We start from the raw sequence: 288358 nt of genomic DNA on the forward strand, positions 1-288358 counted from the left end.
CAACATATGAGAATTTAGAAATACAACAGTAACACAATATCATGTATTTAAACATGAAACAATTTTAGATGACATCAATTGCACTTCCAAATTATCCCATATAAAATCACTAATCTCATTATCTTTGACATTTTGAACTCACTTTAAAATTATCTTGTATCGATCAATTGCATTCAATTAAAGAAATAATAATGATATTATGCTTAGTATATGCCATCCCTGTGTTCAGCATTTAACAATCATTATATCATTTTGATCTCACAACAACCCTGGGAGGTGGGTGCCATTATTATTTTTCTCATTACAGATCAGAAAACTGGATCAAACAGAGAGGATCACAAAATAATAAATTTTTGCAACTGGAATGTAATTCAGGTTTTTAACACCTTGTTTTTGGAAATCTGATCTGAGATGAGAGAGGGGTTAACAGGGAGAGTCACAGAAGATCTCTAGTTTAAATAATCATTCAAGGAATTGTTAACAAGAGGTTGCTATAATGTGCAAAACTTTTACCTTTTTTCCCCCTTTCTTCACTCTAGGATTACTTTCAAATTATCTGCCTTCCTTCATTGCTCTACAACAGTGAAGCTCTTAATCTTGCCATTTACTTTTAATTTTTATAAAATTGAATCCTTATTTTTCCTTAAAACAAATTTTATAGAAGGTATCCCAAAACTTACCAAGATATTTCAGAAGGGAGTGAGTTCCTGGAATTACCCTGAGGTCCTCCTGGGACCTGCTATCTCAAAATGATTAAATTTCAAACATACAAAATATACAAAGATGTTTTTAGCAGTTCTACAAACTTTATCTGATTTTTTTCTTATTACCTAACCTCCCAAGGAAAGCTTAAAATGAGTTTTAATCTTGCTTACTGTGACAATTTCTTCAAGTATGATACTTCATTAGTCTTTCCCATTGGTCTAAACTTTTTGGCTACAGCCCTTAGATATATTTTTGGCTGGCTATATTTTAAATCTTTCGAAGTAGCAGAGTCTACACAGACATTTTACATGACACAGATATTTTACATTTTAGAAAGACATAAAATAGCAAGACAGATGCAAACAGAATAAAGCACACAGTTACAATCTATACTCCGGTATGTTTTTAAGGGGTTAACAAAGACACTGAACTAATCAAACACTCTATTAGCCTGCAGTAAAAAGCCTCTTGGCCTCTGGAAACTGGAAACAGAGTGGAAAGAAAAAGTTGGTTGGAGAAAAGAGAGACTGAGGCAAATTGGATCAGCAGGGAGCCCTGGAGATTTCCTCATGAAGAATGTCAGACTTAACGAATTTAGGAGCTTGGAAGATTGGATCAGACACAAAGGGAGAGGACTCATCAAATGAGGTGAGGTTAGACTCTGGAAAAATAAAATCTCTGGTGACAGCTAGTCTGTTTCCACTGGTACCAGAGAGTTCAATGGCCTGGCTCTGTGTTCACTTTTACTTCTAATACCAATTAATTGTCCATTGGAAGGAAGCAGCTGTGGGTGGCTGAAGCTGAACTGGACCAGGTTAGAGACAGGAGAGTCAGGAGTCAAACTGAAGTTCAAAGTTAGTAAATAACTTGCAGCAAGGACATATACACTGGAGCCCCAACCCCAATGTGTATGTGTTGGGGGAACTTTAGCATGGTCAAATACTTACACCAATGGTCTGCCCAATGAACTGTAACTAACAATCAGGGGTAGCAGCAACAATGTGACAAGTTAGATTCATAGCTCTGTTTCATAACCAGAACTTGGGTATAGTATGTGGCCATCGGAGCTCAGAGAAAAAGCAATACAATAATTATATGATTTTGCCATAGGGTGAGATCCAGAGGGGGAGTACAAAGGATTGTTGTTATACCAAGTTCAGGGTGTAGTCAGCTTGCTGTACCTTAGCTCTCTGGAAAACAGGGTGAAAAGGGATAATTTTAATTATTTTAAAATTACAATTTTCTTGTATAACTAAAACTAATGTTGTCAAGAATAAAAGGAATGAGGAAAATTGTGGGGGAAACTTTTCATAGACAGTCTTTCAAATAGGATATGATTGGGTTGAAATGTTGCTGGTGTAGGAAATGAGATGATTTAGAATAAAAATGATTTAGAAAATGAGAAATGATTTAGAAAGCATGGGAAGATATGCATTTATGAAGGAAGATGCTATCCATCTTCAGAGAAACCGATGAAGGGAGAAACTAAGTATAGTATGATCTTACATAGATGTGCATGAGTGTGTATGTTTATATATAGATCTATGTATATGTATTTATATTTCATGATTAATTATAGCCTTCTTTAGGGTGGTGGGGAGAAGGAAGGAAAAAAATCAAGTAAAAGTTACAAAGTAGAGATCTTCCCAAACACTGAGCTAGCTCTGGCAACCTCATTATCAAGGTGTACCTCCCTAGAAAGTACACCACCAAGGTGAATGAACTTGTCTACAGTGCTCCCATATGGATGGTGTGGTGCTGCCTTTCAGAATACCTGTGTTTTCTTGCTGTTACTTGATAGGCCAAAATTAGCACAAGCAGCAGAGAATTAATCCAGACTTTGTTGTGACTCAGCTTCAATGACTGCATCAAGTACACAATCATCTACCAATAGAAAATCATGTACCAGTACTCCCTCTATTTTGGTCTTGGCTTGTAGCCTTTTTAAGTTAAAGAATTTACTGATAGTGTAGTGGCTGACCTTGTTGCTGTGTTCATCCTCAGTAAAGGCATCTGATAACATGGATGAAAACATCATGCTAAAAAAGCATGGGAGCAAGGACACAGCCTTGTTTCATTCCATTGATGACTGGACTGGAAAATCAGGAAAGCATCATCTATCATCTAGAACCTGGGCAAGTACACTGTTATGAGATTGACTTACAGTACTGATAAACTTCTCCTGGCAACCAAATTTTGACATAAATTTCCAAAAGCCCTCATGACTGATAGTGTCAAATGCCTTGGTCAAATCTACAAATGTTGTATACAGATCTCTGTTCTGCTCTTAGCACTTTTTCCTGGAATTATTGCTGCCCAGCAAACACCATATTGACTGTTCTTCCACCCTTTCTACTTTTTATTTTATTTTAAGTTTATTTATTTAAGGCAATGGGGTTGAGTGACTTGCCCAAGGCAATTATTAAATGTCTGAGGTTGGATTTGAACTCAGGTCCTCCTGACTCCAGGGCCAGTAGTCTATCCTCTGTGCCACCTAGCTGCCCTGCCTCTACCATTTCTGAAACTACATTGACCCTCAAGTAGATAACCATCTTCCAGGTGAAGGATTAGCCTATTAAAAAGAACTCTGGCAAGAATCTTGCCAACAATGACTAAGAGAAACACCCCTGTGATTGCCACAGGACAATCTATTCCCTTTACCTTTATAAAGATGGACAATGGAGGCATCCTGAGATATAATTTTGGAACCCCCATCTTATAAATCTCTTCTGGAATAGAATCAGCACCAGATGTTTTGTCACATAAAAGAAGTTTAATGGCATTCACAATCTCTTCTTCAGTTGGAACTTCAGCTAGGGATGTATTGACTTCAACTTGAGGTAAATGGCCAATAGCTTCTTCATTGATTGATGATGGTCTGTTAACACTATGTAAGTGTTCAGGCCATCTCTCTAGGATCATGTCCCCCAATCAATGTGAATCCATTAGCGCTGAGTAGGTAAGATGAATCCTAGGTCTTTGGCCTTTAGGGCATCATCAAATTCTTTGACTTATTACTATCTGCATAAAACTGAATTTCATACACCTTCTTGAGCCCAACATCCTGCATCTCTCTAAGCTTCACTTGTTACCTTACTTATGAGGGAATTAATGCTGCCTTCTTAGAAATGGGTGAACTGGCCTGCTGGTAAAACCCTGTAGAGTTCTCATTTTTCACTTAGCAGCTTCTGTATTTCCCCATCATTTTTATGAAACTAGTCTGGATATTTGTGAGTGCTCTGACTCAGATGAACAAATGCAGTACTATACACCAAATCTCTGAACACTGCCCACTCCTTTTTCTGCTCCACTGTTGCCAACTGTGCATTGCTCAATTTTACCTTCAAGTTAGCAATGAACTGTTCCTATCCAAAGAGGCACTCTAATATCTTGGCATCAATTCTTTTAGTAGTCATTTTGCCTTGGGGTTGTCACTTTAGCTGAATGTGAATATTTAACTTGGAGAGAGTGATTCTGTGGTCAGTCCAGCACTCTGTACCCACACATTGCCTTCATCACTCTCACATCCTGTCTGTCTCTTCTCCTTGCAATCACATAGTTTATTAGATGCCAATATTTTCTGAATGGGTGCAACTTGGAAGTTTAATTGTGTTTAGGTAAATGGAAAGACTTTGAAAAAGGAATGGTAAAATGATATAGGTTATACCTTTTGATTCACGTGTAAATTGTATTTAAGTAAGTAATCATAGTCCAATGGCAAGACAGAGTCAAAACAATTGGTGATGCCTTGAGATGCAGTGAATGACATTGGCAATGTCTAACCAAGCTCAAAGGTCCACAGTGCCCATTTCAGCTGCTTTCATGGTCATTGAAATGAATTGTGCTACCAGGATAAGTCTTCATATGCTTGGGATAGACACCTCTCTAATTCACTGATGGGTTCGTGGACCCACTTGGTTACCCTCAACCTGGTTTAGCTCATCTGCCAAAATGGTTTATTGGGGTGTGATTACTGTGAATGCTCTAGTTTCTTGGAGCCACAGGTGAGCATTAGGTAGTTCAGGTGGATTTCAAAGGTAGAAAGCAACCCTGAAAAGGGCTTGGCAACCCTCACACCAGAGGTACTAGTCTTCCTCGAACACACCTTATACCCCAATTATAATGACTCTAGTCAACTAATATTATGATAAAAATTATATATAAATACATATTTTATGTATTTATTTAGAGATAATTAGATAAGATAGATTCCTTTTTTATAATAGGTCCTACACTTTAAACTTCAAGTCATGAGTTTATTAGCTTGTTATTGTGAAGTTCACTTATCTAACCACAAGAATGCTGACTAGAGGATCTTTTGGCCTATTTGACCAAGGTCATTGTGAGTCAGAGGATGGCAGGGCTCCAGACCTCCATGCTCTTTTGTTTAATCACCACAACCAATCCCAGAGTGGGTTCACCCTCTCTTACATAACTTGAGAAAGTGTCCTTCTTATGGTCATTTAGTGGAGATGACCCTTGTCATCCTGTGACCACCCATGCTGATGCATCATTTGTGGCCCTCCTGGAGGATCATGAACAAGATCTATCAACCTATGAGATTCTATATTTTGCTTTCCTCCTTCTGTGTCTTGGTATCATGTACTATAAAACTTGGGCCCTGTATAGAGAGGGCATCTCAGATTGGATCGTGAGAAAGACCTGAGGTCCACTTCATTAGCGGAACTATGGACCCTTTAATAAAGTACATAGACTCCAAGCTCTGCCTCAGTTTCTTTTGTCAAAGATTGGACTATGGCAGAATAAACTGAGATCTCAGGGACCCAGAGAGAAGTCCCGGAAGACAAAAGGAGACCACCTAGCTCCAACCTGGAAACCATGTATATTGAGCATTAGTCCATGGATAGGTAGATTCATCTGCTCTATGTTGTCTCCCCTATTAGCTTGGGAGCATGTTCTGACTTTTCTTTGTATCCCTGTTGCTTGGCACATAGGAAGTACTTAACAAACCCCTGACTTACACTTACTAGCAGTGTGAACCTATGCAAGTCACTTAACACTGATTGCCTCCCCTCAAAAAACAAAAAAAAAATGTCTGACTTACAGATAGAGATGATAATAATTCAATTCAATTCATCAAAAACTCAATAAGCATCCACTATGTGTTCAGAGTGCAAAGTTAGATAAGACCTGTCCCTGCTTTCAGGAAAGTTACAGTCTAGTTAGGGAGTAAGAAACATATGTAGATTTAACAATTCAATTTAATGAGCATTTATTTGATGACTATTGTGAGCCAGGTGTTAGGCTAAGTACTGGAAATTTAAAAAGAAAGAAAAGAAATAGTGCCTGCCTTCAAGGAACTTACATTCTACTGGGGTAGGGGTAGAAGTAGAGGTTAGGGTGGAGACATGTAGCCAGATATATTACTGCAGAATATAATCAAAAGACATGCAGGGGAATTTAAGGGGAGGGCACTAACAACTGGGGAAAGGAGGTAAGGCATCTGCTAAGAGGTGAATGCAGAAAGCATGTCAGGCATGAGGCATAGCCTGTACAAAGATGTGGAGGTGGGAAATCGAATGTTGGACAACAACCATCTGGTCAGTTTGGCTGGAATACAAAGTATGTCAAGAGAAGTAATGTGTCACCAGGTTGGGCAGTGAAGTTGGAACCATATGGTAAAAGGCTTTAAGTTCCAGAGGTATCTGCATTTTATCCCAGTTACAACAGGGTGAGCATGTACAAGAGAGTGACCGCAGGAATTGTTGTCCATGGGATCTGGAGTAACCAGATAAGCAAAGGAATTTGGGGGCCAATGAAAAGCAAAAAGAATTTGCATGCTTTCTGGAATGTTAAAACTGCTTAGGATTTTATTACAAAATACAGCAAAGTAAACTGGTTAAAAAACTTTTTCTCCTGAATAATCAACAAGCCCTTTAGGACAGGATGAATAACAAAAGGCCAGGCATGGTTGCTTGATAGACAGAGACAGAGGCAGAGGGAGATAGGTAAAGAGAGACAGAGATAAGGAACAGTCAAGTGGAGTTGACTGGGCCAGGTGGGTAGACTGGCCCTGAGTGGAGGTCCAGTTCAGATTTTATAGCCTTGCCCCTTATCTGGGTACTGAGGGCAAAAGGGAAAATCTCTTCCCCCTTTATGGGACTGAAACCAGGTGGAAAGATGGAAGCTGGGGGTTGGGAATGAGGAGACAAGATACAAATTTTACCTTAAACAGTGAAACAGGAGTCAATTTACATCTCAAGAGCCAAGACTCTCCACCCATTTAACAAGATTCAATAGCATTTAAGATTACAAAATTTGTTTCTGCTACATTCATAATTCTCTACATCAGATGACCTGGTCAACCTGGTCAAAATGAAGAGAGACTTGAGGCAGGCAGATACTGCACCCTACCCCCCACCCCCCAGCAGCTATTGCAATGTTCCAGGTGTGGAGTGATGAGTGCCTGGGGGGACAGTGTTGGATTCTTGTCAAGAGAATATATGACTGATCAGGTACTCTAAGAGCAGAGAATTAATTCAGAAAATGTGTGAGGGAAAGTAATAAAAAGGAAGAGAAAGCTAAAGTAACCCCCTGGCTTCTGTGGAAGCACCAGACTGCTCCCCCCCATGAAGTTCAAAGGGCAGAAACTTGAGCTATTGGGACTGATGAATTCATGACATAAACTGTCAAATAAATACTAAAGATTTTTGGATTATGGGGGAAAAGGAGAGAGGGAAAGCACAAAATCTGTTTATCTTTGCCTTCACATTATGTAGATTTAGGAGTCATCTGCATAGAGATGAGAGTTGAAACTGCTTATATTTTAAGATCCTGAAAGAAAGTATATACATACATACATAATCATTTTAATTTATTATTGATATTTAGCATTCTTTTAATTATCTCCCTTCTGCCCTTCCCCCACTTGCTGAGAAGGCAAGCATTATGATGTGAAATCATGCAAAAAACCCAAGAAAAATAAAGTGTGAAAATAATAATTCCACCGCATTCAGAGTTCACTAGTTTTCTCTCTGGAGATGGAGAGTATTTTTTCTTCATGAGTCCTTTGAAATTGTCTTGGATCATTGTGTTAATAAGAGCAGTGGAGTCTGAGAACAAGAGGCAAAAGAAAATTGGAAGGCTGCTGGGGCACACTAACCATGTCAAGAGAGGGCTATGGCTTAGGATCTCGAATGAGGGAAAACATTCATGAAGTATTTACCATATGCCAGTCACTGCAGTAAGCTCTGAGGATACAAATAGAAAAACAAGGATATTTTCTGACCTCGAGGAATTTACATTGCCATCTTGTGAAAGGTGACCAGGAAGGGGCACAAGGAAGGAAGTCAACAAGCTTTGGTTAAGCCTCTACCATGTACCAGGTACTTTATAAATAGGATCCCAAGAGCCCTGGGTGGTAGGGGCTCTTGTTTTTACCCATTTTGCAGTTGAAGAAAGTGAGGCAGAGTCACACAGCTACTAAGTGTCAGACTGAATTTGGTTTTCCTGATTCCAGGCTCAGTGCTCAATCTACTGCAGCACCACTTAGCTACCTTGGGAGTTCTGCTCAGGTGTCTAGTGAATAAAGAGGCTGTAGAAGAGCTTACTGGAAAAGGAGATAATCGAAAGAAAATAGGATTAGAGTTTTCTTGAAATTGTGCTCTGGGAAGGAAAATCAACAATCAGGAGAGTGGAGCCTCAGGATAGGTCAGAAAGCTCAATCTAGGTAGAGAAATCCCAAACACCCAGAAAACAGAGAGTGTCCAAAAGCATTGATGTAAGGTCATCCATTTCACCCCTTCTCCATCTAATCAAATGAGGCAGATGGGAAAGAAGAACGCTGACGAGAGAGACCAAAGACAGTGGGAGACAGGGACTGACTCTGGGGAAGCTCTGGTAGATTTTCCATCTGTCTCTGTAGATTTTGAATTCTGCAAAAATTTTGAAAATTAGTTTTTAATTACACTCTTTACCAAAGGTTGTTTTTCAGATTTTTTTGTTTTGTTTTGTTTTTAGTTTGCTTCTTTGTCTTGATCCTTTACCTTCTTTTAATTCAATGAGGTGGCCCAGTGGATAGAGCCTGGAGACAAGAAGATTGAAGAGCCCCTGACCCTTATTGGAATGACATAGAAGACAGGGCTCTTAGGAAACAGAATCTCAGAACTGGGAGGAATCTTAGGAGGAGGACTACAGGTGAAGGACAATAGGTGACTTTATGATACCTGAGATCCTGAAGTCCTTTCTCAAACTAATTTGAATGTTGACCATAAGCTTGCTAAAAAATCCATTTTACAGAGAAGTCACCCAGTGCAAGCACTCACAGTGGGGTCAGAAAAAGTGATACAAGGATATTCTCAAGGTCTCTCTCTCTCTCTCTCTCTCTCTCTCTCTCTCTCTCTCTCTTGTAGGCTTTTGCAAGGCAAATGGGGTTAAGTGGCTTGCCCAAGGCCACACAGCTAGGTAATTATTAAGTGTGAGACTGTATTTGAACCTAGTTACTCCTGATTCCAAGGCCAGTGCTTTATCCACCACACCACCTAGCCGCCCCTTCAAGGTCTCTCTCTTAACTTTGGAATTGACAAGGCACTTTATTTTATTTATTTATTTATTTATCTATCTATCTATCTATCCATTCATTCATTTATTTATTTGTTTTTTTGTTTTTATGTTTTTTGCAAGGCAAATGGGGTTAAGTGGCTTGCCCAAGGCCACACAGCTAGGTAATTATTAAGTGTTTGAGGCCGGATTTGAACTCAGGTACTTCTGACTCCAAGGCCCGTGCTCTATCCACTGTGCTGCCTAGCCACCCGGACAAGGCACTTTAACTACACATCATCTCTAATCTCCCAAAAGCAGGCTCTCTAACTCCTTCAATGTGGCAAATCACTGTCATAGCATGTGCTAGTCCCATTATGCCCACAAGAAAATTTCCCAGAACTATTAAAATCAAAAAGAGTATTAGATTTCATCAGATGCCATTAAAAAGAATGTCAGTTTCAAGGCATCCAGACATTGTTGTCAAACACGAGACCTTCACTGATAAAATGAAGATTAGCAAACAGATGGGAAAAAATCACTTATCAAGGAACTCTTTCCATTCAGCTCTGGTTGTTTCTGTAGGAAAGTTTGAAAGTCCTTTGTTTCATTGAAAGTCCATCTTTTCCCCTGAAAGAGGATGTCCAGTTTTGCTGGGTAGTTGATTCTTGGTTGTAAACCAAGATCTTTTGCCTTTCGGAATATTATATTCCAATCCCTATGAGCCCTTAATGTAGATGCTGCCAGATCCTGTGTAATCCTGACCATGGAGCCTCAGTAGTTGAATTGTTTGTTTCTGGCAGCTTTTAGTATTTTCTCTTTGACTTGGGAGTTTGGGAATTTGGCTATAATATTCCTGGAAGGGGGCGGATCCAAGATGGCAGCGTAAAGGCAGCATTTCCCAGAAACTCATTCCCCAATAAACTCCAAAAGCTGTCAAATGATGACTCTAGCCAAAATTTAGAGGGGCAAAACTCACAGAAAGACTGAGTGATACATTTTCCCAGTCCAAGATAACTTAGAATTTCCATGGCAAAAGTATGTTTCACCAGGACTGGGGGTTGGAAAAATGTCCTGGCTACAGCTCAGCACAGCCAAACCCAACCCAGCCTGGGGATCACCAGGAACAGGTTGAAGGGGTGGTAAGAGAACTCTGCTGCACCAGAATGACTGCAGAATGAGGAGCACTGGCCTCAGAGCAGCCCTGCAGTGAGAATCTGCAGTGGGAGTCTGGGGAAACCAGCCTACACTTCCAGAGTACAGCCCACAGATGGTGAGGGGGTCAGGGGAGAATGCAGAAATCTCTCTGCTCTCCCTGGGGCAGGACTTTGCTGTTTGCCTGCACTCAGATCCAGGTTGCAGTTTGGCCTTCCATACTAAGATAGCAGGGACCCTCCTCATAGCTCTAGGACAGAGGGGAGTGTCTATGGTCATCTATATATCAAAGCACAGGCAAGAGAGCATAAAACCTTGGAGGAATAAAGGTCCCATTGGGGTGTCCCTAATCCCCCCCCCCAAGTGGGTATCCCAATAATACTCAAAAACTCAGGAAGCACCCCAAAACCAGGCACAGGCTGGAGAAATTAGTAAACAGAGAAAAAAAGAGGAACACCATTGAGAAATACATTGTCTATGATCCCAAGAAGGATCAAATACTCATCTGAAGATGAGGAAGTACAAGCTCCTGCATCTAAAGACTCCAAGAAAAATGGAAGTTGGGCTCAGGCTATGACAGAGCTCCAAAAAGACTGAAAATCAAGTGAGGGAGATAGAAGAAAAATTGGGAAAAGAAATGAGAGAGATGTAGGAAAAACACGAAAAAGAAGTCAGCAGCTTAGTCAAGTAGATCCAAAAAAATGCTGAAGAAAATAGCATGTTAGAAACCAGCATAGGTCAGATGGATAAAAGAGTTCAAAAAGTAACTGAGGAGAAGAATGCTTTAAAAATCAGAATAGAGGAGTGGCTAGGTGGCACAGTGGATAGAGCACCAACCCTAGAGTAAGGAGTACCTGAGTTCAAATCTGGCCTCAGACACTCAATAATTACCTAGCTGTGTGGCCTTGGGCAAGTCACTTAACCCCATTGCCTTGTCAAAAAAAAGCAGAATTAGCCAGATGGAAAAGGAGAAAAGAAAGATCTCTGAGGAAAACACATCCTTCAGATGTAGAATGGAGCTAAAGGAAGCTGATGACAATACTTCAACACCAAAAGAATGAAAAATTAGAAGAAAATGTGAAACACCTCATTGAAAAAACAACTGATATGGAAATCAGATTAAGGAAAGATAATTTAAAAATTATTAGGATACATGAACGTCATTATCAGGAAAAGAGCCTTGACCTCATTTTTAAAGAATTACTACAGGAAAATTGCCCTGATATCCTAGAAGCAGAGGGCAAAATAGAAATGGAGAGAATTCACCAATCTCCCCCAGAAAGAGATCCAAAAAGAACAACCCCCAGGAATATTATAGCCAAGTCCCAGAACTCCCAAGTCAATGAGAAAATATTACAAGCAGCCAGAAGGACACAATTCAAATACCATGGAGCTGCAATCAGGATCTCACAGGATTTAGCAGCAACTACATTAAGGGCTTGTAGATCTCGGAATAAAATATTCCAGAAGGCAAAAGAGCTTGGAATGCAACAAAGAAGCAACTACCCAGCAAAACTGAACATCCTCTTCTAGGGGAAAAGATGGACTTTCAATGAACTGGGGGAATTTCAAATGTTCCTGTTGAAATGATCAGAGCTGAACACAAGGTTTGATCTTCAAATACAGGACTCAGGTGAAGCATAGAGAGTGGAGAAGGGGAAAATATGAGGGACTTAATGATGATGAACTACATGTATTCCTGTATAGAAAAATGATACTGAGAATACTCATATGAACCTTCTCATTTAATAGAGCAGGTAGAAGGAGCTTTTACACATGAAGCACAGGAAAAAACTGAATTTGAAGATATAATGTATTGTAAAAATGGAGTCAATGACTAAAATGGAAATGCACTGGGAGTAAGAGGAAGAAGAGGTGGAACAGGCTAAGATATTTCATGTATTATATATATTTACAATGAGCTTTTGCAATGATTTGGAAGGGGGAAGGCGAGGGGGAATGAGGGAACATTCACTCCCATCAGAAATGGTTCAGAGAGGAAACAGCATACACACTCGATAGGGTATAGCTATCTTGAGTAAAAAGGAGAATAGGGGGAGGCTAGGTGGCATAGTGGATAAAGCACTGGCATTGGAGTCAGGAATACCTGGGTTCAAATCCAGTCTCAGACACTTAATAATTACCTAGCTGTGTTGCCTTGGGCAAGCCACTTAACCCCATTGCCTTGCAAAAATCCTTAAAAAATATTCATAGCAGCTCTGTTCATGGTGCCAAAGAACTGGAAATTAAGTAAATGTCCTTCAATTGGGGAATGGCTTAATGAAATGTGGTATGTGTATGTGATGGAACACTATTGTTCTATTAGAAGCCAGGAGGGATGGGAGTTCAGGGAAACCCAGAAAGATTTGCATGGACTGATGCTGAGAGAGATGAACAGAACCAGAAACATTGTACATCCTAACAACAACATGGGGGCAATGACCAACCTTGATGGACTTGCTCATTTCATTAATGCAACAATCAGGCACAATACTTTATTATTCTTCCTTAAGGATATGATTTCTCTCTCATCACATTCAACTTAGATCAATGCATACCATGGAAACAATGTAAAGACTAACAGACTGCCTTCTGTGGAGTTGGGGGGAGGGAAGCAAGATTAGGGGAAAAAATTGTAAAAAATTCAAAATAAAAAAATAACATATCAGATCACTTGATGTCATAGGGAGGGGAGGGAGCAAAAGGAGGCAGAAAATGTGGAATTTAAAAGCTTGCAAAAATCAAGGCATGTCATTGGAAAAAAGATCAAATTAAAAATTAAAAAAAATTAAAGTGCCTTGGAAACACACTAGAGTAGGTATAAGATATTCTATAGCTGGTTCAGTCTGCTAACCATGTTGTGAAGGGAAACCTTTTTGTGTGTCTACGTAGCTGAAATCAAAGATGGCTTCAAAGAGGCACTAAAGACCAAAACTTCGGTTTTGGTTCCTTGATATTGCTTCTTTCATTTTAGGTGAAGGGAGAGCTTTGAACCACGATTCCAATGTCTGGGTTTTGTAGGCAGTTCAACATCAATGCCCCAGGGAGCAAGGAATGACCTGTGAGGACCAGACCAGCTGGGACAAGGACTGTCATTATTGAGAACTGCATTTGGACATGAATTTGGTAAGATTGATGCTATGTAGGAACTGAGTTAAAATGGGGTCAGCTTTCTTCAGAGAACTAAGTGGGTTGGGACAGTGTGCCCCAGGTAAAAATGTCTGTACCTTTGTTTATATTTTCTCTGAAAAAAATCCCTCTGTAAATGTCAATTGATGTTAATGGAAATGAGATGCTGGTTACAGACAACTAACAATGAGGGGAGAGAAAGGAGGGGAGAGGAAGAAAGAGAAAATAAACAGTTGGGGCTCAGCTGATGACATCAAAGAAAGATTCCCACAGGAACCCTGAAGGGAAATGGGGGCCAATGTACTTTTCTTAAGTGGGATTTCCTGAAAAATAAAAGTTGGACTCTTCGTTTGCATTTTATTTTCACTCAACTCTTTGACTATTTCCTAATCATTCTAGCTTGGACCAGAGTTTAAGCTCTGAATGATTTACCCCTTTCCAACCTGGGGCCCTGCAGTACCATGACTTACTGCCTCAGTTGTTCATTCTGTCTAGACCTGGGATTCCCTAGGCTTCATTTCATTGTAGCCACTCTGTTACCATCCACCTTGATGGGGTAGCTAGATGGTACGGTGGATAGAGCACTGGCTTTGGAGTCAGAAGGAAGGCTGTTCAAATTTGGCCTCAGACTCTTGACTCTTACTAGCAGTGTGACCTTGGACAAGTCACTTAAACCTGATTGTATTGCATCCAGGCCCATCTCCAGTCATCCTGATTCCCATCTGGCCTCTGGACCCAGATGGCTCTGGAGAAAGTGAGGCTGGTGACTTAGCACCACATGCCCCCTCACTCAGATCCAATTCATGTGCTTGTCATGGCATCACCACCCTGTATCAAAGTCTTCTTCAAAAATGAATGATAAGGGGGTGGCTAGGTGGTGCAGTGGATAAAGCACCAGCCCTGGAGTCAGGAGTACCTGGGTTCAAATCTGGTCTCAGACACTTAATAATCACCTAGCTGTGTAGCCTTGGGCAAGCCACTTAACCCCATTTGCCTTGCAAAAACCTAAAAAAAAAGAATGATAAGCATTATTATCCATCTTGATGTCACATGTCCCTCTGTTCCCTCTTCTCCCCAGTTTCCAGCTCTTCAACCACAATCCAGATGATTTTCTATCATTGCTCATGAAAAGAGTAGGTTAATCTTCTCCCCTGTGGCTCTACTCACTGTATCTGCATCTTTCAAGCCAGAATATCCCTCCTTGCCTACAAGGCCCCTGAATTTAAGGGTAAGCTCCTTGAGGGCAAGGTCTGCCTTGGCTTTTGAATTTGTATCCCTGACCTCAGCATCATTTGGCTCTCAGTAAGAGGTAAGGAAAACTTTCTGATTTATTTCTTTGAGGATCTAAGGACCTAAGGACCCTTACCTTCTCTTCCAAGCTGTGCCTCCAGTCCTATCATGCTCATTTGGAAAGTTTTCGTTAAAGTCATTTGACTCTAATTTAATCCTATAGGTCTGTGATCATGTTTTGTTGCACATTTTCTCCATTTGAATGGTTTGATTGCCAGCCTCACACTTTCCTTTCACCCTCTCCCATGCCTTTGTTCATGCCCTTGCTACTCACATCCCAAAGCTATGAATTTTCATGATCATATTAACCTGTTCTATTCTGAACAGATGCTGCATTTCCCATGATGGATATCCAAAGACCTGAGTTCAAATACTACCTCTACTACATAGTAGCTTTGTTATTGTGGACAAATCATTAAACCTCTCTGAGCCTCAATCCCCCGTCTACAAAATGGGAACAATAATGCCTTATGGAGCACCTTATGGGGCTCCAATATGGCTCTTCTTGTGAATTTTAAAGGGTCAGATAGTTTATGATGTTATAATTTCAGATAGACCTTAATTTTCTTTTAAGTTTTTTAAAATCCAGTTGAATGTGTCACGCTCTATTCATCTTCATTTTGGGGCTGTTGTTGAACTGGTTGTTATTTTTCCTTCTAGCAACTTCTCTTGGGGACCTTTTAATCCATAATCTTAGTTCATTGTGCTGGCAGGCTTTCTTTTCTGCTGTCTCATTTCCTTGTCCTTTCTGCCTCCTTATCTGAGAGGAGATATTCATTTGTGCTTCCTTGGTTGCTCCCATTCTTTTCTCCTTTCCCCTTTTATTTATTTCTTTTTTAAAATTTGGAGTCACTGATCTCTATTCTTACAAGGGGTATTGAGGTGCTAGGCTCTTATCTTGCTTTAAATTTTCTCATCTCCCAGAATATTCACAGTGGATGGCTTTTTTCATTGCAAGAGGAGAATGAATCTAAATTCCAGCACTGAGCATTGTGGATGAGAATCCCAACTCAAATTCCTGCACTTTGGGGTCCTTAGTAACTGACTGATGCTATGCTTTCCTAGCCACCCCTGGGAAAAGGCCCACAGGTAGTGGGTAGTGGCAGAGAGGTGGAAAAGTTAAAAGAAAGGAGGCACTAGCCCTCAAGAGCAAATCTGAGGGGGTGTAGAATAACTATACCTCCCAGCTCAAGGAGGTCACCAATAAGAGGAAAGCCCCATAGACATAGCATATTCATAGCAGCACGGTATTAGAAAGAATGTGACTGCCCATCTAGCGAGGCCTGGCTAAAGGAGAGGATTGGGATGGAGTATGACAGGGCTAGAAGAAATGATCAGTGCGATGAATGCAGAGGCTTAGAAAGACTTGGACTTGAACTGGTCAGAGGAAAGGAAGCTGGCCTCAGAAAACAACATACTCAATGGCTTCATCAATATCGATGGACAGAACCACCACCACAAAGTAACTCATGAGGAATTTTGCAAAATGAGTCCAAAGCTTGGACCCAAAGAAGAGACAGGATAACAGTGACCCCTTCCTTTCTTTGGAGGAGTTAGGGGGCTCCACTTGAGGACTATTATGTACATTTTCACTTTTTCAATATAAGATGAATTCTGCTGATTTTCTTCTCTTCTTTCTCTTTTTCTTTTCATTAAAATGTTTGTTATATAGATGGTTCCCTGGGAAGGAGGGGGAAGGAAACTGGGAGAAAGTCTGATGATGTAAAAAAAAGATAGCAAATATTTTGTTAAAAAATTGAAAATATGCCATTATCATGCTCACCCTTAGATAAAGGGAATTCCATTTTCTATTCCAGCCCTGGACTCACAAATAACTAGTTACAGTGCTAGAGAGAAGAGGATCCTGCTGTCTACTTCTCAAATTTCCACTCCTCCCCCAAACCCCAGGGACTCCCTTAGGAAACATAGTGGACACTTGCACTGTAGCACTTGCACTGTGACCTTGATTTGCACTGTTGCCTTAGACAAGGTACTTCCCCTCTCTGGAACTCAGTTGCCTTCTCTCGAACTCACCTCTAAGGTCATTTTCATCTCTAATATTCCATGAATATTAGAACCACAACACCAAAGCCAAATAGGGAACACTGCGTCCCGACCCTGTGAGGTCAGTTTGTTAGAGGGAAGAAAAGAAAAACAAGTCAACTGGGTAGTGACATCATTACACCCATAGGCAAGGTGGCTCAGCTGAGCTGGCACTTGCCCTGTAGCTTCAACTAAGTGTCCATGGGTGATACAGTTCTGTACATGCACAGGCTGTGGAAGCCTCAGGATCTTGTAGAGAGGAATTAATACTAAAACTGCGTACCCATTACCCATTGTCACTTCCCTACTCAGAAACCCTCAGTGATTGACTATTGCCTACATGCCCTCCGCAAGCTGGCCCTCTCCTCTCTAGTCTCTGTTGTCCCACCAGCTATGTGCTCTTCTGAACTTGTCTTTGCCATTCTCCTCAACTGGAAGGCTTTCCTTCTTTCTTTTTTTATTTGTTTTAAGTCTAGTCCTTCCAAGAAAGATCCAACTCTAGTCCCATGACCTTTAGAGTCTTTTCTGATTCCCCCCAGGCCATAGACCTAGCTTGGTGTTCCCTGTACTTCCTCCCCAAACATTCTGAGGAGAGAAATCATGCTCTATATGTCCCTGTGTTTCCCCATCAGTATAGCCTAACATGGTAATCCTTTCCTCAAATACATGTGCAGCACACACACACACACACACACACACACACACACACACACACACACGAGTCCCTCCAGGACAGATACAAACATGGACTCCATGCTTACTCTAGAGGTAGCTAGTGCCCACACCCCACCCACACACAGATTAATGAGTCTTCTGAGGTGGGTGTGGACAGCAGCCCAACTTCAGGAACTCCTTTCAGTTCCTGTGCCTTCCCCCTTCTTTCTTGGCACTTTCTGAATCCTGCCTTTGGCCCAGCCCCTCCCAGATGTGTCTCTCCATAGGCAAAGGTGAAGAAAGGGGCTGTCACAATCCCCAGTGGAGTTATACCACGTGAGGGGCAATGCTGAATTAGGTAAAAGAGCAGGTGGGTGGCCAGGGAGGCTGGAACTTGGGTCGGTGAATGAGCCTCTGTATGTGTGTGCACCTGAGAGTCTGGGAGAGCTAAGACAAGGAGAGGAGGCCTGTGGCTCCAGCTGCACACCATGGGCTCCATATCCAAGAACCTGAAGGCAGTGTTGGAGGTCTTTGCCATTTTCCAGTGGGCTCTGAGTGCATTTCTCATTGGTGAGTCCAGTGCAGGACAGGACCCATGGTCCCCACTGGATAAATGGATGGATGGAAGGAAGGAAGGATGGATGGATGGATGGAGGGATGGATGGATAGATGGATGATGTCTGTTTGGAGGAAGAGGGTCCTCAGTCAGGGCCAGTGTCTCTCGCTGTATGGATGCATGTTAGATCTATGGGGATAGCCAGGTTTAGGGAGGCAGAGCTATGGGCAGTGGGACCTCCTTTGGCAAAAGTACCAACCAGCTACTGCCTGGTTTCATTGCAGTGGCCAACAGCCAGGACTGGAAGAGTGACCAGGGGTAGACCTGCAGAGAAGCTATGGAAATTCCTGTTGCTCTGGACTTTAAAAAAGGGGGCTTTCCCCATTGGGGCCATTTAAGTGAGGCCTCCATGAGGAAGGGACTTGGTGACAGCTTCTGAGATGGAGAGGCAGTATGGCATTGTGGATAGGGCACTAGCTTGGGGTTAGGAATCCCACCTCAGACCCTTACTGGATGAGTAACCCTGAGAGTAGTATTTCCCACACTGGATGATCCAACCATGTGGGCCTTCTCTCTGCCTCTCATATACTGTCAGTCACCAGACTTAGTCTGTGCCAGACTGTGATAAGCTGCAAAGATCACCCCCTCCCTTCCTTTGCTTGGGCTGTTCCAGTCATTCTCTCCTCCCCCTTCCCACCCCCCACCTGTTTTTTAGAGGACAGTAAATACCAGGCTAAAGAACCAATATTTTATTTTAAAGGTAACAGGAAGCTGCTGAAGGTTTTTGAGCAGGGGAGTAATGGGGTCAGATGAGGACTGATTATGGTATTCCCCAAATCTTTCTATTGGCATAGCCCAGGAGCTTTGGAGTTAAAGCCAAGCATTAGGCTATCATTGTGGTACTCTTTTGGCTTCAGTTTCCTCTGCTATAAAATGAGGGGCTTGACTTGAGTGATCTCTGCTAGCTTAGCCTTTCTTCCCAGGTTGTGGCCTCTCCCCTCATCTAGAACTGGAGTCTCTCAGTTTTCTCCCCTCCCAGTTTTCCATGTCTTCTTTTGTTATTGAACCCTGAAGTAGCTCCAGGTCTCTCTCTGCCAAGATATGTCTAGGGTTAGATTCAATGATGAAGGGAATAAGCACTAATATAGTGCCTACTGTGTGCTAAATGCTGCCCCATGATGATCTCATTTAATCTTCACAACAATCTTGGGAGCAAGGTATTCCGATTATGCCCATTTTATAGTCGAGGAAACTGAGGTCAGCAGAGGTGAAGTGATTTATCCAGGGTCATAAAGCTCTGATGAATTTTAACACAGATCTTTCTGACTGTAGGCCTAGGACTCTCCCCCTAGCTCTTTGGGAGGCCAAACTCACAGACCCCATATCAAGTTTCACTAAAAAATGTTCCAAATGTGGGGTTCGCTTTACTGATCATCATTTTTCATGGTTAAGTCCTATTGGCCACTTGGCCACTCAGACCCTGAGATCTTCCTCTGTTTCTTACCTTCTGTCTGACTTGTCCCAATGCTTCTACGTTATATCACTTTGAACCCCAAGCTCATCAATTCCACACTGAGCAGGCTGTCTTCCTCAAGCTGAACGAGGCTGTGCTCTAAGTCTTTGTGCAGCTGGCCCAAATGGCAAAGTTAGCTCCAAGGCTGGAGCTGGCCTCTGCAGCTATTCCCACACAGGATAGCTAAGCTTCCTCTGACAGTCCAGAAGTCCCCTCTCTGCTCTCTAGCTGCCAGGCAGGTCCTTTGTGTTGTCAGAAGCTATCTGGTGACTTTGACAGGTTTTAGTTTTAATGAAGCCGGAGCAGACAAAATCCAGGGTTCTGCTTGCAAATGATCAGTCAGAAGCTCACATACTTTTCAAATGGCTGAGCCAGAAAGGACTTCTTAAGACTTAAAAAGTTAGGGTGGCTAGGTGGTGCAGTGAATAAAGCACTGGCCTTGGAGTCAGGAGTCCCTGGGTTCGAATGCGGTCTCAGACGCTTCATAATGACCTAGCCGTGTGGCCTTGGGCAAGCCACTTAACCCCGTTTGCCTTGCAAAAACCTAAAAAAAAAAAGACTTAAAAAGTTAGAGCTAGGACAGGCCCTGGTATAGAATTAGGTGACAGATGGCAGGGACCTGGAACATCAAAGCTTCGAAGGCACTGAAGAGTACAGGTTTAAGTGAACTGGCATTCACTCACTCCTCCATCAGGACAGGATGCCCTAGGCTGGAAGTCCAGTGGGGAGGGCAGATGTTACAGCAGTGCCTCTTTTGACCTTGGGGTGTGATAATGTGTCAGCCACCAGGCCCTATGGGAAGGGCACTATTTGAATAGAGTGACCTTGGGGCTGGGTGAGTGTAGAATATATTTAGGGAAGCATTTGTGTGAGATTGTCAGAGGACCCTGAGGTTGGAAGAGAGGCATATGCCCTTGGTGCCAGGCACACTGGGGGTAAAGCCTTGATTCTCCTACCCCAGTTATAGCTCAGGATTAAGTGAACTCACAGGTCCCTTCTGGATCACTTGGGCATGTCAAGGGCTTGACCTTGGCCAGGAAAAGGGCCACCTCATGTAAGACAGGTTTAAATGGCGAGATAATGGCAGAAGACATCTGGGACATAGGAGGATGTGGTGGGGGAGGGGGAAGACAGTGATCTTGGTGGATGGCTTCAATTTTTTCACTGAAATATGAGGTAAGGATCTCAGCTAAGAGGGTGAGCAGCCACAGGAAACTGAGGAAGGATGACAAGATTTGGAAGGGCTATTCTGGACAGTGGGATAGGAAATTAATTGGGGACATCAAAGAATTGCCTTGCCGGAATGAGGGCCCTGTTGGGATTCTGCAACATATATTTATTTTTTTAAGAAAGATTTGATTTATTTTGAGTTTTACAATTTTTCCCCTACTCTTGCTTCCCTCCCCCCACCCCCCACAGAAGGCAGTCTCTACAGGGTATACATTGATCTAGGTTGAGTGTGATGAGAGAGAAATCATATCTTTAAGGAAGAAACAAAAAGGATAAGAGAGAGCAAGATCAGACAATAAGAGACCAGTTTTTTTCTAAATTAAAGGGAATAGTCCTTGGTCTTGGTTCACGTTCTTTCTCTGGATAAGATGGCATTCCCCATTGCAGAGAGTCCAGCAACATACATTTATAATGGACCCAGTCATCCCAGGGTTATGCTTTTTTCCTAGCTTTGTTCAGCAGCATGTGAGTTAGAGCAAAAGCAGCCAAGAATGGGAGTGATCCAAGGCTGAGGCCTTGAGGGGCAAGATAGGTAAAAAGAAGGGGGCAAAAGACTTAAGAGAAGAGGGCAATGTAGAACTGAACTGGTGCACTAAGGGGTCATGATGGGGAAAAGAGGAAAGCAGAGTCAGGCCCGGGGTGATGGTCTGAGAAAGAACTGGGGCTGAGAGGCTAGAGGTCTTGGTGTACATGAAGAGCAAGGTTAGGAGTTGCAAGGCATTGTGATCGGAGGAAGGCGTTTTAGAGTTGATGAATATGGGGGAGGAGAAGGGCTCTGGAAACAAGGAAGGGAGGGAGGGGAGGGGAGGGGAGGGTGGTGGAAGGAGGGTCAGCATCTCTTGAAGTCCCCAGTATGGAGGCAGGAGTTGGGAAGGAAAGACTGTGACTTAGGGACTGAATTCATAGAGGGAAGAAAGGGAGTATCCAGATAGTCCAGAGACAGTGTAGATACCTCCCTGTTGGATGGTGCTCTGTATGTACTGAGTGTATCACAAAAGAGAGGTGGAGGACCTGCAGGTATCACCTGGGAGCAAGGAGTTTTCCTCTTCCCCTGAGTTAAGTGGGAAGAGAATGAGGAAAGGTCAGTTCCAGATGCCAGGCCACGTTCAGATCACTGGTCTGTTGTATCATATGTGTTCTAGGCTAAGAGCTATGAAGGGTTAACACAGAAATAGTTATGTGCTTTAACGAGCAAGATGTACTTCAGAGCTTAGATAAGGGAGTAGCTGCATGTCTGAGCTAAGGAGGTGTATTCCCAGGCTCAGATAGATAGCGCATTCTGAGAAAATTACCTTCTGCACTCTGTTTATCAAATCACTGTTTGGTTCTCAAAACAATCTTCTCTCTGTTTATCAGAACACTGTTTGGTTCTCAAAACAATCACCTAAGACATACACAAGGTATGCATGTGAAAAAATGCTTGCTAAAACGCTTATGTAATTGGTTACGTAAATGTAGAGTATAAAAGTATGTATCCTGTGATCAATAAATGAACCAGTTTATGCATCATATTGATGTCGGCCTGGGTCCCTCCTCCGGACTCGACACTGGTCAGTCCTGATTCTTACTCTTTGAGGCTGGCCCAGGATCATGCCATTGACCAAGCTTTCCTTGAGCTGGTGGGGACCTCATTTTCTCCTAGGAGGGGAGTGAAGCTCCAGGGGAGAGGAGGGACCTGCTTCACATCACCCTCAAAAGCAGGACTGCAGGCTGCTCCCAGCTCCAGGCCCTTGCCAGTAACCTTGGCCACTTCATGGTTTTATCCAAAGCCTTGGCTTCTTGTGTTTCCTTTTGGCTAGTACTATGGTCGAAGGAAGACCAAGACTACATTCAATTCAGTGTGCTCGACTCTCAGGCACTGGGGCCAGGAAAAGGCAAAAGAAATCTCTGCCCTCAAGGAACTTCCAAGCTAAAGGCAGAGACAGCATGCAAAGAAGTGTGCCCAAAGCAAACTCCTCATAAGGGAAATAGAGAGCTGAGCAATGGAAGGTTTTGTTCAGGGAACAACTAGGAGCCCAGGGTAAGATGGAAGGAAGGAAAAGAAGGATGGAAGGGGAGGAGAGGGCCAGGGTTTTCTACTTGTTCCTAGAGGCAGGAGGAAGCCCCTGGAGTTTATTGAGTGTGACTGTGACATGATCTGACCTTTGTTTTAGGGAAACCACTTTAATGACTGAATGGAAGATGGACTGGAGTGGGGAGAGACTTGGGACAAACAGGGCCTCTCCCCTAGCAGGCATTAGTACAGGGGAGAGGTGATGGGGGACTGCACCAGAGGGGTGACAGAATCTGAAGAGAGAGGGGACCATATTCTAGAGATGTTACACAGGTGAAATGGCCAGACCTTGGCAGCAGCTTGTATTATGGGGTGGGAGACAGAGCAAGGAGTCTAGGATAACTCTCGCTGAAAGCCTGGGGGACTGGGAGAAAGATGTTGCTCTCTGCAGTAACAACAAATGTGTAAGGAGAGAGGGTTTAGGAGGAAAGATGTGTTCCTTTTTGGACATATTGAGTTTCAGAGAGTCTCCTGAACATCCAGTTCAAGGTGTGGCCAAAAGCCGTTGGAGATTTGGCAGGTTTGGCATTCAGGAGAGAGGTGGGGGCAGGAAATAGAGAACTGAGCATCATCGGCATACATATGGCATCAAAACTCATGGGAGTAGATGAGCTCACCAAGTGACAGAGAGAAAGACAAATTCCTTCTTGGCCTGGCCTTGGGATTTTAGTGCCCCTCCCCCCCAGGATATTCTTGGCCCCGATGCAGATCAATAATTGTTCCATCATTTATAGAGACAGAAGTGAGATTCAGATTTGGAGAGATTCAGATTTGGATATCGAGATGATCCTCAAGGGAGGTGATCAGATTGTCAAAGGAGAGAGGGTAGAGAAAAGAAAGGATAGGGCCATTGAAGGACACCCACCCTCAGGCAGCAGATGGATTCTGATTCCCCAGAAGAGAGGGAAAAGTAGAGGTAGACAAATAAGAGAACTAGAAAAGAATAGGAAAGAGGCTCCAGGATGTGAGGAGCAGTTAGCAGAGTCCAAAATGATGGAAAGGGCCATCCACATCCAGAGAAGATACTATGGAGTCTGAATGCAAACCAAAGTATATGATTTTCACTTTTTAAAACTTGTTTTATACTTTGTTTTTTATTTTGCCCTCTCACAATTCTGTTTAGCTTTTCTTCTGATTTTTCTTTTGTAAAATGATGGAGATGAAAATATGTTTAAGGTAGTTATACATGCATAACCTCTATCAGATTACTTGATGTCAAGGGGGAGGAGGAAGAGAAGGGAGAGAAGGGAAGGAGAAAAATGGGAAACTCAAACTTTCCCAAAAATGAATGTTGAAAACTATTTTTGAATGTAGTTGGAAAAATAAATAAATTTATTTTTTAAAAAAGAGAGAGATCAGTGGTGACCTTGAAAAGAACAGTTTCTGTGACTCACTGGCCTTCAAAATCAGCCTGTAAGGAGCTGAAGGGTGAATGGGTGGTGAGGAAGTAGATATGGGGAATTAGAGAAGGGAAGAAGCGCTTGAGGGCCTGGAAGGGCCAAGGAGACATTTTTTTTAGGCTTTTGCAAGGCAAATGGGGTTAAGTGGCTTGCCCAAGGCCACACAGCTAGGTCATTATTAAGTGTCTGAGGTCGGATTTGAACTCAGGTACTACTGACTCCAGGGCTGGTGCTCTATCTACTGCACAACCTAGCTACCACCAAACATTTTCTAAGAATGGTGGGACTGAAGTGAACTTGTAGACATTGAGTAAAGAGTGGAGATGAGAGCAAAAGAAGGAATCCTTGATGGGAAGAGCTTCCAGAGGAGCTGAGAGGGGTGCCAAGAAGACTGGTTAGCCTTGGTTTCCTTTGAAACTGAAACAAAGAGGGCAAGGGCTTTGGAAGGTGTAAAGGGAGGGGAGGGAGCCAATTGCTGATGGCCTCAGTTTTTCTCAGAAAAGCAAAAAGCAAGGCTATCTGGAGAAGCAGGTCAGTAGGGGAGGGGTTGGGGGGTTCAGGAGAGAGAAAGGTTAAAATGGTGACTGTAGAGTCAAACAGAGATTTGTGAGTTGAGTGGGTTTTTCTAATGAATCATCATGCAGCAATAAGGGTTAATTGAAGCTAGATAAGATGAATTTGCAGTGGACCCAGTCAAAATGGTTTGGTGACTTTTCTGGAATGGGAGCCAATGAAGGACAGTGACCTAGGGTCGAAGCCTTGTTATAAATGACTCGTAATTATAACTACATCGTCCAGAGTGATTAATATAACAGTTTATTAATAACTTCCGCAGAAAAGGATCAGTTTCCAGCAATACCACTACTGGGTAGTGAAGAGATGATGAAAAAGGGTTAAAAACATCACTTGTACAAAAATATTTATAGCAGCCCTGTTTGTGGTGGCAGAGAATTGGAAATCAAGTAAATGTCCTTCATTTAGGGAATGGCTCAGCAAACTGTGGTCTATGTGTATGTCATGGAACACTGTTGTTCTATTAGAAAACAGGAGGGACGGGAATTCAGGGATTTGTATGAACTGATGCTGAGCGAGATGAGCAGAACCAGAAAAACACTGTATACCCTAACAGCAACATGGGGGTGATGTTCAACCTTGATGGATTCACTCATTCCATCAGTGTAACAATCAGGGACAATTTGGGGCTGTCTGTGATGGAGAACACCATCTGTATCCAGAGAAAGAACTGTGGAGTTGGAACAAAGTTCAAGGACTATCACCTTTAATTCAGGGAAAAAAACCTGCTATCTTACTGTCTGATCTTGCTATCTCTTTTACTTTATTCTTCTTCCTCAAGGATCTGATTTCTCACTCATCACATTCAATTTGGATCAATGTACAACATGGAAACAATGGAAAGGCTATCAGATTGCCTTCTATCAGATTGGGGTGGGGGAGGGAAGCAAGATTAGGGGGGAAATTGTAAAACTCAAAATAAATAAAATCTTTAAAAGGAAAAAAAAAGAAAAGGATCAGTTTCCCTAGCAGAAAAAGGCAGTGAAGTGTGACAATGTCTTGTCTTGTATATAGTTGGAAAGGCTTGTTCCTCCCCTTTGTGCCAGCCTTTGGTCAGGGTTAGAATCTAATCAAGAAGTTTACCCCATACCATTCCCCTAATAATGTTCTTCCTCACCCTGGTCATTATACTAATGAGTGCAGGGGAATGTTTGGTAATGTGTTTGGACTTCATTGAGCAGGTACACTTGCAAAGGAGAGGGAGCCTAGATGATCTAGGCTTAACTGGTTGAAGCTGGGTTTTTGACCTCCCCCTGGTAAGAAGGTTTAATGTTGGGTGAGGGGACCTCATTCAGCCACTCATGGGTCAGGGTCATTTCTTTTGTCTTATACTCACATATCTGCACTTAGGCACAAGCCCAGGCAGAACCCAGTATTGTATATAGTTTTTAAACTAAAAATCTCCTCTTACATTCTCTGGAAGCCAAACAACCTACATTCCTCACAGTCCTTCATTCTACAAGAGGACCATGACATCAAGGTCTTGCCAGAACATACCCTCTCCCCCAAGTCACCAGTCTCACTTTCTCCTCTGGAGCCACCTGAATCAGGACCACTGGAGATGGCTGTGGATGGGAGGCAGTGTTAAGTGACTTGCCCAGGATCACACAGCTAGGAAGTGTCAAGTGTCTGAGATCCAATCCAACCCCTGCCTTCCTGATTCCAAGGCCAGTGTTATGTCCACTGTGCCACCTAGCTTCACTTCAATGACATCACCTACTTTGTGGTGAAAATCCAATGAGATGAAGTTTAATAAATGTTTATTAACTGACTGATTAACAGGCAATGAATAGTAGGAGAAGGGCTCAAGGGATTCAAGGGTAAAAGGTAGGTATCTGGGGTGTTTTTTAATCAATATCATTTTATTTTCAGTTGCAAATTCTGCCCCCCCATTGAGAAGGCAAACAATAGAAAGTTCATGACAAATATGAAATCATACAAAACAAATTTCCATATTAGTTGTAGTCTTTAATAGCAAGAAAAATAATGGAGAGAGAAGCAAGAAAGAACAGAAAATATACTTCCAGCTGCTCCCTGAGGCCTTCAGTTGGAAGACAGTATTTTTGGTTTTGAGTCCTTTGGAATTGGGAGATGATCAGAGTTCCTGGGTCTTTTGCAGTTGATTATCTTTGCAGTTTTGTTGCTATTACAGAACTTGTTCCCCTGACTCAGCTCACTTCACTTTGCATCTGTTCATTGAAGTCTTCCCAGGTTTTTCTGAACCCACCTCCTTCTTGTAGCACAATAGTATTCCATTATATCCATACACTACAATCTGTTAACCCATGTTCCAATTCTTTGCTACCATACCAGGAGTTGCTTTAAATATTTAGGTTCATATGGAACCTTTTTCTCTTGCCTTGATCTCTTTGAGTAAAAGGCCCTAGCATTTTGGGGGGCAAGGGGGAGGAATAGCTTACTGCCTTTGGGGCAAAGGACCAGAATGGTTAGCGAAGTCCTCAGTTCTACCTCGAATGCAGCATGCTCCCCCCACCCCGCCCTTCAGTGTTTGTCATTTTTCTTTTCTGTCATCTTAGCCAGTGATGGGTATGAGGTGATTGTTCTGAGTTATTTTCATTTGCACGGCTTGCCTCTAATTATGTGTGATGCTAGGAGGGTGCCTTGTGGAACGTTTTAATGCTAGGATTTGTCAAGGCTGGGAAGGAAATAAAGTGTCTAACACAGGCATGATGATCTGAGAGGAAATGAGAAGTTTCCCTGCTGTCTCTTCCCCTTCTCCAGTCTGTCCTTCATGTGTGCCAAAATAATCTGAAAGCTCAGGGCTTACCGAGTTACTACTCCCCAGCTCAGTAAGTTTCAGTGACTCCCTATGGCCTCTAGGTAAAAAGATCAAATTTGACTATTGGGTGTTTAAGGGTCCTCCCAATCTGGCTGCAGCCTACCTACCTTTGGGGTTTTTTGCTCTGGTGCTCCCCAGCCTGCATGCATGCAGCTTTCCCACTGCAGGCCATCCAATCTGGCCTTTGTGTTGCTCCCTGGGCTTGCTTTTATAGGCCCTGGCATCTTCAGGCCCTTCAACTCTTCCCCTCACTGCCCATTCAGACCCCCTGAACCCAAGTTATATCTGGGTTGGGAAATGTTTCCTGACCCACTTGGTGGTTAAACCCTTCTCATTCGACCCTCAAATAGTTTTTCTGGAGCAGTTGTGAGGTTTGGGCCTGTTTTTTCTTTTCCTCTTGCCATCCCCAGCTCCTGGCACAGGGTCCTAAAGATGAAACTATAATTAGTGTTGGAATTGGGCTGAATTGACTGAGGGACCAGAAGAGGCCCAGAGGCCAAAATGCAAGTAGAAGAGGGTAGCAGGGACTCCCACACACCTCTGAACTATTTGAATTGCTTGCTGTTGGAACCTGAGAATCCAGATGTTTTTAGAGTTTGATGAGTCTTCTGGGGGAGGGTGTTACCCCCCTCCACACACACACAGTCAGGGACTTTCCAGTTCCCCTTTCCTTTTCCCACCACTGGCAAACCAGTCCTTTTCTCAACCCCTGGGCCTGTCCAATCATTTGCCTGTGTTTAGCCCTTCCTCCCATTACCTATTCTCAAAGAATGTTTGTCATATTTTGGAGGGGAGAGAGCCAAGGCCTCACCTCCTTCAGGGAGCCTCCTTAGAGCTGGGCCTGTTAAGTCACAAAGGAGCCGGTGCTGGTGGAAGGAGAGGACCAGGATGCAGAATACTGAGATCTCAGAGGATGGAGGGGGAAGAAGAGCTGGTTGTAGTTCGGTGCCAATGTACTGGAAAAGGGATGTGCACTTGGAGTAGGTGTCTAGGTATAATTGAGCAAGGGCCTAGATTAGTTGGGGTGGGGAGGGGAGATGCTTTAGAGACAGAACAACAGGGTTTGAATCTTGTGTTTTGGCTCCCCCACTAGCTTGGGTAGGTCACTGAATCCCTCTGGGCCACAACTTCCACAAACACATTTTCTCCTGTGAAGTCCCTTCCCAGGTCTGACATTGCATTCCAAGGTTCCCTATTCCCCCTCCTGATATCCTGTGTTCTAAGCATCCCTACTCTCTCCTTCTCAGTTCTGAAATTTGTGTTCTAGGGTCCCTGCTCTGAGATTCTCTACCCCAAGTGTCTGTGTGTGCTTGTGTGTGTGTGTGTGTGTGTGCATGTGTGTGTGCATGTGTGTGTGCGTGTGTGTGTGTGTGTGTGTGTGTAGCTGACTAACCCTTCAATGCTTTGCTGTGGTTCTTTTAGTTATAATTGTGCTCCTTTTCCACCTGTACCTGGTGGTGTTCACCTCCTACTGGCCACTGATTGGGTTCACAATCATCTGGTTGATTTTTGACTGGAAGACCCCTGAGAAAGGTAGGGCCTTCTAGGGGTTGTTGGGGTACTGGAATGGGGGAGAGGCCTAAGCATGGCCCAGGAAAGAAGCCTAAGCCAGAAAGGGTGCTTAGTCCCAGTTGGGCCCCATTTCCAGGGCTGGCCTAGTGGGTAGTGTGGGAGAAAGTGCTTATAGTCCAAGGGGCTGGCTTCAGGTGCCAGGTTTGAGTTAGATTCTATCCAGCTCTGGGCCTCCAGTATGGAAAAATGGGGCAAGTCATGCTCAGTAGCCTGGAGGTCTCCAGCAGAGGGATGGAGCATTGAGAGCCTCGGGTGCTATGAGATGGATCCCCTTCTGTTGGGGCCAAGCTTTGACCCTGAACTGCTTTCTGGAGCTGCTGGGTGGCCCAAAGAGCTTGGGGAGGTTCTGCTGTATTTGCAGGTGGTCGGAGGTCACACTGGGTAAGGAATTGGTGCCTATGGAAGCAATACAGAGATTACTTTCCCATCAAAGTGAGTAGCTCCTTTCAGCCTGGCCCTGATCCTTGGTTGCCTCTTGGTCTCCCTTCCTGACTCAGTCTCTCTCCTCTTCCTCCTCCCAAGCTGGTGAAGACTCAGGACCTATCCCCAAAGCACAATTACATCATCGCCAGCCATCCCCATGGACTCCTAGCCCACAGCTCCTTTTGCAACTTTGCTACAAATGCCTCCAACTTCTCCAAGCTCTTCCCTGGTATCACCCCATACATACTCACCTTGGGAGCCTTCTTCTGGGTGCCTCTCCTTAGGGAATATGTGATGTCTAGTGGTGAGTTTCTTGGTGACTAAGCTTTAGCACAGGTGATAAGGGGTGGGGCAGGGTGGGGGGAGAAGGGCTCACAATCATTACCCCACCTAGGAACAGGCAGACCCACTTGGGGACACATTTGTTTCTGAAGAGACAAAGAAGCAGGGGCATCTCTGGTGGAGTGCCTCAGGGCTCTTTCTTCCTGGCAAGTTAGAATCACAGGAAGTAATGCATGAACAGCTCTGTCAACCTGCCCGCCCTGTTGGAGCCATGCTTGCCCCAATAATTAGTAAGATTGTGTCCAACACTCATAGGAAAGACTTAGGTCAAGGCACATGGGATACTCAGCACGATGTAGATATCATGAGACAAGAGGAGAAAACTGATGGCAGCATCAACCCCTCAAAAGATTGGACTGGACCTAATTAGGGATAGTTTCATCAGGACAAATGTCCCGCCTTAGACTACCATCCAAAACATCTTGTTGCAGAAATACAGGATGGGGGAGACTCTTAACTGTAGGTTTGGTGAAAAAGAGTCGGTTGGGAAGGAGTGACTGCCTCGAGAGGACATCGGCAGACTGGCCTTTACATGAAGGAGGGCAAGGAGGAGCTGGGTTCTATTTAACTTGGAGGCAAGAAGTCTTTGGGGAGAAAATGATGGCAGTTTTCTTCAGATAGTTGGAGGACCAGACAGCCAGACTAGACCTGCTCCATGTGGCTCTACAGGCAGTACCAGGAACAGAAATGGGGGGAAGGTGCAGGTAGGCAGATTTAGACTTGAGGGCAGGAACAAGCCCCTGGGAAGTAGTGGGCTAACTCCAAGTGGGCTAGGCAGGGCAGGGCTGGGTTGGGCTGGCTTCCCTCTCCCTGTATGTCTTCATATAGAGGCTGGACGCCCATTTGTTGAGCATGTCATAGTGCGGATAATCTTCTTTTAGACCCCTTCTAGCTTGGATTCTGGGATGCTAGGATACACGGCCTTTCCCTCCCATTCCCATCTCCTTTCTCATTCTGATCTACCAGATTGGAGTCAGTTGGATTCTTCAACTGAGTTGATTTTAGAACTGGGGAGAGAGAACTTTCGAGGCCTAGCCCCCAGGGTTAGGTGTATGTCAGACTGGGCTTCCGGGGAACCATGAAGGAGATCCATAAGCCCTGGACTGGGCCAGGCTGGGCTGGCCAGGGCTGGGCAGTACTGCCTGCCGAGACCTCTGGGCAGATGTTTCATCTTCTCCATGCAGATGGGGGGGGTGCTCTCTTCTCAGCTAAATTCTGGGAGAGCATTGGGGGACTCAATGGCAGAGCCAGGGAAAGGGCAGACCATTCTTTGGGAGGCTTTGGTCTTGAGAAATCTGAATGGCATGGGAAAAGCAGGCCCTGCCTTGGGCTAATGGATACTGTTCTTTCTTTTCTTCTGAATTTGTGTGATTGGGACTTGGAGGCCTCCTGGAAGACCTGCCACCCTGAGCTCCCTGGGGAACAGTGGTGTCCCTCTGGTCTCTTTACTCAGCTAGACATCATTTTGGGGCTGGAGCCTTTGACCTCCTGATGCTTCTGTGGAGACTGGTGTTATCTCTTCCCAATGGGGAACCAATGAGGGGATTCTGTAGTTAGTGCTTACGAGCCCCATCTGTCCACCCAAGATCAGGGCAGCCAACTTTGCCATTGTCCTCGATTCACCATGCTTCCCAGTTTTATCCCTTGCCTGAGGAGACTCTAGGCTGCAGAGCCTTGGGCCAGGTCCTTGCCTCATGAAGCCCTTGCACTCAGGCTCCAATCAGTATGAGCCTTGCTCTGCCCTGACTGGCCCAGGTCCAGCCTGCTTGGCCCTGCCTGGCTCAGATTTAGCCTGCTCTTCCCTGTGGGGGGGGGGCAGCTGGGTACAAATTTGGTGACCCTTCTAAGCTTCTCTAACTTTTAGGAGCCTGCTCTGTGAGCCGGGCCTCCATCAACTACCTGCTGACTAGGAAGGACTCAGGCAATGCTCTAGTGGTGGTGGTGGGAGGTCTGGCTGAATGTCGTTATAGCAGGCCTGGCTTCTCTACACTTGTCCTGAAGAACCGGAAGGGATTTGTGTACATGGCCCTATGTCACGGGTAGGTGGCCTCACCTGGGGTGGGCCTGGGTGGGGTGGGGTGGGGTAGTCTTTGTTCACTCTTGCCAGCCCTTAGGTGGCGATGAAAGGACTTTATGGGGCTCAGGGGAAGAGGCTCACGTGAAGACAACTGGTCTCAGAAGGGGCATGGATAGAGTCTGGGCTGAGGGATACAGTGGTAGAGTGAGGGAAGGGGGCAAATTTGCCTGCAAGATTCCCATTCACACCCCTTGTGGGTGAAGGAAGAAGGGGCAAAGCCCAGCTCCATGGCAGTCAACTCCCCTCTCCTTTTCCCGGGGGAGGCATTTGGGGTCCAGCCATAGGCCAGGTAGGGAAGCAAAGGATTGAGGCTATAGGGGCCTGTTTCTTGGTTCTCCCTCCTTATCTCCACAGGGTGGCCCTGGTTCCCTCCTATTCCTTTGGAGAAAATGAAACCTACAATCAGCACATCTTCACCCCAGGAGGTTGGGTCAACCGTTTCCAGGAGTGGTTTCAGAGATTGGTGCACATCTACCCCTGTGCCTTCTATGGTCGTGGCTTCACTGAGAACTCCTGGGGCTTTCTACCTTACAGGCGGCCCATCACCACCATCAGTGAGTCCCTTCTCTGGGTTAGGAGGCCTTGGAGAAAGGCTTCCAGCCCCTAGTTTCTCCCCAGGCTAGCCTCAGGGGAAGCCACTATCTACTGAGGCATATGTGGAAGGAGTGGGCATTCTGGCAAAATGAGAGGTACCTGAAAACTGGAAATGCTCTTGGGGCTTCAGTAGTGTGAAAGTGGGGAGGAGAGAAGGGATCCAAAGTTTCCAAGACAGGGCCCCAGGACAGCAAAGGGAAGCAGGTTTGGGGGCAGTATCATCTGGAAAACAAAGACCCTGTCAGCTCCAAACCCTAGGTTCCTCTTGCCCTCCTCCTCCTCCTCCTGTCTTGTCCACCTTCTGTGCCCACCTAATCCTGAAACCCAAAGCAACAACTCCTTTGGACTCAGGGATGTCTATGATCCTTCACAGTAAGAGAGTCTGGAGAGTCAGGGGCCTCTTGGGGAAGTGAAGGGAAAGGAAGAAAGACAAGGGGAGGGGAGAAAAGAGAGAAGGGAAGGGGAGGGAAGACCTAGGTCTAGAGCTTGATGGCTATAGTCTCTTCTATAGGGAGGGAGGGAGTGATTCTGATGCCTTCCCATCTTCATTTTCTGCCCTGGCAGTTGGGAAGCCCCTACCAATCCCCAAGATTGAGAATCCAAGCCAGGAGATAGTGGACAAATACCACACCCTGTACATCAAGGCCCTGCAGAAGCTGTTTGATGAACACAAGGTCCAATATGGGATCTCAGAGACCCAGGAACTGGAGGTTATCTGAAAGCTGCCCAGCAGCAAGCTCCCTGGCTTAGGAGGGAGATGTTGAAGGAGCAGATGAGGATATGTAGGGAGGGGAGATGTGGGTGGACACATGGGACACAGAGACTGAGGTGGGGGGGTGGATGGGAGCAGACCAAGTGAGTTCAAAGCCTCTTCCACTTGGACCAGGTGACTGCTTCAATGCTTCTTATCTTGATTCTTGAAGTTCCAGCCTTGGGCTTGTGGAGGCAGAGAAGCAGGACCAGGCAAGGCACAGGGTTAATAGGGAGCTCAGGATTTCTCATTTGGTGGTGGCAAACACCTGTGGTGGGCCTAGAAAACCATGGTACATCCAATAAAAATGCCAACTGAAATGCAGTTCCATAAGCATTTATTAAGTGCCAAATACACACCAGGGTCTGGGGGGGAGATACAAACATTCTCCGAGACATGGGGCCTGCCCTCTTGGAGCTTCCAGTCTGGTGGGGGAGAAAACGTGGACAAAGACAACTACTATATGCAAGAGAATGAATACAGGTACATATGAGGCATATAAAGTGCTACACGGTCAGTGGAAGGAGAGATCACGTCTCGATGTGGGGTGGGTAGGGATCACCTCCTGAGGCACTGGAGCTGAGCCCTTATAAGAGGACATGGCAGGCAGGGGGAGTGGCATCTCTAGAGGCCCCCAAACCAGAAAAGAAAGGCAGCATTCCAGGGATGTCAAGGCATCCCTGGAATGGAGAGCATGAGAGGGGGCCCAGCGTGAGCTTGCAAATGCTATTGGAGCCAGATCATGAAGGTCTCAAATGCCAAGCTTAGGAGCTTGGATCTGAGATGATGGGCAATGACAAAACCTCTGAAGAGTTTTGTGCACTGGAGTGACAGATCCATGCCACTGTACTGGAGAGACTAAGCAGGCTGTAGCATATAGGTGGGTGAAGCTGTGGTGACTGTTTAGCTAAGAGCTAACGAAAGGCCGACCTTCAGATGGTCAACAATGTCTGATGACTGATGGGACATGTGAGTGAACTCCAAACCAAACGTGCCTCCTAGTCTCATGAGCATGGCTAGGTGGGTGGTGCTGCCACCAACAGACTGCAAAAGGAAGAAAGAAAAGAAGGCTCAGAGAAGCTCCAGAAATCAGGATGCTCCAGGCAAAGATGGCTCAGATGCTTGGAAATCACTCGACTTGTGCCAGCTGGTGCTAGTGAAGAGGCTGAGGTAGAGGGATGGAGCAGAGGGAATCAAGAGGAGACAAAAAGGAGTGGTGATCGAGGTTGGAAAACAAAAGAAACGGAGGCTCATGGAAGCCAAAGAGGCTGGCACTGAAGAGGAGGGATGATCAGCAATGGCAAAAACAGCGAAGAAAAGTATGAGAACTAGAAAGTAGAAGAGTGAAGCTTGGGAACACAGGCCACACTTCTTAGAATTACAGATCTTAGAGGTCAAAGTCACCCCTAGGGCACTTTCCAACTTCTCTTTCCCAAAAAGTGACCATCTGGGCTGTGCTTGAAGACCCTCTGTAAACTTATTCCTGGACAGCTCCCAATGGTTGGTTTCCTGACATCAAGCCTTAATTCTCTTTCTGTCTCTTCTCCAACACGCACCCCACTGTCCTCAGTTCTGCCCTTTGAGGATCAAGCAGAACAAATCTAAACCTACACACAACCCTTGTGTACCCCTTATGGCCTGGGCCAACATCCTTATTTCCTTCAGCAGGTTGTTGGTTGTCATGGTCTTCATTCTGCTTTCTCTCATGACCACTCTAGCTTCTCTGCTCTCATTGGAGCTCTGTCAAGAGTCTGGATAGTTGAACTCTGCCATCATTTTGACTTCATGTTTCTGAACTAAGTTTGGGATGTTTCCAGAACTCAATGTCTAATTCTTCCTTCTGTTCAAGTAACTCCTAGAACCATGCCTCTTCCATTCCTCCTTCTGTCGATCCTCATCCTAATGCACTCTGCCTTGTTTCCTTCACCCCTGGATTCCCTAGATTTCCTCACTTGAGTCTTACAAATCTCCATATAGGATGTCACTTCCTCTCTCCCCCCAGCTTTTTATCTTTATTCCAGTCACAAGGCCTATCCCAAGCTTTAGTGCCACCTCTGCTATCACATTTACCTCCTTGTACTAGGACCTTGGGGTCACTTTTGCACCTACACTGTATATTTGCATTTAGACATCTGAGGTTGCATCTCAGGCTCTCTTCTCTTCATGGATATTGCTTCCTGACCCACTGGTCCTTTCCCACCATTCTTCCTGCTCTACACTTGCTACTCTTTCTGATATCAGTCTTGGCCAAGATAGATGTAGATACTTTTCTTTCTCCCTTTTCAGCTTTGGGCCATCAGATTTCCAAGGCTCCTGGCAAATGCATTTTACTGACTATAGGGATTATTCAGTTCCTGGTCAAGAGCTCCTTGTTTCTTCATGCCCCCCCCCCCCAGTCCATATGTTGCTCTTAGACACCATCATTTGTAGTGGCAAATGAGTCTCTAAATACTCTCCTCTCTTCTGATTCCTCTACTTTGAGGCAGCAGTAGTGCTAAAACAGTCTTTGGGATATTCCCCAGGACTTGGTCATTGTTAGCAAGGTCTTCTAGATTCCTTGGGGTGGTGTCCTTTGCCCATATGGCCTATGGTCTTTCCCTTCCTTTACTGTCACATCCTTTTGCCCTCCAACTTCCTGGCCCAGGTTAGGGCCTCTGCCTCTAGTCACATCATTTTCCTTCTGTTTTTCACTTGAAGCACTTCTTCCATCCCTGGAGAATCAGACGTCTTCTAGCTCTTGCACTTTGTACTTACGTTGGCCTCAGCAGAAACGCCATGGTATGCAATGCTTAACATGTGTATCGACTGATTCAGTGTCTGAAGTCAGAAGGCAAAAGATTGAAGAGGGAGAAGTGAGTGATGTGGTGAGTCTAGAACCTTAGGAAGACCTCCTGCAAGGCAATACTGATCATTCTCACCACTTTCCCTCCTGGCCACCCAGGGCTTTCCTCTCAAAATTATCTCACCTTCCATTTCATTCAACTTTGCTGACACTTGTTAGGTATCTATAGCAGGGCCCCTGGGCTGAATGCTGAAGCTATACGGAGATGAAAAAAGGGAGGATCCCTATCTTCAAATTCCTATTAAAAGTGCTTGCTATTTGTAAAGCATTATTCAGTTCTGCAAGAAATGCCATTCAGTGGAAGAGAGAAAAGTCTTTTTTGTTCTGGTCCCAAAGGACAGACCTTGGAGCAGAAACTCAGATGAACTAGTTCAGAGCAGGCTGGGTTGGGCCTTTGGAAGTGCTTCGTCTCTCAACTCAAGGACAGGACTAGATATTAGCTAAGAAAAGGGGAGGTCAGAGAGGTAGGCTGTGGAAGAGTGAAGGGCAGAGATCAGAGAAGGTGGTGCCCAAACTGGAACTTGAAAGAAGGGAAAGGATTTTAGTCAGTGGTGATGTGGAGAAGATCTATTCCAGTGATGGGGTGAGGTATATGCAAAGGCATGGAGATGGTGAGGGCAGAGGAAGATTAGCTAGCAATGCAGTTTGGATAGAGCTTTGACTTATGAAAGGGAATGCTAGAAGATGGTAGGGGAGTGGCAGAGTACCCAGGGCCTTGAATGCCAGGCTGTTTTATCTTGGGGACATGGGAAACTCATGAAGTTTTTTGAACAAGGCAGCAGCATGGAGCGCAGATTGGAGACTGGGAGTTCAGTTAGGAGGCTCTTACAATATCCTAGGCAAGAGGCAATAAGAAGCTGGACTTAGGAGGGACATGAGCAGATGACCAAGAGAGAGACTGGGTAGATACAACAGAGAGGATGAGGAAGAGGGAAAGATGAGTTAAATCTGACCCCGAAACTTTGAACCTAGGTAAATTGAGAGTGTGGTCTGGCTGTATCATTCTCCCAAATAGGGGAAGTGAGAAGGGGGCAGTCTAGCAGATAGGCCAAGTCAGGAACTCAGCTGCTATTCCCCCAGGAAGTTAGACTTAATGGACATTTCTTCTGGCAGCCTGTCCCTTCATTCTAGATTTTGTCTGCTTTCCTAGTATGGAAATAAGCCCACTGGATTTGGGGCTCCCAGAGTTCCATTAGAATATAGGATAAAAATCAAGGAAGGTCAAGCAGCCCTAGGGCCTGCTGAAAGTTTATCACAACCACTTCCCCATTTTGGGGGACAAGTCCACCATTTCACCAGTGGGCTTCCTGTAAATTGTTTCTTTAAAAATTTTAAAAAACCTTTTTCAAGGCAATGGGATAAGTGACTTGCTGAAGGTCACACAGCTAAGTTTTAAATGTGTTGGATTTGAACTCAGGACCTCCTGACTCCAGGACCAGTGCTCCCTCCACTGCCTCACCTAGCTACCCTCTTCCCTTTAAATTCTTAAGAAGACTCTGAGGCATGAAATAATGGAGAATCAAACAAGAAGACCCAAGAGAATATTGTATACAGTAACAGCAACATTTCAAAAACATGCAACTATGATATTTTTAAATATAAAATATTCCCATATTAGTCATTTTGTACAAGAAGACTCAAATAAAAGGAAAAAAGAAAGAAAAGTGAGAAATAGCCTGCTTCTGTCTGTAGTCAATCAATATTAGTTCTTTGGAGGCAGATGGTATGCTTCATCATTAGTCCTTTGGGGTTGTCTTGGATCAATGCATTGCTGAGAATTCTTTGGTCAATATTACTGTTATAATGTATAATGTTCTCCTGGTTCTGTACTTCACCATGCATCAGTTCATGTAAGTCTGTCCAGGTTTTTCTGAAATCTGCTTGTCATTCTTTATAGCACAATAATATTCCATCACAATCATACCAAAGCTTGTTTAGCCCTTCCCCAATGGATGGGCTTCCTTTTGATTTACAATCCTTAGCCACCACAAAAAAAGAACTGCTATAAATATTTTTGTACAAATAGGTCTTTTTTCCTTTTCTGGATATCTTTGAGGTACAGACCCAGTAGTGGTATTGCTGGATCAAAGGGTATGCACATTTTTATATCCCTTTGGGTATAATTCCAAATTGCTTTCTGGAATGGCTGGATCAGTTTACAACTCCACCAACAATGTGTAGTGTTCCAGTTTTCCCACATCCCCACAACATTTTCCTTTTTTTTGTCATATTAGCCATACTGATAAGTGTGAGGTGCTGCCTCAGAGTTGTTTTATTTGCATTTCTCTGATCAATAATGATCTAGAGTATTCTTTCATATGAATATAAATAGCTTTGATTTCTTTGTCTGAAAATGCCTGTTCATATCCTTTGACCGTTTATCACCTGAGGAATGCCTTACTTGTATTTCTGTAAATTTGATTCAGTTCTCTTTATAGAGAAATGATGCCTTTATGAGAGATATTTGTTGCCAAAAATTTTCCCCTAGTTTTCTGCTTGCCTTATAATTTTGGTTTCATTTTTTAATTTTAATTTTATGTAACTGAAATGGTCTATTTTACATTTTGCAATGTTTTCTATATCTTCTTTGGTTCTAAATTCTTCCCTTAAAAGAACACTTTGAGTGACTAAGTCAATTTGAGTATTATAAATACTCATCTGTGAAGAAAGATGCTGGTATCTTCCTTCAGACAAATAACTGTTAAATGGAAGCATGTACAATATGGTTTTCATACTCGCACACACATATTTGTGACTAATGGTAGCCATGTCCAGGATAGGGTGGGCGGGAGGGAAAAAATAGACAAAGGACACAGCAGAGAATAAAAGAAAATTGAAAAGGAAGCATGGAAAGCAGAGAAGCTTTGAAAATGATGTCTAGTACTTAGTTATCCCTCCCTCCCAGTAAACAGTGTGAAATGTAAATTCATGATTTTATAATGTTCTCTTTTTTTTTGTCTTTATGTATTTAAGTTCAAAATGAATTTTTTAAAAAAGGACTCAAGACCTGGTGATTTCATTACACCATGTCTGTAAGTTTAGCCTAGAACAGCTGCAGCTGTCTGGAGCTCTCGCCTCTACCATGCCCATCCCTGTCAGCAAGCAATGAGGGAGTGCCCAAGGCAAGAAGCTCATTTAGCCTGGGCTTAGCTTTTTTTTGTCACTGAGGCTTCATCCTCCTAAGCTCTTAGAAAGCAGCTGTTGCCTTTCCCATGGAGGTTCATTTTCTGAAGAGAGCAGAGCCCCAGCTCCATGGCTAGGGTGCAGCTGCAGAAACACCCAGACACCCAGGGGGAGACATGACTGCCTTGAGCTCTTTCCTGGTCTTTCAGCATCCTGGGACTCTCAGGAACTTTGGCACTTGGCTGCCCCAAAGCCCTAGTCGTGCATGCTGAGATCCTGAACTCAGCAGTTGGGTAGACTCAGTAACCACTGCTTGGGGGAAAAAGGCCCATTTGCATGTTGTTCAGGCCTGGGCCCTGGCCTGGTCTTGGAGGTTACCCAAGGGACACCACCTGGAGAAAAGGTCAGGGGAGGGGGAGGATGTTGGCTAAGGGCACCTTGCTATTTGGGCTTTGGTGGCTAGGAGACAACTTGGTTCTTTCCTTCCCTGGGTAACAAGACGACCATGTGCCTTTCACAGAGCAGGGGCCAGCACTTTGCAAATGAGTCCAACCTCCCATGGCAGGGGGAATGCTTTTATTGGCCAAGAACAAACCAATCATTTATACAAACTTACAACCTGGCTTATATACATAGTATGTATACTTGATATACATAGAGCTGCAGAGGGCCTGTGCTCCCACATTGGGCATCTGCTGGGCCTAGTTGACCCACCTGCACTGAGGCCCAGAGATACCCTATCCAAGTAAAGAGGTGCTGGATTCCCCAACCCTTCTTGGAGGGACTCAATGTGGCTTCAAGAGCAGAGTGTGGAGACCCAGAAGAGAGGTGGCATGTGTGGGCCTCCAGTTCCAGCACTCTCCCATCCCAAGCTCCTTCCTACAGCCTTGCACTTGGGCCTCCCAGCCCCCAGCTTTTACCAGCACCTCTGCCCTGAGCTTGATACCAAATGTGAGGAAGAGGAAGGACTCCGAAAGGTAGGGTGCGCTCCCTTTGACCTATGATTCACAAGGTAGGTGTTAGGGAAAGCCTAGTGACTGGGACAGGACCTTGGCCCACAGGCCCTTGCATCCCCAACTCTAAAAAGCATTCAGTCTACTGGAACTTTGCCTCTTTCTTTCTGGACACCGGGGTGTCTGGGGGCTAGTTTCTCCTGTGGGGCTCTTGGGTCTTTCCTGCTAGTAGGCCAGCTCAGGGCAAACAGGGGAGGCTGGATGCTCAGTTGTCCTCCTTTCACTTGCAAAAAGCTGAGCCTGGTGGGACCCACATGGAACTTACATCTCACTTTGGTTGAATAGCAGATTTATTAACAATGGATTAAATAAAACCTATATGGTGACTATTTATAACATGGCCCAGAGAACCGAGACCCATCTGGGCTCTGGCTGCTGGGAGGTAATAAAGCCACAATTCTCAAGAACAATGGAGAGTCCCAGGAAAGCTAGTTTCATTTTTTAGTGTCTAGAGAGGGCTGGAGGACCCCAAATTGACTGCAGCAACCTCCCCAGCTCCAAGGTGACCAAGGGCTGGACGATACAAGAGGTTGCTTGGGCTTTAGCTGGACAAAGGAAGCCCCTTGAGGGCAGGGACTGCTTTAAACTTGTTGCTGGATCCTGGGGCCTGGCACATAGTAGGCACTTCAAAAACCTGTGCTGAATTGATTGGAATTGGCATAAGGATCCACCAGAGGACCACAGCAGAAGCTAGAGGGGGTGGGGCATGGGATCCAGGCAGGGAATCCTGGCCACTTCCTGGGCCTGGTCTCTGCTGGTGGGACCGTGTGAGCCAAAGCCTCTGTGGGTCAAGTGGACAAGCCACATGCTGTTTATTGCATTAGAGGCCATGATATGAAAGAGAAAGGCCTCTCCAACAACTTTGGGGGGGGCGCAGAAAGGGGATTCAAATTTTTTCTTTAGTCTTCCAGCCTTCAGAGATGAAAGAAGGTCAGTGAGGCACGCCCCAAACTTCTCCACATTCTTTTGAATGCAAAGGAACTTTGCCACAGCAACCACAGAGGCCCCATCCTCCCCAGGCTCTCTTTGGAAAGGGAGTGGGGGAGGTTGCCTGGGGCACCTTACCCCATGTTGTGCCTCACACTTTGGGCTGAGAGAAGCAGGGAGGGGAGCCCTGGCCCTTTCCTTGTATCTTGCTCCTGCTCTGTGTACTTCTAGAATGGAGCTTTAAGAAAGGTCTTAAGCCAGAGAATCTAGAGCTCTCCAAGGTTCTTTCCAGTGTCATTTCCACTTCCTTGTCTCTTCTTGGGCATCAAGCTCTTGCCAGTGGGGCCCCTTGGTCCTTCACCTCCCTCATAGCCCACAGTTCAGTTTATGTGAGTTGGTGGGGGCAACATAGGCTCTGAAGGTTAATGGCCCTTTTTCTCTCAGTACAGAAGCCCCAGCAGCCCTCAGACTGGCCCGTCCTGCCAAGAGTTGCACCTCTTGGGGCTTTGGATTTCTTTAGTAGGCTTCTGTTGTCTTTCTCTTGTGGATTGCTCACTTGGCTGTCTGAGCTCTTCTGTGTCTGACCATCCAAAAGATCATGAGCAATGAGCTTTTCAGGAGAAGGGAGGCCCTCACTGGGTTGGCAGCTGCAGGGTCCTAGGTCTGAAGGCTGTCACTAGCCTCTGGAAGATGGTGGCAGATGCTAAAGACTGCAAGCTCTGGCCCCTCTTGCCACTTGGCCATGGATATAGAAGATATGGCTCTCCCTGCCCAATAGCCCTCCCCCCATCCCACAGGTTCTGGGAGAGCCAGGCAGTGGGGGAGGGGAGGAATAGAAGAAAAACTTTAGAACACTCAAGAAAATGAAAGCATCAGTCTTGACTGGTGGCCTTGGTCTGCCCCAATTTATTGATGGGGGTTTGCCTTGGACCAGGCTAAGTAACTTAGGGAACGATTGTTGCTGAGCAAGAGTGGCCTTCTGGGAATCAGCAAATGACTAACTCCAAGTCCATTCTGGAGCTTCCTCAAAGTTCATTTGCTAGGAAGACTGCCGCAAGTCCTCCAACCAGCTGAGGGAACCAAAGACCTGGAGAGGTAAAGCAACTAGGCCAAGGCCCCATTTATAGTGTCAGAAGCATGATCTGCATCCAAGTCCCTTCATTCCAGGGCCACTTCCCTTTCCATTAGCTCCCATTTAGGCATCCTGGATGGTGTCTGAGCCTCATGAGGGAGGGAGAATCTTCCCCCACATCTTGTCTTTTTGAGTCCGTCAGCTGGCCTAGTTCATATGACCTTTGAGGGGTGACCAGAAGCCATCTGGCCCAAGCCCTGGCCAGTAGGCCCAACCCTCGAAGCAGAATGAAAGCTTTTGTGCGTAGTCACATTGAATAAGAAAAGCTCTGGGTCTCAGACTAGGAGTCCATTTCAACAGAAGTGGGCTTTTTTGGTGGGAGAATAGGAGCCATAGTCAGCCAGGGATGCATAGATTGTGCGTGTGTGTGTGTGTGTGGGGGGGGGGTGCATGACCCAATCTCATTAATTTACTGAGAGCTGAGGACGGCCCTGGAAACAGAGAAGGCCATGGTCCCATCTGCTGAACATGCTGGGGCAAGCCTGAAAGCCTGGAAACCCAGGAAGGGACTCTTCTCAGTCATTGGTCATCCCAAGAATCCCTTTTATGACTCCCTCCTGCTTCAGTTCCTTCACACTGTATCATGGGAAAGTTCCACAAGTCAGCCCAGAAGCAGAGGTTCAAAGGAAGAAAGCCAGCCAGGCCAATCCCTCATCTTGACTGACTGCAGAGGTTACCTAGCCCAGGTGACCTCCTGGAGACATCAAGGAAGAGACTTAGGAACTGGTGGAGGTGGGCTCTGACCTCTGAATCCTAATGGACCAGGGCTCTCTACTCTATTTCCTTGTGTTGCTGCCCAAGGGTCTGAGGGTGAAGATTTGAACTAAGGGCCTCTTTGACAGTTCCTTCCCTGGTTCTTGTCTCTGTCAGTTCTTGCCCTGAAGTGCTTGCTTGCCACCACCAAGCTGATGGTGGCAGAGTTCTGAAGGCCACAAGCCTGAGGGTGACCCCTCAGCCTGAACCCAGTGGTACTGAGTCTACAAAGACTGGCTTGATCCTCTCAAGGCCAGCGCCCCACACACTACCTTGCCCAGGTCCCTGTTACCTGGCTCACCCAAAAGCCACTGGTTAGGGAATAAATAGACCACGAGCAAAACTGGCCCTCTTGCTCTCTTCTCTATCTCTCTTTGGCTGGAATATGCCTACATCTCCATCCAAAGCAGTGCAATGGTGAGGTGGCCCCAGGTGTCCTGGCCTCCCAGACGGGGAGAGTCTAGGAAGCGGGGGCCTCGCCTAGCCGGATAGCCCCAAAGAAGGTGCTGTGCTTGCTCATGTTTATGGAGATGTCGGCATGCACCATCTTGACAGCAATCTTCTGGTGGGCTCTGAGGAGGCACACGCCCGCTGTGTAGCAGGTATTATAGTTGGTCTTGCCCGTCTCGATGCTGCGAGTACACTGCAAGAAGGGCTTCTCATCCACCACCACCTCATAGCTGGCAAAGTCCGTGAAGTTGATGTAGTAAACCTAGGGGGAAAGGGTACAAGGAGGGATGAGATGGGGCAGGACTGTGCGGGTATCTCTCCCTGGAGGGAGGAGCAGGCCCTACCAGGCTGAGAGCCGGGCTGGACCAGGCCATCCCAAGGCTTCTGAGGATCAAGCTGTCAACATACCAGCAGGGTGGCAGGTCCTTTGTTTCTCGGTTCTGTGACTTTGGGGTAATGCAAGGGAAAGGGTTCTGGACTGGAGGGTAAGAGCCCAGGGTTTGAGTCCTGGCTCTGCCGCTGACTTGTCGTGTGAACTTGGGGAAATCACTTCCTGTCTCAAATGGCTGGCTTGAACTGGATCATCTCCCAGGTTCGTTTATTCAGCCCCGATGATTACTAAAAGTGAAGAAGCCTCCAAGCTGCCTGTCATCCAGGGGAGCCCTAGACAGGAGCTGAGTGTGGCTGGCCAAGGAACTTCCTATAAGACCAACTGGGGAGCTGGGCAGCTCCATGAGGCCCTCTATAGGCAACTTGCATTTTCATTGAGTATTCTCTGCCTAGTCCTGGAGGTCCACATACACAAGGGAAGCTCTTTTATTTAGGAAAGGGAACTAGACCTAGAGAAGCAGTCGGGTAGAGGAAATAGGAAGGCCAGCTTCCTCATCTGAGAGCATCCAGATGAATCTTCTATCTTCTTCCTATCCTCTTTCCTTTCCCAGTCTCTCCTATCCCTGTCTCTTTCCTTCCTTCCTTCCTTCCTTCCTTCCTTCCTTCCTTGTCCCCTCTCTCCTTCCCGTTTCCTCCCTCCCTTCCTTCTATCCTCCCTTCCTCCTTTTCTTCTTTCCCTCCCTCCTTCCTTCCTTCCTTCCTTCCTTCCTCCATTCCTCCCTCCATTCCTCCCTCCCTCCCCTCCATCCATCCATCCATCCATCCATCCATCCATCCATCCATCCATCCATCCATCCTTTCTCTCTTGGAACCAGTCTTCTGGTGGTCTGGTATAGCAGAAGATGTGGTGTTCAGCCACAGAAGTCATTTACCTATTCCCTTGCTCAGCCTCAGGCTCTGGGGAAAAAAGGATGACTCCATGACTTTGGGGGCCAGGTAGCTGAGATAATGTGTATTGGCCCTTTTCCCTGGGCCCAGGTAAGAGCCATTCTAGGAGACACACAGCCACACCTTGGAAGGGCTGCTTTGTAGGTGGCAGAGAGATGGATCTGGCTCTGCTGGGGTGTGGAGGGAAGGCCCAGAAGGGAAGGGCTCTTTGGGAGCTGGCTGGCCATTGGCTGAGCATCCTGGTTTGGACTAGGGGATCTCTGCAGTCCCTCTCAAGTCTGTGATTCTGCCATTTCCATGGCAAGGAATCAGGTTCTGGACTGAACCAACCAGCCCCTCCTCTGGCCAGGCTTTTCTTCACTCAGCTGGGCTGGCCAGCTCTCCACCTTATAGTGTAGAGAAGGCCCAAGCTTTAGGCTCTGTCACCTTCCTTAATAGAGACACCTGCTCAGGCCAATGGACCTGAGGTATAGGCAAAGAAAGAGGGGCTTAAATGAGAGCAGGAGAGGGAAAGAGAAGGGGAGGGAGAGAGGGTAGGAGGGAGAGAGAAAGAGACAGAGAGACAGAGAGACACACAGAGGGAGAGAGAGGGAAGGAAGGAGGGACGAAGAGAGGGATGGAAAGAGGGAGAAAGAGACAGAGATAGAGAGACAAATCAATTGAGGAAAGGGGTGGAGAGTGGCCAGAAGGGGCCTTCTTTACCCCAGTATCCTGAGTGCCCCCCTCACAGACTCACTGCTCTGTGTCTATTTGTCACTTGATCATAGAGGGTGGACTGAAGCAGAGCAGCTGGTGAGGGGGAATCCCCACAAACAGGCTGTTCAGAGATGCCAAATGATCTGCCCTCCACAACAGCCCTCCCCTGCACTGTAGGCCTTCAAGGACCTGGACCTTTCTTAGCAAACCCAACTCATGGTGAAGCATTCATCTCATAGTAGCAGGCCCCAGACATACATGGGTAAGGAGTCCCTATACACAAACACATACAGCTCCCTGGATCCCCCAGCCTCAGGAGGCTGGGCTGCAGGGCCGCTGTGCCCTTCTTGTCTACCGTCCCTCCCCGCCCCATCAGCCTGCCTCGGCTGGCTCTGCAGCGCCCCCAGTGGCCAGCGGGGGAGCTGCAATCTGCATCTAGGAAAAGAGTTGGGCCTCAGACCGTACTCACTTCTACCTGACTATAGATGAAGTAGGTGCCGTCCACCAGTACCTCCAGCTCCCCGCTGCGGGGGTGCAGTTTAAACACCTTGGGGTTCATGGTGATGCGAGACCAGTCATTGAGCACTCCACCTGAAAGATCTCAGTATGAGAGAACGGCAGTCACTCAGTACATGTCAGAAAAACAGTGTGGCCACACAACCCCCCCTCCCCCCAAGAGCAAGAGGGGCCCAGCCTATCCAAGTCTACAGTGTGGGGGGGCACTGCCTATTCCCTTATCCCTCCCTTCTGGGGCTCTCCAAGACCATCGGGGAGGAGGCCAAGTTCATGTGTGGCAGAGCAGGTCTCTGGTCTAAGCTCTAAGACTGGAAGCAGGGGGCTAAGGGACTTTGGGACATGGGGCAGGCCCAGGCCATGGCCCTTCTTGGACCTTCAGTCTCTGCCCATAAAACACAGGGTTGAAATGGATGATATGTGAAGTTCCTGCTCTGGGATACTGTTCCCTTTGTGACTTTCTAAGAGGGATCTGAGATCCAGATTATGTGTGTGTGTGTGGGTGTCTGTGTGTGTGCGCATAGTTCTTAGATCTAGAACAGATGAGGCTCTAAAGATCATCTAGTCCAATCCCTAACCCCTCCCCATTTTACAGATGAGGAAACTGAGGTCTGTAGAATCAAAAGGCCTTCTTTAGGCCACACAAAAATCAGGATTCACCCTTCACTGGGTGACCCCTGTCCTCCTGTGCTTTCCCAAGGGAGCCAGTGGGTCCATAAGCTTTCAGTAGGCACCTAGCATTTCTGTCAAGACCACATCAATCAATGGCATTACTGTGAAGGACACACTGTAATGGGGGGGGGAGCCAATGTCCAGATGAAGACAAGTCCAGCCAGGTCTTGCTTAACCTCAACTGGCATCACCCAAATTTGACTTTATTCAAAGAATTCCCAAAGTCTAATTGTCAACTAAATGAGGGAAACGAGAGGCTTTGAGAGCTTCCCAAAACAAGATTCCTGGCCAGACCTCAGTAAGAAGGGGTGGTGGGGTCAATAGATGGGGAAAGGCTTAGGCAAGGCTGACTGCCCAGAACTGAGCAGACCGGAGCAGTCACCTGACCTTTGGTTTTCTAATTCTCTCTGCAAATGTCTGCACTGATAACTCATGTGAGCATAAAGGTATCATTTTGCAGGTGATTTTGTTAACTAGGCTAAGTAAAGTAGATGGGCAGGGGTAAAATCCTCCCCTTAGGTAAATCAAGATCTGTCTGTGGATGGCAGGTGAGCTGGGAATTGGGTAAGTACTAGAAGTGAGGGAAGGACAGGGATGAGGAGGGAGAGCAGCAGCTCCTTCTTTGGAGTCTTTTCTGCCAATGACTTTGGGGAGGTACCCACTGGGTTCACTCATTTGCTCCCTTCAGGAAGCTCAGGCCCATTTCCTAGTGCCCCCCTCTTCCTACAACTTCCTGAGTTTCTTTATATACCAGCTTTCTCACAGAAGGAAACCCTCAGGCTTGTCTCTGCTCCTTCTTTCTCCCCAGGCCACTATTATTGCAGATGGGAAAATGATTAGCCTCCTGTTCCCCAAGAGCATCAGACCCTAAGACATCTCCCAAAGCACATCCACCCAGGCTGCTACTGAAGACCCTTGGGAGATGAGAAGAAATTTGTTTTGGGATTTGTGGGAGCAGCTGTGAGTCCCCGAGGAGGACTAATCTCCTTGGGGACTGAGGTGGCCAGAGCTAGGGCTGAGGATCAATTCCTAGGCCCATCATGGGGCCTAGACCAGAGCAGGCAATGTGAAGGTAGCAGAGGAAGGGGCCTTTGTGCTACCTCAAGTCTAGTGGAAAGGAAGGAGCCCTTTTCCCCTGGCCTTACTCTTCAGACATGGCTGAGTCAGTGTGACTGGAGCTGAGAGGGAAATCAGTGGAGGAGGCTCTCTGAAAAAGAGAGCTCTTTGCTATCTGTGGCCCAGATGGCCAGATGATGGGCAGTGTGTTAGAGTCACAGTCTGGACAGAGTGGCCACTGAGTTTGGATGTACTGACTTCCATTTTTGGCTAGGCCCAATGGTTCCACCTTGCTGTCCATAATACCACCCATGACCTCCTTCACTGGCTTTCATCGGCGTGTGGGACCTTGGACAAGTCTCTATGTTTTGGAGCCTGTCAGGTTCTCATCTGGCAAGGTAAATCAGAATCATTGTGCCCAGGATGTTGCCCCAAGGAAATGGATGGGGCTCAGTGCTTGGGAAGCTGGGCAGCTGGGGATGGCCTGGCTCCTTAAGAGAGAAGATGGAGTCTTTTACAGGACTCATTACTCCTTGATGGGGCCTCAGTTTCCCTCCCTGTGCCATGTACTCCCTCTATCTCTAATATCATATGGTTTCTCTGCAGGTTGGCTGTGAACATGAATGTTCATAAATGTCTATGTCAGGAGTCTGTTTGGAGGAATTGCAGCCCAGCCTTCCCTTGGAAGGGGGTGGGGGGTGGGGAAGAAGGAGGCAGGAGGAAGGGAGCAATAGGGATGGGGAGCTCCTCCTGGGATTCTTACCATTCTTCACTTGGATGGCAGAGCCTTGGCCTTGGAGATGCACCACAGCTGGCTGCAAGGAAGAGAAGAGAGTAGATGCTGAGGGTAGCTGGGTGACATTGGGCACCTCATCCTAACCCTGCTTCCTCTTGCACAGAGGGAGGCTAAGGAGGAACCCTGGGAAAGTGAAGAAGACCCCCTTGGCACACATGGCCACAGACTGGGAAGAGATCTGCACTGTGGAAGCCCAGATACTATGGGGAAGGACTGGAGGCCTCAAAATGGGGGCAAGGGAAGGGAGCTAGGACTGCTCAGCCACCTCTGGTGCTTCCCACACTCAAGGTAGGACCTGGACAGAAAAAAGCCTCCAGAGCTGCTTGCTACTGGAATGGCAAGGTTGGTGTGGGAAGTATGGCATTGGCACTGGAGTCAGAAGACCCTGGTGAAAGCCTGTCCTTGGGGCCACTTCCTCATTTGGAGGGAAATATGAGGGAAAGCAGGGTGGGGACAGAAGTCACTGGCCCAGTATGTGACCAAGACAGGAGCATCCTCTCGGACTCACCTGGATCTCTCGAGCTCCAGCCTTGTCAGTTGCACCTGTTAAAAGAAAAGCAGGGCATCAGACTGGTAGTACATGAGAGGCCCTAGTGGGTGGGCACTGCCAGTCTGGCCTTCCTTCTTCCAGGGATCAAATCCAGCTGCAGCTCCCTAGGGAGGGGAGGGGGAGGGAGAGAAGGGCCCCCCTCCCCGCCAGGCCCTAACTGGTCCTGCACTAAGGAGACAGCGTTTGAGTTGTTCATGAGCTGTCTATGGGTGTCCTTAGTCCCCAGGGCTTGGCTCATTTCCTGGGCCAGGAGCCTTGACTTTGGGTAAGATGGGGAAGCTGGATAGAGAACCCATCTCTAACAGGCCCAGACCAGAGGCTCCACTCTCAGTCACCAGGGGAAGGGACCCAGGGATTACAGGGGAGACTGGACAACAAGTCCATGGATTACAGGGGAGACTGTAGGAGTCCTAACTCTGAGACTTGGCACTGACCATCCCCAAACATTTGCCAAGTACTCTTGTTTCTAGGGGCTGGCCAAAAACTTGAATTCTCATGAACCCAAATTCCAGTCCCAATATATCTTCCAGTTCTGCCATCTCCTGTTCTAAGGCACCTCCCAGGTATGACATTCCATGTTCTAGGTTCTAAGATACCTTCGAGTTTTATGCAGAAATCATTTGGGACTCAAATCTGGGAGTCCATTTCTCCCCTAGTAGCTGGTCATGTGGTCAAACCGAAGACAGAGGCCAAATGCTAAGAGAAGACTTGTACTGGAGGGGCACAAAGTAGAGGTTGTGGGAGGCCCCTGGGCAGATATGTCCTTTTGGCCCTCCTCTTAAATACTCCAACCTTACCAAAAGCCCAGATCCTCCTTTGTACCCACAAATATGAAGGTACTTACTTGCAAAAGTCCTCTGGCCTCCTCTCTCAGTGGGGACACAGAGGCACTCACCTGAGGGGCCTTGCAACCCAGGGGGGCCTTGAGGGCCAGGGGGACCAGGAGGGCCAGGGGGTCCCATGACCGTTGTTCCAGGAATGCCAGGGATTCCTGGAATTCCTGGAGGTCCTTGAGGGCCTGGAGGCCCAGGGGGACCTGGGGGCCCATTTGGTCCGGGTGGTCCAGCCTTTTTTCCTGAGAAAACAAAACAAAAATGAGATTCACAATCAGACCATCTTTGGGGATTCAGGGGTGGCCCCCCAAAGAGCAAACTTGGTCAATATTGTCTTCTCTTCCCCCTTACCCCAGTTGCAGAATCTGTTACTTCTTCTCTGGAGGCCTCAGAAGGGGAGAGAGCTCCCAGGCCACTGACTCCCTGAACCAACAGACCCATGGGCTGGGCTTGGGCTCTGAGGGACTCTCCCCTCCCCCTTTCCCCAAGTCCCTGGAGGCTACCTTAGAGGAGGAGGCAGGGTAGTTGTTCTGCCTCATGTCAGACAGGTTCAGACAGGCTTGGCAGTGGTACCAGAGGGTCAATCCCTCTTCAAGGCATCTTCCCCTAAAATCTCTAATCAATCCACTACAACCCTTCCCAGTGGCCCCCAAGATGGTGATGCAAAGAGGAGGGCAGCTAGTGCAGTGACTTCAGGGCAAGGTGAGGAGGTTCCAGACTCAATGGGCAGTGGTAGGTCAAAGGATTGGAACTGACACAGGATTCAGATCTCCAATGGGAAAAGCATTGGTTTGGACAACTTCTAAATTTGGGGAACTTCCAGGACCAATCACTTCTCCAACATGTCTCACATCCATCCCTTTGTTACCCCAAGTATGACTCCTAGCCCAGTTTAGGCCTTCAGGAAGCAGGAAGTAGGTGAGAAGGGCCTTGGAAACAGCTCAGACACAGAGACCTCTCATCCCATTCTATTAGTGCTAGAAAAGAATGTCCAGTGTGGTGCCAGTGGGGAATGGGAGACATTTGCAAGACCAGAACAAAGACCTTAGTCTTTAACTGGGTCAGCAAGGAGTTGACCTTGGCCAGGTTGATCCTCCTAGGAAGTTCTTCTACTTGGAAAAGAAGGATCAGCCCTAAATGGAAGTTATCGAAGAGCAGATTCAGACTCCTGATCCAAAATGGCACAGGTCATTAGGGGAAGTGGTGGGTTTGCCATCATTGAAGGGCTTTGAGCAAAGCCTACACAAACAGTGGTTGTGATCATTATGGAGATTCTAAGTTTCCAAGATCCTCTTGGCTGTGACATTCAATGCCACTAAGGAAAAGAGGGAAAGTTTATGAGGTTTTGTGAGAGTTTAGCCAGGAGTTCCATGAAGCTCTGCCTCCTGACTGTAGGAAGAGAAAAGTCCCTGAGAAGAGTGAAGAGAAACGGGCATAAAGGGAAGATGGAAAAACCTCCAAGAAAGAGCCTCCACTCGGGCTTGGCCTCCAGTTGGCCTCACTTCGAATGGGCTCTCACCAGGAAGCCATTCAGCTTCTCTCTACTTGACAACACGTTTCTAGAAAGGCCCTCATGAGTTAGTCTAATTTAATGTTACTAGTGCAGGGCCTGGGGCATCATAGATGCTTCTTAATGTTCATTGACTGACTGATGCAATCTCTAGTGCAGTGGGCTGCATGTCAGTGACATGGAGGATGTCCAAGCCAAGGAGGCCTCAGTGGGAAACTACCCATTGTTTCTTAGGAGAAAGTCATTCAACCACACACACCAGAAAGAAAAGCAAATGAGGTATCTTACCCTTTTTCTTATTTTTAACTGGACCTGCAAAGAGAGGGGGAAAAAGAAATGAAAATTCCTTGCCATTCGCAGGGGTGGCTTAAGGCTTCAAGGCCTACAAATCACTTGGCAGTCTTTCCCTTGATCCTTACATTCAGCCTGTGGGGAGGGGGAGAGGGGAGGATTCTCCCTCTCCATATCCTTTCTCTGCCACTCTTTTTATTTTAAAGTTTTTGCAAGGCAAATGGGGTTAAGTGGCTTGCCCAAGACCACACAGCTAGGTAATTATTAAGTGTCTGAGACCAGATGTGAACCCAGGTACTCCTGACTCCAAGGCCAGTGCTTTATCCACTATGCCACCTAGCCACCCCTCTGCCACTCTTAATACTCTCTCTTCCCTTAGTTTTCCTGGTGCTTCTGCTTCTGCCTCTGATTGCTCCCTTCTCAGTCTCTTTTGTCAAATAATTGCCCACCATTGGTCAGTGTTCCTCTCTTCCTAGATTGCTGCTGTTTTGAGCTCTAGTTTCCCCCTGAGAATCTCATCTACTGCCACTGCATTCCTTCTCAGTCACTGCCTCTATCCTCAACTCTCTTAACTGTTGGTCAACATGTCCAAAAGGACATATTCATTATCTTTTCCCCCAAACCCCTTTTTCCAAATTTCCCTATATCTGGTGAAGATGCTTTGATAGAACCAGAAAGTCAGGTTCCCAATATCCTTGAATCTTCCAGTTCTCATCCAATTGGTTGCCAAATCTTGTTGAGTTGACCTCTATAGCATTCTCTCACATACAAGTACCCTCCTCTTTTCCCCCCCTCCCCTTCTCTCCACTCCCATCCTCCTGGTGGGACCAGTGCCTGCCCCCAGGCTTCCCCTTCTCTAATGCAGTCTTCCTAAAACCCCATTCTTTCTTAAAACAAAAGCAAACTTGAAAAAAATATTTACATTTTATTTATTTTGAATTTAACCTCAACATTTCAATATACAAGAAACAGAAAATGTTAGTTTGATTTTCAAGTGTCTTTTCTAGGGAACACATTTGCCACTGTCTGTCTTGTTTGTATGCCCTTCTGAATTTGCTTCTCTCTTCTGGGTAGTAGGGTGGGGTGGGTTGGGTTTTCCTGGGGATATGATTGGCTATAAGGGTCAAGTCCAGCCAAATTTCCTCAAAGATAAGATTCTCAGCATCTCATCCTTTGCAAAGCCTTTAGACCTATAACAGGAGAGTGCTCAGTAGGGCCAAGAGGATGCCAGTCCTTCCCCAGGTGGGTTACTTCTTTAGCGAAACAAACTTCCTCTGGGTATGTGATATACTGGGTTGTAAAGGCAGGCTTTAGAAAAGAGTATGGAGGAACTTGGTGGATCTTTCAGTGCATCATAAATACTTTTTTGTCTTTTCTTTTTGATGTCATGATCACCCTCATTGATTCTCTTCTCACTCTCTCTACTTGGTTCCATTCTCCACTCAGCAGCCAGGATTCTCTTTATTCAATAAACTCTGGTGACTTCTTATCACCTCCAGGATTAAATCCAAACTGCTCTGGCATTGCTAACCCTTTCCAACATTTCCAGCCTCTTTATGCCCCACCCCACCCCCATGTACTCTTTGATCCTGTGACATGTAATTTCTCATACACCACACTCCATCTCCAGACTTTGAGCATTTTCACTGACTGTTCTCCACACCTGGAAGTCAATCAGTTGGGGTCTCGGTCTCAGTCTCTCTCTCTCTCTCTCTCTCTCTCTCTGTCTCTGTCTCTGTCTCTGTCTCTGTCTCTGTCTCTGTCTCTGTCTCTGTCTCTGCTTTCTGGCTTCCTTCAAGTCATTCCTCTGGTGGTTAGCTCCAATCTGTCATCCCTGTACCTTTTCTGTTCATAGTGGATCTCATTTGACCTTCATGACACAATAGGCAGAGAAGGGATTGGAATGCCTATTTGGAGCCAGACAAGGGAGGGGACTTGCCTCCAGTTACCCAGCCTGCTTAAGGTCAAGACTCAAGGCCAGAGCCCTGCTGACTTTGAGCCTGGCAACTTAGCACAGACCCTCCTTCGCTTAAATCATTTTTTTCTTTTTTTTTGAATTATAAAGATTTGATTTATTTTGAGTTTCACAACCTTTCCCCTAATCTTGCTTCCCTCCCCTATCCCCCACAGAAGGGAATTTGCCAGTCTTGACATTGTTTCCATGGTATACATTGATCCAAACTGAATGTGATGAGAGAGAAATCAGATCCTTAAGGAAGAAACAAAGTATAAGAGATAACAAGATCAGACAATAAGATATCAGGTTTTTTCTAAATTAAAGGTAATAGTCCTTGGTCTTGTTCCAACTCCGCAGTTCTTTCTCTGGATACAGATGAGATTCTCCATTGCAGAGAGCCCCAAATTGTCCCTAATTGTTGCCTGATGGAATGAGCAAATCCATCAGAGTTGATCCTCACCTCCATGTTGCTGTTAGGGTGTACAGAGTTTTTCTGGTTCTGCTCATCTCACTCAGCATCAGTTCATGCAAATCCCCCCAAGCTTCCCTGAATTCCCATCCCTCCTGGTTTCTAATAGAACAATAGTGTTCCATCACACACATAGACCACAGTTTGCTAAGCCATTCCCCAATTGAAGGACATTACTTGATTTCTAATTCTTTGCCACCACAAACAGGGCTGCTATGAATATTTTTGTACAAGTGATGATTTTACCCTTTTTTCATCATCTCTTCAGGATATAGACCCAATAGTGGTATTGCTGGGTCAAAGGGTATGCACATTTTTGTTTCCCTTTGGCCTTAATCCCAAATTGCTCTCTAGAAAGGTTGGATGAATTCACAGCTCCACCAACAATGCATTAGTGTCCCAGATTTCCCACATCCCTTCCAACAATGATCATTGTCCTTTCTGGTCATTATTGTCCTGTCTGAGAGATGTGAGGTATTACCTCAGAGAAGCTTAAATTTACATTTCTCTAATAAGTAATGATTTAGAGCAATTTTTCATATGGCTATGGATTGCTTTAATCTTCTCATCTGTAAATTGCTTTTGCATATCCTTTAACCACTTGTCAATCCCTCACTTAAATCTAATTCACTTGCATGTCATGGCATCCCCTCCATGATGTCATGGTCCTCTTAGAGAAGGAAGAACAAACAACAACAACAAACAACACCAACCCATCTGGGAGAATGGGGCTTGGTCCTTGAGATAGGATTGTTGTCCACAGGGTGAAGGGAGGGTAGCAGCAGTTTATTTTGCCAATCATGCTTCAATTTGTTCATTATTATAAGAGGATAGATGATCATAATCCAACCATGTGGGGAACACATGCTCACCCAGGGTAATTTAGCATAAGTGAATGGGTGCTTAAAAGAAGTGGCAACAGTTTCACTGACACTGAAGTCACAGACAATTTCGTGGAAATAACTTCTAAGGAAAATGAGCCCCACTTCAGGAAATTCAGGCCATGCGGGTCTTTTTTTAGAACAGTCCCAACTTGGGGGACAGTCATTCCCCAGACACAGAGCCCTAAGTCTTGGGGAAGGGGCAGGAAGTCAAAGGGTGAAGCTGAAAAGGTGCCAGGGGTTCTTGAAGGGTGACTTCCAACAAGTCACTTGACTCCAGTGGGTCTTGGTTTCCTCAGAGATTTGTTGTGAGGAATGAGATAGTGTTTGCAAAGTGATTTTAAGAGTTGGCTGTCCTTTGCTTTTTCTCTCAAGTCATTCCCAGTGTCCTCCATGCTTTTCTTTATCTCAAACTGATCAAAGGAGTACAACAACTCCCCTGGTTGGCACTGGGGACTCTCCACATCTCTGTAGTTTGGGGCCAAGACTGGTCATTGTATTTAACCTGCTGGTTTTGTTTTGTTTATATAGTTGTTGTCATGCCTACTGGTCTCACTGGTCATTGGAGGAAGACCTGAATTCAATATAATCTCAGATACTTAGTAGCTGTATGACCCTGGCCAAGTTGCCTAACTTTGATTTGCCTCAGTTTCCTCTTCTGAAAAATGGGGATCATAATAGTATCTACCTACGAAGGGTTATTTGTGAAACGTGTAGCCCAGAGAAAGGTCTTCCCCCCCCCCCCGCCCAGACACACCCTTCCTTCCCCTCCTGTTCACTTAGGACTGCAACAGATCTCAGGCACATGGTTCCTTTGGTGCTCCCACAAACAGGGCTGCCAGGAAGTTGCTGGTTTTGCCTTTGACCTCCTCGGGGTAGATGCCCCTCAAGGACATCACGAGGGTGACCAAAGTGCTCTCAGTTGTTGCATGACTGGGCCCAGAGGTCTCTCCACGAGCTCCAGCAGCTGAATCTCTGTGTTCCTTCCCAGCTCTGGTACTAAGTTCAGTGGGGCATCTCAGAGACATACCCTCAGCAGCCTGCTGCTCTTACCAGAGATGACCACCCCCTCCCCCCAATCCCATCAGAGCTAGGTTCAGCCTAGTGGGGCTCCTGGGATGACCTCAGAGCTTTCTGAGTCCTAAGGCTTGCCAAGTCTCCCTTCTAGTTGACTGGCTCTGGGAAATGGTGGAGCCTGAATGGGCAGCACAAGCCCCGTCCCCTCATGAAGGGCTTTGTTTTCCTGCTTGTTCTGAAAACTGTACGAGAAAGACTGGGTAAAGATCTAGCTCCTCTGAGTGCTCCAGCCTGTCAGCTATACAAACCTGCCCCCTACCCCCCCCACTAGGTCATTACAGCATTTGTGGGCACAGCCCTCCAAAGTGCTTTGGGACTTTAGAGAGAAACTGGGGTCCTAGGCTTCTTCCCCACTCTTATTCCTATGCTGCTTTGGAGCTAGAATCCCCTTCTCCCAGAAGTATTTATCTTCCCCTTGGACTCCTAACTCAAGGGAGTCCTTGGGAAAGCAGAGTTCCATCATAGGAAAAGCCCTAGCTTCCAACTCAAAAGATGTCTGCCAGCCATTTACCCTCAATTTTGTTACCTTTGAAATGGGACCACCTCAAAGGCTTATGGAGAAAATCCAATGAGCTAAGAGGTAGAAGGCTTTGTTTTGTTTGTGTAGTTCAGGGCACTGCCCATTTACAGATGTCTGTTGAATGACTAAGTTCTCTGGAGATGGCAAACACTGAGCAATGAGGCCTTGGTACCCAAGGAGCTGAATAGTTGAGAGGGAAGGAAAAGATTTGAGTGAAGGGGGCTGAAAAGCACGTAAGATGCCCATGTCTGTGGCTCTCTGACAATACCCACAACTGTGCCAGACAAGACCAGAAAGGACCAACCAGGCAGGATATATATGCCTTTTTTGAAGTGGGAAATCTTCCAGCAAAAGTTGATTCCTGATGCCAGAAGGAGGGAACCTCAGAGAGCCTTAAGTCCAACACTGAACTGAACAAGAAAACATCTAGCAGTTAGTTTGTGCCATGGTGGATGGAGTGCTGACCTTGGAGATAGAACTCCTTTAGTTTAAATCCTGGCTTAGACACACACTTAGCTGGGTGACCCTGAGCAAATCACTTAGCCACGAACTATCTCAGTTTCCATATCTGTAATTTGGGCATAATAATAGCATCTACTTCCCAGGGTTGTTGTAAGGCTCCAATGGGTTTATATATGTACAGTACTTTGGTGTTGCTGTTCAGTCATTTTCAGTCATGTCAGACTATTCCTAACCCCATTTGGGGTTTGGAAGGGTTTGCCATCTCTTTCTCCAGATGGTTTTATAGATGAAGAAACTGAGGCAAATGGGGTCACCCAGCTAGGGAGTCTGAGGCTGGACTGGAACTCAGGCCTTTCTAACTCTATTCCCTCGCAGCAACCCCTAGCTGCTCTCCACAACGAATTGTTAGAGAAACACTCTTCTGGCTTCCTGGTCACACTGCTGACTCATATGGAGCTTCAAGTCCATTCAAACCCTGAGACTTTTTCAGCCAGACTACTATCTAGTCATGCTTACTCCATGCTAGAGATAAGCAGTTGAATTTTTAAAAAGCCAAGTATAGAATTTTATATTTATCCCTATTAAATTTCATTTTACGAGAATTGGCTCTAAATTCCATCTTGCTGACAGCTCTTGTCATTCTGGGACAGCTGTTCAGAGTCCCTGTGGTGGGGGCCATGGACTTCCATTATTGGTAAGCTGTGTTTCAAGACTGGCTGGCTTCTGCCTTGCTTGGATCCCTCTGCCTCCTGACTGACTTAAAAATTATTTATTCAAAACCTTATATAGAATGTCAATATACCCCAATTAAACTTGCTCAGTAATTTGCATTTAAATTACTTTCACTAATTTCAACCCCCCCAAATGTCCTAATTAGTCAATTCATCAGCAAGCCCTGATTATAGGCGTCTGATGGATGTGTCAAGCCAGCATTGTGCTAAGTACATGGACATACAAAGAAAAAGCAAAAATCTAACTCCTGAATCAAGGAGCAGCTTCTCAATCACAGCCTCCAAGTCTCTATTTCATAATTCTTTTCTTAGATTGGGCTTTTGTTCTTCAATTTTCTCTTCATTCCATTGCTTCTGTTTTTATTTATGTTTTTTAAAAAATTTTGCATTATTGCCTAAGGCCTCTTCAGATTACTTTATACTCCTCTCACCATCAATCTTAATTGCATTGTAATAGTTATTATGCGAATATGATCTAGAAGCACTATGCATAGAGAGCCAGACTCCAAGTCAGGAAGCCCTGGGTTCAAGTAATGTCTCTGGTACAGTGTTCTGGGAAACTCACTAAGACCACACACATACGCACGCACGTGCAAGCACGCACACACACACACACAAACACACACATGCATGCACACACACACACACAAACACACACACAGGCATACCTATATTATAGAGAAGGTGTTGACCTGGTTTAGTACTTCCTCTCCCTCAGACTCAGTTCCTCTCCTATGCCCTTTCACAAATGCACCATGATTTACTCAACTATTCACTGTTAGTTATTTAAGTTGCTCACAGATAATGTCAACAAGACTCTTTGTTGTTGGTTTGTTTCTGATTGCCCGTTCAGGGCAGGTTTTATGATATTCTCACCTATTCCTACAAAATGAAGCAAGGAGCTTCAAAGCAGGATTCCTTTTGTCACTGGCTGAGCAGCACATCTCCATTCCCCAAATCTTGGCTTATGTCCTCAGCACACTTAGACCCACTCTACTGATGAGGCATTCCTTTACAGCAACATCCTCAAAAAAGCAGCCATCCAACTTCTGCATGAACACCTTTGCTGGCAGGAACTCACCACTTAATGAGGCAACCTATCCTACTATGGGCTAGATCTGATTGTTAACTAACGGTCCACGGTTTTTTCCTGACCCAGCCAGCAACCTTGAATCTCTTCAGGCACAGCTTGGTGGCAGAAAGAATCCGTGTCAGATAACCGCCTCTGGGACTTCTCACAGTTGGGTTAACAAACGCTTGACTCAATATAAACTCCCGTCAGTCAGACATGTACTTTGGAAATGGTCCAGAGTTCAACAGGACTAGGTGGGGGAAATCATACAGAGAAAAGGATTAAACCATTCTCAACCATTAACACCTTCATCTAACACCAGGTGGAAGGGTTTCCCTAGGGGAAGTGAAACTTGAGCATGTTCCTGATGGAGAGCTGGTCACCAGCCAAAGTCACTGTCCCTGGAGTCATGGGAAGAAAGCTCTCACAACTTATCAATAAATATTTCCAAAGACTCTATCACATGTGGTACCATGACTGAAAACTGAGCAGTCAAGCCATCCATTCACATTTCTATCACATCTTATGAGAATTGTCTAGGAATACCCTGAGAGTAGACAGGAACAGGCAGACTTGCCTAGACAATTTCCTATAGTTACCTACATTTGAGAACTCACAATCATAGTTCAAATTTGAGTTCCTACTGTATTTAGTTAACAGTAAATCCACTTTTGATAAAGAAGAACAAAATGAAATGCTATAGTTTCTTCTCTCTCACACAGAGTAAAATTATGTAAAACACAACGATTACATATAGATGCTATGGTTTGATCTTTGTTCTCAAAGAGGACCATGACATCAGGAAGGGGATGACATGACAAGCAAATGAATTGGATTTAAGTGAGGGAGGGTTATCCAAAGCCACCAGTCTCACTCTCTCCTCTAAAATCATCTGAACCAGTGGCTATGGATCAGGACAACTGGAGATGGCTGCATGCAGTGGGAACCCTTGACCTTTTTGAGCCAAGGTCTTTAAAATGTCTCAAGTTGACCAAGGCAACACCCATTCAGTGACTGAGGTTAGGTAAGAAAATGAGGTGAAGAATGGCCTCATATACCTAGTCAAAAATTAAAAAAAAAGACTCAATCAGGGTTTCTGTCCAAAAGAGAAACATTTGCTATTTCCATTCACTCTGAGTCAATTAGGACCCAAATAATGACGAATAGGCCTTGGCCAAGGGAATTCAGCAACCAAAATGGACATAGTCTGGACAGAGCACCCACTGGCTCATCAACATGCACATGGGTACCCTATAGAGACCATTGTGCTTTTCCCTCCATACATCCAGTGTTTAGGACACAGCTTGGCCCAAAGTAAGAGCTTTGTATGTGCTTTTTCAGTCATTCCTTCATATCAAACATGCACATAAAGGTGACTCTGATCAATGATTTCATGAATATTTCTATCAGCTGAAATATAAAACAAAGAACCCTCTGTTCTTCAAAGGGAAGAGTGTTTTCCTAGAGCTTGAAATCTAAGAGTGATTTCATAAAGGGGGAGCCCCCTTTAGTACACAACATGAATGCTGTCTCTCAAAAGCCTGCGTTTGGTGTCTGGACTGGGCTGCAATGGAAAGGCCTGGGGACATGTTCCTGATGTGCTGGCAACATTATTCCTGGGTGATTTCAGCTGAAGAAGGGGTGACATAAGCATTGTGGGAACCCTATAGGAAGGACCCTTGGCCTCCAGTGGTGAGCTCCTTCCTGGTCCTGTTCTTCTTAATCTCATATTTTGCCACTACCCCCACCCCCTGCCCCCAACCCCTGGGGTTTTGAAGGGACTACTTTAGTTTCTTCCACTTTCTTCAGACCCAAACATATTTTGCTGAATTTCTCTGTTTCTTTGGAGCATTTGGGGTTTTCATCCAATTGCCTCCAGGATTTGAGTCTGACTCAGTGGGATCTGCTTGAGAGCAGCCTGGATTTAGTAACTAGGAAATACCAGGTTTCCTCTTTGTAGACCAGAGTCTGTTATGAGATCTGGAACAAACAGCTGCAAGGAAATTCCCTTTTTCAAGGCCCAGGGCCTTAGAGATGCCAGATGACCATGGGAGACTCAGGGGGACCCTGCTGCTGGGGTGCCAGGGGCATCATATATTACAAGGTTAGTCAGAGAGAGGCAGTGCCCAACTCACCCATTTTTATCAGCATTTTAGATACAGACCTAATTATAAAAAAGCTATTTTGGACCAAAGCCTCTGCTCCACCCACCCTATCACCTCGATGGTCCAAGGAATGAGGTCATCTTTCTGTGTGTGTGTGTGTGTGTGTGAGAGAGAGAGAGTGAGCCATCTGCTGCTGAGGCTCAGAGCGTGACTGCACATAGGGACCACAGGGATTGGTCATGTCCTACAGGAGGAAAGATGCTCCAAAGCTACAGTACAGACATGGAAGGGACCTCAGCCACATGTGGTCCAAGATGGCCCAGAAGAATTGCCTTACTAACCTTCCATACCAGTAGGCATCTGGCAGCCCCTCACCCCACCCCTTGTTCTGTGCCCCAGAAATATCCCCAGGAGACAGACAGGTCAAGGAGGATGCCAGGATGGAAAGGAGACTCCCTTATGGCAACTCCCTTCACAAATGCAAAGCCCAATCCATCTGGGATTTAGTGGATAAAACCAAAGGAATTGCTTTAGGCCTACAGATGTAAGTGATTCAACACTTAGAGGGACTTCGAATGGATTATATGGAGCCCAACACCAGTCACATGATGGATGAATGGGAAGATAAAGATACTTTATCACAGAAACTAGGGTTGGAAGGGCCCTTAGAACAGAGACCACAAAATGTTAGAGTTGGAAATGGGTCTTGGATCAGAGAACATCAGAGTTTTGGAACAAAGGACATGGAGGGAGGGATGGGGACCTTGGAACATGGAATGTCAAAGATGAAAGAAACTTGGACAGATAATGTCACAGCTGTAGGGTCATCTCATCCAGCTAAGGAAACTGAGGCCTGGAGAGGTGAAATCATGAGTCTGAGGCAGACTCATGGACCCCCAGCTCCAGGGCTTTCCCCAACTCCAGCAGCATGTCTTTCTGATTCTCCCTACATCCTTTCTCTAAATAACTTAATGAGCAGGAAGACGTCTTTGAGAAGCCTTCCCTTGGGATGCTGTGAAGAGTCCACCAAGCCAGGACCCCCATCTCCAAAGCAGAACTCATTATAGGATATCTGTAGTCCTGGGCTCCACAATGGCCCTCCCTCAGATCCTGTGACTTCAGTCCCTTTTGTACCTGCTCATAGTCTGAAAAGCAGTTGTATAGGCAGAACTCAGTGTAGGCCACGGTCACTCATAGCAACAGCACCTGTATTTGTAAATAGGGGCTTATTAGCTCTCAGAGAGGGTTGGACAGATTACATCCTGGGAGGGGACCAGGAAGCTACTGGACACAGACACACTCAGAACATCCTGTTGCAAGGATTATTGTTCTGTTCTGTTATCCTCCCTCTCTCCTGCCCTTTGTTATTTCTTCTTTCCCTCCCTTTGTTTCTTCTCTTTCCCTCCCACCCTCCCTTCCCTTATCTCTTCTTCCTTCTTTCCCTTTTTCTTCCTTCCTTCTTCTCTGTCCCTCTCTTCCCCCTCCCTTTTCTTTCTCTCTCCCCTTCCCTTTATTCTCTCCTCTTTCTTTCCTTTTTCTCTGTTCCTTTCTTTCCTCCACTACCTCCTTTTTTCTCCTTCTCCTTTCCTTCCACTCTGTCCCTCTCTCTTTCCCTCTCTCCCTTCCTCTGTCCCACTCTCTTCCCTCATTCCCTTTCTTCTGTCCCCTCTTTTTTCTTCCTCCCTGTTCTTTCCCTCCCTTTCTTCTCCTTTGTCTATGTCTGTCTGTCTGTCTCTTCCCCTTGGCTTCTTTCTGTTGAACATCCCACAGTCCAGCAAGACAAGGTGTCATTTTCCTGTTCTGCAAAGCAAACCCTAACCCTTAGCAGGAGTTTCAGCTTTCCAGGAAAGATGCTTTCCAAAGTGGTTTTATGGGATTTTTGACATATGTTGTTTATAACCTTAGTTTTTTTTTTTTTTTTTTAAATGAGCAAGTCCAATAAATCTGTTACCTACTAAGCAAATTCTGGTCTGGCTGCAGCTGGCCCCATTTTTATTTGAGATTGTAAAGACATTTGAGGAGATGGGGAAATGTTGTAGTGTTACTCATAGGCCCTGATGCTCTGCTTTACTGTGACTTTTCAAAGACCGGCTCCCTCCTCCCACCTCTCTTTCCCACCATTCTTGTAAAAGGCACAAACAGGCATGCTCCCTTAATAGGCTTTCTAGCCAAAGACCAAAATGGCAGTTGCTTGAGGGGGAAAGCAGAGGAGTATAGCAGGGAGCAAGGAGATTATTGGCTCTTGCTCAGCCCCTGTTCCCTTCTCCCAATCCCTGTAGGATAGTCACTGATTATTATCAAACACTGATTGTGTGCCAGGCCCTGAGCTAAACTTAGGATACAAAGAAAGGCCAAAATGCCATCCCAGCCCTCAAGAAGCTCAGTCTAATGGGGGAGACTATGTGTAAACAAGTAAAACAAGTAGATACCTCCAAGATGGAAGGTGAGATGGAAGAAGAAGGTAGGGAGGCCTAGGAGAGGCCCTTTACATTAGGAGTCTTGAAGGAATCCAAAGATTATAAGAAGTGGAAGTGATGGGGCAGAACATTCTAGGCATGGGGTCTAGTCAATACAAGGGCACTGAGTTGGGAGGTGTAATGTTGTGTGGAAGGAACAGCAAGTAGGTCAGCACAATTAGAAAAGCAGGAAGGAGCTAGGGTGTAAAGGGTTTTAAATGAGTAGGGGGGGGGCAGGGGAGGGCAAGCAGGCTGTGCTGGTCCTTTGGTCCTGGAAGGGTCAATAAATGTTGCTGCCTATTCTACATATTTTATTGGGGCTGACAAGCCACATCTTTTTTTCCCCAGGTTCCTGTAGTCAATCTACTTAATGCTCTGGAAGCCTTCTTCAGGGCCCCTGGGGCAAACTAAAAGGTAATTTAGAGATGATCTTGCCCTACTCCCCCAACTTTAAGGAGAGGAAAACTGAGGCCCAGAAGAGAGAAGTGATTTGCTCAAGGTTAGGTGGGTAGTGCCTGGAGTGGATTTCAAGCCTGGCCCTCTGACTTGGACTCACTACACCAGAGCTCTCTGTGCCTAGACAGGGTCAAGTCAGAGTATTGCTAAAATGTTTAATGAAACAGGAGGAGCCTTCTAGGGGAGGAGGTGGGAAGGGCCTATGACACAGACTGAGAAAAGCAGTTCTCTCCTCTTCCCCACCATGAGATTCCAGCTCCAGCCAAGTGTTTGGAGCTGAATCTGGAGGACAGCAAAGTGTCACTGAACAATGTTCCCACACTCATTTGGTTGGAGAGATAGAAGCCAGACCTCCCTCCTGACCATTCTAGGCCCCTAGCCAGGAGGCCCACACCCTTTCACCAAGATGTCTACTCCCACTTGGCCCTCTGTGCTCCATCTGCTGAAATCCCTCAAGCGGTAGGAGCTAGATGGGATCTTAGAGGTCAATGAACTCAATCTTCTCATTTTACAAAGGAGGGAACAGAAGCCCGGAGAGGGGAAAGAGCTTGACCAAGGTCCCCAGGTACTGAGTGGCTGAGCCTCTGACCCCACATCTGGCTCAATTTTTCTTCTAGTTGCCCACCCCATTCCCCTTTCACAAGGCAAGGCCTTTTGGTCTTGGATGATGGGAGTCAGCTCCTTGTCATTTATTTGCTCAATCCCACATATTTAAATTGAACAATTAGAAGTATCAAGTTACCCTTTTGTTTAACTTTGTTAGTTCTTAACAAAAACCATCCTGCTGTTTTCCAGTCCCACCACACTGAGATAAACAGAAACAATGAGACAGGAGTTTGGAAGGAATCTCCCTCCAGTGGCATACATGCCAAGTTCTACCATACAGCAGGGAGGAAACTAGGAGCCCACATTCAAATGGAGTTTGGAGATTTGGGATCAGCAGATCATCCCTGGCCAGAGAAGAGCTCTAAATGGTCACATGACTTCTCCACGGTTGATTATGGCTAATAACTAGTAATTCCCAGTTCTCTCGACTTGGAGTCCAACATTCATCCCACTCGAACACAGTTTTTCCCCACCCATTTATTTCGTCATTTTCCAGAGAAGTATTTAGACGACCCACCATCTGAAAACCACTCAACAGCTAGCTACCTGATGGGAATTTTGTAGAGCCTGGTATGACGGTTGTCTGGCAGAGGTGACTGGAAGGTGGGCCCCATTTAATTCCTGACTACCATTTCTGAGCAGGACATATAGGTCAAAACTTCAAAAATACAAAACTCTCAAGTCATTGGATTGAAAGGGGAGAAAACTTTGGTCAAAGCTGTGAGTGGGACATTCTGAGAGTCTACCGAGCATAGGAGCAAAAGCCCTCTTGCTATATTCAGGCAGCCTGCCATTCCCCAGCCTCAGGACATAGGGAACCTCCATGATCATTGCAGCTCATAGGCCTTAACTTCCTTTTCCTCCTTCCTCCATTCTAACCAAGCTAGGATGCAATGATTATATTTCACTGGGGGAATGGGGATGCATCTAACACATGAACTTGGTGTATAATTAGGTTGTGGGTTAGATGATTTACAAATTGGCATACTGAGTCTGTTCAGCATAACTCAATGTGAAAACAGGCCACGTGATGAGCCCCTGTCCTTGGAACTACTCTGGACCTATTGCTGAAGAAGTCACCCTGTCTGGTCAGAGCCATGGAGCTGTGTTCTTCCTCTCCAGGGCATCACCCTCAGTAATGGATACATGCTGGTAAGCCAGCAGCAGACAGAGAATGGGCCTTAGAGTCTTTGAGACTCAGTTCAAGACACCCTGTGGCATATGTTGTCTAAGACAGACTTGGGAGAGAGGGTGATGGAATCCCTTGCACCTCCAGCTCTGCCACTGGCTCAGTGTCAGGCACTGGCATACATTTTCATCCCACTGGGACACAGCAATTCCACTGCTCAGCCCCAAGGCATCTTGGTCACATTCATTGCCTGGACAGCTTTTATTTGGTTACAGTGGCTTGTCCTTCAGAAAGCAGAAGCAATTGGGAACCATCCAAATGTACAGCTCCTCCAGTTGATGTGGGTGGGCCAAGGAAAGCAGAGGCCATACACCCTGCTCATTCTATGGGACCAATTGTGAGAAATGGCTCAGTTCTCAGGCTCAGAGCCTTTCTTGACCAGTTGCTTTGGCACTCAGTTCTTCAGGCTGCTGGTCTCCTTTGGTCCCACTGACTACCTGTAGCTGCTCTGTTGGTCTAGATTCTTTGTCTGCTCACTGGACCATCACACCATTACAAAAGAGAAAATGGAGGCCTTCAAGGGACAGACACCCAGGGGCTACCAGTAGAGCCAAGGAGCTGAGGCCCAAAGTCTATAGAGAACTGGTCACAGGAAACTTCTGTTCTCCAACTCTTGATCATAGAAAAAGTCTACCATGGGGATGTGGAGAAGGGGTGGTTGGCCCTAAATTACTGTCTCCTAAAGGGACAGTGATTTCAATAGAAGGAAGGTAGTAAGCAAACACTGACTGAATGCCTATTGTGCCAAGCAGTATGCCAACAATTCTGCATGATAGAGGCCATTATTACCCTTATTTTATGGTTGAGGAAACTGAGATAGGTGGGGGGGAAATGACTTGCCCAAGGTCATAGAGCTAGTACATTGTCTCAGACTGAATTCGCCAGAGGAATCTGAGCTTGGCAATAGTGAGCCACCAATGGGCTGTGGTATGAGTGACAGGGAAGGAGTCTAGGGCAGGAAGGAGACCTTGGTGGGAGGCTCTGGTCAGAGTCTGAGAAGTGGATGTGAGGATCTGCACTATAGAAGGGTATCCTAAATGGGAACCAGAGTTCAAAGATAAGAAGGATTAGTCTGGACTATGCTGTAAGGGATAACCTTAGAAGAGTGAAGGAAAGTGTGGGGGGCCTTTGGGTTAAAGTTCACTGACTCATGTGCCGTGGATGAGAGTGAGGAAGTATGAGATTACAGATTCTACTGTTGGGTACTGGGGAGCCTGGACAAGAAGGATACTGGTTAGCATTAGTCAGTGGCTATTAGATACAGAATGAGAAATGCTACAGCTATGGAATAATGAAGATCTGGTACCAAATTGGATGTGTGAGGGGAGTGAAGGAGAGGTCAGAGGAAGAGATAACTCCAAGGTTATACATAGATTAGATGGGATGAATGGCAGGGTTGTAGCCAGCAAAAGAAAAGGCAGAATGAGGAATTTGTTTCTGGAGAAGGAGATGATGAGCTTAGACTTAGACATGCTTCAGGGGAGAGGCAGTTGTCTGGCCTGTTGGCCACTGGCTATGGGAGCTTTAGGCATGAACTTGAGGTTGTCAGCAGAGCAGGTCTACTGAAATCATGGGAATGAATGAGCTGTCAGGGGAGACAGAAGGCCAAGGACTGATCCTTGGGGACTCTGCACGTGAAGGCCATGGAAGAGGAGGAGGAAGCTAGGGACAGTCACTCAAAGAGGTCAGCAGAGAACTCAGGGCAGTCAAGACTATGTATTCCCAAGAAATGAAATAAAACATACAAACATAAAATATGTGAGGGAGCCAACAACAGCTAGGGTCACGAATGGCCTCCTGGAAGAGATAGCTTTTGCCTGAGCTTTGGAAGGACCCAGGGATTTTTAAGAGGCAAATGAGGCAGGAGAGCATAGATGGGACACCGTGAGTGAGGAAAGTCACAAAGACCCTTCATTCTAGACCATGGAGTGTACAAAATGGAGTCATAGATCATAAGAGGGAAGTGTTGTGGTGAAGGGAGAGATTCTGATGACGTGGTTGTTGCAATAGTCTAGGGGTAGCTAGATGAGGAGGGGGCTGCTGATGGTGAGGGGCATTTCAATGTTGTGCTTTTTAGCAAGGGTGCAATTTCAAGAGACGGTGAAGTGTGAGGTATAGCCTTATTGATCTGTGGCTGATGGAAGCGAACTGGAAAAGGGAGTCAAAGAGTCACATGGTCCCATGATAACAGAAATCAATATGAAGATTCATGTCCACAGGATGACACCAGAAGAAGCAAAGAAGAAAATCACAAGCTAAAGTCACTGAAAAAGTTGGGAGATGAAAAGCAAATAGGGAGAGGAGAAATGAAAGTTACTGAAGGAGCAGCCAAGAAGGAGGGGGACCATGGGGAGTGCTTTCAAGCAGAGAGTGCTACAAGCAATGTGGTTGGGGATGGAATGAAGAAACAGAAGTGATGGTATTTTAGAACTGAGTCCAAGAGAGCCAGGGTTACAATGCCAGTGATGAGAATAGGTTGAGGATTCAGGGAAGTAGGAATGGGTGGGGAGAGTAAAGGACTAAAACTAAAACATGGTTAAAATAGCTGCTAGAACAGTGTGTGGTAGACATGGTGGGCAGGCAGCAGGATGGAGAACTCCCAGTCTAACCTCGCTCCATCCTACTTAAATGCTCCTTAAACAACAGCACAAAACAATCAGTGTTGGCAAAGGAACCATGTCTGGAATCCAGGCAAGAATCGCCCCCCTTTGAACACCAAGAGTTTTCAAGTTGGCATTTACACAATAGGTTGGCTGGAATTCACTCTACTGTGGGGCTTCCAGTTGGAGGGCTCCATTGCCAACTCTGTGTACCAGTCACCCCATGTAAACCAGCTTGTTTGGCTTCATTATCCTGAAGCACCCTAACTTCCTTCCCACCCTATCAGGCTGGTTTACCAAGTACCTTTTGAATCTGGGTCTGGTACCACTATCCTAACCCTACATGGGCTAGCCACTTGAGTCACATGAAATCAGGAATACCCCCTTGTATATATACCAGGCGGTATACTGGATAAAGTGCCAGATGAGCCTGGATTCAGGAAGACCTGAGTTCAAATTTGGTCTCAGATACTTATTAGCTATGTGTCCCTGAGCAAATCACTTCACCTCTATCTGCCACACTTGCCTCAATTGTAAAAACAATGATCATCACAATAGTATCTCCTTCCAGGTTGTAGATCCTATTTGTAAAAGTGCAGAGCCTGGGGCCCAGCAGGGTAGGTGCTCCACAGTTGTTGACTCCCTTCCCCTTGCCATTAACTACTTCCTGCCACACCTGAACTTCAGTGTCCAGCAGAGTGGAGGGAAGGCAGTTGAGGTCTAAAGAGGACCACTGGTGACTCAAACCTAGATGGGACACCACAAACAGTGTCCCATGAGCTGTCCAAAGTGCTGGGAGAGATACTAGGGTTAAGACCCAGGCCCCAACCTCAGTAAGAGGAAATGGCATAAACAGAGAGACCTAGAATACACCAAATCCCATGGTAATTGTCTAGGACTTACAAAACAGAGTTCTGTGAGGACAGAGGCATTAGAGAAGCCTTCCACTGTAGAGGAGCTTCAAACATTGGTAAGGGATTTCACAAGCAAGGATGAATAACGGGGGGGGGTACTTCAGGCATCTGGAGCAATGTGAAAAGAGAGATGGAGAAGGCACAACATCTGTTAAAGGGGAAGAGAATCAGTTTGCCTGGGGCATAGAGAATGTGAAGGGGAGAAATAGGAAATAAGCTTAGAAAGGTAGGACAGTAGGACTTTGAATGTCAAGTGGACTAGGCAGTTGAAATTTACACAAAAGGGGAAAGGAGCCACTGAAAAAGATTTATCTAGAGTGAGAGTGTGAACTCATTGAGGAAGAACTCAGCCAAGGTCTCAAAATGGTTCTACTGAAGTATAGTAGGTGAAGCTGCCTACCCAGCAGCAGGTGGCGCTGTCAGAACATTCCTGGTCAGGGGTTGGGGTGAAGAATGAAAGTGGGCAGTGAAATATTGCAACATGTGGCAACAAGAAGAAGCTTTGTGACTCTGTGTATGGATTACAGGTGGCAGTTCTCATGTTTGGAGCAAGAATATTATTCATTTTCTCTCTCAATCTCTCTAGAATGTGTTACGATCAAGGTATTCTAGAAAGATTTGAGGAGGGAGTGGGTATTCACAGTTGAGGTGTAGAGGATCAACAAAGGCCCTGCAAGGGAAGTGAATATTGGAACTGAGATGAGGCAAGCTTTAAAAGAAAGGAGGCAGACCAGGCTCTGAAAGATGGAGCTGAAGTAGGGAATTCTAGATACTGGGGCTGCTTGGACAAATGCTAGTTAGCAGGAGATGGAAGGATGTATTGGAGAATAGGCAGCACAGAGATCTTGGGGTTTGAATCCCAGCCCAGCCACTTAACTACTGCATGGTTTTGAGCAAGGCATTTCAATTCCCTGGGCCTCAGTTTCTTCCTCTAAACTCAGAGGACTGGGATATATTTCTCTGCTACAAAGTTATGGTCCTATAAGAAATGGGCTGAACTCTTATGTGATGGTTGGTGGTTGAGTTTGGCTCCAAAACAAAGGACTGTGTGCAGGAAAGTAATGAGAGATAAGACAGGCAAAAGAAGTTGGAGGCAGATGGGAGGAGGGCCTTACATATCAGGTCAGGGAGTTTGTATCACATCCTAGAGACAACACTGGAATCATATTGGAGGATATTTTTGTGGAATTTGGTGCTACTCTGTTTACAACTAGTGTTACTGCACAACAGAATTGGTTGGGAGGATGTTCTGTGGGGGATACCTAGACAAGACATCCAGAGCAGCAGATGTAGAGGGTGGAAGCCCAAGTCCAAGGTCTTCTTGGATCAAGACAGATGCAAACTGATTAGAAGTCTGGCTGTGGGCCAGAGTCCAGACTCCTATCATGTGACCTTAGGGTGGTCATTTCTTTTTCTTAGGCCTCAGCTTCTTCTTCTCTGAAGTGATGGGCCTGGAACAGAGGAACTCTTGTATACTGTCCAGTGGGTAGTTTTCAGATTTACGATCTTCTGATAAAGTTGGAGATGGTCAAGTTCAATCAATGGTGGAGGAAAGTGGAAAAACATGGGAAGAACAAATTGGCTTGAAGTTCCAGTTTGGACAGTTCATGGGTTTTGGGGCACTTGCATGTTTTCTTTTCGCCTTTTAGTTGTTGTGAACACCTCTGACTCAGCAAGGGCTTAAGAAACATCTGTGGAGCTCAAAAGGGGGGTCTGAGCACCCTACCAGAGTCTCTGCCATTAACCACAGTTCTCTGGGAAGACACCAGCTGCTAACATGCACATGTCTGGTGGCAGGCTATTGGGGGACAGCCAAAGGGAGTTGACAGAGGAATACAGAGGAGAAACAGGCCAAGACAGGTCAAGACCTGCCCAGGAACACATGACCAGTTAGGTAGGAGGTAGGATTGGAACTCAGGGCTCTTCTGGCTTTGAGCACAACACACTTCCCACTACACCATGGTGTCATGGCTTGGAGGGGGTGCTGGTGCAGAATTCAATGTATTTCCTCCCTCCTACGGTTCAATGAGAAGGCATTAGTTCTAGCCTGTGCATGAAGCCAGAATAGCCCTGGTCCGTGGCAGAGACTCCAGGATGAAGACTAACTTCCGGTGACATGATGATCCAGGGAGCAGAGATGATCCCAGTGGTGGCAGTGGGGAGCCAAAAGGACCTAAGGGTTTTTTCTTTTATATAGAGCCAGATGACAAGAATCCTAAGAGTTAAGCATTGGTAATCAAGGTAAAGAAAGCAAATACTTTGGTAGCATCTTTAAAAATCTCATTTCATTTAAGTAAATGCCCTTCAACTGGGGAATGGCTTAACGAACTGTGGCATGTGTATGTAATGGAACACTATTGTTCTATTAGAAACCAGGAGGGATGGGAATTCAGGGAAGCTTGGAAGGATTTGCATGAACTGATGCTGAGCAAGATGAGCAGAACCAGAAAAACACTGTATACCCTAACAGCAACAAGGGGGCGATGATCAACCTTGATGGACTCACTCATTCCATCAGTGCAACAATCAGGGACAATTTTGGGGTATCTGCAATGGAGAATACCATCTGTATACAGAGAAAGAATTGTGGAGTTTGAACAAAGACCAAAGATTATTACTTTCAATTTAGGGGGAAAAGCCGTTATCTTATGTAATTTTGCTATCTCTTATACTTTATTTTTCTTCCTTAAGGATATGATTTCTCTCTCATCACATTCAATTTAGAGCAATGTATACCATGGAAACAATGGAAAGACTAACAGACTGCCTTCTGTGGGGGGTGGGGGGAGTGAAGCAAGAAGAGGGGAAAAATTGTAAAACTCAAAATAAATAAAATCTTTCTTTAAAAAAATAAATTAATCACAGTTTCATTCTTCTAAAAAAAATCTCATTTCATCCAGAACAGCTTTTCAGAGCAGGGTTTTGTTGTTCTCTTCAACTGCTCTTAGGTCATGCCTGGGATTCTTGGGTCATGTTCTGGGTCATGCCATGGGTTCATTTTGACCTGGCTGATTTTCTAAATACCAAAGTACAACTCATTACCTTGGAAAAGCAGGGCCTGCTTTCATTGTTCCACTCACCATTGTGATAGCTTCTTGGCTCCTGCTCCCCTATATGTCCTGTCACTTCCATCTACATGTGAGCTACTGGAGGGCAGGGGTTCCTTTGTTTTGGCATATGTACTTGTAGGACTCAGGCCAATGCTTTGCATACGGTAACAACATATTCAAAGTTTTTCATTTCTTCATTGATTCATTCAGTCATTTTAAATATTGAAAACAGAAAAAGAAGGCCACTCTCCCCATCTCAAGTGTGATCAATGTTGGGCCAATGTGACCATAAACAAAGGACCACTTAGCTATCTGTTAGTGGCAGACTCTACGAACTTTGCCAGACAAGAAATGGACAGGCTCCTGAATGTTGCCCAGAACAGAAAAGCTAAGTGATTGGCAGCATCACAGCAACCCACTCACACCCTCTGGCAGGACGTGTGTGACCACTGCCCTACCTCAGAACAGCAGTATACACATGTGGAGTCATTACTATGAACAGTTTACAAAATCATTTTTGAGACAGCTATTCATTTGATTTAATGACTGCCTTTTGAGAGAAGCAGACAGATTATTATTTCCCCTATTTTTCAATTATTTTTTTTCAATGAGCAAGCATCTGGCCTTTCTCCTTTCCTCATCTGGAAAAAAAGAAAAACCCAAAACAATCCAGCAATAAAATCCACAGTCCAGCAGAATGCATTCCTCATTGGCCACATCCCAAAGTGCTAATGTCACTGCTGTTCTGATCTGTCACTGGACAGCAAATGGGCAGTGTCTGAAACCTTCAGACCATTGGAATCATGGGTGATCAGCGCATTGATCAGAGTTCTTAAGTTTTTCAAACATGTGTTTTTACATGAACTATACATTGGAGCTTCTTCAACTTCCCATTCACTTTTAGGCCCAGCAATCCCAGACCATTGTTGGAGAAACCGAAGAAAGAGCTGAACTGAACACATGGCCCCTTGCTGCTGTGCAATTTTGGCTGGCCTCCCCCTCACCTCCTCTGCAAACAGTAAAGCTCCAGGACCTTCAATGGCCTGACCAAGGTCACAGAAGGAGTAAGCAGGAGGAGGAGCCTCAGCCTTTTGACTCTAGATCCAGTACTCTCTGCTCTGCTGTCCATAGGTCAGTAATCTCTGAAAGCCCCCAAAAAAGATGGCTGTGAATTTCATTGATTCCTGGCCCAAGTCACAGCATCATAGACTTAGGGCTGGAAGGATCCTTGGAGATGATCTAGGCTAGCCTCTATGCCCCTTTTACAAATGAAGAAACAAGTGAACTGTTCAAGATCACCCAGAGAGTAAAAGCAGTAAGTAGAATCAGCAAAGGTATGTTATAAACAAGAAGGTATTTCAAGTCCTATCTTTTTCCACTGTGTGATACCAATCATTGCTCCCCACCTCCAACACTTTTAGGGGGGTTATTCATTGGGTAGATCAGAGGAAGTATAAGCCCCAGGATACCTGGATTTCAGAAAGCATTTCATGAGGCTTCTCCTTAGATCCTTGTGGATACAATAGAGATGTGGGCTGGATAATAAGACCATTAGGTGGAGATGGAGCTGACTGAATGAGTTCTGACTAATGGATTGATGCCAACTTTGAACAAAGTTTCCAATAGAATACCAAAGGGCTCTGCCCTTGATCTTACTTGGTTGCAGATTTTTTTGTCAGTGACTCAAATGAAAGTGGATATAACATGCTTATCCAATCTGCAAATGACACATTGGTAAGACTGGCTAATATAATGGATGATGGACTCAAATTCCAAAAGATCTCAAGAAACTAGAATGAGAGGCTGATGCTAAGATGATGACATTTAATATGGATAAAAGTAAAGTTCTGTTCTTTGCTTCCTCCCCCCAAAAAAGAAAAAAAGAAATCGAGAAAAGTCCCATACTTGATGAGGTCTCTGTGACTAGAGAACAGTTTATGTGAAGGAAGATCTGGATGTCAGCAGTGTGACATGGCAGACAAAAATGCCAACATAATCTCTGATCACATTAAGAGAGGCAGAATATCCATGAGCTGGAAGGCAACAGACCCACTGCCCTCTATCCTAATTAGACTCATAGTTTAGGGAGGACATTGATAAATTAGAAGCTGTTGGGGGGGGACCTTGAGGTGAGGTATCTCAAAACCTGAGGATCTGTGGAAGGAACTACCATATTTCTCCAAAAATAAGACCGGATCTTATATTAATTTTTTGCTGCAAAAGATGTCATTGGGTCTTATTCTCAGGGGATGTCTTAATTTTTTTTCATGTACAGCAGTCTACATTTGTTCATTTATTCATGAACAAAAATCTACAGTTATTCAAATATAGTCATGTCATCTTCTGGAATGTCGTCATGACTCTCCCAAATTCTGGCCCGAACCTCTTGTGACTACATTTTTTTGTAGAACCATTGATCCCAATCTCTCCTGTCCAGCAGCAGAGTTCTCCTTCAACGAGTACTTCTTGTCCATGTAACCTGCTCCTAGTGTATTGGTAACACAGATGTCAGTGGCTTTATCCCATGAATTCTTCACCCAAGTCACAACCTCTTGCAGGTTAGACTTCACAAAGTTTTCACACTGATTTCTCTCTACTCTATTTTCAATATAGTCACCGATTTCCATGTGCAAATGGTCTTTGAATGGCTTGCTTATCACAATATCATGAATCTGGAGATGGGTAGTCATTCCTGTGGGAATCATTATTTGATCTCTTCTTCTCTCTGTAAGGAATCTCTTCATGTTTTTAGAGGGGCAAGTGCCGGCTGTATCTCAGATTAGCAGACTTCTTCGGCCACCTCTCAAAACAAAGTGACAGCATTAAATTGACCTTATGATTGCTTGCGTACACCAGTTATTTTGTTTTCAAGAATATAAATGCCCTGAGTGATGCTTTTCATATCAACTATGTATGTTATTCATGTGTTGTGTCTATATCCCATTTGGTCATTTGGCAACAAGTTTTGAGTTCATCTGTTTATATAGGAGTTTACCTCAAGGTGCTCCCTTGGGTATTTACAAATGCTTAATTATAATTTACATTATCATTTATTTTAAGTATTTATGTCAATAACATTATTTATTTATGTTTTAATATTATTATTTTGTGAGGTTGGTAGGAAAGGTCTGTTGCACTTGGGAGAGAGAGGGGGCCCAGGCTGTGCCAGGGCAGACCAGGCCCCAATAAACCAGAAGCAGGTCTTGAGAGTCACTGACCCACAGTGGCAGCAGCTGCTTCTAGAGCTCTCAGCCCACAGATGGTAAGGGATTGAACAACTGGTCAGAAGGAGATTAAGGGGTCTCTTAAGAGTCCTGATGCAGGACTCTGTTGCTTTGCTCATTCTCAGATCTGAATTGTGGTCTTAGGTGATATCCCCAGGGTAGGGAGTACACCAGAGTTTGTAGCCACAGGGGAGTGAAGACCTTCCTAATAACTCCAGAGAAGAAAAGAATACTTATAGTCACTCACAGACCCAGAGCACAGATCAGAAGACTACTAAACACTTCTCCTTTAATCATACCACCTTGGAAGAATTGAAAACTTAAAGGCCCTTAGAAGTATCTCTGAAAACAGCTGCACAAAATCCCAGAAGCTTGGAACAATACACTCTCTATCCTAAACCTTTTAATAAAGTGTTAAAATCAAGTAATAGACTGGGCAAATGAGCAAACAATAGAAAAAATTCTGACTATAGAAAGTTACTACAGTGACAAGGAAGATCAAAACACACACTCAGAAAAAGATAGCAAAGTCAAAGCTCTTACAATTAACATCTCTAAGAAAAATATGAGTTCATTTCAGGCCATGGAAAAGCTCATGAAGGATTTTGAAAACCAATTTAGAGGGGTGGTTAGGTGGACCAGTGGATAGAGCATTGGCCCTGGAGTCAGGAGTTCCCGAGTTCAAATCCAGCCTCAGACACTTAATAATTACCTAGCTGTGTGGCCTTGGGCAAGCCACTTAGTCCCATTTACCTTGCAAAAACCTAAAAAAAATTCAACTTAGAGAAGTAGAGGAAAATTGGAAGGAGAAATGAGATTGATACAAGAAAATCATGAAAACACATCTCAACAGATTAGAGACACACACAAAAAAATACTAAAGAAAATAACACTTTAAAAACAGACTAGACCAAATGGTGAAAGAAGTACAAGAAATCAATGAGGAGAAAAATGTTTTAAAAAAACAGAATGGATCAAATGGAAAGAGGCACAAAAATTCACTGAAGGAAATCATTCCTTAAAAAGTAGAATTAACTAAATGGGAAAAAAGGTACAAGAACTTACTGAAGAAAATAATTTCTTCAGAGTTAGAATTAAGCAAATGAAAGCTAATGATGAAAAATCAAGAAATCATAAAGCAAAACTAAAATAATGAAAAAACTGAAGATAATGTGAAATGTCTCATTGGAAAAACAACTGACCTGAAAGAGAATTGACCAGGAGAGATAATTTTACAATTATTAGACTATCTGAAAGCAATGATTAAAAAATATCATCTTTCAAGAAATTATTATGGGAAAATTCCCTGATTTTCTAGAACTAGAGGGTAAAATAGAAATTGAAAGAATGTATTGATCACCTCCTGAAAGAGATCCCCAAAAGAAAACTCCCAGGAATATTATAGCCAAACTCTAGAGATCCAAGTTCAAGGAGAAAAATATTGCAAGCAGCCAGAAAGACACAAGTATGATGAGTTGTAATCAGGATAACACTTCTAAGTAGTAATTTCTACATTAAAAGATCAGAGGGTTTGAAATAGGATATTCTAGAGAGCAAAGGAGCTAGGTTTACAACCAAGAATCAACTATCAACCAAAAGTGAATATCATTCTTCAGTGGGAAATGAACATTCAATGAAATAAATGACTTTAAAGAATTCTTTTTTTTGTTTGATTTTTGCAAGGCAATGGGGGTTAAGTGACTTGCCCAAGGTCACACAGCTAAGTATTTATTAAGTGTCTTAGACTGGATTTGAACCCAGGTCCTCCTGATTCCAGGGCCAGTGCTCTATCCTCTATGCCACCTAGCTGCCCCTAAAGAATTCTCAATTAAAAAAAACAGGGCTGAATAGAAAATTGAACTTCCAAATACAAGACTCATGAAAAGCATAAGGGACTTAATAAGGTTAAATTTTTTACATTACTACATGGGAAGATGATACTGGTAATTCATGAGAACTTTCTCATTATTAGGAAAGTTATAAGGAGTATATATATGGACAGAGAGCTCAGGTGTGAGTTGAATATAAAGGGATGATATCTAAAAAATAAAATTAAGGAGTAAGGGAGGAATGTATTAGGGGAAAGGGAAAGAGAGAAGTAGAATGGGTTAAATTATCTGATATAAAAGAGACAAGACAAAGCTTTTATAGTGGAGGGGAAGAAGGGGATGTGACAGGGAATGAGTGAACATTTCTCTCATCAGAATTGACTCATAAAGGGAATAACATACTCAATTGGGTATAATAATCTATCTTATCCTGTAGAAAAATAGGAAGGGAAGGAGATAATGGGGGGTGATAGAAGGGAGGGTCGATTGGGGTAGGGAGGGAGGTAGTCAGAAGCAAAACATTTTTGAAGAGGGATAGGGTGAAAAGAGAAAGAGAATAAAGTAAACAGAGTGAGAAATAGGATGGAGGGAAATACAGTTAGCAGTAGTAACTGTGAAAAAAATTTTAAAGCAATTTTCTTTGATAAAGGCCTCATTTCTCAAACATATAGAGGACTGAGTCAAATTTATAACAATAAAAGACATTCCCCAATTGATAAATGATCAAAAGATATAAACAGTTTTCAGATGGAGTAATCAAAGCTATCTATAACTATGAAAAAATATTTAATCTTGTTATTGATTGGATAAATACAAATGAAAACAATTCAAAAGTATTGCTTCATACCTATTAGACTGGCTAATAGGATAGAAAAGGAAAATGGCAAATGTTGGAGGGGATGTGGGAAAAATGAGACATTAATGTACTGTTGGTGGAATTGTGAAGTGCTTCAATCATTCTTTGGATCAATTTGAAACTACGCCCAAAGGGTTATAAAATTCTTCCTACACTTTGGCCTAGGTAATACCTCTACTATGTCTGTATCCCAAAAGAAACAAACAATAAAAAAGGAAAAGAATCTGTATGTACAAGGATATTTATGGCAGTCCTTTTTTTTTTGGTGGCTAAGAATTGGAAATTGAGGAGATGCCTATCCATTAGGGAATGGCTGTACAAATCATGGTATGTGATTATGATGGAATACTATTTGCTGTAGGAAATGATGAGCAAGATGCTCTCAGAAAAACTTGAAAAGACTTATATGAGCTGATGCAAAGTGAAATGCACAGTGTACAAAGGAAAAGCAATATTGTAAGATGATCAGCTGTGAATGACTTAGCTTTTATTAGCAATACAATGGTCTAAGACAACTCTGAAGGACATATGATGAAAAATGCTCTCCAATCCCCAGAGAAAGAATTGATGGTGTCTGCATATGGATTGAAGCAGACTTTTTAAACTTTATTTTTCTTAAGGGGTTTTTTTGGTCTATATATTTTTTCACAACATGACATTATGGAAGTGTTTTGCATGACTACACATGTAGAACCTATATCAAATTGCTTGCCTTCTCCATGAGGGTGAGTGGGGAGGGAGAAAAGGAGAGAACTGGGAACTCACTTTTGAATATGAATGTTAAAAATTGCTTTTACATGTTAGAGGAGAAAAATAAAATAGTAAATAAATTAAAAAGGCGATAAGAAAAGAGAGCTTAATGAAAATGATTAGTTACTTTTCCTTCTAACTCAGTCATTTTCATATAGGGCCTCAGGCAGCTTGGCAAAGATGCATCTGAAAATTAAGCATGTTATCACATTTCTAAACCTTTGGCATTATGCTCTGGCTACTGTGACTGCTAACCAACTGCCTCCATAGGCCAGAGGGGCCAATTCCCAAGGTCAACAGAAAAACAGGGCTGAAGGAATAGGTGATTTTTGTTTTTGTTTTTTTTTTTTATCGATTTTCTGGACCCTACCTTCTTTAACTTGAGTCCTCTTCTGATGTCTCTTTATGCTGTGAGCATCATTCCAAAGACTCTGTCAGTGAAGCCCAAGCTCAGCAGTTTATTTTGTTATATTCAGACATTCAGTTGTGTACAACTCTTCACGACCCCATAGATTTTAGCACACCAGGCCCTTCTGTTTTCTACTGTCTCCTGAAGTCTGTCCAAGTTCATGTTCATGGTTTCCATGACATTCTCTGTCCATCTCATCCTCTACCATCCCCTTCTCCCTTTGACTTCAATCATTCCCAACATCAGGATCTTTTCCAATAAGTCTCCTCTTCTCATTATGTGGCCAAAGTATTTAAGTTTCATGAACAGTCTGAATTAATTTCTTTAAGTATCGACTGATTGATTGATCTCCAGGTTGTTGAAAGAACTCTCCAAAGTCTTCTCCAGCACCACAATTTAATAGTGTCGATTTTGCTGTGCTCAACTTTCCTTATGGTCCAACTCTTACAGTCATCCATTGCTACAGGGAAATCCACAGATTTGACCATATGGATCTTTGTTGGCAAGGTGACCCCTCTGCTTTTTTTGTATGCTGGCCAGATTTGCCTTGGTTTTCCTTCCAAGGAACAAGCAGCTTTGAATTTCACGGCTGTGGTCTCTGCAGGGTCTTTGAGCCCAAGGATATAAAATCTACTTCCATTTCTTCTCCCTCTACTTGCCAGGAAGTTCTGGGATCAGTTGCCAGGTTATTCATGTTTTTTAGCTTTTTATACTCTCTTCTTTCACCCTCATCAAAAAGCTTCTTATTTCCTCTTCACTTTCTGCCATCAGAATGGCATCTTCTGCAGAGCTGATGTTGATATTTCTCCCAGAAATCTTAATTCTGGCTTTGGATTCATGTAGCCTGGCATTTTGCATATTATGCTCTGGACATAAGTGAAATAAAGTGACAATATACAACCTTATCATAGATTTCTTTTTCCAGTCTTAAACCAATCACTCATTGGTTGGTTCTAACTGTTACTTCTTGGCCCACATATAGGTTCCTCGGGAGACAAGTAAGATAAGGGCTTGTCACATTTTTTTTGATTCACATAGAGTTGAAAACAGCTGAAAAATGACCAAACCACTATAAATTCAATCATCCAATCCAATCCCTGCCTTGTTTTACCAAGCATGAGGTTACCAGCTCCACCAAGTGTTCTGAGTATCCTAAAGGATAAGGCAGTCCCAGACCTTGAGAATCTAGTGGTCTGCCAAGGGATATGAGGCAAGTGGACAGAGAGCCCATAGTCCCAATTCTCTCTGAACAAAGTAGATGATAGGTTACTCAGAGAAGCTTTCTTGAATGTCTCAAATGCCCATGGACTGATGATCATCTCAATGCAATTTCCAGATTCCTCTTTCAAGCCCTAACCTCTCTCCTGACCTCTAAGTCCACAGTAAAAACTATTGACCATTTTTAACTAGATGACCTATAGCCATCTGAGTCCAACACAATGAAAAGAGAACTCATCCTATTCCCCTCTCAAGCCTTCCATCCTTTTCAGATGCCCTCTCAGGGTGGAGGGGACCAGCACCCTCCCAGTCACCCAGGCTTGCATCCTCGCTTTTATCCCCTCTCATTCTCCTTTGCACTTATCCCATGACTCTAATCAGTCACTAAGTCTTGCCCTTTCCATCTTTACAACATCTCTCACTTACACAACCCCTCCAGCTCAGGTGGCCTCATCATCTCTCATGGCTTGCAGTAGCCCCCCATACTGCTACAGTGATTTTTCTGACTAGGGAGCTCCCTTGTCCAGGAAGTTTCAGGATCAAACTCAAATTGTTTTGTTTTGCATTTATATGGCCCTCAGGCTCAGCCTTATTCCACATGATTTCCCTTTCTGTAGCCTTTGTTCGTTCTGTACAGTTTGGTGAAACTGACCCTTTTACCATTGCTCATGTACACTCTTCCATTTCCCAACTCTGTCCTTTCCTAGGAGTCATGTGGCATTCTTAAAAGACCCACTTTCTTTGAATTCCTAGCTTCCTGCAAGGGCCAGCTCAAGACTTCCCTCTGTGTGAGACTGAGCTTGTTTCCTCCCATTTATCAGTGTCCCTCTCTCCACATCACTTTTTATCTGCATAGATATGTATGTGCCCTTTTCTCTGAGCCAATAAAAGCTCCTTGAGGACCTGGCTCACCAAAGGGGCTTAATAAATCCCTGTTAATGAGGAGCTCCCTCACCCATCTCTGAGTTTCAGAGTTTAAGCAATCCAGACCCTCTCTTGAAATGAGATTTTGCTATTTTACTTTAATGAGTAGGTTCATAATGACATTTTAATGATCAGAGATTCAAAACTAATGTAAACAGATGTCTCTCCTAAGGTGAACATGTTCAAGACACTTTTAGAAAGATGCCAGCTGCTTCCAGGAGACAGTTGGGTGCCCCCCAGAGAGGTGAAGGAGCAAAGGATGGAAGCTGGGCCCAATTATAGGTACAATCGAGGGCAGCAAGAGAAATTGAAGCACACCCCAAGGAGTGGGGAGATACCTCCACTCCCTATCTCCTGCAGCTGGCTCTGCTTTGGCCCAGCAAAGAGTCGGTTGTTGGGGGTGGTTTTTCCTGGAATCGGTTTCAGGTTCTTATATGTTAATAGCAAAGGCTAGGTGGCGCAGTGGATAAAGCACCAGACCTGGAGTCAGGAGTACCTGGGTTCAAATACGGTCTCAGACATTTAATAATGACGTTAACTGTGTGGCTTTGGGCAAGCCACTTAACCCCATTTGCCTTGCAAAAAACCTAAAAAAAAAATATAAAGTTGTTGGGGCTGCTAAGTAGTGCAGTGGATAAAGCACCGGCCTTGGAGTCAGGAGTACCTGGGTTCAAATCCAGTCTCAGACACTTAATAATTATCTAGCTGTGTGGCCTTAGGCAAGTCACTTAACCCCATTTGCCTTGCAAAAACCTAAAAAAAAATTAGCAAAGGCACTGTTCTTCAACACAGGCAATAAAGATTCCTGGCCCTGGCTGGGAGAGCCATGTACTTGTGACAGCATCTCAAAGGGCTCAGCAATGACATGGCTCCTTCTTTCTTCACTGCCTCCTCTCAGGCCAACTCTGTAACCTGTGGTCTTCCAGCTCTAGTCACATCTGCCATCCACCCTGACTTACAAACTATGCCACCAAAATCCATTGAGAGGATAGATGGAGAGTATTTGGCCAACATTAAAATGCGAGTGAAAATGTGCTGTTATTGTTACCACCAGGATTATCATTAATTGTGATGAGAAGGGAAAGCTGAAAAACAGTTCTGCCTGACCCTTCCAGGCACAGTGTCATTGCTCAAGGGGACTTCCAAGCCACTCTTTTCACAGATGAGGAAACTGAGAGACTGGGAGAAATGCTACAATCTGCTTCAGAGGTAGAGATGAGAGCAGAATCTAAATTATGGTGCATGCTCCATTGGAGGGATGGACCCTGACACCCCTTGCTGGACCCCAGCCAATCTTCACCCTCACCCTGCTTTATAAATGTCACCTGACCATCTTTCTAAGGGTCATCAGGCCCATGAACTAAGTGCCTTTGGATCGACTTGGACCAGTTCTACGCCCTTTGGTTCTTGCCCACAGAACCCTGACCTCTTCTCTGGAGCTCTTGCCCTCAGGAATACTTTCCTTCAGTTCAGTCTACTTTGCTCCCTTATAGTAAATGGAAGCTGAAAAAAAGGCTCATTTTTCTCCCTTGAGATTGTCACCTTGCATAGTATAGTCCTAGGTGTGCACAAATGGCTGATGCCACCCTGAGACGCAGACTCTGGTCAGGGCCGTTCTGCTAACAGGTGTGTCAATTGATAGAGCCACCTGATGCCTGACAGATGATGACCAAAGAAGTCAGAACTAAAAAGAAGAACCTCCTCTCCTCCTCGTTGCCATCAAAGGGTCTGATATGTCATTATACCAGAGCTGCCAAGGTAGCCCAGGACTCTAAACAGTTCTGCAGCCTCCTGGTCATTTAGTTAGCCAGACTCAAAGAACCCACAAGGCCATGGCCAACCTGTGACCTCCTCCAGGGGACAAATGGCAGTCTTAGATCAAGGAGTAATTATTACAAACATATGATGAATTTTCTGATTAAATTCCTGCAGCCCACTCACATACAGACTTCAGACCAAGTGACTCAGGCCAGAAAACTCATTCTCTTGTGTCCCAAGTAGCTCCAGGATGACTGGCCCAAACAAGAGATGAGCATGAATGTCCTCATGACAGGGAGGTGCCAAAGATAAGCCTAGCCTTGGCACAGAAGTCCTGAAACAGGTTTAGGACCCACTGAGTGGCCAGGAACAACCCTACCCGGGCACCTGGGGGAGGGGGCCCTTACCATCTGCTCCTTCACTGCTTTTGCTCCTCTTACTGCGCTGAGCATGTCTACTTTCCTCTTCATTGGGGAGCTTTTCTTCAGGGAAGAAGAAATTCAGCAGAGCCAACTGCAAAACACAGAGAACACAAGAGTGAGTTGGAAAAGGTTGGTGCCAACACAATGGGGAAGGGAGTAGCACAGCTCCCCTATGCCTGCTCCTTGCTCCCCCTCTCACTGTCAAGCTCCCCTCTGCTCAGCATTCAAGGTTAGAAACCATGGAGTCATCGGGGCCCCACCCCTGGCCTCAGTCACCTGGCAAGCCATCAACCCATTTTCTAAACCTGCCATTCCCTTCTCTTCTCTGCCACAGACCCTAAGTTAATGGAAGTTCTCCCTGGGCCTGAATTACTCCAGTAGCCTCCACCATGTGGCCCTGCCTCAGAGAAATGTCTCTTACCCCCAGGAAAACATCTGTGTCTTGGTCAATGCTGCCCCAGTTTTATTGCTCAAAGCTCTCTGGCAGCTTCCCAGTGATCCTTGTAAGCTCCTGGTAGGCAGGTGCCCGTTTCGATTTTGAATTTCCAGAGCCTGACTCAAAGCTTTGTATCCAGTCATTTTGGTTGAACTGCATCTGAAGTCTAGACTCCTCCTGATTTTCAAAGGCCCCATTCAGTGATGGCACAAGCCTCTGTTCCAGCAGGTTGCTCCCCAACCCGACTCCCTCCTGCTTAGCAAGGGTGTCTTCCTTCCTCCTTCTCAGGCCTCCTGCCTGCACTTTCCTTTGGACCCCAAGTACATATTCTCAACTGTGGGACTTGGCTACCAGCAAGATTTCCTGTGTGTGTGGGGGGTGGAGTTTGCACATGTCTCATCTCCCCAGTTCTCTGAGGGCCAGGTCAGGCCAGGGCTGTAGCTGATACTCATCTGTAGTTTCCTCCCAGTCAGACTCCCAAAACATATGCGACTCTTAGGCACTTCTGTGTTCTCCAGATGCCCCAGTTGGCTGGGGAATGGCCCACTTGCATTTTCAGGTCAGTTCAGAACAATCAGTGTCCCCCAGGCCTCCTGGCTGCTTAGTGGCCCAAGCAAGGGGGAGGATGCAAGAAATAGGCTTCACAGACTTGTTTCTAGCCCTCAGGAATCCTCAGCCTCTGAACCAAAGGAAGCTCTTTGGCCCGGATGTAGGAGCTACTCAGGATACTGAAAGCACACCCATGAAATAGACAAGAGCTGGTTGGGGTGCCAGGAAGCAGAAGCAGAGGCCAGGTGCTCAGGTCGACCCAGCCTGGCAGGCTGGAGCCTCCCCATTGTGAAAAAATACGTTCTCTACAGTCTGTGACTGGAGGGAGGACAGGGATTATTAGCCACATGTTCCAGGGGAGGAGACTGAAGTTCAGAGTGGATGAGTAGATGGATCTAATGTCACACAGAACCAGGCAACAAGCATTTATTAACTACTCTGTGCTGAACACTGACTAGAGGAGGCTCAAGCTGGAATTCAAAGGGCCTGTTCCTCTCCCTATCTCAAGAGAGGGCAAGGGACTGGTTCACAGGAACCTTGGTATCCACACTTTAAATCCACGATTCTCTAATAGTAGACAGGCCAAAGTGGGCCCTGTTCTGGGGTGTCTCAAAGGGAGATAGGTTCTTCCAACTTGGAGACTTTGGATTTCTACCCACCGGTTAGGGCTGTCAGAGGTAGATGGGTAGGGTTGGCCCTTAGGCTCAGAAATCTACTTTCCTGAGAGTAAAGGCAAGGAGGGGTGATATAGAGTTGTGCCATCCTGGAGGTGTGTGTTGGGTGTATAGATGTCATGGGGGCTCCGGGAGAGGTGGGCACTGGCCCACATATTTCTGCTCCAACTGATTTCTTTGGGCTCCCAGAAGGAGCAGGGAGGGTCCTAGGTCTCTGGGATACTCTTGGCGGGGATCATGCATCCTCTGTTCTCTATTTTCAAGTTCTGCACTGACAGTATGGGACAGTATTGGATGGGCCTTGTGTATTCCCTATCAAACCAAGGGGAAGGAGACTTCACAGAGTAAATGACCCCCTCTGCACAGAACTCACAGCTGTATCTTCCATTAGCAGGCAGGCAGGCCAACAGGAGGGAAAGCCATCAGTGCTGAAAAGGCCATTGAGAGGGCTGGCCCTGGCCCAAGGAAAGAGGTCCTGGGTCCAGCTAAGCCTCCAGGGGTAGGTTAGAGGGTGGGAATCAGGCAGGAGGCCTAATTCCCAGACTGTGATACTCCCTTTCACCAGGAAGAAGGCAGCCAGAATATTGGTCAGAGCCAAGGATCTGGCTCAGGGGAGAACAATCCAATTCTTTCCACTTTCTTCACTGATTCTGCCCTTCTTCCCAAGGGCCAAATATCAGGGCACACATGACCCAGGCAGAGTTCCTGAGGGCATCCTATCTACCCTACTGGACAAGGGTCATCTCAGCACCTTGCCCCAGCTCTTGGCACTGCTCTGAGTATCTGGGAGGTTGGGGACCAGGTTAAAAGTGAATAAGCTGAGCCTACATTCTGAAGAGAAGGGTGAGGCCAAGGCCCCAGCTAGCTCAGAGCCTGTTCCTATTTGCAGATTTACTGAGGCAGCAAGCAAACCCAGGATGTGACAGACAGATGGTGGGCAAAGCAAAGAGATGCCCCAAGCCATGAGCTGGGGGAGGTGAAGGACCCCCTGACTTAGGCTAGCTGGGCTGGAGGGGAGGCGCCCCGTCAGAGCTTCTTTGGCAACTCCAGGTCCACCCACACCACACTACACACCCACCCTCCATATACCACACACACACACACACACACACACACGGTTCCTCACTAACTACCAGCCATAACTGTGTAGAGTGCGACTGGGAGGTTCCAAAGTTGGAGAATGGGAGGCACATTTGCTCTCCAGGTGTCCTTTTATGTCCCAAAGGCAGGTTCATGGCAGGGGAAGTGTTTTCCGAGGCATCTGAGCTCTTTAGGGGACCTAGGCCTAGAAAGCCACACTTCCAAGAGCAAGCAGTTTGGGCTTTCCTCCCCTCTCTCTGAATAGCCACTTCTCAAGTGTCTAAGGTGCATCCCAAAGCATGGAGAAACCACAAAGAAAGACGCCCCCTCTACCCCCTCACTTGATCATTCCATGACTAATTCCATCACATTAGTCAACAGGCACAATTAGGAGGAAGTGGAGCCATGAGTGAACACAACCATATATCCAAGAGTGGAAACAACTCTGCCCTCGACAAGCACATAATCATTAAATGACTGCCGCAGTCACCAAGAGCACAACTCCAGGTCAGATGAGCCAAAGGCCCAGCAAGGGGGGCCAGTCAGATATTCCAGCACTAGATACCATTCATGAGAGGGGGTGTAAGGTAAAACTTCCCAAGGAGCAAGTGGCAAGCCAAGGAGACAACACCAGGGCCATCTGAAGAAGAGCACCCTGCTTAGAGAAGCATGATCATCAGAAGTCCTCTGGGAAAAACTCAGCTCATGGGCAACAGCTATCTGCAGGAGCTCTGTTCAGTCATGACAAGGAGACAGGAAAATGGTGGAGGGCCTAGGGCTGGGAAAAGGAGGCCAAAGAGGGCCAAGGTCCTGGGGGACTATCCTGTAGGAGCTCTTCTCGGTAGGCCCATCTGAGAGCAAGGTGGTGGAAATGGCCAGAAGTCAGTGACCACTCTCCCCAAATCTTATATTAATGACATGGCACACTGGGTCCCATGTTGTTGCTGCTAACAGAAGCAATGTCCTTTTCTTTGGTGCTATGAAAACCTACAAAAAATCTCTCCCAAGCACCCTGTGAGGTAGGTGGGTGAAGTACCATGACCCCTGTTTTAGAGATGAGGAAATCAGAGCCCAGAGAGGGGAGATGATCTGCCAAAAGTGGCACAGGAAGGAGATGTTGGGATTTCAAAGTCCAGGGTCCCACAGGACCAGGGCTCTTTCCCAAATCAATGCTGCAGACTAGATCTTTAAAGGCCCCACAAACTAACCCAGACTACTTGCTGAGGGTGTCACATGGCTACAAAAGAGGGTAGTGGGAACTTGTTGATGGCAGCGAGTAGGAAGTTCATTATCACTCCATATCACATCCAGAAGCAGTGGCCCAAGACCACTGTGGCAGCAGTCCCCAGTCCAATCATTCCCTTGGCTTGGGGCTCATAGAATGGGGAAGCTGAAATTGGTCAAACTGTGGCCCATGGCAGAGGAGAAGATCCCCACATTGAAACTCAAGAGGGCTGGGCCTATGTCCCAGCTCTGCAATCAACTCTCTACATGACTGTGAGCTTTCTGTGCCTCAGTTTCCTCCTCTGTAAAATAAAAAGGTTGCACAAGTTGAGCTCTAAGGGTCTCATTCCAGGAGTGGCTCAAGCAGAAGAAGTTGCATTTGGAAAGGTGCTGAGCCAGGAGACCCCCGGAAAGTCTATAGTGAATAGGGGCACTTGTCATGGCTAAGACACTCATTGCTTTTACTCAAAGTCATTTGCTTGCTCCCCAAGGTCCCATTCTATCAATGTGCTGAAACAGAAGCTGGTGCAGACCTCACACCTCTGGTCTGTGGGGCTAGTGATAGATGGGAGAAGTCACCCACAGGAGCAAATAAGTGTGCACAAGAATTTCTACCAGGCTCTTTGGGGTCACTGACCTCCTCTGATTACCTGTTAGAGCAGCTGTCTGCAACCAGTACAGAGAATCACATGCTTCTGAGGATGGATTGTGATGGGAAGAACAAAGTTGGAAGGTCTCAGGGCTCTAACAGTGAGCCCATCGAGTGACAGGTTAGAAGTTGTCCAATGCTATCATCACGATAGCACGGGCTAGTGCTTGCCTGTTGTTGATGTGATGGCTGCCTCCCCCACTGATATGAAAGGAATTGAAACCATTTAAGGCCAAGAGACTCAATCAGCAGCCAGACCCTCTTAAGTAGTCCTGTTTCCTAGTAAAGGCAAGTGAGAAGGTCTTGCCCAGCAGCCCCCCTCACTATAATAAACATCATCATGCAACTCATGCCTCCAATCATTTGGAAGATCAGCTGCCTTTGTTTATCATTATTTAGACCCACACTATACCTAAATCTGTGGGCCATCCAATAGTAGAGCTGATGAGCCAGAAACTTTCTTTTCTTGGACCAGATAGAAAGCAAGATGGTGGTAATGAGGTACATCCAAGAAAGCATTTATCTCCTTGCATCCTTTCTGTATGAAGATGGCCATCTGCTTTGGATGCCATTCAAAGCAGGTCTCTGTTCCCTGGAATCCCAAACCTACCACACTTGCACAGAGTCTTCCAGGTAGCAAATAACATAGATGCCAGATGCATTGCTCTCTCCATTCGATCAAACATTCTGGGGCCAATGCTCCATCAAAGTCTGACTCAAGGTAAGAAATTGCTTAGCTCTGGAGCACTTTCTTCAGGGGTCTCAATAGCTGACAAACTGACAATCAACCAGCTGTTAGTGACATCAATGGGCTTCTGCAAGGGTTACTACTCATCCATACACAAAGTTAGGTTCAACTGGACCTGTATAGAGGTATTGGTTTTTCTAAGCTTTCACCTCCGTTGGCAGCAGGGAGAAGAGAGGGAAAGGGAGAAGAGGAGCTACCCTCCCATCATCCCTGGCTGGTTGAGGATGGGGAAGAGGAGCCCGGTGTGGACTAGAGGGGGCCACAAGACAGCAAGAGTTGAGTCCAAGTGAGGCTCTGTTGGCCCAGACATGGAAAAAAGCTAAGCAAGTCAGAATATTGGCATGAGGCCCTGGTAGGGACCCTTCTTGGCCAATTCTACCAGGACCATTGCCTAGGCAGGTTTATAACTGCTTGATAGAAAGGAGTACAGAGCTAATTTCTGCTGTGGGGCTGGTGTATGTGAGTGTGAGTATATCTGTCAGGATGTATGTATATGTGTGAACACATGTGTTCATGCACCCATGTGGGTAGGACCTGGAATAAATCACAGAGTGTGTGCCCCCAACTTGATGTCCAGCAATGAATGCATATCCGAGGGGCAAATAGGAGGTGATAGAAGAAAGGGGCACCATTCGCCATGAGGGACATGCGGGGGGGGGAGAGCGGTACCGTTGCCAAGCAGCCAGGCCAGGTTGCCTTGGTGACAGAGGGACGTTACCATAGGATCATAGATCTGATTGTCTATGAGAACTTCCAGAGGGCTGAGCCCCATCTGGGGGGGTCCTTTCTATCTCCTGCTTGCTTAACTCAACAATTTAGCATTTATGGGGATGCAAAGACAGGCACCATGGGAAGCCGACAAGCTAATGAGGTACAAAGGCAAAGTAGGAACCTCACTCTTCACTGAGGGAGAATAAGATCAGTGAGAAGGAAAGATCTGTCCAAGATGCAATGAGAGGGCATTGAATGTGGGCCTGGAAGGACAGGGTTTTAATAGACCAAGACAGGGGTATGAGAGCTAACATGGAGAGTAGTGAGCAGGACAGAAACTAGGGCCCAAGAACAATCCAGTTGGGCAAGAAGGTAGGACATGTGCAGAAGAATCTTATGGAGTGAGGTCTGGAGGAAGATGACTGCTGGGAGAGTGGAAAGGAGCCCATTGTGGGAGGTCCTGCAGAGGGAGAAAGGACAGCATTTGATTGCTAATTGCATACTAGAGTTGAAGGAGAAGAATGAAGCAAAGAGGACTCCTAGCATAAGGGATTTAGAGAAGGAAAACAATGGGGAGGCCATCTCTGGTTGGAAAAGGGAATATCTGATACTAGATGGAGCTCTGGGCCAAAGTGGATACAGGCTTGGGAATCTTCTGCATTAGTTCACTCATTCAAACATTAAGCATCATGAGCAGAGCACTGAGGACACTGAAATACCAATGAGAACACTCCCTGCTCTCAGGGAGTTTACAATCTTCTGGGAGAATAGCAGCCTGTTCACAGAAAAGTTTACAAAATGACCTGAAGATGAGGGGAGAGGGAGTCTGGAGGTGGCAGCTGACTAGGCTTCTAAGAGGCAGATATGGGGCACAACCTGGCCAAAGAAGTGGAGGCACTTCTTTCTAGGTCTTTGGCAGTGAAGAAGAAAAGAGATATGGGCCAATAGCTTGTTTTTCTCAGTAGGTGAGACTCAAGACAGATGAAGAAACTGAGGTCCAGAGAGGGGCGGTAATGAAAAGATTGTTAGGATGAAAAAACTTCCAGAAGTTGGATCCCTGAACTCCCCAGGACCAGCTTCTTAGAGTAGCCAGTCTTAAGCTCAGGGGGTTGTATTCCTTCTGTCTTCTGCCTTGCTCAAGCAACCCTGGGAGCAGTGAGTGAAAGAAGTCAGAGGGAAACCTGAAAGTTTGGGGTTGAAGGGCTTCCATTCAGACTTGTTCTTTTGGGCAATCCAAGCCCCGGGAGAGGAAGTTGCAAATAGATGAGGCTTGGGGTCCCTGAGTGGGTAGAACCCTCCTTTGAGGCAGTGGTGCCATCACACCATGGCTCTTAAGGCACATCCAATATGGAGAAGAGAGGTAGAGGCAAGATGATTAGAGGTGATAAACTGGTGGGTGAGTGAGCTATGGGATGTAGGAAGCAGCAACTAAGAAGAACCTTGACGAGGCAGAGGTTAATCCTTTCACTTCCAGATCAACCCTCTGCCTGCACTACTTACCAGCCTCATCTCCTTGAAGGCTCTCACAGGAGCTGTTCACAAAGATCTGCCTTGTAGTTATTTCTTGTTCTTTACAAGTGGCAGAATCAGTCTTCCTGGCCAAAGTCCAAGTTGGGGAAATTCAACCTATGCAGTATCATGCCCTCACACCCCTTGGTCTCCCAGTTCATCAACCTCCTCAACATCCATGGATTTCCATCATTATTCTATTTCAGCCACTCAAAGGAATAGTCATTCCCCATAAATGTGCCACCTCCACAATCCAGGACTCTTGAAATGGCATTCTATGATCATACAATCCCATCCATCTCCCCTCCTACTAAGCCTTTTCATCCTAAATCCATTATAGCCCTTCATCTTTACCCATCCTGACCCCTAGATCTTCTCCCACCCCCCTATTTCCCCAGGACATAATACCTGTTCTAGCCCCACTTTCCTTCATAGTCTTGATCCTAGAATGGGTTCTTTAAAACTGCCTTTCATCAGTTTACAAAATGACAATCTTCAATTCTAGTTTACCCATCCCCACCCCACCCCAATTTGCCTTATCTACTCATAGTCCTGTTCAAGGCTCATTCCAACTGCAACCCTACAGCTAGAGGATAATGTTTTTATTTTTCTCTAATCAATTCCCTATAGAACTTCCAGGGGCAGTTGTTTCAAGCCTTATCCTCTCTCCTCCCAATCCACTGCCAGTTCCACCACCTCCTAATTTAGTATGAAAATTGTGATTTCCTTCTTCTCCCTTCCACAATATTGGGTTCATCTGTCACTCCCTTCCCCTCCCTGATTTGGACCTTGAATCCCAACATTCCCTGTCTCTTCAGTAACTTCCTATTAGCTCCTCCCCTGTTGCCAAATACTGACCAAGTCCCTGCCTGACCCTTCCACTTTGAAGAAACCTCTGAAGGATACTGCCAACTTCTTAAGTCATCTTCCTATAGCTCTTATGCCAATTCCTGGACCTACTATCACTCCCGTCTTCCATCTCCCAAGAAACAGTCCCATCTAGAATCTCAACCTTGGATGTTGCTTGCTCCTGTTCCCTTAGCTTCACAATTGCAGTCAAGCTGGCTGCTAACCCAGTCACTCAACAGAAATTGTTAACTCCTAGGTTATCCTCTCAGTTGCTCAATCCTTTCCTAGCCTCATCCTTCTTGACTTCCCTAACAAAAGTATGGGAGACACTGGCACAGGACCACCCAGCATGGTGTGCCCTCATCAGTGAGGGTGCTGCACTCTATGAGCAAGGCAGAATTGATGTAGCTCAAAGGAAACGTGACATCCATAAGTTCAGATTACCCACCCTGGGTGTTCAGCTGGACTATTTGTGTCCAACCTGTGGTAGAGTATCCCCAGCTCCTATGGGTCTGAGCAGGCATAGTCGGACACACTGTCATTTGTCTCAAACAGAGTGATGTCATTTTGGTCTTTTTCGATAACAAAGGACAAGGATCAACCAATAAGAGTCAACCCAATACATTTTCATGATGTTTTAAGATTTACAAACCACCATTTGATTCCTGCCCTCCCCCCAAATCTGGGATGTGGGTACTAGTATCACCCTTTTATAGATGAGAAATCTGAGGCAGACAGAGGTTGTGACACTATAGCTTCTGATACCATCAATATCCCCTCTTCTCTAATATAGCCTCCTCCATTGGCTTCTACAAGTACACTCTCTCCTGGCTCTCCTCCTACCTGTGCAAGATCCTTTCTGATCTCCTGCCCATAAGTGGAGCAGATCTACAAAGCTCAGTGCTGGACCTTCTGCTCTTCTCTACTGACTCCCTTTGCTCCCATGAGTTCATGTTCATATCTATATGGATGACTCCCAGGTATGCCACAATCTCTCCTCAGAACTCTAGGGCATCATTGCTCCATGGCATCTCTCCTGGATGTCTCATAGGATTCACTGTGAAACTTAAATTTTCTTTTCCACTAGAAGTTCTTTCATCCAAACCTTTCTATTTCTTCATGAGCTCCCCCATCTTTCCAGTCAATAAGCTGTGCAACTTCAAAGCCAGTATTCTAACAGTAAAACCTAGGTTCTCCTCTCCAACTCAACTCCAATTGACTATATTCTCTTCCTAAGGTACAGGTATGACCATGTTATTCCTCTGATCAGCAGTCTTCAGTGATTTTTGATCACCTCTAATACCTAATATAATCTCATCTGATGCAGAGAAGGCAGAGGTGCTATGGGTAGTGCCCGACTCTGGGCCTCAGCTGCTGTTACTTATGGAGCTAATAATAAATCAAGTGAATACTTTAATTATAATTAAAGTGAAAACTTGAATTTCTAGAAGCACTACTTGGGTTGTTTTTCCTCTAGAATTCAAATGAAGAACACATTTTTGTATGTATATATTTTTACAAAATTAGCATTTCATTTTTGTTTCATTGGAAGAACATTTTAAAAATGCTCAATATTAAAGATTTAAATCACTCACATACACACACACACACACACACACACACACACAAATACAATCTGATACCACCTTCCTTTCCCTGTCTCATTGTAGCCTTATTATTGACCCCACACTCTACATTCCAGCCACACTGGTCAATGCAGTTTGTTACTGAAATGCCTCCTTATGACCCCTGACTCTCTGTTTCATTCTGGGTCGGTCTCTCTCTCTCTCTGTCTCTGTCTCTGTCTCTGTCTCTGTCTCTCTCTCACATGAACCCTCCTTAAATTCCTTGGCATTTTACTTCTCGGTGTATCTGCTCTAGCCTCTGAGTACATCCCATATTGTACAGAGGAAGTATCTGGAGAGGAGAGGACTCAGTAACCAAGATCCAAGGTCAAGTGAACTTGGTCAAATCGTTTAATTTCCAACTGCCTCAGGATTGAGAAAAGGCCATTGGATTTGCTCACTGAGATCACTGGTAACTTTGGAAACAGTAGTTTTGGTTGAAAGATGAGATTGGAAGCAGACTGCAAGTGGTTTAGAAGAGCATGAAAGGAAGTAGAAGTATCAATTCCAGTTAGCCTTCTCAAGGACTTTGGTCATAAAAGGAAGGAGAGAGAGCAGATCAAAGCCAGAAAGGATGGACAGATCAAGTAAGGATAGGGGAGCCATGGACATATCTGGAGGTAGTAGGGAAGCAGTCAGAAAACAGAGAAACTGAGGACAAGTGAAAGTGGGAATAACAGAGGGGGTGATATCCTGGAGGAAGTGGAGTGGTTGGCCTTGGCCACGAGAAGGGGTGAAGGAGAAGAAAATGGCAGAAGGTCCCTGAGTAAAACAAAATGAGGAGGAGTGGAGAAGAAACAGCTTTTGGAGAAAGCTCTTCGATTTTTTCAGTGAACTAGGCAGCCAGGATCTCAGCTGAGACTCCGCAGGAGCCATGGGAGGTGTGAGGAGGAATGAGGGAAAAAGGAAGGTTGAAAATGCCCTTGAGTGAGTAGTGCCAGATGTATCCAACTGAGCAAAAGGCAGGCAGTCTTAGTGACCAAGCAGCAAGAGCTAAGGAGAATTGCAAAACTCCATCTCACCCAGTGAGGGAGAAATGGACTATTCAAAGCACCACCAAGGGCCATGCTCTGTTAGGACTTTGGTCAGCCTTGAGTGAGAACTATAGAATCCCAAGGATTTAGAGGAGAAGATGACTGAGTCAAAGGAATGCTTCTCTTCTCTGGATGCTCCAGCACCTCAGAGTGTTGCTTGAAGGAGTGAAGAAGTGATTCAAATGGAAAGCCAAAGCAAGTCCAAAGAGGCAAAGAGAATCCTAACCTACAGCAGGAAGTTGGAAGTATGACTGGGATGAAGAAAAAGTGGCAGGTTTATCACATTCCCAGAAAGCACCAACTTGGGAAAGAGAGCTAAAAGTCAAATGACAGAAGGTGGATTCTAAAATATCTCAATATGCTTCCATTATGGCCTGAACCTAGTCAGATTCAGTGGAATGGCAGCTGTTTTAGAACAGGGACTATTTCATTTTAGACTTGCATTCCATTGCTCTTAATAGGGGAAGCTAGGTGGCAATGTGGCTAGAATGCCTGGCATGAAGTCAGAAGTCTTATCTTCATGAGTTCCGATCTGGGCATAGGTAGTTATTAGTTGGCTGACCCTGGGCAAGTCACTTCACCCTATTTGTTTCAGTTCCCCTCATCTATAATATAAGCTGTAGAAGGAAATGGAAAACTACTCCAGTATCTGCCAAGAAATCCCATGGTTGTCCATGGGGTCAGGAAGAGTTAGACACAATTAAGCAACAAGGGCTCTGAATAAATGGTTCTTGAATTGAATTTCAAGATTTGAGAATCTGTGGTTTCACCTGTGAGGACATCACCAGCATTAGTAAAGATCGCAAGCCCTCCCCTCTCCATTTGGACATTCATGTTCCAGTCACTGGACCACAACCAAAAAGCCACATGGACCTTCTTGCAGTCCAGCTGATGGTAAGCTACTGGGTACTTAGCTAAGTTGATTTTCCATAGGATGGCACATGCTATCACTGGATGGTGACCCAGTGATGGTGATTGACACTTGGCTCATTCCTCATTCTTTCTGACCTCTCTGGAGCCTTTGGCATCGTTGATCACCCTTTTTTCCAATATGAGCACCAATGACCAAGCCTTAAAGAGACCATAACAAGGGCATGGAAAGAGAATGGTGACATTGACTACAGATAAATGTTTTGGGGGTCAAACAAATCAACTGCACAATCCTAGGATGAGGGAAGGAGATCACCACCAAGGCAGTCATCCAGTACCCATGAAATTCCTACTGTGTGACAACACTGTGGATACAAATACAAACAAGAAGAAAGACAGTCCTTGCCTTCAAAAAGCTTCCATTCTAAGAGGGTATGGCAGCATTAAAATAGGAAACTAGGAATTTGGTTTGGGCATCATCTTTTAGGAAGGACCACGTCATCCAAGAATCAGCTGAAGTAACAGGGGGTGTTTAGCCTGCAGAAGACTTAGGGAAACATGCTAGTTGTCTTGAAATATAAACATTTGAAGGGCTGTCACATGAAAGAGGTGTTAGACTTGTTCTGCTTGGCTTCAAATAGTTTCTACAAGCAAAAGACCTGGGTTGCAAGGCAGCAATGTGATATTGCTGAAAAGTGCTGCTCTCCTCCATCCTGGGGGCAGCACAGTTGGGGAACTATATTGGAAGGAGAACATTGACAGACTGGACTAGGGGACCATCCAAAGTTAAAGGAAATGAGGAATATTTCCTTAGGAGAAGAAAAGGCTGTTGGGAGGGGAGGAAAGATCTTAGATGGACCATCTCAGAGAGATTAAACCTGTTTTGTTTGCCCCTCAGAGGGTATATGTATAAATGGTGGTCCTTCATTCTGGAAGAGGACAAAAATACCAGTTACCGTGTATCTTACTGTGGCTGATCAGACCAATATAAGTTCAGAATGCCCAAGCATAGAGATCAGGCACAAGCAGTCAATGTGACAGGGTGGATTCTCTAAATTTGTACATTTCCCATTTCTTTTGAGGTACTTCAATTCTGCATTGATGATGGCAGGGCTAGATTCCACTACCCTGAAGGTACCTTTCACCATCTAAGACTTCAGAGGATCCTAGATAATGCACTGCCTAAGTCACCTAGCCCAACCTACCATTTTTACAGATGAGGACCCAGAGTTCCAAGTGGTAAAGGGAGTGGAGGATAGAGTAGGGCTTTCACCGAGACATCTATCCATTTCTATCACCAGCACAGTCTTAGGAGGTCATGTGGCAATAAGCTTTTCTAATCTGTGAGAGGTTGCTCTGTGAGCATCAACAGGCAAGTGCTCAAAACACAGCCTAGGGGTGGCTAGGTGGTGCAGGGAATAGAGCACCAGTCCTGGAGTCAGGAGTACCTGAGTTCAGATCTGGCCTGTCACTTAATCATTACCTAGCTGTGTGGTCTTGGGCAAGTCACTTAACCCCATTGCCTTTCAAAAACCTAAAAAAAAAAAATCAAAACACAGCCTGGTCACCAAGACCCCCCACCCATCAAGCACTACAATAGGATGGCATCCATTCCTTCAATGAGCATTTCAGAAGCTCCCATGAATGCACTGGCTGCTACCCTGTCACTGTGGCAAGACAGCCACAACTCTTAAAAGCTACTAATATGGGGCAGCTAGGTGGTGCAGTGGATAAAGCACCGGCCCTAGAGTCAGGAGTACCTGAGTTCAAATCTGGGCTCAGACACTTAATAATTACCTAGCTGTGTGGCCTTGGGCAAGCCACTTAACCCCATTTGCCTTGAAAAATCCTAAAAAAAACAAGCTACTAATAGCTAACATTTTTATAGCACCTACTGTGGGTTGGGCTAAGCATTGTACAAATATTATCACTGGCTCATCAGAACAACCCTGGGAGGGGGTGGCTATTATGATTCCCCATTGTATAGTTGAGAAAATTGAGGCAGGCAGAGGTCACATGAGTGACTGAGGCCAAATCTGAACTCAGGTCTTTCTGACTCCAGGCCAAGGACTCTATGAACTGTGGCATCCCCTACCTGCTGGTGAACTTGTCATTTGTCACCTTTACAAAGCTTGATCAGTTTAGATTGATATATCAATGGTAGTTGCTCCAAATGCACCATGGGGGAGAGGGGAAAATGCTGGGTACACAGAAAATGAAATACAGATGAGAGTAAAGCAAGCTCTGAAGGGAAGAGCAGGACAGCGCTTCCTGGGTACAAAGGCTTCAAAAGGAAACTAGAGTTTAGGAAGCAAAGATGAGAAGAGAATATATGTGAGGGGTATTCCCAAATGCCAAAATATGGAGATGGGAGATGGAGTGTTGTCTACCGGAAACAGCAAAGATGTCGGTTTTGTGAAAACATACAGTGTATGAAAAGAAGTCACATGCAATAAATCTTACTAGCTCACTTTCTTCCTAGCTGTGCGATCCTGGGCAAGTCACTTGTTTGTCTCAGTTTCCTCAACTGTAAAATGGGAACCAAAATAATATTTACCTACCAGAGTTTTTGAGAGGATGAGATTATATTTGGAAAGTGTTTTGCAAACCTTAAAGTGCTTCCCAAATGTGAATTATCCTTAGTCTGAAAAAGATATTGTGAGGGGTTTTGAATGGCAAACAGGATTTTGTATTTGATCCTGGAGATGATAGGGAGCCAATGGAGTTATTGAGGAGGGGAGGTGACATGGTTTGACCTGTGTTTTAGAAAAATCCCTTTTGTGGTTAAATGGACGATGGACAAGAGTGAGGAAGAGACTTGAGCTTGGCAGCCTCACCCCTCCCTCTGCCAAAAAGATATTTTTGGAGTGGAGGACATGTCAGAAGAGAAAAGTGCATTGAGGTGTTCTCTAGCACAAAAGTAGTCACTTGCCTCCTCCTACCAGCCCCACCCCCCAGGATGTCAGGTGCATAGCTAGTAACAAAAGAACAAGATTTGGAAAGACCCTCGAAGCCAGAAACAAAATGCTGAAAAGATAGCAGCCATCTCCCTTGCTTATGAGAAGACCCAAGGATGCTAGACAGGTATGAGAGAAGTTGAGTTGGCTCTAGAGACACTGTGTTAGCTTGTAAACCAGTCATCTTCATAGCAGCTTCACAATCATTTTGCAGATTAAGAGAATCTGAAGCTCAGAGAGGGGAAGTAACTTGCCTAAGGTCACACAGATTCATGGGGGCAGACAGAAGCTAAGTGTCTAAAAATAAGAAGATTTAGGGGATGTGACTGAGATAGAAGGTCAATTGGTGGTATATGAGTACCATAAGCTGAGTTTGGAGCAGGATCCAAGTCCCAAAGAGCGGGTAATCACCATCAGAAGAGATTTGGTAGCAGATGTCTAGACCCAAGACCCAGGAAGCAAGCTGGAGAGCTAGGCTTAGTGACCCTGTACTAGGAATCTGGGGTCCAAGAATAGGACCTCAACCAGTCCTAGAATGAATACACCAAGGACAGCTCAACTACTGTGATGCCATCAAACATGCCCTGGTCTCCCCCATCCTTCACAAAACAAACAACAAAACTTTATCTTGAATCACAAAACAAAGCAAAACAAACAACACAACTTGGTCGTGAATCCTAAACTATCATCCCATTTCTCCTTCCTCATACAACCTCCTGGAAAAAGAAACTTTATACTTGCTGCTTCTACTTCATTTTTCTCTTTTGAACTCTCTGCAAACAGACTTCTAACTTCATCACTCTGAAACTTCTCTTTCCAAAGTTACCAGGGATCTCTGAATTGCCCAATCCAGTGACCTTTTCTCACTGCGCAGCCTTCTTGATGTCTCTGTAGCTTTAGACACTATAGACTACACTCAGCTTGCTGAGTTTTCATGATACTGTTTTCTTCACGTATCTGGTGACTCCTCTTCCTTAGACTCCTTTCCCAAATCATTGGTTGTGTCCCAACCACTAATTACTAGGGTCTCCCCAATGATCTGTGTTGAGTTTCTTTCTCTTCTCTTTATATTCTCTCACTTGGCAACCTTATCAACTGCCATGGGTTCAAAGTCACTTCTATTAAGATGACTTCCAACCTCTTCCTGTCTTCCAGGCTGACATTACTTGTCATAACTTAGACCTCCCAAACTCAACGTGTTCGAAGCCCCAAAAGCTATCAAACTTTGGATACTTTTGGCCCAGAAATATCATCACTAGAGGTCTGTATCCCAAAGAGATTCCTGAAAGGGAAAAGGACATATATGTACAAAAATATTTATAACAGCTATTTTTGTGGTAGCAAAGAATTAGAAATTGAGGGGATGAGGGGCGGCTAGGTGGTACAGAGCACTGGCCCTGGAGTCAGGAGTACCTGAGTTCAAATCTGGTCTCAGACACTTAATAATTGCTTAGCTGTGTGGCCTTGGGCAAATCACTTAACCCCATTGCCTTGCAAAAACTAAAAGAAGAAGAAATTGAGGGGATGCCTGCCAAATGGGGAATGACTGAATAAGTTGTGATGGAATATAAGAAATGATGAGGACTGTTTAAAAAAAACTGGAGAGACTTACATGAACTGATGCAAAGTGAAGCTACCAGAAGGAAGAGAACATACACAGTAGCTACAATATTGCAAACTGACCAATTCTGAAAGACTAAGCTGCTCTGAGAATACAAGACAAATTTAAAGGGCTCATGATGAAAAATGTTTTCCATCTTCAGAGTAAGATCTGATAAACTCAAAGTACAAATTGGAGCAGACTTTTTCCCCTTTTCTTATTTTTCTTTTTTGGCAACATAGACAACATAGAAATATATATATATGTGTGTGTATATATATATATATATATACATATATATATATATATGTATATACATATAGTTGTTTTTTGTAAGGCAATGGGGTTAAATGATTTGCCCAAGGTCATCATATTTGAACTCAGGTCCTCCTGTCTCTAGGACCGGTGCACTATCCACTGTGTCACCTAGCTGAATGCATTCCTTCTCAATAGATGTGGGGAGGGCTAGAGGGAGAGAATTTGAATTCAAAATTTTTTAAAAAGGGAAAAAAGAATATCTTTCTTCAAGGGCTTTCTCATGTGTCACCTTCTATCTAGAGCAGGGGTGAGCCATGGCAACTGCAGGTGGGACTCCAAATTCAATAACTCTAAGAACTTTTTAGGAGTGAATTAAATGTTTGACCAGATATAGCCCACAAATGATATTATAAATATTCAAATAGCCCTTTGTAAGAAAAAGGTTTCTCACCCTGATGTAGAGGAAGCCTTTCTAATCATCAGTGCATCTCCTAGCAGAGTTCAACTTCCCTGAGGGCAGGACAGGAGATTTTTAAAATTTTATCTTTGTATCTCCAGTGGCTACACATTGTTTGTTGGATTGACTTGAAATATCATAATGCCAGTTAACACAAAACTAGAGTAGTCAAGCATCAGGATCTCTGCTATTATGAGAATGAAATTGCCAGGGGCTGGGCCTCCTGCCACTGCAAGACTAGGGTTACCAGTGTCAAGACTACCCACTGAAAGATTGAGTTTGCCAAAGGCAGAGTAGGATTAGTGGTAACATTGACTTGACATTGAGGTAGAGAAGTATGGCTTGGAATCTGACTTGACCCTGGAGAATGAGATGGAGATGAGCATCCTCCAGGTAAATATGAGGCAAATCCATTACTATAGTGAGAGGAATGAGAGAGCAAAGAGTTGGGTAGGACATTAGAATAATATGCCATCCAGCCGATCCCAAGCTCAGTTAACCTCCTTGTGCTGTCTAAGTGTGACTGGGGCCTCTTTGGATGTAGACACAAGGCAACTGCTTCGGCAGCCTCATAGCAGACCAGCATTGATTCAGTAGCTGGAACAGTTGAGTAAATTCTTTCAATGTGGCCGTTGATTAGAATCCAATGTTCGCGTGCATTTCTACAGAGATGGATTTTCTTCAGTGGAAAATTCTTGACTAGGGTTATGCTCATGACACTGAATGCAGAAAGCCCCATGCTGGGCACAGTTTCATAAATCTTTTCCAGAAAAAAATTTAAGCAGAACAGTTCACTATAAAAGAAATTAAGATTAAAATATAACCAAATGAAAATAAGTATGTCAATATATTGCAGTCATGAGTCATTTCTATGCATATTCATTGTCTAATTCTTATTTCCAGTGACTCAAGGCCTTGGAGCTTGGGCCATGGGCTGTGGAGCAGTGAAGAAGAGAAGTCTCCTTCATATACTTATCTCTTTCAGAAAACTCCATCCCAAATAGTTCTTTGACTGCTCTACACTATCCTATACTCACCAGCAAAATAGACCATTCTAATTTGATGACTAACTGTAGCCAACCTCTTTTCCCTTTGATATTTGGAATGAATTGAGGCTTCATCAGGAAGGGTACTCTAGTCATCCATCCATCACAACCCAACCCATCTAGCCTTCCTTATCTTAACAGAATAAGTGAATCAGAGACTCTCAGAAGTGGGGTGGAAAGAAGGTTGGATTTGAAACTGGAGGTCACAGGGCTGAGTCCCACTCTTGTTACTGGCTACTGGTGTGAACTTGGACAAATCACAACCCCAATGCTAAAATGAAAGGATTGAACTAAATAAAAATCCCTTCAGTCACTTCAAGATCTAAATTATCTTCAAGGTCATTTAGTTCACTCCATCTGCAGCAAGAATAGCCCAAGAACATCACTGATGAGTCCCTGAAGAAACTCTGGGGGTGGGAGATAACGTAGTACTCCAGAAGTAGAGCCTGATCAGCAGGATGGAGCTAAAACTGACTTTTTGGGCCTTCTATCTAGTGTTATGGGGCCAAAGAGACCAAAGTCAATGAAAATCTTTCAAATATTTGAAGGCAGCAACCTTCCAGGTTTCTTTTTCTTCTTCAGGCTCAATACCCCTTATTCCTTCAACCTCTTTTGGTAGGCCACAGCCCCAAACCCTTTACTTTCTTGGTTGCCCTGCTTTGGACACAGTCCAGCTTGCCTCAAATTCAACCTTGTTCTGCCAGTTGGGGCTCCAGGCCAGGGTAGAGCAAAATGGGCCTCTGCCTCTTCCCTTTCCATACTGTCCTTGCATTCCTGCTACATGCATTGAATCACTGAGCTGCCATTCACCAAACCCCCTTCCCTCTGAATGGCTTTATTGTCTAGTAATCACTCTCTTTGAAGCCAGAGAGTCTCAAGTTGCTTTCTCAAATCCAGGTATAGTAGTTCCATACCACTATCCTCTAGGTAAAGGGAATGACTTTGTTCTTGATGAGCCCAGGCTTAGTCTTAGTGATTATGGCTAGAATTAGCCAAGGCTTCTGCCTAGAAGGTTGGCCCAAGTTCTTTAGTCAAGCAACAACATTTAAGGCCTCCTCCTTGACTCATCTTCTCTGGCAGTTCTTTGTTCACTCAAATCTGGAGCCTCATCATCTCTTCTCTTTCAGGGGCTCATGCAGGTATCTTTGGTGATTTCCAAATCACTGACACATCTGTAGTCAAGGAGCAGCCTTCAATGGCAATCTAAGCTGTGTATATTGAACCTTTATTTTTGATCTCTGAAGTCCTTTTGTCACAGAGACTGCTCTGCTAGGAATATGCTCCCAAGGGGGTCAGAGAGCAAAAGGACCAATGAAGGCTGCAATTTTTTACAATATAACTCTGAGACAGTGGTCAAGGAGCCCAAAGACAAATTCAACTTTGCTCCAGGCCTGAGGAAACTCAGGGACTCCCGGAGAGCTAAACTCAACAAACTAGGCTGCCTTTTGTCCTTTGGCCCCACTTCATCTCCAAGCTGATTCTGCACCCCACCCTGGGGGGAACCCACAGTTCTTTTTTGACTGGATTACAGTTCTGGAGCACATTCTCCATGGTGACCTGAACTCTGAGCTACCTCATACAGCAACTCTTCAAAAAAGTCTCTTTAAGCTCCCAAGTCCAGGCTACCAGCACTCAGCTCTCCTCACCTCCTTCTCTGAATCCATCCTTTCCTCTCTTGCCTGCAGGAACCCTGCCACTCTAACCCTCACCTTTAGGGTGCATTCATCCTTTGGGGTCTCTAGCCTTTTCTTTGGAACCAAATACTTGTGTTTAGCTCACTATCTTCTTCCCAGCATGGGTAAAGGCCCATTCATCTGGCCTCCTTCTCTTCCCCTCCCTTGGAGATTAGGGAGTTTCATATAAAAGCAATGGAGATAGGGAAACAATATGGTGGAGAAGAAGGTGCTGGCTCCAGTCAGTCAATAAACATTTATTAAGCACCTACTAAGTAGCACATAGGAATGAAAAAAGGGCTTGGAATCTAATGGGTTTGAACAAGTTCTTTATGGGTTAAATAGAAAATAATGATTAGAGGAAAGAAATAATGAAAAAGGATTGGGAAAGGCTTTTGAAAGAAGGTAGGTTTTGGAGGCAGCTAGGTGGCACAGTGGATAGAGCCCTGAGTTCAAATCTGACCACAGACACTTCATAATTACCTAGCTGTGTGGCCTTGGGCAAGCCACTTAACCCTGTTTGCCTTGCAAAAAAACCTAAAAAAAAGGCAGGTTTTTTGGTTTGGACTTAGAGTGAACCAGGGAATCCAGTAGCCAGATGAGGAGGAAGAGGGTTCCCGGTGTGGGGGAGAAACAGAAAGAACACCCAGAGCCAAGAGATGGAGGGTCTTGTTAATGGAATAGCCAGGATTGAAGAGTATATAGGGGGAGCAAGGTGTAAGAAGACTGGAAAGGGAGAGGGCAGGTTATGAGGGCTCTGAATGCTAAACAGAGCATTTTATAAAATGAGACAGTGGTCAAGGAGCCCAAAGACAAACTCAACTTTGCTCCAGGCCTGAGGAAACTCAGGGACTCCCGGAGAGCTAAACTCAACAAACTAGGCTGCCTTTTGTCCTTTGGCCCCACTTCATCTCCAAGCTGATTCTGTACCCCACCCTGGGGGGAACAACCCATAGTTCTTTTTTGACTGGATTCCAGTTCTGAAGCACATTCTAGAGGCAGAAGGGAGCCACTGGACTTTATTGAGCAATAGGGAATATTATGGTCAGACACCCACTTTAGGAAAATCATTTTGGATATAATGAGGCAGATAGGTGGTCCTACAGTGGATAGAGAGCTGGGCTTGGAATAAAGAGGACTCAACTTTCTGAGTTCAAACCTGGCCTCACTTACCAGCTGTGTGACTCTAGGCAAGTCACTTCACCCTGTTTGCCTCAGTTTCCTCAATTGTTAAATGAGCTAGAGAAATGGCAAACCATTATAATAGCTTTACCAAGAAAACCCCAAATGGGATGACAGAGAGTTGGACATGACTGAAATGACTGAAAAATAACAAAAATGACTCCTAGATTGTGACCCTGAGGGACTGGGAGGGTGGTGTTGCCTTCTAGTTATAGGGAGGTTTAGAAGGGAAGGGAGTTTTGGGGGGGAAGATAATGAATTCCATTTTGGACATATTGAGTTTAAGATGTTTACTGGACATCTGGTTTGAGACATTGGAAGTTGGATATGTAATATTAGAGGTCAGCACAGAGACTGGGACTTTCAGAATCATCTGCATAGATAGTAATTAAATTCATTGGAGCTGTGGTATGAAATTGAATGAAAGGAGGAAAGAAAAAGGTCCAGGACAGAGAAGGAGTAGTCAGAGATGGAGGAGGAGAACCAGAGGAGAGAGGTATCCCATAAACCTAGAGAAAAAAGACCATTGGGATGTAGAGAGTGACCTACAGTGTCAAAGACCACAGAGAGGTCAAGGAGAATAAGGATTAAGAAGCAACTGGATTTAGCAACTAAGAGACTATCGGTAACTTTGGAAAGAGTGATTTTGGTGGAACATGGGGTCAGAAAGCAAATTATAAGAAGAACAAAAAAGGAGGCCCCAAATGTAGTCAACCTTTTCAAGGAGTTAAGTAATTTACTTAACTTCTATGGGTTTCAATTCCATAATTTGAAGATATCTGAGATCAGGTGAGGTAGCCTCTAAGCTTCCTTTTCATTCTGTACTTATCTTAGATCAGGGGCTATGTTTCAAAATGTACCTGGAAATTGTAGGGGAGAGACTGAAATGACACTCACTGATAACAATTCCAATCCCCCCTTGGAGGATGCCAAACAAATCATCAGACCAGGTCCTAATGCTAAAAGTAATGACAACCACAGATTTCTTGAGAACCTGGCTGTCTTCCTCTATATGCACTTTCATGAAAGTGAAGTCAGGGTGGGTGGGTGAGGAAAAGAGTCAAATTAGTTAAGTTTTTAGGTCCTTTTCCACTCAGAAATTGTGGGATCCTGAAATGGCTCAAGAGACTCTGGGGCTTAAATTCTAAGAAGTCAGAGAAAGAAAAGGCATAATCTACAAAGTACTCTTCCTTCTGACCTCAAGAGAAACTAGTTAAGTAAAGAGACAGAGCCTGGCTTGGAAAGTCCCCATTTCCCTGTACCTTGGTTGTCATAGGACGATTTGATGAATAACACTGGGCTTGGGGGCCTCTGTTCTTAGTTGTATACAAATGTAAAGTCTCATTCCATTGATGGCAAAGCTCAATTTTGTGGGATTTTCCATCTTCTTTTCCCAAGGATGCTTAAAATCATAGCATTGTCAGAACTGCCAGGGTCCTCAGAACAGGGAACACAGAGTGTCAAAGCTAAGAGGGACCAATCATTATTGCTCTTGTTTCCATGTCAACTTCATTTCCCAGGATCCAGTCATCCTCCCTCCCTGTGTATAGTGAACCTTTATTTTTGATCTCTGAAGTCCATTGTCCCAGAGACTGCTCTGCTAGAAATATGTCCTCAAGGAGGTCAAAGAGAAAAAGAACCAGTGAAGGCTGCAAATTTTATGAAAATGAGAATTCAGGCATCTGGGTCAGAAGTAGAAAATGGGTAGACAAGTATTTGCTCACAGCATTATAAGATTAGCTGGCCTAGTATAGACCGGTGCATGAATAAGCCATACCTAGATCCAGCAAGAGCTGTAGGTAAGTAGGGGCCATTCTTGACTTCCAGTGATGCCACTGAAGGACAGCCCAACTTAAAGAGACTTATTTCAAAGGGAGTGACTGCCCTCCCAACTTCTACTGTCCCAATCTTCTCCCTTCTCTGCATCTAGAATGGCTTGAAGTGTAGGGATTGTATACATCTTGGAATGGGGTGTGAGGATCCTGACTAGGTACCAGATTCCAAAGGCTAATCCCCAAATCTCTACTTCCCCCCCCCCCCCCAACCCAGGAAGTTCTTCATGACAGTTGTCACTTGGAATACCTTGCCTAAGTCTGAACTGCTTGATGTTTGCCTCTGTGGAAAATGGGCAGGTTGTTTTCATCAAGCCCAGATTGAAACAAAGAGTTATTAAAATCTAATGAAGTTCCCACCAGTTATGAAGACCAACCCAGAATGAACTCTGAAACATCCTGTCCAAACTCAGGAGAGAGGCTCTGGTCTGGTAGGAAGAGCACTGGCCTGAGGGACAAGCCAAGGCAGCTCTGAATCCCTTCTGCAATCCTCAATGTGTGGCCCATGCCTCAGTGGTTTTGCCTGGCAAACAAAGACAGGCATTCTTAAAGGATCTACCACAGAGATTTTCTGTGAATAAAACTCATAGAAATGGTAGGTTTGGCCATTGAGAATCAAAGCTGCCAGTCCTACGGTGAAGCTTGGCTCCCCTTGATCAGTCCCTCCTGGACTGGCTGTGCCAAGCCCCAGGCAACCTTTGTCAGTAGCCAGATCCAAGCTGCTGCCTGCTCCCTTGCTGGGGTCCTGGTCCAAACCTCAGTAACAAGCCAGGAAGTCAGTTTGCAAGGCTTTCTGCTTAGATATCTGACAGGCTAATATTTCTTCTCAATTGATGCAGCTGGGGACAAGAGAAGGCCCAACTCAGAGCCTACACCTCATCTGGCAGGGTCTCAGCTGGCCATGTCTGTGTGCGCTCACATGCTGTCCTATCAGGTTGAAGAATGGATGGGCCATAGGCCTCTTAATGAGTTTCTTCATTCACCATGCAGTTGACTGATGAAGTGGAGATAGAAAGCTTTCTGGGTCTGGGAGCAACAGAGAGGAACAACAGGCTCCAAAGTGTCAGAGCTGAGGCCCTTGAGCTGGAAAATGGAGAGAAGGATCCTGTGTCTGAGGGAGGGAGAGCAAAGAGAGCAAAGAGGTGGCAGGCAGGGGTGATGCCAGCTAGGCTGGTGACAAGAAACAATGGGACCCAGAAATGCTAGCGAGATCTCTCTGGCATCAACTAAAGATGATAATCCCAGACATTCCTGCAGACTCATGTGTGCTCCAAATGACAAGCCATCAAAGCAGCCTGCCATTCCCTGGGGTGCTGACCCTGAGAAAATCTTTTCCATACACCAAACCCTCACAGAAACACTGGGAGTTGGAAAGCTTTAAAAGGTCCCATTTTATAAATTAGGACCCCAAGACTCTGAAAGGGTAAGGGACTTGCCCAAGATCATAAACTGGGCAGCATCTAAGGCAGCTTTCAAACCCAAGTTTTCTTGACATCAAATCCAGCACTCTATCCACAATTCCTTGCTGGATTCCTGGACCCTCTCCCTCTCTAGACTTACACAGAGATAAAATTCACCCAGTTTATTCATAACATTTCCCTAGCTCTGTCACATACATGCCTGTGCAATTTCCAAAGAAGAAGAGATGCAACTGAACCAAAGTACAGCATGTTCCCAATGATAGCTAATGCTTTGTCATCACTGAAGACACACATGATAATACAAGGAGATGGCTGAAGCGATGGGGGTGGGGGCTGGCCAGCTGTAGGCCTGCACTTATCACACCAAGTAAACAGAGGGAAAGAAATGGGAAAGGCCCACCCCCTTAGGCCATACTTAAGAAATGCTTCTTGGGGCAGGTAGTAGGGAGTAGCGAGAGGACTTGAGCCCATTTCTGGATGTTTCCCACCTTCCCATGCTGAAAGGTTTTGTGGGTAGAACCTAGTGGCAGGGGTACAGGTAAAGCTCTAGAAGACCATGGACAAGAACCATCCAGGATGAGAAGTTTGGGATTGGGGAGGGTGTTATGAGTTGTGGCATGGGTTGGGACCTTCATCAGTAAGATCCTAGAGGCCAAAGGTGTGTGGGTCTTCCACAGATGGGGGGCAGCCTATGTGGGTGGAACTCTGAGAGCCACTGGGGGCCCCGCCTCAATTCTCTACCCATCAGCCTGCCTTATTTCCTTAACCTTTTAGGTAAAAGGCAAGGGAAGGTCAAAGCTAAAATGTAAATATCACCTGGTGGTGGTAGGAATGGGGTGAGGAGGAAGGACCCAGTAAGCCAGATAGAATGAATTGTTCCTTAGCTGGTCCTCAAGGAATGGGTCATAAGAGAAATGTGTAATGTTGGGAATGAAGAAAGGGAAGGAGAGAAAGGAAGGGAGAAGGAGAAGAGGGGGAGGATGAGAAATAGTTCTCAAGTCTAGATGAGGGCTTCCCACCCAGGCCAGGCATATGTTACTATGTCCTGAGTGGTTTATTTCATAAATTCTAAGCCCTCTTGAAGGGACAAATTGCACATCTTTAGCTGTGGTCCTTAAAGTGCTGTGCCCTTGGTATGTAGCAAGAGGGGGACTGGGGAGGCAGTGCAGGTAAAGGACAAGACCACCCACTCAGCACTGGGCACTGCCAGGTGTAAATGGGTCAAAGTTGGTTTTTCCTGAGCAAGAACTCAGAACAAAGGAGAGGGAAGGGAAGGGAAGGGAAAAGAAGTGCCAGTACAAAGTAGCTGCTCTCACTGCAGTGACACGCAGATCTTAGTTGGCAAGATTCCCCAGTAATGCTGGGGAATGCTGGGATAGCACAACAGGCATCAGCCCAAATCACCTAGACTGCAGTTCCCCACAGCCTCACTTGTTTTCTGAAAAGCTACATTCCAACATTTACTGAAATTAGGAACCATACACACACACACACACACACACACACACATGAGATTGTTTGGGACTGGTCATTTCCCCAGAGACACTAGCAGACTTGAGTGTCATCAGACACAATCACCATGGTCAAGGGTGACAGGACCCTGCCATGAACACTCAGGGCCTTTTCTTGCCTCTCATCATTACAGCTTCCAGCCCATCCTTTTAGATGGCAAATGTCTGACAGGTAGCTGGTTCTCAGGAACCACAGCTTCCTCTGGCTAAGCTCAGAGCAAAGGTCACAGAATCCCAGATTTGGGACTGGAGGAATGAGGTAACTTAAGGCCCAGAGAAGTTAGCTGATTTTCTCAAGGTCACCTAGGAAGACTTCAAACTCAAACATATTTTGGTTGCCAATCCCACGATTTTTCCATTCCTCCACCTCTCCTGGGATTTGCCTTGGTCTCCCTTGGGAACCACTCTCACTCTCTCACCAAGCTGAGTTTCCCCTGAAATCTCCATTCTGTTATTCCTTTGGGTAATTATAGCTTATTAGCCCTCGTTATATTCTCATGTTGCACACTAAATGATTCTCTTCTCTCCCTGGTGTTTACACCCTCAGACAGTTGTGTCCCCACCCCCTTCCCCCTTAGTCATCACTTACCTACACTGGATAGACAGAGTGCTTTTCATCTTTGCTCATAAATCAATCCCTCCGGCCCCTTAATCATTTTTGCTAGTCTTCTCTGAACTCCCTCCAATGAATCTATATCTTTCTAGTTAATGAGTCTGGAGAAATTGAATAGTCCAGGTGTGATCTTGGGCAGATTTGGGGACTGTGTTTGTGAAAGAAGCTGGAGGTCTTTTTGTTCCTCAAATGCAATAGGAGAAACTCAGTCTTTCTGGAGACTTTCTGAACAGGTCAAGAGATACTTGCTTCACCTAGGATGGGTTTGTACCACTGGGGTGATGAGTTTCTATCAGTGCCAGACTCCACAAATACACTGCTTCCCAGGTTAACCGACATCCTCTACTTGGAAACTAATTTGGAAAGGTTAAGGGACTCCCAATAGAGAGTTGTTATAGGGAGAATGATACAAGCTGGAAAGACACAGAGTGACCACAGTTCATACTGGTGTGCAGAGATCATCTGAGTCCTTCAGTGGGAAGCCCACGGAAAGGAGCAGGGTGGGGGCAGTGTGAAAAGTAGGCCCAGGAAAGTCAGCTTGGCTTCTTCTGCTTTGCCCTGGAGAGTAGACCTAAGACTAGTGGAAGGTTAGAAGGACCAATTTTGTCAGCTGTCCTAAATCAGAGCAGACAGCCTAACAGGGGAGTGTTTTCCATCATTTAAGGCCTCCCATGAAGGTAAGGCCATGTGGTACTCATCAAGGATGTCCTAGAGAAGGGAATTCCTAGTTGGATATAGGCTGGACTTCATGGTCTTTAGTCTTTTGTAGTATTATGACTCTAGGCACCACTCAAAGGAGCTAGGGAACTGGGAAGCCGGAAAGCAGGTTAGCCCTTTTCTTTCAAGGTTCCACCTTTTCTATTGTCTCTTTCTTCACAGTCTTCCCATCCTTTGCATTTCTTATCTTTTTTTTAGGTTTTTTGCAAGGCAAATGAAATTATTAAGTGTCTGAGACCGGACTTGAACCCAGGTACTCCTGACTCCAGGGCTGGTGCTTTATCTACTGCACCACCTAGCCGCCCCTGCTTTCCTTATCTTTAAAGACTTTGTATCTCTGTCTCTGGAGTCCTCGTAGTGCCTCTAGGATCCAAACTGGCCTCAGACACTTGGTGACTGTGTGACCCTTTGGCAAGTCACTTCAGTGCTGCCTGCCTCAGTTTCCTCATCTATAAAATGGGCACCTATCTCCCAGGGTAAACACAAGTCTTGTTAGCTGAACCCCAGAGAACTAAGGAGATTGGAGGTTGTGAGGCCTATGAGGAAGCTCTTGTACCAGTCTGAGGGAAGGTTCAGAAGACCAGTTTCCCTATGTCATCTCTTCATTGCTTTTGAGAGATGAAAGTGCCACTAGAGCAACAATTTCATCATCAACATCTACTGATTGAAGAATTCTCCCATCTCCAGGACATGACTCTGTGAGGGCATTGGTGAGAAGGACAGTCATCCTCCTGTTATTAGTGGATATAGTGAGGCTGACAAAGTTTGAAAACTTGACTGAGTTTGCACAGCTCATGTTGGAGCTATAAGTTCAAGTCAGGTTTCCTGACTTCAAGTTCAGGGCTCTTTCTAGTCCAGCATTCATCCCCACTCACACTAGCTACTGGGGTTACAAAGTAAAGAGTTAGCCTCCAGGAGTCTCATCTACAAACCAATGTGATCTCAAACCCCTTTCTTACCTTCAGTCAAAGTCATGCCTCTGGATTTCTGTGTTTTACAAATACTGACACCCAAATGGCACTGGCATCTTTCACCAGGCTAAGCTGACTTGACACTATTACACTCATTCACTTATATAGATTGGTGGAATAAAAGAGAAGGCCACTGTGATGTATCCTATCATCCCATCTCTAGGGAAGACAAAGAAAGTCAGGGAATCCAAATAATATGACTGCTTCCATAATCCCCAAATGGAATCCCAGGTGTATAAGGCAGAAAGGCTCATCTCACTATTACCTCCAGCCTTGGTTCCAGTCTCACCTCCTAAAGGTCTTTCTTGGTACCTTCCCAGGAACTAAGCTCCACTTGCTCCATCTGTTTGTGTCCCCCATTAGAGTGTTCCCTGTTTTTGGCCTTTCTCAGAATCTCTAGCCCTTAGCACATGGCCTGCTCCACAGAAGATTTGGAAAGTTAGATTTAAACATATGTCTCATTATGACAAATGGTCTCCTCAGAACTAGAGCTGTACTGGGATTTACCCCATTTGAAGGAGAAGAGAGGTAGCTGTTCCTGATCATTAATGGAAGCAGGGATTTGAGCAACCAGTAGAGATTTCCTGGGAAGGAACCACACTCAGCAAAAAGGCTTGGATCCAGGAAACTGGGGAGATACAATAGGAAGGAAGAAGGAAAATTATGAGAGGAATAGGAATAAGGGTTAATCAAAAGGGATTGGGGGCAATGGCCAAAAAGTGAAAGGTTGAGAGGGCCAACCTGAGGCTGGCCAGGAAGCAGGGGAAAGCATCAAGACTAGACAGCCTTGGCAGGGAGGGAGCCAGGCAGAGCAGGGTAGTGGGGCCTTGGAATCCAACCTTTCCCCTATTGAAGCTTTTGCAGTCTTTCAGGGAGGGCAATCTGCTGCCTTCCTTCTGAGACAACTCATGCTACTTAGAGCTACCTCTTTTACCAGGGGCTTGGTCCTGACCTATTCATCTCTCCTCCTATTGCTACTCCTGGCTGTGTCCCTTAGTGCCAAGGAGAACAAGCACAATCCCTGTTGTACTTTACAGCCCTTCTCAGTCTCACCAAGAGTTTTCATAACAGATAAATCTTCCTCTGGCCTGAACCCTAGTGTGGCCCTTTGCTACCTGGTCACCCTCTTCTGGTTGATCTAGCTTCTGTAAGTCTTTCCTAAAATGGGAGCTCTTACCCCAGAGCAGGATATGGTGGTATAGCATCACTTTCCTCTTTCCTTCTGGAGGGAAGTCAAAGTCTGACTGCTATTGAGCTTAAGCCTCAACTCTGTCACTAAAGATGCTTGTGCAACTATTAAATTGCCTCTTAATCAGTTTGCTACAAATTTGGGCCTGCCATCAAGACCTTTATTGATCATCATAAAAAAGGGAAAAGATCCACATGTACAAAAATATTTATAGCAACTTGTTTTGTAGTGGCAAAGAATTGGACATTGAGGAGATATCCATTGGTTGGGGGATGGCTGATCAAATTAAAGTATATGAATTCATGGAATACTATTGTTTTGTAAGAAATCATGAGTGGGAGGAGCCAAGATGGCAACATGAAGGCAGGAATTCCCGGAAACTCGTTCCCCAAAAAACTCGAAAAGCCATCAAATTATGACTCTAGACAAAATTTAGAGGGGGGTAAAACCCCCAGAAAGACTGAGTGATGCAATTTCCCAGTCCAACACAACTTAGAAGTTCTGAAGGAAAGGTTTGTTTCATCCAGAATGGATATTGGAAAGAACCACAGTACAGCCAGCTAGAGCAAATCAGCTCCAGCTTTCCAGGAACAGCCTGTGAGGTGCCTGGGTCCCTGGGGTCTGCTACACCAAAGTGAACATGGAGGGCTGGCCGCTGAGCAGCCCTGTGGTGAGAACCTGCAGCAGGAATCAGTGAAGCCACCCAGCACTTCCACAGTTCACAGCCCACAGATGGTAAGGGAGTTGGGGGAGACTACAGAGGTCTCTCTGCTCTCCCTGGGTCTGGACTGTGCTGTTTGCCTATAGTCAGAGTCAGGTTGCAGTTTGTGCCCCCATACTACCTTAGAGTAGGGACCATCCTCACAGCTCCAGGGCAGAGGTGGGGCCTGTGATCATCCACATACCTGAGCACAGGCAAGAGAGCAGTCAGAGCCTCTCATAAGACCTTGGAGGAATTAAGGTCCCTGTGGGGTGTCCCCAAAACCCCCCAAAGCCTTGGAAATCTGGCAAATCAGTCATAGGTTGAAGAAATGAACAAGCAACAGAAAAAGAAGAATCTGACCAAAGAAAATTACTTTGTTCCATGGAAGATCAAAATACACACTCAGAAGATTACTAAGTTGAAGCTTCTGTATCCAAAGCCTCTAGGAGAAATAGAAAATGAACTCAGGCAATAGAAGAGCTCAAAAAAGATTTTGAAAAACAATTAAGGGAAGTAGAGGAAAAAATGGGAGGAGAAATGAGAGCGATACAGATAAATCATGAAAACCAAGTCAGTAGCTTAGTGAAAGAAATACAAAAAAATACTGAAGAAAATAATATATTAAAAACCAATTTAGGTCAAATGGAAAAAGCAGCTGACAAGGCAAATGAGAAGACTGCCTCAAAAAGAAGAATTGGCCAGCTGGAAAAGGAGATAAAAAAGCTCTCTGAAGAAAATAACTTCTTCAAATGCAGAATGTAACTAAAGGAAGCTAATGACTTTGCAAGAAGTCAAGAAACAGTAAAACAATACCAAAAGAACCAAAAATTAGAAGAAAATGTGAAATATCTCATTGGAAAGACAAGTGACCTCAAAAACAGATCCAGAAGATATAATTTAAAAATTACTGGGCTACCTGAAAGTCACAAACAGGAAAAGAGCCTAGACTTCATTTTTCAAGAAATAATACAGCAAAATTGCCCTGAGATCCTAGAAGCAGAGGCAAAAATAGAAATTGAGGGAATTCACTGATCACCTCCTGAATGAGATCCTAATGGAAAAACTCCCAGGAATATTATAGCGAAATTCCAAAACTCTCAAGACAAAGAGAAAATACTAAAGGCTGCCAGAAACAAATAATTCAACTACCATGGCTCTATAGTCAGGATTATACAGAATTTGGCAGCATCTACATTAAGGGTTCCTAGGGCTTAGAATATGATATTCTGGAAGGCAAAAGATCTTGGTTTACAACCAAGGATCAATTACCCAGCAAAACGGAACATCCTCTTTCAGGGGAAAAGATGGACTTTCAGTGAAACAGGGGACTTTCAAACTTTCCTGCTGAAACAATCAGAGCTGAACAGAAAGTTTGATCTCCAAGTACAGGACTCAGGTGAACCACAGAGGGTTTGAACGAGAAGGACTAATTATAAGAAACTTAATAATGTTGAACTGTTTATATTCTCACATGGGAAGAAGATACCAATAACTCATATGAACTTTCTCATTTATAAGAGCAGTTAGAAGGAGTATATATAGACAAGGCACAGGAGGAAGTTGAATATAACAGTATAATGTGGTATAAAGATGGAATCAATGGGTGATAAAGGAAAGCACTGGGAGGAAGGGAAAGGAAAGGGGAAAGGGGCTGAGATATTTCACATAAGAGTCAAGAAAAAAGTTTTTGTAATGGAGTGGAAAGGGGGAAGGCGAGGGGGAATGAGTGAGCCTTCATTCTCATCAGAAATGGCCCAGAAAGGGAATAATACTAACACTCTATACCCTTAATAGGGTATAGAAATCTATCTTACCCTAGAGAAAAATGAGAGGAAAGGGATGGGATAAGGGGGAATGGGGGAAGGGAGGGGGGAAATAGGGGATAGAAGAGAGGGAAGATCATAGGAGAGGGTACTCAGATACAACTCACTTCTGAACAGGGACAGGGTGAAAGGAGAGAATAGAATAAATGAGAGTGGGGAGGAATAGAGTAGAGGGAAATACAGCTAGAAATAACAACTGTGGGAAAAGATATTGAAGCAACTTCTCTAGTGGACTTATGATAAAGAAGGCAACTCATCGCAGGGACAGAGCCATTGGAATCTGAACACAGACTGAAGCACACTTTTTTTCCTTTCTCACTATTCTTGAGGTTTCTCTATCTTTTGGGAGGAGGTTATGTTTACTCTCATAACAAGATTATTGTAATAATATAAAATAAACCAAATTGTCACATTAAAAAAAAAGAAATCATGACTGTCTGGACTTTAGAAAAGCCTAGAAAGAGCAGCATGAACTGATGCTGAGAGAAGTGAGCAGAACCAGAAGAACATTGTACACAGTAATAGCAACATTGTGTGATGAGCAACAAGGATGGATACAACTGCTCTCAGCAGTTCAGAGATCAAGGACAATCCTGAGAGACTGGTTATGGAAAATGTCATCCATATGAAGAGAACAAACTATGGAGTCTAAAGCCAGAGGAAATGTACTATGTTCACTTTTTAAAACTTCTTTTTATGTTTTTTTTCTTGCTTTCTCATGGTTTTCTCTCCCTTAGTTCTAATTCTTCTTTCACAACATGACTAATATGGAACTATGCAAAGCACAATTGTACATGTGCAACCTATATCAGATTGCTTGCTGCCATGGGGAGGGGGGAAGAAAGGGAGGGTGGTAGAAAAATGTGAAACTCAAAAGTTTTCAAAAGGATAAATATAATGCAATTGGGAAAATTAATTAAATTGATTTTTAAATTAAATTACAAATTAATTTTTAAAAAAGACCTTTCTCAATCATGACTCAGTCAACATGTTTGTTATTCTTTTATTTGTTATTCTTCTCAGACTCATGTCATCTATCTGCCTTTAGTTAAGTCACTGAGCAAAATGCCAAGGACTAGACACAGATCATTGAGGCTGACCTAGAATGTTCTCCCTCCTCATATCCTGTGGTTTCCCTGGTCCAAGATAAAATCCTACCTTTTATAAGAAGCCCTCAAAGCTAGTGCCTGATTGGCAACAGATAGAGCACTGGGCCTGAGGTAGGAAGATCTGATTTGATTTCTGACTTCAGACACTAGTTGACCTTAGACACTTAACTGGGCAAACTGCTTCAATTATGTTTGCCTCAGTTTTTTCACATGTAAAATGGGAGTTGTAAGAGCATCTACCTCCCAGGATTTCTGTGAGGATCCAATGAGCTCTGTCTAATCTGGTGTCATCTGGCTATCCCCACCACAGCTCTGTTCAAACAAGAATAGATGAAAGGCACTGGGGATGGGATGGCAAGGGGACAGGACAAGGCTTCAAACAGGGTCTTATTTGACACTCACAAAAAACATGTGAAGAATGTATTTCAGGTGGTATTATCCCCATTTTGTAGACTGTCAGCCAATACTAAAGCCATTGACTGTGTGGCTCAGATTCTAGCTGAACTCTCAGCAGAAGAGGAGGTTTTGAATGTCTTTTGAATGTCTTCTCATGTGACAAAGTACCTGATGCTGATTCTATTCCAGCTGAGATCTACAAGGCAGGGGTTCCATTGTTCATCCAAAAGCTGACTAAAATCTCCCAGGTTATATATGGCATGAGGAGGTTATCCCCCAGGAGTTCAAGGCTGCCTCCATTGTCCATCTCTACAAAGGGAAAGAGAATAGATTGTCCTGTGACAATCACAGGGGTGTTTCTCTCTTAGTCATTGCTGGAGTCTTGCCAGAGTCCTCCTTAATAGGCTGATCCTTTACCTGGAAGATGGTCACCCCCCTGAGAGCCAGCTTGACTTCAGAAAGGGTTGAAGAACAGTTGATATGGTATTTTCTGTCCTACAACTCCAGGAAAAATGCCAGGAACAGAATGGAGGTTTGTACACAATGGTCATTGATCTGAGGAAGGCTTTTGAAGCTGTTAATCATGAAGGCTAGTGGAAGACATGGTCAAATTTGATTGCCTGAAGAAGACAATTTCACAATGGCACACTTGCACAGATTCTGGATAATGAATGATGCTCTAGAGCAGGTGTGCCCAACCCTCACACCTGTGAGCTGCATGTGGCCCTCAAAGTCCATTCATGCAGCCTATGTTGCATAACCAGAAAATGAAAGAATGGGTGAGCACATGTGCCAACGTTGCAACATCACAGACCAGCTTACCCTTAACTAACATGGCTTAATTTTGTGTCACAGACCAGCAGAACTCTTTCTGTTTTTTTTTTCAAGAGATATGCATATGGGAATTAGGATCTTTATTTTATTTTAAAATTTATATGACTCATTGTAATTGGAACAACTTTATTATTATTGCTTATTGTGAAAAATTAACATACATTTACATGTATCTTTACATGGTATGGTTGTAAATAGTTCCATCCTGTAATCTTTGGTTACATTATATAGTCATAAATAAATATCAAATTCTATATGTGGCCCTTGACAAGTTTTTGTTGGGCAATGTGGTCCACAAGAACTAAAAGGTTGGACCTCCGTGTTCTAGCACCTTCCCAGGCACCACTGGAGTAAAGGAGTGTCCTTGCTCCCATGCTTTTTAACATGATGTTCTCAACCATGCTGTCAGATGCCTTCACTGACGATGAACATGGCCTCTAGGTCAGCTACAGCACTGATGGTAAATTATTTAACTTGAAAAGGCTACAAGCCAAGACTAAAGTGGAGGGAGAGTAGATTAATTGTGTACTCACTGCAGCTTCTGAAACTGAGCTGCAACAAAATATAGATCCACTTCTCTGCTGCTTGTGCTCATTTTGGTCTGACAACACCAAGAAAACAGAGGACCTCCCGACTCAATTGCTTTATGCAGAGTTGGATGCAAGTACTGAATAATGAAGATAAAAGCTTAGGACTTGGTAACAAGAGTCCTAGGTTCAAATTCTAACTCCAATACAATGTGGTCTTGGGCAAAGGACTTCCTCTTCTCTGAGCCTCAGTTTTCCCAACTCCTTCAGTTGGTGACTTGCTGGCTGGAAACACACTATGGACAAGGAGGTGGGAGATGGGATGTCAGCAGCAAAATGGAGGGCCAGAAAAAGAGGTGAGGCACATCTCAGCTGGAATCTTCAAATTGTCCCACGGGCCCAAGGAAGCCCTTCTAGTGTACTGTTCCTGGGAGGAAATGGACAAGAGGCACACAGGATGGGCTGCAACCTATGTCTCAAAAGGGGTACATCTCAATGGATGGATGAATGAATGATTTCAAAAACATTTATTAAGATAAGTACAGACGCCAAGACAGTTAGACCCTGTCTCAAGGGAGTGTGAGGTTACAAATGCAAGGGAAAATTATTGTATCAACTTCACAGGGTCATTGTGAGGTCTGCATTGTAAACAAGAAAGCAAACTAGTAAAAATGTGAGAAAGGAATTTTAAGGTAAAGGTGAGAGGTTGGGAAGTCTGAAGCCATCACAATGATGCTTGAAATCTAGAGCTGTTCACATGGGCAGCTGAGCACAGACAGGGTCCAGGGCCCACAGTTCAGCCCCCCTAAAGAAGAGAGAAGCAAGAAGGGCCCATTCAGCATGAACTCACTCAGTCATTCTCTCCTGAGTCTTTTTTCATTGGGTAAGTTGTTAGCCCTGGAAACATCCTTGGGAGCTTCTCTTTTCCAACCCTCTCACCTGCCAGAGGAGAAACCTGAAGCCCAGAAAGGAGCAGGGACTTGACCATGGGCACAAAGCTACCAAGTAGCAGATCTGGGGGAGTCCAGGTCAGTGCTCTGGCCCCTACCCTCAGTACCACTTCTGAAGGCACAACATGGCCTGGTTCTAACCTCAAATTGGCAGTGAAAGGCCAACTGATGTCTGTAAGTTTGACAGGGAATGATGACTCCCTGGGAAAGCAAGAGGATGCCAAGTTTCCCAGAGCAGGGGGCTTAAGTTACCCCATTCCAATCATTACTGTATTTTCCTCCAAGATCCTGCAGTGGTAAGTTACTGGGCAAGGAGATGGCCAATATTGACATTCCTTCAGTATAAAATAAAAATAACCCAAGCAGTGGAGATGAAATCCTTTAAAGAAGCAATTAAAACATCAACAGTTGTTAAACTAGCAGATCAAACAGATTTTTTCAATGTTATAGCTTCAGAGGCGAAGGAGTTCTGTCTTTGCCCCAACATGCAACATTCAAAATTGGGAGCAGCTTTTGCTGTCGCAGACGCTTATGAGTGCTTCGGCGTGTGGCTTGGTGCTGAGCAGGAATGTACTAGGTAAGAGTCAGAAGGCACACAAGGCTGAGGCCAAGGTCAAATAATCAGTGAGAACCAGGGTACAGAGCTGTCCTGCTTCTTGAGTTGGACTCTGGAAGCTTATAGGATCATTCTGGAGAACTTGGAGAGGTGCCGAGTTCCAAGCTCTTGACCTCTCCAAGGCCAGAACCCTTGACAAGACTCTTCTAGAGTCACAGATATCAGAGGTAGGACCTTAGACTTGGATACAGGATGTTGAAAGAAATTCTAATAATTTGGGAACTGGGGTAAATGAAGCTTTCTTCCCCACTACCCCCCCCTGAAACTTGGCAATTTCCCATTTTCCCAGGCAGTGATCTCTCACAATTGTTTACTCATTCCTTGGAATTCATACCACAGAACAGGACTTCTTCACTGCCCTGGTGTCATGAAGCCCCCAGGCTACAGTCTTAGTGAAGAACCCTCTGGACCATTTATCAGAATCATGTTTTTAAATGAAGCATAAAATAAAAAAAATGAGAGGACCTCAAAGGAAATCGAGTCTATTGCAACATAATGATCAAAATTAAAATAAAAAGTTTACAGAGATTGGGTGAAAAGTCCCACCCCCACACAATTTTGGGGTTTCTGCGATGGAGAATACCATCTGTATACAGAGAAAGAATTTTAGAGTTTGAACAAAGACCAAAGACTATTAACTTTAATTTTTTTTAAAAAACCTGTTATCTTATGTAATATTGCTATCTCTTATAATTTATTTTTCTTCCTTAAGGATATGATTTCTCTCCCATTACATTCAATTTAGACCAGTGTATATCATGGAAACAATGTAAAGACTAACAGACTGCCTTCTGTGGGGGGTGGGGGGAGAAAAGCAAAATTAGGGGGAAAATTGTAAAATTCAAAATAAATAAAATCTAAAAGTAAAAAAATGAAGAAAGAAAAGTCCCACCCCTGGAGAATTATCTCCTCTTGAACCTTTGGGAGAGATTCTTGGGGTTGATGGAAAGAATGACTGTTTAGGGAGGACAACAGAGAAACCAGAATGTGAGCAATGAGTGGCCCCTTCCAATCTCTACCTCTGCCTTAGACGTCATAGACTAAATTAAAGTGGGGAACATGCCCCCACCATGCCAATGGTCTTTCCAGAGAATGCTATCTGTTTCTGAGTGGCTAGAAGTTGAACAATATCGCCACCTGAGCAGATAACTCAGAACCATTGCCAGCGGCCTAGGAGTCAAGTCTTCAAGACCTGAACAGAAAAGGCAAGACACAAGCTTCCTTGCTAATTGAGGGTACTCTTGTGCCCTGCCAAGTCAAAATCAAAACCAAGGACTGCCTGAGATCCTCTGAGCTCTCATCCGATTTAAATTGCTGTCAGGGACAAGGATGTTGGGACCAGAACAAAGGAAGGAAGACAAGAAAGACTGGCAGGTTGGCAGTGCCTGCCTCGAGAAGCTTGTGGAAAATCAATCTCTGCAGACCGGATGCCCCAGTGTGAGGTCGAAAAGTTCCTTTATCTTCAGAAAGCCATAGGTACCCCAGCCAACTGCGTTAACAGTGTCTTCAAACCCTTAACTCTAGCCCTTCTTCACTAGTTGGCTTCTTTTGTCTAGGTAATTAATGGCTGCTGCCAGGTCCTGGATGGATTGTGCTCCACATGGGACCATCCTTCTTATAAAAAATGTCAGTTTCATGTCTGGGAAAAACCAGGCATCTTTATACACCAACTCTTGAGCATTGATCCAAAGAGCCATGGGTTGGTCATTTTGTCCTGCACTGATTTGGGGCAGTTGGAGTTACTGGGTGGTTATGTCTAAAGTTAACTACAGGGGCAGGCTTGAGAGAAAGAGAGCACAGGGAAAGGGGGGACAGGAGGATGAACAGACAATGAAAACTGAAGGAGGCAGTTGTCCCAGGAGTCCCACAGGTGAACAGACCACAAGCTGGGATTTTTTAATGCTTAGCTTATCCAGAACTTGGTAGGGCTGTGGCCCCCACAGAATAAAGAGAAAGGGCTTCTTGCTCTAGATCAGTCCAGATGAGGCAGGGGGAGCACTTGCTGGCTGTGGGTGATGGGTAAGCTTCCATGCTTCCAGGTTTGTGCCTTATCTCATTGCATCCTCTGAAGGACCAAAGAAGGGAGGGGTTATTTTCATGAGATAATTGTAAGATAAGAAAACTGAGGTTGAGAGGCAAAGTGATCCAATGGGGTCTTCTATTAAGACAGCTTAGAAAAGCTCAAAGCAGAGGGAAATGCTGTCTACTGTGATTATTATCCAGGTCCACACCTTAGGTGAGCTTTGTCTCTCCTGACCCTGGCCAGGCCCAGCAGCTAATCCACAGATTGCCATCAGAGCACCCTCAGGTTGGAATCCTACAACAGGGCCAAATTGATCTCATCAAGAAAAATCCTTCTCCTATTAAAGACACCTTGGGGAGTATCCAAGTTTGCAACCAGGATATAAGGGTGAAGAAAGTAGGATGTATGGGAGAATGGGAGTCCTGGACAGTCACTTGGAATGGGAGTAGAGTCAGGAAGCTCAGGTACAGAAAATGCTGGGGCCCAAGAGGGCCTCAGGCAGGCCAACAAGAAGTGAATTTTCCCCAGGCAGGAGATGAGCTTCCCTATCTAGTCCCATGTGTGGGAGGATGCCTCCTTTCACTTGTTTTTTCTTCTTCCTTCCACAATACCAAACCTATTCTTGAGTTTGTTGTGCTACCTTCCATCCTCCTCACACCCAAGGGGACCTTCCTTGAAAACTGTATCATCAGAGCAAAGAAAGGCTTCCATAGTCTTCCAGTCTGTGGCTTCAGATGGATGTTTTCTCTTGGTTTGGCTCTTTGAGTTTCTAGCTCCTCTCTCTTACGACCACTGCTATCTGGCTTTTCTTCTCCAAAATAAATTCATCGGATTCTGTCCAGGGAACTGTCGCCTTGCTTGACCTGTCCTGTCTGGTTGGCTAGAGGGGGTCCAGCCCTGATCTGGTCCCAGACTTGGCAGAAGAAGCGGCTTGCCTCCAGTCTTCTTGGCAGAGCTGAGACTCTAACCTTGGCCTCTATTAGTCTGGGCTGTGAAATTGGCCCCAACAGATTCTTGGGCATGTCTCAAACAAAAATCATTTCTTCAGGGCACAATAGAGGCAACCAAGGAAGGAGCATGCGAGGGTGCTTGTGGTGTGTGCATGTGGCATGTGCTCACATACACACACACACACAACCCCTCACACACCAACACACACATCCTCACCCTCTCCCCCCCCACACACACACTCTCTCTCTCTCTCTCTCTCACACACACACAGACACCTTCACATACCCTCACTCAAATACATACTCACACATACTCCCTCACTCACACACATCATACACACAGACACACAAAGCCTGTTGAAAAACCTCGCTCATTTCTAAATGCTGTGAGTCTCCTCCTTCACTAGGGAGAGAGCCAGGCAGATGTGTGGGCTACAGCTACAGTCAGCCCGTGGGGCCCAGGCAGAATGAAAGTCCTGAAGGTTACATCCCATCACAGGCTAGAATTGAGGAGGAGGAGGAAGGAAGACAAGGACACCAATACCTATGACCCATGAAGAGTGCTGGTTCAACAAAGATTCATGTTGGAGTCATTAAAGAGAGAAGGTAGAGCCAGATTTGAAAGAGCCTCAAATGACAGGATCAGGGGAGCGATGGGGAGCTATCAAAGACTTTGATATATGATCAGAGCAGGTCAGTAGGGATTTTGCTCCTTGGGCAACTCTGTGGACTTCGAAGTCAGCAGGAAGCTCAATCAGGAGGGTATTCCAAGAGAAGGGAGGTGAGGGCCTAAGTTGGGGTGGGGGTGGGGGGGTGGGAGGGTGGCAATCAAGAGAAGGGTGTGTCCATACTTTCCCATTGATGATTTAAGGCACCTATTTAGAATTCCACTGAGTGAATCATCATAATGTGAGGGAAACCTGTCCAGTAGTGACAAGTCTGCATCACCCACTTCTTGGCCTGGCTGGGGTTCCAGCAGCCAGATCTCATCTGCATTCCTATCTCTAAGAGATGATTCTTTGCAGTCAACAAGACGATTATGTTCAAGAGATTTCCTAGGCAGATAGAGAAGGAAGCCCTGTCAGTAGCTGAAGAGCACAGCCATTTTCCAGATTTCCAGGGTCTCTAACTCCCCCCAAACAAAAATAGGTAAGTGGTTCCCCCCTCCCTGTGGGATGGCAAGTTTCAGAAGCACTGCCAGATAATGGGCTGCAGGAGAGTCCCCTAATCAGCTTCCTCAGGAGCCTCAAGGAAAAGTGACTCTCCAGGATGCAGGTACCCAAAGGCTATGGGGGCCTTCAAAGGATGAGCAGCTGCCAGCATCATCCCCTTCAGGCACAGGGGGCACCAGGCCATCTTCCTACCCCCACACAATCAGTGGCTCATCAACTGCCTCAAGGATGAGATCCAAAGACCTTAGTCTGCCATTTAAAGTTGGGCAGCTATGGGACAGTCAAAAGAGCCCTGAATTAGAATCAGGGGACACAGGTTTGGATAACCATTGGCTCATCTTGGACAAATCTCTGAATCTTCAGGGGTCTCTGTTTTCTCACTTTCAAATGAAGGCTGGATTAAGGTTTCTCCCACCTCCAACTTAGAGATCCTTCAAGAAGTTGCAATGCAGATGCATTTCAACAGGAAAGATTTCAACAGGGTCACAGGGCAGTCCCACACTCCCCAGAGCTGGTACCAGCATCTCTCCCATTGAGCAAAAGCCAGAATGACTCTGGTTTTCCAACATTTCCTCAGCTTGGTTTCTCTGAGCCCAACTCAACTAGCAAAGGAAACTGAGGCTTGTCAATTTAGCCAATAAGAATCAACTCTGGGGCAGCTCCCCCTGCCCCATGATTGTTATGTTTCATAGAGTACTGTATAGATTCAGACAGGCATACAGAACTGGACCCATTGCTTTTTTCTCTTCACACAGAATCGATAAAATAACCACTGGGAATATCTATCCCAGATGGAGCCTCCAAGCTATCTCACTTGTCTTCTCTCACATTTTCTTTTGCTTACATTCCAGCAAAACTGCCCTACCTACCATTCTCTAATTTTACTGTGTTCTCTCCCACCTTAGTGAGATCACCAAGACCAGACCTCAGCTCCGATGAAATCCTGGAAAACCTAGCTCACAGGTGGAAGAGGCACTAACTGCTATTCCCTTGGGCAATCTTCCTTATAGCTCTGGACTTCAGTATGCTCATCTGGAAAAATAAGGGGATTGGTCCCTCACATGCTAATCCCTTACTGGAGGCTTTCCTGATCTTCTCCCCACCCAAGTCTGCTGGAGCCCTTTTCCTAAGCAGTGCCTTGATCCCCTGACCCATCACAGACTCCCTTAGTTGTTCTATCTCCTCAATCTCAGACTGCTTTACATTTTTGGTTTAACAATCCTTCTAGGCAGTCACTATAAGGGATCTCAATATATCATAATTCTCTTGAAATGCTATTGAAATATGGTTCTTCAAATAGTTCTGGAACCTCCAGAACCAAGCATGGGTCTTGGAGATTCCAGTCAACCTGGAGCTGAGTGTGATTGGCCCCAACTGTAAGTGTGTAAGTAGGTGGGATAGGGATAAGAGTAGAGCAAAGAAATCCATCCATCTATGCAAGGAATCAGGGGTCCTTAGAAGCTGCTCTGTACTCCTACCCTCCAATTTCCCACCAACTTTGCACACTTGCTTAGGCTGGTCTCAGATGACAGACAGACACACAGGCTGGCAGTGTATGGTGCCAGAGGACCTGGGCTTGAATCCCAGTTAGGCCCCTTCCTACCTCAGTGATCTTGGTAAAAATCAAAGATTTGGATTAATTTGGCCCTGTGGACCCAGCCAGCTCTAATTCCCCAATCCTATGTTCTCACGGTCATGGCTTTTCCAACTGGATCTGACCTACCAGCCTTGGTGTCACAACCTTCTGGACACCAGGCTCACCCCCATGCCTCAAGAAGTCCACCAAGGGTAGATGACATAAGGAAAGACAACTCAACAATTGCTAGAGCCAAATTTCAAGTGTTTCAGCCCCTGGGAGTCAGGTTGAGTGGTGGCGAAGACACTAAACACAATTTGACCCACTTGTGCAGTCCTTAGGTGAGACTAAATTCAGGTCTGAATGAAAGGCACACAGCTTGTCATCAGTAGACCTGGGCTAGGACCTAAGCAAGTATGTGGGACCTGGACCAAATTGCTTGCCTTCTCTGGGCTGTGGTTCCCTCCTTTGTAAAATGAAAGGATTAGACTGGTCTTCTAAATCTGTGATCTGACAATTGTGCTCCAACAGCCTAGCTATGGTGATGCAGGACCTCCAAAGTCACCTCTTCCTTTATCCACCCCTCCTTGGCCTCTCTTGTGATCTCTTCCCCTGAGCAATTGACATTTTCTCAATTGTTTAGGTCTGCCTTTGTGTGAAAAGTGTTTTGTAATTGTGTTCAGATAATTTCTGGGTTTGTCTTAGGAGGTAGATTCCCAAGTATTTTCTGGTGTCTATAATTAATTTAAATGGAATGTCTCTATCTCTTGCTGTTGAGCTTTATTGGTCAGATTTTTGTGGCTCATGATTTATGTGGGTTTATTTTATATCCTGCTACTTTGCTAAAGTTGCTAACTGTTTCAAGGTGTTTTGTAGTTGATTTTCTAGGAGTCTCTAAGAATGCCATCATATCATCAACAAAGAATGAGTTTTGTTTCCTCATTGCCTATTCTGATTCCTTCCATTTCTTTTTCTTCTCTTATTACTTAAGCTAACATTTCTAATACTATTTTGAATAGTAATAGTCATAATGGGCATCCAGATCTTATTGTAAATGCTAGTAGTTTATCCCCATTACAGATAGTGTTTGTTGATGCTTTTAGATAGATATGGCTTCTCAGTTTAAGGAAAACTCCATTTATTCCTATGCTCTCTAGTGTTTTTTAATAGGAATGGGTGCCTTCATTGGGTTTTCACTGGGCTTTTCTCTGCTGTTTCTCCTGCTGCCAGATCTGTCCCCCAATGCCAGCTGTTATTACCTTCTCCTCCTAATTCTTTCACATTTTTATAAGTAGAAGTGCTGAAAGTCTTAGTGTAGCTTTAAGTTATTAAAGCCTCAAAATCATTTTTGAGAACACACACACACACACACACACACACTCACTCACACAATCTATGTTTTTGTTGAGTCACTTCAGTTGAGTCTGACTCTTCATGACCCCATTTGGGGTTTTCTTAGCAAAGAAAATTGAATGGATTTGCTGTTTCCTTCTCTAGTTCCTTTGACAATGTAGAAACTAAGGAAAATAGGGTTAAATAATTTGTCCAGGGTCACACAGTGACTAAGTCGTCTGAGGGCAGATTTGAACTCAGGTCTTCTTGATTCCAAGCCTGGCACACTATCTGCTGTGCCATCTAACTATATAATTCATACATATATTCAGAGAGAGAGGTTAACATTGAGAATCACTTTGGGGCTGCTCATTCATTCTTTTTGCATCCCCAGGACCTCACACATTGTACTTGCTTGATAATTACTTGTTAAAAATTCATTTGATTTGATTTTTTGCCTAACTGCTCCTTCTTAGCCATCTTGACATGATTGCCATCTGTCATATAGATGGTATCGGTGTCCAGCGGGCCTCAGCCCTGGGTCCTCTTTTCTGCTCTCTCAAGTTTCTCTTGGTGACCTCATCAGCTTCCACGAGTTGAATTCTGCAGATGACTCCCTGGTCTGATCTGTCTGCTGGGAATTTAATTCCGAGCCTCTTAAACACCTTGAAGTGGCTGGCCCAAATAGAACTCATTTGCTTCCCTTAGAAGTCCATTCCTTTTCCAAACTTCCTTGTTTCACACCTCTAGTCACCCTCAACTCCTCCCTTCCTGACTCACAGTATCAATAATCTAACATTATTACTTCTTGCTTAGACAATAGTGGGATCAAATGGTTCCAACAGAGGTGGTCAATTCTCTGTCCATAGTGAACAGATGGCCTTTGGGAAGTGCCAGCAGAGAGCATTACTTGACCTGAACCCTTTCCTCTGCTGGCACTGTCTTCAAAAAGCTAGAGCCACCTTTATGCCACCATGAGTTTTTGAGGGAAATGGAAAGAAACCCAATGTGCCATAGGGTCCAAAGTTTCCCATTTCAGTCACCAAAGATGACTAAGTGTACAATTCCATTCATTTCTCTCCAGAACTCTTTCAAAAAAGCAGGACTCAAATCCAGTGGTTCCAGTCAGGACCCCTTTACAAGCTGTGAAAAATTCCCCCTTCAAAGAGGAAAGATCAAAAGCAGTAGGCTTGATAAGGAGTCACTAGAGGAGGGGAAGCTGCTGGTTTCTGAAAATGCTTCAAGAGGTTATGATTTAATGTCAGAAGACTTGGGCTCTGATGAAAATCATACATTGAAAAGCTGGGAAGAACCAACCAAGCTGTCTATAAGGCTAAAAGCCATTCCTTGGTAAGTGGTCAAAGCATGGGACTAGTTTTCAAAGAAGGAAATATAAGTTCTCAACTACCATATAAAAAAGAGGGGCAATAGCACCAAGAATCAAAGCAAAGTACATCAAAGAACTCTGAGGCATGGTCTCCTCTCAAGCATGGCAAAGGGGATAAAAGATGGAAAAAGTCAACACTGGAGGGACTAAGTGAAAGCAAACACAACCTAATCATACATCCCCTTTGAGTCATTGATCCCATGGTCTGATTTATAGTCCAAGGACACTGACAGAAAGGACCCATATATACCAAAAATATTCAGAGCAGTTCTGTTAATAATTGTTGCTCATGGAATCTGATTGGTTCATAAGGAAATCATACTCTAATGTCAGAGGAATATGAAAGGACTTCCAAAGTAAGCATACTATGTTCAATGATACAAATGAAGAGCACACCAGGAGAGCAACAAACAACTCAGTTCCAAGAGACTGGTGGATGTTGGGTCTCAATTACTCAAGTTAAATCTGCCAGTCTCAATCCCTACATTAGGTAGGTTTATTTCACTTTTTGTGGTTCGGTGCATGATACACCAAGACAAAATATTCCAATGAAAGAAAAATTTCCACTGAATTTGGAGCCAGAGCAGTTGGGTGCAACTCTCAATTTTGTTCTTTCCAAACTTCCCCTCTCTGGGACTCAGTTTCCTCCCTGACTAAAGTGAGGAGGCCTAGGATCCCATCCAGCTCAAAAGCTTACAATTTTAGAAACAAAGATGGGTTTTCTCTGTCTGTCCATTGATCTAGCCATTTCTGAGATCTTGTCCCATAGGGACTACCAATGGATGGACTTCAGGCACCAATGACTAGGTCTGCAAACTGTAACATGAACCCAGTTCAGGTGGCCAAACATCACTGTGTCTCCCCTCCTCTACAAATCCATCACAGGTGCATTTCTAAAGCAAAGAAGGGAAGGAGAACAAAGCATTATGGTGGCCCAAGACATGCTCTCTCATTGGCTCCTTCTTGCTTTATGCATCATGCCAGCTGCCAACGTCCTAACCTTGGATCTTCATGCCACTATCTTTCTTGGGGTCTGCTCTTGGTCTCCTAATTCCTCCCCTTCAACTACTCTTTTTTTTCTTTTTAGATTTTTTCAAGGCAATGGGGTTAAGTGGCTTGCCCAAGGACATGCAGCTAGGTAATTATGAAGTGTCTGAGGCCGGATTTGAACTCAGGTACTCCTGACTCCAGGGCTGGTGATCTATCCACTGCGCCACTTAGCCGCCCCTTCCTTTCCATTACTGTTATGTCTATCATTTATTCCCCAAATCTTGAATTGCTTATAGGGGCTGCAGAGCGAAAAGCAAAGCAGTCCCTGATCTCCAAGACGTAGATCCAAGAAAGACCAGGAAAGATTCATGTCAGAAAAGAAGGATTCTTGAGCTGAGCTTGGAAGGAAGTTGGGAGTTCTAAGAGACTGAGAGATGAAGGGGGAGCTCTAGGCAGGCAGGCAGTAGAAAGGCTGAGAAATGGGAAATGTGGCATGTGAGGAACAGGAAGGGTTATGGCAAAAGGTGAGAATAGGCAAAGGGGAACTGAAGAGGTAGGTTTAAGCCAGGTGTAAACACAAGAGGTATTTAAATTTGATCCTAAGGGGAGGGGGAGCCATCAGAATGGACTGAGCAGGGAAGCACCATGGTCAGATTGAAGTTCTAAGAAAAATCATTTTGGCCATGATTAGAAGGATGAATTGGAGAGGAAAGAGATTGGAAGAAGGGATGTCAGTTAGAATGCTATTGTAGCAGGCTATGAGGGAAGTGATGAGGATCTGGATTAGGGGGAAAGCTATAGGAATGGAGTGAAGAAGCCATTTATGAGGGCTATTGGGGAAGTAGAATCAGCAACAAGACTAGACAAGTGATTCCATGTGGAGGTTAAGAGAGAAGAGTCAAGGACAATGCTGAGGTTGCAATTCTTGATTATTGGCAGAATGGTTGTACCATTAACAAGTAATAGGGAAGTTCAGAAAAGGGTTTAGCTTAGAAGAAAAAAGAAGTGAGAATAACTAGCAAAGGAAACCAAAAAGTGCCCAAACAGGGAGAAGGATCAAGAAAGGAGAAAAGAGAGTGACTGACAGTGGTAAAGGCTGTAGAGAGGTCAAGGAGGATGAAGACTGAGAAAAGGTCACCAGATTGAGCAATTGAGAGATTCTTGTGGACTTTTGGAGAGAGCTATGTCAATCCAGTGGTGAAGTCTCAAGCTAAGCTGGAAAGGACTGAGAAGTAAACAAGAAGAGAGGTGGTGGAGGTACAGAGTACAGGAGTCTGGCTGTGAAAAGGGAGAGATTTGGAGAGTGATAACTTGAGGGTATGGATGGTTAGGGTCTAGGACTACTTAGGGTGGGATGCATGGGATGAGGAGAGGAAGGAAGAGGACGGAGAGGGAGAGAGGCAAAGGGAGAGAGAGAGAGAGGCAGAGAGAGACAGAGAACACACAGAGACTATAATAAAGGAGAGAATGAGAGATAATGTTAAGGACCTTTGAGATTTATAACAGAGGAGGATATATATTAAACATCTAAATTTATATTTATAGGTATATATTTATAGATAAATAGCACAGTGGCTAGAGTACTGGATATGAAGTCAGGAAGATGAGGTTGAATCCTGCCTCAGCCAAGTACTCATCTGTGTGAGCCTGGACAAGTCATATGACCTTTCAGCCTCAGTTTCTTCATCTCCAAGATGAAGATAATAAAAGCACCTACTTCCCAGGGTTGTAGTGAGGCTCAAATGAGATAACATGCATAAAGTGCTTTGCAAATCTTAAAGTGAGGAGGAGGAGGAGTAAATGGAAGGTATCAAGTGGAAGAAAAGATACCTTATTAATACTGGAACAACTTGACCAAGAGAACACCAATACATTCCTACTCTCCCTCGGTACAAACTATTAGAGTGCTCTCTACATGAATCAAGATTGATGAGAGCTACAGTAGAGAACAGAATGTTTTAAGAATATGATTTTACTAGATTCTCACAACAACCCTGAGAGGTAGACTGTTTCCATTTACATGTGAGGAAATTGAGGCAAACAGAGATGAACTGATAACCAAGGTTATGCAATTTATAGGTGTCTGAGGCCAGAATAAACAGGCTTTTGCAAACAACATTCTGCATTGGGCCACATCTCTGCCATCTTCCAATTAACTGAAGAATCTATAGAATATTAGACCCATGCTAATTGGTTGTAAATTATGAAAAGCACTTGACACAGCAGAATGAAATGCTACCTTACAGGATACTTTATAAGGTATCATGCAGTTATACAGAGATCATTTAGGACTCCTTGGCATATGCAACAATAGGAATGTTACTGCTAAGTCATTTTCAGTCCTATCCAATTATAAATGACCCCATTTGGGATTTTTCTGGCCAAGATTCTAGAGTGGTTTGCCATTCCTTCTCCAGCTCATTTTACAGATGAGGAAACTGAGGCAAATAGGGTGAAGTGACTTATTCAGGGTTACATAGTTAGTAAGTATCCCAGGCCAAATTTGAATCTTCCTGACTCCAGGCCCAGCACTCTATCCATTGCAGTGCCACCTAGCTGCCCAACAACAGGAACGCTCCTGGTCAATGAACTTCTGATCACAGAGGGAGTAATCAGGGGAGGCTAAAATAGGGAGATGTCTGCTTGCTAGAGGTACTATCCACCATTATGGTGAAGATCCAGGGCAGATGCCCTGTAGATGAGGATGACCTTCCAATGCACTATTACCTAGATATTTTCAACACTGCATATGGTAGTCACTCAATATCTATTGAATCAAACTGGGACATCAAACATCCAAACATTCATGCATTCAGCAAACATTTTTGAGCACTATCTATGTGGTAAGTATGCATTTTACTATCAGTGAAAGGATAAAAATTAGTGAGATATATGTGTAGACTACAGATCCTTTCTCCTGTTGTGCCTTATCTCCCAAAATCTAAAGTGAGAGTCAAATAATGTGAGTAGCAATGAGGGATAAGCTCAGCAGCAGCAGGAAAGAGCACTGGGGTGGGGGTGGGGGAGAGGGATGAGAATGGTCAGAGAAGACTTTCTCCAGGCAGTAGACCTTGAATTGGCCTTTGAGGAATGAGTGTCATCTGAATGGGCCAAAAGGAAGGGCAAGAAGAACATGGGAGCCAGAAGAAAAGCTGGGGGGAGGAGGAAGGGTGAAGAAACAATGGGTTCAACATGCATAGGAGCCATTGGGATACCACCAGTCCTCTACTCTTCAAATATTTAAGATGCTGCTTAAGTGTTGCTAGAATGTTCAAAGACTTAAATCTATTTAACATTGGGAGCAGAAAGGATTTAGAATCAAAGGCAAAATTCCCTAAGCTTTACATCATTGTTGTTCTCTTGGGACCAAGCCTTTAAAAAATTATGAGAAATGAGTGCTGCCTGCCCTAGGATCTTTGAACTCCCTCCACATGAGAGTGGTCTCATCTGTGCACATTCAACCTAAGTTTCCTCCTGAGCAAATGAAGTTTTTAGTGAATCTAATTCATCGAGGGGTAGAGAGGCAGACAGCTCTGTGTCTGTGTGGTCACCTAGCAGGGCCTATGAGAGCCATGTTGGACTCAGTGAGGCTTCATTTTCATGTTTTTGTCCTCACCCTTTGTCTTATGTCATTGTTTCTTTAATTCAATGCAATATCTAACACTTGGAGCAAGACACTTCATCTCTATGGGATCAGTTCCTTCCTTCCTCTGTGAAGTTCATAAAGTTGGAAGGGTAAGCTAATCCAAGCCCGTAATTTTACAGAAGAGGAAACTGAGATTCAAAAAGGTAAAGTCACTTGCCCAAAGCTGCACAGATACTCATCGAATAGGATTTGAACCTTGGGCCTTTTTATTACCTCACCAGGATCTCTCTAGAGCGTGGATGTCTTATTTTTTAGCTCTTCAGGGCCACATTGCTCAACAAAAACTTGTCAAGGGCTGCATATAGAATTAATATTTATTTATTACTACAATGTAAGCCATATTGGTAACCCATTGGTAAATGAATATAATAACAAAATGCAATAATGTCCATATGAATGGGCTTTGAGGGTCACACGCAATCCACATGCTGCAGGTTAGACACACTAAGATGCTCTAGAGTATTCTAGAAGGAAAAGCTAAAGTGGTATGAAGATGGACCTCATTGGAAGTAGAGGTCAAGGGAAATGGAAAATGAATTTAAATCTCAAAGTATGAAAGCAGGGCTTGAGCTTGAGGGGAAGACTGGAAACTAAGGACTGAACTCCAGGAAAGGAAGGAACATCTCCCTAAAGCCATGTCTCCTTTAGACTTCCCTATTTTTATTGGGACACTAGCTAAAACCTATATTATTCTTCCCTTGCTCTGACTTCCTCTCCAGTTCAGGATTCAACTCTAACAACTCTTCATTTTCTCCTTTCTGCAGAAGCCACCCACATCAAGTAATCTCAGTATTTGAATAGCCTCCCAATTAGCCTCTCTCATCTCTGTCGTCCACACAGAAACCCAATCCTCTCCCTAACAATGCTCTTCCTTCTGCCCCTAAATCTGAATTGCTCCCTCTGCTTTATGATCAAATGGTCAATCCTCAGCTTGGTGTTAAAGGTCCTTATTAATCGGGTTTCCAACTCTTCCTTCCATCCCTATTTCCAACAACTCCCCTTTCCAACTGCAGGTCATAGTCAAAGTCCACTACTAAACTGTCTTTGAAATGGATGCTCCATTTCCTCCTTCTTGACATGTGATAAGTTATTTGCTTTATGGGCACAATGGGCTCCCTCCTCTCTGTTTCCTTCAGGGTTCAGCTTCAGGGCCACCTCTTCCAAAAAGCCTTCTCTGAATACATGCCATTTCCTACAATAGAATGGAATCTCATCAAGGCATTATTCCTGTCTCCTTTTTTGGTTTCATCTCTATCACCTGTGCCCAGCACAGAGTAGGCTCTTTAAGAAGTCTTTACTGAAATGACTTATTAAGGCAAAGTTTTAAATAAGAATTCCCACCTTGATTATCAACAAATTAAATTATGTTTATATGATATAAATCTTACATTTCACATGATAGAATTGGGCTCAGATAATAAAAGTCTTACATTCTAATAGCTCTGATGGAGAAAAGAGATGCTATTTGGACAATTATTGTAAGCCCTAGAAGGCTAAGAAAATAGAAACTTAGACTATACTCATTAGTCTTCATCCTTGAGACAGGAAATTCTATTTTCAATTGCTATCTTTTATTTTTCCATCACCTACTCTTTTCAATGTAGCCCTTCCCCTCCTAGATATATATTCTTTTAGTAAAGTCTATTTAAAAAGTCAAAAAATCAGTTTACCAAAACTAACCAGCACATCTACTGTGTTGGATATGGTATCATACGACATTGTATGCTCATAGTCCCTCACTGGGCAGCATCTCCTTGCCCATCTTGCTTCTTTGGGGTCAACCTTGACTATTCTCATCCCCCATCATTTGATTGTAGCCACAGTGGGATTGTTTTTGTGTTGCTTTCTGGTGATATCTGACTATATCAGTTCAAGATGCGTCAAGTCAGTAGTTCTCTTTAGACATTGGGTTTGTTATCTATAGCACAGGATTACTCCATGACCTGGAAAGTCCACGACTTGCTTAGTCATCCATTCCCTAACTGATGGCTACCTACTTTGTTTCCAATATTTTGCTCCTTCAAAAAGTGACTGATGAAATATTTTGGCATGTATAGAGTTTCTCTTGGTATCCTGGACTTCCTTGAGGTCTAAGCCTGACAATGAATTTTCTGGGTCAGAAGTCATTGACATTTCAGTCACTTTCTTAGAACAATTCTGAGTTGCTTTCCAGAATTGATGGATCAATCTATAGTTCCACCAACAGTATGAGAGCATGCCAAGACAAGGGATAATTTTGACAGCTAAATTCTTGGGAGATGGGTCCACTTTAATTTCCCAGTGCTTACTTGTAGCAGTAGTCTGTCAAGAGTCCAGAGAAGAGTATTGTCATGATTTGTTTTCCTTTGGAATCTCATTCTACTTTCTACAACTTGTTTTGGGCTCTTTCTAAAAGGAAATTCAACTTGGGGGAAGATTGGTGCAGTAAGAGGGTGCTGATGGGGCTCGGAATTGAAACTGATGAGGAAAACAATTTGGAATTGTGCAAGGAAAGTCCCTAAGTTGTTTGTACACTTTGACTGAGGACTACCACTGCTGTGCATATGAGCCCAAGAAGGAAATCCTTCCTAGCAGCAGCCTGGTTGGATAACAAAGGACTGCAAGCAAAGTGGAGGCCACTTCACCCAGGAACAGCTGAGGAACTTGTGTTCATGGAAGGCTATTATGGCAAAAGAAAGTGGTACTGACTCGTACAATCTGCTGGATGGAGCAAAGTGTACAGAAGCTGGAGTTGAAGTGCCAGACTTCCACTCAGCTAAATGCAAACTTCCCTGAAAGGCTGCCAGCTTTTCTGCTCAGAGGTGCTAGGTAAGTGCTGCTTGGTGGAGGGAGGCCTGCATTTCAGGTGGGTGGACAGTGGAGAGGGATGAGCTGGGAGACTGGAGATAGAGGGGTTGGGAATACTTGGGAATACAGAGGAAGAAAAGCAGTGTGGAAGCTGGGAGCCTGAGGGCCTCCTAAGACTGGCCATTTTGCTCCTTCCCTTGCCTGGACAAAACCCCCTCCCCTCCTCATGCATAATCTACACTGGTACAGAACAATGTTGAAAACCAAAGAGAGTTTGTCTATTTGAGTTTCTACTAATTTGGGGGACAACTGGAGTTCATCTCTGAGTTTGTGTTTTTGAAGACAACTGGGGGCCAGAGGGGATACTGGGAGAGCTGTCCATAGAATTGCCAACTCACAGTCAAGAAGAAACCATCCTAAAACCACCACTGACAAGAGGTCCTTGAGTCCCTGCTTTAAAGACTTCTGGGATAGCAAATTTGCTACCTTCCCAATTTGGAGAGAAACATAAAGTTCATGAGGGGGAAAAAAACCTAAAACAAGCTGTAAAGAGCCAATTTGGGCAACTTCCTAACACTAACAGCTAACCCCAAGGAGAATGGGCTGCTTTGAGAGGTAGGGATGTGATGGGGGGAGGGGAGGGAGGTCACCAGCTGCTCAAATCCCTTCTAATGGTCCCATTGGGTAACACTTTTAGACAACTCTCATTGAGAGGAAGTGGTCCCTTCAACTGAGTCCAAATCTTCCTCGAGGCAATTTCCATCTATCTAGCTTTTCCTAGACTATGTCTCTGATTCAATTCACAGCAACATTCCATTTCTCATCTCTTCATCTGTCCGGAAGCAGCTCAGCCTCTTTTTTCATTTATTCTTCACTGGACTCAGTGCCAACAGTGCCGGATACACAGTACTTGTCGTAGACTTAGGCACACTCAGGCCTATCAAGGATGCTTAGCTGAAAATGTTTCTTCCTCTTTCATTGTTTTTGAGCTGGAATTCTCCTAGGAAATGAATGTGCTTGAGGCTAAACCTTGAGCTTCTAAGAGAGGAGGAGATGTAGTTGAATACACTGTGCCTTCTCTGTTGGATTTTATAAGCTCCAGGAAGGGTCAAGTTTATGAAGTTACCAACTGGTGATAATTCCTTCTTTTCCTTTCCATCATTTCCTTTTTTCCCAACTCATTGAGTCTTTTATTCCAGATTCTGGGAGAAAACCAGAGAGGACAGGGTCTCCCTGAGGTCACTTTGGGTAACAATGAGCCACAGTAGACTTGCTTGGTCTCAGGGGGCTGGGGAGGAAGGGCATCCAGGCCAGCATTACAACAGCTTCCAAGTTTCTCCACTTTTTCCCATAGGGAAAAAAAGAAAAGTGTTTGTGGAACTTTGGAAATGTAAAAACAGATGTGAGGCATTCTAGACAAACATCTGTCCCAGGAAAGCATGTACAGAAACAGGGTGTGGCATAGGCCACAGACTTATGACAAGTTGGCTGCCTGAATCTTTTTTTTCCCTCTCCTGTAATAAAGTGGGAGCCAGTTCCTGGGAGGATGGAAGGTCTCTGCCAAGAGAGGCCAAAGCAGCAGCTGTCTGGGGAGAACCAGCCTCCATGGGGACTCACAGGCCACAAAGGCAAAGAGTTCTTCTCAGTGTCAGACACCTATGCAACAGGCTACCAAGCACTATACCCAGTAAGGAGAGACCAAACCCCCTGTGTCCTGACTCCCAGGTCTCCACATGTGTGGATCTGAGAAGACTAGGGACAGGACGGGACCTAGGTTCAGGATAAGGCAGGAAGCAGCAGGAGCCAGGGCAAAGAGACAGAACCTGTGCTTTGAATTTCACTTTGCTACTTCCTACCTGGATGATTTTACACACGTCACTGTAGTTTCTCCATCTATAGGAAGAAGAGTTTGGATGAGATGCTCCCAGGGATCCCTTTCATATCTTGATCAAGCATCTGTTTGAGGCTGTTCATTGTGCCTGCCATTTTGTTCTCACGGCATGATTACTTTCTTTAAGATGGCAGAGCCCATTTCCAATAGTCACTGTGCTTCACATCAGGCCTCGCATCAGGCCTCGGCAGATATAGACATCTCCTAGCTCCGCACTGGCTTTGCTAGCAGGAGAGGAGCTACCTATCCCCTTCTGGAGGCAACCCATCCCATTGTTTTTATGCCTCTCTTCAGAACTCAGCAGCACTTGCTATTCTTCATGACAGTCCATTTTTCCTACCTGCTTCTAGCTCTCCTGTTAAACTAGAAATGTCTTTGAGGGCAGAGGCTAGGTTTATCTTGTCTTTGTCTGCCTTCCCAGAGTACCCTTCACACAGTCGACACCACTCAGAGATCGCCTGCTGACTTGAACTGAGCTGGGCCAGACTCTCTGTGAAACAAATGAAAGGTACAGTGGGAATGAAGAGAACAAGATAGGCCAAGCAACTGCAGGGAAAACAAAATCCCCAACTGCCTGAGGAGAGGAGACTGAACAGCCGACAGTGCCCACCCCCCAGGAACAGTGCCACCTGGTCTCCAGAGCCCAACTGTGTTGGAGTGTTCCAGGACTGGATGATGGGATGGGAGTGGGGGACAAAGCCCACCTCCTTCCCCTTGACAAGAGGGAAGGCATTGACAGACACATTCCAAGGCTTGGATAGTTTTACTCAATTCTTTTCTTTTCTTATAAGGGAGTGTTCAATCAGGTGGGAACAGGTGTATATAAAAGTATTGACTTTTTAAAAAAGGGCAACGCACCTGAGAAACAAAGTAATACAAACTAACAGAATAAGAGAGGAGTTTTGTGTTCATTGTTTTGCATACCTTCAAGTGCTCTATCCATTGTAGCTATTAAGCATGAAGAGTGTTCCAGAGCACCCCAGGTCTCACCCAAGAGAATGGAAACAGACAGAGAAGGGGCATAAGGAATAGAGAAGACAAGCTGAACAAGAAGGGTTGGGGGGTGCCTGAGACAGGGGGAGAGAGAACTGGCTTAGAACTCCTAGAAATGGAAAGGCCCCAAAAGCAGAGAATGCACATACTGGAAGGAGACTTCAAGACCAGAAACTCCTACTCCTTCAACTTCCAGATGAGGGAATGAAGACCCAAAGACAAGAAGGAACTCGCTCTGAGCATGATCCACCTTCAGGCTCTTGTCTAGACTCTATCTATTCTCCCAGTTGGCTGACGAGGTGTGGCAGACACATTATCCAGAGCTCGCTAAAGCTAAAAGATGGCAGATTTCCAATGACAACATTAGGAGAGTAGTGTCTATTAGAGAGAGTGCATTTGGAAAGCTATGCAAAAAGAACATACTTTTGCTAATGTGACCTCAAAATATGTAGCCTGAAACCCCACCCTTCCCTAGAGGCTTTTGCACATGCAGAAGGAGGCTCTGCCAAGATTCAGGGACATTCTTCTTCTATTTGACCAACACTTACCAAGCTACCTAAACTGTGCTTATTCTGTGGCAAATAACATGGCAACAGCCTGGAATGCCAACACTGCATCTCCATTAGGGCCATCCATTTGGTGGTGACTAGATGTAGGGTCTTCTCTTGAGTCTTATTTTCTTCACATGCAAAATAAGCTTATTTGACTCTATGATCAAGTAGATAGCAATCTAGATGAAAAAAAGGGAACCTTCCCTAAATCTGAGCTGTCTGAGCTGTCCAAGCAAGAACAAGTGTCTAGGGAGGGAAGGAGTGAACTCCCCTTCACAGAGATCTTCAAGCAGAAGCTGGTTGCCCAGCTGGCAGGGATACTATGGAGAGAACTGACTCCATGTCACACCAGGGAGAGGGAATCAGAGAACCTCAGTTGGAATTCTGCCATGTGTCACCCCTGCAGCCTTAGTTGATGATCTGGAAGATGGGGATGGAGATGAAGATGGATGCAAGATATATGGGTTGGACTTGATTCTCTCAAATATGCTTTCCAGTTCTCAATCTATGATCCTAAGTTCTTTCTAACTCTTTCACTACATTCTAAGGTTCATCCAAGTCCTGATATCCTTTGTTGAAGGGTCCCTTCCCAGCTCTGATAGTTTATGTTCAAAGGCCCTAGAAGCTCTACAATTTTTGGTTTTGATGACTCTGACTGGACATCACATTTTGTGTATTTTATTCATATACTTGTTTCTTCCTTTTTGGCCTTTCAAGAGCAGGCATATGTGGCTGCAAGGGTTCAAGATGCTAAGGCTACTTTTTCCAGTTCTCATATTTCTGTTCCTTGGGCCTTGATTGGCAGTTATGATCACATCTTACCCCATGAATCATGGCCTCAACCAGCAGCTGCACAGAGCTGGGGCTGGGGGAGGAGGGGGCTCCACAGATTATGCTGACCACCACTGGGAACCTTCCAAAAGATAAAAAAATCTATATCTCAGAGAAGCGGGTATTGTCATAAATGTGGGGAAAATCAGGAATCTTTTTGACTTCAAAAGAACTAGTGTCAAGGATGGAAAGATGACTGACTGGGGTGGGAGTCCTAGGGCCTAGATTGGACTTCCTTTCTTTACCTACCAGCTGGGTGAGTAAATCACTTAACCTTTCCAGACCCAAGTCTCTTTATTTGTAATTGACCTATATGACTAAATCAATACTAGGATCCCTTCAAACTTGATGAACCTATGAAACATTAAACCAGAGTGGGAAACCAGAAGTATTTTTTGTAAAAAAAAAAAATTTCAAACAGTACAATCATCAAAGACTAATAATTCTAAAAGACTTGTGATGGAAAATGCCATCCATATCCAGAGAGGGAACCGTGGAGTTGAAATGCAGACCAAAGCTTATTATCCTCAATTCTTAAAAGTTGTCTTATATATTATGTTTCTCTCTCTCTCTAATGCTTTGTTTCTCATTTTGATCCGATTCTTCTTTTACAACAAGATTAATCTGGATCTATGTTAACATGGTTATACATGTAGAGCCTATATTAGGTTGCTTTCTGTCAGGGAGAGGGGGGGAGGGAAGGGAGGTAGAAAAATGTGAAACTCAAAACCTTGCAAAAATGATTGTTGAAGACTACTGTTGAATGTAGTTAGGAAAATAAAGAAAATATAGAAAAAAAGAAAAGGAAAAAAGTTTCAAAAGGTCAGTTTGAAATTCCTCACCTCTAAATCAACTTTTTATTCTTTTTATCATTAGTAAAAGGAAATGGGGAAAATGTAGCATTAAGAAAACAAAGGCAGGAAGAAATAAGAGGAAACTAGTAGGGGAAGGAGGAGGGATCAGCAAGCTGGGGGCTAATAGATGAAGTCCCCTCTCCAGAGTGACTCAGTGAGTGAGCAAAAAAATGTAGCCCCAACCCCTGCCACCCCTTCACACTTCAAGGAAGGTGGAGTCATTGGAGCTAAAAACCCCTGATGAAAAGACAGGTTTTTAGGGGCTTATGAACAATAAGTGGTCTGATATTAGAATTAGCCAAACATAAAAAGGGAAATCAAGACAAAATTGAATAAGAGGGATGGGGAGGGGGAGGGAAATGAGTCCAGCTTTAAAAAGAAGCTAGGACAAAAACAAGTAAGTGAATGACTTTGCTAAGACCTGGAAAAATATTTCTGAGAAATTGTTCTCATCATAATAGCTGATATAGAAGGGAGAATGCCCCTATGTGACAGAAGAAGGGTGACAAAGTCTCCGGTGTCACCATGCTTTCCAGTTCCATCTGTAGATCAAATACATTGCAACAATTAATCACTCAGTTCATTTTCACTTTTCTATGAAAGTGGCAGTGATGGGAGGGAGAGTCAGAGAGTGCTAAGAATTTTACAGCTTTGGAGACTCAATAAACTCAAACTTGAATATCGATGCTCTTAATGTGAGATTCTTGTCCAATGACCAATGACGGGATAGATCACTGAAGGAGATGAATCATATCCACCTAAATAGAGATAGAGTTCACTGGCTGGCCTTGTAGAGGCCCAAAGACAAACAGAAACACTGTGTCATGGGACATCTCATCCTGCCATGCTATCAAGGAGGATTTGCAAAAAAGACTGGCATGGAAATCATTGTAGCTTATGTGCCAATACTGGGGATTGAGGATGAAGGGATAGAAATTCTCTAAAGAATCTGAAAGAGTCTTCAAATTAAATAAACATACACTCTGATATTTGGAGACTTCAATGCCAAGATTTGGGGGAAAAGGAAAATGAGGAGGAACATATGGGAAAACATGAGACAAAACTATATGTAATAGAAATCTAAGATTTCCAATAATATCCTTTTGCTGTTCTTCGTGTGTGGAAATGTTCATATTTGACAGTGTATGTCAAGCACAGACTAATAATCTTTTTAAAAAAAATGAGAGCAAAGAAGAAATGAGAAAGGCCAGGTATTTGTAACTGCTGACACCTCCCATCCCTGGATCACAGACACCTTCTTCAAGAAGTATCAGATAATGGTGTGAAGAGCAAACCAGCCAGGAGAAAGTCTCATTATTGGTGTAGGAGTAATTCCTGAGTCAGTTGTCTCTGAACCATCAGAGAAGACCTCTGTTGGATATCACAATCAGAAAGAATGGTGAGCATGGCAGCTGACAAGCGTAGTAAAAGATCCCAATAAAGGAGGAAACTAAAGCACGGTGACTAACCCATGATCACAAAGCTAGTAAAGTATCAAAGTCAGAATGTGAACCCAGGTCTTCCTGACCAAATCCAGCCTCCTGTGCTGCTTCTCATCAGGTAATCAGAGACTCAAAAGAAAGGAGCCTAAGAGGTCACCTAGTCAAATCCCTTGTCTGATAGCTTTCCAAGGGGCCATTTTGTAACTGTGAACAGTTCACTACCTGGCTGTTGATCCATTCCATGGGGTCGGGGTGGGGGGGCGGACGGAGGACTATTCTAATGGCCGAGAAGGCCATTCCTCTAGCTAGCCTGCTGAGGCCCCTTCAACTTGTCCACAGCCCCATGTCAGACAAGCAGCAAATGCTGTTGGACAACATGTTTCAAGAGCACTAATCACCATCAGCCTGTACAAGTCCTCCAGTGCAGCCAGATGTGTTGCTTTGGACCCAGATGGTGGCCAGCTGTCTAACAGCAGCTCCATGTGAGCTCTTCCACTTGGGTTTTCCCAGCATCTCTATCATGGAGGAAAGAAATCAAAAGGATTTTGTCTTCCTGAAGGTTGAGAGAAAAGGCAAAGGGTGGGGGGCATTGCCAGTGACAAGAGATTGAAATGCTTAAAATTCAATGTAAAAGAAGACAAAAAGAGTTTTCAGTTCCTAGGGAGACAGTCTGCTCATCTCAATCAAACCTGCCTGCTTCATAGAGACTTGCCAAGTTGGCAGAGCCCTAAAATAGGAATTGTCTTTTATGTCCCTCTGGGAAGTTCACTGCCTACCAGGAAAGCCACCCCACAATTTGGGGATGACTTTGTCAGGAAAGCAGAACAGGGTTAGGCAATTCCCTTTCTGCCTGACTGCAGTCAGGGATTCTGGCCCTAGCCCTGAACCTTCTCTTCTCTGGCCACACAGCTCTGGTTCTTTCCACAGATCTGTCGGCAAGTATTTCTTAAACTCTGGCATGTAGTAGGTGCTGTGCTAAATAAGTCCCAAGGATATAAAGAAAGGAAAAAGTCACTCCTTACTCTCAAGTTCTCTTACAACCTGAAGGAGACAATAGGCAAACAATGAGGCACAAACATGTCCTCCGCCCCTCCCACCCCCAGCTCCCATAGAGTGAGCTCTAGAGCAGAGTGCATTTGATTTTGTCTCTGTGGTATAAAGGCCTGTGCACACTGAACTCTCTTTGGATCCAGTGGTGGAAGGGAAGAGTCAGGAGGCAGGGTAGACTGGAGTGGAAACCTTCAAAGAAAGCATGAAGTTATCAAGAGCCAACTCAGTTATTTTAGGAATGGAAATCCTATTATAGCTCTAGAAATCCTATTATATTTAAACTACATAGGTATAGTCACATATATATATATAATAATAAATGGACATACACATATAGGACCAGACTTCATAGTATTTTTTAACTTTTCAATGAACAAAATTTAGTTTTTCTTCTTCCTATATCACAGTCAATTGAAAAGAAAAACAAAACTTGTTTGTTTTTCTTAATAAAACTCATGTAATGAATATGCATACTTGAACAAAACAAATTTCAACATTGGCTAAATATATATGTCTCATTCTGCACCTGGAGTCCATCGCCTCTCTGTCATGAGGTAGGTAGCATGTATCTGTAGTCTCAAACTCTTACAATGGCTGTTTCTGAAAATATCCATCTCATTCTGCATCTTGAGACTCCTCTTTCATCAATTCCCTGGGATCATTGTTGGTAACTACCCTGAACAGTGTCCTCACATCATTCAGAGTTACTTTTTTGCCTGTATAACTTGTTCTCCTGCTTCTACTCACTTGCCGGTGAATCAGTTGATACAAGTCTTCCCAGTTCTCTGAAAGCTCCCCTTTCATTTCTTTCAGCACAAAAGTTTGGTTCAGCCATTCTTCAATTGATAGGCACTCCCTCTGTTTCTAGTTCTTTGACATTTTCAAAACAAGCCACTCTGGGCATCTGTGTCTATCTGGGTCCTTTCCCTCACTCTTTGGTCTCCAGGGACAAACGCCAGTAGCAGTAGTGCTGCAGTGTAGCTTAGTGCAAAGGTCACCTGGAGTCACCGAGAAGATTCTCTAAGTTCCCTACTGATTCACTGTTCTTTCTGTGCCACCATCGACAGAATGCAAGCTGGGATAGAAAAATGATCAAATCCCAAGGTATAATGTTCTTACTTCTGCAGCTTCAGCACCCAGCACACAGTAGGTACTTCATCCATGCCTGGTGAACTAAGCCAAATTGAATCAGTGTGGGAGAAATCTCCATTCTGCTTCAACTTCTTTGGGTAAAATGCTTAGTTTTTAGGGTTTTGCAAGGCAAATGGGGTTAAGTGGCTTGCCCAAGGCCATACAGCTAGGTCATTATGAAGTGTCTGGGGTCAGATTTGAACTCAGGTACTCCTGACTCCAGGGTGGGTCCTCTATCCACTGAACCACCCAGCTGCCCCTTCTTTGGGTAAAATGACAGGGTTGGACAAGATCACCTGGAAAAGTCAAAGCCTAGAGCTTTGGAGTGAGGAAGTCTTGTTCTAGTTAGGCGTGTCCTGGGAGGAGCACAACAGCAGCAGCAGCAGCAGCAGCAGCAGCAGCAGCAGCAGCAGCAGCAGCAGCAGCAGCAGCAGCAGCAGCAGCAGCAGCAGCAGCAGCAGCAGCAGCAGCAGCAGCAGCAGCAAGGAGAGATGGCACCCTTGGGATGGGGGAAAAGTGTTCTCCTTCAATCAACTTTTTCCAGTGATGAGACAAAGCACCAAGATGGCCTGGTCCCATCTGGGTGCCAGCTGGCCCTAATTAGCAAAGTCACACATCACTGAAGAAATCAAGAGAAAAAAAAGAGGCTACTGAATTAATTTGGTCATTTCTGTTTGGAAACTTTCTGTCCCAGTACCTGTGAAGGGGTTTTCAGCATCATCTTCATAGGGGCCTGGGGGTGACCCCAGCTGCTCAAAGGCTCTGCCAATGGGGGGGGGAGTCTCTGGCCTCAACTGGGGCAGTAGCCAGTCAGAGATGGCAAAGGGTCTTGCATCCACTTCATATGAGGAGAATCTCATGAAGGTATGTTTAGATTGGAAAAGAGAATACTGGGAGTGGGAGGAGTGGGAGGGGACACAACAATGGCTATCCCTCCAAGGAGGCTAGAATCAGAGGTAAGAAGAGCCAATTGTAAGTTATACAAAGATGGTGAACAATGAGAGCTGGGCTTGGGGGGGGGGGTACCAAAGAAGGGACTGCAGGTCTGGACTGGGCTAGAAGGCCACCATGTTTTCTTCCAGATCAGCACCTATTTGTGGAGACCACAAGACACAGATGGGATGGGTATTGGCACTGGAAGAAGTGACCACATATCTCTGAGGTACCAATGTAAGCTCCTTGAGGGCAGGCAGAGCCCTCCTCCTTAGGTCTCTAGAGAATTTAGTCAGTCAGTGGTTGGTTTGGATTCCTCCTTTCCACATCCCCCAAGGTGCCAGTGCCTTCTCAAACTCCTCTGATCAAATTCTGGTGTTGTTTTTGTACCTAGACTTTATGTACTTCTGTCTGAACAACTTTCCTACTCTCCCTCTCCCCACCTCAAGAGCTTAGCACCTGGCACCCACAAAGCACTTCATAAATGAATTCATATTCCCAGGATATAAGACAGTGCCTGGTACATGGAAGATGTTTAGGAAATCCCCATTGATAATAGCCCCACCACATCTGTCCCCAAGGCAAAGGCTGGGAAATGACAGCAGCCAGTCTGATACTTTGGTTAGGTCAGTTTGGCAGTGGTCACTAGTGGACCCAGAGAGGCCCTCTTCCTCCAAGATATGGCAAATCCTAAGCAAGACTGTGGCCTGGCCTCTTGACTCAATGACCCAAGGACACTGAGAAAGCAAACTTGATTTCAAGCCAACTTTCTCCTGGTTCTTCCTGTCCTTCTCTGACCAATCCTTCTTGATATCCTCTGCTGGGTCCTCATCCAGGTTGTGCTCCCTAAGCCACAGAGCTAACTCCAGCCTAGGTCCTCTTATCTCTCCATGATCTCCCTTGAGGATCTCTATGATCTCTATGCAGCCGATTCTCAGATCTCCTTACCTAACCTGGAGTCTTGCATCTCCAAATGCATTATGGTTCTCTCCTCACCCTCGAGCACCCTCCAGAGCCAGTCAGTTGCCATGCTCTGTCAATTTTGCCTTCATAACATCTCTCGAACATACCTCCTTATCTCTTGACACAACCATCCCTCACTCTGGTGCAGGCCAGGACTATTGCAATAGTAGTGAAGGGGTCTGCCTGCCTCTAGTCTCCCCCACCTCCAGTCCATTCTTCATTCAGCTGTCAAAGTGATCTTCCTTAAGTACTAGTCTGGCCCTCTATTCATTAAACTTCAGTGGCTCCCTAATACCCCAGGATCAAATAGAAAACCCCATGTTTAACTTTCCTGGACCTTCCTGAATGCCATTCCCTAGCCCCCAAGCTTTCCAGGCTTCCTATACCTTACACAACCCCACTTACTCTCTACAGTGGCAATACTGGTCTCCTGGCTATTTCTTAGGCAAAGCACTCCTTTGCCTCTGGGCATTTTCCTGGGCTGTCCTCCAGCCAGGAAAGTTCTCCCTCCTCATCTCCATTTCCATCTCTTCCTAGGCTTTCTTCAAGTCCCTAGGCTAAAATCTCGACTCCAGGAAATCTTTCCTGATCTATCCTCTATGGGTTAGCTCCATTTTATCCAGAGTAGATCTTCTAGGCAATGTAATTGGCTGCAGGTTGTCTCCCCCATTAGACCAGGAGCTCCTTGAGAGCGAGGGCCTGGCTTTTGTAGTTTTTCCATTTAATTTATTAAATTTTATTTTATCTCAATTACATGTAAACAAAACTTTTTAACATTTGTTTAATTTTCATTCCAACTTTTCTTGCTCCCTCCTTTTCCCCCACCCCATCTTATTCCCAGTGCCTAGTGGTTCTAAGTAGCCACTTAAATGCTTGACTGACTAGCTGACTGGCACAAGTCCTGGAAACAATCTGCCCTCTACTTGGAAGGCCTGACCTTGGCAAATGTACACCATGAAAAGGCTATATCTTCAAAAATTGTTAAAGATAATCCTTTATTTTAAAAAAAGGTGGCTAAAAGGGAAATTCAAAGCAAGTCTGTGTGCCCTTACTGCTCAGAACTCTCACCCCTGGGCCCAGATCCATCCTTCTAGGGAACATGGAATCCACTCTATCCCACTTGCTCTAGACTTTTCTACTGGTTCCATTTTCTACCTTGCTAACTAAGATTGCCCCATAGCTTGTAGCTAGAAAAGAAAAGCTTCTGGATCCCTTCTGGGTCTTCCAAGCTCAGTCTCAGGCTCTTATGCTGCCATGCTTCCCTCCTGGGTTAGCTCTCCCGGTCATCTTATTCAATTCTGCAAAGACTCTCTGTTGTCCTGCCCATCCCTCTGAGGCACTGCCTTTCCAAACTGGAGGGGAACCAAAGTTCCTCTCAAGGCTTTACAATGATTCAAAAAGCATTTATTCAAGTCAAAGGCATCTGTGGTCCCTCCCAGGTTCAGCTCTGTGACCCTATGCCCCAATATAAGGGCTAGGGAGGCAAAGACCAAACCCAAAGCAGTCCCTGAACTCAAGGAGCTCCCATTCCACTGAAGAGTCAGCACCCAGACCACAGTGGAATAAAGCCATGGTAAATACAGGAAGGAGAATACTCCAGTATGTGGAGTGGCGAACATGCCCACCATAGAACCACAGACCAAGACAACAATAGAAGGGGCTTGAAAGTCCCCAGATCACAGAAAAGGAATCTGAGGCCCAGAGTGTTGGACTAGACGGTCCCTAAGCCTCCTCAGAAGACAGCTTGCTTCACCTACTTTACTTCATATCAAGACGTCAAGTGATCTCATGGAGGGGAACCTACCCCATCTCCCAAGGGGGCACCCTACTTTAGGATGCTGCTAATTATCAGGATAGTTTTCTTACAGTTCCCCTTGCAACTTCTCTCCCCACCTCCTAATACTACCCTCTTGAGACTGTGCAGATCAAAGTCCAATCCCTCTTCCACAGGAATGCTGGGCCTTAGGAGTCCTTTGAAGACAGCAGGCCTGTCCTAGCACTTGGGGTTTCACAGCTCAGAGTCTGGGCTTATTTCTAAGAAAAGAAGCTTAGGCATTTATAGTGCTTTTATAGACAGTGTTTTCCACACTATTTGGCTCTTTATGTCTTTGCAAGGGCCCAGGGCAATCTGTAGTACCAGTGGTACTCTCATTTTGCAGGTGAAGAAGTTGAACCTAGGAGAACTGACATTTCACAGGGTCAGTGGCAGGCCTGGACCCAGCTCTTTTGACTCCACAGCCAAATCCCTAACCATGACGCCAAGTTGACTTTTATCAGCTGCAGGAAGAACAAGAGTTCTCATAAAACAGAAGAATCTAACACTGAGGGCTGGAAATGATCTGAAATCTCATTTATTCTAAGCCCCTCATTTCACAGATGGGGAAACCAAAGCCCAGAGAGCAGAAGTGACATACCCAACCCTATATCCAGAAACAATCAAAGAAAGAAGAAAAGGATCCATATGTATGAAAAGATTTATAGCAGCTCTTTTTTTGGTGGCAAAGAACTGGAAACTGAGGGAGTGCATATCAGTTGGGAATGAGTGAACAAAAGGTGAAGTCAGCCCAAAAGATTTTAGAAGAGATAGCTGGCAATGGATATCCATGGCAATGCTGAGAATTGCAAGGGAGGGCAGGGATGGTTCCATGTTTGTCTTTTCATCCCTAGCACCCAGTAAGATAACTTACACAAAACAGGTGTATAACAAATGCTTGACTGATTGATGAGCACATCCAAGTTTGAGAAGGTTCAAAGAAAGTCATCTAAACTGGAACCATGGAAGTAGAGCATTGGCTCTCTCCTAATGACAGATTTTCAAAAACAAAAGGGACTTTGGGGGTTCCCTAGTCCAATCTAGAGGAGATGGACCCGAATCTCAGCCATGACATACCTGAGAAGATTTGTAATATGGTAATGGTCAAGTCAGACTGATCCCAGGAGTGGTGGCTTGGTTCAATATTAGGGGAACTCTAAACATGATAGACCATAAAAATTACAAGAACAAACCCCCCCCCCCCATATAGTTAAATAAAAAGCTACAGAAAAAGTTTTAACCAAATACAATACATATTCCTGTTAAAAACAAAGGAATAAACAGAACTTTTCTTAATGTGGTAAATAGCATCGATTTTAAACCAGGAGCCAACATTATCTGTAATGGAGAAATGCTAGAAGCCTTTCCAAAAAAGGTTAGGGTGGAGCAAAGATGCCATTATCATTGCTATTATTTGACACAGTGAAAGATATGCTAGCTATACAAAAAAAAAACAAGAAAAAGAAATATAATGAATGAGCCTAGGCAGAGGAAATAAAATTAATGCATTTTGCAAATGATATAATGGTCTACTTTAAGAATTGTAAAACTTCAACTAAAAATTAATTGAAACATTAATTTCCATGAGGTAGCAGGATGTAAAATATAACCATACCAAATTATCAGCCTTTTGTGTTTTACCAACCAACCAGAAGGAAAAAAAACATTGTTTTCATGATAACTATATATAAAACACTGGAAAGTTTACCCATCAAGACACAATGGAATTTACATAAATACAACTAGAAAATATTAGAGAGTGATCAATTGCTTATTGTTGGGTTATATCACTATAATAAAAATGACAATACTACATGCATCTAGCACTACCAAAGGGTTACTCTATAGAGCTTGGAAATAAAAACAAAATTCATCTGGAGGAACAAAGTCAAGAATCTCAAGAAAAATAATGAAAAAACAATTGGAAAGGAAGTGAATATGGCAGCATCAAATCTCAAGCCATACTACAAAGCAGTAATTATGAAAATCATTTGGTATGGTGAAAAGAAATAGAAAAACTGGTTGGTAGAATACAGAAGGAACACAAGATTAATACAGTAGCCTAGGGGTCAATAAGTCAAAGACCTCAGCTACTTTGTTCCAATAATTGACTCATTTTTTCACAAAAACTGCTGAGAAAACTGGAGAACAGCAGAAATTAGGTTTAGATCAACATCTCACACCATATATCACAAAAGCTAAATATAAAAGGTCACATCATAAACAAATTAGAGAAACAACTCTGGATGGGGAAGAGTTCTAATGTAAGCAAGGAATAGAGAAAACCACAGTTGATAAAATATACAATTATATATATATATATATATTTAAAAGCTTTATGTACAAATAAAATCAATGAAGGTAAAATTAGAAGGGATAGTGTTAATGGGGGGAATCTTTGTGGCAAGTTTCACTGATTAGGTCTAAAATATATGATATATAGGGAATTGATGCAAATATATAAGAACAAGAGATAAATAAATGGTCAAAGAAAATGAAGAGACATTTCTTTTTTATAGAATTTTATTGGGGCAGCTGGGTGGCACAGTAGATAGAGCACAGGCCCTGGAGTCAGGAGGACCTGAGTTCAAATTTGACCTCAAACACTTAATAATTACCTAGCTGTGTGGCCTTGGGCAAGTCACTTAACCCCATTGCCTTGCAAAAACAAAAACCTACAATTTTATTGCTTTTATTTTTTTCAAGTAATAAGTATTTCAATTAATCGCTCCCTCCCACTATCCTCCCCTGGCCTACTGAGGAAATTAAAAACAACTAACTAAACTAAACTAAATCCCTCAGCACACATCTACAAATTCCATACTAGACACACCTCTCTCTCTCCATGCTAGGTCCACCCCCCTCTCACTAGCAGGAGGTGAATGGCTCAGTTTCATCTTCATTCTTTTGGACTCCTGATTTACAATGGTATTGATCAGTTTTAAAATCTTTCAAGCTTGATTTTCTCTATAATGTTTTTATAACCCTAGAAATTGTTATCCTAATTCTGCTCACTTTACTTTGCATCTGTTCATAATAGTCTTTCTAGTTTCTTCTGAGATGCTCTATTTCATCATTTCTTATGGTACAATAATATTCTTTTACATTCATACACAACAATTTGTTTAGCTATTCCCCATCTGGAAGATAACTGCTTAGTTTCCAATTTTTGGCTACCACAAGAAGAGCTGCTGTAACTATTTTTGTACCCAAAGGTTATTTGTCCTCTGTCTTTGACTTCTTTGGGGTTTAGATCTACTAATGGTAAAACTGAATAGGCACATTCTAGCCATTTTTGTGGGCATAGTTCCAAACTGCTTTCCAGAATGGCTGGACTAATTCACATCTCCACCAACAGTGTACTAGTGTACCTGTTTTCCCACAGCCCCTCCATCATTTGTCACTTTCTTCTATTATCTTTGCCAGTCTGATAGACATGAAGTAGAACTTCAAAGGCCTTAATTTGCATCTCCAGTTATTGGTGATTTAGAACATTTTTATATGATTGTTGTTGGCTTAGGTTGCTTCCTTTGAAAACTGCCTATTTGTATCTTTTGATACGCCACCTAGCTGCCCCCTTTGAGCATTTCTCTATTGGGAAATGGTTGCCAGTAATTTTTAGAAAAGAAAGTATCAACAATCATATAAAAATGCTTTAAATCACTAGTATTCCACTTAGAAAGCCCTCCTCTAAAGTCACCCATTGGGGCCAGCTGTTCACTTAACGACAAGATTATTTAGCCCATGTCGCTCCATCATAGTGACAAGGACAGCTTAGGAGACTATAAAATGCTCAGATGACTCAAAGACAAAGTCATATGAAGGCTCGAGTATTCAAACTCTGGTAGCACTTTGGAGTGATAAAAGGACTAGATTTCCACAACTACCTTGAAAGCTGCAAAGTCTTAGTAGAAACACAGTCCCCAAATGGAGGTACTCATCAAATACAAGTACTATAAAAATAATAAGTGTACAATGAAAAAGATCGCTGCCCAGAAGCTCCCAAGCAGGCAGGCTTTATAAAAGCGAGGTTTGGAAAATCAAACTCGGATGTTGCGATTAAATTAAGAGGTCACTTGCTGACTTGTCGAGGACAAGAAATGTAAATATAGCTGGTTACTTTGAGTACCTTCAAAGCAGTTGAGTTCCCCAGGGAACGCATCTTATTTGACATGCAAGGCCTATACTTCATTTGACAATTCCCAGATTGGTCACTAATTAGCTAGGTTGTATGACCTTGGCAAGTTCCTCCCCATCTCTATGCTTCAGTTTCTTCATCTGCCAAATGAGAAGGTTGCATTTTGATCCTCTTTAAGGTCCCTTCTAGTTCTATTATGCTCTGAATCTTTGGATCTAGAAGAAGAATCAAAGGAAATGGAGAAAGAACAGGTATTTATGTATTGGCCTCAGAAGGCCATTGAGTTCAACCTGTCCCTGACCAAGAATGGCTAGATTCTTTGATACCTTCACCAAGATGTCAAGTAAAAGTTGCTCATGTCAGTGTCCATGACAGGCTTATCTGAGGAAAAAGTAAGGCAATTACTATTGGCATTATCTCTATAGTAAAGGTGAGGAAAAACTGAATCACAAAAATCTTGCCCAGGGTCTTACAACTAGTCAGTGTCATAGCTCATGCCTTCAGACTCTGGGACCAGCCCTTTATCTACTGCCTTTTGCATTTTTGCTTATTTTACGAATGGGGCAGAGAAGGAAAGAAATTTGAGGAGGGCAAATTGAGGAGGGCAGTCACTAACCTATCCATGATCAGTACTGCATGTCCTCCTGGAAAATGAGACCTGAGGAAAGGTCAGTGTGTATGGAAGCCAATGACAACCTAAGAACAAACACTACAGGTGACTCTTCAACAGAGGGAGTTTTTAGAGCTACATATTCTCATCTCAGTGGGTCATGGGCTGTGAGGTGGGGCATCCAGGTGTGCATAGACACCAGCTCTGAAGGATAGTCTCAGAGTTAGGTCTGATGAGAAAGGAACCAGATTTCAAACCCAGATGTCCCTACTCCATGTTATTCAGCTCATCTGTGTAAGGAGAAGGCCAATGGTGCCCTTGGGGGTTGGTTTCAGAAGGGTGGAAGCCAGAATTCTGGGGCTGAGCAAACTGAAGTAGTGCTTAGAGACTGCTCACGTTGGGGAGACACTTGGTGAAGCTCAGAATACTCTGGAAACATACTCAATTGAGCTGGGGGCAGCACTGCTCTGGCAAAACTCCAAGGTCAAGTAAAGATGAGAAGCTCTTAGAGATACAAATCTATATAGGGGAGGAGAAAAAGAGGAAAGGGAAGAAACAGAGGCAGAGAGAGACAGGGAGTCCTAGCAAAGAACTGAAAGAAAAGCGAATACTCACTAATCAGGGAATGGGGATATGTAGGCAATGGAACATTACAATGGAACCCAGAAGGTTCTGTGATTATCAAGAATTCAGACACTTGGGGAACAAAGAAAGAAATTATGAGAAGAACAAGGTCAGGAAGATGAGTGATGTAACATCTGCAATAATGTGAAGGAATATGACACTGAAAACTTTCAAAGCTCTGGAAAATGCAGCAGCTTAATGGATGGGGAATGTTGCTCCTGCCACATGACCAAGAGCTGGTGGGCTAGAAATGTCAACTAGGCCAGACAGACATCTCTAGAGCTGACCAATGGCAAAAGGTTTTATCTCATTATACCTCTTTGTAATGGGCCAGTGCAGAAGTATCTCAGTCAACAGCCTTAAGCTAGGTCTTGGCAATTCCACACTTCTATGGTGGGCAGAGATACCGAGGAAGTGACAATGATTTATTTTTAAAGAGCATCAATTAACCATTGAAAAGGAAAACAGCAATGAGGTGAGTGCTAAGATGGTCTGAGATGACTCCATTACTGTGTGCCCACCTTCATTGCTAGGATGGAAGAAGTCAAGGGGAAGGCACCTTCAATTAGTTTACTAATCCAGGACCTTATGCATTCCTAGACCCACCTCCCTGCCACAAAAACAGGAAAGGCTCTGCTATCAGGCTCTCACACATGTCTTCCGCCTCCTCAAGCCCCCTTTTTGTGTCCAGTTCCCTTGGGGAGAAACAACCCCCCCATAATACCTAGTTTCCTGGGCAGGCCTTCTCCCTCCAGACCCTGCCTTTCCTGCCTGAGCTTAAGTCATCTCACCTCTCCCACCCCTTCCCAGCCCCAAACCTCCCAGGGACATCAGTTTCTGGTTCTCAGCACATTTCATTCTATTCTCATTACTATTGCATTCTACTTTCACATTTTCACACCCTCCCCCTCCTTGTTTTCATTTCATGTAACTGCTGCCTATATCATCTTGGCCCCTGGGAATGAAGTTTCTGACAAGGAAATCTGTTATCAGAACACATCCTTTTCATTAAGTATTTCTGTACAACAATAAGCAAGCGGGATGTCCTGGGGCACAGGTTAGACACGTGGGCCTCGCCTAAGCAGAAGCAGATTTCACAAAAAGATTCTGTGGGGGAATCCTCCAAACAGCTGGTGCCCCAATGGATTGAACATAGGAGGAGCTTTCCCAAAACGTGGGCGACTTTAACTTAACCTTTAACTTATCAGCAAGTTGCCAACCCCACTTGGGGGAGATCACTTCTGATGGGCCTTGATTCCATCTTCCCTTCCTCCTTCCATCCTTCCATCCTTCCTTCCTTCCTTCCTTCCTTCCTTCCTTCCTTCCTTCCTTCCTCCCTCCCTTCTCTCCCTCTAAGCTCTAATGGAGTACCTTCAACAGGCAAAGTCTTAGGCTAAGCTGGTCCCTGAGGAGGCCTTGAATCTGTGTTGATTGACTGATGGACTGACAAAGATGCATAGAACCACAGCTTGCCCTCAGGGAATTTCTGATTTCTTGGATAGGGGAAAGAAGTTCCAATCACAAAACCATTTCACAAAAGGTAGGAAGTACATAGGACAATCTGGAGAATTTGCCCAGAGTCAAACTCTAGACTAGAGCCATGGGCCAAAACCTCCAGGCCAGAGTTGCTGGAGGGCTCTTGGCTACAGGCCAACCTCTTCAGGCTTCACTGGACTTGCCCTGAAGAACACCAACTCCCAGAGAGCAGGGTCAGCTGCCAAGAGACCAACAGAGAGGTGAGGAAAGAAGCTAAAGAAGGGAAGATATTTGAGCCAGGTTACACTTCTAATAATGAGTAGTCAGAACTTGAAGCCTGCTCCATGACCCCTGCCAACTTCCAAGCTCTTGTCCCTATACCTGCTAGAGCTTTCATGGGAGAAACCAGAGAAGTACTTCTGGAAAAGAAAGTTTCTGAGCCGGAAAAAGGGAGGAGGGTTTCAGCAGGTTGAGACAGAGACTGGGGGAGGGCATTCCAGGACTAGGGAGCCACAGGAGCAAAGATCTCCAAGCAGGAGGGGGAGGGCATAGAGCCACAGAATCTCATTTCAATCCAACCTGTCTATACCTGAATGGCTTTCTCTAACTAGAGATTATCCAGTCCCCCTGTTGGGATCTCAGGTGATGATAAACTCACTAGCTCAGGGATAGCCTTCCTTTTAAGGACCTCCCTCCTTTAGGGAGTTTAAGTAGCAAAAACCCTCCAAGGGAATAAGGAAAACTAGTGGAGTTGGATACTCAGAGAAATCTCAAGTGAATATTCTGAAACTCTAGAAAAGCAACAGGGAATTATTTCAGTCAACAGCCTCAAGCTAGGTCTTGGCAATTCAAATTCAATTTGCCAAAAGGCATTTCATTAAGAGCCCCCACCAAGTCAGGCTTGTGGGAGACAAGAGAGAGAAACCAAAGAGTAACAGCTAATCTGGGGGGAGGGGGGAGAAAATATGCATACACATCCATATCAGAGGAAATGCAAATATTCTGCCAGGATGTAGGGATGGAGAATGGCCTTGCCATGAAGGTTCAATCCATATTTATTGACCCACTTAGAGCCAGGCATCCTGCAGAGTGTTGGGGATTAAAAAAAAAAAGGCAAAAATCAGTCCCTGCCCTTGAGGAGCTCACAATCTAAATCAACAAAGGGACAGTAGCTCCCTAGAAGAGGAAGCTCAGACAAGTAAGGGTGTTGGGGGGGGCATGGGGGGGAGGAGAAGAAATGAGTTCTGCTTTGGATATGTTGAGTTTGAGAAGTCTATGGGACATGCAAATATCGCCATCCAAGAAGTTGGATCCAATCTGGATGTCCCAAGATATAGCAGGGTAACCTTGGCCAAAGCAACCACTGATGCCATGAAATCATGGTTCACCACCCCCTGGCCCCCAAGAAATCCAAGCTGGTTTATAAAAATATTGCCAATCCTCACATAGCAAGGAAACTAAGAAGTAAGCTCACTGGATCAGGCTTCCTCTTTTCCCCAAGTTAGAATTACTGGCTTTAATAGTCAACAGAAAATCCCCCCCAAAACCTGAAATAATCATCCTCTACTCCAAGTTCTTGAGTAAGTTTTACCTCAAAGAATGAGGAAAGAAGGGCCTGAAAACTGGGGCTGCCCAAAGCAATTGCAGCAACTCCCTTGGTTCACCCAGCCATCAGTGTGAGAAACTCCCAAGGTTCAAGCTATAGACAGCATTGACTTGTTGGTGGGCCTCCAGACCAATTCCCACTGCTCTGGGAGAAAACACTTTCTCTTCATCAATCTCACCAGTGCAAATGGCTAACCCAGACTGGAATTAGCCATTACATCCATTCTGCTGATTCTTTAGGGTTTTGTCAGCTCCCCCATGCCTTCAACATTGGGAAATGAGCCTTTGGGGGCTCACTCTGTGGTCCCAGGTACCCAGATTTCCAGCATAGAAGAACCAGCCAAAGCTGACACTCCACCTACCATCAGCATTTGGTCTAGGAAATATAAAACCAAAGTTTGTAACAAAAAATCCATTTTTTCAAAGAAATATTCATGTCACAATTTCTAAAATATCTTTTAACAACCTCTACTACTTCTAAGATCTCTTAAGACATTCAGCTCTTCCAGAGGTACCATAGAAAAGCCGGCTATTCACAAGGCCAAGTCTATACTTCAATAATTTGAAACACTGAAGGGAAGACTGCACAAAAAACTCAAATGAAAAAGTTGACATTGTGATTCCTCTATGACCATGCTACCATTTGGAGAAAGAGAGGGAAATTGGTATTTGTTTCCCATAGAACTGGGGTCCATTCTGCCACATCTCCATATGCTCCATATTGGTGAGGAGCAAAGGGCAATGACCTTGAAGTCCCAGGTCAGTCCATTTACTGGCCCTATGCCTCCCTCACTTGTAACATGGATGTAGTGCTGTCCTGGGTCCTGCCAAACTGGAAGGCCTCCAGATTGGGTCCTGGTGTCTAAATGGGTAAATGTGTCTCCAGAGGAAAAGCCTCAAGGGGCTAGCCACCAGTGCATTAACTTTCAGCTATGACTACTCAAGGTCACTAAAAGTGTGTGTGTGTGTGTGTGTGTGTGTGTGTGTGTGTGTGTGTGTATGTGTGTATGTGTATGTGTGTGTGTGTAGGTATGGGGCGGGGGTTGTAAACTGTGTAAATAGAAATGGCATACACACACTGAGAAAACCAGCAAGGACTCTTCAAGTCTATCAATCTCATCAAGTTAGTGACTTTTTTTGATTTGAAGCTTACTCACAATAGCCCTTGAGCTGACCTATAGAGCAAGGGCCAAGTGCTTGAGAAAGTACCAACCCACTGAGCAGAAGGAAGCAGGGGGCTGTACATGGAGGGTTAAAGGTGAATCAAGAAAGCCTGGCTTCAAGGCCTGCATCAGTGTGACCAAGACCAACACATGACCTCTGAGTTCCAATTCTAGCTTTATCATCTGTTTGACCTTAAACTAATCACTTCATCTCCCTAGGTCTTTGTAAATTAAGGAGAGTGATAAGATCATTTCAAAGACCTAGTTTAGCTCTGACCAAAGTGATCCTAGGAAAAGAGTGAACTACAGCTGGTCAGGGCAAAAAAAATCCCTTCCCCAAAGTTTCTTCCTTTGTGGTTTAAGGCTCCTCTCCCCTCAGTTTAGGAGCTCCTACTGCTATCCCACCAAGCCCCTGGCCTAGAAAGGAGGACACAGGAGTCTGGGTATTTTGGGGAAAGGGTTGCTAAAGCCAACAGATGAAATCTTCCTAAAAAGTCAGCTCTGAGGTTGCTTTCCTCTTACACTGATGTTCTCATTTTATCAGATCACTTTTAGCCCCAAAGAAGTAGAAGAAAGCAAATTGCGGGAAAATTGGAAATAGTCTGGCCCAATTCCTGGAGACTGTAGCTCCTCTGGAGTATATGGAGCTCCCCATCAAGCTAAACACACATTGGGCCCCAGTGGAGTAAATCCCAAGACCAAGCAGCTGATTGCTTACATTTAATAACTGAACCTCTTATTGAAATGTCTCCTAATTCCTGTTCATTTGTCTGCCAAGACTCAGCCCCAGATGGCTACAGCTGGGACCCTCTCTGAACTCAGTTCAGAACCCCCTATTCAATTTGGATACTTCACTCTTCATCACAATCTTCTCCAAATGGATCAATCCTGACCGTGCTGAAGGGATACAAGCTGAGTTTCCCCCTTGGAGACCATTTTTCATTCATCAATAAATATTTCATCCAGAAACATTTCCTGATTGCCCAACATGTGTTTGCTTCAGCACTAGGCACTTTGTCTCACTCAAGAGGTGAGACAAAGAAAATCCAGATGCCCCAGTCTGACATCAGGAGGCTTAGCAAAAAACCAAAACTCTGCACTCAAGAGGATCTGGAGGGAAGGGGAGACCCACTGAGGCACAATGCTTCTGACAAATGGCCAGCCAGGCTCCACGTCCCTTATATAAATCATCCCACTGAACTTTGGGCTAACTTCCAACCCCTGCTCAGAATTAGGGTTCTAATTCCAACTCGAACTCTCTGGCATCAAAGTGAAACCCTTTCCCCTAGCAGCTCTTCAGATACTTGAAGACAAGTTCATTGATTGCCATTCCCCGCCCAAGTCTTCTCCTGCCCAGGTTAAATCACATCCTTGCCCAACCCTATCAGCTAAGGGCCTGGCTTCCATCTTCCCAAGTCAATCTTGTGGGTTTCTGTCTTCTTTTCCCATCACATAACCCTTTGATATCATCCCCATTCTCTCCTCCATTGCTCCATTCTCATATGAGGAGGTGACCCTTCTCCTTGCCAAGGTCAACTCCTTTACATAGACCCTTGCTCCCATTACATTCTGTCTCTTCCAGTAGATCATCCCCTTCTTAAACCCCACTCTCTTATTAATTCTTCATTTCTCCCCATCTACTGACTCTTTCCCTGATGCCTACAAATAGACCTGTGTCTTCTTCTGCCATCTTTAAAAATTCACTGGCTATTTACTGATTTATCTCTCCTCTCCTTCCTGCTAGGTAGTAAAGTAGCCCAGTGGTTAATGGGTCTGAAGTCGAGGAGACCTGTTCAAGTCTGTCCTCTTACTACTGTCCTGACACTTACTAGCTGTGGTCCTATATAAGTCACTTCACCTTTGTCTGCCTCAGTTTCCTCAACTCTAAGCTAGGGTTAAGAATAGTACCTACCTCATAAGATTATTGTGGGATCAAATGAGATATTTGTACAAAGAACTTAACACAGTGCTTGTCATATAGCAGGTATTATAGAACTGCTTATTTCCTTTCCTTTCCCTTTCTCTTTCCTTCCCTTTCCCCTCATGGTCAAAATCCTTAAGCAGACTGTGTGCAATCATTGCTTCTAATTGTCCTCTCTTTATTCTAAAAGTCTCTGTTGGACAGCTTCTGACTTCATCATTCAACCAAAAGGGCTCTCTCCAAAGTCCCCAGTGATCTCTTCTTGGCCAAATCTTTTGGCCTTTTCTTCCTCCTCATCCTTCCTGATCTCTCTGTAGTCTTCCACACCAGTGATCACTCTCTCCCAAACAAACACTCTGGGTTCTAGTGGCTTGATTCACACCTGTTTCTCTTACTGCTTATCTGGCAGCACCATCTTCTTCAGTAGCTAACTCATCATCCCTAGTTGTGGTTGCAGCCCCAAGCCTCTCCTGAACCCTCTTCTCTCTTCATTCTTTCTTGAAGGTCCATGGATTCAATCTCTATATAATCTCTATGAAGTTGCTCACACTATCTAAGCATGCCCAAGCTTCTCTTATCCTTAAAAAAGCCCTTACTGGGGGCGGCTAGGTGACTCAGTGGATAGAGCACCGGCCCTGGAGTCAGGAGTACCTGTGTTCAAATCGGGTCTCAGACACTTAATAATTACCTAGCTGTGTGGCCTTGGGCAAGCCACTTAACCCCATTTACTTTGCAAAAAAACCTAAAAAAAAAGCCCTTAGTGAATGAACACTACCATACCTGCAAGACCTCTATTCCATACCTGTGGATCCAGAACTCCAGGATTGCATCACCAATTGCCTACTGGCCATTTAAAATGGATGCCAGATGGCCTCTACAACTCAACACATCCAAGATAGAACTCACACCCCAACCCCTGCTTTAGAACTTCCGAATTTCATAAAAGTCACCACCATCCATTCAGCCACCCAACATCCTCATTTCTTCCCTACCCTCAGCTCACAGATTCAATTAGGTGACAAATGACATTTCTACCTCCCCAACATCTCTCACATTCGTCCTCTTTCTCTCTAATCATCTAGTCATGCAAGATCCTAGTTCAGGCCCTCCTCGCCTTGCCTTTGAACTATTCCAGTGATCTCCTTATTGAGTCCTCTGCCACAAAGCCTTCCCCATTCTAATCTGTCAATCAGCTGTCAAAATGATTCCTCAACAAACTGTAGTGCCAATTTAAACATTTGCATCTGAGACTTAAAGCTCTTTCCAACCTGATCCTGACCTAGCTTTCTAGAATTATTATGATACATTTGACAATCTGGCCAAACTGGCCTTTCTTGATGTTCCTCACACCAGATGCTCCATTTTCCCCATCTCTGGGCCTTTGCTACTGGGCTCTGCCTCACCCCTGGAATGCCCTCCCTCCTCACCCTCTCCCTCTTGGAACCTCTGTTGTTTTTTTTTTCCCTAACTCAGTACTAGGGACACATTCAGCACAAGGTCTTTCTTTGTCCATTCCCCACTAGACATACCCTCAGCACCCAGCTGCTGCTCATGTCTCTCCTATCTTCAAGGATCTCTTGTATTGTGTCCTTAGTATTTTATATGCATCCATATATGTCCATAGTGTCTCCTCTGGTATGTTGTCAGCTCCTGGAAAGCAAAGACTGTTTCCTTTTGGTTTTGGTACCATAGGGTCTGATACAAAGTAGGGACCTGAGTACTTGGTGATCTGATCATTGCAATGGTCAACCGTGATTCCAGAGAAACAATGATGAAGAATATTGCACACCTCCCACAAAGTAGAAATGGACTCATATTTGGGGCTGGACATGGCCAACATGGGAAGCTTGTTACAAAGGTTATTCATTTTTATTTTGGGGGGAGGGGGGTATAAGGGAGAGAAAAAATGCTGGTTGCTTACAAAAACTGAAATCTTTGCATAGCATAGTTTGTCCTCCCCTAGGACCTTCCTAGAACAGAACACACTGCTCCAGGCCAAGACAGAGGTCAAAGGAATGGACTCTTTGCTGGCTTCCTTCCTTCCTTGTCAAAGGTATGGAGCTGAGTCCAATTCTGGAGGACCATCCCAAGAGAACAGAACATGAGATCTCCCAGCCCCTACATGGGCCCAGTTCCAAGACAGGGACTAGCTCTGAGTTTGTTGGGCACCCAATATTTCAGTCTCAGCAACTGTTGCTGAGTGCTAGCTGATATACAAAACTCAAGATCACAACTTCTAGAAATCTGAGCTGCCACATCACAATGATGACTCACAAGGAGGGGGCAGGCCACCAACCCTAACACAGCTTGGATTTCCACAGGGGACTGGGTTTCTTAGAAGGAAACCTTTTGGTTTGAGATTTATTCTCATTAAATTTCAACTCATTAGATTCCCTCATTTTTTTTACATCCTTTTAGCAAGACCACATTAGATCTGGGGTCTGTCATTCGATATATTAGCTAACAGTGCTAGCTTCCTTTCATCTGCTCATCTCTTTCTCTACTTGCATACACATACATACATGCATACATATACATACATACATACAACCACCCAAAGTGGTCCTTGAAATTTAAGAAATCGAGAAGCTTTGTAGGGGGGTGAATTAATTAATTAATATAGCCCATGAATGATGTTATAACTATCCCAGTGGCCCTTGGCAGAACAAAGGGTCCTACTTCTGACATACATGTGTATCATATATACATACATACATACAAACACATATACAAATATAGATATAGATGTAGATATAAAACTTATATACCATTTCCTTCATGCAAAAAATTCACTGACAGAAATGCTGACTAAAACAGTGACATAATCCTTGGGCACCCAACTGGAGACCTTCATCAAAGATGAAACCTGAGTTCTAGGTTCAAATCCTACCCTGATACTCACCAGTTATGTAACCCTCTCCTTTCAGCCTTGAAAGCCCTTGCAGCCTTTGCCTCACTGTACTGTTGAGAGAGAACAAATGAGAGAGTGAATGGAAGAAAAGTGGGAGCCACCCTGATCCATAATTCAGCTACTCTTCTTTGCGGCTGTGATCAAGACAGCTTACCCCATGATGCGCCATCCAGAACAATATGGCAAGAGTTTTTGATGATGTTCTGCAGAAATCCCACTGCTCTCCATGTCAGAACCCAACACAGGTAAGGAGATGAAAAAAACAGATAGTACTTTGATGAGTTTCAATCACCAGATCTAGAGGAACTAACTTTTTTCTAGGAGAATGACAGAACTGAGCATGGGCATGATAAATAGGCTACTGTGGGCAATCTACAAAAGCCTGGTGAGAGACTGAAAGACATGGAGACCACAAGATTAGAGCAAGGTAAATGAAGAGTAGAAGAGTAGATCTGAGGGGATGTATTCATTGGACCCCACCATTTAAAGGACTACCATGTGATAGAAGGATTATCTTTGCCTGCTTGGCCCAGTCTGGTACTGGCCTACTCTAGCTGTTACTCACATAGGACACTCCATCTTTCCACTACAGACATTATGCCTGGAACACTCTCCTTCCTCACCTCTTAACCTCAGCTTCCCTGGTTTCCTTCAAGACTTGACTCAAAAGCCACATTCCTATTTTAATGCCTTTCCTTCAGAGGCTACTTCCCATCTCCCCATCTATACTTGGTATGTGCATAATTCTTTGCATGTTGTCTCTCCCATTAGACTGAGAGCTGCTTGAGGGCAGGGACTGTGTCTTGCCCTTCTTTGCACACAGTAGGTGCTTAATAAATGCTCACTGGCTTGAAAGGATATCTCATTTAGCTTTGTGTTGGATTAGATAGCTGCTGAAATCTTTTCCAACTTAGAATCTATGGTACAATTAGATGCACTATTTATAACTATAAGGAGACAGAAATTGAACTCCTAGGGAAGAAGACATTTTCTACCAATGCAGGTCAGTGAGTTGCTCTCAGTCACTGAGCCAGAGAATGACTTGCCCAGGATTTCAGTCCAGAGGTGTCAGAAGCAGACCTCATATATGAATTTCTTTGTCATTGTAGAGCATTAAATAAAGATAAGTTGTTATAACATCAGACTCTTCTTGCTCTAGGGCTGGAAAAGAACCCAGAGGCTGCCTCTGTACTCTAGGCTGACAGAGGGGAAATGAGTAGGCCACAGTCACACAACTAGTCAACGCCAGAGCCAAGACTTAGTCAAGGCTGTCAGACTCCAAGCACTGCACCATAAACATAAGGGTGGGGGGGGGAAGAGGGAGGAAGTGGGAGACAAAGAGACTGAAAGAAAGATGAAAGGGAGTAAGGCAAGGAGTGGGGAGAGAGAGTCAGAGCCAAACAGACAAAGACAGAGACAGTGACAGAGAGACACAGAGAGACAGACAGAAAGAGAGAGAGCCAGAACCAGAACCAAAACCAGAGCTAGAGCTAGAGCTAGAGAGAGACAGAAAGAGACAAAACCAGAGCCAGAGAGCACTCCCACGCCACAGGCAGATTCACATCTTCACAAACTGTCTGGACCATGCCTTCTCTGCTGTGCAATCCATTCATCTTGCACACTTTTCAATAACATGCAGGCCTCTCATTCAAAACATTCCTTTCAACAATACTCAAATCCAACTTTCTCCCCAAGGCCTAGTTCACACTAAGATGTTTCTGGCCCACAGCTGAGCCCCAGTTTCCCAATTCTACAGGCAGAAGGTCCACAGAAAATATTCTTTGCCAGTAATCAAATCCCTCTGGTCTCCCGGAACAAAGGAAAGATTGATACACATACACTTTCCCTACCATTACAGTGAATTCTTCAGGCTGAACTTCCTCACAGCCGGCTGGACAACCAGCAGTTTCCCTCAATATTATTGCTTAGAACTAATGACATCAACTTTTCTCGATCTCTTATCTCAGCCTGGTTTGAGGGGGGAAACATTCATCTTCCTCTTCCCCCTCCACACACAAGCCCCATCCATTTCAGGTATCTTAATGAAAGGATTAGTCATTGGCCTCCCATCATCTTAAAATCCTCTTGGGGAAAAACCAATCCACCAGCTAGATGCAAGTAAAATATTCAAAGTCCTGACTTTCCCTGATCTGATAGAATTGTTCTAACCCAACACCAATGTTTTACAGATGGAAAAAGTGAGAACCAAGGACAGGAAGAAAAATTATCTCTCTTCCTCAAGAGCACAGCAAGTAAATACCAGAACTGGAGTTTGGCCACACCCCTATGCCAAAGCTATCATCGCACCTGCTGCACTCAGCCAGCACTTGGCTAAGCCAGATTGGCCTGCCAGGATGAGGAGGTCCATGTCAGTGATTGGCAGATGGCAGAAATTCTCATGAGTCTGCTCCAAGTTCCTAGTAGCTGACCCTGTCCTGCTAGGAAAGGGAAGGTTCTTCCAGGGAGAAAAGGATAAGTTAGAAGCTTGTTGGGGTGGGGGTGGGGTAGGGTGGAAATGTCTGTACCAGACAGGAGGACTAACCATAAATGGCATTTCACTGAGGTTCTAGTTTTCCCATGGTCACCTTTGCCACCCAGAGATATCAGAAGAGGGTTTATTTAGAGAGAAAATATGGCAGAAGAAGAATGATTGGAGAGAGATTTGGGTTTGAATAGATAGCTGATCGCTAAATTTTCAGTATAAGGATTTACACCACAGAATTGGGCAAATGCTATAAATCAGAGTTTGCTTTGTTTTGTTGAGACAGCTGGGTGGTGCTGCAGTGGATGAAGTGCTGGACCTGGAGTCAGGAAATCCTGAGTTCAAATCTGATCTCAGATACTTAACTAGCTGTGTGACCCTGGGCAAGTCACTTTCCCTTAATTGGACTGCTGTAAGGATCAAATGAAATAATATTTATAAAAAGTGCTTAGCACAGCATCTAGTACCTAGAAGGCCTATATAAATGCTTCTTCCCTTCCCCTACCATGTCTAGAATTAAGGTGATGGAGAAAATGTTAATAATGTAGATTAACTTTAAAGTGGGATCCTGGAAATGTAGTCCCCCCAAAAGTTAATCATTAAATATTTGCCAGCTACTTACTAGCAACCTGACCAAGGGCAAGTCACTTTCCCTCTCTGAGTCTCAATTTGAAGAGGCTTGAGTCTGGGTACTTGGGACAAATGCTGGGCATTGACCAGAGAATGAAGCCAACAGAAAAGCCTGGAATTGTGGGAGAAGAGGGAATTGGCAATCAATGGTCTAGACTGGATTGTCTCAATAAAGCTTCAAAAATGGCTCGAGGAAAGAAGAGAAAGCTTTGAACAGCCTCAATGGGGGTGAGTAAATGGACTGGCTCTTTTTCCTCTGCTGAAGCAGCAATGGCCCCATAAGGGGAACACCATAGGGATCAGAAGGGAGGGACATTTTGGTGGCCACAAAGCAGCATAGAAGCATGAGCACAGGGGCTGGAAGGTCCTGGGGAGGTGATCCTGGCCTCACTGGGGAAGGCTGAGCAGCCCAAGATCCCTAGAGCATTTTAGGGTTGCCCCATCACACTGCTTACTCACACAAGCCACTCCATGTTCTCTTCCCCCATCTTTTCCACACACACTGCTCTGAGTGGAGTTGAGCTCAGAGATCTAGCCCATCAAGCTCCTTTAGAATCTTGACTTGGTGATCCAGTATATAAGCCACCCTTCCCCCAGCTTGGTGTCATCTGCATAGCTGATGAGCATGCCTGAGGCCTTCATCTAAAGTCAGTGGTAACAAATGCTGAACAGCCCAGGGCCAAGCACAAACCCTGGGGGATGTCACTGAAGAGCTCCTGCCACCATGACATGGAATTTTGGCCCCCTTCCCCCTTTTGGCCACTCCCTTTAGCCCCATATCTTCTAGATCAGCCTCCCATTTCTTGGCAGCCAAGGCTCTTCCTGCTCCCCCTCCACCCTCACAAGAGCACAATTGCTTCAGAAGGATCTCAGCTAGAAAGGGAGACCACCCAGCATGGGGCTCACCTATTGTTCTCCTTCCTTCCCTAGGCCTTGGGCCAACTTGTACCTGGCCCTGTAAGCTCCTCGGGGAAAGGATTTGTGCTTTTGTTTGGTACTGTCTGCAGACAGCCAAGTGCTGTGGGGGCACACTTACAGGCAGGCTGTCACCAATGCAGCTCTTCCTGCCTTTCACTGGAATTAACCCATGACTTGTTTGAGGCCCTCTGGGGCAAATTAGCTGGAGGAATGAACCCTAATTGCAGGTAGCACCCCCCTGGAGGCTGGGCTTGCTTCACTGGAAAAGATGAAAAGGGGCCACACTCTCTCCAGCTCCTCTCCAGTATTGCTGTAGATCCCAAGCAGCAACAAGGTGACAAGGACAGTTATTGGACCCAACAGGCCCACAGAGGAATGAGCTCATGCAAAGAAATTGCACTCAAAACCAACCAGACTTACACCAACGGATCTCATGTCATATGTGAGAAATGCCTCAGATTCCAGGGGTACAGTTTTGGAATCCTTTCAGAGTTGGAGGGGTTTTAGTCATGAACAATATCTTCTGCCCATTCTCACCACTACTATTCAATATTGTATTAGAAATGTTAGTTTCAGCAATTAGAGAAGAAAAAGAAATTGAAGGAACTAGAATTGGAAAGGAAGAGACAAAACTCTCACTCTTTGCAGATGACCTAGAGAATCCCAAGAAATCATCCAAAAAACTACTGGAAACATTTAGCAATTTTAGCAAAGTTGCAGGATATAAAATAAACCCTCATAAATCCTCAACTTTTCTATATATGTCTAGCAAGATACAGCAGGAAGAGCTAGAAAGAGAAATCCCATTCAAAGTAACCTCAGACAATATAAAATACCTGGGAGTCTATTTGCCAAGGCAGTCTCAAAAACTTTTTGAAAACAATTACAAAATACTTCTCACACAAATTAAATCAGATTTAAATGACTGGGCAAACATCAACTGCTCATGGATAGGTAGAGCTAATATAATAAAAATGACAATTCTACCAAAACTAAACTATCTGTTTAGTGCCCTACCCATCAAAATTCCAAAAAATTACTTTAATGAGTTAGAAAAAGTGGTAAGTAAATTCATATGGAGAAATAAAAAGTCAAGAATTTCCAGGGATTCAATAAAAAAAGTACAAAAGAAGATGGCTTAGTCCTACATGATCTAAAATTATATTATAAAGCATCAGTCATCAAAACTGTCTGGTATTGGCTAAGAGAGTAGTACACCAGTGGAATAGACTGGGTGGGTACAATAGCAGGAAACGATTATAGTAATCTGCTGTTTGATAAACTCAGAGTCCAGCTATTGGGATAAAAATTCTCTCTTCAATAAAACCTGCTGGGAAAATTAGAAGTTAGTATGGAAGAAATTTAGATTAGATCAGTACCTCACATTCTATACCAAGATAAAATCCAAATGGATACAGGATTTAGACATAAAAAACAATATTGTAAGCAAACTAGAAGATCAAGGAATAGTTTACCTGTCAGATTTATGGAAAGGGAAGCAGTTCATGACTAAGGAAGAGATGGAGAATATCACTAAAAACAAACTGGATGATTTTGATTACATTAAATTTAAAAGGTTTTGCACAGACAAAAATCACTGTAACCAAGATCAAAGGAAATGTAGTAAATTGGGAAACAATCTTTACAACTAATGTTTCTGACAAAGGACTCATTTCTAAAATATACAGAGAACTGAGTCAAATTAAAAAAAAAAGCCATTCCCCAACTGAAAAATGGTCAAAGGATATGCCAAGGCAAATTACAGATGAGGAGATCAAAGCAATCCATAGCCATATGAAAAAATGCTCTAAATCATTACTTATTAGAGAAATGCAAATTAAGGCTTCTCTGAGGTACCACCTCACACCTCTCAGACTGGCCAATATAAACAGAAAGGATAATGATCATGGTTGGAAGGGTTGTGGGAAATCTGGGACACTAATACATTGTTGATGGAGTTGTGAACTCATCCAACCAACCCTAAGGGCAACAAAAATGTGCATACCCTTTGATCCACCAATACCACTACTGGGTCTATACCCTGAAGAGATGATGAAAAAGGGTAAAAACATCACTTGTACAAAAATAATCATAGCAGCCCTGTTTGTGGTGGCAAAGAATTAGAAATCAAGTGAATGTCCTTCATTTGGGGAATGGCTTAGCAAACTATGGTCTATGTATGTGATGGAACACTTTTTTTCTATTAGAAACCAGGAGGGGTGGGAATTCAGGGATGCCTGGAGAGATTTTCATGAACTGATCCTGAGTAAGATGAGCAGAGTCAGAAAAACATTGTATACCCTAACAGCAACATGGGGGTGATGATCAACCTTGATGGACTTGCTCATTCCATCAGTGCAACAATTAGGGACAATTTGGGGCTGTCTGCTATGGAGAATACCATCTGTATCCAGAGAAAGAACTGGACCTAGGACTATTAGCTTAAATTTAGGAAAAAACCTGGTATCTTATTGTCTGATCTTGCTATCTTTTATACTTTGTGTTTCTTCCTTGGGGATGTGATTTCTCTCTCATCACATTCAATTTTGATTGATGTGAACCATGGAAACAATGTAAAGACTGGTAAATTGCCTTCTGTGGGGGGTGGGGGAGGGATGTAGGCTTGGGGGAGAAATTGTAGAACTCAAAATAAAATTTTTAAGAAATTAATAAAAGAAATGTAGTAAACTGGGAAACAATCTTTACAATTAAAGTTTCTGACAAAGGACTCATTTCTAAAATATACAGAGAACTGAGTCATATTTAAAAAAAAGCCATTCCCCAGTTGACAAATGGTCAAAGGATATGCAAAGGCAATTTACAGATGAGGAGATCAAAGTGATCCATAGTCATATGAAAAATTACTCTAAATCATTACTTATTAGAAAAATGCAAATTAAAGCTTCTCTGGGGTATAACCTCACATCTCTCAGACTGGCCAATATGACCAGAAAGGACAATGATCATTGTTGGAAGGACTGTGGGAAATCTGGGACACTATTACATTGTTGGTGGAGCTGTGAACTCAACCAACCTTTCTGGAGAGCAATTTGGAACTATGCCCAAAGGGCAACAAAAATGTGCATGCCTTTTGATCCAGCAATACCACTACTGGGCCTATACCCTGCAGAGAACATGAAAAAGGGTGAAAATATCACTTGTACAAAAATATTCATAGCAGCCCTGTTTGTGGTGGAAAAGAATTGGAAATCAAATAAATGTCCTTCAATTGGGGAATGGCATAGCAAACTGCAGTCTATGTATGTCATGGAACACTATTGTTCTATTAGAAACCAGGAGGGACAGGATTTCAGGGAAGCCTGGAGGGATTTGCATGAACTGATGCTGAGCAAGATGAGCAAAACCAGAAAAACACTGTACACCCTAACAGCACCAGGATGGACTTACTCATTCCATCAGTGCAACAATCAGGGACAATTTGGGGCTGTCTGCAATGGAGAATTCCATCTGTATCCAGAGAAAGAACTGTGAAATTTAAACAAAGACAATTTAGGGAAAAAAATCCTGATATCTTATTGTCAGGTCTTGTTGTCTCTTTTACTTAAGGATATGATTTTTCTCTCATCACACTCAATTTGGATCAATGTACACCATGGAAATGATGGAAAGACTGACAAATTGCCTTCTGTGAGGGGTGGGGGGAGGGAAGTAAGATAGGGGGGAAAATTGTAAGACTCAAAATAAATAAAATCTTTAAGTACAAAAAAAGAACAATGTCTTCCTAGAGGTAATGGGGCCCACATCATCACAAACACTAATGTTATTGCTATATTCAGTGTAGGTCAGAGAGGTCCACTGGTCCAATGGAAAGCCTGGGAGACTGTGGCCAAATAATTGCTCTTCTTTGAAATCCAGGTTCCCAATCTATAAAGTGGGATCAGAATTTCCAATAATTATCTTAGCAAATTACTATCAGGAATGCAGCTTAATGTGCTGTGGAAATGAGCTCTCCTCATTATAAACAATGAGGAGCTGTAAATGACTTCTCCACAGCATCTCTCATCTTTGCCATGGTCCCCTTCTTTCCACTCTAATGATGGCTACTACCTCAGTTCAAACCTTTGGTACCTCCCACCCCAAATGCATTGTCACAGCCTCCTCACTGGCCTCTCTGCTTCCAGGCAGCCCCTCTTTCCCTCTTTCCAGTCAATAGTGGGGGGGGTATCTCCCCCAAGCATAGGAAATCTTCCACTGGTGGATTGGGTGGAGGATAACAGCTTGTTCCAACGGGCATGAAGCCAGCTGAAGCAGGTGCTGTCAAACCTTAGAGCTTGGTTAGACATCAAAGATGCCAAGGTCATCCTCTGCATCTGGAGTGATCCCCAGTTGTCTTGACTTTGCCTTGCCGTGTTGGATCAGATGACTTTGGAAGACAGAGTGAGGCAGTTGATTTTGAGCAGCTCTACCTCACTTAAATCCAATTTACACACGCAACAAAAGACATCCCTCATAACCATTCAAACATGGTGATGTCATTTTGGTCTTCCTCGATAACAAAGGACGAGAATCAATTCAACAAGTTTCGGTTGTTCCCTGTTGCCTCTAAGATAAAATTATAGATTCTTCTCTTGGTCATTTGAAATAGTTCACAGTTTGGTCTCAACCTCTCCTTATGGATGACTTTTCTAGCCCACGTTCTGCTTACTTTGTGATTCCTTATATATGGTACTACCTCATGCTACAGAGAAGAAAACCAAGGCCCATAGAAAAGAAGGGACTGGTATTAGCATAGTTCCTAGAGCTCATCTAGTCCAAAGCCCTTACTTGACAAAGAAGACAACCGGGACACCTGGAGGATTAGGGCTGAAATGGATTTTTAGATTCCATTTAAGGTCAAATTGCTAGTAAGCAGGAAGCCCTAGCATCCAAGACACTAGCTGTTGAGATACCTTTGTAGTTATGAAACTTTCAAACACAGATGACATTAAGACCTTAATACACTGCAGATAAAAACATTCTGCTTCCTAGAAGATCAGCACATTAGAGAGAATTTCAGACTGAGACTCCATGATCATGCATTCTATTTTTCATTACTGGAGTCATCCGACACTGTGTATAAAAAGAGGAATGTCAGTTGTTGCCTAGTCAGCCTGGTGCAGTTTGGTGGAAATAGAATAAAAAGTGCCCTCAAAGGAGGTATCGAACTACAGAACAAGGAGGGAACTTGCAAGCAGAGGGGGAGAGTGTGAAGCCTTAGATGCTACTTATTTTCAAGTTAGAAGACCCTGGTAATTATTAAGTTCAAATCCACCAGATTTGAACTCAGGTCCTCCTGACTCCAAGGCCTCTGGGGTCAAAACCCAGATGTACCATCACACAGCTGGGGCTTGGTTGGTGGTCCTGAAATAGTAATAGTAATAAAAAAATAAAAGCAAAATCCATTGAAATCAGAGGTGAGTTCAATGTCTAGGTCTGCCATTAGTCATGTGCTCATAGGCAAATCTCTTTTCTGAATTTCAGCTTCTTGTCAAATGGAGCTGAGAGAGTAACATTCCATCCCTCCCCCTCTCTTTTCCTCCTTCCTTCACTTTTTCCTTCCATTCATCCCCCTCTTCTTTACTCCTTCCATCCCTCTCTCTCCCCAACCATCCCTCCCCCTCTCTTCTTCACTTCCTCCATCTTTCCCACCTTCGATCCAGCCTTCCCTCTCTTTTCCTTTCTTCCTTCCTTCCCTCCATCTATCCCCTCTTCTTTACTCCCTCCTTCCCTCCATCTATCTCTCTTATCTCCTTTATTTTTCTTCCCTCCCTCTATCCATTCCTCCCCCTTTTCTTCATTCCTTTTATCCTTCTCTCCCTCCCCCTTCCTCTATTTCTCCCTCCCTTCTTCCTTCCCTCCATTCATACATCCCTCCTTCCTTCCCTCTCAGGGTTAACATGAGGTTCAAATAAGAAAATGAATAACATATTTGCAATAATAAAGTACCACAGCCATGTGCCCTGAGAATGATTCTTTTTCATTGCTGCTCAGAAACAGGTGGTGTAGGGGAGAAAGATGGAACCTGAGTTCAAGGGCCACCTCTGACACTTCCTGATGGTCAGCAGCTGCAGAGGGAACTCTCTCTCAGGGGATTCCCAGACTGGTCCCTTACCCTGTTGATGCCAGGAGCTATGGGGGGGGGGGGAATGAGTAAAAGAGGATGGTTCACATTTACCGTGTGGAACAGAGGAGGGAGAAAAAAAATGTGAGAGTGACTGAGGCCAAGCATATCTGAGAACATCCCTGCTCTTTTGTTCTGGCAGTTACAAAATGGAAAAACTCCCTTTCCTATACATTCTGAAGACAAAAGACAATTGGTGCCCAAAAGGGTGTGGGACCAAGGAGAGTTGCCACACTCATAACTCTCCCCCCCTCCCCGCCCTGAGACAGCATCCTCAAGAATTGCCTGGATTCCACTGTCCTGGATCTGGGTCCAAAATCTTTACAAGTTACTAGGACCTCAGACAAATCACCTCACCTCTCTGAGGATCAGTAGCCTCATTTCTCACATGGGGGGCAGGAGGAGGGGATAACGTCTGCCCCTTTGGAGCAGAGGTATCTTTCTTCTAGGAAGGGGAAGCAGTTCCTATGGAACAATAACCTGCTGAGGCCTGGGGTGGGGGGGCAGGGTGCTACTTTCTTTCACTTGTCTGGAAAGCCTGTCTTTGCTAACCAAAGAGGACAAAAAGCAGTCTGAGCTGAGAATTCTAAGGACAAAATGAGGCGAAATGAGATGTTCTTAATGGGAAAAGATGCACATAAGGCCAGGATGCCAAGGAACAGTTTTGAGTCACTTCTTCAGGGGAACAAAAGCTCTCTTTTAGTTCAGCCAATGTTCCTATGCTCCAGGCAAGGATGGCAAAGATGAGAGTGAAAGACCTAAAGAGCCAGGGCTGCTGGAAAAAAAGGTTTGGTCAAAGGGCATAGGATAAGGCCCATTGAGTAGCTGAGGATGTGAAAAGCACTTTTCAGAGAGAAAGAATCCCATCAGGCTTTGTCAACAAAGAGAGGTGGACATTCCCTGGTGTGGAACCTTGAAGGGGGTCTTGGTGACCAGCTAATCCAAGGTACAGTTGAGTAGAGGAAACAATTGAGACAGAGGGAAGTCATTTGCCTGAGGCCATACCTGGTCAGGAGCAGAACCCAATTCCCAGCCAAAGTTCTCTTCACACTAATTGGGCAATGTCTGTGCTCAGAGTCTATCTCCAATATTTTCTGCCATGTGATTTGCTTCTCGGAGGCTCACTTTCCTCAAATGTAAAATTCACTTTAACAGCTGTTGAAACTTACTATGTGAAAGGTAAACTTTGAGAACACCAGGACAGGAAGGCACCGAGTCCTAGACATGTCCCAGACTTCAGAATGTCAGGGAGCTCGACAGAGAAGTAAATACAAAGTATCTATTAAGTCATTTTGAAAGGGGTAGAGATTGGGGGGAATGGAGAAGAGAGCCATAACTATGTAAAGGCTCTGAGGTAGGAAACCAAATCCTTGACTGAAATGTAGATTGTAAGAAGCAAAGCAATCTCACAGAGTGCTGGAACAGTGGCAGATGGGTTAAGTTTATTTGGTACTCCAAGTCAGGGAAACCAGCTTGTAGAGGGACAGCAATGCCAAGATAAAGATTTTGCCTCAAGGCAGGAGGGGGTCATTAGAAGGCTTTGGAATGGAAAGGGGTTACAACATGGTGAGATCTGCATTGGAAGAATTTCAATTTGGCATCCACATGTCAGATGTTTCATAGAAGGGAGAGACCTGATGGGAGGACCACTGGTTTGACAACAACAATAATTTGGGAGAGAGATAATGAAGTCTTGGACCAGGTAGTCCATGGTGACTGTGTGACTAGAGAGAAAGAGATGGATGGCAGGGACAGCTTTGGAGGAGGTGGGCTTGACAAGACTAACAGGGGCAGAGGATCAGCTTCAGGGAGTGAGAAGGATGAAAGACTCAAGGTTGTAAAGTTGTACAACTGAAAAAATGGTAATGTTCTCAATAGAAATGAGGAAGTTCGAAGGAGGAGAGATTTAGTGGGGAGGGGGAATGAGACATTCAGGTGGAGATATCTATCAGACAGTTGGTGATGAGAGACCAATGTTCAGGAGAGAAACATGGGTTGGATTTGTAGATATGGGCGTCATCTGCTTGGGGGAATGATGATCTCTGTAGTATCTACCTCATAGTGGTGGACTCAAATTAGATCATGGAGATTCACCATCTTGTAATTCCTAAACAATGAAGAAGCTGTGCCCGGGCATTGTTCTGGATCAACTAAAATGAAACTCCCTGGAGAAGGGACAAACATTCTGGTTATAGGATTAAAAAGACTCCTCTGGCCTTGTGATGGCTCCCAACTCTGACAAGGGGTGAGCTTTCTTGCCCTGCTAATGTTGAAGTTACCACAAGCTCAGGGCTACTTCACTGGTCAGGTGGTAGTTAAAGCCTGAGAGATGACCTTGGGTTTAACCCTTCAAAGGATGGCTGGAAGACAAAGAGGAGGAGAGCTTCCAGAGAGTAAACAAAGAAGAAAGGAGATAAAAAACACTTGCTGACATCCCAAACCACACCCCCCCACCAAAGATGACAGAAGGAAAGTGGCAGAAATATGGCCCAAACAGGAACTGGCAGCAAGGGGCAATAAGAAACAAGAAAGACAACCTAGAAAACAACCTAGACCTTGACCTTGACCTGTACTGTTAATGTGAGTTGTGGGGGCTGGGCAGAATCCAGGGAAGGGTGCTGCCTTGATGGCAATCCTGAGTTCTTTGCTATTTGGGTAGTACAGTAATGCATATCTGAAGACAATTATATTGGTCATATAGAAGGGGGGACTCACCAGCAGGAGAAGGTGACCTCTCTACTCACCCCTTTTTAGTGATGGAGGAGTCTTCTAAGCCTCAGAGACCTCCCTGGGGGAAGTGGCAACCCACAGGCTATGGGAAAAAACACAATGTCTTACATAGGTTTTTGAACCTGGTTGCTGAGGAATTTTTCCTTGACTATGCTTGTTTGTTAAAGGGTTTGCTTAGGTTTTATTTTGCTTGTTCCCCTCAATGGTGGGGAAGTGAGAAGAAAATAATTGTTAAGCTGGAAAAAAAATTAATTACATTTTATAAAAACCTTGTCAGGACTTTCTAGGGGTTATGGGAGGATTTTGGCGATCAAACAGACTGTCCTAAAGTGTATGTTTTGTTAGCCTCTGTGCTTGCGTAAGAGCTTACCTTCTAGTGTGAAGACCTTGACACAGAATAATATCAGTGATGTTCCCAGGGGAAATCTTAGGTGGGGGCACACAAGTCATAGAGAGGGATATGGAGAAGTCCTCAGGTTTGCACCCATAGCCTTGAGTTCTATCAGTGGCAGACACCATCATCCTTGTGGAGTAGCACAGTGAACTCCTAAGGCATCTCTTAGTTCTCGCCTTCCTTTCCACATCCCCAAACTTGCCTCTTTTACAAGGATATTGGATCTGACTTTTTAGACATTCTAAAGAGAACAGAAGAGCCTCTCCTGGCAGTTAGAGATGGTTGTTTAGCATTTATAGAACAGAAAAGTCAAATGAGTGATTCTAGATCTGGCTTTGGTAGTTGAGAGTTCCTTTCTAATGCCTTAGTATTTGATGATCTTCTGATATGACAGTTTCCATTCATTTGTGACAATTCCCTTTGTGTATTAGCTGGGTCCTGGGGGCTTAACCTCACTAAAATGACTACACTTGTACCCCTACTAATGGACTCGAATATCTCAAAAAATCCAAGAGATCCCACCACTTCATGTTGTCCCTAAAATCCCTTATTTTTCTTCTTCATTATGGGTTCTCCCCCTCGGGGGGGGGGGGGGTCATCTTTTTGCAGGCAGCAATGAGGCCCCCAGACTGGCCTGTCCATCTGTTATTCCTCCCTCTGGCTGCTCTTTTTCCAATCATTTATGCCCTTGATGGTGCCAGATACTGGCACTTATCATGCACAAGTCATTGCTGGGGACATGTGACAGCCTGCTTACACCCATTTGCCATGCATTTTCTCTTGCCCTTTGGGTCATCACCAATTTTTATTGTTCTGATGAGATTGTGGCACTCCTTGATTCACATCATATAGCAGCCTTCAGAGACTCTCAGAGTTAAAAAAAAAGAGAGGCTTTGGTGAAAATAAACAGTTCAGGATTGTGAACAATTTCCCAAATTCAATACAACTCATTCTCTTCTTTCATTTCAATTTTGGGCCCAGCTCTCTGTCCATCTGTAGCATGTCAAAGATCTATGTATTCATCAGTCCTCAATGGGCTGCTCACCCAACTGCAGCAGACAAAAGGCAGGAGAGAAGCTTCTTGGAATGCCAATTTATCCACTGGATTCTTTGTGACTAACTTTTAGTAAATAGTCAGTGGAGAAAACTAAGGCTAATTCACTCAACCGGTAAGATCCACTAACCTAAAATGGTTTGACTACAAGAACTAGTCCAGTAGAAAATAAAATTCACATAAGTCAGAGTCCATATGAAAGACAGTTACAAAATGCCAGGGCCTAGGGAGCTACCATCTTTACTTACAAGACAGAAGGACTGGGAGTCCTAGGCTGTACTATTAATGCATTTTAGGATCTTGGACACATCAGTTCAACTCCACTGGCAAAATGAGGGTGATAGCTAGATGACCTCTAAACATGACTGAACTCTGGTGTTCTATACCCAAAGTGAGGCCTCCTCAAGACTTCTCTCTATCCTAAAGCACGCTTGCTCCTCCCAATCAAATCCTCATGCTAATAAAGACTATGCTGACCTTTGGATTTGGTTGATTATATCTTTCTCCAATTGTCCTCTTGACTACTTCTTCCACATGGGACCCATGTCTCACCTGAAATTCGCAGGAAAGATCCAGGGGGCCTCAAGGAAGCTCCTGTGCAGGTAGTCACAACATCCCTACAATTTCTTAGTGGGTTAGAATCTCAAGAGCTAGACAGAAGCTTTGAGATCAGATAGTCCAATCTCTGTACGATATTCATTTCTTCACTCACATCCTATAGAAAGTGTCTTGCTCATGCCTCTCAAGGCCTCCTCTGAAGTCTGATCCCAACCTCCCTGGCAAGCTTTCTCCCCTCCTCCTCTCAGACATTCTACATTCTAGGAAAGATGGACTATTCTGAGGTTCTTGCTCTTCTTCTCCCCCCCACCCCCTCCTGTGCTTACCTCCATCCAGTTCAGTCCTTCCTTGTGACCACAAGAGCTTCTCTGACCACCACTCAGGCCCTCTCCTTTGTGTTGATATGGCTACTTAGAGCTTAGCCCTCTGCTCACTTGTTCTTTGTTTCTCTCACCCCCCCCCCCTGCAAGGCCTGCAACATAGAAGGGCCTTTGACAAACATTTGTTGCACTAAATTCTTCATTCCCTGCCTTTGCTGATTTCCTGCCTTTGCTAGGATCCCCTGGATCCTAGGGATAATGGTAAAGGGTTTCCAGCAACAATCCTCATAGAGACTCCTCTATTTGGGGCCACTGAACCTGACCAGGGAATATCAGCAGTGAGACACATTCTACTGTGTCTCATCAAAATGACTCCATCTCCTAGAGCAGGGAGTTGAAGCCCATTGATTCAGACCAGATGGGAGTGTGAAACATTGCCCAAAGCAGTCCACTGAACCATTTCCAGAACTAGAGAAGCTGGAAACAGGCCAGCAGTACTCCACCTGCCCACAAGACACCACATACAGCCCGCCCAGTCCTTGAGACAAGAGGCCAGAGAGGCACCTAGCCGTGGCTGTGGATTGGCAGATTGCTTCGGCTACTTAGTAGACTGCTGCCCTCAGACAAGTTGCTGGGTCTCCTTGAGCCTTGGTTTCTTGACAAGGACAATGAGGATCACTCCACCCACCCTGCTGACCTAACCAGAGAACATCAGCAGTGAGACAATGAAGAGGGGAGTTGCATGGCAAGCATGTGCAGACTCTGTATAGTGTCCAGGTATTGACAGATGGAAGATGGGTGTCTCCAGGTCTGTCAGCTTTGTCTCGGGCATTGGTTTCTCAGAGTAGCTAGCCCAAGAGAGGCTGGAGTAAACTAGAAAGTGGCCCCAGCAGCCTGGCCTTATGTGGACAGTTCTTTGGGCCTGGATGGGGGTGGGCAAGAGGTACCCATGGGGGGTGCTTGCCTTTGTCCTTGAAAGCATTTCCCATTCTGTGCCTATGCTCGCCAAAGAGCTGATCTACAGTGAGTCAGGATTTCAGATTCCAGAAAGGTCTCAGATTGGATGCTTTTGACTTCAGAAATGATCCAACAAGATGATTCTTTGGCAATGGGATTTGAGTACAGCAGACAATAGGGAGGGAATTTTTTCCAGGCAGGTCAAAGCGTGCTGATGACATGGTGACATCTGGGAGCAAGAGTCAGCCTCACAACCACCCTTTTTACACTCAGACCCAAGGAGGTGGTGACTTGTCCAAGGTCTCAGAGTTATCACATGGCAGAGAGGGTCTGACCCCTACCCCCTTCTGCCTCTAGAACAAGCCCTTCATTCACTGCTTCTCATCAGCATTCCTCTTCATACACACTGTGCAAACACCATGTCAGACACTGGCGATACAAAGATGGACAAAAAGCATGAATTGCAGAAGAAAATATGCCCTCCAATATGGCCAAAGCTGATCATAGAGAAGAATCTCTTCATATCAGCCTAGTCAGCTCTCTCTGGCTGTCTGTCTGTCTGTCTCTTTCCCAAACAAACTTCATCTAGGTTTTCATTATTCACTCCTGTCTACAAACTGCTTGCCACTTCTCCAAGAGAAAATTTTTTTTAATCTGTATACTTTGCAGGCTTGAATAATAAATCCTGAGCAGTTTTTTAATTTATTTTTTCATCCAGGTGCACATGCATATTTTTAAGTTACAAAATTTCACTCTACCCTCCCTTCCCACCCCCTTCCCCTCAGCGGTGAACATTCAGGTTAATATTTTACATACACATTTCTGCTAAGCATGTTTACAGATTAGTCATTTTGGGTATGAGGAATCAGGATTAAAGGAAAGATACATAAGAGATAAAGTTTCATCAGATTCTGAAGAGGGTTTTTGGTTAGTTTTTGGTTTGTTTTTCTTCCTCTTCCTCTGGATGGGGATACCATTGTCCATAGCCAGTCTAATGTGGTTGTCTTAGCTCTCTGAACTGCTAAGAGGAGCTGCTTCCATCAATGCTGATCATCTCACAGTGTTGTTAATGTGTACAATGTTCTCTTGGTTCTGGTCCCTTCACTCAGCATCCATTCCTATAATTCATCCCATGCTTCTCTAGAGTCCTACCATTTACGGTTTCTTATAGAACAATGGTATTCCATAGTATTCATGTACCATAACTTGTTTAGTTATTCCCCAATGGATGGGCATCCCTTCAATTTCCAATTCTTTGCCACTACAAAAAGGGCTGCTATGAGTTCTTATCCCAGAAGCTGATGTCTTTGGGTTTGTCAAATAGTAGATTGCTGTAATCATTTACTGTGGTTTCTTTTGAATGTATCCTAATCCACTGATTCAGTGGCCCTCAAGAAAGCTCTGGATTCCATCAGGGAGAGAGGAGAGGCAGTGAGGGCAGAGGAGGGGCAAGAGAATTCCCTTGTGCTGGGACAGCCCCACTGGACCTTCCAGTAGGAAAGGATCTGGAGGTGAGATGGGGGGCCAAGCTAGAAGGTGAGATCCAAGCAAGAATTAGCCAATAGCACTAGATGGGAGAGTCCAGATCATCAAGTCAGGAGTCTTTCCTGATCTACTCTATCTCAAGTGATCAGGTCCTTCTATTGCTTGTCTCCCATTCATTAGGTCTGAGGATGGTCTAAGTGGGGTTCTTACAGGTCATTTACATTTTGGCTTCTCCAATTAGGGAGTGAGCTCCTTGAGGGCAAGAATTGTCTTTGGTCTCTCTTTGTATCCCCAGGGCTTAGCATGAAACCTATAAGACATTTAATAAAAGCTTCTTTAATAGATATTTATTAACCACCACCAAGTCCTTGAAACCATGTTAAGGCCCAAGGATACAAAGAGAGACAAAAGGTACTCTTACCCTCAAGGAAATTCCAATCTAAAGGGGAAGCCTACATGAAAACAAATATACAGAAAGCACTGAAAGGCTTCCTAGAGAAGGGGGGACTTGAGGTGGGATTGAGAAAAAGCCAGAAAGGTCAATACCAATAAACACTGGGGAAGAGTAGAAACTTTGGCCAGATGTATGTTTTAGGAAAGTTCACTGGGCAACCTGAGGGTGGGTGATTCAAGCAGGGAACTTTGGAGACTCTAAGGGCCACAAGGAGGTGACTGCAATAATCCAGGTGAAGAGTGCCCAGGCTAGAGTGGATACAAATGCAGAGAAGGGATTAGATGCAAGACCCTTTTGAGGTCAACTGACAAGGTGCTGGAGTGGATGTGGAGGAATGAGGGATGAGGGATGAGATAGAAAGAAGAGGCAAGTCAATAAACTGAATGACAACATGGTTTTAACTCTTCTCCCATTTTTCATATTTGGTGGCAGTTTCTCCCCCTACTGCCCCCTCCTCCAGATTGGCAGTCAAAGGAAGGTAGAGAAAAAGGAAGCCTTTGAAATAATGACGGCCCTTTAGCAAACCACACAGGGTTCAAAAAGAGGTAGGTTGGGAGGAAACTTTGCCTCAGTCTCCTACTCTGTATGATGAAGAGATTGGACTGGAAGATCTCCTTAGACCTCTGATTCTGCCTGTGTCAATATAGATAGATATGAATGGAAACCTCTTTAAAAGGGACATGTCCTGCCCCACCCTCCCTCCTAAATATTAGCAGCACATGCCCAAGTAGCCTATGCAAAGAAATGACAGAATTAAGCTTGTGGAATGCTAGTCTAGGTATAGCCACTCCCTTTCCTTAAGGCAAAAGTTGGCAGGAGACCCATGACTTACCAAACACATGTTGAAGGTAGAGACCATCAAGAGCTCTGGATATCCCTGGCCAGACCAAGCCACTGCCATGTTACAGTGCACCAGCCCTTACTCTGATCATCAATCATTAATGATCCGGAGCTGACAGGGGAAGACATTTGGTCAGGGTCTGGAAGGAGATCCTTGTGGTCCCTGTGCTTACTGGTTGTGCTTTGCCTCCATTTGGCCACCTGGCCATTTTTTCTCTTCCCCTCACCCACACACTCCCCTTCACTCATACAGATACACATATGCACATCCACATGCTTACTCCTACATATACCCCCACACCTCCCACGAACATATATACTTACCCCTGCATGCCCCTCCACACACACAGACATGCAGACACAACTGAAAAGTTCAATCAATAGCAATTGATACTGAAGGGGGGCACCTTCCAGACTCTCCAAACTGGAAGAGGTCAGCTACTTCAAAGGGTCTGTCTTAACCTTGTGAAGACAATGGTGAAACCTCTGGACTCTTTTACTGAAACAAGTTATCAAAGACTTGAAGGGAATGAGAAATTTCCATTTGAGGTGAGTGAAAATACAGATTGAACATTTTTGCCACCTGAGTTTATAGATCCCATTGAAATGTCTCAGCTCCATTAATGGGTTAAGAATGGGGTTAAAGAGACCGCCTTCTGTGGGGGTTGGGGGATGGGGAGGGAAGCAAGATTGGGGGAGAAAATTATAAAATTCAAAAATAAATAAATTAATTTTAAAAAAGAATGGGGTTGGGGCGGCTAGGTGGAGCAGTGGATAGAGCACTGGCCCTGGAGTCAGGAGTACCTGAGTTCAAATCGAGCCTCAGACACTTAATAATTACCTAGCTGTGTGGCCTTGGCAAGCCATTTAACCCCATTGCCTTACCAAAAAAAAACTAAAAAAAAAAAAAAGAATGGGGTTAAAGAAGCCTTGAACTAATTGGATCTTTATCCAAGGAAACCTTCCCTCCCAGCAGAGACAATGTTACATAAAGCCCAAGAGTTGGGAAGTTCCTTCCTTTCCCTTCTGCTTGAGGACAGCTCCATGTCTAACTAAGATGTTCTTTCTATGAAATGCAAATCTGTAGCTCTGCATTCTTTGGCCCCACCCCCACAGTTCCCAACTCCACCCTGGGCCAAGTAGAACAAGGAGATGGCTGTCTTCACAAATTTGAAGGGCTAGAATGGCCCTTAAGCACTCTTTTCTCTGCCATGGACAGTATCTCAGATCCAAGTGGGGGATCCCAAAGCTAAGTTGCCCCTCCCCTCTGGACACCCCATTTCCATCTTTTCAATGTCTTTCCTAAATTGGACCCCCCCCCCAAGAACTGAACACGAGACTTCAAAGGTGATTTTACATGGGGGCCCAAAGTTCAAGAATTGGTCATTGATAAACACTGATTAAATGTGGGCCACTATACTAAGCAGCAGGGATACAAAGATCAGACAAATAGAAACTCAGTCCCTGCTGCCAACCTTCAAGGAGCATCCAGTACATGTCCCTTATTCTTAGAATGCACTTGATTTCTCCAGGAATTCTGCCTCCTGTGGGTGTTCAGGAGGGATTCACTTGACCTTTGAACCATTCACATTGTTCAAGGCTGGGGCCCACTGAGAGTGTCGGCCTTCTCTGCCATCCCTTCATTTGAGAGCACTCTTTACCTCAGAGTTTGCTCAAGCTCAGTGAGGACATGCTGTGATGCTAAAGCACATCTATCTAGGTATCTCTATATCCTTATGACTCTAAATGCCTTTGCTCCTCTGGGGTAGGGATTCTAGTGTCAGGTCTCCAGCCCATGGGAAAAAGAGTGATCACCCTCCCCCACATCCCTTGTCCCTCAGCACACTGAGGAATCTTAGTGCCATCTTATGAATTCTGGGATGGAGGGAAAAGCACAAGGTCTTGGGAGGACTGAATGTGTGGTTGATGAAGCAAGCAGGGGAGACAGCCTAGCATCATAGGTGGCAGGAGGCCCAGAGTCAAATCCTGTCTCTGTTGATTGTCCTAATCACATGCCATTGCCTAGGTCATTTCCTCTAATGAAGAGCTCAGGCTAAATGGTCTCCAAGTTCCCTCCAGTGAATAGGAGTCAAGACCTCCAAGGAATCAAAGAGTTTAAGACCCTGTACAGAGAGGCAATTCTAGCCTAAAAGAACCCTCAAGAAGCTGAAAACGGACTTGGGTCAGGATGGTCACAGGAGAACTGCAGATGTGTGAGATTATGCACAGTCATCAGAGCACTGTGGGTCTGCCTAGGAACTGGAGCTAAGGGAGCTACATCATAGTACTCTGGGCCCTTGTTTCTCTAGATAAAAGGGGATCAATTAGTTACAGGACAGGTAGAATGGTCAAAGGAACCAAGTAGGAGAAGTAGGAGGCTCTCCAGAAGGTCCTTGTTATCATCAGTATCACAATCATAATCATGTGGGACCTTGAAAGTCAGAGAAGCTTTCCAGTTCCATCTCTATCCCATCTAAGCTTTGACTGTCCTCTGGCTAGTTGCTGGTTTAGCCTTCTACGATGCTGCCATCTTCTCAAATGGCAACCATGTCTGGAAAGTTCTACTTCCCTCTTATCACCCAATTTTGTCCCTTCCTGCTTAGGACTAGACACATATCCATGCACAGTCATGTGGACACATGTACATGCGTGTCTGTGTACAAACATGTGTGGCACCCACATCCACTCCCACACAGAACTGGATTCTCTTTCTCTTAATATTTCTTTGAGGTCATGCATGTTTAGTCCAGCTCCCTTGTTAGGGTGAGGGTGGGTGGAATTACACACACACAGTGTGATGTGACCTGGCAGAAACTCTGGAGGGGTTTTGAGGACATACCAGGCAACAGACTCTGGACATGTTCATGCGTGTGTGCGTGCATGTGTCTACAGGTTTCTACTGACCTCGGGCCAGCCTTGCTAAGTATTCCCCTAGGCTGTTAAAGGCTGAAATGGGGAACAATTCCAACTGGAACTTGGAAAAAAGGTGACTTTGGGAGAAAGGAAGCAGCAGGGAGATGTGGACCAGTGATTTCATCATTACAGAGAAAATCCTCTGGGAGAAATGTCCTCCACCCATGCAGTCCTTCCTGAATAGGCTAGGGTCTCAAGAGGTATAGGGACTTGGCTAGGACATATTCAAATTAGAACTCTAATCCAGGTCTTTTTAGATGGAAGAGACAGTTTTTAAGTATCCAAATGAGATTGATTTCAATGAAATGACTAAGGGAAGGAACGATTGGTTCCTCACAGATCTAATCAAAGGGTTAGATTTCATTTTAGCAACTGGACATCTCAGAATCTTGAGTTCAAATTCAGCCTCAGATGATAGCTGTCCAGGGATTCCATCTTTCAACCTCAGTTTCCCAATAACTAGCTTTGTTTTCTGAAGCACTTTACAAATAAGATCATAATTGATCCTCCCAACAACCTTAGAAGTTAGATGCTTATTATTATCTTTATTGCATAGATGAGGAAACTAAGGCTAAGGGAGGTTAAGTGATTTGCCCAGGGTCACACTGCTTGGAAATGTCTCAGGCTAGATATGAACTCAAGTCTCTGTGACTCCAGACCCAGTACTCTAGCCACTAAGCCACTGAGCTATCTAATTTTCCTCCTCTGAAAATGGGGTAGTTGACCTAGATGGACTCTGAGGTCTTCTGCCAGCCCTTACCTAAGCTGAGCCTTCTCTGAGATGACTTCCCAATTAGCCTGCCTTTCCCATGTAGTTCATTAGAAGGGGGTCATCGGAGCAGCTAGGTGGTGCAGTGGATAGAGCACAGCCCTGGAGTCAGGAAGACCTGAGTTCAAATTCAGATTCAGACACTTAATAATGGCCTAGCTGTGTGACCTTGGGCAAGTCACTTAACCTCATTGCCTTAAATTAAAAAAAAGAATGAGAAGGGGGATCCTTGAAGGCAGAGACTGTTTCCAACTTTGTATCTCCAGAATGTAGCGCATAGTAGGCTCCTAATTACTGCATGCTTACTGCATGATGAGAAAGTGCTGTTAAAAGCATGTGGCCCAAAGGTCCAAACCTCTCATCTGAACATCTATTTTTAAGTTTGAACCATTTTCCAGATTCAGGGTCTTTCCCCAGTCATGCGGTACCCATAATGCATGAAGAATCATCTGCTTTCCAAGGGCTTCCATTCTACCGGAGAACTTGAGGGAGTCAAGAAGTTAGAATCACACAACTGTTGTGAATTCCATACTTTTAAAAAAAGCGATCATAACAGTAACGCATATACTTGAAAAGCCTACTATGTGCTTTTGAATTTGCAGAACTGCAGCAAGCCCATGGAAGAGGTTGGGGGAGGAAGGCCCAAGAGTTAGGAAACTGAAAGGTACAGAAGTAGCAGGCACTGACACAGTGAGTTGGGGCTCTGATCCCTTTGGGAAGACAATGCCCCTTTGGTAAATGGGCCAGAAACTTCCAAGGAAGCCCAGCAACAATAAAAATAACTGAGCTGCTCCTTGCTGGGCAGGTCTTGGGGCTGGGATTCCATCCAATCCAAGCAGAATTCACTGGCTATAGTATCATGTGCTGGTACCTTATGAGGTGACATGGATCAAGGGAGGGGAGAAGAGGGGCTACATTGAGGAGAATAGAAATGACATAGCAATTGAAGGCACCTGAGCTTTGAGGGAGAGAGAAGAGTGGAGGAGAGTTCCAAGGTTGTATACAGGGTTGACTGGCAAGATTTGAGTCACTTCCAAAGAAGGAGAGTGAACTGAGGGGAGAACAGAATCAGTTCCATTTTGGGCATGTTGAGTTTGAGTTGCCTCCGGGACATCAGGATGGAAAAAAAGCTCTGTGATGCTGCCTAGTTCAGAAGCCCAGCTCAGAGAAGGCGTAATGGGCCAAGTGACTGCTGGGTACCCATGCCAAACCCAATTCTGAGTCAAGAAACTTGGTGCCTGGCTGCCTCCCTATGGGGCAATAATGACATGAGACCAGAAACCACCACAATGGCTGCTAATTCCTTCAATGGAACTGCCACTCCAGCAGATGATGGATTGACAGTGCTCGGAGGGTTGAACATATTCCCAAACTGTGCCAGATTATCGAGGCTTCTCCCGCCAACCAGTTGTCAACTGAAAAACACTGTTATGATGCATGCAAATGGTTACTAGGTTGGGAAGTTAGATTCCACTGTCAACTGACTCATTGAAGTAGCTGGCATTAGAGCTGGGTGAGTTTTTCTCCTTGCTAAGATTTTGTGGCAGGATTGAATGGAGTCAGGGGTGCGTAATGTTCCCATTTTGGAGGAATGGGAGAGAAAGGATAAAGAATTAAACCAAGTAACATGGCAAGCATCAGGCCTCCAGCAAAACTGCCAACAAGACAGTGAAGGACCAACCAGCAGTAAGACTTGACAATTTTCAATGAAGCGACATGCCCACTTTGACCCCACGGAAGCAGAGCTGGGAGGGACATTAGGAGCTATCTCATCTGACTTCCTCAGCAGCATTCCCAACAAGTGGCCATTGAGCCTCTGCTTGAAGCCCTCAGACAAGAGAGGAGCTCATTACCTTGTGAGGCAGCCAGTCCCCTTTGGGATAGAACATGCAGCCTCCTTCTGCTTCTCTGCAGCTCCCTCAGTGCTCCCAGTTCTGCCCTCCGGGGCCAAGCTTAACAAGTCTAAACTCTCTTGCCTAAGCCAGCCCTTCAAACTCTTCAAGATAGCTAGCATTCCTCTCCTTTGCCTCCCCACCTCCATCTCCACTAACCTGTCTCCCACCTCTGGGACTCTGCATGCTGGTCTTCATGTCTGAAATACTCTTCCTTCATTGTCTTCTCCTAATGGGACCCCAAACTTTCTCCAAGGCTCAGCACAAGGTCTTCCCCACACCCCAACTACCCTCAAATAGATTTGTATTTATTTGGTGAGTTCCCTGTATTTACTTCTGGCTCCGCCCATTAGAATGGCAGCACTTTGATGGCCTGGCCCACACTGGGTGCTTAGTCAAATTCCTCATATGGCATGGTCTCCAGTCCTTTTACCATCCTGGCTGCCCTTCTCTTGACACACTCCAGCTTGTCAAAGCCATTTGCAAAATGTGGCGCCCAGAGCCGAATCCATCAGCTTTCCCAGAGGCACCATCCCCCCAAAAGCAATTTGTTCCATTTCTACTGACTCGTGACATGATTACACAGCCAGGGTAGCGTGCCAATTTCCATTCCCTTCTATAGAGCTATAATCGAAGACAGAAGGACAGCATACAATTGCTTATAGATATATGGACAACAGGAAAAAAAGAAACTTCAAACACCTGGATAGACATCCAGGACAAAAGTATTTACATTTCAGGGTTTAAACCCATCTTGGAGTCAGGAAGGCTGGGTAACCCTTCCAGTTCAGGAAAGCGTAATGGAAGGTGTAGGGTTTCTAGGGCTACCAAAACAAAGACAGGCTAAGGGAAGTAAGGCATCAGGCACAACTTGGAAGGACATGAGAATGAAGGAGGGGGCCTTGAAACAACTTCACCCTGACAAAAGAGACCCAGGAGATGATGGGGGAAAAATTGGGTTTAAGTGCAGGGTGAGGATCTGGAAAGCAACCTTGTGCTTCAAGAACCAGGACTCAGGGTCTCTATTCCTTATTTCTACTGGGCAAAAAAAGTACTACTAATGATGTCTCTTTCCAAAGAGAATCCCAGGACACTTTGCAAAGCCAGAGATGATAAACAAAGCATACCTAGGGATTCCTTCCCCACTAAAACATCACCCTGAAAGCCAAGTCCCTAACAGCTGGATTCCACCACTTCATGGTGGATGAAGCCAAAAAGGGAAATACAAACCTAGCGGCTTCTCTGATCAGATTTTGAGCTAGCAGAGCCTAAGTTCATTGAGTTAGAGTTTCAGCACACCAACAACATTCTTCCATTAAAAGTTACTTGAAATAATTAGTGATTAGAGTTGTCAAGACCCTCATTTCTAAACCTTTCCCGAGCACTTGAATAACAGTTTGGATTCTGAGTCTCTCCAGGGAAAGGGTGGGGAGGGCAAGAAAGGTTGAAGTCCTGAAGAAAACACGCATCCATAAGATTACATAATACTACCCAGAAGTAACTGAATGACGGCAGAAAAAATTCCAACGCATTCCAACATGCCTCTAATTAAGGATGTCTTCGGGAGGTTCCCAAATTAGAGCTCCCAACCATCCAACCTAAAGAATTTACCAAGATGGAAAGAAAAGATTATCCTCTCTATAGCAGGAGGGAAGCATCAGGCTGCTTAGAATCAACTCTCAGGGGAGTCCATTGCCCAGTCTTTGTGCTTGGTTGCCAACTTGAAATAGCTTCACTGGACATGAGGAAAAAGCAGGGGGATTTTGGGTTTATTGTACAAAATATGAAGCTAGATATGATTCCTGTCTAGGGGGTTTAGTGTACTCACTCAGTAATAGAGCTAGACAGACATTTGGAAAATAATCCATTACTCCTATTTCATAGAGAAGGAAACTGAGGTCCAGAGAGTGGAATTAAAGCTCTAAAAGGACACTAAGAGACCACATAGTCCAACTCCCCATTTTATATCAAAGGGAACTGAGATCCCCAAGAGGGGAAGGGATGTGGGATCATAGAATATCAGAGGCAAAAGGGCCAAGGAATGAATGAAGGCCAGGGGAGCTAACCTTGGGTTAGAGGGCAGCAGAGCTGGGTCCTGAGCAGCCAGCCAGACAACTGGCCGAGGGCCCTTCACAAGCTCCCATGCTCTACTATGAGCATTTGGTATTCCTCCTTCCTGGAGAAGGACTTAGAATGCGATCCAAGCCCAGCCATATGCTACCCCAATCCTCCTCTGACATAGCGTGTAACACAAGATATGGGATATGGATGGGAAATAATGCTCAGCAAGCGAAAAGGTTCATAGCATGTAGAAGCAAGCCAAAGAGTCACTAGGGAGATGCATTTTCAAATAGTTATGGATGACTTACCAGGCAAACTCATTTAGCACCTATGCATCTGGTAGCTATATGCTATTTGTGATTACTGCCCAGCACAAGCAGCATTGTCAACACTGGAACCAAAGGGGCAACTGCAACAAAGGACAGAACTATTGGTGGATCTGAAAAGCACATGTGGTTGAACTGGTCTTGCTTGTTTGTTTGTTTTTTTGAAAAACTTGTCTCTCGCAAAAAGAAGTTGCATCACTTTGGCACTAAATGGGTCAGGTTAGCCCAGGCTGAGAAATGCAAGGTGGATGACCACTTGTGAAATCTGGTCTCTCTAGCACTGAGATGATGGGCCTCCAGCTCAAGCCCACATTTCTGGATAGGTGAAAGCATGAGCTGCTGTTACCACTGCAAAATTCAAGTCAATTCAATACGACAAACACATATTAGGTATCTCTTGTGTCAAGATCTCTCTGTCAATCTATGGGCAAGATAGAAAATTTAGCTAAAATTCCAGAGATGAAGTGCCCAAGTCTAATCCCATCCCTCCTCTGCTTAATAACCTGCAATGGCTCCCCATTGCCTCTGGGCTAAAATACAAATTCTTCAACTTGGCAGCCTCTGCCTTACCTTGGCTGCCGGATTCCACAAACTCCTTCCCCATCCTACGCTTTATATATGAATTCAATGAGGCTGTTTATGACCTGTTCCCCATCTTGTCCATGCCCTCAAGCAAGCACAAGCCCATGTCTGGAACGTACCTCCTCCTCATCTCTGCCTGTCCAAATCACTGTCTTCTCTCAACACCCACATCAGCCACCACCACGACCTGCCCCTCTCACCAGCTAGAAGGGATCTCTCCCTCTTCACACTCCTAAGAGCTCCTTTGGCTCCACTAGTAGATCCATCATGCTCCCACAGCCACCACCATGGCTGTGACCCCCTCCCCTGTAGAGCATAGCACTGTGAGGATAAGGAAGATATAATTCCCATGTACACCCAGGTTAAGTCACAAGGAGCCTTCCATCCTTCATGTTCTATTCAAATCAGTCCCACCAGATTCAGAGCCTGAATTCATAAATGTCTACAGTCACCCCTTCCTTATTCCGATTAGGAAACCGTGAATGGGAGGCTGATTTATTACTTAAGGACCAGTTACAATTTTCCCCTGAACAGATTTAACAAATTTGTTCCACCTGCTCAATTATGGGCCCGGTGACTTTCTTGTGGTTTCATTGAAGTTTTTTTTCCTCCCAACCTCAAAGACTGTATTCCCACTGAAACGCCACACCAGGGCTGTGGTTAAGAGACTCTTAAGGGGAGAAGTGGCTTTCATGTCAGTGTCCCCCCCAAAACAAGAAAAGTGTGGAGAGAAATCAAGAAGGGGACTGTGCTGAACATGCCCTTGGGGAGGCCCATGGATTCTGGCCAACATGGGAGAAAAGTACTTCCCCCAACCTCAACAAACTCAATCAATCAGTAAATGCTCCACTTCTGAAGCCAGGCCTCTCACATATACTAAGCTCACCCAGATGTCCACAGGAAGCCATTGGGTTCACAGAACCTTGTTGAACTTAAGAGTGAGAAGGGATCAGCCTGGGCTAATCTGACCCATTTAGTGCCAAAGTGATGCAACTTCTTTTTGAGAGAGACAACCCTCTCACTTTATGTCCAGGAAAGTGACTTGTGTAATATGCCTTCTGCTTCAAGGATACTATGTATGGCCTAAGTATCCCCACCACCACCCCAACCTAGCAGTAGGCCCTGGAAGAAATGGAAGTTCCATCCATTTCTCCAAGCTCTCTGTTCATTCTGAATCCCTGCCTTCCAGATGAACTGAATTCTAGTCTTCTGTTAATTCCCAACATTTCTTTCCTCTCTTCCTAGTTATTTCAACCTCTGGGCTCTCCAGTCATGAGCTCATTCAGAGCAAAGATGGCATCTTTGAGCTGTCCTCCTCAGGGAATGGGCTCTGCAGGCAGTAATGGTTCCAATCCAGAGTCATTACAATCACCCTTACTTCCTCCGGAAGTTTTTTTTACTCTTTTTTTTTTTTTGTTGTCACTGGGGTTAAGTGACTTGCCCAAGGTCACATGGCTAGGTAATTATTAGGTGTCTGAGGTCAGATTTGAATTCAGGTCCTCGTGACTCCAGGGCCGGTGTTCTACCTACTACACTACCTAGCTGCCCCATCCTCCTATAGTCTTTCCCCTGACCAGACTCTCTTATCAAAGCAACATCTCTCTCTCACCTGAGAAAGGAACTTTCCTCATGTTTCCTGGGCAAAAGTAGGATCACTTACCTTCCAGACACATCCTGGTCTCTCTATGCCTTACCCACAATCCTACATCTCTCAACAGTGACACAAGCTGCTGTCAACTGAGTACTAAGGAGGAAATGGGCTGAAGGGGGGGAAAGGATTGGTCCATAATCACATAAACCAGGGGTGTATCAGGATTTGAACCCAGGTCCAATTTCAAAGATAGTATTGTTGTCACTAGAACAAATTCTAAAGCACATACAAAAAACTATAACTCTTTTTTTGAGGTGGCAAAGGATGCGAATCTGAGGGGTACTCATGGATTAGGGAATGGCTGAACAAGTTAAGGTAGAGAAATGTGATAGAATACTGCTGTGCTAAATTCTACTCAGCATCATGACCAAAAGGAATTGCAGAGGACTAATGATAGAACATACTTTCACCTCCTGCTGGAAAGACAAAGAGATTCCATTGCAGAATAAGACCATTTTTTTTTGATATGACCAAGGCAGAAATTTGTTCTGATTGACTATCCATGTGTGTGATGGTTTGGGTTTTTCTTATGTTCCCAGTGGTGTGGGGAGAGGAGAAGGGGCTAGAGGGAGAAGATGAGAAGGCTGATCTTGACTTAATAAAACAAAATATCAAAAAAGAAAAAGTGGTTACTTTGTCCACAGGTTTTGCCATCACTGGATGACTTTGGGCAGAAGTCACTTATTCGGTCAAAAGTCATTTATTTGGTCAATGGAATTCTTGTTCAGCCCTCCTTCCTGTTCCTTGCATCTGACACCATCTCCCAACTCTGCTATTTCACTGGCCATCATCCACATCTGGCACATTCTGCCTCATTGTCCCAGCTTCCTACCTTCCCTAGCTTCTAATCTCAAGTCCCACCTTCTGGAAGAGGTCTTTCCAATTGTCGGTACCTTTCTCTGATATTACTTTCCATCTACTTTGGATAGATCTTGTTCAGATCTAGTTACTGGCATGCTTTCTCCCTCATTAGACTAGGAGTTCCTTGAGGGCAGGGACTAGGTTGGCCTTTCTCTGTATCCCCAATGCTTAGCATAATTATTGGTATTGTTCAGTATGCCATTGTGTCCTGACTCATGGACTTTGTCACTCAGGGCAAATGCTCACAGTGGGCCAGAAGAAGTGATACCAAGAAACCCTGAAGGTCTCATTGAAGAAGTTGAGTGTGGATTGTACAACATGGGAGACACCAGCACAGGACCGCCCAACATGGTGTGCCCTCATCAGTGAGGGGGCTGTCCTCTGTAAGGAAGACAGAATGGAAGCAGTTCAAAGGAAATGTGACACCTGTTAGTTTAGAGGACCCATCCTAGGTGGGTCTAGACTATTTGTGCCCACCCTGTGGTAGAGCATTCCAAGTTCATATTGGTCTGATCAGCCACAGTCAGACACACTGTCATTTGTCTCATAGTGATGTCATTTTGGTCTTTTTCAATAATGAAGGACAAGAACCAACATGTCCTGACACGTGGACTTTGTCCATGGGATTTCCTTGGCAAAGATATTTGGCAAAAGGATGGTTTCTGCTTCAGTAGGTCTCCATTTTACAATTTGAAAACTGAGTGACTTGCCTAGGACCATACTCTAAGTTTGGATTTGAATTCAGATCTTCCTGTCTCCAAGCCTGGTGCTCTATCCACTGCATCACTTAGCTGTCCCAAATAGGCACAGAGTAGGTGCTTAAGGAGCTTGCTAGATGGCACAGTGGATAGAGCGCTGACTCAAGTCAGAAAGATTCATCTCCCCGAGTTCAAATCTGGCCTCAGACACTTCCTAGCTGTGGGAGCCCCAGCAAGTCATTTAATTGTGCTTGCCTCAGTTTTCCCCTTTCTTAAATGAGGTAGAGAAGGGAAAGGCAAACCACTGAAGGATCCTTGCCAAGAAAACCCCAAATGGGGTCACAGAGAGTTGGGCATGATTTAAAATAGCTGTACAATGAAAAAGGTGCCTGGGAAATACTTGCAGACTAACTTTACCTCTAAGTTCAGCTTCCTCATGTGCAACATGAAGAATTGGACTTACTGCTGTCTGTGGCCCTTCCTTCCTGCTGCTGTTCTCTTGAGGCCTATAGAAAGCCCCATCATGCTGTGTGAAAACAGACTGAATTCAGCCTGCTTTTAATCCTCTTAAGTTTTCTTGAGGTCTGTGTGTGTGTGGGGGGGGTTATATTTACTTTTACAACATGACTATCAAAGGAATGTTTCTCAAGATTACAGGTCTTTAACCTACACCAAGTACCTTGCTTTCTCAAATGGGGAGAGCGAGGTGGGAGGGAGAGACTTTGGACCTCAAGGTTTTGGAAGTAAATGTTGAAACTTGCTTTTGCATGTAACTGGGGGGGGAATAAAATAAAATAAAAAAGAATATCAACTCCATGAAAATACAAAATAAACAAATAAATAAAAAAGGAACCCCCATTGCCCCATCAATAACCCCAACAGCCTTGCTCTAATAAAACCAACAATGACACCTGTCCTTTTATGGGATCACCCATCCAGCATTCACTGTCAGCTGCCCATGTCCTAGGTACCAGGCCTTAGTACCTTAGCCAAAGGCACACCTTCCCTGCACTTACTTCCAAGTTAGTGAGGGCTCCAAACAGCCCAAATCCAAGGCAGTGGATGGTATCCCCAGCACATGAGAGGGAGAAAAGTGAGCAAAGAACTACAGAAGACAAGAGCTGAGGGAAGATATAAAAATCACCCAAAGCAGGAGCTAGACTGGACCTTTAAAGGTCACTGAGTACAATGGTCTCTTTTTACAGAGCAGGAAACTGAGGCCAAGAGAAGGAAAATCACTTGCCCAGAGTTGCACAGGGAGGAAGTGACAGACCAAATTCTTTCCACTGACTTGGAACTGAGTGATCAAGGGAAGTCTTTGAAGGTCTCAGTATCAAATGGCTCTTGAAAATTTGGGTAGGCTCACACAGACATGAGTCTGGTTTTAAAAATACAAAAAGGTTCTTTCCACAGGCTGATCCCTAGCAAGCTACTATTTCAGACTAGACTGGAACTGTGGTCTTCCTGACTTCAGGCCCAACACTTCATGGTGCCCCACAATGACCTCCTGGTTATCTGATCAGGACATGGGGAAGAAGAGCTGACCAACCCTAGCATGGAACCAGTGACCAGAAAAATTGCCAGTCAATTGCAGAAGGCCTCCCATGTGGCCAGCAATCCTTCAGGTGGTATTTCTATAAGGGTATGGATGAGAGGGCAAGGACAAGACATGATCTGCAGTCATGCCAATGAGATGCCAAATGCTGTCAAGTATCAAATGCAAGATGCCTTTGTTCTACACTCATCAGTCATGCTCATAGCACTAATTGCTGTATCCAAAGAAAAATCAATCTTCATTACCTCAGCAAACTGAAGACAAATCCTGGCCAAGGAATATATGTAAGCACTTGTGCAGGGTGATTGTGGAATAGCTCACATGTATAGCTATATTCATTAAGGATCAGCCTGGAAAATGACTTAAGTTCTGAGTAGCCCATTTTGGAGAGAAAGAAACCTGAGGCAAAGTCAGGTGTCCAAGATGGAAAGAGAAGCCAGCTCCTTCAAATGCCCAGGCCAGGGCTGCTTCCCCTCCACCACCAAACTTACAAACCCAGCAGGATTACAGGGAACAGATAAGGAGGGCCAGAGAGCTCTCTTATCCATGTGACAAAAGTATCCCCACCTCTGAAAGGGGTTGGAATAACATTTCCAGTCTATGTGTTCATGACCATACTGAATTTCAGTAGAGTTGATGAAAATCCATTAAAGGGTCCTAAATTATCTCATAGAAAGCTCCTGGTAATCTTGGAGAGGATGTGTCCTTCAAAGCAGGATGGAAATAACATTTCCAGAGGCTTCTTAAGAAAAGGACGCTTTTCTGGAGACAATGATGGAGCTCGACAAAACCCACAGGCTGATGTTGGTGCGTCAGCCAAGCTGAGCTCTGCTTCAGACTTGTCTCTGATCTCTATCACGCCACCTTTGTTCCACCAGATGACGTTCTGGCACAGGGCCGTGCTACCGATGCCTTACTGAAAAGGGACAGAGTCTTGAGACTAAAATAGGCAGACAAAGCCGGAAGATGCAAATTTCAGACTTCAAAACAAATCCACTTCCCAATGGTTCATCTCTTAAATTTGTCCTGACAACCCAAGAACTGATAAGGCAGAAAAATATGCTTTTGGAGTCAAGGAACTAAAAAATAACCTAGATGGGCCTGCATTTTTGCCACCTGCTAAATGAGGCGCTTGACCTCAAGGTCCCTCCAACTCTGTCATTCTATGCTTCTTAGAGATGAAATCAGAAAGTCTCTTGGCATCCTAACATACTTATCCCAGCACAGCAGCCTGCTGGCGTGTCTATTCATCTGTTCCCTTTATCAGTCCAGTCAGACTATTAGACCCTGATATATAAATGGAGCATTTTCTAAAACCTTGTATCACCTCTCCTGGTAACACCACCTGGCTCCCCTGTCAGTCACTGATTCATGATTCCTGCCTCTGGCATACACTGGCATAGCATAAAAATAGTCTTGTCTCTTCATGGGTGAAGGGATAGTGGAAACAGTAGTGATTTAGGGGCAGTGGAGTTGGATTCAGGTCTCAGCTCCGACTTGTGACCTTGGGAAAGTCACCTTGCTTCTTACCATTTCAATTCCCTCATCTAACAGGTTCAACAGCCTCTCAATTTCAGATTCCAATTCAATGGCCAATCTTGATTCTAGATCACTAATGATGACGCATACTCCTTTCTCCATAGAGAGCTGGTGGATGATGCTGGGATTCTACAGATACCATCAGACATGGATGATAGGTTCTTTTGCTTCCTTTCACTGTTTTTCTCTCTGTGATGAGTGGGGGAGGGGCAGTATTGGGAAGGGACACTTGTAAAGGCAAAATAAAAAGCACCAAGAAAAAGTGCTAAAAATCCAAACAAAATAACATCCAAGTCAACTTTGCAATTAGGAATAGAAAGTGAATTTCCACAAGGGATCCCACTAGAATAAAGAGCTCAGTACTGAGACTGGCACTGCAGTCATTGACCTCCTTCAGCCAGACAGGTAGGGTTGTCTGGCTGATCTGGACTTCCTTCACAATGCCATAATGAATATCAACTTTAAACAAACATTTACAGTTATTCTAGCCCTCCAACAAATGGTTATTATGGTAGCCAATGTCTTACAACCTTGATCCCATTAGTCATTCTGTATCATTTGGACAAAAAAAAATTGCTACCAAATATTTTTTTGCAAGATAATCAGGGTTAAGTGACTTGCCCAGGGTCACCCAGATATTAAGTATTGTCTGAGGCCTCATTTTTAACTCAGGTCCTCCTATTTCCAGGGTCAGTGTGCTATCCACTGTACCACCTAGCTGCCCTGGTTCCCAAATCACTTCAAGCAATCTTCCCCCAACTCCAAAGATAGCCTACAACCTGAAACCATTCCCATGTCTCTGTGAAAAGAAACATGAATGAGAAGTTAGAGTCAGGAAGTCTTGAAATCAATTCCCATCTAAGACATTCATCAACTGTGTCATCTTGGTTGAGTCACCTAATCAGTGGAGCCTCCACTTTCTGATCTGCCAAATAAACAAGTCTGCCTTATGGGCCTGCTATGAGACTCATATAAAAAAAATGTGTATGGCTTAAAACACAATAGAAGTTTGACTTCTTCTTAGCAAAATATTTCCAAGTCACTTGGAAAGAAAGAGCTAGAGGAAAGGGTAGAAGTGAAAATTACCCTAAACTGAGATGGAATAGACATCATTTCAGTGGCAACAAGAGGGGACAAATCTATTGGAAATAGATTATTCAAGAAAAAGATGTTGCCTTTTAGGACACACTCTCTAAAAACTGCTCTTTGTGAGGGAATCTAGGTCTCTGATTTTTTTCAGTGTAGGGACTTCCAAAAGGGACATTCCATTCAATGCAAATGAGTTGGGAATATCTGGTCTTTGAGAATTACCAGGGGTACTGGGAAGGGAAACTGCAAGCCAGGCACGACTTGAACTCAGATCATCTCGACTTGGAGGTTAATCCCCAATGTGCCATGTTGTCTCCATGTGCCATGCTCTCACCTCAGGGAACTGTGCCACACCACCTCAAGATGTGTCTCCTTTTAAGCAAGATGATACCATTTCTCAAAGGATGAAATGACATTTGAACCTTGGTCTTCAGAGTCCAATGGAATACAGTGAAATTCACCACCAAGGGCTGCTTCCCAGGCAAACAGAACTATTCACGAAATATCTCTTTTCCAATGACATCCAGCAAATGGTGACATATGGTCAATCAGTAAAAGAGCATGGAGCCTCAAGTCCAGCTCTATATTGGCATTATGGCAAGGACTGGTGATAAACATCCTGTCAGCTCCAGTGACTGGGAAAGAAAGTGGGGAGGACCCTCTAAATATCAGATAGGCTATGTCACACAGAAGAGCTGTCCTGCTTAGCCCTGCGGGGCAGGACTAGTGAGCCAGCTGCCCTAATTTGGCCTTCATCCCAAAGGCACAGCTTAGACATGGGAGACCTTGGAGGCCTACGTGAGAAAATGCCTTACTGAAGTCAGCAACCTTCTTCCAGCCATAGAACTAACAGACAGGAGAGGAGATCAAAAGGCAAGCCTTCAGCAGTTGAGCCAAGCTATTCAGTGTCATTAGCATTTCTTTGTGAGAAGGGGGGGGGGCGCTAAGTGGGTCAAGTGCTGTGGTGTTATTGCTAGAGGAAGCTCTAGGTGCCAGGTATAGAAACTCTCTCGAAAGATAATGATGTCTAGTCTTCAAAGGTTCTCTAAAGGCAAGGAGAAGGGAAGCCCCTGACCTAGGGTTACACATTCAGTAGGTCTTCCAGGCTCCTACCCTTTCCCTATTATGCTTGCTCACCTCTCACAGACTGGAGCCTTTACATGATTGAGTTGAATTGCTGCAGGATTTGAACCCCGGTTCCCTAATTCTAAGGTCAGTCCTCAAGGTGCTATGCCATATGTCTACTTACATGCAAGAAAGAAATTAAAGGGAGACCTATCTCTTGCTGCAATTCCTGGAAGAAGGAGGTGGTCCTGAGCTCAAATTCTACCTCAGACACTTGGGATCATAATTTGGAAGCCTTTGAGAATCATCTGATACCATTCTTTATTTCCCAGATGAGGAAGCAGAAAGAGAAGGGGCACACACCAATCATTTAGTCTCTTGGAATCTCAGTTTCCTCAGGAAACAGGATATAATATTGTCACTGGTCTCAAAGGGGCTTAGAATTCCATTTCAGGAGTTGTCCAGAACATGTGAGAGACCTGGCTCTCAGCCCCTGGTTGCTAGCATCACCCTCAACTCTACTTCATCCAGTCATCCACCTCATCCATTTTGAGACCATATTTATCCAACAAAAGATGCACTTGATCCAATAAACATGAACCCAATTTAGAGTGCTTGGCTTTTCAATCAGTCAACATCTGGCCTATCATCATCTCATAGAGATGCCACACAGTGATCCAGGCCCAGAAAGTCATTTTTATGCCATTTCAATTCTCCAGAAGGGGAGCGGAAGGGGCTCTGGTGAGATGTGCAGTCACTGATTTCCCCTTTAGGCATGATCAGTTAGTTTGTTGTTCCATTGTTCACCATTCCTGATGGATCAGAGGATCCCAGGCTTAGAGTTCAAGCCAAACATTTCACACTGAAGAGAACTGAGGCACACACAGGCAGCACTTGGTTGAAGATGAAGGGTCAGTGAGAAAGAAGAATCAAGGTTAATTGAGAGGTGAATGGAAGGAAAGACATGGAAGCTAATAAATATTGGAGTTACAATGGCATAGTACTTTACCACAATTATCTCCCTGAAATTTCAAAACACTTGGGGTGGTAAGTGCTACTGTTCCCATTTGTCAGGTCACAAGACTGAGTCATAGAGAGGTTGATTGATCTGACTTGACTCCAAGTCCAATGCTCTATCCACTGAGCAACATTGCCTTTCTAAGACAAAAGAATGAATAAGAGTTGTCAATTATTGGATGTGAAGGATTAAGGGAAGAGTGGAAAAGATCTCGAAGCCCATTTCCCTAAAAAAAAAAAGTAGGGAGCAGCAGAAGGGCCCTGTTCTTGCTGACACAGAGCTCTAGTTCCAGTAAAGGTAAGGTAGAGCTGGCACCCCTCTCCCCCTACTAAATGGCCTCAGGGATTGGGGGTCTCTCCCCATTCCCCCATGGGAAGCTGTCACTTCCTTTCTTCAGAAAGACAGGGCTGACTCAGATAGAAAGACTTGGGGTTTCCTACACAGGCCAGCAGAGGACTTGGGCTACATGGCCTTCCTGACAGCTACTGTTGGGGCTTTTGGTTTGGTTTTGGGGTGGGGTAGGGTTTTTGCTCACTCCCTACTTTTCAGCTGTATTCTGTATAGGTAAGATTGCCACATAGCTAAATTCCCCATAGGTGAAATACCACATAACTCCCTGTTCCCATCCCCACTTCTTCCACACCAAAACAAAAAGCAACTCGAGGATCTGGCACCAAGTCCCTGAGCAGTTTGGCTGAGGTTCAATGAAAATAGAGTGCTTCTTATGGACCTTCTGACTACTTACCCTTTCATGGAAGATTTATGAAGCCTGGGACAGGAACTGCAGAGATTTGGAGTGAGGGGTATAAACAGGAGCCCTGACTCCAATACCTTTCTTGCAAAAACAGCCAATTGGAACTGAATTTTAGCCTAGTCTTCTGGCTTTAGGGGATAGCTGGGCCTTGCTGGGATGGAGCTGAAATCTTAGAGGTTTTCAGATCTGGGCCCAGGGACAGAAAACCCACCCAATCTCTCCCCCCACAAAAGGCTTGATTCAGACAGAAACTGTGGCATAGTAAGCCTGAGATAGGGTGACAATTTGTCCATTTTACAGATGAAGAAACTGAGACCAAGAGAGGGTCCCACAACTGTTAAGCATTCTAGGGAAGAGCTGAAGCCAACTGCTGATCACCTCTTCAAGGTGAATTCAAAGACAATGAAATGGTAATGATATGAATGAGAAAAGGACCTGAGGAAAAGTCCCTTGGTTTCTAGGTCCTGGTGACCTTTGGGTAAGTTCTTTCCCCTTTCTGAGCCCCAAGGAACAATCCTGCTGAGAGGCCACTTCCAGGGATCCCAGACACAAGAGCTTCACCAGGAACTCAGAAACATGCAGCTTTATGGGGGGGGGGAGGTAGAGGACAGCCTCCATGTGGATCCCAGGAAGTGGGGTTGGTCCTAGAGCAAGGTTGGGATGATCTCCCCACACCCTAACAAAGCTTAAAACCAGAGAGCAGATCTCAGAGTAAGGGACTGGTGGCAGGGTTCCAGTGTATCCTGAGAGCAGGGAAGGAGCAGGCAGGCAGCCATCCAGAGGCCAGCACAAGGCAGCACCCAGCCCAGTGGTTGGCTGCATTTCTCCCACATTTTGGAGAGTGCATGAAAATATAGATACACCCTTTACCAAGATTCTGGGGGGCTGAACTCTCAATAGCCAGATGAGAAAGTTGTTCTTATTCCTCCACCTGAGTCAGGTCCTCAAAGTGGGGCTGAACTGCATTCAAAGGCAGAAACCCCCTTCCCCCAGAGAAGCTAATGAAGGCTTGATCCAGAGCCAAGAACTGAGAAGGAAGGCAACAAATCCTTAGTAGACACCTACTGGATACCAGGTACAGGGTCCACACACACTCACATCCCCCTATAATTAACCCAAAGGTCAAACTTTTCATTCAAAGGGCATTTTATGATCATCTGTCCTGAGTTTTGTGGGTTCTACTTCTGTCAACCAGTGTGCATGTGAGCACATGGGCTACAGATGCCAGTCAGACTTTTAGCCACCACTTCCAATCTACCTTCTGATACTGATCAGCTGTGTGACTGTAGGCAAATCCATTTCCCTCTGCCTGCCTCCATTTCCTCAACTGTAAAATGAGACCTTTCACTAGAGACCTTCCTTCTCACTGGCACAGACTCACTTTGGAGCAAGTTTTTCAACTCCCCTTAATTTTGCCATCTTGAGACTGCATCTCACATTCTTTTCCCCACAAAGGATAGTATGAGAAACTTCAGGTCTATTTGTCCAAACCAGTCTCTCAGATCCCACAGTTCCCAAGCTTTACATCCCTCTCATCTATCTGCTGACAATTTATCATTTTGTTCCCGAAACAAAAACAAGTCACCAAAACCAAGGCCAGCATCAGACACAAAGAAAGAGCTAAATAAAAATTTGTTGATTCACACCCCATTGGGTGCAGAAACAGACTCAGCACCATTCCACAAGCTCAGCGTGAGCTGTAGTATACTTTAAAGTCATTAGCAATGACTCAAAATGAAGTCAGGTTAATAGTGAATTCATTTCTCTTGTTTTTAGGACATTGGTGATCCCTTCAACCCATTCTTGGCCACCTAAACCTTGACTAGAAATGCTGCCCTGGAGATCCTGCAATTTAACCTAAGGGGGTAAATTGATATACCTGGGGGTGGGAGGTGGGGAGTGAGGAGATGATAATGCTCAGAGTTATCTGGTATTTTTTAGTTCCCATGACAACCCAAGGTCTCACAGTTTAGCAGAAACCACCTCAGTGCTTTTTACAGGGCTGGCCAGCTAGGAGAGTGAGGAGGAGGCTACCAGCAGGGGTGCTGTGGAAGCCACCTCCAGGCCTATCCTGGACTAGAGCCAACACAAGAACAAAGTTGTGGGTTCAAGGATGCCAATCCTGAAATTGAGGGAGGGCACACTGGTGAGGGAACAGGTCCAGCAAGGAAGACAGCTTGATTTCCAGGTCTCCTCCAGCAAGGCTCAGTGCCTTTGCACCTAGTAAGAGAGTTTTATTACAATGGAAGTCCTCAACACAAAGATTAAGAGTGGCGGCCTGGGGCAGCTAAGTGGCACAGTGGATAAAGCACTGATCCTGGAGTCAGGAGTACCTGGGTTCAAATCCAGTCTCAGACACTTAATAAGTACCTAGCTGTGTGGCCTTGGGCAAGCCACTTAACAATATTTGCCTTGAAAAAAACCTAAAAAAATGGCGGCCTGATCGCTCCACTGCAACAGACAATTCTGCTCACATGAAGATTTTGCTCAGGTTGATGGGTATCTTGTTTCTTGGAAGATAGGTATAGACTGACAAGAGCTCAATGTGTTTCTTGGCGGCTTTCAGAAAAAGTTAATTCTAAAATTATTTCCTGAACTAGTTCCACAGAGCCCAGAGGCGGAAAGTAGGAGCCAAGAATCATGAACTTTTTATACACGGATGTTTTCTATTGGAATTCTAACAGCTTCAGGTCTGCTAACAAAGGCAAAAGACAATTGGGGATGTGCAGAATGCTGGAAGAACACAAATTGGTCATAGCTTCAACGGGCTGAAGGCCTAATAGTCCAGCATGGGCTTCTGTTATTCAGTCCCAATCAACAAGCACTTATGAAGCTTAACCTATTTGCCTAGATATTGGGGATTCAAAAACCTTCAAGAAGCTTCTATTCTATTGCTGACCAGAGGATCTATTGGCCCTTTGATGACATCTCCCACAGAACTGGGATTGGAGAATACCATGATGGAAAATGAAAAAAAAAAAAGATGGTAGATTCAGAGTCAGAAAATCTGGGCTCCAATGCTGGGTCAGCTACCTAAGACCTATGTGAATCTCTGTCAGAACTTCTAACATGAGGCTAAAAATGGGTATTAGTCCCAGATCTCACAAAGAAAGCACCTTTGTGGTTCAGTCATGTCCAACTTTCTATGACCCTGTATGGGTTTTCTTGGCAGAGATATTGGAGTAGTTTGCCATTTTTTTTCCCTTGCTCATTTGACAGCTAAGGAAACAGACAAATACGGTGAAGGGACTTGCCAAGGATCAAAAAAAGAAAGCATTTTGCAAACCTGAAAAAGGTTAGAAAATGCAGATGCATTTCCACTACTCCCATTCTATATATGCCCCCTTCTCAGGTTAGCTTGGAGTTACTAAAATCTCATCACTATTGGTTACAAGTATTCTCAAGATCTAGGTTAGGTATGGACTTCCCCATGAAGCTCTCCTTAATTACTCTTCCCATACCCTCTGGTGCCAAGAGCCTTTTGCAAGAATTTTTTGACCTGGCTCTTAAAAGATGACTTTTAAACACTAACATGCCTTCTGAGAATAGTATATTCAGCCACCCAAGGCTTTCCACAAGCATTTTTCTCCATGTGTACCATATTCTAGTCAAACTGGACTCAGCTCCTTGGACACATCCAGGGATTTCCCACCCCAGTGTCCCTTGGTCTACTTCAGTTCCAACATTTGTATCAGTGGTTTACATGAAAGGCAATGGTGTTTACCAGGACTGCAGATGACACAAAGCTGGAGAGAAGAGCTAATGTGTTAGCTATATTTGGGTACAGGCAGTATCTAAAAACATCTGGACAGACTAGGAGAATGGGCCAGATCTAGTGAAATGTACTATAATAGAGATAAATGGAATCACATACTAGGACTCAACAAAATCAACAGAATACAGGATGGGAGAAGTTAACCATTAGTTTGTGGGAAAGATGACAGAGCTTAATGAGCTGAAAGTTCAGCATGAGTTGATGTGACATTATTTTTAAAAAAGGGGGGAGGGGGGATGTGCTCTTAGGCTGTGTTCCTAGAGGCACTAAGTTGTTCTGCAAGTTGAAAATACAAATACAAGCAAAAAGGAAAACAGTCCCCACCCTCAAGGTGTTTACTTTCTAGGAGAGACAGCAATTAAAAAGGGGTTGAAGGAAGGCAGGAAGAACCAGAAGAAGAGTTCAACTTGAGGGTCATGTTTTAGGAAGGACTCTGCCAATCTGTGCCATACACAGAAGGGAAAGCTAGAGTACAAAAGTCAGCTGATGTGGCCAGGGGTGTTTAGCCTAGAGAAGACTTAGGGAGACATGCTTTGCCAGGTGCTCCTCCCCTTTTCCCCATCTCATATCTCTCAGATACTTTTTGTCACAACTGCCTCCTTCATCTGTCTCCCATGAAGAGATGGCCCTTCTCCTTTCCAAAACCAACCCCTTGACATGTACCAGTGATCCCATTCAATCCCATCTTCTCCAGCAGATTGCCAGCTCCATCAACCCCAATCTCTCACTCATCCCTATCTCTTGGCTGTTTCCCTACTGCTTACAAACATGTCAGAATCTCAACCAGCCTTAAAAACCCTGATCTGATCCCTCCATTCCCCCAAACTGTTGTCCCATTTCTCACCTGCTTTTTGTGCTTAAACTTGAGAAGGCCATCTATTCTAAGTGCCTCCACTTTTTTTCCTCTAGCTCTTTTTATTTGCAATTCAGCTTCCAGTCTGATCATCTTTTTGAAACTACTCTTTCCTAAATTTCCAATAAGCCCAATCCAATGGTCTTTTTTCAATCCTCATTCTCCTTGACCTCCCTGCAGCTCTGGACCCCATCAATTACTTTCTTTTCCTTGATAGTATCTTCTCTCTAGGTTTCCATGACATCCCCCATCTCCCCTGGTTCTGTCTTCCTATCTAACACCTCAGTTTCCTTTGCTAGATATTCCTCCATGTCATGATCACGAGTGATTCCCAGGTTTCTGTCTCCCAAGAATTTGTCCTGCTGCCTATTTTTGTATTGTGAGCTAAGAATGGTTTTTTACATTTTTAAATAAAGTTTTATTGAATTGTAAAATATAAAAACCATTCTTAGCTCACAGTCTACAAAAACATGAGACAGATTGATGGTGATCTCATCAGCTCCCATGGTTTCAATTATCATCTCTACACTGATGATTCGCAGATCTACTTGTCCAGTCTTAGCCTCTCTCCTTACCTCCATTCTCCCATCTCCAATGTTTATTAGACATCTCAAAATGAATGTGTCATAATTAAATCAAACTCAACAGGTCCAAAACTGAAGTCATTCTCTTTGCCCCCTTAAACTCTTTCCCCTTATAAACTTCCCTGTTACTGTCAAGAGCACCACTATTCTCCTGGACTTCCAGACTCAAAATCTAGGTATTATCTTTGACGTTTATCATTTCAATATCCAGAATTTCTATCTTCTTAAATCTCTTAAATATGCCCCTTCCTCTCCTCTGCCACAATCCCTACCTTCATTATTTCACATCTGCACTAATGCAATAGCCTGCTGCTTGGTCTCCCCATTATAATTTTACCCCACTCTAGTACTAGGTTATCCAATAAGTCTGACCATGTCATCACTGTACTCCCAAACCCACCTCCGCCAATTCAAGAAATCCCTGTGGCTCCCCATCACCTCTGGGATTCGCATTTAAAATCTTCTAGTTGTTCAAAACTCTTCACAACTTACCCCCACCCATGTGCTCTGTGATCAGTGCCACTGGCCATCTCCAGCTTCCAGGTATTTTCACTTGCTATGATACCTAAAATGCTCTTGCTATAATACCTGAAATTCTCTCCCTCCAGGCTTCCTAAGGAGTTCACCATATTGATGCCAGACTTAGTGTGAACAACTGATCAGCTTTAGTCCTACTCTAGCTTAGAACTCCCATAATCAAGTTGATCTACCAGGCTCAGACTCCATATAGCAGGGACTGAAAGCCTGTGTTATCTTACCTAATTAGTCATCAGAGTTTTAAGACATGAACTGTCCCTCCCAAAATGAAGTTTGAGATGAACACAAAATTATTTTCTGCTCATAAGGTCTGCTAATAATTATTTTTTTTCTTGATGGCTTTTGTTTTTATATCACATTCATTTCTTTTTACATTTTTTGTATCCTGAACTCAGCAGCAGCAAAAGAACACTTCCATATTCAAAGGAGAATATAAAAAAAAGAGTACATGTGAAACTGCAAAGCTCCATTATGTAGTTTTCTTTTAAAAATGAAACTATACAACAATTTCAACATATTACTTGCAAAGCTGTCGTGTTTCCTTATAAACTTTTCTTCTGTGCTCTCTATAAATTAAAAGCTTCAATTTTTTTCCTCCTCCTTTTTCTCCTCCTCCTCCTCTTCCACCTCTCTACCTTCTTCCTTCCCTTCTTCCTTCTCCTCCTTTTCCTCTTCCTTGTCTCTCTCATTTTTTTGTCAACACTATCATTCATTCCCCCATTCCCCATATACCCCTACTGTAGGTAGAAAAAAAGAAAACCACAATCCTCATCACAAATAGGCATAATTAAGCAAAACAAATCTCCACATTTTTCATGTCCAAAAAATATCATGGATATATATATATATATATATATATATATATATATATATATATATATATATATATATACTCTTTCTTTCTTTAATCCAGTATACTTTCCTTTGTTTAAAAAAAACTTTTAAAAGAGGAAAAAAAATAAGGTCCTGCTTCAAATTATTAAATACTTTTCTCCCTGTATTTTCAAAAATGCATTGTCTCGGGGGCAGAGCCAATATGATGACAGGAGAACAACCTCTCTTAGGTGCTCTCTCCAAAATATTTCAAAAACCTTAAAATTATGACTCTAAATTTTCTTTTCTTTTTCTTTTTTTTTTAGATTTTTCAAGGCAATGGGGTTAAGTGGCTTGCCCAAGGCCACACAGCTAGGTAATTATTAAGTGTCTGAGGTCGGATTTGAACCCAGGTACTCCTCACTCCAAGGCTGGTGCTCTATCCACTGTACCACCTGGCCGCCCCCAACTCTAAATTTTCTAGAGAGATAACCCACAGAAAGATCCAATGAGGCAATTCTACAGCCCAAAGTAACCTGTAAAATAGTGGGAAGGATCTGCTCCATGGGGTCTGAGGAGTGGCACAGCTGGAGCAAAGGAGCTTCAGCCTTCTGAGAACAGCCCCAGGGCTCCAAGGAGCACTGGCTTCTGGCAGCAGAAGCAGTTTCCTGACCTGCACCCCAGGGAGCACCAAGCACAACTTGAAAGATCACCAGGGAAACCTCTGCAAGAGCAAGCAGGAAGCCCAGGCCAGTAATGGCCCTCCTTGGCCCTCAGTGCAGCCCAGATCCCAGGAAATGGAAGCAGGCCCCTGGAGCTGCTGGGCAGTTGCTTCCTGAGTGCTCAGCCCAGTGAAGGTAAGGGAGTAGAGGAAGACTATCGAGGTCTGTCCTCTGTCCCTGGGACAGGACTCTGGAGATTTAACCATATTCAGACCCTGGTCACAGTCTGGGCCCCCCATAGAGTAGGGAACCCCCCCTCACAGCCCCAGGGCAGAGGGGTGTACTTGTGGTCATTCAACAGACCAGGAGAGCAGTCAGAGTCTCACATACTGAGGTCCTTGCAGGGGTGTCCCAACAATACTCAAAAGCTCAGGAAGGACCCAAAAACCAGGCATAGGCTGGGGAAATGAGTAAACAGGAAAAAAAGGAACCTGACCATAGACAATTACTTTGGTCCCACGGAAGACCAAAACACTCAATCTGAAGATGAAAAAGTCCAAGTTTCTGCATCTAAAGACTCCAAGAAATATAGAAGTTGGGCTCAGGCTATGACAGAGCTCAAAAAAGATTTTGAAAATCAAGTAAGGAAGATAGAAGAAAAATTGGGAAAAGAGAGGAGAGAGAGATGCAGGAAGAAACGTGAAAAAGGCAGCAGCTTAGTCAAGAAGATCCAAAAAAAATGCTGAAGAAAATAACAACTAGTTTAGGTCACATGGATAAAACAGTTCAAAAAGTTATTGAGGAGAAGAATGCTTTAAAAAGCAGAACTGGCCAGATGGAAAAAGAGATAAGAAAGCTCTCTGAGAGAAATTTGGAACTACACCCAAAGGGCAACAAAAATGTGTATACACTTTGATCCAGCAATACCACTAATGGGTCTATACTCTGAAGACATGATGGAAAAGGGTAAAACATCACTTGTACAAAAATATTCATAGTGGCCCTGTTTGTGGTGGCAAAGAATTGGAAATCAAGTAAATGCCCTTCAATTGGGGAATAGCTTAGCAAATTGTGGTATATGTATGTCATGGAACACTATAGTTCTATTAGAAACCAGGAGAGATGGGAATTCAGTGAAGCCTGGAAGGATTTGCATGAACTGATGCTGAGTGAGATGAGCAGAACCAGAAAAACACTGTATACCCTAACAGCATTATGGAGGTGATGATTAACCCTAATGGACATGCTTATTTCATCAGTGCAACAATCAGGGATAATTTGGGGCTGTCTGCAGTGGAGAATACCACCTGTATCCAGATAAAGAGCCATGGAGTTTGAACAAAGTTCAAGGACTATTCCCTTTAATTTAGAAAAAACCTGATATCTTATTGTCTGATCTTGCTATCTCGTATACTTTATGTTTCTTCTTTAAGGATATGATTTCTCTCTCATCACACTCAATTTGGATCAATGTACAACATGGAAACAATGTAAAGACGGCTAAATTGCTTTCTGTTGGGGGGTGGGGGGAGGGAAGTAAGATGGGAGAAAATTGTAAAACTCAAAATAAATAAAATCTTTAATAAAAAAATAAATAAATGCTTACTGAATTACAGTTAAAAAAAAGAAAGCTCTCTGAGGAAAACAAATCCTTCATATCTAGAATGGAGCTAAAGGAAGCTGATGACTTTGCAAGAAATCAAGGCACAATAACTCAACACCAAAAGAATAAAAAACTAGAAGAAAATGTGAAATATTTCATTGAAAAAAAAACAACTGGTCTGGAAAGGAGATCCAGGAAAGATAATTTTTAAAATATTGGGCTACCTGAAAGTCATGATCAGGAAAAGAGCCTTGACCTCATTTAAAAAAATGCATTACCTTTTGAAAAAAAAAAACAAAAAAAAATGCATTGCCTCAAAAATACCACACTGACAATTAGGCCATCAAGAGATAGGTTAGCAATACTATGTTGTTGAAAATTTGTCACCAAAAAAAATCATCATCCTGGTGTTCTGCCTGGTGTTGCTGAAACACTGTGGTTCCTAGCTGATATGGAAGGGACCCACATCCAAGTCACCAAGTACTCCCACAAACTCCAGACTATCCCCAGAAGTCCTATTTCCTACTAGATCAGGTCACAGGGTGATGATGATTCTGGAAAAGGAGGCAGAGAGAAGGATGTCTTTGCTCAACATTCCCCTCACTTTAATCAACAGAATGTGCATATCTTGTCATCATTCATTTGACGTCATGACCTTCTTTGATTAGAAAGGACAACAACCACAGCAGCTCTCCTATCTTCCATGAGAAGCCTTTTCAAATTCCCTTAGAGTGTCTGTCTTCTATTATCTCCCATTTCTTGCTTCCATATCTTGTCTGTACATAGTAATTTATGTCTCCCCATTAGAGGCAAGGCTCCCCTTGAGAACCAGGAACCTGTCTTTTAACTTTCTTTGTATCCCTAATGTCTAGAGAAACAGTACCTGACACAGGGGCAGTATTGAATAAGATATTTATTGACTGACTATCAAACATTAAAGGGCTATCACAGGGAAGAAGCTAGGGGTGGATGAGTTGACCATAGAGGTAAGAGATTCCTCATCCCTAAAGGGATTTGGTAGAAGGCATTCCAAGGCAAATGCTCTGAATAGCCTTCCAAATCAGAATCTGATTCAACTCTGTTGAAGGCCAACAACCACAACTGGACAGCTCAACAAGAATCCTGAAGTGACAAAGAGACAGTTAAGAGACTGGGCTTCTAGTTCTATCCCTACTTCTAACAAAGTATGTGACCTTGGACAAATCATTGTAACTGTTTGTTTTTCTTCACAATATATAACCCCTGAGTTCTTGTCCAACTCTCAGATTTTATGAAATAGTTAAGGAACTTTTATGTGAAAATGAGATCGACCCCAGCAGGCAAAAGCAGGGAAGAGGAACAGCCAAGGTGGGCTCATCTGGTCTGAGCCCACATGCTGTATATACCACAGCGAGCTCCCCCACACTGGATGAAGGCCAAAGCTAGACCAGCTGGCCTCTGAGGTCCCTCCAGCTTTAAAAGTTTAGTGCTATATGTTGCCTGGCAAGTCTTAGCCCAAGATCATACAAACCCATATTCAGAAAATTTCAAATCAGTAGAATCTAGCTGCATTGAAGTCAAGTCAATCAAGATTAATCAAGGGCTATGATAGAAAAAGACAACCCGCCAAAAACATACTGAACAAATATCCTCTTACCTAATAGAAAATTGTCTCTGAGGCCTATTAGAGATAGAAAGAGTTTGTATTGTTCTCTTTAAGAGGCCCTCAATGATAGATTAGGGCCAACATTTCAGTTAGAGAAGAAGGCTGTTACAGTCAGCAAGGAATGGTCTTGATTAGAGCAGTTGAATCCTTCCCCACCACCAACCCCGAAACTGCCAAGGGTAAGAGCCCAGCTGCCAAACTTCTCTCAGATTCAAAGAGCACTGGATTGGAAGTCAAAGGATTGGGTTAGAATCTTGCCTCCATTGTGACTTTAGAGCAGTCCTTTCTCTCTCAGTCCCCCCTCTGTAAAATGAAAGCATTGGACTAGACAATTTCAGGTGTTCCCTCTAAATCAATGAGTATTGGATGAAGGGATTCAGTTTGAGAATGTGATCCCCCCCCCCCCAACCCTTTCCATCCTCATTCTTTCTTCCCCACCTGCTCTTCTCTTCTCTCTGGCTCTCTTTCTCTCTCTTCCCTATTTTTCTCTCCCTCCCTCCTTTAGCTCGCTTCCCTGTCTCCCCCTATCTTCTCTTCCTCTCCTCTCCTCCCCCCCCACCCCAGTCTCTGTCTATCTGTCTCTCATGATTTCAGAAGAGAGAAGGATGAGAGGATTACATTCCACAGGTTTCAGAGCAGACAAGAACCTCAGATGTTGAGGTTGACCCTTTGAAAGGGTCCTCTGTGATAACACAGTTGAGGCTTTATTTTAAGCAAGAAGGCAAAGGTCCCTTGACCCAAAGGATCTACAGACTTGGGTAGAGGGGGAAGGGAAGGAGTTTTTATGAAGCCCTTGGCTTATGTGAGGAGCACTGGGCTAATCCCTTTTCAGAGAATATCATTTCATTGAATCTAGCACTTAGAGAACAGAATTCCATTTTGAGCTTCCACGTTCTATTTGTCTTCAGAGGGACAGAGAATTGGAACTGTAAAGAGACAGAAGCTAATGCACAAATTCTCTGAAAGCAGAATGAACCCAGTGGGGGCCCCTCAAATAGCAGTTGCCCCTTCTGGTTCAGAGATTCACTTCGTCATCTCCAAGCAAAGGAAGTCAGGCCACCGTTTCCTTGTCTGGAACCCAAGTTTCAGAGGAAGCTTGCTGTAAGCCTTGGCTTTAGGCCAGTCAGGACTCAGAACACTGTCTATCCTCAAGGCTTCCAGGAAGGATACAGGTAGCCCCTCATTCAGTCTGTCTGAAGCAAGAGCACCCCATCTCAGGACAAATGGAGTTTCAAAGAAGCCTGAGTCTCTGGTCTCTGGAACAGTTACCATAGTCATCTAGAAGTCCACTCTTCTCAAGATGGTGAACTGAGACCCAGAGGGGGAAATGACTTGCCCAAGGTCACATGGGTTCTACCAAAGCTTAAATCTAGGTTATCTATCAGAAACCAGCCCTGAATGTGGGTCATCTGACACCCTGGTTCACTTTAGCAAAAGTTGCTGAAACTGAAAGAGATCAATAACCTGACGGGGGTGGGAGAAGGCAAATAGGGTTTGGGTCTCATATGCCCCCATACCACATTTTACGACATCTGCCATAATCTCCCAGTGCCACAAAAAGGGCAGAGCCAAATTCAAAGGGGACCAGCAGCAGCCATGGTCCTAATCACCTAAGTCAGAAGCCTGTTTTTGCCTGCCTAGTCCTACTATTCCATGAGTTGAGGAAGCTCTGGGGGAAGAACTTTCTATCCCAATGCAGCTGGGGACCTTTCCCAATCATTTCTAGTCTTAGAGGATTAGGAAGAAAAATGAGTTCATCCCAGATGGCAGCAATTCCAACTTGCCCAAGATTCTTGGCCCTTGCCCCCATGTGGTTTAGGAAAGTTGTTGGTAATGACTGTAGGGGATCAACTTTGCCACTAGAATGGCTCTTTCTCCTCAATTCTGTCTGAACTCTAGAGGTTAGACCATCCTGGGTTCTTTCCAAGGATGACCCAGAGCCTCCTGTCCTCTTCTCTCCTGGCAATGGCTTTAGTAGCATTCAATGGGCCAAGTTCACTCCCCAGGCTTTAATCCCTTTCTCTCTCTTAGATAGTGGAACAAGTACAAGAAAGGCCAGTATGATACAAAACAAATATAAGGGAATATTCTGAGGAGCTGTGGAGGACAGGATGCAATAGGGGAAGAACCAAGAACCAAAAGCCCTAGGTTGTTTGTATGACTGATGCCATTTGCTACTCCTCATTTCAAAGCCTCAGTTTCCAACTTGCTAAAATGGGAATACTTGCCTTGCCTAGCCTAAAGGATAGTTAACACCACCTAATGGGAAATCACAATACAGAGAGGGTAAGAAAGATAAAGAGAAAGGGGGTAAGAAAAAGGGAGGAGGATGAAGACAAACAAAATGTCCTGGCTTTGATTTCTGAGGCACTGACAAATCAATCTGTTGTAGAAGATGGGTGAAGCTTATCCTGCTTCTCCCCAGAAAGTAGAAGCTTTAGTCCCACATAAGGGAAGAATTTGATAACTGTTGGTCATTCAAAAATAAAACAGGCTGCCTAACCAGGTAGTGAGGTCCCCATCATTTGGAGGAACTTTTCAAGCAAAGACTGGATGATGGCTCAACAGGAAGGCTGCAGCTGAGGAATTCCTAGTTTCAGAGAGTGAGGAGACTCCATAGCTGTGGCTCCTGGATTGCATGGTTAGGAGGAATAGCAATGAAGGATGGCTACTAAGTACTGAGAGACATTTCCAAGGACCATACCAAGCCTCAGTCCTTTATAGGTATACTTCGTAGTGCATAATGCAGGATGTTATTCATTTTGCAAAGAATTCCCCATGGGCTGCCTGTAAATAGTTAATTATGTTTCTCATCTCCTCACTCCCCAGTGGACTATAATTGATTTGATTTTTCAGAAATGCCTCCATGATGTCTGCTTCATGAAATCTATAAGGATATTCATAACCAGAAAAGGGAGCTGGAGCAGACATGGATCAAGAATGAAGATCCAAAGAAGACTTCTGCCTTGGCAAGATGGGATGCCTAGCTAGCTCCACCCACTCCCAAAAAAGAAACCTGGACTTCACACCAAACCAAATAACGATCAAGAAATAGAAGTGACTTCTCCCATCTCACAACTAAACAATAACAACAAAAAGCAGACAGAGGCTGGTCTGAGACATGTGTAGCCTGTAAGGCTCTGGGTCCAGAGGTAGCAAGAACAGAGGGCTCCCCCAAGCAAACTCCAGAGTAGTCAGAGCCCCAAGGGAATGATGAATAAGGATTAACCAGCACCACACACTGGGACCACTCAGCTCTATAGATATAAAGAGGGCCTTGCTGATATATCACTCTGAACCTCAAAGACTAAGTATTAACAATGACTATAGATCTCCCAAAAGAAGGCCAGAGTTACTCTGTTACAACTACAAACAACTTCAATGAGAAATAGGATTTTTCAAAAGGAATAAATGAACACCTAGAAGAAATGATACAAAAGATGAAAAAAAGAATTGAAAGCAAAAATAAACAACTTAGAAAAATGACCAATTTTATCCAAATTAGCAATTTCCTGAAAACTAAACTAGACCAAACAGAAATCAATGACTCCATCAAACAGCAAGAAGGACCAAAAGATTGGAAAAAATAGAAGAAAATGTGAGCTATCTGGTGTCCAAAAAAAAATCAAAACTGACCTTGAAGGCAGGACAAAGAAAAATAATGGAAGAACTTGCACACATTCAACTTGCACACTCATGATTTAAAACAGAAAAGAAAAGCCTGAATACTTTCTAGAAATCTTAAATGAAAGCTGCTATTAGAATCAGAAGGCAAAGTAAAGATATAAGAGGACTGATCACTTCCAGAAGGGAAAGTGAAAAGGAAACCACTGACTGGCTTGACTGTCCATAGTTGTTACAAAAGGTTTGCTTTTTTTCCTTTTCCTGTGTAGATTAGGGAGGAATGAGAAAAAAGAAATCTTGATAATTGGGGGGGGGGGGGAACTAGCATTTAATTTTTTTAAAGATAAAAATGGGCAACAAGAAGTCTGGCTAGGTCAAAGTCACTGAGGCCTCTCTCTAAGCAGCAAATGGGGACAAAGGAAGGATGACAGACCCAAAGTAAGACACTTTTCCTAGAAGGCAGCAATAGCCTTCAATTTGGTATCTTTTTTCCTAGGTGTAGGTGCCAGTCAGAGGAAGGGCTTACAGGAGTGGAAAGCAGCACGTCTCCTACCATCTTTCCAAGTTCCCAGGTTTCAACCTTAACATTATCCTTGTGATTCCTCTCTCCTGTATCTCACCTAGTCAATCAGTTGCCAAATCCTATGATTTCTACCTTAATCTCTCACATCTGGCACCTCTCTCTAACTCATGAAGCCATCACCTTATTTCAGGTCTGAATCACCATAGTTCTATATTGGATGTGCTGAGTTTGAGATGCCTGAAGAATATCCAGCTCAAGTTGTCCAAGAGGTAGTGATATAGGACTGAAACCTAGGCAAGAGGCTGAGTCTGGATATTCAGATTTGGGAGGTACTTGCATCCAAATGGTCATTGAATCAATGTGAGGCAATTGAGAGAAGGTAAGGAGAGAAGAGAAAGTAGCTCAGGACAAGGTCTTAGGGGAAACATACAGTTAGGAATAACATGAATGACAAAACAGTCAGAGAATGAGAAGAGCAGTGAGACAGGTAGAAAGAGAATCAAGAGAGAGCTGTATCACAAAAACCCAAAGAGCCTCTAGATTTCGAGGAGGAGAGAGTGATCAACAGCATCAAATGCTATAGAGAATAAAGGACCAAGACTGAGAAAGGATCAGTTTACCCATTAAGAGATTATTGGTGACTTGGGAAAAAAGCATTTCTGAGTGATGAGATTGAGTGTTGGATTGTGAAGGGAGGAAGACTAAAAGAAAAACAATGTGTGTGTGGACTGCTTTTTGGTTATGATTCTGGAAATGAATTGAGAAATTGTCAAAGAAAATAATGAAAAATACAAATAAATTAAAAAGTGATTAAAACTTCCCTATTCTTTGACCCAGAGATTCTAATACTAAGCATATACCTCAAGGAGGCCACTGGCAAGTCCCCATATCTACCCAAATATTCATAGCAATATTGGGGGGGGCAGTATAACAGAGAACTGGAAACAAAGAAGCCCATTCATTGGGTAAGAGCTAAACAAATTAGGGTACATGAAGGTAAAATAATCTTACAGTGCTCTAAGAAATAGCTACACAATGAAGACAAGAGAAGCCTGAGAAAATCAGCAAGAACTGATACAGAATGAAGTAAGCAGAGGCAGGCAAACAATCTACATAGACCCCAACCACAAAACAATCGAGTAAATGTTGTGTGTGGTTAATATGGAAATGTGTTTTGCATGACTTCACATGTATAATCAATATCATATTGCTTGCCTTCTCATGGGGTGGGGGAGGGGTGGAAGGAAAGAAGAGAATTTCAAGTTCAACATTTTAGAAAATGAATGTTAAAGTATTTTAAAATGTAATTGGAAAATTTTTAATGAAATATTTTTAAAAATAATGAATGTTGCAAAATTACAAAGAACAAGTATAGCCTCAAAGACTCGAGATGCGAAAAACAGTGTATATGTGTACTCAATGCACTCATCAGTGTTGCTGATTTCTCCCTTTTCTTTCTTTATTTTCCTTTTTTTTAAAGTTCTTTGCTCTGTGAGGTGACTCAGAGTGGGGAGGAATAAGGATAGAGGGAGAAATATAGGAGAGATAAAAACAAAAAAAGTACCAATAAAAATGTATTTTTGAAAAAACAAAAAGCAAAAACAAACTTTGGGAAGAAGAGCAATGTAAGACAAGGGCTTATAGAAGCCTCTTTCCCATTGCACAGACCAAGTGTCTCCTCCCTTACTTGTACCCAGCTTTCTGCCTTGGAAAGATTGCTCTTGGATCCAAAGTTCTAAGGAGAAAAAGAAGGGAGGAGGGAGAGAAGCCTAGGCTAGGGAGCCAGAGTTGTGTCGGCTCTATCACAGAGGAGAGATCACTCCCACACAACAGCTTGAGACAAATAAACAAATCAGCTTGGTTTTCATCCCTAGCCAAGAACTAGAGTGCTTGTTGGGAGCTTCATGGACCTCTGCACACACCTTCCTTGTCTTCACTGATACCCAAGATAAAAGGCCCAGTACTCCTGGAGTCCCCAGATTGAAGCTGTATATCCAGTTAATCACTTGCTGTCCTGGCTCACTCAAATTCCCAAATGGCATGATCTCATGGATATGGACATTCCTTCCAGGGATGCAGATCATAGCCCACCCAGGCCTCTTCAGAGGTCCATCTCTGGTCTGCCTCATGAGATCTCTGCATATCACAGTCTAAGGTCCGGAGACAACATGCAAACAGATATGAGCAAATGAGAATTGCACAGAAGAATTCAGAAATAATTCAAAGGAAAGCACTGGCACTAAGAGGAATTGAGAAAGGTTTCCTGTAGAAGGTCAGGGTTTTGGCTGGAAAATGAAGCAAGTTAAGGAAAGCAGCAGAAGGCAATGAGGAAGGGGAGCCCTCCAGGCAGCTGGTTAGTGTGAATGCCTGGAGGGGGAGATGGAAGTCAAGTGTCACTGGATCACAATGTACATGATGTGCAGTAGGGCTAGATTATCAATGGCTTTGGATGACAATCAAGAATTTTTTACTTAATCCTGAAAGCCTTAAGGGAAATACTAAAGTTTATCAAGTAAGGGGATGATGTTGTCAAATGTGGATTTGAAGAAAATCAATTCTAGAACCTCTGAGGGCAGGAACCTTGACACAGTTGACCGGGCCACTTCTCCCACAGCACCTTGCTCAGAGAAAGACATTCCAACTCTGCCAAAGGAAAAAAAAATGGAGAAAGAATAGGGAACTGAGCCAGAGCTGAGAAGAACCCAGCTCCAAACAATATTTGGTCAGTATTCAGTCAACATAAATACAAGCAGAAAGAGAGCCAGTCATTGCCCAGGTAGCAAGGTGTTCACGAAACAAAGGCCTGGCTCCTGAGCTGCAGAGAAGTACCCGCCAAGGAGGGCTTCAGGGTAAAAGGTCCCTCCCCAATGCCAAGCTGAACTTATTGACAACTTGAGAAAGCAGATTTTGAGGGAGTATCCAAGTTCCAATAATGAGGATAATGATAATGACAAGAGCTAGCAATTATATGGTACTATAAAGTTTTCAAAACACTTATTTTTTATCCTCACAACCACCTTGGGAGGTAGGTGATACTATCCCCATTTCACAGATAGGAAATTGAGGCAGACAGAGGTTAAGTGATTAACTTAAGTGTCTGAGGTTGGTTTTGAACTCAGGTCTCATCTTCAGGTCCAATGCTCTCTGCTTGGTGGTGCACCTTCTACTGCCATAAGATAGGAAAAGATGCATAATTTCATTGGCGTAAGAAACTCCCTCAGAAATTCCCCCTTCTCAGCAATTTCTCACTCTTAGAAAATTGTCTGAGGCACTAAGTATTTGGGTGACTTGCTCAGGGTCACAGAACCAGCTTATATCCCAGGGTGGATCTCGACCCCGAATCCCTCTGACTTCAAGGATGGTTTTTGTTGTCCAGTACACCACACTGCCTCTCAGATAAAGAATACAAGAAAAAAAAACCTGGAAGCTAAGTGGGCTATGTGTCATAGGGGTACTGAAGGGGCAAGATGGCACCAAGTGATCAGAAACCTTAAATGTCTGAGGACTATGGATTTGCTCCTGTTGAAAACCACTTAAGTAGAAGTTCTTAAACAAGGAGCCAGCACCCCCCCAGTCAGTTAATGACCTGGTTCACTACACTAAATTATCTGATTCCTATGAACCTTTGAGATATCTCCAACTGAATATTGGACATCTTAAATTCAACACGTCCAAAGTTGACTTCATTCTCTTTCCCATAACTTCCCCTCAACACTTCCTAACTCCCCTATTACTCCTCTCTCTTATTAATATTAATACTCTCTTATTACTATAGAGGGAGGGCACCTCCACCTTCCTGTGGCTCAGGCTCCCAACTGAGAAGTCATCCTAGACTTCTCATAATCAATCACCATCAACTCTCAGATCTAAACTGCTGCCAAAACCTGTTGATTTCACCTCTGTAACATCTCTCCAATATGCCCCCTTCTCTCCTCTGACAATGGCCCTCATCACTTCACAGCTGGACTACTGCCATAGATGCTGGGAGGGGTCCTACCTGTCTCCAGGCTCTCCCCACCCCAATCCATACTTGACTTGGCTATCAAAATTATCTTCCTAAAGCTCAGATCTGACCTTGTCACTCCCCCACCACATACACAGTCAATAAATTCTAATGGTTTCCTATAGCCTCCAGAATCAAATACAAAATGTTCTGTTAGGCATTCAAAGTCCTACATCATCTACCCCCCCTTCACAGTTTTCTTACATTTTACTCTCTGACATACTCTTTGATCCAGTGACCCTGGCCTCCTGACTGTTCAGCCAGGACCCAAGCTAACAAGTCCCTCCATCTCCCACCTCAGGGCATTTGCACTAGCTATCACCTTCCTCCATGCCTTCTTCCCTCCTGGCTCCCCTGCCCTTCATGCCCCAGTTAAAATCCCTCCTACAGGAAGCTTTTCCTAACCCCTCTTCATTCTAAAGCATTACTGCTGTTATTTCCTTTCTATCTTGCTTACCGCTTGTTTGCATACAACTGAGAGCAGACTGTGGTCAGGGATATCTTTTGCCTTTCTTTGGACCTCCACTGTTTAGCCTCATATACAATATTGCTTAAAAATGTTTATTGATAGAGGGCAGAGTCAAGATGGCAACTAGAGAGGAACATCTCTTAGAAGCTCTCGCATAAAACTTTGAAACTAAGGACTCTAACTAAATTTTTGAGAGACAGAACCCACAGAGGGACCCAATGAGGCAGTTCTCCTACTCAAGGTAACCTGGAAAAGAGTAGAAAGGCTCTACTCCCCGGGGTCAGAGGGGTGGCCCACCAGAAGGGTGGCCCACCAGAGCGAAAGAACTTCAGCCTCCCGGAGGCAGCCCCTGGGTGCTGTGAGCCAGGGAAGTCTCCTGAGATATGCCCCTAGGGAGCACCAGGAACAAAGTGGGGGAACAGCAGGGGGGACCTCTACCAGAACGAGCATGTGAAACCCAGCCCTCAGGGTGCACAGCAAGCAACCTGGTCTTTTGGCAGCCCAGATCCAGGCTGAGCTGGTAAGCAGGAGCCCCCAGGGCATGAGTCCATTGGACCTAGGGCCAGGAGTGAAGAGAGATTGCAGAGCTCTGTCCTCTGCCCCTGGAACAGGACTCTGGGGCTCTGACCACATTCAGATCCTGATCGCAGTCTAGGCCCCTCCCATACAACAGCAGGGCCCCCCCACCTCAGCCCCATGGCAGAGGGGAGCACATATGGTCATTCAAAAAACAGGAGGGAGGACAGAGCCTCACACACTGAGACCCTTGTGGGAGTGTCCCAAAAGCTCAGGAAGCACCCCAAAACCAGGCTCAGGCTGGGAAAATGAGCAAGCAGAGAAACAAGAGGAACACCATTGAGAAATACATTATCTATGATCCCAAGAAGCATCAAAATACTCAGTCTGAAGATGAGGAAGCACAAGCTCCTGCATCTAAAGACTCCAAGGAAAACAGAAATTGGGCTCAGGCTATGACAGAGCTCAAAAAAGACTTTAAAAATCAAATGAAGAAGTTAGAAAAAAACTGGGAAAAGAAATGAGAGAGATGCAGGAAAACATGAAAATGAAGCCAGCAGCCTAGTCAAGGAAATCCAAAAAAATGCTGAAGAAAATAGCATGCTAAAAACCAGCTTAGGTCAAATGGATAAAACAGTTCAAAAAGTTATGGAGGAAAAGAATGCTTTAAAAAGCAAAATTGTCCAGATGGAAAAAGAGATCAGAAAGCTCTCTGAGGAAAACAAATCCTTCAGACAAACTCAGGGAGATTGATGAATTTACGAGAAACCAGAATTCATTACTTCAAAACCAAAAAAATGAAAAAGTAGAAGAAAATGTGAAACATCTCATTGAAAAAAACAACTGATATGGAAAACAGACTTAGGAATGATAATTTAAAAATTATCAGAATACCTGAAAGTCAAGATCAGGAAAAGAGCCTTGACATCATTTTCAAAGAATTACTACAGGAAAATTGCCCTGATATTCTAGAAGCAGAGGGCAAAATAGAAATGGAGAGAATCCACTGATCCCCCCTGAGAAAGAGATCCCAAAAAACCAACCCCTAGGAATATTATAGCAAAATTCCAGAACTCCCAAGTCAAAGAGAAAATATTACAAATATCGTGGCTGCAGTCAGGATCACACAGGACTTAGCAGAAACTACAATGGAAGCTCATAGGGCTTGGAATATAATATACCAGAAGGCAAAAGAGCTTAGAATGCAACTGAGAATCAATTACCCAGCAAGGCTGAATGGCCTCTTCCAGGGAAAAAGATGGCCTTTCAATGAACCAGGGGAATTTCAAATGTTCCTGTTGGAATGGCCAGAGCTGAACAGAAGGTTTGATCTTCAGATACAGGACTCAGGTGAAGCATGGAGATTGAAGGAGAGGGGGAAAATATGAGGGACTTGATGATGAACTGCATGTTTTCCTGTATAGAAAAATGACACTGACAATACTCACATGAACCTTCTCAGTTACTAGAGCAGGTAGAGGGAGCTTTTATAGTTGAAGCACAGGAGAAAGCTGAATTTGAAGATAAAATATAGTGTAAAAATGGAGTCAATAGAAAAAAAGGGAAATGTAATGGGAGAAAGAAAAAGGAGAGGGGGAATAGGCCAAGATATCTCATATAATAAGTTTTTTTCTTTATTATAATGAGCTATTGTAATGATATGGAAGGGGGGAAGGCAAGGGGGAATGAGGGAATCTTTGTTCTCATCAGAGGTGGCTAGGAGAAGAAACAGCATATATACTCAATGGGGTATAGGCATCTGGAGTAAGAAGAAAAGGGGGGGGGACAGGGGGAAGAGAGGGATGTGAGTGATGGAGGAGAGAATGGACCATGGGGAGAGAGTGGTCAGATATAATACATTTTATTTTTTACTTCTTGTAAGGGGCTGGGATTGGATGACCTTTCCAGAACCATAGGGCCAGGTGGATGCTGGGCCTAAGAGGTGGTGTGGGGGCTCAGGGCCTCTAGGCCCCAGGACCAGGGATCTGTCTGTTGTGCTACTCAGATACCCTACAGAAGAGTCAGAGTTAAAGGAGAGAGAAAATATAGTACATAGTAGTGGAGAAATATGAAAGGAGGGAGTTGCGATCAGCAATGGCAGTGGTGGAAAAATATGGAAGTAACTTTTGTGATGGACTTATCATAAAGAATATGATCCACCCGCGACAGAGTTGATGGTGTTGGAACACAGACTGAAGCACATTTTTTATTATTATTATTTTGGGGGGTGCAGGGCAAATGGGTCTGGGTGGCCTGCCTGGGGCCGCATAGCAGGGTGATCGTTGGGTGTCTGAGGCCGGATTTGGACCCGGGTGCTCCTGGCTCAATGGCCAATGCTCTATCCACCACCCAACCACCCCTACTATTATTACTATTTTATTTTATTTTGGGTCTTTTTTTTCTTTTTTTGGTTTTTGCAGGGCAGTGGGATTGGGGTGGTTTGCATGTCACATGGCTGGGTGATTGTTGGGTGTATGGGGCCAGATATGGGCTCAGGTGCTCCTAGCTCCAGGGCTGGGGCTCCCTCCATTGCGCCACCTGGACATACCTACAATTATTATTATTATTTTTTTTAATTTCAATTTTTTCTCTCCCCTTTACTTTATCACTCAAGCGAGTCTATATTTTGTGGGGGAGGGGGTATTCTGTTTACTCTCAAACAAGAATATTTTATTAAGGTATAAAAAACATTATTTGTACAAAAAGAATAAATGAATATTCAAAAAAATGTTTATTGATGGACTGTACTTCCTCAGTCACTCCACCAAACATGGGGTACTATATTGGGTCAGGTCAAAGGGCAATGTAACCCAGGATCTTGTCTTAGCAATTGTACTCAAGAGCCACTTTGTAAGAAGAGGAAGTCACCTAGGCTTTTCAACGACAAAGGTGAGAAATATGGCTCCTGCTGCCTGAAATTCTTTGCCAGGTGGTCAAGTCATCCATTCAATCTTTCTACAAACTTCTCTGTCCCACCTCATTGTATCCTACTTCTTGGAGGAATGAGATGCTAAAGGGAAAATCCCTTGCTACTCAAAGTACCACTTCCATACATTTGACTTACAAGCATCAAGAGGTCTGTCCTAATCTGAGTCCCAGCAAGCCACTCATCCTGTGTACACAATGCCAGTCGATGTTAATCCATCCTTCTCAAAGAGGCCTGTGACATTAGGGAGGTGATGCTATGACATACAAGTGAGTTGGATTTAAGTGAGGGGGGTGCTGTGCCAAGTCACTAGTCTCGATTTCTCCTATGGAGGCCTCGGTCCAGTGGCCAGATTTGGATCAGGCCCTCAGAGAGCTGATCACGTTTCCTTTCATTATTCAGAATTCAGGAGGCTTTGGTTTTGTGGTCTCTCTTCAGACTAAAAATTCTCCAATCCCTCCTAGGCCCCAGTACTATAGTCATACTCTTTGGGAAAATCTCCAGCTGTTGTGTCTTACTGGAAGGGCATTAGCCACCAGAAGCACCTGTGGTCCTCTCCCCCTTCCCCCAGTTTTGTACCAGGGAAAGATCATGTTTCCTGCTTTCTCTTCTCTGCCTGTATTCTTGGCCTTTGGGGCCCAGCAGGACACTGGGCCAGGAGCTTCAGACAACATCCTACAATAACTCCTAAAGCCTGGGTTATAGCCAAGAATTCAGAGGCAACACCTTTTGTGGAGCTTGAAAGTATGTTGGGGAAAAGTATTTGAATTTGGAGTCACAGCGTCTGAGTTTGAATCTCAGCTCTGCCCTTAACACCTGAAAGACTTTAGGCAAGTCAATTACCCTCCTTGGGCTTCAGTATTTCCATCTGTAAAATGATGGAGAGGGATCCTCTTCTAGCTCTAAGTCTATGATAACTAAGTGCATGATCATAGGATACCTAGTGGCTGCTTTGGCACTCTTCTATCCACTGGTGTCTTTGAGACTTTCTAGGAGTTCCTCGTTTTTGCTACTTATAGATGGTCTGGTGAAGACCATGGATTATGTCAAACTGGAGTATACATATTTTTCATCTGCCTCCAAGAGCCACTGCTGCTTTGAAAATAAAATATGAAAATCTGATTTATGTGGCCAGATATTGAAAGGATATTTACTTTCCTATTAATGAATCCCTAGTTGTCAGTATATACTATATATAGCCTGGCCCAGCCAGTAGAGGACACCCTAGAGCACCAGAAACTTGACCCAGAACTCCACAGGAGTCATTTGATTGGAAATAGCTCAATTTAGACAATCACTGAAAATTCAAATGTTGCCTTCATGGTATACAGAAGTTTATCTAAGCTAAAGTCACCTTTAAAGCTGTCTGAGTTTTCCTGAAAGCATCAAAGATTTGAGGACAATAGGGAAGATGTAGTTGAAATCAGTCTGGCTAAGAAGAGGTCTCTCTCTGACCCTGACCATGACATTCTAGCTTACTCAGGAGAAAGATAACATAACTAGCATGCTTGTGTCTATAGTCAAGATGCAGTAAGAAAGACAGCATAAAAAGGTAGGGGTTTAAAAGGACAGTATGAAATACTCTAGGAGCATTCTATGGGAAAATAGGTGCCCCAAACCCCATTAGAGGTCAGTGCTAGCCTCCTTCCCCTAAGAATAGAAGCCCTAGAGATCCAGCCATTCTGTTAACCACAGACTGTAAACATGAGACTGTCTATATTTGATGACAAAAAGAATACCGAATTCTTTTACCTTTCCATTATGGTTCAGTTGCAAAGTATTTCTACTGGGGTGGGGGGAGGATTGAAGGAGTGGGGGAAAAGTTATTTAAAGGATCCAAAATCTCAGTTAATTATCATTTTGCTACAGTGTGTAAAGTTTCAAGATTAAGTGGCTCACTTTGCCTTCATCTTCTTTGATCAGCCCTTCTATAAGTTGGAACCTGCTAGCAAAGCAAGAGAAGTCTTAAAGTAATTTTACAATCTCAGAGAAAATTTCAGTCTTGGATTCAGCAATATTCAATTATCCTCAATAGTAATGCCCAACTCCAGTCTTGTGAATGCATGCCCACCTGCACCCTTGACAGTAAGATACTGAGTTCTTCCATTTCAGAGCATGCCATGTTCACCCTTGGCGGCTGAATGACCCCAGTTGCCCTCTTCCTCCCAAAGGAAAAAAAAGTCAGACTTCTATGATCAAGCCAGAAGGTTGACTGCACTTATTATTACTCTTTACAAACAATTCAATTCAGTAGAATGGTTTCTCAATGTGTCCTCCAAAGGGTTAACTATGAGAGGAGCAAAAGAAAGCTGAAAAGTTGACCAAATCACTGGAAAGTTCATATGCACATAATACAATCTCTCACTAGGCTGCCTCTGGCTCCTCTGGGGAGATCTCATTTCTTTAGCATGTGGCTACTGGATATTCCCCCTCCACCTCCCACCCTTGCCCCCAGGGACAGAAGCAATGTGGTGGAAGGGGAGTGTTTCCCCAGACTTTTGAAATAGTTTGGAAGTAATAAGCCCTTCCCAAAGAATGACCCAGCTAGGATGGATCTCAAATTTCAGGTTAAAACATCAAGTCATCTCCCATGGTCTAACATGGAGTTGGTTAAAAAGTTACTTCCCTGGGGCACACAGCACTTGAGTTCTTGGCAGCTGTCTGCTGCTTGGCAGCCTCGTAGCTGCTAAGAGGTAGTCGTCACCCTGAGGCATGAGGCTGACCAGTCCCTCCAATGGGCCTGCCTCCACTCCTTGGTTAGTTCAATGACTGTCTTTTGCTTTCTACTGGTTTAATGAGTTTGCCAGTTACTTTGTGACTGACTTAGGGAGTTCCTTTCATTTTCACTCCTTCCCCAGGTCCTCTGAGACTGACTTAAGTGGGCCGGTTATTTTGTGACTTCTTAGCAAATTATTGGGAGTTACTTTGTCAGTTTGTGCCAACTTGGTCGGTTACTTTGCCAGTTATTTTGTGACCAGTTTGGTAACTGACTTTGCCAGTTACTTGGTGAGTAACTTGGTCGGTTACTTTGTGCCAACTTGGTGGCTTACTTTGGGGTCAGTTTGGTAAGTGACCTTGCCAGTGCCTTGGGGCTTGATTTCGGGGGCAGTTCTTCTGCAGCCCAATGGGGTCCTTTGCCATGACCTTGTGGCCAACCTGGGGGGCTCCTCTGCAACATCCCCAGTTACTCTGGCCCGAAGGGTGACAGGCGAGCAGGGGAGCAGGTGGACCCTCCTTCCCTCCCTCCTCGGGCCGCCCTGCAGGAGGGGTGACTCACCTGCTGCGGGTCCCCAGGGCTGGGGAGAAGCGGGGTGTCCCTGGGCTGGGGATCGGGCGGCGGCGGCGGCGGCGGCGGCGGCGGCTGCTGCTGCTGCTGCTGCTGCTGCTGCTGCTGCTGCTGCAGGGGAGGTGGCAGCTGGCCGCGCTGGCGGCGGCGGCGGGCGGCTGGGGCGTCCCGAGGGGCGTCCCGAGGGGCGTCCGCGGCGGCGGCGGGGGCGGGGGCGCGGCGGGCCTCGGCGGCCAGCTCTCGCCGCAGCTCGGAGCGCAGTTCCAGGTAGCAGCCGAGCGTCAGCAGGTGGAGGGCCAGCGACAGCGCGAAGAACGCCAGGAAGAGGCGGCAGCTGCTGCCGGCGCCCGCCGCCGCCGCCGCCGCCGCCGCCGCCGCCGCCGGGGCCCCGCGACAGCCGCAGCGGCCCGGCCCGCCACCCGGCCCAGCCGCCCCACGCGCCGCCGCCGCCGCCTGCGGGCCCAGGCCCATGGCCTCGGGGGAGGGGGGGAAGGAGGAGGGGGCCTCCCGCGCTCCCCGGCACGCCCGCACGCCCGGCCGCCCCGGAGGCCCGCGGGCCCCCGCGCCGCCGCCGCCGCCGCCGCCGCCGCCGCGTCTGCTGCTGGGAAGGAGCCCTGTCAGGCGCGGCTACTGGGCGGCCATGGGCCGGGGGCGCTCGGGGCACCCGGGGGGGCTCGGGCCTCCCGCGGCCGCTGCGCCTCGGACGCACGCGCGCCCCCGACGGACCGACAGGCGGACGAGGCGGAGGCGGCGGCGGCGGCGGCGGCGGCGGCTGGGCGGGCCGGAGTGGGGAGCGGCCGCGTGTGCGGCCCCACTCCGCGGCCGGGGGGAGGGCGGAGGGAGGTGGGGGAGGCGGGGACGCCTCCCGGCCCCGCCCCGCGGCCCCGGAGCGACGGCGCCACCGCCCAATCGGCGCCGCCGCCCGCCTCCAGCCGCCCCGCCCCTCCGCGGCCCCGCCCCGGCCGCGCGCTCAGGGGGCGGGGCCGGGCCGCCTGCGGCCCCGCCCCGGCCGGCTCGCCCCTCCCCCTGCTTCCCGCTTTGCGCGTTCCAGTTGGCGGGAGCGGCTGCCTTTCTGCTCGGAAGCCCTCCTCCAGTGAACCCTTGGGCGCCCTGGGGGGGGGGGGGGCGGGGACGAGCCCCTCGGTGGCGTCCGGGCAAGACCAGCTCCTGCCCGTGCCTTCCCTGCATACAGCAGACGCCAACTAAGGGCTCGGGGACTAGAACTGAGTGGGAAACCAGCTCTGGGCGGAGGAAAGTCTGCTCATCACCTCGCTGTGTTCCCCCTCCCCGCCCAGCGCCCCCCCCCTCCCGGCGCGGACCCAGAAGGGGCTTCACAGACCAAGTAATTAAAACAGTTATGGCTTTGGAATGAAACCTGCCAGCCAGGGCCGAGGGCCAAGCCGCAAGCAGCTGGCGCACCGACGGGGCCGGGCCAGGAATCCCGGGAGCAGCAAAGGCCTGGGAGCCGGGGGGGGGGGGGGGGGGGGGGGCGGGGAGGGGTGGGAGCACAAGAGAGCCAGTCTTGGGGCCAGCCCGAGGGGACCGAGAAGGGGGGGGGGGGGAAGCCAGAGAAGCTGGGAGCAAGGGCCCCAGTCTTGTGGCCAGCCTGAAGGATCCGGATTAAGCACTCATTCACGCATTCATTCATTCATTCATTCATTCCATCGTCCCTTAGTGAGATCCTGGAAGGAGGCAGGCAGAAGTCCTTGTGCTAGGATGTGAGCAGGCGTGAGGTCTGAGCCACCAGGAAGCCGGGGGTTTTGTGCCATCTCTGGCACTCGCCAGCTGTGGGAGGAAGTCTGACTGAGGGACTCCCCAGCACCCTCCCTCCCCTTTCCTCCTGGTAAAGGGAAGAGTGTGGGCTCAATTGGGTCCCTGGCATCCTCTTCCAGCTCGGACATTTTAAGTGCTGAGGTCCTTCCAGAATTCCACCCTGTTGGTCCACCTTCTAAAGGCCACCGAGCTCTAAGGCTGAAGGACAAATGCTTTTCTCCTGAAAAGAGCTCCCCGTGTCTCTTCTTTGAACAAATGGGGAGACCTGATGGCTGAGATGGAGCAGAGCTTCCCCAAGTAGGGAGTGAGAGAAGAGTGGCCCAGGGACTCTGGCGCCTTTATTTGCAGGCAGCTGTTCTAGCCTTTATACATCTCCCCACTCACTCCCTAGAGAAATCCCTGGGAGGGAGTTCAACAAGTCAGCCAAGAGTTCCAGATGTGCAGCTGGAGAGTCCACAGCTGGCAGAATCTTGAACATTACACCAAACCCAAGAAGGCAACAAACACTGAAGTCAGACTTCCCCTGGAGCCCATGAGGGATGCTAGGAAGGACATACCTAAAGGGAGAATAGAAGTTTTCTGGGCTAGAACTGCCTGAACTGACTAGGAGTGGGAGAGGCAGCTCAGATCATTGAAAGGAAGGGGCATAGAATGAAAAGGCATCTTATTACAGTAAAAAGAACCTGCATCTGCAAACAAGAACCCTGGAGCTCAGGTTTGGGCTATCCTACTTACAAGTGGTGTGACCTTGAACAAGTCACTGCAACTCTGTGCCTTGATTTGTTCCTCTGTAAAATACGTGAGACTTGGACTAGATGATCTTCAAGGTCCCTCCCAGCTCTTAAATTCTATGATCCTCATGTCCCTTCCTGCCCCCAGATTACAATAGGCAGGGTTTATTTAATTATACCCCTGTACCAAGTGAGAAAATTAATTCAGCACACAATGTCCCTTCTCACTCTCATCTGCCATTGGGGAAGCCAATGATCGATGTTAATGCCTGAAAATGTCTGTCGAGTTGGTTCATCCTAACTAGCCCTGTCATAGGTCGTAAAGCTTGGAAGGAGCGTTCAAGCTTAGAGATTTCTGGGACTCATCACTTTTTTTGACTTCTCTGGAGAACATCCATTTACATTTCAGTTCTAGGTAGAGGAGGCTTTGGGCAGTCAGATGAACACTATGGATCTCTTCTCAGGATCTTTTAGCATGTATAGGAATGCAAAGGAAACCAATTCTGTTGAAATACCATAAGTGATGTATTGAAAAAACTAAGTTTCTTGATCCCAGCATAAGAACCCTGAGGTAATCAGATCGAGAAAGGAATCCCCAGGAAGGATACTGACTTGCCAAAGGTCATACAGCTTGTTAGTGATGGGGTGAGGTCTACGATTGGATTCTCCTGACTTGCTAATACAATGAAGAGGGCGGTTAGATCTAGAAGTTGGATATAGTAGGACATCCCATCAAATATGGATGCATTTCAGATTCAGAGAACACTCTAGAGGCTTTTTATGGGAAAGGTCTCTCCAAGAAACTTGCAGTGGTCAAAGGCTACCTCTTAGTCTGAACAGGAATTGAAAGGAAACTGTAGCCATTTCCTAACCATTTAGCCCAGGGACCCTACAGGGCACAACATGTCATACTAGGCCACAGCAGTATCAGGGTACTTCAACTACTGATTTCTAGGGTCCCATCACTTCAAATTCAGACATGCCCAAGAAATTAGGGAAGGGCTCAGAGCTCAACCCCCAAAACTTTCTCTAGAGAGAAACACAGATATACAGGAAACAACATGCAAGGAAAGGAAACTCTTCAGATCTGCCCTCAACTTTTACAAGGTGCCTGTACCCACACCAACGGACAGAGAGATAAAGTAAGACAGACAAACAGGAACCCAGACATAGTGGGGAGAGAAATAGAGGTATCCTTAGGATGACTGGCAACAACAGCCAACTGCCCTATTTCCCTGATTGTTGGAGACTGGTCAAGATGGCAGGGTAGAAGGAAGAAGTATGACCAAGTACAACCATTCCACAAAGATCTAGAAAACTCACCAGACCAAGTCTTAATTAGGAATTTTTTTAAAAAGTATAGTAAGAAGAAACTTTATCAGAACCACACAAGTAGTGACACAATAGGGATATGAACAGGTCAAAATTCAATACTCTTAGACTTCCAGGGTGGAGCCAAGATGGCAGCATGAAGTGAATATGCTCTGGGAGCTTTTCCCTACCAAAGATAAATGAAGCCTCTATTCTGACATTCAAGCTACAGATGCCACCAATAAAAATAAGAGATTCAAAGAAGTTTTCAGTGATAGACATAATGGAGGGTCTTCAGTGAAAGTCTGTCTCTTTAGGGGGAAAGGGGAAGTAAAGTTCAGGAGGCTGGAGAGCAGGGCTTTTAGCCACAGTGCAATCTGGGTCCCAATAGCTTGACAACAACAGAGGTCCCGGCAACTACATAGCAAGCCAGCAGAGAGGATCCCAACCCCAAACAAAGTCTGAACCCTGGGAACACCAGGGCAAAAAGCAGGACTGGGTCAGGAACAAACTGTTGCTAAGTCAAACCTGGACATAAAGAAGAAAACATACCTCTGCAAAGGCAAGGCCTGGACTGCATATGCAACATCTTGGCCAATGACAGACAAGCCAGGGATCAGACCCCAGACCCAGCAAAACAGAAAAAAAAAAGCTTGGTTCTATACTCCCTATTGCTCAGAAGCAGAGCTAAAACATCAAAGATGAGCAAAAAAGCTAAAAGAGTGTTCACTATAGACAACTACTTTACTGACAAAGATGATAACAATGCCATGTCTGAAGAAGAAATCAGTGAAAAATAACTCAGGGGAAATATCAAAATAGACTATATATTGGACTCAAATACAAAAGCTCATTGAAGAGCTTAAAAAAGAAATTTAAAACCAAAGAAGAAAGGAAGAAGAAAAATGGAAAAAAAGAAATCGTAGTCATGCAGGAAAATTATTTAAAAATTGACTAGAGAATTCAACATCCTTAAAAAGGAAACACAAAGGGGCGGCTAGGTGGCGAAGTGGATAAAGCACCGGCCCTGGAGTCAGTAGTACCTGGGTTCAAATCTGGTCTCAGACACTTAATAATTACCTAGCTGTGTGGCCTTGGGCAAGCCACTTAACCCCATTTGCCTTGCAAAAAAAAGGGAACACAAAAGGTAATTGAAGAAAATATCCTAAAAATTAGAAGTGAACAAATACAAAACAATGAATCTATGAGACTATAAAATTCCATCAAACAAAATAGACAGAAAAAAATTGAAGAAAATGTAAAGTACGGTTTAGGGAAAACAAATGACCTGGAAAATAGATCCAGGATCACTGGACTACTAGAAAGCCTAGATAAAAAAAAAAACTGGAAAACATCATGCAGGAAATTATAAGGAAAAACTGTCCAAATCCGCTAGAACAAGAAAACAATATAACCATTGAAAGAATACACAGAGGGGCAGCTAGGTGGTGCAGTGGATAAAGCACCTGGGTTCAAATCCGGTCTCAGACACTTAATAGTTACCTAGCTGTGTGGCCTTGGGCAAGCCACTTAACCCCATTGCCTAGCAAAAACCTAAAAAAAAAGAAAGAATACACAGAACCCCTCCAGAAAAAGACCACAGGGCTGTTGTACTAGTCAAATTCCAGAACCCTCAAATAAAAGAGGGAATACTGTAAACAGCAAAAAGAAAACAATTCAAATACAAAGGAAACACAATCAGACTCACACAGGACCTATCAGCCTCAACATTAAAGGATTGGAAGACCTGGAATACTATATATCAGAGAGCAAAGGATCTGGGATTACAACCCAGAATGTACTGCCCTGCAAAATACAGCATATACTGTCAGGGAAAAAGATGGATGTTCAACAAAATAGGGGACTTCCAGAATTTCCTGACACAAAGATCAGAACTGAATAGAGAATTCAATCACCAAATGCATGAGTTTGATAAAAAGGTAAATGAAAGAGGGGAGGAAAGAAATGAAAGAAAACAAAACTAATGGTGGGCAAGAACATTGTATTGTATACAACCCTAAATGGGAAGTTATGACACTTCTAATTCTTGAGAACTTTACTTCTCATAGAATAATTAAAGGGTCGAATATAATTGAAGAGATTGAACTTAAAGGATATGGGTATAGTTGGGTCTTGTCTCTCCATTGAAAGTGCCATTGAAGAGGTCCAAGGTGGACTCACTGTGTTTGAGACAAAAAGCCCAGATGAAAAGCAGGGGTGTTAACTTTAAATTTAAGTGTCTCATTATCGTTTGACCCACTTTAATTCTGCTATTCTGATGAAGCTTAGCACTTTGTCTAAAGAGGGAATCATAAGCTGAGGGGTCCTGAGTCAATGTCTCCCATAACTTATAATGATTTCTAAAGTTCTCAGGTGAGACCTTCAGAGCCTCCCAGTACTTTGAAACCTTTAAGATTCTTGCAGTTAATTACATCAGGGTTTGAGTTCATCCCTGCTTCACTTAACAAGGTGTTAAATACCCTGGGTGGGGAGGGGGGATAAAATGTGAGAGGAAATAGGTCTTGGGGAAGGGGCACAAATAGTTCAAGACATGATTTGACTTTGGATGATACTGTGGTTCATGAGAAGGATTGTCTGTCCTTGGAGGGTACTTGAGAAGGGGATAAGGTAAAATGATTATAATTATAATTTGAGGTAATTTGAGAGAATGCTGCTTTTCAAGAAATCAATCTGTGATGATACTTTGATAACAATATGAACTTAAGGGGCATCTAGGTGGTGCAGTGAATAGAGCACTGGTCCTGGAGTCAGGAGGATCTGAGTTCAAATCCGAATCAGACACTTGATAATTAAGTAGTGGTGTGACCTTGGGCAAGTCACTTAACCCCATTGCCTTGCAAAAACCTAAAAAATACCAATATGACCTTATCAAGTAATCAAATAAACTGTAATTGATGATATCTGATTAATAGTACTAGAGTGATAACATCACATGAAGAAGCACAAAGATTTATAATTTTAGAGGGAAAGAAGGGAGAGTGTGAATGCTGAGTAAATTCTATTGCATAGATTTGGCCCAGAGAGGGAATAAGACACATTCCCACTTGATGGGGGATGGGAAAAGGGAAAGATAATGGGGAAGAGGGGACTGTTAAAAGGGAAGGCCAAGGTGTAGGCATAAGTGAAAATAAACTGAAAGTTAAATTTTTAAAGAAAAGTCAAAGGGAAAAGGGAGTAAGATTTTTGTGAGGAGGAATAAGAGGAAAGGAAAGAGAAAAATATAAATGGAGAAAGATAGCATGGAGGAAAATACAGAATTAGTAATCAACTGTAAATGTGAATGGGATGAACTGTCCTATAAAACATGAATGGATAGCAGAATGGATTAAAAACCAGAATCCTACAATATGCTGTTTACAAGAAACACATTTGAAGCAGAGAGATATACACAGGGTAAAGGTAAAAGGTTGGAGCAAAATATATTATGCTGAAGTAAAAATAAATCAGAGGTAGAGATCCTGATCTCAGATAAAGTAAAAGCAAAAATTGATCTCATTAAAAGGGATAAGGAAGGAAACTACATCTTCTTAAAAGGTACCATTGATAATGAAGCTATGTCATTACTAAACATGTATTCACCTAGTGGTATAGCATCCAAATTCCTAGAGAAAAAGCTGAGTGAATTGCAAGGAGACATAGACAGTAAAACTATAATAATAGGACCTCACTCTCCCTCTCTCAGAACTAGATAAATCTAACTTCAAAATAAACAAGAAGTTAAGAAAGTGAATGAAATCTTAGAAAATTGGATATGATAGACCTATGGAGAAAACTTAATGGGGAGAGAAAAGAATATATATTTTTCTAAGCAGTACATGGCACGCTATACCAAGACTGACCATGTACTAGAGCACAAAAAAACTTATAATTAAATTCAGAAAGGCAAAAATAATAAATACATACTTCTCAGACCATTATGCAATAAAATCACATGTAATAAAGGGTCATGGAAAGATAAACCAAAAACTAATTGGAAGTTGAATAACTTTATCTTAAATAATGGGTGGATCAAACAGCAAATAATAGGAATAATCAATAATTATATCCTAGAAAATGATCCGAACAAGACATCATACCAAAATTTATGGGATGCAACCAAGACAGTTTTGAGGGGAAACTTTATATCTTTAAATGCCCATATGAATAAAATGAGAAAGAGGAGATCAATGAATTGGTAATGCAACTAAAAAAAAACTAGAAAAAGGACAAATTAAAAACCCCCAATGAAATTCCAAATTAGAAATCCTGAAAATCAAGGGAGAGATTAATAAAATGTAAAGCAAGAAAACCACTGAGCTCATAAATAAAACTCAGAGTTGGTTTTATGAAAAAGTCAATAAAATAGATAAACCTTTGGTTAATCTGATTTTTTAAAAAAGAAAGATGACTAAATTACCAGTATCAAAAATGAAAAGGGTGAACCAACCACCAATGAGGAGGAAATTAAAGAGATAACTCAGAGTTACTTTGCCCCACTGTATGCCAATAAATTGGATAACCTGAATAAAATGGATGAATATTTACAAAAATGCAAATTGCCAGATTAACAGAAGAAGAAATAAATTACTTAAATAACCCCATTTCAGAAAAAGAAATCAAAGAACTCATCAATAAACTCCCTAAACAAACATCTCCAGGTCCAGATGGATTTACAAGTGAATTCTACCAAACATTTAAGGAGCAATTAATTCTTATTCTACATAAACTATTTTAAAAAATAGGAGAGGAAGGAGTTCTCCCAAACTCCTTTTATGGCAGCAACATGGTGCTAATACCTAAACCACGAAGAACCAAAACAAAGAAAATTATAGTCCAATCCCCCTAATGAATATTGATGCAAAAATATTAAATAAAATTTTAGCAATGAGACTACAGCAAGTTATTACTAGGATAATACACCATAATCAGGTAGGATTTATACCAGGTAGGCAGGAATGGTTCAATCATAGGAAAACACTCAACATAATTGAACATATCAATAGCAAAACCAACAGAAATCATGTGATTATCTCAATAGATGCTGAAAAAGCATTTTGATTAAACTACCACACCCATTCCTATTAAAAACACTAGAAAGTTTAGGAATATATTTGGAGTTTTCCTTTCAATAATAAATAGTATCTATCTAAAACCATCAACAAATATATGTAATGGGAATGAACTCAGAGCATTTCCAATAAAATCAGGGATGAAACAAGGTTGCCCATTATCACCATTACTATTCAATATAGTATTAGAAATGTTAGATTAATCAATAGGAAAAGAAAAAGAAATTGAAGGAATTAGAATTGGCAATGAGGAAGCAAAGCTTTCACTCTTTGCAGATGATATGATGGTATAATTAGAGAACCCAAGAAAATCATCTAAAAAACTCCTTGAAACAATTAACAAATTCAGCAAAGTGGCAGGATATAAAATAAATCCACATAAATCATCAGAATTTCTACATTAAAAACAATAAAAGCTAAGAAGAAGAGATAGAAAGAGAAAATCCATTTGAAGTAATTATAGACAACATTGAATACTTGGGAATCTACCTCCCAAGAGAAATCCAGAAACTGTATGAACACAATTATAAAGCACTTCTCACTCAAATAAATCTAAATAATTGGGAAAATGTCAATTGCTCATGGTTAGAGTCAAGCCAATATAATGAAAATGACAATTCTATCCAAATTAAGTTACTTATTCAATGCCATACCAATCAATCTACCAAATAACAATTTTATCAAGCTAGAAAAAAATAGTAACAAAATTCATCTGGAGCAACAAATGATCAAAAACTGGAAGGGAGAGGTGGCTGGGTGGCACAGTGGATAGAGCACTGGCCCTGGAATCAGGAGTACCTGAGTTCAAATCCGAACTCAGACATTTAATAATTACTTAGCTGTGTGGCCTTGGGCAAGTCACTTAACCCCATTGCCTTGCAAAAAAAAAGAACTAAACCTAAAAAGGAAGGTGGCCTAGCTCTACCAGATCTAAAACCATACCACAAAGCAGCAGTCATCAAAACTACCTGGTACCAGTTAAGAAATAGAGTAATGGATCAGTGGATTAGGATGGGTTCCAAAGAAACTGACTAAAGAAATCTACTGTTTGACACACCCAAAGACATCAGCTTCTGGGATAAGAATTCACTATTTGACAAAAATTGTTGGGAAAACTAGAAAACAGTATGGCAAAAACTGGGCATAGACCCACATCTCACAACCTATACCAAAATAAGGTCAAAAATGGGTACAGGGTTTAGACATAAAAGGTGACACCATAAATAAATTAATAGACCAGGAAAAAAATCTATCAGATCTATAGAAAGGGTCTATTTATGATCAAACAAGAATTAGGGTACATTATAAAATATAAAATTAATAATTTTGACCAAATTAAATTAAAAAGGTTTTGCACTAATAAAATCAATGCTGCCAAAATTAGAAGGAAATCAGAAAACTAGGAAACAATCTTCACAGTTAAGAGTTCTGATAAAAGTCTCATTTCTAAAATATATAGAGAATTGCATCAGTCATTTCCCAATTGATAAATGATCAAAAGATATGAATAAACAGTTTTCAAATGAAGAAACTAAAGCTATATATAAGCATATGAAAAAATACTCCAAATCATTATTCTCTAATCATTGATTAGAGAAATGCAGATTAAAACAACTGTAAGATATCACCTCACACCTATCAAATTGTCCAAGATGAGAAAACAGGAAGATGATCAGTATTGGAGAGGTTGTGGGAAGATTGGGATATTAATACATTGCTGATGGAGTTGTGAATGGGATACAACCATTCTGGAGAGCAATATGGAACTATGCCCAAAGAGCAATACAAATGGTCATTCCCTTTCAGTCAGCAATTCCAATTCTAGGCCTATATATCCAGAAAAATAATAAAAAATAGGAAAAGTCCCACATGTTCCAAAACATTCAGAGCAGCTTTTTTTGTAGTGGCAAGGAATTGGAAATTGAGGGGATGCCTATCAGTGGGGAATGGTTAAACAAGTTATGGTACATGAATACTATGGAATATTATTGTTCCATAAGAAGCCATAAATGGTTGTATGCTAGAGAAGCATGGGATGAGTTACAGCATCTAAAGATGAGCAAAGGAAGCAGAAGCAAGAGAACAATGTCCACATCAACAACAACATTGTGAGATGATCAATCTTGATAGAAGCAGCTCCTCCCAGCAGTTCAGAGAGCTAGGACAACCATATTAGACCAGAAGAAAAACAAAAAAAACAACCCTTCAGAATCTGATGAACACTTTGTAAAAATTATCTCTTCTGTATGTATCTCTTTCCTTTAATCCTAATTTCTCATACCAAAAATCACCAATCTGTAAACATGTGTATATATATATATATATATATATATATATATATATACATATATACATACATATATATGTATATATATATGGAAATTTTGTAACTTAAAAATATACATGTGCATATGGATGAAAAAATGAATTAAAAATTAAAAAAATTAAAAGTATAGTAAATTATTTCATCATACCCAAGTCAGCATAGGATAACACATAGAGAAGTCTTCAGGGAAGACCTGGGAAATGAGCTGAGCTTTTCAGTGGGAGGACTGAATAAAAGCCTGTCCACTGATGTGGGAGGACCAGGAATAGAAGTCCTAGATCAATCACAAAGAGCCCAGGAAACCCTAATCTTGTTCAGGGAGCAGAAACAGATGCAGAGTGGCAGCCTTGTTACTTCCCACTGCTGGGTCACAAATCTAGTGCACAGTGTACCTAGGAGTATAGGGCAGCTAGGTTGCACAGTGGTTAGAGCACTGAGCCTGGAATCAGGAAGACGAGTTCAAATATAACCTCAGATATTTGCTAGATATGTGACCCTGGGCAAGTCAATCTCTGTTTGCCTCAGTTTCTTCAACTATAAAATGATGCTAAAAATAGCACCTACCTCATAGAATTGCTGTGAGAATCAGATGAAATAATATTTGGAGAATGATTAGCACAGAATGGGCACTATATAATTGCTTATTACCCTTCCATTCCTGTTCCCTTTCCTAGGTATGGAGGACCAGAGCAAAGAGTAGTTCTGGGCCCTAGGCAAGTACTGAGGAAGAAAAGCAAGAAAAGCTATGTGACTAATGCCAGGAGCAGAGAAGGTTCTCAGATCCAGCCCTACGCCTAATCAAAGCCCACAGAAGAATAACCTGGGAGTTGAAAAGAGAACCTACAGTTCTGCCTCTCCCAACCTGCAACTTTGATGAAGGCCAAGTTCAGAAGCAGCCTACTGGGGTTCCAACCAAAGATAAGCCCAAAGTTGTGTTCTTTTAACTCAAAATTCAGGTCAGAAACTTGTAGGGCTCAGCACATGAAGGCCATTCTTAGGTCTTTCCATGGATCAAAACCCTTTTAGGTGCACTAAAAGCTTGTAGATCCCCCAACTAAGCTGTCACTTAGATGCTGGAATAACACAACTTTTAATTCCCCAAGAAAGCAGCTGAAAGATCCATAAGGACATAAACATGATCAAGCATGGCCTAGCTATTCCCTCTAGAAGTACAAAGAACTTGGCCCTAACACAGTATTCAAAGTCAAGATGGAAGGATGGAAGAATGAGCAAACAAAAAAGAATGCTACCATAAAAGGTTAGTATGGCAATAGGAATACTCAAGAATGGCACAAACTCAGAAGAAAAAGACTCCAAAACATCTACAAAAGAAAAACACAGCGTGGGCACCAACTCAAATAGAATTCCTAGAAGAGAATTTCTCAAAACATATTTTTCTTTTCTTAAAAAGCTAAAAAGGATTTTATAAATTAAATGGGAAGACTAGAAAAGACCATTGAAATGAGAGTGATCAAAGGAAAAAAAGAAAAAATGAGTGCTATGGAAGAAAGAATTGGAAAGTAATTCATACATTGGCCTAAGAATCCTTACTCAAGTCCTTACTCAAGCAACAGACTCCTTGAAAATTAGAATGGACCACATGGAAGGTAATGATGCCATAGGAAAACATGGAATGTTCAAAGGCAAAATACTGCAAAACTAAAAGAAAATGTAACGTATTTCATAGCAAAAACAATTGACCGAGAAAACATAACAAGGAGACATAATTTAAGAGTCTTAGGACTACTTGAAATACATGACCCAAAAAAAGGACCTACACATCATATTTCAAAAAGTTGTAAAATTGCCCAAATCTGTTAGAACCAGAGAAAAAAATGAAAATAGAAAGAATCCCCCAGTCACCTCCTAAGGAAAAAATGTAAACTCCCAAGAACATATAACCAAAATCTCAAACTTGTAGGTCAAATAAAAAAATATATCAAGTGGCTAGAAAGAGAGGAAATAGGGGGGCGGGGCCAATATGGTGATAAGAGTGGATCTTGTCATAGGCACTCTCTCATAAATCTTTGAAACTAAGGATTCTAACTAAATTTTTGAGAGACAGAACCCACAGAGGGACCTAGTGAGGCAATTCTCTTACTAAAGATAACGTGGAAAAGAGCAAAAAGGCTCTGCTCCCCTGGGTTGGAGAGGTGGCCGGCCAGAGGGGTGGCCTGCCAGAGTGAAAGAATTTCAGCCCCATGGAGGCAGCCCCAGGGCGCTGGGAGCCGTGGCTCACAGCGGGGGAGTTTCCTGAGCTACGCCCCGGGGAGCACCAGGCACAAATTGGGGGAACAGTGGGGGGACCCCTGCCAAAGCGAGCATGTGAAGCTCAGCCCTCAGGGCACACAGCAAGCAGTGTGTCCAGATCCAGGAAACAGAAGCAGGCCTGGCAGTAAGCAGGAGCCCCCAGGGCATGAGCCCATTGAACCTAAGGAGGGGAGTGAAGAGAGAGACTGCCAAGCTCTGTCCTCTGTCCCTGGAACAGGACATTGGGGTTCTGACCACATTCAGATCCTGATCACAGTCTAGGCCCCCCATACAACAGCAGGGCCCCCCACCTCAGCCCCACGGCAGAGGGGGGCGCTTATGGTCATTCACAGACCAGGAGGGAGGACAGAGCCTCACACACTGAGACCCTTGTGGGAGTGTCCCAAAGGCTCAGGAAACATCCCCAAAACAGGCTTAGGCTGGGAAAATGAGCAAACAGAGAAACAAGAGGAACACCATTGAGAAATACATTATCTATGATCCCAAGAAGCATCAAAATACTCAGTCTGAAGATGAGGAAGCACAAGCTCCTGCATCTAAAGACTCCAAGGAAAACAGAAATTGGGCTCAGGCTATGACCGAGCTCAAAAAAGACTTTGAAAATCAAATGAGGGAGTTAGAAGAAAAACTGGGGAAAGAAATGAGAGAGATGCAGGAAAAAACATGAAAATGAAGTCAGCAGCTTAGTCAAGGAAATCCAAAAAAATGCTGAAGAAAATAGCATGCTAAAAAACAGCTTAGGTCAAATGGATAAAACAGTTCAAAAAGTCATTGAGGAGAAGAATGCTTTAAAAAGCAAAATTGGCCAGATGGAAAAAGAGATAAGAAAACTCTCTGAGGAAAACAAATCCTTCAGACAAAGAATAGAACTCAGGGAGATTGATGAATTTATGAGAAACCAGGACTCAATACTTCAAAACCAAAAAAATGAAAAAATTAGAAGAAAATGTGAAACATCTCATTGAAAAAACAACTGATATGGAAAATAGACTTAGAAAAGATAACTTTAAAATTATTGGAATACCTGAAAGTCATGATCAGGAAAAGAGCCTTGACATCATTTTCAAAGAATTATTACAGGAAAATTTCCCTGATATTCTAGAAGCAGAGGGCAAAATAGAAATGGAGAGAATCCACCGATCCCCCCGAGGAAGAGATCCCAAAAAACCAACCCCTAGGAATATTATAGCCAAGTTCCAGAACTCCCAAGTCAAAGAGAAAATATTACAAGCAGCCAGTAGGACACAGTTCAAACATCGTGGAGCTGCAGTCAGCATCACTCAGGACTTAGCAGCATCTACACTGGAAGCTCGTAGGGCTTGGAATACAATATACTGGAAGGCAAAAGAGCTTAGAATGCAGCCAAGAATGAACTACCCAGCAAGGCTGAATGTCCTCTTCCAGGGAAAAAGATGGACTTTCAATGAACCAGGGGATTTTCAAAGGTTCCTTTTGGAATGGCCAGAGCTGAACAGAAGGTTTGATCTTCAGATACAGGACTCAGGGAGGTGTCCACGGAGATGATCGTTACCTGTACAGAACTTCCCAGCTTGGAGGGAGTTGAAACTGAGGCTGACGGGGTTTCTGACAATGCAAGTACAGGTGAAATCACTGTCTCCAGGCTTCCAGGAGAGGTGAAGAACAGAGCCCCCATCAGAAACAATTGCTCTTGGTCCCAGGGGAGACCAGCTGAACTCCTCATCTTCTCCTTTCCCATCCATGTGACATTTTAAAGTGACATTCCCCAAGGACTCTTCTGAGATCTCCAAGTGTATGGCAATTTTGGGCTTTGGAAGTTGTCCTGAAAAAGAGTATGAATACCTTGGAATCAAGAATCGATACCTATCTTGGTGCTGTGACAAATACGTTAGATCTAGAGTTAGAGAGCTCTCAAATCTCAATTCCAATCATAGGTCTGCCATTTTACTCTCTGTGTGAACCTGGATAAGTCACTTCTTATGTGCCTCAGTTTCCTTAGCTGTTAGATGACTGTAGATGAGATCAGTAGAGTCAAAGGGAGGTTGCTTAACTGTACATAAAAATCTCTGTAGCTTGTATATTGACCTAGAAAACATTAACTATAGCCTATTATATTTTTGTTTGTTTTGGGGGTTTTTTGCAAGGCAATGGAATTAAGTGACTTGCCTAAGGTCACACAGCTAGGTAATTATCAAGTGTCTGAGGCTGGCTTTGAACTCTGGTCCTCCTGTCTCCTGGGCAGGTGCTCTCTCCACTGCACCACCTAGCTGTCCTATATTTTTATTTTTAAAAGTTTTTCAAAATAAAAAAAATAAAATTTTTCCAATTACATTTTAATCTGATTTCTATAGTACTCTAGACTATTATAGACTCTGTATGTAATACTTTAAGAGGTGTCACTAAGATATGGTCTTACACCTGCATGATCCCACAGAGTCAGGTAAAAGGACATCAGCTCCCCTCTCTGGAAGTTGGTTGTTTCTCCTTAAGAATTCATTTCAAGGGGCAGCTAGATGGGGAAGTAGATAAGGGCATCCAAAAGTGAATTTCTTTTTTTTTTTTTTTTGCAAGGCAAATGGGGTTGGGTGGCTTGCCCAAGGCCACGCAGCTAGGTGGTTGTTGGGTGTCTGAGACCGGATTTGAACCCGGGTACTCCTGACTCTAGGGCCAGTGCTTTATCCACTGCACCACCTAGCCGCCCCAGTGAATTTCTAATAGTGGAATTTTAGTCAGTGAGAATACATTGGGGAAGTGCTGAGGGAAAGACTTTTCAACATTGCCATTTAGCTGAACACCTAACTATTCTTTCTACGTGTACAACTATGTGTTCATGTTAACAGGGTTGTTTCCTTTTTGTTAAGATACTCAAAGAAAGGTAGAGCTGTGAACTCATCCAACCCTTCTGGAGAGCTATTTGGAACTATGCCCAAGGGGCAACAAAAACGTGCATACCCTTTGCCTCAGCAAGACCACTACTGGGTCTATATCCTGAAGAGATGATGAAAAAGGGTAAAAACATTACTTGTACAAAAATATTTATAGCAGCCCTGTTTGTGGTGGCAAAGAATTGGAAATCAAGTAAATGTCCTTCAATTGGGGAATGGCTTAGCAAACTGTGCTATATGTATGTCATGGAACACTATTATTCTATTAGAAACCAGGAGGGACGGGATTTTAGGGAAGCCTGGAGGGATTTGTATGAACTGATGCTGAGCAGAACCAGAAAAACACTGTACACCCTAACATGGAGGTGATGTTCAACCTTGAAGTACTTGCTCATTCAATCAGTGCAACAATCGGGAACAATAGTGGAGTTTGAACAAAGTTCAAGAACTATTCCCTTTAATTTAGAAAAAAACAGATATCTTATTGTCTGATCTTGTTACCTCTTAGACTTCTTGTCTCTTCTTTAAGGATATGATTTCTCTCTCATCACACTCAATTTGGATCAAGGTACAACATGGAAACAAAGTAAATACTGGCAGATTGCTTTCCGTGGGGGGGGGGGTAAGATTGGGGGAAAATTGTAAAACTCAAATAATATCTTTAATAAAAATAAATTTAAAAAAAAGAAAAAGAAAATGAAGTCAGCAGCTTAGTCAAGGAAATCCAAAAAAATGCTGAAGAAAATAGCATGCTAAAAACCAGCTTAGGTCAAATGGATAAAACAGTTCAAAAAGTTATGGAGGAGAAGAATGCTTTAAAAAGCAAAATTGGCCAGATGGAAAAGGAGATAAGAAAGCTCTCTGAGGAAAACAAATCCTTCAGACAAAGAATAGAACTCAGGGAGATTGATGAATTTACCAGAAATCAGGAATCAATATTTCAAAACCAAAAAAAATGAAAAATTAGAAGAAAATGTGAAATATCTCATTGAAAAAACAACTGATATGGAAAACAGATTTAGGAAGGATAATTTAAAAATTACCAGAATACCTGAAAGTCATAATCAGGAAAAGAGCCTTGACATCATTTTCAAAGAATTACTACAGGAAAATTGCCCTGATATCCTAGAAGCAGAGGGCAAAATAGAAATGGAAAGAATCCACCAATCCCCCCCCCCAAGAAAGAGATCCCAAAAAAACAACACCCAGGAATATTATAGCCAAGTTCCAGAACTCCCAAGTCAAAGAGAAAATATTACAAGCAGCCAGAAGGATACAATTCAAATATCGTGGAGCTGCAGTCAGGATCACACAGGACTTAGCAGCAAATACATTAAAAGCTCTTAGAGCTTGGAATATTATATTACTGGAAGGCTAAAGAGCTTAGAATGCAACCTAGAATCGACTATCCAGCAAAACTGAATGTCCTCTTCCAGCGAAAAAGATGGACTTTCAATGAACCAGGGGAATTTCAAATGTTCCTGTTGGAATGGCCAGGGCTGAACAGAAGGTTTGATCTTCAAATACGGGACTCAGGTGAAGCATAGAGTTTGGAGGAGAAGGGGAAAATGTGAGGGACTTAATGATGATGAACTGCATGTATTCCTGTATAGAAAAATGACACTGATAATACTCATATGAACCTTCTCAGCAAATAGAGCAGGTAGAGGGAGGTTTTATAGTTGAAGCACAGGAGAAAGCTGAATTTGAAGATAAAATATGGTGTAAAAATGGAGTCAATAGAAAAAAGGGAAATGTAATGGGAGAAAGAAAAAAGAGAGGGGGAATAGGCCAAGATATTTCATATAATAAGAGTTTTCTTTATTACAATGAGCTATTTCAATGATATGGAAGGGGGGAAGGCAAGGGGGAATGAGGGAATCTTTGCTCTCATCAGAGGTGGCTAGGAGAGGAAACAGCATATATCCTCAATGGGGTATAGGCATCTGGAGTAAGAAGGAGGGGTGGGACAGGGGGGGTGGGACAGGGGGAAGGGGGGGATGTGAGTGATGGAGGAGAGGATGGACCATGGGGGGAGAGTGGTCAGATATAACACATTTTCTTTTTTACTTCTTGCAAGGGGCTGGGATTGGATGGCCTCTCCGTGACCATAGGGCCAGGTGGATGCTGGGCCTAAGGGGTGATAGGGGGGCTCGAGGCCTCTTGGCCCCAGGGCCAGGGATCTGTCTGCTGCACCACTCAGCTACCCTACAGCAGAGTCAGAGTGAAAGGAGAGAGAAAATATAGTACATGGTAGTGGAGAAATACAAAAGGAGGGAGTTGTGATTAGCAGTCGAAACTGTGGAAAAATATGGAAGTAACTTTTGTGATGGACTTATCATAAAGAATGTGATCCACCCACGACAGAGTTGGTGGTGTTGGAACACAGACTGAAGCACATTTTTTATTATTATTTTGGGGGGATGGTGCAGGGCAAATGGGGCTGGGTGGCCTGCTTGGGGCCGCATAGCAGGGTGATCGTTGGGTGTCTGAGGCCGGATTTGGACCCGGGTGCTCCTGGCTGAAGGGCCAATGCTCTGTCTGCCACCCAGCCACCCCTACTATTATTACTATTTTATTTTATTTTGGGTCTTTTCTTTCTTTTTTTTTTTTTTTTTGGTGCAGGGCAGTGGGGTTGGGGTGGCTTGCATGTCACATGGCTGGGTGATTGTTGGCTGTATGGGGCCGGATATGGGCTCAGGTGCTCCTGGCTCCAGGGCTGGGGCTCCCTCCATTGCGCCACCTGAACATACCTACAATTATTACTATTATTATTTTTAATTTTAATTTTTTTCTCTCCCCTTTACTATCACTCAAGCGGGTCTATATTTTTTGGGGGGAGGGGGTATTTTGTTTACTCTTGAACAAGAATATTTTATTAATGTGTAAAAAACATTATTTGTACAAAATGAGAATAAATAAATATTAAATATAGAAATAAAAAATAAAAAATAAAAAAAGGAAAATATATCTAACCATATTGAGAAGTAATGGGGAAGGAACCAGTGGGGTCAGTACAGTGTATTTTCTTTTTAATGTTGATCTGTTCCTCTCAATTCTTTGTTCAAAGCCCTTGCTAGGCTCTCTAGTATGTTCATTCTTCATTCTGGAAGAGGACCAACGACATCAGGAAGGTGATGTCCTGACTTGCAAGTGAATTAAATTTAAGTAAGAAGGGGCTATGCAGAAGAACTTTCACCCTCATTCTTTCCTCCAGTCACTGGAGTCCAGTGGCAAGACAGAGGTCAAGATGACCCTTGATGGCTCTGGATGCCATGGGAGACCTTGGCCTTTTTAAACTAAGATTTTTCCCAGGTCTCAGTATGTCTTAGATAATACCTATTCAGTAGTTCAAAGCTAAATAAGAATTGAGGCAAAAGATGGCCTAGTTTGCCTTCACAGGAGAATCAATCTGGAAAGGGAAGACTCTCAGAGAGTTTCTAGCCAGAACAGTAACAATTTTTATTTTCACTCACTCTGAGTCATCAAAACCTAACCAATGACCAAGTGAGGCTTGGGTTAGAGACCTATTATTGGCCAGTCAATGAGAACCAAAATGATTTGAGTTTAAAAACATAGTTAAATAGCTCCAGATGAATCTCAAATGTTTCTATTAAAGCCTGGTTTTTCAGAGCTTCCAAGAAACCATAATTGAAAACTACATGAAACAAAAGAGTTAATTGTCCCAGTTTAAAAAAAAAACAGTGATAGAATAAATAAGTAGGGAAGCAAAAAATTTAGTGTTCAAACCTCAAGATATCTTGCAAAGTTCACACTCCTTAACCTAATACTCAAGACCTTTCACATTCTACTACCTTGCCTGTCCAGTTGTAGTAAAAAAATGTTTGTGTCTAAGGTAGTCATCTCTAGGGTGGCAGTGAATGGAGGGAGGGAGGGAAGAAAAAAAGAATTTTTTTAAATGTACTCGATAATTTTGTTTTATATTTGAAAGGACTAGCATGATGTGCATGGTAGATTTACAGGTTCATATGCAATCATCCTTTTTATTGTACCATGTTATGGAAATTCCTGTTTTATTCCATAAATTAAAATAAAAAATAAACTGGCAAAAAAAAGAAAAAGAAAAAGAGGAAATAAAGTACCAAAGAGTCGCAGTCAGGATCACATAAAATTTAGCAGCTCTCATTTTAAATAAATTGACAGCATAGAATATATTCCAGAAGGCAGAAGATACAGGTTTACAAACAAGAATAACATACCCAGAAAAACAGTGGAATCTTACAGGAGAGGAATAGCAGAGCTTGAATGAAATAGGTGGCTTTTCAGAAGTCCTAATGAAAAGAGCAGAGTGGAATGCAAACACAAGAATGAAGAGAAACATAGAAAGGTTCTCAGTATGAGCAGGCAGTGATAGGGTGCCAAAAGGATAAAGGATTGATGTTATAACATGGGGAGATGATACCGTGTGTTTCCTCCTCAGAATTCATCATTAGGGGACATAGAAGGAGTCCAGTGAAGACAGAGGATCTGAGAATGCTTGGTTAAGGTTTTGATGAATTTAAAAGAATAAAGACAAAGAAAGGAGATGGACACTGAGGAAGAGAAAAGGAGAGGAAGAACAGGGAAATTATCTCACATAATTGGGATGCACAAATAGCACAGGCATTTTCATTTGAATTAGTCAAAGGAGGGAAGGATACACACACATACACACACACACACACACACACACACACACCATACACCATACTCCATATACTGTATGCTCCCCTGCCCCCCCCCCCCATACACACATGAACAGAAGTCTCAAGTTATAATGAGGAATGGGGGGAGGGCAATTTTTGGTTTTGGATAGGGTGGAAATTTGTTTTGCTTGACTATGCATATTTGTTACAAGTATTTTATTTTCTTTAGTTTTCAATTGGGAGAGGTGAATTTTCATACATTGAAAAATATAATTTTTTTATACAAAGAGATTGAACTACACCTAACTCTCTTAACTCTGCAGTCGTCTCCAAGCTCATCATCTAACTGAAACTTCACCCTCCAAAGTTATCAGTATCAAATCCAATGACTCTTCTGAATCTTCTTTACTTTTTTCTTTACAGCCTTTGGCACTGCCAATCAAACTTCTCCTTGCTACTTTCTTCTCTCTGGTCTGTCATGACCCTGCTCCCTTCTGGTTCTTCTTCTACCTGCCTGAACTGTCCTTCTCAGTCTCCTTGCCTGGATCTTCAACCAAGTCATGCCTACTAAGCATGCATATTAACAGGGCTCTTTCCTGGGCCTCTCTTGTCTTCTCCCTCTATACCAGCTCATTTGATGATCTCATCAACTCCTATAGATTCAACTATTTTCTCTACATAGATGATTCTCAGATCTATTTTTCCAGCAATAACCTCTCTCCTGATCTCCTGTCTTGTGTCTCCAATTGCCTATTGGATGAGTCAAAGTGAATGTCTTATCTTAAACTCAACATGTCCAAAATAAAACTCATTATCAGAAAAACACTGTATACCCTAACAGCAACATGGGGGTGATGATCAACCTTGAAGGACTCAGCTCATTCCATCAGTGCAACAATCAGGAGCAATTTTGGGCTGTCTGCAAAGGAGAATGCCATCTGTATCTAGTTAAGGAGCTGTGGAGTTTGAACAAAGTTCAAGGACTATTCCCTTTAATTTAGAAAAAAAAAACATATCTTATTGTCTGATCTTGTTACCTCTTAGAATACTTGTCTCTTCTCTAAGGATATGATTTCTCTCTCATCACACCCAATTTGGATCAAGGTACAACATGGAAAGAAAATAAAGACTGACAGATTGATTTCTGTAGGGGGGTGAGGGGAGAGAAGTAAGATGGGGGAAAATTGTAAAACTCAAATAATAACTTTAATAAAAAAATTAATAAAAAAACTCATTATCTTTCCCCTCAAATCTCCCTTCTTCCTAACTTCTCTCTTGTTATAAGGGGCACCGCCATTCTCCCAGTTACTCACTCACAATTGAGATGTTATCTTCCAGGCCTTTGTCTCATCCCCCAAATCCAATCAGTTGCCACTGATTTATAGCACTGTAAAATATTTCATAAATACCTTCTTTCCTTTGACACTGCTACTACCCTTGGTGCAGGTTCTCTTCTACTCATGTTTAGAGTATTGCAATACTCTACTGACTGGTGTCCCTGCTTTAAGTCTCTCTCCACTCAGCTAGCAGATTGATCTTCCTAAAGTCTGAACACATTCTTTTACCCCTTCACCCAGCCCCACTCAATAAAGTCCAGTGGCTCCCTATTGCCTTCAGTATCAAATAGAACATCCTCTGTTTGCCTTTTAAAGCCCTTCATAACCTGACTCCTTGCTTTCCTCCCTAGATTCTTAGACCTTATTCTTCTCCATTTACTCTACAATACATTGAAACTGAGCCCCTTGCTGCTGTTCTTCATACACAACATTCCATCTCTCAGCTCTAAGCATTTTCACTAGCTGTCTCCCCTGCCTGCCTGAAATGCTTTCCCTCCTCCTCTATCCTTCCTGGATCTCTTTGCTTTTGTCAACTCCTCGAGAAATTGTTATTTTCTATAGGAAGTATTTCCAGCTCCCCCTTAATAGTAATGCCTTCCTTCTAATTGATATTCTCCTATTCTCTCAGTCTATATCCTTGAACAAAGCTGTTTCTGGAGTTACTTGCATATTGTCTCTCTCTAAAGGGAGATGGATTGGAGAAGGGAAAGACCAATTTGGAGACCATTGCCAAAGTTCACATGAGAGGTGATCAGAACCTAGACTAGTGTAGGGATTGTGTGAAAAAGAAAGATTTGGATGAGCAAGATTAGATGTTAGAGGTGTTAGAATGGATGCCCATTGGAAATGATATGGTTAGAACCTCTCATTCATCTAAGTCCTTCTCTGGTATGATGGGACCATGTAGGGGAGAAGCAAAAGGGAAAGGTCACATAGATGATCCCAAAAGTTGGTAGCAGAAAAGATATGATAGGGCCCTCACAGTGATCTCCATTATCACCATGGCCTCCATCAGCCTCTTTATTGCTTAATCCTTTCCTTTGTATTCAAGGTACCTGATATACATGAGATATACTTAATAAATGTTGTCAAATTGAATATAATTTTGTAGAAAAAAATTGGCTGCAGATGCACAAAACAGTAAAAAATCAGGAAGCATCATTCCATTGTGCCAATCAAAGCACTTATTATATACCAACTGTGTACAGAGCCCTCTTGTAATAGACATCATGGAGAGCTACCAAAAAAATTGTGATCAGTGCTAATGCAGTGGATGGGGATAATTCAAAACACGAGAGAATCTAAAAGGCCTGTATAGCTGCATTTGTAATGAAAATTCCAGTGTTATTTTTTTTAACAAATGTCCCTGCCTAATATAGTTTGCTTACCAAGGCAAAAAGAAGCTCATCTTTTTAATATCAATATTCTCCTAGCTATGCTATATGACTGCAACTCATGGATCACTATATTCTCCAAAGAATCCAAATTGGAGGTTACCCAAAGGGCAATGGAGAGATGCTTGGTGGGCATTAGTTAGCAGCAGCTTATTATAAAGAATGGCTTGTATGAGAGAGGTGGTATAAAAGACCACACTTAGGGAAAGGAACAGTCATTGAGGGATAACAGATGCATTGCTTCAGGATTGGGCTAGAATCCACCAAATACTCAAAGATACAGGAAAAAGTAAAACCTCACTGGGGAGATAAGAGAAAGATGTGTATGAGGAGCTTCCTAGAAGAGAAGACAGAGGGTTGGAATACCCAGATCCAGTCAAGCAGGAAACATAGGAAAGCATCAACTGGCTGAACTGAAAGTCATTCAGAATCATCTAATCTGACATTCATATTAAAGAGAGAAGAAAACTGATAGCCAGAAACTAAAATTGACTTGTCTTTTTTTTTTAGGTTTTGGCAAGGCAAATGGGGTTAAGTGGATTGCCCAAGGCCACACAGCTAGCTAATTATTAAGTATCTGAGGCCGGATTTGAACTTAGTTACTCCTGACTCCAGGGCCAGTGCTCTATCCACTGTACCACCTAGCCACCCCCAAATAGTCAATCTTAAAGGGTTATAGAAACATGAGCAAACTAATATAGTCAGTGGAATTGTGAATTGGTTTAACCATTCTAGAAAGAGATTTGAGCAAAGTAGCTAAATTCTTCATGCTCTCGAACCCAGCAATCCGATTACTGAGCCTGTACTCCAAAGAGGTTCAAGACAGAGGAAAGATTCTACCTATACTGAAATGTTCATAGCAAAGAAAATCAAGAAATCAAGTAGATGACGTAAAAAGCAGTAGTAGCTGAAGGAAGAGAAATACTACTGTATAGTTCAAAGGAGGAATATACTGTTGATGAAGATGTAAATTTGTGGAACCATTCTGGAAAGCAGTTTGGAATGACTTTCCCAGCACCCCCCCCCCCGCCATGATTAAACTGTGCAGACCTTCTGATTCAGTGATACCAGTATTAAATCTAGATGCCCAAAGAGATCAAAGAATTAGAAAAGTCACGGGTGTATTGAGGAATGTTGAACAACCTTCTTTCTAGGAAAACAAATATACACATGACAAATTTTTAAGTTTAATTGTATTATTACCACTTTCTTAAGTCTAAATAATGAACTAAAGGATCATCAAACCATGATTTGTAGTTTCCGACAATTTCCAAGGTTTAATTTAAAATTTAATAATCTATTGGGTTTTCAGAGCTGGTTAGAGCTAGTTCCTTCACTCTCCTGAAAAGGACCTATACATGTAAAAAAAATAGTAGCTCTATTTGGAGTGGCAACTACCTATTATGCCATAGGAAATGACAAAAGAGAAGATTTCAGAAAACCCTGGGAAGACTTGCATTAAGTAGTAGAGACCAAAATAAGTAGAATCTGGAGAACAATTTATACAACAACAACATTGCAAAGACAACACTGAAACATTTAAGAACTCTTAACTAATGCAGTGACCAGACATGATTCCAGAGGATTAGTGATGAAGCTTTCTACTTACTTCTAGGAGCAGAGGCAAGATGATGGAGTAGAGAGAACATGCCACTGAATATTTCCAACATTACCCTCCAAACAACTTTAAAATAATGCCTCAGGTCAAATTTAGGAGGGACAGAGTAAAAAAAAAGATCAGAATGAGACATTCACAGGAGGTTCAAAAGAGAAATCTGTGACACGGGGAGGAGTCTGGTCACTAGTGGTGAAACTAGATAGTAGTGACAGACACAGCAGCAGCTTTGGGAGCTCTCAAGTCAGAGATGGTAAGGGCCCTGGCAACTGGTCAGAGATTACAGGGAACCCCTCTGCTAACAATAAACACAAAAACCAAAGAATGAAAATAACTCCTTAAGAATCAAAATTGGGGGCAGCTAGGTGGCATAGTGGATAAAGCACTGGCCTTGGAGTCAGGAGTACCTGGGTTCAAATCCAGTCTCAGACACTTAATAATTACCTATCTGTGTGGCCTTGGGCAAGCCACTTAACCCCATTTGCCTTGCAAAAACCTAAAAAAAAGAATCAAAATTGGCCAAAGGAGAAAAGGGATACAAAAACTCACTGAAGATAATGATTTCTTATAATTAGAATTCAGCAAGATGAATCTAATAACTCCAGGAGACATCAAGAGATAATCAGTTAAAAGAATGAAAAAAATAGAAGAAAATATGAAATATCTCATAGGAAAGACAACTGACCTAGAAAATAGATCAAGAAGAGATAACTTAAGAATTGTTAGATTATCTGAAAGCCATGATAAAGGTACCCAGAAATCATTTTTCAAGGAATTATCAAGGAAAAATGCCTTGATATCCTAGAACAAGAAGATAAAATTAAAATGGAAAGAATCCACCAACCACCAAAATGAAAACTCCTAGGATATTATAGCCAAATTCCAGAGATCCCAGATCAAGGAGGAAATACTTCAGTCAGAAAGAAATCATTCAAATATGGTGGCATCAGAGTCAGAATCACACAGGATTTAGCAGTTACCACATTAATGGAATGAAAGGCTTGGAATATGTCATTCTAAAAGAGAAAAGAACAACCTCCTCAGGAAAATTGATTATAATCCTTCCAGGAGAATAAGTTGACATTTAATGAAATGGAGAACTTTCAAGCATTGTTGATGAAAACACCAGAGCTGAGTAGAAAATCTGACTTTCAAATAAAAGACTCAAGAGAAGCATGAAAAGGGAAAAGGATAAGATAAATCCTAAGGAACTCATTGAGGATCACTATGGGAAGATAATATATGCATCTTTTTTTTAAAGATTTTTGCAAGGCAATGGGGTTAAGTGGCTTGTCCAAGGCCACACAGCTAGGTCATTATTAAGTGTCTGAGACTGGATTTGAACTCAGGTACTCCTGACTCCAGGGCCGGTGCTCTATCCACTGCGTCACCTAGCCACCCAATATATGCATCTTTTAAGCACTTTATCATTATTAGGGAAGTTAGAAGAATTCTAGATAGAAAGTGGGTGTTGGGAGTGAGTTGATTATGTTGGGATTATATAAAAAATGGGGTAGAAGAGAAAGTGGAATACCCTGGAAGAAGGGGAAAGGGAGAGGAAGAATATGGAAAATTATTTTATGTAAAAAAGCTACACAAAGAGAAATGTTGAGGGGGCAGAGCCAAGATGGTGACAAGAACAGATGGTGTCTTAGGTGCTCTCTCATAAAACATATAAGCTAAAAGACTCTAACCAAATTTTCGAGAGACAGAAACCACAGAGGGACCCAGTGAGGCAGTTCTCCTACTCAAGGTAACCTGGAAAAGAGCAGAAAGGCTCTGCTCCCCCCGGGTTTAGAGGGGCTGCCTGCCAGAGGGGTGGCCCACCAGAGTGAAAGAGGCAGCCCCAGGGCGCTGGGAGCCGCAGCTCAGAGCAGCAGGGGAGTTTCCTGAGCTACACCCTGGGGAACAGCAGGCACAAATTGGGGAAACAGTGGAGGGACCTCTGCCAGAGCGAGCATGTGAAGCCCAGCCCTCAGGGCACACAGCAAGCAGTGTGTCCAGATCCAGGAAACAGAAGGCCAGGCCGGTAAGCAGGAGCCCCCAGGGCATGAGCACATTGAGCTGAGGGAGGGGAGTGAAGAGAGAGACTGCCGAGATCTTTCCTCTGTCCCTGGAACAGGACATTGGGGTTCTGACCACATTCAGATCCTGATCGCAGTCTAGGCCCCCCATACAACAGCAGGGGCCCCCCCACCTCAGCCCCACGGCAGAGGGGGGCGCTTATGGTCATTCACAGACCAGGAGGGAGGACAGAGCCTCACACACTGAGACCCTTGTGGGAGTGTCCCAAAGGCTCAGGAAGCATCCCCAAAACAGGCTTAGGCTGGGAAAATGAGCAAGCAGAGAAACAAGAGGAACACCATTGAGAAATACATTATCTATGATCCCAAGAAGCATCAAAATACTCAGTCTGAAGATGAGGAAGCACAAGCTCCTGCATCTAAAGACTCCAAGAAAAACAGAAATTGGGCTCAGGCTATGACTGAGCTCAAAAAAGACTTTGAAAATCAAATGAGGGAGTTAGAAGAAAAGCTGGGGAAAGAAATGAGAGAGATGCAGGAAAAACATGAAAATGAAGTCAGCAGCTTAGTCAAGGAAATCCAAAAAAATGCTGAAGAAAATAGCATGCTAAAAACCAGTTTAGGTCAAATGGATAAAACAGTTCAAAAAGTTATGGAGGAGAAGAATGCTTTAAAAAGCAAAATTGGCCAGATGGAAAAAGAGATAAGAAAACTCTGAGGAAAACAAATCCTTCAGACAAAGAATAGAACTCAGGGAGATTGATGAATTTACAAGAAACCAGGACTCAATACTTCAAAACCAAAAAAAATGAAAAAATTAGAAGAAAATGTGAAACATCTCATTGAAAAAACAACTGATATGGAAAATAGACTTAGAAAAGATAACTTTAAAATTATTGGAATACCTGAAAGTCATGATCAGGAAAAGAGCCTTGACATCATTTTCAAAGAATTACTACAGGAAAATTTCCCTGATATTCTAGAAGCAGAGAGCAAAATAGAAATGGAGAGAATGCACCAATCTCCCCAAGAAAGAGACACCAAAAAACTAACCCCTAGGAATATTATAGCCAAATTCCAGAACTCCCAAATCAAAGAGAAAATATTACAAGCAGCCAGAATGACATAGTTCAAATATCATGGAGCTGCAGTCAGGATCACACAGGACTTAGCAGCAACTACAATGGAAGCTCATAGGGCTTGGAATATAATATACAAAAGAGCTTAGAATGCAGCCAAGAATCAACTACCCAGAAAGGCTGAATGTCCTCTTCCAGGGAAAAAGATGGCCTTTCAATGAACCAGGGGAATTTCAAATGTTCCTGTTGGAATGACCAGAGCTGAACAGAAGGTTTGATCTTCAGATACAGGACTCAGGTGAAGCATGGAGATTGAAGGAGAGGGGGGAAAATATGAGGGAGTTGATGAACTGCATGTATTCCTGCATAGAAAAATGATACTGATAATACTCATATGAACCTTCTCAGTTAATAGAGATGGCAACAGGAGCTTTTATAGTTGAAGCACAGGAGAAAGCTGAATTTGAAGATAAAATATGGTGTAAAAATGGAGTCAGTAGAAAAAAGGGAAATATAATGGGAGAAAGCAAAAGGAGAGGGGGAATAGGCCAAGATATTTCATATAATAAGAGTTTTCTTTATTACAATGAGCTATTTCAATGATATGGAAGTGGGGAAGGCAAGGGGGAATGAGCGAATCTTCGCTCTCATCAGAGGTGGCTAGGAGTGGAAACAGCAAATATACTCAATGGGGTATAGGCATCTGGAGTAAGAAGAAAAGGGGGGGACAGGGGGAAGGGGGGGATGTGAGTGATGGAGGAGAAGATGGACCATGGGGGGAGAATGGTCAGATATAACACATTTTCTTTTTTACTTTTTGCAAGGAGCTGGGATTGGAAGGCCTGTCCAGAATCATAGGGCCAGGTGGATGCTGGGCTTAAGGGATGGTATGGGGGCTCAGAGCCTCTTGGCCCCAGAGCCAGGGATCTGTCTGCTGTGCCACTCAGCTACCCTACAGCAGAGTCAGAGTGAAAGGAGAGAGAAAATATAGTACATGGTAGTGGAGAAATACGAAAGGAGGGAGTTGCGATCAGCAATGGCAATGGTAGAAAAATATGGAAGTATCTTTTGTTATGGACTTATCATAAAGAATGTGATCCATCTGCAACAGAGCTGTTGGTGTTGGAACAAAGACTCAAGCACATTTTTTATTATTATTATTTGGGGGGTGCAGGGCAAATGGGGCTGAGTGGCCTGCCTGGGGCCACATAGCAGGGTGATCATTGGGTGTCTGAGGCCGGATTTGGACCCGGCTGTTCCTGGCTCAAGGGCCAATGCTCTGTCTGCCATCCAGGCACCCCTACTATTATTACTATTTTAATTTTATTTTGGGTCTTTTTTTTTCTTTTCTTTTCCTTTTTTTTGGGGGGGGGTTTTTGCAGGGCAGTGGGTTTCGCGTGGCTTGCATGTCACACGGGTTAGTGATTATTGGGTGTACGAGGCTGGATGTGGGTTTGGGTGCTTATGGCTCCAGGGCTGGTTCTCTGTCCATTGTGCCACCTGGTCATACCTACAATTATTACTATTTTTTTAATTTTAATTTTTTTTCTCTCCCCTTTACTTTATCACTCAAGTGAGTCTATATTTATGGGGGGAGGGGTATTTCATTTACTCTTAAACAAGAATATTTTATTAATGTATAAAAAACATTATTTGTGCAAAATAAGAATAGATATTAAATTTTAAAAAAGCTACACAAAGAAGAGCTTTTAAAGTAGGGAGAAAATGGAGGCAGCACTTGAACCTCACATCTAAATTGGTTCAAAGAGGTAATATGTACACACACACACACACAAACACACAGCCTTAATTGGTGACAGAAATCTATCTTTCTGAACAGGAAAGTTGGAGGGGAAGGGAATAAGAGAAATGGGGGGGGGTGATAAAAGGGAGGGCAGATAGAAGAAGGCAAGTTGGAAGCAAAACAGACTTTATACGAGGGACAAAATAAAAAGAGAAAGAGAAGAATAAATAAAATAAAACAGGACAAAATGAAATGCAGTTAGTAATAACTGTGAATGTAAATGGGACGAACTCACCAATAAAAAAGAAATGAATAGTCGAATGGTTTAGAAGCTAGAAACCAACAATATACAGCTTACAAGAAACACACCTGAAACAGAGAGAGACACTTGGAGTTAAAATAAGGGGCTGAAGAATAATCTATCATGTTTCAGCTGAAATAAAAAAGGCAGGGGAACTAATCATGTTCTCAGATAAAGTAAAAGCAGAAATAGACTTAATTAAAAGGGATAAACAGGGAAACTACATCTTGCTAAAAGGCACTATAAACAATGAAGCAATAGCCATACTAAACTTATGGAAAAGTTAAATGAGGAGGAAATAGACAGTAAAACTGTATTAGTGGGTAACTTCAACTTTCCCTTCTCAGAACTAGTAAAAGTCCAATTCCTTCATTTTCAAAATGAGGAAACTAAGTCCTAGAAGGCAAATATACATTATGCAATAGTCTCTGTCTGAGCCCTAACCATCCCACACCCATCCTTTTCTCTTCTCTTATTGACTTTCTATCCCAGCCTGCCCTCCTCAATGTCTATTCTAACCCTTCTTTCCTTAAGCAATCTCCACTGTTTCTAACCTCTTCCTTCTAAGTAGAGGAACTTACTAATTATTTTTGAAAGGATGGAGGTGAAACCTCCCTGCCATTAATGTGATCACAGAAAGCCCAACCATCTCTTCTAAATCAATCAATCAAAAGTATAAACTAGGTGAGAACAACTTACAACAAATTTGGGAGAAGTGATGAGCATTGGATAAAGATAGGTGATGCTGTACAACTAGAATCAGATCCATTGTTTACATCGAAGGGGATTCCTGGAAATAGCTTGTGATTGTATGAAAGAATCAGGCAACTTTTGGGTCTATGTATGTATCAAGTCAATTCAGCCCCATTCATTCTAGCAGCAGGCCAAATTAGTGGGAAACAGTTCTTACAAAGCCCTAGAGACAGACAGACAGACAGAGAAGAGGGGACAGAGCTTCTCTTCTAATTCTGAATTTCTAACATCATGATTCTATGAATTTGGGCAGTCTTTCTCCTGGAGAAGACTCAGGGGAAACATGAGAGCTATCTTCAAGATTTTGAAGGTTTTGTCAGCTGAAACAAGGACTATATTGATTCTCCTCAACCCCAGAGGGCAGAATCTGGGGCCATGGGATGAGATGGGAGTTACAGGGAAGCAGATTAATGAAAAATGGGAGTTACAGGGAAGCAGATTAAGGAAAAACTCAATTTGAGAGCCACCCTAAAATGGAATGGAGGTAGTGAGTTCCCTCTCCCTGGAGTCTTCAAGGAGAGCCTGGATGATCTCTTGTTAGGGATGATGTAAAAGGAATTCTTGTTTGAAGCTGTGTGGGGTTCTTTTTAGCTCCGAGAATCTGGAATTTGGTGATTTGAAGTTGTTGGCTGGGTGGACTTAGAGGGTTGTGAATTCCCTTCCTCTTGGATAAGTTTTTTCTGACTCTTAGGAATCCAGCTGGTTTCCTAGAAGCTTAGAGGGTTTGTATCTGAGGGGTAGATTGTCTGGGGCTGCCAGGCCAGGTAATCTGCAAACAGGATGGTTTAGGTTCAGGGAGCAGGGAACCAATCCAAGATAAAATGATTTACTCTCAGGCCTGGCTGCATATTATGACTGAATCCCCCTATTAAGGCCTGTCCCAGGATATGAGATCATAAGATTTAGGTCTACAAGAGAATTCAAAGGTCTTATCATTCAAATTTTCCATTATATAGCAGAAGAAATTGAGGCTCAGAGTGAGGAAGGGAACTTGCCCAAATCATACAGCTAGTGAGTGGCAGAGTAGGATTTGAACCCAAAGTAATTCAATTGTAAATCCAGTGACTTTCCACTGTCACCATTTATGTTTTTGCATAGAAAATACTGAGATGGTCAAACCATTTCATTTAACCATGAGCTAAAAGTAGCTCTTATTGGCCACTGTAGATTGATGCTTCCTTCCTCCTCCCTACTCACTATCACATGTCACTGAATTCCCCCCAAATGATTCGGCTCTTTATTCAACATTTGGGTTCAAAAAAAGCATTTCCCATCCACATTCTCCTCTTGTGGAGTCAACAAGGTAGGAATCAGGCATCTCATGTGAGAGATAACAACTTGAATGAGATTCAAAGCTAGGTGGTACAGAGCTAGGGAAGTGCATTGAACCTGGAGTCCAAAAGATCAAAGTTCAAATCTGACCTCAGACACTTACTAGCTGAGTGATCCTGGGTAAGTCATTTAACCGGCCAGCCTCAATTTTCTCAACTGTAAAATGGAAGGAATAACATTCGCATCCCAGGTTTGTTTGGGGATAAAATGAGATAATATTTGTAAAGCATTTCACAAATCTTTAAGTACTATATATAAATGGAAGCTTATATTAAGCACCTACTATGCAACAAGCTCTGGGGATTCTTCCAGAAGTTTCTGCCGATTTGTGCTCCAGGATATCTCATTTTAGGAGGGAGACAACACTCAGGGAAGTCTCCCAGCTGTAAGTTGGATGGAAGTAAAGGTCAGGTCTCAGGGTCCTTAGCACCAAGGGGCAAAGCAGGTACTTAGGCCTTGGTCATTCCCACTGATAAAATCATCTCAGTTTCTAAAGTTCAGCTATTTGGCAGGTGAAGGACTTTGATGGCAAAAGCTTTTTTTCTGGATCATCAGGATCTATGTCTGGACCTTCAGATGCATTTCCCCAGGGTTTTTTTTTCCCAGGAGGATGATTGGAGGCCTGGTTCTTTCCATGGTTCTTGGTCTCAAGGGCCTGGACTGTCTCCATCAGGGTCTGAAGGGAGCTGGTGGTTTGACTGGCCTGGAACATGCTGCTTCCTTCCCATGCTCTCCTGTCTTTCTCTCAGGATGCTCTGCTTTCCCTGAGTGGTAATTAGTTGGCATTTGGTGGGAATGGCTAGACCCTCCCTCGTAGATGTTGTTTCCCTGGATGATGCCTATAAGAGCTGGGCTGAGAGCAGGGATCATGATCTAGAGAGTACCACCACTCCCAGTTTCCTATATCTAACTTGCCCATTGATTAGTAACTATTGCTGGTGGTGATAAGGAAGGTGGGTTCCCTAGTCCATAATGCTTTCTTCCCTCTCTAATAGGTTGAGTGATTGGAATGGAAGTGGGTCTGGCCATTTTGGGGGCATCATTATTCCTAGAGCTCTTAGGTTCAGGGCCCTGGGCTGTCACCATCAGCTCTGAGAGGGAGATAGTGCTCAAAATGGTATCTATCATGGTTTGACTGGCCTGGCATGTGTTGCCTCCTGTGTCTCTCCCAGGATGCCTTGCTGTTTCAGTAATCCTGAGAATTGATTTGAAGGGGGGATGGCAGCCATCCACCCATGAGACTGTAGTTGTCAAGTTCCTGTGAGAGGTGCTCTTTGTAAGAATAAATTAGTGTGGTTTCCACGAAGATGGTAGAGTGAGCTGTCACAAGGGAGCCTGCCTCTTCAAAATTGCCTTCAAAAAAAGCAAAATTGATAGAAAACCTTGAAAGAAAATTTTAAAGCATCAAAAATAATAAGCAAAACCAGGAAGAGCTCTGATACAATGAGAAAAAAAGGATTGAAAGAAACCAGCAAAACATCACAAAAAGTACCAGCTCTAGTGTCAAAAATAAAACAAGATGGTCCTGGAGACTCAATAAAGTGGATACCAAACCCAGAGAAGGGACAAAGGGAAGAAATGGAATTAGGGGAAATAAAGAAGGAACTTTGTGCCACTGGTAATCTTGGAAAAAATTCAGAGCTGTAATTAGTCATTTTGGCAGCTGGAACAAATCTCTGTGCAATTTATACAGGTCTTTAGGAGAGGTCTAAGAGGGAAGACAGAGATACAGGGATAGCAGGAGGGCCACCAGTGGGGAGGGAGTAGAATTAGGCCAGGCAAGTCCAGAGAGTCACTCATAGAGTGAAAAAGAGTTGGGGAAAGAGAGGAAGTGTGCCATTCAGTAGCTTCCTATTTGTACTAATGTTTTTTGTTCCATTTATTTCCCCCATATGCTGCTGAAGCACATGTTCTTTTAGTTTGGTGCCCTAGAGAAAAGCCCTAGTCATCCATCGTACTTATAACTCTGGAGAAGATGACAATGAAACTCAGCAGTTACGAAATTTGAACTGAACATTAAAACACCCAAGAGAACAAAGAATAGTATGATGGTAATACAGGGGGAAGCAAGAGGAATGTTCTGTGGGTGCAATGGCAAGAGCTTGGAATCAAGAGTCTGAGAATCTGGCTTTAAATGCCAGGTTACCTATTACTATCTGTGTGACTAATAACCTCAATTTCCTTCCTTGTCAAGTGAGGAGTGTGAACTGATCTCCTATATACTGTCCAATATCACTCCTTAAATTCCAGTCTCCTGCCAAAATGAAAGCCCAGAAGACTATTCCAGTGGACAAAGATTGGGAAGTTAAACAAAGGAAAATGATAGATCTAGACTAGACCAAGGAGCAGAAAAATGAGAAGTTAGCTTCTGGAAAACAGTCGATAAGGATGCCATCTCTAGCTTGTTTCAAGAAATTGTACAAGAAAACTTTCCAGAAGTCTTGAAAAATGGGGGTGGTAATAATAGATAATGGAAACTGAATGCACAAGACACCAATAAAGAGGGGGAAACAGGTTGAACTCATCCAGAAATAGAATTCTACTTCAACACTACACAGTGAAAGGGGCACCAGCTCTGGAGTTCAAACTGACCCTGTGCTCATTCAGGATCGGTCACATATGTTAGGCCAGCCACATCACTCCTCTGAACTTCTGGGTCTATCTTCCTCTTTGAGATGAAGGGTTGGAATAGATCACATCGAAAATTCCAATCATCAAACTGAGGGGATGCCCATCAGTTGGGGAATGGCTGAACAAGTGATGGTATATGAAGAAAATGGAATACTATTGTTCTATAAGAAATCTTGAGCAGGCAGATCTCAGAAAAGCCTGAAAAGACTTATATGAACTGATGCTGAATGAAGGGGACAGAACCAGGAGAACATTGTAAACCTCAACAGCAATATGGTGAATAACTAGGATGGACTTAGTTCTTCTCAACAAGAATGAGCAAAGACAATGCCAAAAGACTTGTGATGAAAAATGCCATCTATATCAAGAGAATGAACTATGGAGTCTTAGTGCAGAGCTCCATTCAGAGGTCTCCAAAACAGAAATTATGCACCAAGGATAAAGGAATTTCAGCTGTTTCTGTGGCCAAGGACACCCAGAAGTCAAAGGAAAGTTAAAAAACCCTCAAAGCCAGGAACTGATGCTCACTGACCCTGAGCTCACTAATAGAAGTTTTTACCCTGAAGAAGAGGTCAAGAGAGACATGAGCAGCAAGATGGTGGACTAGACATTTTTACTAGTATCCAAGACCTCTCAAATCTCTCCAAAACAGAAATTATGCACCAAAAATAAAGTAATTTCAGCTGTTTCTGTGGCCAAAGACACCCAGAATCCAAATGAAAGTTAAAAAATGTAGACTGTTTTCATTTTTAATTGTTTTTTCTTTCTCATGGTTTTTCCCTTTTTTGTTCTTTACCCCCCTTTTTTGATTCTGATTCTTCTTCCATGGCATGACTATTAAGGAAATATGTTTAACATGATAGTGCATTTATAACCTATATTTATTGCTTACTGTCTTGAGAAGGGAGGAAGAGATGGAAAGAGAAAAATTTGAAACTCAGAATTTTGCAAAATGAATGTTGAAAACTTTCTTTACATGTAATTGGAAAAAAATTTTAAAATACTAAAAAAAGATAATTCCTTCCATCACTAAATCTGTGATCCTATAATCTGATAAACTGGAACAAAGAGAAACTCCTACAGACACTTGGAATGTGACTGATCCTTTGCTAGCCTCAGGGAGTACAAAAATACAAACATGGACTCAAGAAGCTTCCAAGGGTATGTTTGTGAAGCATATACAGACAAATACAGAAATGAGAATAAGAAGGAGGTTGTTAAGCTGAACCATGTTCAGGGAGGGTAACCTACAGATTGTGCCACTGGAGGATCAGTTGCAAAAATTGGAAGTTTTTACATTGAAGAAGAGAAGGCCAAGAGAGACATGAGCAAGAAGGTGACTAGACATTTTTACTAGTCTCCATGACCTCTCAAATCTCTCCAAAACAGAAATTATGCACCAAAGATAAAATACTTTCAGCTCTTTCTGTGGTTAAGGACACCCAGAATCCAAACAAAAGTTAAAAAACCCTCAGAGTCAGGAACTGATGCTCACTGACCCTGAGCTTACTAAACACCACCTCCCCCACCCACCCATCAGCAATGAGGCCACACTAGCAGACTCAAGGACACAATACAGGCTTACATTAAAACCTACCACTGAACCCTGCTCCCTCCTCCTTCTTGCCAGTACCATAGAAGTCCTGGCTCCAGGCTCTGGAAGTTTGCTATGCTTGACAAACAGATTGGCCACAGCCCTTCAGGAGCAAAAGCCTCCTGGGGCCTGCAACCCAGCCAGCAACAACAAGACAAAGCTCTGAACTACTAATACTAGACCAGAGAACTAAGGAATAGAGGGAGTGGGAAAGCTCAAAAGGATAGGATGCTGTAAGGGGTGGGAGTAAGGAGATGGGTATGAAATAGCACCAAGCCCGAGGGAAAGAGCATCACATCCGTCTGGGGCCATTTCTGACAACCAAAAATCAGTTAAGGTAAAGGCCTAGATTGGTGAACAAGACATTGGGTGGTATGGGAGAGAGCTAAGACTCTTTGAGATCCAGCCCTCAAGAAAAGCACAGGCAAAGGGGAGAGTGATCAGGAAAATAAGAGAGTGGGGGAGACTGAAAGGATCAAAGATTTCAGGAAGAATAAAACTCAAAGACCTTGAATATAATAAGATAAATAAACAGGAAAAGTAGTAACAACTGAAGTATCTAATAAATGAGTTCAAGTATCTATAATCACCAAAATAAAGGAAAATGATCCAACAGTTGATGAGACAAAGGACAGAGGACCATAACACACTGCTCCTGGGTGATTTAAATCTAAGGATCATACCTCTCCCAGAAGTACATGCTAGGACAGAAACAAACAAAACCCCATCATAATGAAGGAAACTATAGCAAAGAACTGCCCAGAACTTCTGAACATAGACAATGAAACCCCAAAAGAAAGAAAATCATCTCCAGAAACCCCCCCCCATTTCAATAGAGTCCAAGGCACATAGCAATAGAATTGAATAATTCAATTCAGAAACAAAAGTTCTGCAAACCATCAGGAGAAAGAGCATCAAACACAGAGGGAAAAATATTCTAATAACAACACAATACTATTCTGCACTCACTAGCAAAAGGAGGAGGGGATAGAATGTGTTCGGAAGAGCATTGCAGCTCAAAATGCAGCAGAGGGTGACCTAGCTTGCAAAACTGATTTTAACCATATAGGACAAAAGATGGATATACAATAATAAAGAAATGTTTGAAACATTTTAGAAAGAAAACTAGAACTGAAAAGATTATTTGCTTCTTGAACACCTCAAATAACAGAACTGCAAGAGTATTGAATCAATACAGATAGCAATAGCAAGAGTGTCAACAGAAAGACCATTAAGAGACTGTTTTCTAAAGGTACGCAAGGAGACAAAGGTGAAGGTGAAAATCTGGTGAAGAGGTAGACAAGAGGGCATTATGGACCAAGTCTGGAGACCTAGAGGTCAGTGCTTCTTTTATGGCACTATAATACAAGATGAGAGGGTATAAGAAAAAGGGGTGGAGAAAGGTTAGAGGATAGAGAGAAGTGATACACTGAGGTCAAATCAAGGGTTAGCAATTAGGAGAAGGTGACTTCTATAGTCTTAGAAGAAGAGCCTACAGAGGAGTAAGGAGGCCTTACTTTGGAGGTGAAAAGGGCTTTCACTGATGAATGCTCCTATGGGTGAGGGAAAATGAGGACCTTATACTAGATGAGATCTAAGAGATTTGGTGTCTGAAAAGTCTACTTGTCTTAGGATGAGGGAGTTGGAACCTCTGAGAGCAACTGGCACATGGAGGAGTGGGAGCACGGAAAAAGGTATATTTCCAAGCAAATGTAGAAAAAAGGACAAGAGTGGATCTAGATTAGCATGGGGGAGGACAGTAGACTATCACGAAGCAGTCTTCTTTGACACCTGCAATAAGTGACATTGTTCTGAGTGAGGCACAATGAAAAGGTGAAATCCATGGGCTAACTAAACCCTACAAAGCAGTAGGAGATAGATCATAGAGGACACTGCCTGGATGTCTTGGAAGTCTGGGTTGTATAAGAACACAGAAAAGAGAGAGACAGGATTATTCTAGGACTCCTGAATCGGAGAACAAGGGATCTAAAGTAAATAGAAAGAAAAGGTGGATAATGAAGACTGAGCGAAATCCTTTTTGGAAAAGGGAACAAAAGCAAAATTTAAAAAATTTGTAAGAAGGAGTAGTTGTAGGGGAAGAGTGGAAGGGGAACCACATAACTGAGGAAAAAAGAGGGGTAAGGAATACATAAACAGATAGAAGCAGGAGAGAGGAACAAATTTTAAAAAACCTCTAAATAGAAAGAGATAACAAATGAAAAGAGGGGATTAAGGGAGAGGGGAAGAGAAGCAGTGGGAACAAGGTCACCTTAAAAAAAGATTAAAGGGGGGTGGTTAGGTGGTGCAGTGGCTAGAGCACTGACCCTGGAGTCAGGAGTCCCTGAGTTCAAATCTGCCCTCAGACACTTAATAATTCCCTAGGTTGTGTGGCCTTGGGCAAGCCACTTAACCCCATTTGCTTTGCAAAACCTAAAAAAAAAAAAAGATTAAAGGAGAATATTGAAAAGATTTAGTATTGTTTTTATAACAAAAGAGGAGAAAAATCATAACTAAAAAACAACTTTATTATATGTATTATTTTTTCTCTCTAATGATTCCCCCCATTTAGATTTGATTCTTCTTTCACATAATTAATATAGATCTATGTTTAGCATAGTTATACATGTATAGCTTATATTAGATTGCTTTCTGCCTGGGGGGGAAGGGAGGGAGAAAAATGTGAAACTCAAAATCTTGCCAAAAAAATTTTTGTTGAAACTACCATTGCATGTAGTTAGAAAAATAAATTTAAAATTATAATACAAAAATATCTTTAGAGACAGATGGAGGAAAATATAAACTTCTTATACCTTTAAATGTGAATGGACTAAACAATCCAATAAAAGGAAAAGAGTGACATATTGGATAAAACAACCAAAATCCTGTAATCTCTTGCTTACAAGAAACACATTTAAAAACAAAGGCATACATAAATTAAAGCTGAATGCATGGGGGGGAATTTTACTTTTTAAAAATTAATGTTTCATTTTTCCCAATTGTTTATAAAAACAATTTTAACATTCTTTGTAAAAAAAGTTTTGAGTTCCACATTCTCTCCCTTACTCTGCCCACCCTCTTGAGAAGACAAGAAATTTGATGTCTATTGTACATATGAAGTAATGCAAAACATATTTCCATTCTGGCTAAACTGTGAAAGAAAATACAGACAAAAAATTTTATTTAAGTTGGGGTGGCTAGGTGGTGCAGTGGATAGAGCACCAGCCCTGGAGTCAGGAGGACCTGAGTTCAAATCCGACCTCAGACACTTAATAATTACCTAGCTGTGTGACCTTGGGCAAGTCACTTAACTCCACTGACTTAAATAACTAAAAAATTATTTAAAGAAAAGTTTAAAATGCATTGATCTGCATTCGGACTACATCAAGTATTTTTTCCTTTTGGAAATGGATAGCATTTTTCATAAGTCCTTCAGAATTGTCTGGAATCATTGTACTGCTGAGAATAGCTAAGTCAGTCACAGTTGATCTGCATACAATATTGCTGTTACTGTGTTCTCCTGGTTCTACTCACTTCACTTCATATAAGTCTTTGTGGGTTTTTCTGAGAGCATTCTGCTTATCATTTCTTATCACACAATAATATTTTATCACAATCATATACCACAACTTGTTCAGCTCTTCTCCAAATGATGGGCATCCCCTTAATTCTCAATTCTTAGCCACCACAAAAAGAGATGTTATAAATATTTTTGTACATATAACTTCTTTTCCATTTTAAAAATCTCTTTTAGAAGGAAAATGATCAATGTTGGAGGGGATATGGGAAAACTGGGACACTGATGCACTGTTGGTGGGATGAAGAAATGATCCAACCATTCTGAAGAGCAATTTGGAACTGCCCAAAGGGCAATAAAATTATGCCTACCCTTTGATCCAGCAATACCACTACTAGGTTGGTATCCCAAAATCAAAGAAAAAGAGGAAAATATCCACATGTACAAAAATATTCATAGCACCTCATTTTGTGATGACAAAGAATTAGAAATGGAGGGAATGCCCATCAATTTGTGAATGACTGAACAAATTATGGTACATGAATGTGATGGAGTACTATTGTTCTGTAAGAAATCATGAGTGACTGGACTTCAGAAAAACCTGGAGAGGAAGCTAGGTGGCACAGTGGATAGAAGCACCGGCCCTGAGTTCAATTCTGACCTCAGACACTTTATAATTACCTAGCTGTGTGGCCTTGGGCAAGTCACTTAACCCCATTGCCTTGCCAAAAATAAATAAAAGAAAAACCTAAAAAAAAGAAAAGAAAAACCTGGAAAAACTTACATAAACTGAAACTGAGTGAAGGGAGCAAAAGAACATTTTACACCTTAACAGCAACACTGTGAGATGATCAACTAAGTTAGATTTAGCTCTTCTCAATAATGCTGGGATCAAAGATAATTCTAAAATACCTGCCAACCAAAATGCCATCCACATCCAGAGAAAGTACTATGAAATCTGAATGGAGATTAAAGCATACTATTTTCACCTTTTTAAATTTTTTTTTTTTGCTTTTTCCTTTTCATGGATTTTCCCTTTTTGTTCTGATTCTTCTTTCACGGTATGAGTAATATGGAATATGTATAACATGATTGTCCATATATATAACCTATATCAAATTAGGTGCTATCCTAGGGTGAAGGGAGAGGAGGGTGGGAGAAAACTTTCCAAAAATAAATGTCAAAAATTATCTTTACATATAATTGGGAAAATACATTTTAAAAATTTCACTTCCATTTTCTGCTTTCTTTCCTATTTTGGTTACATTGGATTTGTTTGTGTAAAACCTTTTTAATTATCCATTTTACCACCCATAATGTCTTCTGTCTCTTGTTTTGTCATAAATTCTTCCTTTATCCATAGATTTGATAGTACTCTGCATTCCCCTAATTTGCCTATGATATCACCCTTTATGCCTAAATCAGGTACCCATTTGAACCTTATCTTGGTATAGGGTATGAGATGTTGGTCTATATCTAGTTTCTGCCAAACTGCTTTCCAATTTTCCCAGTAATTTTTGTCGAATTGTGAGTTCTTGTTCCAAAATCTTGGATCACTGGGTTTATCAAACATTAGATTATTATAGTATTACACAATACACATTTATACAATAGTGCCTAATTATGTACCTAATCTAATCTACTGGTCCACCACTCTATTACTTACCACTAACAGATAGTTCTGATGATTGCTGCTTTGTAATACAGTTTGAAATCTGGAATTTCTAGTCCACCTTTCTTCACATCTTTTTTCATGGATTCCCATGCTATTCTTCACCTTTTGTTCTTCCAGATAAATTGGGTTTGTTCCTAGCCCTATAAAATCATTTTTCGTCATTTAATTGATATGACACTGAATAAGTAAATTAACCTTGGTAGAATTGTAATTTTTCTTATATTGATTCAGTCTGACCATAAGTAATTAATATTTCTTCAATTATTTAGATCTGTCTTTAATTGTGTGAAAAATGTTTTGTGACTGTGTTCATATAGTTCCTGGTTTCATCTTGCCAGGTGGCTCCCAAGTATTTGTATTGACTCCAGTTATTTTGAATGGAATTTCTCTTTCTCTCTTTTCCTGCTGAACTTTGTGAGTAATATATAGAAATGTTTGATAATGACTGAGTTTATTTCGTATTCCACAATTGTTTTAGAAGTCAATTGTTTCAACTAGCTTTTCAGTTGATTCTCTAGTATTCTCTACCATCATAGCATCTGCAAAGAGTGAGTTTTGTTTTTCCTTGGCTATTCTATTTATTTTTTAGTTCCACAGAAATGATTCCCCAACTCCTCCTAAGTCTAGTGTCTTCCCTTTGTTAACAATCTCTTTATTCTGTCAAGAACCTGCTTTTTACATATTTGTTTGCATGTGGACTTCCCTATTAAACTGAAAGCTCCTTGAGGACAGGGATGTACCTAATAGGTGCATAATAAATGTTTATTGATTGATTTAGGAGAGATGATCATTAATTTAAAGCCGAAATGTCCCTTTTTGTACCATTTTTTACTTGGATGAAATGTTTGAAATAGAGAAGAGTTTTCATGTGGCTGTCCATGTGCCCTTACTCCTACACAGTCTGGTGATGGAATGGATTTGTAGAGGTTTTTAAATTATTATTATTATCATTTCATTCTTCTCATATTTTTCAGTGGAGTTCATATAGAGACAGTCCTGGGGACAAATGTCTAGCCTCCTATTGTTCCTTTCCATTTAACGACTTATAGATGATTGACCAGTTGGATACAATAATTCCCTTTCATAGTTTTAGGTTATAGCTTTGTATTCTAATTGTTGACATTATTGTGATTATTAAGGTATAACTTACCTAGGCCTTTTGACTTGGCCTTTGAAGGAGACTGACCTGACTGGCCATGCAGGTTCAGGGAGAGGAATCTGCCTTTTTATGAGCCTGGGTGCTGTCATTGAGAGGGGCAGGGTGGGGAGGGTCAAGTCTAGTCAAGTCAGTTGGGTCAACTCCATTCCAGGGTAAGCTCTAAGTGTATGGGACTGGAGAGATTCTAGGGAAGGTGCAGATCACTGGAAAGAAAGGTTTCTTCATTTTCTAGCAACACTGCAAGTTTTTGAACTGTTAGGGAGTTTTTGCCCCAGGTTAGCCCTTGAATCTGAGTGCTTATACTCTACAACAGACCCAAATTCCTGAGAGCAGCATAGGGTGTCAGCAGCTGGGTCAAGACATGGAAAGATGGCACAGGGCAAGGTGAGAAGGGAAAAGGCAATGGAAAGATATTGGGGGGGGGAAGAGAGGGCCTTGGGGGTCTGAGCCAGCTATTTAACAAGTATTTCTTTCTAATGGACTTTTATTTAAATCTTTTGGTTTTACATAACCCAGATTTCCCCTTGTATTCCTCCCCATCCCATTGCAAGCCGTCCTTTATAACAGGAGTTTTGAATCAATCACCAAGCATAGTGCTGAATGCTGAGGGATACAAAGAGGCAAAACTTGGCCCTTGTCCTCAAGTAGCTCCTATTTTAGTAGTATATTTTTTTTTAGGTTTTTCCAAGGCAAATGGGGTTAAGTGACTTGCCCAAGGCCACACAGCTAGGTAATTATTAAGTGTCTGAGACCGGATTTGAACTCAGTTACTCCTGACTCCAGGACCAGCACTCTATCCACTGCACCACCTAGCAGCCCCATGTAGCTCCTATTTTAATGGGGGCAAACCCCCCCTCAACATGATTCACAGAGTCCAAACAGAAGGTTATCTCAGGGCCGAGGCTTCAGCAGGCCAAAATAGAGTAGGAAAGGTCTGTGCAAATGAGAGGAGTGCAGCTGAGTCTTGAAAGAAGCTGAAGTGACAGTGTGGAGCAGCCAGGCCTGGAGGACAGCAGGAAGGTATGGGGCAGGACTTGACTGTTGTGTCATCTGAAGTTGGAAAACCTGCAGGGAGGAAAGTAGAAGCCAGCTGGGGAGGGGGGCAGGGGACAGTTTGGGAGGGGCTGGAAAATGCCAGATATCCTGGATGTAATAGGGAGCCACTGGAGTTTATGGAGTGTAGAGAAGAGTTGAGGATAACACCTAGATTGTGAGCCTGGGTAACTGGAAAGATGGTGGTTCTCTCAACAGTAAAAGAAAAGTTAAGAATCGGGGAGGATTTGGGGGGAAATTCTGTTTTATGTTTTATGTCATGTTGATTTTTGAGATGCTTAGAGGACATCTAATGATGTCTAATGGCTATGATAGAGCGAGAGGAGATGAAAAGAAGGGACCACATGGCTATATCAGGTGAGGACAATTAAGGATAGGAAAGCCCTGAGCATATTTGTAGGCAGGAGGGAGGTACTCAGTAGGCAAGGAGAGATTTCATCTTAGTGACAGGATGATAGGAGGAAAACTGATGGAGGAGATAGAATGGAATGGAGTCACTTTTGCATAGAAAGGTGATTTCCTTGGCAAAAAAGGACTACCTGTTCATGTGAAATCAGTGTGAATGAAGAGAGATAGTGGCAGAAGGCAGTTGAGTGATATGAGATTAAGAAGAGATGGAGAGTGGGGTGGTTAGGTGGCGTAGTGGATAAAGCACCGGTCTTGCAGTCAGGAGTACCTGGGTTCAAATCCGGTCTCAGACACTTAATAATTACCTAGCTGTGTGGCCTTGGGCAAGCCACTTAACCCCATTTGCTTTGCAAAAACCTAAAAAAAAAGAATAGAGGGAGAGAGCTCTTGGCAAATAGTCTCAATTTTTTTAGTTTCTTAGTTTCAAAGTTCTTCGCCAAAATGGGACGGAGGTGGGGGATGGGGTCATAGGAGTTTTAAAGAAATGTGAAAATGTTTGAAATATCCACAGTGAGGAATGAAATAAAATAATAGATTAGGGTAGGCCATGTAAAAAAATGCCTGTTAAGATTATGTAATGTGTTTATGAAAAAGGGTAAAAACATCACTTGTACAAAAATATTCATAGAAGCCCTGTGTATGGTGGCAAAAGAATTGGAAATCAAGTAAATGTCCTTCAGTTGGGGAATGACTTAGCAAACTGTGGGGTATGTATGTCATGGAACACTCTTGTTCTATTAGAAACCAGGAGGGATGGGAATTCAGGGAAGCCTGGAGGGATTTGCATGAACTGATGCTGAGCGAGATGAGCAGAACCAGAAAAACACTTTCCACCCTAACAGCAACATGGGGGTGAGCATCAACCTTGAAGGACTTGCTCATTCCATCAGTGCAACAACCAGGGACAATTTGGGGCTGTCTGCAATGGAGAATACCATCCATATCCAGAAAAAGAATTGTGGAGTTTGAACAAAGACCAAGGACTATTCCCTTTAATTTAGAAAAAAAAAACTGATATCTTATTATGCAATTTTGCTATCTCTTATACTTTATTTTTCTTCCTTAAGGATATGATTTCTCTCTCATCACATTCAACTTAGATCAATGTATACCATGGAAAAAATGGAAAGACTAACAGACTGCCTTCTGGGGGGGGGACGAAAGCAAGAATGGGGGGGATTATAAAACTCAAAATGAATAAAATCTTTCTAAAGAAAAAAAAAGATTACGTAATGTGAGTTTGGTGTAGACCCAGGCTAGAAAGGTTTTGCAATTATTTTCCAGATTCATTATGCAGTACATGCCGTATGGATGGTGAAAATAATCTAAAGTTGAGGCTTAGCAAGACAATGTGGTAATAATAGGACAAAGAGTAAGGGACTCAAGAGTAAATGATAGCATGGACCTGAACTCATTCTTGAGGAGCTTGAAGTAGAGAAGGGTGGGAAAGGAAGGAAGGATTTCTTAAATGCTTATTATGTTCTAGAAACTGTACTAAGCACTAGAAATTTATATATATATATATATATATATATATATATATATATATGCCAAAATACAAACAATCCCTACCCTCAAGCTACCCTCAAGAAGCCTACATTCTCATGGAGGAAGACATAACACAAGAGAGCCCCAAAACAGGGTATTTGGATATGTATATGTGGATGGAAGCCAGCAACAGGACCTGGAGGGAAATTGAGTGACCCAGTTCCAGGAGGAGCTCATGGGTGGGATAAGAGGGGTGGCCTTCAATGGAGTTTTCTATGTTGAAAAGGCAGGTGATGAAACTGTCCAAGGACTGCCCTCAAGGCCCATCCACATCACAGGTAGTGATGGGGCATCCTTTGAGGGCTAGAAGCTCAGCTTTCCCATAGGTGGAAGTGTCGGTCAGGATGCAGAAGATATTAGATCAAGGTGAAGGTGGCTTCCTGAAGAAGTCCTGGGGGGTCAAGTCGGCCTCTGGAAATTGGAGAAAGGCCAGAGTGAAAATGGAGGCCAGGAGGAGGGTGGAAGAGTGAATAAAAGAAAAGGAAATAAAGGGAAGGGTAAGCAGGAGGAGACAGTGAAGGATAAGAAGGAGAGAGGAGGAAAAAAGAGTGAAGGAAGAGCAGACTGTGAGAGGCAGAGAGGGCCAGGAAGAGGAAAGGAGACAGGGGGGAAAAAGAGAGCATTAATAGGAGGGAGGGCAGAGTCACAGAGGAAGATGTGTTCTGTACCTCCCCTAGACTTCCCCTCATCCATCTGCTGCAAATGTTTGCATATTGGCTATCCTGCCATCACCCTCTGGTTCATCTCTCCCCCCTTTTAATTCCCCTTCATGGCCCTGGATTTTGGCCCCCAAATCTGCTCCTAGAGGAGCAGAGAGAGAAACTTCCTGAAGCTGCCTTCTACATGCACAGATCTGTTCGTGGCCTTCTGTGGACTTCAAAACTCCACTCCCCTCCTCTTAAAAGAGCCTGGCCCAGGCAGCCTTCAGTGGGGAGGAATGCCCCATGCCAGTGGCCATCTGCCCAATGCTGAAGTCAGTGACCCACGGCCCCTGACAGTCCCCTCCCCACTTCTGCACTGCCCTGCCATTGGTTCCCCCGTCCACTGGCCCTGCCAGGAGCTCTTCTCTGCCTGCCTTCCCTCTAGTGAGCCAGCCCCCCTGGGTCTAGCCTGCCCACCACAGGAGGCCTGTGCTTCCCCGCCCTGCTTGGCAGCCCAGGCTTCCCCTCCCTCATAGGCCCCAGGCCCCAGCCCAGGTTCCCCCCTTATGGGCCTCTCCTCCTGCAGCTGCTGTGCTCTGAAGAAGCAGAGCAAGAAAATGACCGCCTGGATTAAAGGAAGCTCCAGTTGAATGAGCACAACTTTCCCTGGGCAGGATTGCAGTTTCGTTTTCTTCTCCAGAGCTGCCCTTGCTCACCTTCATTCCCAGCCTGGCCTGGAGCATTTCACAGGGGAAAGAGGGAACAGGGGTTGGGGGGGGGGGGGAAGTTTTTGCCTATAGCACTGCTTCTCTTGCCAATAAAAGGACCCCAGGAAACTCAGAGGACACAAAAGAGGCAGCCAAATGGGGCAAGGAGCCCATGGCTTGGCTTGGCTCGGCCTGGCTTGGCTTGGTTTGGCCTGGCAGGAGGGAGCAGTTCAGGCAGGGCAGCCTAAGCCTAGAGCTGATAGCCGGAGCTGGAGCAGGGAGCCCAGAGCCAAGCTAAGCCCAGCCTCCAGCCTCCCTCTTGCTGTAGCCTCCAGCCTCCCCCCTCCTCTCTGCTCGGGCCTGGGAAGGGTCAAGGCATCCATTCTGTTTCCAAGAGAAGTCTTCATCCTCAGACTTCTCCCCTCGATGGTGCCTCCTTCTCCTGGGCCATCTCCCCAAATGTCTATTTGCGCCTCTGATCCCTGCCTCACCAGTGCCTTTTCCTGGGTTTGTCTGTTGCGTCCTCTGCTGCCTCACCCTTGCTCCTTTTCTAATGGCCTTCCCCAGCTTGCATCTCTTTCTTTCAGGAGCCCATATTTATTCTCCTCCCTCAATGAAAATCAACATCTTGCTTTGTCCAGCCTCAGTCCCAACTTTCCTGGCTCAGATTCTCAAAGCTTAGAGACTGGGCCTGTCTGAGGTCAGCTAATCTGACTCCTCATTTCCCACTAAAACCTGGACAGAGAAACTGACTTGCCTAGGGTCCTACAGAGGAAGTGGAAGAAGCAGTATTTTGGCTTCTTGACCACCAAGGGGTTCAGAGAGAGATTTCAGAAGGTTTGGGAACTTAGATGGGAAAAAAATCACATCTTTATCTTCACTAACCTCTTAGAGAAATTGAATGCTTCCCTCAGTTATGAATTTTTAAAAACATAAACCTTATTTGAGAGGAAGGATCCATGCCTGCCAAAGGGATCCAGGACCCCCAAGGGGCAAAGAGCCCATGAAAAGACCAGAATGTCCTCCTGGAAAATGGCAGAAATCTTTGGAAACAGCACTAGTTATTGAGGGTGGGGAGGTGGCATCAACTCCACTAGGGCTTTGCTCAGTCAGGTTGGTCACCACCAGTCTGCCTTTGCCAGAAAAGGACAAAGGGGTAGGGGAAGGAGTGCTGGGCTTGGAATATGCCTCTCCCACTTCTGACTGTGTGACTGAGGGAATGGCAGCAGCATTTTAGTCTCAGTTTGTTTCTCTGGAGAAACGGGGATGCTAATAAACGTCTCATGAGGAGAACCCTCCGGAACTCTGAAAGCATTAAAGAACATGAGCTTGGGCACTCTAGGGAGTGATGAGAAGCCATAGTCCATCAGGAAGTCAGAGCATTATTCATCTCTCTCCAAGGCTGGGGAAGAATGTGAAGAATACTCACACTTGGGATGGTTCCCAGCTGTCCTCCTCTGATGGGAAGGAGCTAGAGTGAGGCCCAAAAGTCTGAATCCAATGAAAATGGGTACTGCTGCCTCCCAAGAGGAAAATAGAGGAGCCTGGGGAAGAGAAGGGAGAAGGAGATGGCCAGCTAAGCTTAAATCCTGGCAAAGTCTGTCTGTCAGCCACACATCTAAGCAGAGCCACACAGCATCAGGCCCAGAGGCAACAGGGACCCTCTGGAAGCCCTGGCTGGAGCTAGGGTGGCAGAGGGGGTGGGCAAGTTAGGAGAAACAGACAAAAGGAAGACAAGGCCCTTGGCACCAGTTCCATCCATAAAGCTGGGAATGGAAGGATCTTTCATTCAATGGAGAATCCCCATTAGCCCTTTTGCAGCATGCTAGACTGAAGGCAACCAGCAGAGTGGACTAGAGTCCAAGACAATTCAAGATTTCAGATGAAAAGACAAAAGCTTGAGAGTTGGGACTGTTTGATGCCCTTCCTTACAGAAGGCTTTTGGGTCAGTAGCACAAAAATTTAGCTCACCATGGAAAGAGCTGCACTCCATGCTGGGAAAAATAGAGCAGGAGAGAAGACACTGCCCTTGTTCGCTGGGGGCTTATCCATCACAAGCCTCCCCTCCCCCTTCTTTGTCCTGCCCCACCCCAGTTGTTTAGGTGTCCAGAATTAGATTGGCTGCATATCCCCCACCTAGAGTTCTAGGAGCTTCCCTGAGGAGGGGGTGTTCTTTCTTTGGGTTATTGACTCATTGGTTGCCCACTCCCTAGCAGCCACCAATTCTATTTAACCAATGAATATCAATTAGTTTTAACAAAGGGAGATTTACTTAGAAGATCCAGGAAGTCCAGAAATACAAGCAGTCCTCCTCAGTTTGACCTAAGAATTTGCCGGTTTTTGGATGCTTTGCTCTAAGCTATCTTTTGGTTGCCTTTGACCTCTGCTGAGTCAAAGAAGCTGCTATGGACTTTGTTTCTCACCATCTGGCTTCTGACAAATCTCTGGCTCCCAGACCTTTGAGGGTTAACCATTCTGACCTTTCAAAGCTCAACCGGGTGTAGCCATCTCCAACATTCCTTCACCTAAAAGCAGGGAAAACAAACACAACAGAAAGCAGGGCCAGGTATTCACTGGTCACAGGGCCTTGAGAGGGGGAGAGGGGGGAGAAAGAAAGGCCCGAGGACTCTCTCTGTCAAGGGCTTACTCCTTATCTCCTCATTAGAGCACAACTAGTTAAGAATGAGGACCATTATCAGTCACTTAGTGCTTTTGAATGCCCCCTAGATATACATTGGCTCATAGGACCCATGGACAGCCCATCTCTTCATCTTGTAATTAGCAGACCAGAATCAGTTATAGAATATCTGCCCATGCTTCAATTTGAGGAGTAAGGATTTGGCATTCTATGGCATCATACCTTTCCAAAAGCCAACTCCCAACTTCCACCGTGTGGAGGACAACCACAGCCGAAAAGCCAGAAGGGACCTTTGAAGTCAATTAGTCCAGTGTCTTCATTTTGCAGAAGAGGAAATTGAGGCCAAGAAAGCCTTATTCTGAATTACACAGTTGTTAAGCTATAAACATCACTTTAGATTCTTGATCTCCCTATTTTACAAACTTCCCCCTACTTTGAATCATGCTCCTGGTGGCCCCAGATTGGGAGGACCTTGAAGCCCAGGTGAGGGAGTTTGCATTTCACTCAGCAGATTCTATAAGGATTTCTGAGCATGGGTGGGATCTGAAACGCAGCCTGAAGATGTCCCAGTTCCATAGATTACTCCACTAGCCTCTAACCCTTTCCCTCAGTCCAAAAGAGAAGGAAGGGCTGCAAGTGGGCATTCAGGCACAAACTAAGGAGCAAGGAAAAAATGGGGGAAAGAAGTAGAATACGGCAGTAATAGAGAAAACAGGATAGCAGATATTCCATGGAGCTGACTGGTAGTAGAACTTTGGTCCTTAAGAGCCCCTAGTAATGTTAAAGAAGAGTTGGCAGCAGGAGGGGAGGGAGTGCTGAGGCTCCTGTGTACAGAGCATACTGGAATGGTCAGAGACAGGCCACCATACCTGTAGGCTCCCTGAAGAATTCTCCACCTCTCCAATTATTTAGCGGAGTCAGACTTGGCAGTGCAGGCATGTTGGGAGCAAAATGGAAGTACTCGCATTTCACTAGAGAAGAATGTCAGAAAGGGTCCCTGGAGGAAGCCGACAAAGGAGGAGCAATACCAAATGGCAACTCAGGGGATACAGTTTGGGATCAGCCGTAATCACAGGGATTTTTCCAGTACTTTATTGGTGACAAAAGTCTTTACCCTGTGAACTAGATGAGGCAGCAGGAAACAGGAGTAGAGGGAATATGATTGCAACTTAGGTGGCAATTTCTAAGTGCTTGAGTGAGATCTTCAGACTTCATGTACACCCCTTCCCATTATATATAAAATGGTGAAAGATGTTATGGAGTTTCCTTTTCTAAAAGTCTTTAAAACCTGAATTGGTCTTTTAGACTAAAGAGGCAGTGGCTAGAAATGTTAAACTTGGGGTCAATAAACCTACCTCAGCTATATACCAATGGGTTTCAATTGAGTTAAAATACTTATTAATTGGCTATTCTACCCTGGGCAAGTCATTTAACTTCTGTTTGCCTCTGTTTCCTCATCTGTAAAAATGAGATGATCAAACTAGTAGAGGTGTTACAAGACTCTGGCCAAGTCATTTCTCCTTTCTAGGCCTCAATTTCCTAAACTGTAAAGCCCCTCTGGGGATATTTAGAGCATCTACCCCTCAAGGGTTGTTGCAAAGGTCAGATGAGATACTACATGTAAAGGCCTTTGCAAACCTTTTAGGATTCTAGAGATGCCAGCTCTGATGACTATTGGACTGCTTAGAAGATGAGTGTGGACTATGTGACTTTGGAGGGACTGATTCTTTGAGTCTCTACCTGTTGTCTATGGTCCTGGCAGGGAAGGTCTGGGTCAGCATCTAGGCGATGCCATGAGTAGGGTGGGGGTAGTGCCCTCCATCATCTCCCAGTCCCTGGGAAGACAAATAGCCTAAATTAGAGAGTTAACTCCCAGCCTTCCCCCCCCCCCCCGCTCCAACCCCATGATCCCAAACTGGTCACTGGACTGTGACCCCAAACTGGCAGGGACCTAAAAGGCCATCTTGTCCACACCTTTCATTTTCTCTCCAATCCTATGGGAGGTTGTAATGGACATTCAGCAGCACCCAGGAGGGAAAAGGAATAGCAGGACCCAAGTTTAATATGCATTCTTAACACTCTCCCCTTTCTTAAATCTGGACAACCAGTAAAACAATAAAGCTCTGATTTGGATCTAATCCTAATTCTATTCCTAGCCTGAATTCCACTCCCCCAAAATGACTAGCCAATAGAAACTGGCTCCACCCTGCCTTTCCCAGACCATGCTACCTTGATTTAATCCCTTGCCCACAGGGAAGACACAATTGGGACCATTCCAGTGCTCACCTCTAGCCTGTCTTTACAGTTTACAAATGATTTTCCCCAGGAGACCAAGAAGTAGGCAGAGTTGTTTGAGGTTCCCAAGTGTCTGTGCGGGCTATGGATTTCAGCTCTTCTGACTCCAGTAAAATTCAATTGCCATTATAGAGAGCTTTTGAGGCTTTACAGTTTAGGAAATTGAGGCCTAGAAAGGAGAAATGACTTGGCCAGAGTCTTGTAACACCTCTACTAGTTTGATCATCTCATTTTTACAGATGAGGAAACAGGAGGTCAGAGCAGTCAGCTGATTTGCTCCCAATTCTCCAACTAGTGAGGAGGCAGAACCAGGCTAAGAATTTGCAGTATTTTCTGCACTCCACGAGAGGGTTTCTTGGAGATATATTTTTGGATTGCCCATTTCACAGCTGAGGACACTGATGGACGAAGAAGAGGCAATGTGTACATGTAAGAGATGAGTAGTAGGCAGGAAGAAGCCAGCATCCTCTAGAGGGAGCTGTATCCGATAGAAAATCTCTGCTCCACCTCTAACCAGCCCCAGTCCTAGCTGCAATTTAGCCCGATGCTTCTTGGGAACCTTTGTCTTCTGGGAGCAGGATAAAGCCCAGCATTATGTAGGGTTGCTCTGTTCACTCAGGAGGTGGAGGAAGCTGCCGAGGAGCTCTAGGGGTGATGTGGGGTGGCAACACAAGGCTCCCTGGGGAGATAGCAGCTAGACGGAGTAGTCCAACTGCAGATGAGGCGTGATTAATAGCAAGGAGAGGGACTCACAGATGGTGGGACTCTTGGGATTCTTGCATTCTGACTTCCTTGAACTGTCTCCCAAAGCCCTTGCCCCCCCCCCCCCAGCCTGGCCCCTTCCCAGGCTCTGTCTTGCCTTCCCTCCACTTTCTCTGACCTATCCTGTCTCTCCTTTCTCCTGCCTTGTCCTCCTCTACAGACCCGGTTGCAGTCGTTCACTCAGGACTACACCAGACCTAGAAATTATTGCCCCAGGGGCTCCCTAACTTGATCAAGACAGGCCAATTATCTACAATTTATGGGGCTCAATTGGAGTGAGTTCAGAAAAGAGCAATGTAGACAATTAAGGGACTGGAGGGCTCAGTTTCTGGGGCAAGATGAAAGGCAGGTAGGTCTTCAGTGGCACTGATGGGCAGAGCCAAGGCCAAGGCCAAGGAGGGCTGGAGTCAGCTCACACTAGGGAGAGCCCAGTCAGTGTTCCTTTGTCAGTAAGATCAGTCCTACCTCAGAAGTCAGTGAAGTCAGCCTAGCAGGGTTGACAGAATTGTGTTGGGGGTTGTTTAGGCTTCAGAAAGTGAAGGAGAAAATGAGAAGAGATCAGAGTAAACTTAAAAGTGTTTTGTGTGTATATATATATCCCCTCACCTCCCTCCCCAATCTGGTTGTTAAATATTTCCCAGCTCACTGCTGAAGACAGGGAGAAATTCAGCCACCTAGGGAACAGGGTGATGGTGGGGAACACCTGAAAATTAGAGGGGAAGGCATGGAGGGAGAAAGGAAGGAAGAAAAGGAGGAAAGGAGGAGGGGAGGAAGGAAAGGAGAGAAAGAAGGAAGGAAATAGAGGCATGAAGATAAGAAAGAACACTGGAGAGGAGAGATGGAGGGGAAGGAATGAGAGAAAGGGGAGGAAGAAAGGAAGGCAGGCAGGAAAAAGGCAAGACAGAGCACAGGAAGGGGCCAGACCCTAGAAAAGGATCTGAGCCCCAAGAATGGGCAGGCAGAATTTTTCATTCATTTTTTTTAGGTTTTTGCAAGGCAAATGGGGTAAAGTGGCTTGCCCAAGGCCACACAGCTAGGTAAGTTATTAAGCATCTGAGATCAGATTTGAACCCACGTCCTCCTGACTCCAGGGCCAGTGCTTTATCCATTACGCCACCTAGCCGCCCCTGGCAGAATTTTTCAAATGCAGGTCCAGCCTCCCCCTGCCCCATCTCCCCCCAAGCACACCCCATAACTAGACTCAGCAATTGCTAATTCTGGGGCCTCAGCCCCTGGAGGTAGGACTGCAAATGTCTGGAAGAGCTTGGAAATACAGAATGGTTACAAGTTTGTGTTGGCTGGGTTGGGGGTAGGGCAAGGAGCCTGTAGCCTTCCAGGGCTGCCACTGGGACAAAGCCACCTGCTCCAAGATGGTGGACATATCATTGAGATGGATGGTTCAGACTGGAAGAGACTTGGGGACTACAAACTGGCTGAGTGGGCAGGTGGCCTCAGAACACAGATGATGGAGTAGCAGAGGCCTTAGGCAGTCAAAAGAAAACCAATATTGAACTGGAAGGGAAATCAGAAGTCATTGAATCTAGACTGTTTATTTTATGGAGAAGAAAACTGAGGCCCAGAGAAGGGAAGGGTAGGGAGAATCTGAGGTAAAGAATAAGCACAACTCCTCCTCTTTCAGAGCAAATGGGTCTCCTTACCTAACTAACCCCTTTGTTTCATATACTTCAGCCCCAGTGAATTAATCATGGTGGGCCTAGTGATTGGGTTGAGTAATTCAGGCAATCAAATATCAGCTAGTGGGAATGAGCCCTCAGTCAATCAGAAAGGTTTCTTGAGGCTTTATATAAAAGTAGATAACACTACTGGAGAACTGCCCTGTGAATGGGTGAAGAGAAATCAGTCACAGCCTGTGGACCCTGGATAAAATAGCAGATTGGCACAGGAGCATATTCTCCCTTTACTCTAGGTTTCTGGGGGTTCACGGGCAAACTTCCAGTAGAATTGGAAGGGCAAGTTCCCTTCCCATGAGGTGCCCAGTTTGTCCCGAGCACATCCCTAATGCAGATGCATCTACTGTCAGTCACAGGTGCTTGAGGGGACATTGCCATCTCCCACTTCAGATGTTTCTAGATGTTCAAGATGGCTAACTGGTTAATGTGTACAGAGGAATTTGGTGAGGAGGGAAAGAAACTTCCCTTTTCTCCCCCCCACCCCCACCCCTCCACTGTCTAGTTCCCTCTCTGAAGCACTTTAGCCCAGGATTCACTCCCTCACTATTCAATTCATGGGTGTTTGAAGGGTCTAAATCTCAGATTGGCTTGCTATTTCTCTTCAAAAACACATCACAAGATGTTTCTTGAAGAGTATCATTGGTTTTCATCCACTCACAAAGCCTTTATCAGCCTTTCAAATCAACTAAGGACGTATTCAAACATAATTGGCAGGGTATTTGGGCTTTAATGACTTGCCCAGTGTCACACAACTAGTATGTGTCAAGAGCCTGAGGTCAAATTTGAACTCAGGTTCAGGTTCTCCAGACTCCTGGGCTGGTGCTCTGTCCACTGCAACACCACCTAGCTACCCCCACAGTTGCTTTTTGAAGTTTTTACTGATTCAATGAGCTCTCTGGGCCTTCTGTGATCATTGGAACAGGAGTGGTAGCCCATCACCTTACGACCTTAAACAGAATAGGAAGCTCCAGTTAACTGCTGAGCTAAGACTAGAACCCAGAACTACCCTATCATCTCCTGATTATACTGGTCACTTATCTAGCACTTGTTGTACAGGGTGACAAACCCACCAGTCCAAGGGAACTGCTTTGTAGTTCTGTACAGTGGAGAGAGGCTGTGTGCTGTTGAGGGAAAAGTTTTAGATATGGAGTCAATTCAGCACCCACTATGCATGTGAAAAGCCATAGAGCGAGAGGTTTGATGCAGGCATTCCTGGTTCTCAGGGAGTTTACAATCTGATCGGTAGAAAACAGGTATCCAAACAAGTGATAGCAAAGATCGTGAGATGAATGTTGTAAGGGTGTTGAGCAGGAGGGCCTCTGTTCAATTTGTGGCACTCTCTAATCATCTTCCTGAGATCTCCAGGGATCAAGGTCAGCTTGTACAACCATCCATTGGTGATTTTGTTTGACTGGTGATTATTGGGCTGCCTCCTTTTGATGGATGGGTTGAGGCTTAGGAGGGTGGGTGCTGATCTGTGGATCAGCTAGGAAAGGATTCACCCTCTTTCCCTGTTGTCTTTTCCTACCCTCTCTCTCCCTTGAACTTCTAGCCTGGAGTGCAATAAGGGAAGGGAAGGACAGTTTTCTCCCTTTCCCTTCCCCACAAGGGTCAGGGAAATGACAACGTGGAGGAGAAGTTCAGAGCAAGTGATATGTTCAGTCAGGTGAGTCTTAGAGTACAGTTCTTGGCTCTAAGTTTCCACTTTCTTTTCCTGCCTTCTTGTCTCTTTTTGAGTACAGACCAGAGATTAGCAATCCCCCACATGGATATTTCTAACTTTGGGAATTTATTGAGATTTTTTCACATGCAAGAATTCCTAAATGTGGAACTTAAGCACTGTTCCCCCAGAGAGAAAGGTTCTCCTTGCCAACTCACTTTCCTAGAGGAGAAAAAGGCTTTTCCCCAGAAGGTCAAAGTCATGCAACAGGCAGGCCAGGAGATCTGAGCCTTGCTATTCCTCTTCCATGATACTACTATAAGATGCTTTGACAGTGTAGGTCTGAGGTGAATTTGTTCCATAGATGCACAAAGAATTCTTTCCTTTCCATAGAAATCTAATGAGTATTTTATGTTTTTATGTTTGTTCTTACTTAGACTCCTGGGAATCCTTGGCGGTCTTCTGCATTTTTCAGAGCCAACAAAATAAAGTCTGTCCCATAGCTGATGCCCATGTGGTTCGAAGACTATGGGTGCAAGGATGCTATTACCCATTTGGGGAAACCTAGATGCAAGGCTATGCCTAAGGGAGTAAAACTCCAGGAGGAGGGGGCAGTGGGGATATAGGCAAGGAGTCAAAGAGAGAAGTGAATTGATTCATTGAGTGCCAGGCCTCTCTCAGATCAAACCTGGCTCTTTGAGCCTTGGGTGGGAGACAAATTGGACTGCAAACAAAAGATCCAATCAATACATGGGGGAGGGTGGGTGGTGGTGGTGGTGGTAATAATGGTAGAGATATTGCTTTCACCTGGATGCAAATACTCCCCTATCTCACTTCTGAATTCCAGTCCTGAATAGAGGTTTCTCTCCTCTGTTTGTCAAGCCTCAAGTTCCTTCCTGACCTCCAAGTCTTACATCTCCAACTGCTTATTAGTCATCTTGAAGTGTCTGTCTCTCTCAGCATCTTAAGTTCTGAAAGTAAACTCCAATGCTTTGCCCCCAAAAATTATTGTCACAGGTACCACCAGTTTCCCAGTCACCTGCAATCTCAGGGTCATCCTTGATTCTTCACTCTAGCTCATCTGCTACAGTCAATCATTGGTCAAGGGTTGCCATTTTCACCTTGGCAACATCTCTCATCTATGCCACTTTCTTTCCCCTGACCCTGGCCCAGTCTCCATTGCCCCCTCCCTTCCCCCCCACCCTGTGTCCCCAGCCGGCCTCCACTCAGCTGTCAACAGACTCCTGTGGGCTCCTTATTGCCTCTGCCAGGAGACTTATCCCTTGACTGCCCCCCCTCCTCATGCCCTAACTCTCTCCTTAGTTCCACTTCTTGCCTTTCTTCTAAAATTCCACTTGCAGAAAGCCTTTCCTCTGGTGAGTCTCCAACTTATCCTGGAGATCCTTGTTTGTCCATGTTCTCTTTCACTAGGCTAAGAGTTCCTTGAGGACAGACTCTCTTTTACCTTTCCTTGTATCTCCAGTACTTAGTACTAAGTTTGCCATAGTAGGTGCTTAATAAAATCTTTATTGCTTGATGATGGACTCTCAGCTAAACTGGAATCTTCCCTTGCCTCTCTTCCCATCCCTCACATTCATTCTTTTGCTCAGGCTGTCTCCCTTATTTGTAGAATGCTCTCCCTTTACCTTTGCCTGGAAGAATCTTTGCTCCTTCCAATGCTCACTTAGGTTTGTGTCTTGGTCAAGCCTGCCCCAATTTATCCCAGTTGCAAATGCTCTCTTTTTTCTGAAGTTACTTTGTATTTAATTATCTTTACAGATGTTATATTCCCCTTCCCCAGAAGAACAGAAAACTCTCTCAAGGGCAAGGGCTGTTTTGGTGTCTAACAGAAAGCCAGAACATAGCAAGAGAATTGCTAATATTGATGATTATTGCATGGAAGAATAATGCCCAAGTTAGTGATTAGATGAAAGGAGCTTAGTCTCTATCTCAGCGACTAAGAGCAAAGGCACAGGGATAGGAGAAGGAAGGAACACAAGAGGGATGGACCAGAGTCCAGTTTTGCTTTAATGTTGCATCCACAAAAAGAGGTAGAATGAGATAGATTGGAGCCAGCTGGCGAAGGCTCTGGGATGCCCTGTGCCCAGACATCTCCAACCACGCTGGCTCCAACTGGATATCCACTTCACAGGAACCTCCCTGGGTTCTGGCATGGTAACTCTAGCCTTTTTCTGGCTTGGTTTTCCACAGAACTTTCCGGCTATCTCTCCAGTCACAGCGGTTCTTGACCATGAGCTTCCTAGGGGCAAGGATTCTCCAGCACACTTTGCTTTGTCATCTCGATGCTTACACAGAGACAGAGTATTTCTGAAGGGCCATTGACTCCTAACTGAAAGGGTCTCTGATAGCTGAGGATCAGAGAGGTCTTCGGGAGAACTTAAATGACATCATGTCCAATTCCCTCAGTTTAAAGGAGACGAAAGTGAAGCTCAGAGACACTGAGTGACTTGCTCGACATCACACCGAGGGTCTCAACTGAGTAGAGTAACGTGATCAAAGCAATGCAACAGTCAATCAAGAAACACTCACTAGGTACCCACTGAGTATCAGACCTTGAGGCACTGTGCAGTGGAGTGGTAGGGAGAGTACCTAGGAGCATCTTCCAGTACTCAAGGCAGAATGTGTAGTAGCAGTGGAGAGAAGGGGCTGTTGGAGCAAGCTGAATTGGTAAGCTAAGCAAGGGGCTGCCTGTAGGGGCGAGGAAGAGAGAAGAGCCCCAGATGCTGCTGATGTTATGAGCCCTGGCAGCTGAAAGAACTAGAATGGAGAAGTGAGGGGGATGAGAGGCTTGGGAGGAGAAGCTGAGGCCATTTTGGGAGCAGCTGAGTTCAAGGTGCCCAAGGGCTGCCCAGGTAGAACTATCTAGCAGACAGTTGGCAATTCAGACCCAGAACTCTGAGAGAAAATGGAGGAGTGGGGACTGGAAATATATATTTGGGCTAACTGAAGCCCAAGTGAGGGTGTAGCCCAAAAAGAGAGCATAGAAAATGGGCCTTGGGAATAGGTCACACTGAAAAAGTGGGGAGAAAGGCGGGATGTAGTCAAAGGAATAGAGGAGTGACCAGAGAATCAAGAGGAGAACAAGGGGTAAGCAGAAGAATGAAGGGAGTGACAACTAGCTGAGTTTGCTATGCTCAGTTGCCTGAGAAAGGCACCTGCTAAACCTGGATTTGCTTATACTTGGGACAGCGAAATGACTCTGCAGGGGATAGATTCATATTCCCGAGTTCAAATTCAGCCTCAGACACAAGCTATGTGATCCTGGGCAAGTCACTTCACCCTGTTTGCCTCATCTGTAAAATAATTTGTAGATGAAAAAGGAAAACCAGGCCAGCAGCTTAGCCAAGAAAACTTCAAATGGGCTCAGAAAGAGTTGAGCTCAACTGAAAACCACTGAACAAATGCCTCTATTTTCACTTACTGGCATATTTCCTAGTCTGCTCACCTATAGACTGGCGCACTGGGTCCAAAAAAGCAATCTCAAAAAGTAGGCAGGCGTATAGCCTGGCAATCTTTTCTTGAGGGAATTTTTTTTTAGCTTTTATTCAAGTCTTCTGAGCCAATGCTTTAAGGGAGGGTAAAAGTCCATCCTCAGGAGGCCTTCTGGTCCTGTATCTAGTGAGAGCCACGCTGAGTGCTTGCCATCATTCAGGGAAAAGAGAGAGCTCCGATTCACTCCCTCCTTCTTGGGTAACTGTCAGGTGACTTTGAATATAACAAACTATACCAACTTTCCCCTCCCTTCACTCTTCTACTCACCCCAACTTCAAGAGCTCTGAGGGGAGGCTATTCACAGGCTATTCCACTGGATCCCCAGGCCTCAAATGGAGCTTCTCTCCATCTTCTGTCCCTATCCCCAGCCAGTCCAGTACATCTGCATCTCCAGTCCTGATGTGAGGAGCATCAGGGAGGTCCTGGGCTAGAGGGAGGGAGACAGCCTAGAGAAGCCCCAGACTCAGGGTTCCTTGAGACCCATCAAGGAGCTCCATGGCATTGGAGTACAGGAAGGAGAAAAAGGAGAAATAATAGGGAGCAGAGGATAACAGAACTGGTGACCCCCTTAAGTTACAGAGAAAAAACTGAGTCTGAGAGAAAGGAAGGAAGGGAGAGAGAGCCCAGTGCCTTAGCAAGCAGGGTCTGCAAGCCAGTCACAACCACAGAATTGGAAGGTATCTTAGAAACTGAGTCCAATCCTCATTTTACAGATTAAGAATTTTAGGCTCAGAGTCAAGAAGCATCTTGTGAAAGCAGGTCTTCTTAGTCCAAATGTAGTGCCCTGCTCTGCATTCAGGTCAGGCTCTGGCCTTCTCTCCCACCCCACCTTGTGTCAGAAGGACCCCTTTGTACCTCCCCAGACTGGTCCATCCTGGGAACCCCATCCCTGAAGACTCTGTGAGCAGGAAAGAGCTTCCTCAAACACCTCAGGGGCACCCTTCCAGAATTCCCCCCATTCCCCCAAAAGTTCAAGCCAGTAGGACACAGAGGAGAGCCAAAGCCAGGAGGTTATCATCAAGTCTTACCATTTTATTTCTTTATGGGGTTAACAGGGAGCTGAAGAGCCTCTGTTCCCATCCCCCCCACCCCATCCCCACCCCCAGCACAACAGAAACTGAAAGCAGTACATGGGTATAGACACACACACACATACACACATACACACACATACAGACTGAACACAGAGTCGGAATATAAGAGTGAGTAGACAACTGAATTTTAGGGGGAGGGCAGTGGGCAGGCAGAGGGCAGACAGCAGGTGGGGCAGGGGGAGCTCTTGGTAACTGGCACAGAAAATGAATATCATAGGAACTAGTGCAAAAAAGTCCTACTCATGAAGCACAGTGTAGAAAATGGCATTAGAATCTGGCCAGTTTAGGCTAGAGGGAAGCAGCTGGGGAAGGGGCCAAGGGACAGAGGGCAGCTCACAAAGGAGGGAGAAGTAGAAAGAATGACATCAAGGTTGACTTTGGTGCCTCCTGGATCCCCCTACCCCACATTGGACAATGATCTAGGCATCTCCTGGGCACTTGGGGTGGGGGAGGAGGTGCTATTGGTTTCCACAAGCCTGTTGCTCTGGGCCCTGGTCTGCAGAGGGCAGTTCTGAGGGCCTACTTTATCCTACTTCCCATCCAAATACTTTTAGAAAAGCATCTGTGAAAACTGGGCCACTGAGAGCAAGCTCCCTGTCTGGCTAGACCCCAGGGCTGAGCTACAGGATTTTGGAGCCTCTTGGGGGTGGGGGAGGCTGTGCATGGAGCAGAACTGAAGTTGGGGAAATGAAGAACCTATAGCAGGGACAGGGTTGGGGCTTCACTCCAAGCCTGCTGGGGCCCCAACTCTGTGTCCCAGATCTGCTTCACTCCCATACACTCCATGGCCCTGACCCACAACCCCCTACCAGTGGCTCCTAGTATCAGCTCTCAG

General features: G+C 44.0%; 2 protein-coding genes and 1 long non-coding RNA gene across 4 annotated transcripts; 1 reads left to right on the plus strand and 2 right to left on the minus strand.

Annotated features, from left to right (window-relative positions):
- Window positions 1–17848: 17848 nt before the first annotated feature.
- AWAT2 (acyl-CoA wax alcohol acyltransferase 2) lies at window positions 17849–37759 on the plus strand. Of its 2 annotated transcripts, none has more exons than XM_074204343.1 (7): window positions 17849–18045; window positions 29023–29133; window positions 29534–29604; window positions 29695–29899; window positions 31802–31976; window positions 32369–32568; window positions 37619–37759. In XM_074204343.1, exons 1-7 carry the CDS (start codon window positions 17964–17966, stop codon window positions 37699–37701), a joined length of 927 nt encoding a protein of 308 aa, XP_074060444.1. In that variant the 5' UTR covers window positions 17849–17963; the 3' UTR covers window positions 37702–37759. The 2 variants fall into 2 exon arrangements, with proteins under 2 accessions (XP_074060444.1, XP_074060443.1); XM_074204342.1 differs by lacking the exon at window positions 37619–37759 and adding an exon at window positions 33173–33743.
- On the minus strand, window positions 33662–226841 carry EDA (ectodysplasin A). Its single transcript, XM_074201865.1, has 8 exons — window positions 226362–226841; window positions 83715–83820; window positions 51792–51815; window positions 50056–50235; window positions 49119–49153; window positions 48578–48629; window positions 46043–46173; window positions 33662–43861 (listed from the first exon to the last, which is right to left on the minus strand). Exons 1-8 carry the CDS (start codon window positions 226839–226841, stop codon window positions 43610–43612), a joined length of 1260 nt encoding a protein of 419 aa, XP_074057966.1. The 3' UTR covers window positions 33662–43609.
- LOC141500846 (uncharacterized) lies at window positions 131144–172411 on the minus strand. The gene is made up of 3 exons (XR_012472053.1): window positions 162990–172411; window positions 162827–162885; window positions 131144–161574 (listed from the first exon to the last, which is right to left on the minus strand). It is a non-coding gene; the product is annotated as an uncharacterized LOC141500846 (long non-coding RNA).
- Window positions 226842–288358: the final 61517 nt, after the last annotated feature.

Source organism: Macrotis lagotis, chromosome X (genome assembly GCF_037893015.1).
Source record: "Macrotis lagotis isolate mMagLag1 chromosome X, bilby.v1.9.chrom.fasta, whole genome shotgun sequence".
Taxonomy (NCBI): Eukaryota; Metazoa; Chordata; class Mammalia; order Peramelemorphia; family Peramelidae; genus Macrotis; species Macrotis lagotis.

What these genes read in the sequence shown, in the direction of transcription:
- AWAT2 (XM_074204342.1), top strand. Translation starts at nt 17,964, where the DNA reads ATGGGCTCCATATCCAAGAACCTGAAGGCAGTGTTGGAGGTCTTTGCC. An exon ending in CTGGAAGACCCCTGAGAAAG is followed by an intron (nt 29,134 to 29,533) that starts GTAGGGCCTTCT and finishes CTGTATTTGCAG; the next exon opens with GTGGTCGGAGGTCACACTGG. An exon ending in GGAATATGTGATGTCTAGTG is followed by an intron (nt 29,900 to 31,801) that starts GTGAGTTTCTTG and finishes TCTAACTTTTAG; the next exon opens with GAGCCTGCTCTGTGAGCCGG.
- EDA (XM_074201865.1), bottom strand. Translation starts at nt 226,841, where the DNA reads ATGGGCCTGGGCCCGCAGGCGGCGGCGGCGGCGCGTGGGGCGGCTGGG. An exon ending in TGCCATCCAAGTGAAGAATG is followed by an intron (nt 46,174 to 48,577) that starts GTAAGAATCCCA and finishes TCTCATACTGAG; the next exon opens with ATCTTTCAGGTGGAGTGCTC. An exon ending in TCATCTATAGTCAGGTAGAA is followed by an intron (nt 43,862 to 46,042) that starts GTGAGTACGGTC and finishes CTTTCCCCCTAG; the next exon opens with GTTTACTACATCAACTTCAC.